This window comes from Bos mutus, chromosome 20 (genome assembly GCF_027580195.1).
Source record: "Bos mutus isolate GX-2022 chromosome 20, NWIPB_WYAK_1.1, whole genome shotgun sequence".
Taxonomy (NCBI): domain Eukaryota; kingdom Metazoa; phylum Chordata; class Mammalia; order Artiodactyla; family Bovidae; genus Bos; species Bos mutus.
In genome coordinates this window covers 6,280,855-6,527,621 of record NC_091636.1, presented here as the reverse complement: position 1 = coordinate 6,527,621, position 246,767 = coordinate 6,280,855, and the positions used below count along the sequence as shown (strand labels likewise).

General features: G+C 41.2%; 3 protein-coding genes across 9 annotated transcripts; 1 reads left to right on the top strand and 2 right to left on the bottom strand.

Annotated features, from left to right (window-relative positions):
* Positions 1-6,433: 6,433 nt before the first annotated feature.
* Positions 6,434-49,309, bottom strand: GFM2 (GTP dependent ribosome recycling factor mitochondrial 2). Of its 4 annotated transcripts, none has more exons than XM_070357434.1 (19): positions 49,160-49,309; positions 42,144-42,228; positions 39,847-39,931; positions 38,388-38,445; positions 37,846-37,943; positions 34,299-34,424; positions 33,511-33,599; positions 28,522-28,610; positions 26,749-26,809; positions 26,306-26,485; positions 22,535-22,615; positions 21,045-21,193; positions 19,468-19,608; positions 19,279-19,378; positions 18,372-18,561; positions 15,788-15,864; positions 12,481-12,619; positions 7,867-8,046; positions 6,434-6,642 (listed from the first exon to the last, which is right to left on the bottom strand). In XM_070357434.1, the coding sequence occupies exons 2-19, from the start codon at positions 42,204-42,206 to the stop codon at positions 6,449-6,451; spliced, it is 2,100 nt and encodes a 699-aa protein (XP_070213535.1). In that variant the 5' UTR covers positions 42,207-42,228; positions 49,160-49,309; the 3' UTR covers positions 6,434-6,448. The 4 variants fall into 4 exon arrangements, with proteins under 4 accessions (XP_070213535.1, XP_070213537.1, XP_070213536.1 ...); XM_070357436.1 differs by lacking the exon at positions 49,160-49,309 and adding an exon at positions 39,290-39,391 and having other exon boundaries at positions 42,144-42,162; XM_070357435.1 differs by lacking the exons at positions 42,144-42,228; positions 49,160-49,309 and adding an exon at positions 40,116-40,195.
* A 109-nt stretch (positions 49,310-49,418) lies between these two features.
* Positions 49,419-56,598, top strand: LOC102280503 (NSA2 ribosome biogenesis factor). The gene is made up of 6 exons (XM_070357441.1): positions 49,419-49,568; positions 51,536-51,723; positions 51,816-51,966; positions 53,251-53,430; positions 54,791-54,983; positions 56,341-56,598. Exons 1-6 carry the CDS (start codon positions 49,566-49,568, stop codon positions 56,406-56,408), a joined length of 783 nt encoding a protein of 260 aa, XP_070213542.1. The 5' UTR covers positions 49,419-49,565; the 3' UTR covers positions 56,409-56,598.
* Positions 56,599-56,736: 138 nt separating this feature from the next.
* Positions 56,737-122,621, bottom strand: FAM169A (family with sequence similarity 169 member A). Of its 4 annotated transcripts, none has more exons than XM_005899785.2 (13): positions 122,522-122,621; positions 103,049-103,183; positions 101,788-101,887; positions 101,405-101,490; positions 99,133-99,304; positions 82,085-82,264; positions 78,297-78,425; positions 75,595-75,707; positions 72,347-72,386; positions 71,701-71,851; positions 66,781-66,937; positions 63,722-63,925; positions 56,737-61,776 (listed from the first exon to the last, which is right to left on the bottom strand). In XM_005899785.2, exons 2-13 carry the CDS (start codon positions 103,178-103,180, stop codon positions 61,228-61,230), a joined length of 2,013 nt encoding a protein of 670 aa, XP_005899847.1. In that variant the 5' UTR covers positions 103,181-103,183; positions 122,522-122,621; the 3' UTR covers positions 56,737-61,227. The 4 variants fall into 4 exon arrangements, with proteins under 4 accessions (XP_005899847.1, XP_070213539.1, XP_070213540.1 ...); XM_070357438.1 differs by lacking the exon at positions 122,522-122,621 and adding an exon at positions 122,007-122,353; XM_070357439.1 differs by lacking the exon at positions 122,522-122,621 and adding an exon at positions 121,495-121,967.
* Positions 122,622-246,767: the final 124,146 nt, after the last annotated feature.

Here is a 246,767-nt window from a genome sequence, read left to right as displayed (position 1 = left end):
AACAGCAAACAACTAAATAGATCCTATGTGTTTTTGCAATTCTTACCCAAAGCTTCGTGCCACTCCACAGTGTAGCTTTATGAATAACATAATGGAATGGGGAAAGACTAAAAATTAAGAGGAATAATGCTGTAACTGAGGAAAGGACAGAGTTCTGTGTGACCGAAAAGGAGGTATTGTGCTCGTGGGTCTATCCTTAGTCCTCTTTTCACAGTCTTTTCTGTGGGAACAACTGCCTAGTTACAGAGCATCAAAACTTCATCTAAGCTGCACTCGAGTCACAGTCTTTGGGTGCTCCTTGTAATCCACTGGCCTGCTCTGGGATGATGTCCGAGTATCTTGCAGCAACCCGATATGGCCCAAACTGACCTCATTATTTTCTTTTCCAAACACTTGCCTGCTCTTTCCTCTTTCTGTTGATGGTGTCACTAGTCTTCATGTATCTTTGATTTCCTTTTTCCCCAACGTAAGCTGTAAGATTTCTATTCCTACTGCTGATACTCTAGCCCAGATCTAGTCTATTCCCTGTCTGGGGCTCTCCATACTCCAGTGCCTCCTATATTCTAATGATTATGCTGCTCTCTTCAAAATGTTTAAATCATTTACCACACTTCTCAAATCTCAAATTCCTCAGTGTAGTTTCTTACAGGTTTCCCTACAGTCGGACTCTATTTTACTTTTCCAACCCTAATTTCATCACCCCCTGCCTTCTTTAATCTTTCCACATCTAGAATGCTGCCACTGTACCCATAGCCTCCAAAACATCACAGGTCAACAATTAAGGAAACTGTAAAAGCCCCCGTGTGCTTGTCTTTTGAAGTAAAATGCCGACTCAAGAGTTAATGATTGGAAAATGTGAAGATGTAGAAACAAGGACAGTTGTTGGGCTAGGCAACTGGGAACAATTTAGACTATAATTCTGTCACAAAGCAGAATTACCAAACTCACAGTTCCCTTAAAGATATAAAGGCCCGACACACACTCCTAAATTGTTTTTACCAGAAGCAAACCCCCCTCCCAATGAAAACTGCCAACCTCAGGAACATAGACCGTAGACTGGTTGAAACAGCCTGCTCCTGAAACACTATAGTGGGTCACAGTCTTGAGGTCAGTGGCTCACCATGGCTCCCTTTGCCTGGCAAAGCAACTAAAGCTACTCTTTCCTGTTTCACCGAAAACTCTTGTCTCCACGTTTCTATTCAGCACCCGTGAACAGAGGCTGAATTTCAGCAACATTAACTTCTTTCCAATGTCGACCAAAAAGATGCAAGTTAAGTTTCATCTGAGGCAAAATGAAGACTACAGCCTGGGAGACAGCACCTCAGATAGCTCTGAGAGACTGCTCCAAAGAGGCAGTGGGGGAATATAAGATTTTGGTGAAGGGGGAATTCAATACAATTAAGCACTCATTTACAAAGTGTTTTCTGCTCTCCAGGAGTCTCTGAGGTCCTCAGAAAGGGATTTAGTGCTTTTCTAGGTAATACGAGATGCAAGGACTGGAATCATGAAATCAGTTGCTAAAAACATCCAACTATCTAAAGACCTGTCCCACCAGATTCCTGGAGCAAAGAGTGCCCCACTCCACCCTGAACTCCCTCAGCGGGTGTTGAAGGTCAATAGCTGCAGCAGCATGGGGTTCAGTCTCTGTAGAGGCCGATGGTGAATGCCCTTGTTCAGTGGTTGGCAATGCTCTTGGCAGGTGCCAATTAGCAGTTGACACCAAGAACCATTCTCCAATTCCCCACTTCTCAGCTTTTGTGAATCTTATACCATTCTATCTAATATTTTGACTGGCTATATTTAATTTCCTTCTAAATCATAAGCTCGTTTAGGTCAAGAAAACATATGCATCTTATTGTATTCCTTCAGTTCCCAGTGCACCATGACCACAACATAGATGGATCAGTAACTATATGAAGCGTCATTAACTTCTCATCAGCAGAGGCAAGGAGTGTCCACACCAGATGAAGTTTCACAAGGGTAAGAGTACTTCCATCAGCAGTATTTAAAGTAATGAATTAAAACTAAAGATTAAGTGGAGGCCTCATAAAGTTAATTCTTATTCTCTACTATGGTCTTAATGGAAGGTTAACCAAGGGGTATTAGATTCTGGCCAAAATACTGGGGCTTGAGGTTAACTTAGAAGCACTGTATCATCTTTCAGGTTACAGTTATTTCAATACTAAAACAAAAGTCAGGTGGAACTCTAAGAATTATTAGAAGGTAAATGTTTTCAACAATTTCATCATGACCACTTTATAGGCACTATTTCTAACTATATGCTCCAGAAAACAATATTTAAATAATTATTTTTGAAAATGTAGGTGGGTGTTTTTTAAAATGAAAACTCTTAAGAAGTATGAATTTAAACTCACATAAAAAAGTCGTTAAAAGTTCAGCCTTCCTAAGTCAGGGACCTAGGATATTTAAATTAACTTTGTAATTATGGATTCAAATAAGACTAGAAAACCAGGTCTCAAACACAGTCCAAAATATTAGAAAATGGTCATAGAAGCAAGTGTTTTAATGCACATCAGTCACCTACAAAACTAGAGTATTCCCACACTGAGAATAATGCACGGAAGGTCCTGGCGGGTGACCCCATGGACTGCAGAACACCACGCTTCCCTGTCCATCACCAACTCCTGGAGCTTGCTCAAACTCATGTCCACCTAGTCAGTGATGCCATCCAACCTTCACATCCTCTGTCGTCCCCTTCTCCTCCTGCCTTCAATCTTTCCCAGCATCAGGGTCTTTTCTAATGAGTCAGCCCTTAACATCCGGTGGCCAAAGTATTGGAGCTTCAGCACCAGTTCTTCCAATGAATATTCAGAACTAATTTGCTTTAGAATGGACTGGTTGGATCTCCTTGCAGTCCAAGAGACTCTCAAGAGTCTTCTCCAACACCACAGTTCAAAAACATCAATTCTTTGGCGCTCAGGTTTCTTTAGAGTCCAACTCTCACATCCATACATAACTACTGGAAAAACCATAGCTTTGACTAGATGGACCTTTGTCAGCAAAGTAATTTCTCTGCTTTTAAATATGCTGTCTAGGTTGGTCATAGCTTTTCTTCCAAGGAATAAATGTGTCTTTTAATTTCATGGCTGCAGTCACCATCTGCAATGATTTTGGAGCCCCCCCAAAATAAAGTCTCTTACTGTTTCCATTGTTTCCCCATCTATTTGCCATGAAGTGATGGACCAGATGCCATGATCTTAGTTTTTGAATACTGAGTTTTAAGACAGCTTTTTCACTCTCCACTTTCACTTTCATCAAGAGCCTCTTTAGTTCCTCTTCTCTTTCTGCCATAAGGGTGCTGTCAACTACATATCTGAGGTTATTCGTATTTGTCTCAGCAATCTTGATTCCAGCTTTCATCCAGCCCGGCATTTTGCATGATGTACTCTGCATAGAAGTTAGATAAGCAGAGTGACAACATACAGCCTTGATGTACTCCTTTCCCAATTTGGAACCAGTCTGTTGTTCCATGTCCAGTTCTAACTGTTGCTTCTTGACCCAGATATGGAATTCTTAGGAGGCAGGTAAGGTGGTCTGGTATTCCCAACTCTTTAAGAATTTTTCAGTTTGTTGTGATCCACACAGTCAAAGGCTTTGGTGTAGAGTCAATAAAGCAGGAGATGTTTTTCTGTAACTCTCTTGCTTTTTCGATGATCCAACGGATGTTGGCAATTTCATCTCTGGTTCCTCTGCCTTTTCTACATCCAGCTTGAACATCTGGAAGTTCTCAGTTCACGTACTGTTGAAGCCTGGCTTGGAGAATTTTGAGCATTATTTCTGTGTGGTAGTCTGAACATTCTTTAGCATTAAAATGAAAACTGACCTTTTCCAGTCCTGTGGCCACTGCTGAGTTTTCCAAATTTGCTGGCATATTGAGTGCAGCACTTTCACAGCATCATCTTTTAGGGTTTGAAATAGCTCAACTGGAATTCCATCACCTCCACTAGCTCAAGGGCATATCCCCAGGCAACCACAAGGAGAAGAGGAGACTGTTTAATGCTCTGAGAAAGAAATTCACTTATCTGATCTGTAATTCAACAAGACTTATCTGATTTTGGTGATCCTTGATTAATCTTAGTAGAATAAACATGAACTTCAATACTGGAACCAATATTAGACCTTCAGTGTCCTTTAGACTATAGTCCATTTTGGGCAGAGCTGACCCCAGAAGTGTCTTTTACTCAAAGCTACCAAGATTGCCTCTATGGCTGTGTATCTGGTATAGGAAAAGCAGCATGCATGCTCAGTCGCTTCAGTCATGTCCGACTCATTGCAACCCTATGGACTGTAGCCCACCAGGCTCCTTTGTCCATGGGATTTCCCAGGTAGGAACACTAGAATGAATTGCCATTTCCTTCTCCCCTCCAAGGTATCTTCCTACCCAGGGATCGAACCTGCATCTCTTACGTCTCCTTCATTGACAGGCAGGGTCTTTACACCAGTGCCACCTGGGAAGGCAGGGAAAGGAGAGATGCCACCAGAACAACTTGCCTCTTTGGCAGAATCAGAGGATGTTTAGTAACTATCTGTGTCAAATACCAATATCCTAGATCCTATTTTGAATAAAACTCCAGTGATTAAGAAATCAGATTCTCCACAATTAGAAACTCATGATTATAGGGTTCAGAATGCAAGGACATAGGTCAGGCAATGGGAGCACAGCTGTCTGCAGATTAGTGGTGCATGGCTGTCCGGAGAGTACCTTAAAGCAAAGAGGATTCAGTTCAGTTCGGTCCCTCAGTCGTGTCCAACTCTTTGTGACTCCATGGACTGCAGCATGCCAGGCGCCCCTGTCCATCACCAACTCCCGGAGTTTGCTCAAACTCATGTTCATTGAGTCAGTGATGCCATCCAACCATCTCATCCTCTGTCATCCCCTTCTCCTCCTGGCCTTCAATCTTTCCCAGCATCAGGGTCTTTTCCAATGAGTCAGTTCTTCACATCAGGTGGTCAAAGTATTGGAGTTTCAGCTTCAGCATCAGTCCTTCCAATGGATATTCAGGACTGACTTCCTTTAGGATGGACTGGTTGGATCTCCTTGCAGTCCAAGAGACTCTCAAGAGTCTTCTCCAACACCACAGTTCAAAAACATCAATTCTTCGGCCCTCAGGTTTCTTTAGAGTCCAACTCTCACATCTATACATGACTACTGGAAAAACCATAGCTTTGACTAGACGGACATTTGTTGGCAAAGCAAGGTCTCTGCTTTTTAATATGCTGTCTAGGTTGGACATAGCTTTTCTTCTAAAGATCAATCGTTTTTAAATTTTACAGCTACAGTCACCATCTGCAGGAATTTTAGGGCCCAAGAAAATAAAGTCTCTCACTGCTTCCATCGTTTCCCCATCTATTTGCTATGAAGTGATGGGACCGGATGCCATGATCTTAGTTTTTTGAATGTTGAGTTTTAAACCAACTTTTTCACTCTTTCACTTTCATCTAGAGGCTCTTTAGTTCCTCTTCACTTTCTGCCATAAGCTTGGTGTCATCTGCGTATCTGAGGTTGTTGATGTTTCTCCCAGCAATCTTGATTCCAGCTTGTGCATTATCCAGCCTGGCATTTTGTATGATGTACTCTGCATATAAGTTAAATAAGCAGGGTGACAATATACAGCCTTGACATACTCCTTTCCCATTTTGGAACCAGTCTGTTGTTCCATGTCCAGTTCTAACTGTTGATCTGAATATAGATTTCTCAGGAGGCAGGTAAGGTGGTCTGGTATTCCCAACTCTTTAAGAATTTTCCATAGTTTGCTGTGATCCACACAGTCAAAGGCTTTGGTGTAGTCAATAAAGCAGATGTTTTTCTGGACTCTCTTGCTTTTCTGATGATCCAGCAGATGTTGGCAATTTGACTTCTGGTTCCTCTGCCTTTTCTACATCCAGCATGAACATCTGGAAGTTCTCAGTTCACATACTATTGAAGCCTTGCTGGGAGAATTTTGAGCATAACTTTGCTAGCGTGTGAAATGAGTGCAATTGTGTGGTAGTTTGAACATTCTTTGGTATTGCCTTATGGCACCCCACTCCAGTACCCTTGCCTGGAAAATCCCATGGATGGAGGTGCCTGGTGGGCTGCAGTCCATGGGGTCGCTAAGAGTCGGACACGACTGAGCGACTTCACTTTCACTTCTATGCATTGGAGAAGGAAATGGCAACCCACTCCAGTGTTCTTGCCTGGAGAATCCCAGGAACGGGGGAGCCTGGTGGGCTGCCGTCTATGGGGTCACACAGAGTCGGACATGACTGAAGCGACTTAGCAGCAGCAGCAGCCTTTCTTTGGGACTGGAATGAAAACTGACCTTTTCCAGTCCTGTGGCCACTGCTGAGTTTTCCAGATTTGCTGGCATATTGAGTGCAGCACTTTAACAGGAAGCACTATTACAGCAGCTTCTCCAATCAGGAAGCTTCCAGAAGCCTCTTATTCTTATCCCTTAGAGGGCAGACTAATGAAATAAAAACCCCAATCACAATTATGGCAAAAAGGATTAGGACACTTCCATACCTTTTGTAGGCATCTTGAGACACAAGCAGAAATCATAGTTGTGGAGGTACCGGGATGAATTACCAAAGAATGTAAAGTAACTGCTACATCTTGAACTGGGGATCCAAGCAATGGTCCTAGGTAAGGGGGAAAACTATATTAGGACTGTATTGTACTCAGTGAGGGGTAAGTGAAATGTGCAAAGAGGCAGAGAACTTCCAGTGTTCAGCAAGTAAGGAGCTTTGAAGTCATCACACTGTTCTAAATAATAAATAAAATGCAACAACTCTTATTGGATTGAGTGGAAAGGGGAGGACAAAGGGCAAACCACCGTCCCTAAGACTGGAGAGAGAGGTCAGTGCAGGGAGTTGCACTGAACTGTAATTGCTAAACTGTTTGAGGCTCAATGTGGCCCAGTCACAGTTAAAAACTCCAGGAGGACCCAGTCTTGGGGGTGGGGAGGGGCACAATTTTGTGATCTCAAGCAGGTTCTCACAGTAAATATCAGAGATACATGAGGGTGGTAGTGGGGAGGAATTCTTTCTGAAATACTCCAAGGCATTCTATTCTTAACAAGGTCGGCCCTTAGAGGAAACTAGTATATCAGAGCCAAACCTGAAGGGGTATCAGAGCCTAGATGACTGGAGGGAAGCACCCAATTCCAGTCTACTCCAGCCATCCTGTCCCACCTATGGGGGATGAAAGGACTGAGAAACAGCTGTGCAGCTCAAAGGTCAAGGGCACCGGCTAAGGCCCAATCTCAGGGGTACAGACACTCCCCCTCCCCCTCACCTCACCACCACAGTACTAAAGGCCAGTTTAGAGCAGTCCCTTTTACCCAGTGCATCATATCTGGCTATCAAGAAAAATGCTGAAGGGCAAAGAGCACAATCTGAATACAGAGAGCAAGCATCCGAACCCGACATGGCAGGAATGCTGAATGATCAGACTGAAAATATAAACTGATTTATAGGGCTGTAACAGACAAAGTAAAGGGCACTAAGAACAGATGGTCATGATGGCAGAGAGACAGAAGTCCTAAGAACAAAAAGAAATGCCTCAGATCAAAAACACTGTAACAGAAAGGAAGACCACTGACGTGCTCAGATGGGACACGGCTGAGGAAAGGCTGAGTTAGAAGATATATCAGTAGAAACCTCCAAAACTGAAAAGCAAAGTGAACAAAAGACCGAAAAAACCAGAACAGAATATGCAATACTGTGGGACTACAAGGTATGACATATGCATGGTGGGCAGAAATAGGGAGAAAACACCCCCAAAGTTAGAAAAGAAGAATGAATAATTTCTGTTATTAGAAGGGGCTGAAAGTGACCCTCATCTTACTGATCTGACTGCCTCACCTTGGAGGCACGCACTGTGAACGCCATTTTCAAAGGCCTCTCGGGAGGCCTGCGAGAGGTCTCCGGCAACGCTTGCTGCATACTCGATAACGGGCAGAAGAGATGATGTTTCCACAGGTTTTGCTTCCAGTTCTACAGTCACAAGATGCCGTTTGTCTCCTAAAGTTCTATCTAAGGTATCTGTAAACAAATCGAATACAGTACCTCAGAGATTTGTTCTGGAAAGGTGTCAAGGTGCCATAACTGGCAAAATCAACAAGTCCAACAAGTTAATTACAGTCAACAAGTTCAAGATCTCATGGAAGATAAAGTGGAAGAGAATACCAATAAAGACACTAAGCACAGTATAAAAATGTCAGAGTAAATAGTTCTATCAAGAAAGTGTAGATTCTGTGTTTATCAACGTTAAACACCTGCTCTGAATCATCTATTAATATTGCTTCAGTGTTAGGGTGTGTTAAGGCAGATGAACACACAAGTTCTGACATGCAGATCATACATTTAAACATTTGTGACCCAAATTCTATTAAGCACAAAATTTTTACTTAAAACACTTACTGAGTACAAAGGACTATCTAATGAAAATTAAAAGGTTTTTAACCTTGACAACAAACAGCTGAATTTCATACTGTTCCTGCAATATATTCTTTATTTAATGTTTATGATTCCTTTCCTCCAAAACTACTGATCTATTTGTTAAAATGAAAATGGTATCCCTCATTTGTCAACAAGCAACAGCGGTCAGTGAAACTGAGTGGGGCCCTGTGTGGCTCTCTGGCATGGAGGCCCTTTTGTCCCCCATTTCTTGTAGGCAAGACTCCAGTCTCTATGACCTTCCCTGAGTTCCACACGGCAGATTTGGAACTGTTGCTAATCAAGGGAGAAGCAGTCAAGAAACCACCTGTTCAGTTCAGTTGCTCAGCCGTGTCCGACTCTGCGACCCCATAAACTGCAGCACGCCAAGCCTCCCTGTCCATCACCAATTCCCGGAGTTCACCCAAACTCATGTCCATTTAGTCAGTGATGCCATCCATCCATCTCATCCTCCGTCGTCCCCTTCTCCTCCCGCCCTCAATCTTTCCCAGCATCAGGGTCTTTGCAAATGAGTCAGCTCTTCGCATGAGGTGGCCAAAGGATTGGAGTTTCAGCTTCAACATCAGTCCTTCCAATGAACACCCAGGACTGATACCTACTGATACCTACTAGAGGAACTGCTGAGAACTAAGGTCTACACATAGCCAACTTCATAACAAAGTTGCCAAACTGTTTTCTTGCCAATCTTGTTGGTGTAAAAGGGCATCTTGTCTTTTAACTCGCATGACCCTAATCACTGAGAATCTTTTAATATGTTCATGGGCCTTCAGCCTCTTTTGTGAAATGTCTGTTCAACCTTTTTTGTTCACTTTTTTACTTGGCTGGTTGCCATGTTTTTAGTGATTTTTGGATTCTAATCTGCCAGTCTTATATGAGGCAAATATCTTTTCTCAGTGTATCTTTTTGCTTTCACTATATTCTAATACAGTCTTAATTTCAATAACATAAAATTTACTAATCTTTTAGTTCACAGTTTCAGCCTTACCTGCTTAAAGTTCTCCTATACTGTCTTCCAAAAATTTGAAAGTTTAAAAACTCTCATAAAGCGTTGGGGTTTTCTTTCTTTCCTCTTTTGCATACATTAACATTTATTCTCTTTATTCTCTGTCTTCAAAGGGAGACTTTCCAACTCTCTCCTCTTATTTAGGCTTTTAAATTCAACTAGAATTGAGGTTTAGATACAGTATGTGGGAGGAATCTAAATCTTTTCCCGTGTGAATAGTTTTTCCAGGCCCATTTATTGAAATTCAGTCCACCCTTTCCCACTGAGCTTCAATATCACTCAGTGAAAGGTACATTTTCATATAGATGTGTGTTTCTAAGCTCTCTGGTTTGTTCCCCTGGTATATTTGTCTGTTCCTAGCTTGATTAGTTGGTCAGTATCATAATGACTGCTTTTATAGTAAGTATTAAAGTCTGATACACTTCTTTGGGTAGAACTGGTACCCTCATGCTATTCAGTCCTCTTATCTATGAATAGTATGGATCTTATCTATACTTTTCTTTCATTCTCTTTTTCAAAACATGTACCTGGCTGCACCAGGTCTTAGTTGTGGCATGCACAATCGTTAGTTGTGGCACGTGAACTCTCACCTGTGCTACGTGGGATCTATTAATAGTTCCCCGCCCAGAGATCAGAGCCCTGGCCCCAGGCATCAGGAGCACAATCTCAGCCCCTGGACCACCAGGGAAGTCTCATGAATAGTATGGTTTCCCACTGAACTTCGGTCTTCTTTAATGCCTGTACATTTTGATAATTTTCTAGATGTACACAAATGTAACCTGTGCCTCAACAGCATGTGATCACTGGTGGTCTGAATGTTCAGTCAACAGCATCTGGTTATTAGCTTTTCACTTCGTAACTAATAAGCAATTTAGAGGGAGACACTTGAAGACTATGCAAATATGTTATTCAACAATGTACACAATATTAAGTATGTGCAAAATGACGATTTTCTATTCCAACCCTCCTCCTCAACATCTAACAGTCAGCACTTGGCATTTCAGTATAAGGAAAAACAGTCTCTTCTTGTTGATCTATTATCGGTATGGCCTCATGAATTCTAGCTTTTTGTCAATGGCTTAATTATTGTTTTTAGCTATTCTGGAGGTCAAATTAACCCAGATTTAGCCAGTGTAGCCTCTTGAGGTTGGTTCCTATGTCCTTATGACACAATCCCATCATTTTTTTTGAACATTTCCTTTCTTTCTCAGATAACAGTCCATTGCTTATTTATTTTTGAAAGTTTCGTATTTCTTACTAATACTTTTTAATCCCCTTTATTTCTTCAAAAATAATATTTTATATACTCTGTACATGGTAATTCTGGTATCAGAAGCCCTTGTTGGTCTGCCTGTGAGGTTTATTGTTTCTACTGCTTTTTTCTGCCCATTGTGCCTTTTCTCAAGGTTTTATGATTTTAAAACTTTAAAAAATATATTGTGAGTTCATTTTACTTTGTGGGATCTTTGAGGCCTGGATTGAGGGTACATTTACCTAATAAGCCCTATGTTTGCTTTCTCAAGGCTCCTTGGTCTATCACCAACCAAGAGGACTTCACACCAAGTTCTTCTTGGTTTGGAGTTTTATAGATTATACTGGTTCTATGAACGTAGGCTGAAAATGCCTATGGTTACAAATTCTCAGAAATTCTTCCCCTTTGCCAAAAGCCAGTCAGATAAGTTTCCTTGTCACCTTCTTTTATGGAGAAGACTTTCCATATTGCTTCCATGAGAATGTGGCTCTCAAGCAGTAGGTTAAATATGACCACAGATTTCTCCAGAATAGCTAGTGGCTTAGGTGCTGAGTTATTTTCCAAGATTCCTGTTCCACCTTCCTTTCTTTAACCTCTGGAAGTTTCCATCATATTCTAACCACTTCAGACATTAATTGGAAAGAGGTTATTTATATTTTCAAGCATCTTGTTTTTCCAGATATAAAGTCCAGAAAGAGAAATCATCATGTCATTTGTCATCATGCCCCTATATCCTGTTTAATTTTTCAAGTTTCAAAGAAAAGTAATCACGTGGCCTATTTACAAACCACTGAAGTGCTTAAAAGTTCTTAGTTACGCTAAACATCTCTTTTCTATATTTTTTTCACAAACCTGTCCAAGTTTTCTTATTGTGGGGATGGGAATAGCTGTCATGTTTTTTTACTTAAGGGAAGCAAACTGAAAAGATTGTATGTAGAAAAAGCATGAATTCTTACATTTTGGCACAGAAATATAAAAACTTCAGTTTCCCAATAATACCATCAGCACAAGATTACCATGTTTATTAGTGAAAATTATTTTCCACTCTACTTTTTTGCTTTTTAAAATTTTAAAATTATCTGTAATTTTGCTGAGATATAATTGACATACAGCACTGTAGGAGTTTAAGGTGTATAACACAAGGCTTTAACTTACATAGATCATGAAATAATTACCACAATTAGTTTGGTGAACATCTACCATCTCATATAGATACAACATTAAAGAAATAGAAAAAGATTTTTTCCTTTGTGATGAGAACTCTTAGGATACACTCTCTTAACTTTCACTTATAATGTACAGCAGTATTAATTATCTTTATCATGGTGTACAGCAAACCCTAGTACTTATTTATCTTATAACTGGAAGTTGGTACCATTTGACTGCCTTCTAAGTCTACCTTCCCCACTCCCCATTTCCACTATTTTATGGAGTAAAAAATAGCACACCAATTTCAAATTCTTATACTCATTCTGGTATTGAGGACCAGGATGAGCTGTCTACTTCAATGGTTAATCCCACTGTGTACCTGTTTGACGAGTGGCTCAGCCAGTATATGTAATAAATGAGTGGCAAGAAATAGGGCCGTGCCTAAAGCAAACAAATTCTAAAAAAACAAGAAAACACACATAAAACCTGTCCTCACTGATGGAAGACACTAGTAAATATAAACCCTGCTTTATGCAACTAAACTAAGAGATGCAGCAGACAGATCCTGGAGAGAAAGAAAGCAACAGGACCAGCAAATTCTAAATGTTGCATTTACCTGTGGCACGAATCGAATTTAGGATGGCCTCTCGGTATGCCACCTGGAGGGGCCCGAGATAGGTTTCTAGTCCATATTCCCTCTTGATTCGGTCATGAATGATTTCAATATGTAACTCCCCCATGCCACAAAGGACAGTCTGGGTAAAAGAGGAAGAAAACAAAACAAAGGTCAAGGAAAAATTGTTTATCACAAAACACTAAATAAAGGTATGATATCAATATATTTTATTTCCCATTACTTATAAACAAAATTTCTCCTGTATAAACGACATTTTTTTTTGACTCCTACATCAAAACACTGTTTTTAACTTCTCTGACTGTAAAAATAAATCAATTAAAAGTGAATCACAAGGAGTGGTCCAGTGACTACGATTCCACATTCCCAATGGAGGGGGCCTGGGTTTGATCACTGGTCGGGTGACTAGTCAGTGCTCGTGCCGCAATGAAGATCCCACGTGCCACAACTAGGAGCCAGTGCAGCCAGTCTCTGACTCTGTGATGGTTGGGTTATTAGCTGGCTAAGTGGCATTCTAATCAGAACCATGCTTCCCAACCACAAAGCTAAGTGCTAGCCAACGGAATGTAAGTATTAATGACGTTGTGAACTTCTAGGTTATACCTTTAAGGATAAATAAAACCATTCTCTTAATGAAGATGTGGATAACTATCTTGAAACGTGAATGAGGGCAACATCTTGTGAATGAGGGAAATAACCCCTCTCCCAAACACTCCCAATCACATGGCTGTTTGCCAACCATCCTGGACACCTTAACCTTACAGTTTTGTGGGCAGTCAAAACTACTAGAGTAATACAACCCAGCAATCCCACTGCTGGCATACACACTGAGGAAACCAGAAGGGAAAGAGACACGTGTACCCCAATGTTCATCACAGCACTGTTTATAATAGCCAGGACATGGAAGCAACCTAGATGTCCATCAGCAGATGAATGGATAAGAAAGCTGTGGTACATATACACAATGGAGTATTACTCAGCCATTAAAAAGAATACATTTGAATCAGTTCTAATGAGGTGGATGAAACTGGAGCCTATTATACAGAGTGAAGCCAGAAAGAAAAACACCAATACAGTATACTAACGCATATATATGGAATTTAGAAAGATGGTAACAATAACCCTGTATGTGAGACAGCAAAAGAGACACAGATGTATAGAACAGTCTTTTGGACTCTGTGGGAGAGGGTGAGGGTGAGATGGTTTGGAAGAAGGGCACTGAAACATGTATATTATATGTGAAACGGATTGCCAGTCCAGGTTCGATGCATGATACAGGGTGCTTAGGGCTAGTGCACTGGGATGACCCAGAGGGATGGGATGGGGAGGAAGGTTGGGGGCGGGGAGGTTTCAGGATGGGGAATACATGTACACCTGTGGCGGATTCATGTCAATGTATGACAAAACCAATACAATACTGTAAAGTAAGTAGCCTCTAAAAAATAGATAAATAAATTTTTTTAATTAAAATAAATAAAAAAAGCAGCCCATATTAAATTTAACAAAATTCAGATTATAACAACAACATGTGACTACTCATGGAATAAACAAAGAATGAAAAAAACAACAAACAAAACTACTAGAGTAGCTTGAACCTTTAAGTGACAGAGAAACTGACTTTTCTCTTTTTTGAACCAATGTCATTTTGGGTCCTTGTTAGAACAGCCAAATTTTCATTAAAACATTAAAAAAAAAACCCCAAAACAAAATAACACAAAAATAGTTATTCCTGAAGGTCTTTTTGTATGGGAGAGTATGTGCAAGTAATCCTATTTGCCCCATTTTATTCATATACCATCTGTATAGTGAAGCATTAACTTTAACCTGAAAAGAGATCTGGCCTTTGCCTTTAGCTACTGGAAAGTTCTCTGTAGGCCAAAATGCTCCCTGATAGAAGTGTCTTTGCTTGTCTGGCGCCTCTGTCCACCAGTCTAACAATGTGACTTATGAAACAGGTTTTGGAATAGCCATACCCATTCACAACCTAGAGAGTGAAGGTAGTAGCCCAAACCTACAGGAGGCACGAGAGATTAAATGTCAACCACATAGGCAGTATGTGATTATGTTCCAACAGAATCTCTGAACATTGAAGGCTTAGGTGAGCTTCCCAGCCTGGCAGTACTCCACAGAGTCAAGAGGATGAAGAATGCTTTGCATTTAGAACTCTCCCAGACTTTGCCCTATGTGTCTCTTCCTTGGCTATTTCTGATTTGTTTCCTTTCAGTGTAAAAAAAACTGTAAGAAACAATAAAAGACTATTTGGTGTATGACTGTGATACTTTAATATAAAGTTAAAAAAGTAAATTATTTGGAAAGAAGCAAGTTGTTGAATAATACAAATACAATGACTAGCTATATATCTGTACATATATATTTAGAAATATGTATATATATACTATGCTTTGTAACATAGCATGGCAGAAAAATGGATGTTCGGAAAAGTGTGAAAGGCTATTCACTGATTATCTGTGTAGAACAGGATGGAAAGATTGAAAGGGAGACTTTAATTCTTTACTTTGTCCACTTGCATGTTATTTGCCATTTAAAAAAAAATTTGTATTGGTGGTTTTTAAATAAAAAGTTTCTATTCCAATTGCTTTTACAGCCTTCAGAATCAATTAAACTAAGCTGCTACATCATTTAGTTGGCATTTAGGGAAAAAAAGTACTCCACATGTTTCAGATGAACTAAAATGAGTTTATCCTTTTTACAGACACATTTATAATCTTTTAAAGGAACTTTTTCTCGATATTTTATATAAACTCTACTCTGCCTCCCTAAAAAGAAGATGTAGAACGAACATGTGTTCTTCTACTATACCATAGTACACAGTGCAGTCCTGTACCTACTTTAGACTGTTTCTTCCCATGCTGTTGGCCGCAGTCTGTCACTGCTCACCCATCTCACGTGTGTTACCATCATTAAAACTACCTTTGCACCCTCCCTTTAGTAAACTGTTTCTGTACGTTTTGGCATAACAGGCTCAAAGTGTTGTCTTGCAGTTGAAAGATTTATTTCAAAATTTCACAAAAGGCTGTGTTCTGGAACATAAAAATTTTGGAGAGTAGTTTATATAAGTAAGGTATAATCATGCTGAGGAATTAAGGAGAATTTAGCTTGACAGTAAAAATAATAATCAGAAATTTATATTATGAGAGAGCCAAAGTAGAAGGCCTTTTCTTTCAGGTACATGGACAAATCAATGTTTTAGACAAATGCACTTAAACACTCTCTTGCACACAAATAAACATTATTATTGAAAGATTTGGGGAATTAATAATATGCATACTTGTCCAGAATCAGGATCTAGCTTCACTTTCAAACTGGGATCTTCACGCTGAAGGCATTTCAATGCATGATCCAAATCTAGAGGACAAACAGTAACTGTTACCTTTACATCTTATTTTTTAAGATAAGATACTATAGTAACAGTTATTTCACACGGCCAGAAATGTTTTGTAGAGAATTTAAAAAACTGACAAGACAGTGATGGGAGGTTACTTGAGATTGAGTGACCTGGAAAGACCTGTCCAGGATGATTTAGATAAAGACATAAACCAAAAAGAATGATGTTGTAAGTAAAAACCCAGAGAAAAAGAATTCCAGATAGAGGAAATGGCTGTGCAAGGAATGGTTTCTACTGAAGAAATAAGAAGGCCAATGTAGCTGGATAATGGTAGACAAAAGAGCAGCATCAGATGAGATGTGTGACAGAGATCAATCACATCATGAAAGGTTTGAAGGCCATGGTGAAGTCTGGATTTGCACTGGGAAGCCACTGAAAGGTTTTACATGGGACAGTAACATCATCTGATTATATTCTGCAAAGATTTAGAAGCTAACAAAAAAGCCTTCAGAAACAAATACAAAAGAAGCTAAATTATATCATGACTAGAGATACTAATGTGCCCACTCTACCATGAATGATCACACCAAAGAAGAATACAGCTGACCCTTGAATAACATGGATTCGATGCAGGTCTGAAATAGATGGGAATACCAGACCACCTGACCTGCCTCTTGAGAAACCTCTATGCAGGTCAGGAAGCAACAGTTAGAACTGGACATGGAACAACAGACTGGTTCCAAATAGGAAAAGGAGTACGTCAAGGCTGTATATTGTCACCCTGCTTATTTAACTTCTATGCAGAGTACATCATGAGAAACGCTGGACTGGAAGAAACACAAGCTGGAATCAAGACTGCGGGGAGAAATATCAATAACCTCAGATATGCAGATGACACCACCCTTATGGCAGAAAGTGAAGAGGAACTAAAAAGCCTCTTGATGAAAGTGAAAGTGGAGAGTGAAAAACTTGGCTTAAAGCTCAACATTCAGAAAACTAAGATCACGGCATCCGGTCCCATCACTTCATGGGAAATAGATGGGGAAACAGTAGAAACAGTGTCAGACTTTATTTTTGGGGGCTCCAAAATCACTGCAGTTGGTGACTGCAGCCATGAAATTAAAAGACACTTACTCCTTGGAAGGAAAGTTATGACCAACCTAGACAGTGTATTAAAAAGCAGAGACATTACTTTGCCAACAAAGGTCCGTCTAGTCAAGGCTATGCTTTTTCCAGTGGTCATGTATGGATGTGAGAGTTGGACTGTGAAGAAGGCTGAGCACCGAAGAATTGATGCTTTTGAACTGTGGTGTTGGAGAAGACTCTTGAGAGTCCCTTGGACTGCAAGGAGATCCAACCAGTCCATTCTGAAGGAGATCAGCCCTGGGATTTCTTTGGAGGGAATGATGCTGAAGCTGAAACTCCAATAATCTGGCCACGTCATGCGAAGAGTTGACTCATTGGAAAAGACTCTGATGCTGGGAGGTATTGGGGGCAGGAGGAGAAGGGGACAACAGAGGATGAGATGGCTGGATGGCATCACTGACTCGATGGACGTGGGTCTGGGTGAACTCCAGGAGTTGGTGATGGACAGGGAGGCCTGGTGTGCTGCGATTCATGGGTTCACGAAGAGTTGGACACGACTGAGAGACTGAACTGAACTGAACTGATGCAGGTCTTCTTATATACAGAGTCAGATATGGAGGAACCAAGTACAGGAAGGGCCAACTTTAATTTCAACATTCAGAAAACTAAGATCATGGCATCTGGTCCCATCACTTTATGGCAAATAGATGAGGAAACAATGGAAACAGTGAGAGACTTTATTTTCTTGGGCTCCAAAATCACTGCAGATGGTGACTGCAGCCATGAAATTAGAAGACACTTGCTCCTTGGAAGAAAATCTATGACCAACCTAGACAGCATATTAAAAAACAGAGACATTACTTTGCCAACAAAGGTCCGTCTTGCCAAAGCTATGGTTTTTCCAGTAGTCACGTATGGATGTGAGAGCTGTACTATAGAGAAAGCTGAGCACCAAAGAATTGATGCTTTTAAACTGTGGTGTTGGAGAGGACACTTGAGAGTCCCATGTGCGGAAAGGAGATAAACTAGTCAATCCTAAAGGAAATCAGTCCTGAATATCCATTGGAAGGACTGATGCTGAAGCTAAAACTCCAATACTTTGGCCACCTGATGTGAAGAACTGACTCACTGGAAAAGACCCTGATGCTGGGAAAGATGGAAAGCAGGAGGAGAAGGGGACAAGAAAGGATGAGATGGTTGGATGGTATCACAATTCAATGAACATGAGTTTGGGCAAACTCCGGGAGCTAGTGATGAACAGGGAAGGCTGATGCGCTACAGTCCATGGGGTCGCAAACAGCTGGACACGACTGAGCGACTGAACTGAAATGCTGAACTCAATGACATAAAATGACATGAAAAACTTTTTGAAGTAAAATGTTAACTATTTTATCTAAATTGTCAGAGCACTAGTTAATTGATGCACCAAGATTATTTGTACCTGGCTGCTTAGCCATTGATGGAGGTTCTACGGTACAGAAGAAAACAGGTTCTGGAATCTCCACGCCAGCCAATAAAAGCCTCTCTGCTTCATTGTTTTCTTTCTGCTTCTTTTCTCCCTCCCTTTTGGCTCGACGAGATGCAGCTAATGCGCTGGACCTGGATGAGACAATAGTGTCCCCGGTAGCAGTCTGCAAGCAAACAAGACGCATGAACACAACAGGCAAGCACTCAGCTTCCACCAAAACCATGAAAACCAAAGACAAATTCAGTGTAGCACTTTCTCTTCATCAAAACCTAAAGAGACAAATTCACTAAGCTTATTGTAACTGTACATTCGTAAAGCTAATTCAACGTATAGACTAATTCTATCCAAAACACTGCTATAGTAAATTCTAACAATAAAACACTGCTAGAGGAGGACAACAATAAAACACACATACAACAAAAATACATTTAAAATTCATCTGGCAAATCAAATTTATCTTTGAGCAAAAGAGACAAAAATTCTTGCCCTTACAAGACTTCATTGGAAAAATATCTTCACTTTTTACATAATCAGTTATAAAGTTACATTTTCTGAAGTTATCAAGATAGCAAAAAACCTAATGAGAATAACACTATCTAATACAAACTTAAAACATAAGTATGTATCCATAAATAATGTATTATTTTACTTGGATTTGAAATCTATATGAAGATAATCCATAGTGTTTATAGCATTCCATAATTCATTTTTCTCTGTATTAAATGTTTGAGATTTGCCTATGTTGATGAATGTACGACAATATTCCTTATTGCACTACTGACAGCTTTTGGACTGTTTATGGGTTTTGCTATGACAAAACACGTACTTTTAATTAAACATTTAAGCTGTTATTTCCTACAGAAACCATTTGGTCACTTACATGTTTAAGCCCAACAGTCAACGCGATGTTACCAGCAGTCAGTAAAGGGATTTCTATATGTTGGTCAGCAAATGGCAGAAGCAGACGACTTACCCTCTCCCTGTAAAACCATGATTCGTGTTAGTAAAAGTACAAAGACATGAGTTTAGAAATAAGAAGTTTTAGAAAATCACCTAGGCTTCTACTTACGTGCAGTTTCCATTAATATTGTGGATGGCCGTTTGGGGTTTTAGCATGCCTGAGTATATGCGCATAAAAACCAGTGGGCCTCGCTGCTTGTCATGGAGGACTTTAAATGCCAGGGCACACAAGTCACCCTTATACCACTGCCTAAAAATCAAGGAGAAATTCCAGAAAGCCTTTAAAATACACCTCCTATATATCTATATAGGTAAGATCAGAATCACTGCATAAACTTAATGTCCTCCAAAGATTACTCTTATCTTCTGATTTAGTAACCCAGGACAATTAAATAATGTATTCTGTACCTCTCTTCCTCCACTGGACTAGATTACTTATTGGAGATCTTACCATTAATGCTTCAAAACTGGAAAACAACAACAAAAAAAAAAATGGATTCTCTTCCAAATATTACTTCTATTAGCAAATAATTCTTGCCGAGACATCCCCCCTCAAAAAATACACCTAGGAATATCACACCACTTCTTAAAACCCCATAAAGGATAAACAAGAAGGTACTTTTCAATTACGGCTTTCACTCTCTCCTCCCACTTTTTCTTTAGCTGCATAGCCATATAAATCTACACTATAAACTTGGACTTGTTTACAACACCAACACTTACAGAATGATGTCCTTAAACTGGTATTCACTGAGAGGTTTCAGAAAGTCTGAATTTGTCTCAAATTGCCAAATTTTGTGCATAGGTACATTTTTCTGAGGAAAATGCTCCATATTTTCATTAGTTTCAAAGGAGTCCATGACTCAGGAGATTAGACACTTCTATTATTGAGCTTCTCTAATGTTTTTCCTGTTCTCTCCAAATTTTATTTAACAACTCCTTATATACAGAGTTGATCATATACTAGGAACTGTTCTATGTGCTTTATAAATATTAGCTCATTTATTCTATTGTCAATCCTATGAGATAAATTCCATTTTCTGCATTTTACAGATGAGAGGTTAAGCAACTTGGAAGACCTGAGATTTAAATTCAAGTAGTACACAGTCCATGCTCATCATCACATTGCTATAATGCCTTTCCAACAGAGAGAGATGAAAAGTGACTCAGATTCCAGTTAACAGGATTAAAGTCCACCTCTGTCTGCCATTATGCACAAAGCTCACTTAGATTTTAGAGGATTTATTACCAAGGACAAAGCTGTTAGGCACAAGAGCAGTAAAACAACAGACCTTTCCTTACAGTCACAAAATATTTTGAGCTTATGGAAAATCTTGAAATCCAGAGTAAATATAAATATATCTATAGCATATTTATCAAACACCCCCAGTGTACTACTTCTTTTTTTCAGACTAAGATGGAAGGGTCAACACTTATACTTTTACACAGCAAAGAAGTCACACATTCTTAGCGCCTTCTTCAAGACAGCAGGTTACAAGAGATGATGACAAACATCCCTTTCAAGTAAAAATTACAATGACTCTACATTATATTGTTTACAGTAATATTCTTCATCAATGTTATTCAAAAATTGTGATTCAACTACCATTTTTGAAAACTAAGACCTATCTGTCTACCTATCTTTTCAAGCCTGTAAGATTTTAATCTATGTACTTTTATACTTACAGAAATTCATAGTTGCGTTCTTCCGGTGAAGGCAAGTACATAGTAATAGCGTCTAATAAGGGCTGGACCCCTTTGTTTTTCAGGGCACTTCCACAAAGCACAGGCACTGCTGTCTGAGCCAGTGTTACTCTGTGTATTGCAGTTTGTAGCTATAAAGCAGAGATATAAATGTTTTATGTGTAGTGGGTCTCCACCAAAATATCTCAGAATCAGATGACTTCTCTAACTAACCATGTAAAACATCACTCCTCAGCACACTACCATCATTCTTTATGGGCTTATTCTTTATTTTTCACTGTAAATAACACTAATCACTATCTGGTATATTAGATATATATTTATTAGTTTACTGTCTGTCCCCCAATCCACTAGAATGTAAAATCTATATAAGCATTATAGCAAATCCCATAAAACATCACTAAATCACCAAAAACTGGAAAAGTGCCTAAAATAAAGTAGTTGAATAAAAATATTTCTTGAAAAAGTGAGTTAATTACTTGTGATTTAACCTTGATAGTCTACTAGAAGAACTTGTTAGAAATTAGAAATATGAATTCCAGTTTCTTCAAATGAATTAAATCCACATTAAATAAAATCCAAGGCAAAAATGAGGTGTACCAAAGTTAGAAACAACTTTTAAAAGATCACAAAAATCAAGAAAAGCTTAGATGTGTTTGCAAGCTATTGATAAGAGGAATGGTGGCTCAACTTCATTCTATATTGTAAACTCTTTGAAAACAGAAATCATATTATGTGACTATATGGTATAGTAAACATCAAATCTAACCATTCAAATACTAAACAAGAAAAAAATTCAAACTTATAGCACTTCATGCAAAAGAAAAAACATTTTTTACACCTCTAACTTCTAATGGCTCAAAATTAATCTACAGATCTTGTGTTTTTCGTTAACTCTTTCCATGAAAAATAACCAAGCGAATTTGCTGGGCTCATCTTGAAGTCAACTTAAAACACATTACCACTTAAACACTGTTCATGGGAGAAGGTTCCTGGCAGAAAAAAACAAAAATACCTTGAATAAATCCGTCATAATTCAAATACAATTCTCTGGTTTGATGTATTTCATAAGAAATCCAGAAAAAAAAAAAAAAAAAAAAAAAAACCTGGGAAGATCTAGAGTAAGTTTCCACTAACAATTAAAACAGACTCAGAAAAAATGTTCTGAGAAAAATGACCATTATAGTAGTCTGAAATATCAGTAAATTAAAAACAAAAAACAAATTTCTATCTGTGATTTCCCTACTACTAGTGAAATGATCACAGTGAAAGGAAAAGGATACAGAAAATGAACAATGTTCTCTAATTTTTAAGTTCTAATTTTTAGAACTGTTCTAATTTTTAGAACTGTTCTAATTTTTAAGTCGGCATTTTCTAATGATATCCAAAGTTGAATAAAAAATCTACAATAGTCATCAAACCACATCCAAATAGTAAAACTTGGTCAGAAGTAAATGATTAATAAAATTTACCTTTTCGGCTGGTAGCAAATCAAAATTCTCACTAAATTCTCCTAAAACTAAGTCAGCAAATTCATCATCCAAATCTGCAACCTGTAAGGAAAGGCTTTAGTTCTGTAACTTGCATTCATTATCACAACTATAGGTCTATACACCATAAACATCCATTACCCAAATATTTCAAGATAGTTACACAGTCCAACTTATCCAGGCGAAGGAACTCATCACATCTTTTAGAGATTTTCTTCCAAAGCAAAGAGACTGAAAACTGAAGATATGAGCTCATGAGTTTTCTAAACTCATGGGAAGCAGAGCCTTTTGATAAAGCACCTCAATACAGTACTACCTACTCAGAGTACTCAAGAGAAATAAGAGAAAATTGATGATTGATAGCCAAAGACAATATATACAATGGACTGCTGTTTAAAAAAGATCTGGAGGGGACGTCCCTGGCAGTTCAGTGGTAAGAACTCTGTTATTACAATTCAGGGGGCGTAGGTTTGATCCCTGGTCGGGGAAATAACATACCACAATCCTCTGATATTTTAAATGTTCATCGTATCTTCTAAATAAAAGAATACATCTTGTTTATAATTCTTCACTGAGGGAATAAATTTAAGTTGAGAGGGTCACAGTATCATTTCAATAATAAAAACATAAATAACCTCATTCATATTTGTTTCCTAATCATTTGCCTATGTGACAGGAGAATTCAGCTGATAATAAAATTAACAAAAGAGTTTCAATGAGAAGCCTCCGCACTGCAAGAGTGGCCCCCTGCTCACCCAACTAGAGAAAGCCTGCATGCAACAGTGAAGACTCAGTGCCGGCAAACACAAATTTAAAAAAAGAAAAGAAAAAAGTTATGTCACCTCTTTCTCTTGGTTACCCATGGAGATAATACTAGGACTTATCCCATGAGGCTACTGTGAAATTTAAATAACCAATTCAAACTATGCTTCCAGAACATATGTAAGTATATAATATTCTTTTCATTGCTGTTCACCTTTGGAACACATGAAGTTGATTCTAGTTGCACTAATCTTATTCTCTAATTTAAAACTTTTTATCTGTGGTAAAATATAACAAACATAAAATTACCATCTTAACCATCTCTAAGTGAATAGTGTTAAGTATATTCCCACACGGTCATAAAACTAATCTCCAGAACATTTTCATGTCACAAAACCAAAACTCTATATCCATGAAACAAACTCTTTCTCATTCTCCCTTCCCCCCAGCTCCTGGTTAATTATCATTCTACTTCCTGTCTCTATAATGCTGAAGACTCTAGATACTTCATGTAAGTGATATTCTACAGTATTTGTCTTTTTGTGATTGGCTTATTTCAATTAGCATAATGGCCTCAAAGTTCATCTATGTTGTAGCATATGTCAGAATTTCCTTATTAAGGCTGAATAATATTGCACTGTATATATAGTACATTTTATCCACTCATCTGCTGAAGAATACTTGGATTGCTCCCACTTTTTGGCTGTGTGAAAAATGCTGCCAAGAAGAAGGATGTACAAATAGCTCGAGAGCTTGCTTTCAATTTGTTTGGACATATATCCAGAAGTGGAATTGCTAACACATATGGTAATTCTATTTTCAATTTTCTGAGGAACCACAATACTGTTTTCCATAGTAGTTGTATCATTTTCATTCCCCAAACAGTGCACAAGGGTTACAATTTCTCCCCATTCTTGCCAACTTTTTTTTTGATCGTAGCTATCCTAGCTGGTGTGATATGCTGTTATTCTCTAATTCTATACATATCTATGTATTCCTTGTAATGAATACTTTATTACTATCTACTGATAGTCATCTCAAATTTTCCTTATTTTCATTATATACTACCATGTTCTGGAACACTGAGAGATATACATGCAAGTGTAATTCGGCTCCTCAACTATATTACAAAATCCTTCTTAGGTTTACTGATAGGTAGAGGGGTGTGTGTGTGCGTGTGTGTGTGTGTACTGATAGGTAGAGGGGTGAGTGTGTGTGTGTACTGATAAGTAGACGGGTGAGTGTGTGTGTGTGTACTGATAGGTAGAGGGGTGCGTGTATGTGTGTGTACTGATAGGTAGAGGTGTGTATGTGTGTGTGTGTACTGATAGGTTAGAGGGGTGTATGTGTGTGTGTACTGATAGGTAGAGGGGTGCGTGTGTGTACTGATAGGTAGAGGGGTGTGTGTGTGTGTATGTGTACTGATAGGTAGAGGGGTGTGTGTGTGTGTACTGATAGGTAGAGGGGTGTGTGTGTGTGTGTGTTTATGTGTGTGTACTGATAGGTAGAGGAGTGCGTGTGTGTGTGTGTGTGTAGTGATAGGTAGAGGTGTATGTGTGTACTGATAGGTAGAAGGGTGTGTGCATGTGTGTGTACTGATAGGTAGAGGGGTGAGTATATGTGTGTACTGAAAGGCAGAGGGGTGAGTGTGTGTGTGTGTACTGATAGGTAGAGGGGTGAGTGTGTGTGTGTACTGATAGGTAGAGGGGTGAGTGTGTGTGTGTGTGTACTGATAGGTAGAGGTATGTGTGTGCACGCATGCATGCGCTTAGTCGCTCAGCTGTGTCTGACTCTTTGCAACTCCATGAACTGTAGTCTGCCAGGCTTCTCCATGGGGATTCTCCAGGCAAGGTTCAAACCCAGGTCTCCCGCATTGCAGGCGGATTCTTTACCGTCTGAGCCACCAGGGAAACCCTGAGAGCTCTTTGGTACAAGTCAAAACACCTCAGAGGGGAACCAGTTATGTATCTAATTATTGATTCCACTTGTGTTCTTTTTATGCCCCCTCCACCTCAAATTAGAGAGTATAGCAAAACAGGTAAGAGCTCTAGCTCTAACTAGGACAGTCTGGGTTCAGATTCCCGTTCTGCTGCTCATTAGCTATATGACAACTTATTAAAGCACTCTAAGCTTTCCTCACCTATAAAATGGAAATACTATATAGGACATCTGCTAATGTAAAAAAGATGATACTCTTTGACCTAGCAATTCCACTCCTATATTTAGCAAATTCTTGCAATGTGTACAAAGAGATACATACCAAGATGTTCACAGAAACACTGCTCATAACAACAAAAAAAGAGGAAACAACCTCAAGTCCATTCACAGGAGAACAGACAATAAACTGTAGGATAATATTACACTGGAACACTATAGAAGACTGAAAAGGAATGAAGCGTAACCACACATCACTCATGAATGAATCTCCAACATGTTGCAAAATGTAATAAAATACAAACAGTATCATTTCATTTACGTAAAAGTCACTCAGTTGTGTCTGATTCTTTGCGACCCCATGGATTATACAGTCCATGGAATTCTCCAGGCTAGAATACTGGCATGGGTAGCCTTTACCTTCTCCAGGAGATCTTCCCAACCCAGGGATCAAACCCAGGTCTCCTGAATTGCAGGCGGATTCTATACCAGCTGAGCCATAAGGGAAGCCCCATTTCATTTAAGTAAAATTCAAAAACATGGAAAATGAGGTATATATCTATGGTAAACTATAAAGTAAAGCAAATGAAAGATAAATACTGCAATCAAGGTGGTGGGAGGGGGTAGATGATTAGCAGAAGGGAGAGAGAACAGGAAGTAGCACACAGAGACACAAGAATATTGCTAATATTCTACTTCTTAAGCTGGGTGGTGATTACACTGGTGTTCACAGTATTATACTTTATATATTCTATATGTAAATTTAGATGAAATGTCACAGTAAACATTTTTTAAAGTTTCTAAATATTTAAGCAATTTTAAACTCAAAGTATTTACTTGTTCAATTAAGGCATTCCTTGCTTCTGTTGCTTCTTTCAGCAATTTAGGATCACTCATTTCCAAGAGGGGTTTTCTCTCAAAGTCTTTCCCATCATCTGAATTGGGATTCCAAAGAAGTTTTTCTGTACGTACTACATCCACCACTCCTTTGAAAGCTTTGCCTTCACCAACTGGTAACTGTAAGTCAGAGACAGACAAACATTTTACTAAATGATCATTAGAACTCAATTAAAACTATACTGGTGATAAAACTTCCCCCACTCACTCCCAAATGTCTCTTATCATCATCATAATCGAAATCTATTTTTACTTATATCCTAACTTCTTCCAAAAGGATTTGAGATAGCTTCAAAAATGTATATAATAATACCACAATAAACTGATAAGGAAACTAAGAAGGATCTGTTCATATTAATTAAACCAAATATTAACCAACCAACCTGTAAAAGCAAAGGTTTTGCCTTCAACTTCTCTCTGATGCTTTCAACTGCATAGTTAAAACTGTAAAAAAATTAAAAATGTTAAGATTCTTAAAATAGGATTTAAGAATGTTCTCTAAAATTATAACCCTAAATTGCTCCTAATGTTCACCATTTAACATTTTTCCACAGGACATCTTGTCTAATCTTTTAATGTTAATTTCAGATTAATAGTCCCTGGAGAAGGGAATGGCAACCCACTCCAGTACTCTTGCCTGGAGAATTCCATGGACAGAGGAGCCTGGCAGGCTACAATCCATGGGATTACATAGTCGGACATGACCGAGTGACTAACACTTTCACTTTTCAGATAAAAGTGATTAAGAATCTATCATAATTCTGCCACACGTGTATTTAGGGCATTTTATTATTGTGAGCTTCATTTAACTAAGTTTGAGGTTAAGATTAAATGAATTCATCAAAGTCACACAGAATAAATTGGAGTTAAGATTCAAATGCAAGATTTATGATTACAAGTCAAAGATTCTTTCTTCTAACAAGTATCAATACATTTGTTATCACACATGACTACCCACTTTCTTCCAAGAGCCAGCTTGATTTTTCTATGCTTTTATCTCAGGCATTCTTCATATCATATGCTATACTGTTCATTTCTGTGCTAACACTAGGGCTGACTACCTATAAAACACATGCCATCTTTGGCATGAGGGCTGATTCATACACACATGCAGATCATTCTGGTCCCAATGTCTTTGGGCAGCAACCTAGTATCCAGGCATCCCCCTCCCATCATTACAGGTTCTGTCAGTCAGTACAGGCAGTACTTCTATCAATCTCAAGAACTCCAAACAGCAAATGGTCAGAACTTTAGTCTAGCACATTTTGAAGGTTGCTGTGCTTTTACTCATCAAGACGCAAGTCCTTTAAACCAGCAGCCTTAGAATTACTATACAGAGTGACAGAAACACAAAGCATACCTGTGTGGTATTAGAAGAGACACGGTTTATGGTTTCTGTCACTCTCGCACCACAGATCAGGACTGCTCCCTTTCACATTTCCCCAAAATCATCAGAATTCTTAATTCTTGCCCTTTCACATTTTCTCCAAATCCTTCATACATTCTTGACTGTCTGAGTTCTGTTCTCAGAATAATGTATCCATTTAGGATCACCACTCTAAGTCTGCAGAATTACCACTACATCTCAGCACTAACTGGTTTGCCCTATATGCGGGTCTCAAAACACCGATGTTCTCCTTCCTAGTTTCTTTTCATTGAGAGCATTTTACCCAGTAGCTAAAGAAAATCAGGGGACAAGGAAGAACATCACTCACTGAGGCAACTATAGGAAACAATTCTCTACCCTCTACCGTTAGCAATGACAGGAGCACCATTCAGCAATACAAGGACTCAGCCATACAACTGTAAATAGAGCCAGTGGAATCAGAAAACATCACTCTGCAGGAGCCTAAAAAATAGGATAAAGCCTCTCTTCCTTAGAATCAGAGCACTTCATCATCTATCAGCTCTCTATTAATCCCACATTGTTACTTTATCTATTAGCTGCTTTGAATTTTTTTTAAATGGGATTGAATTGGGATACCACGGAATAGGTATCATGGATTGAATTGGGATACCATGGAATAGATACCATAGATTGAATTGGGATACCATGAAATAGATTATACTTTATAGGGAATATCTGTTTCTAAATTAAAGTTGTAGTGCATTAAATATTCTCACTTTGATAAGCCAAAGAAACACATTTTAAATACCTTGCTCCAATTTTGTCCATCTTGTTTAAAAAACAGATTCGAGGTACCTTGTGCTTATCAGCTTGCCTCCATACTGTAAGAGTTTGTGCCTAAAGCAAAGATAAGGAAAAAAACACATATTTGACAAAACAACTGTTACTATACATGAAATAAGCAAACCTCAGCCTGCACTGTAACGGAACGGAGCCCTACTCTAGCACAGCTAGTACTACTGCACATATGCCTCTGGACCCACAGTAACGCTGTCAGGTTAAAACAGCTAAGAAAATGATCTAGGATGACTGAAGATTATGCTTCCATCGAGAACACTTTGGGTGAACCAGGGTGCAAGACACAGGAAATGAACAACCGAGAAGTACTGGGAGTCACAGAAAGAGGACTTAACCAAGAATCACAAGAGCTTCTTAGGCTTCACCTTACTTGGTAACAATCACACTTGGTAACATCATATAATACTGAACTCATCAGTTTTCTGATCTGTGCCATATGGACTTTTGCCTTAATTAATTCAGACAGTTGTAATGTGAAAAGAATAAACAGGAATGTACTATAAAATGCTACTATGACAAAAATCAAGTATTTTTACTGTGAATGTTTGAATACTCATGTAAACTGAAGAAAATTTAAGGAGGGGAAAGGAAGCCAACACCTGTATTTCTAAGTCACAATTCTCATATGCTTTTTTATTTGGCTTCTTTTAATTCTACTTTCTGTACGTGTTAAATATAAACAGTTTGCCTAGTGGAGAAGGCAATGGCACCCCACTCCAGTACTCTTGCCTGGAAAATCCCAGGGACAGAGGAGCCTGGTGGGCTGTAGTCCATGGGGTCGCTAAGAGTTGGACACGACTGAGCGACTTCACTTTCACTTTTTACTTTCCTGCATTGGAGAAGGAAATGGCAACCCACTCCAGTGTTCTTGCCTGGAGAATCCCAGGGACAGGGGAGCCTGGTGGGCTGCCGTCTATAGGGTCGCACAGAGTTGGACACGACTGAAGCAACTTAGCAGCAGCAGTGTAGAGTCTAGACTTTTAAAAACCTAATGTGCTGACATTGTTAAAATAGAAACCAGTTTGTCATTTGTTTTATTAGGTAAAACTTAATATACAATAAAATACAGCTATCCCCTGAACAATACAGGGATTAGGGTGCAAATCTCTGCAAAGTCAAAAGTCCACTTATAACTTTACAGTTGGCCTTCCTTATCTGCAGTTCTGCATCTGCAAATTCAACCAACAATGGCTTATGGAGTCTGAAGCACCTATTTAGTGGAAAAAATCCACTTGTAAGCAGACCCATGAAGTTCAAACCCATGCTGTTTGAGGGTCAACTGTATACAGATTTTAAGAGTACAGTTCAATGAATTTTGATAAATGTGTATACTTCTGTAACTACTACCCCAATGAAGAGATAGAACACATAGAACATTAGAGACTTTTATGTCCCAAGATTCATTCTGCCTGTTATTGAACCTCATATAAACAGCACAGCATCTTTCACCCAATATAATGTTTTTGACACTCATTCCCATTGTTGCATATACTGGTTAATTTTTACTGCTAAATTCCTCTGTATGAAGCCTGGCATGCTACAACAGTCCACAGGATCACAAAGAGTTGGACACGACTGGGTGACTGAACAACAATAAGGACAAGTGTATACTTAATTTTACAAGAAACTGCCAAATAGTCTTTCACTATGGGTACAGTATTCTACAGTCCCACCAACAACGTGTAAGAGTTCCAATTACTACATATCCTCAACCAAGATTTGCCATCATTCTTTTTAATTTTAGCTATTCTTGTGGGTATGAAATGGTCATTGTAATTTTAATCTGCATTTCCCTAATGACCAATGAAACTGAGCATCTTTTCATGTGCTCATTGGCCATTCACCTGCTTCTTTGGTGAAGCATCCTTGATTCAAGTCCTTTGTCTTTTTTTTTTTTTTAACTGGGTTGTTAGGTTTTATTGGGTTATTACTGACATGCAGTTCTTCTAGATACAAGTCCTTGGTCATACACATCTACTGTGAAAATTTCAGTACATACTTTCAAGACAATAATACTCTCTACATAATCAGATGTTATTGCACTCTGGAAGTTTAGCATTCTTATAGTATTTTATCTAGCATTATACATCTTTTTCACAGTCTAAGGCTTGCTTTTGTTTTTTTTTTTTTTTTTTTTTAAATTTTATTTTTAAACTTTACATAATTGTATTAGTTTTGCCAAATATCAAAATGAATCCGCCACAGTTTTTTTTAAGTTTCAAACATGTAATTTTGATGAGGTCCAATGAATCATTTTGTTTTCTGTTTCCTGTGTCTTCTCTAAGAATTGTTACCTGGTGGCCCCACTAATTTTTATGTGAGTTGGAGGGGGGAATATACATTATAAATTTCCCAAGAAACAAAACATATTAAGAAATAAAACTCTCATCACTCCACCTGCCAGCTAAAAGCTCATCTACTATTTTAGCAAATAGCCTCCTGCATCACAAATTCAGAAACTTCCTACTAAGCATATTTCAATCTTGTAAATAATGTAATCTATCTGAATGATTAAGTGTCAAATGCCTGTAAAGAATTATAATGATAGGAAGGATGCAACCACTAGGAAATGAAGTGACTCAAAGAAATACAAATAATAGTGTATAATCAACCTCAGACCTCAGTGCCAGGCTTTATATCAAGCAAATATCACTGTCTGTCAGGGGTCCTCAGGTGGACAGACAATAACTGTTTTATTTCCCCTCCAACTTTTCATTTGAAACACTTCAAATCTATAAAAAAGGGGAAAGAACAGTACAATAAATATCGATGTACTCTTCATTCACCTAGATTTACCAAATATTAACATTTTGTTACACTTGCCTTTTTTCTCTCTATATATAAACACATGTCTCTGTACACATTATGTGTGTGGTGGGTGTGAAAATGTGCCACATGAAACTACCATGTACAGCACAATTAACTGATGGTCCCAACTGTTAGCCTTCTAGATCAACACCATGTTCTTCCAAGGGCCCCCTTCTTGGGGCCTAGCGGTTCCCAGCTAATGACCGAGTTCAGCAGAGTAATAATGTAGGTCTATTCCCACAAGACATGGGTTCCTCTAATAGGTGACTTTGTCTTGAAGACTCCCCAGGGTATAGTCAAACTCTTTTGTAACTGTGCTATAGCCTGAGACTCTTCCTCCCGAATCCCCCTTCCTACCCCTCTCCTTCACAGGTGTAAGCCTGTCCTGTGGTCTGAACACCCTCTGCCACTTCTCTTTCTCCTTTTTTATTCCCCCCAATAAATCTCTTCTACATCTAATCCCATCTTGGCACCCAAACTAAAACCATGTGTGTATCTGTGAGTGGATGGGAGCTGAGCCATGAGATCACATTGCAGGTGCCATGACATTTCAATCCTAAATACTTCAGCATGCATTTCCTAAGGATAAGGACATTCTCCTACATAATCAGTTACAAAGACCACATTCAGAGAAATTTAAGTTGACATTTAAAAAAATTTTCTGGCTGCACCTGTGGCATGGGGGATCTTAGTTTTCACCAGGGATAGAACCCATGCTCCCTGCATTGGAATGGCAGAGTCTCAACCACTGGACCACCAGGGAAGTCCCCTGATACAATACTTTAATATATGTACTTCATACTCAAATTTCTGATTTTCCCAAAGACGTCCTTTGTAACCTTTTCGATTCAGGATTCCACTGACAAGGATATGTTACATTTAGTCTTCTTGTCTCTTTAGAATTCTATAATCTAGAACAGTTTCCCAGCTCCCCCCAACCCCAATCATTCATTTTCCTTATGTTTTTTCCTTATATTTTTCCTCTCAATTTCTGAAAAGCCTTGGCCCGCTGTTTTGAAGAACGTCTTTCAATTTAGATTTGTTAGTCTGTTTTCTCACACTATGAGCCAAACATTTTTACCAGAAAACAATACCCTTCTTAGTGCCTCACATCAGGAGGCCCATGGTGTCGATTTGTCCCATTTTCGGGTACGCTGATTTTGATCCCTTAATTAAGATACCACTTTTAATAATCTTAAGATAAGAAGAACTAACATGGTTCTATATTCAAGGTAAAGCCAATCTTGAGATTACAAAACAAACAAAATAACAGCTAAAGAAAACATAACAGACCCCAGGAGCAATAATTTAAGGATTATTACTATCATTTTCAGGATTTATTCAAAGAGATTTACATTAAGTTTTAGGAGAAAATCCTTCATGTGTTGCTCATATTTCTGCATGTTTTATCAGGGGAGGCACTGACTGCCTTTGTTCCAGACTATCTTTTTAGATTTTGTATAGTGAACAGTTTAGAGACAGCAGCTAGTGTCTCCTTCCAGAGAAAAGGTAGGTAGGCTTACAACCCTGGAAGATAATGTATCCGTTCAGAGCACAGAGCAGGCATGTCTAATGCCCATTATAAAATACCTGCATTAAGCACAGGGTCCCACTGCATGCAGCTGTCACTGGACCTCTCTTTTGTCACCCTAAGGGAATTAGGGCTTGACGAATCAGCACAAGGAAATGTTGATACTCTGGATATTGCTATTTTGGTGACTAATACGGCCTTTCATCCTTGACTCAGGAATCTTATGTCTTCTGCCAGAATCCATAAAGCTATGGCAGACTAATTTGTTAGCTTGAAAGTAAGAATCCAGCTCTTCTCAAAACCAACTTTCATTATTTCCTACAGAAAAGTAAATTTTACTTTCCTTTTACTCTGAAGTACATGAGATCACATCTCAATATTAAATTCCAAATTATTCCAAATTCTTTTCATCATAATTGGACTTATATGAGCTTACCAAAAAAGGGTTATAATACCACCAATTTGGGCTTATGAAATAAAGGGTTATAATAATATCAATCTCAGCTTACCAAATAAAGGGTTATAGTTAAATCAATCTGATGCATTCTACTTTTTTAAAAAAATAATACTTTCTACCTTTACTTTGGCAATATTTTTTACCTCTACACCAGCAGAGGCATCAAACACGGCCACTGCACCATCTAACACTCTCAGGCAGCGCTCAACCTCCAAGGTAAAATCCACATGACCTAAGAAAAAGATGAGAAATATAACACCCAAAATATAACACCACAACCACAACCACCACCACATGATCCAGCAATCCCACTTTTGGGTATACACACAAAAGAACTGAAAGGATAATTTCAAAGAGATATTTACACCTCCATGTTCAGAGGGGCACTATTCACAATAACCAAGAGGGGGAAGCAACCCAAATATTCATCAGTTTTTTGTATTCAAATATTCACCATATATTTCTGTATATACACAAAATTTTGTATGTATCCCATAATGTCTTCCTTATGGGCAATGGAATACCCTTCAAAAGGAAGGAAGTACTGTCACAGGCTACAATACAGATGAACCCTAAAAAGTTTTGCTAAGTGAAATAAGCCTGTCACAAAAGGACAAATAGTGTACAATTCTATTATAAGCAGTATCTAAGGTAGTCAGTCTTATAGACCTAGAAAGTAGAATGGTGGTTACCAGAGGTCAAAGGGACAAAGAGAAGCTGTTTAAAGGTACAGAGTTTCAGTTCAAAAAAATGAAAAAGTTCTGGAGATCTATTTCACAATAATGTGAACAATCTTACTCTACTGAATGGTACACTTAAAAATTATTAAGATGGTGGATTTTACATGTTTTTTACCATGAGTAAACACACACACAAATAAAAAAATCTCAAAATAATGTAGCACCTCTGCACTGCTGAAACAGCACTATACCTGGTGTATCAATAAGATTGATTCTATACCCCTTCCAATCAAATGTGACAGCAGCTGACTGAATAGTTATGCCTCGTTCTCGCTCTTGAGCCATGAAATCTGTCACTGTGTCTCCATCATCAACATCTAGCCAGGAAAAGAAATGACATAGTTAGGCTTAAAAGCAAGTATATTTTATAGGCCTTTGATTTCTACCTGACATAGTTTAATATGCTCTAAGGAAAACTGTTCATAAAATAAATTATTTAATATTTAATTCCCTTAATCCTTTTCTAAATTAAGCATCATTCTAGAAAAAGTTTTTTTAGCAGATGAGAAAATACAGCAGTGGCCACAGGATTGGAAAAGGTCAGTTTTCATTCCAATCCCAAAGAAAGGCAATGCCTAAGAATGCTCAAACTACCACACAATTGCACTCATCTCATACACTAGTAAAGTAATGATCAAAATTCTCCAAGCCAGGCTTCAGCAATACATGAACCATGAACTTCCAGATGTTCAAGCTGGTTTTAGAAAAGACAGAGGAACCAGAGATCAAATTGCCAACATCTGCTGGATCATCAAAAAAGCAGGAGAGGTCCAGAAAAACATCTATTTCTGCTTTATTGACTATGCCAAAGCCTTTGACTGTGTGGATCACAATAAACTGTGGAAAATTCTAAACGAGATGGGAATACCAGACCACCTGACCTGCCTCTTGAGAAACCTGTATGCAGGTCAGGAAGCAACAGTTAGAACTGGACATGGAACAACAGACTGGTTCCAAATAGGAAAAGGAGTTCGTCAAGGCTGTATATTGTCACCCTGCTTATTTAACTTATATGCAGAGTACATCATGAGAAACGCTGGGCTGGAAGAAACACAAACTGGAATCAATATTGCCGGGAGAAATATCAATAACCTCAGATATGCAGATGACACCACCCTTATGGCAGAAAGTGAAGAGGAACTAAAAAGCCTCTTGATGAAAGTGAAAGAGGAGAGTGAAAAAGTTGACTTAAAACCCAACATTCATAAAACTAAGATCATGGCATCTGGTCCCATCACTTCATGGCAAATAGATGGGGAAACAGTAGAAACAGTGTCAGACTTTATTTTTGGGGGCTCCAAAATCACTGCAGATGGTGATTGCAGCCATGAAATTAAAAGACGCTTACTGCTTGGAAGGAAAGTCATGACCAACCTAGATAGCATATTAAAAAGCAGAGACATTACTTTGCCAATAAAGGTCTGTATAGTCAAGGCTATGGTTTTCCCAGTGGTCATGTATGGATGTGAGAGTTGGACTGTGAAGGAAGCTGAGTGCCAAAGAATTGATGCTTTTGAACTGCAGTGTTGGAGAAGACTCTTGAGAGTCCCTTGGACTGCAAGGAGATCCAACCAGTCCATTCTAAAGGAGATCAGTCCTGGGTGTTCATTGGAAGGACTGATGCTAAAGGTGAAACTCCAATATGCCACCTCATGTGAAGAGTTGACTCATTGGAAAAGACCCTGATGCTAGGAGGGATTGGGGGCAGGAGAAGAAGGGGACGACAGAGGATGAGATGGCTGGATGGCATCACCAACTCTATGGACATGAGTTTGAGTGAACTCTGGGAGTTGGTGATGGACGGGGAGGCCTGGCGTGCTGCAATTCATGGGGTCACAAAGAGTCAGACATGACTGAGCGACTGAACTATTCCATAAAAATATTTTTTTCTGTAATAACGAAGATTAAACTCTTTACATATTTTAATTTTACTGAATCATATACTTCTTTCATTTTTTTCCTAGTTTAACTTTCATTATCCCATCTTTATCTGATGTTCCTCACACCTGATCCCTTGACAGGAGGCAGAGTAATGTCATAAAAGAACACAGACAAACCAAATTTTAATTCCAACCTTATTACTTCTCTACAATATTTTTTAAATTTTTACTGGAATATAGTTGCTTTCCAACGTTGTTAGTTTCTATTGTACAGCAAAGTGAATCAGCTAACTCTTTCGCAAGTTGGGCAAAAGACTCTTTTGCAATCCCATGGACTGTAGTCGGCCAGGCTCCTCTGACCATGGATTTTCCAGGCAAGAATACTGGAGTGGGTTGCCATTTCCTTCTCCAGGGGATCTTCCCAACCCAGGGATCAAGCCCGAGTCTCCTGCATTGGCAGGTGAATTTTTTACCACTGAGCCACCTGGAAGCCCCATTTTCCCATTTACACGGCAAAAAATTCCATGAGAAATTCATGTGTTTATCATTATGATAGGAACCTATCATCATGAAGATTCTCATCTTGAATGGTTTTATCCTTTATAAAAGTCTCAGCCAATTCCAAAGACCTAGAGAAATTGTTCTCAATGGAGCACATTTCAAAATCACTTTGGTGGACTCCTCTGGTGGTACAGTGCATAAGAATCTACCTTCCTATGCAGGAAACACAGGTTCAATCTCTGGTTCAGGAAGATTCCACAGGCAACGGGCAACTAAAGGCCATGCACCAAAACTACTTAGCTGATGCAGTGCCCACGCAGCCCGTGTGATGCACCTACTGAAGCCCATGAGTCTAGAGCTTGCGCTCCACAACAGAAGCCACCTCCATGAGCAGCTTATGCACCACAACAAAGAGTAGCCCCTGCTCACCGCAACCAGACAAAGCCTGCAAGCAGCAATGAAGACTCAGTGCAACCAAAAAAAAAAGTTAAAAGGACACGATGCCCTCCGTGTGAAAAAAGAAAAAGAAAAAAACTGTTTCACCAGAGATAAGGGGCAAGGTAGAAAAAAAAGAATGACAGTTTTTGACATAGTATAATAAAAAAAGTAAATTCAAACTTAGGTAAATAATACTATTACTGGGGGTTAAAGATTAACAAAATCCTTTCTTGTTCTGCATGAGAATTTGACCTCTGGTTAACTTTCCAGGTCTTTTCTCCTACAGCCCAGAAAACAAGTATGCCAAATGCACTGCTAGGCAACATACTTATGGAAAAAATAATTTCTGACTGGTAAACTACACCTGACTTGGGAAGGACTAACAATGAATTATAAATATCTGATGAAGAAACGCAGCTCTAGGCTTCCCTGAGTGGGGTATGGCATGTCCTTTGTGAGAAACCTGGACGGTGGCCCACAGAGCTGTAACAAGAGATACTCCTCCAAGGCATGAGCTTTCCAAGCTAGAGTGGCTCCTGTGAATCTTGTTGCCTTACACCTAAGCTATCACTTTTGGGTAGCCAAAGAAGACAGTTTCCACAGAGCTCTGCAGACTGCTGTAAGAACTTCTGCAGGGAGAAACACCCACTGCTGCTCTGCTCGTAAGCTATGTTCCTACCCCAGAGACTTCTGAGTAGACCAGTGCCAACTGCAGCCCAAGACACGAGTCCGAATGTTTACCTGAAGCTACAAAGACCCTTTGGTGAGTACTGTAACCACCTTAACTTTACGCTGTGGCTTAGACAGTACTGCCGCCATGCCACACTCAACATCTTTGGGCTGACTTCTTCATCAAAATATTACCCAATGATGTTTTTTCTAATGGGGGCGGGGAGAGAGAGGAGAAATCCAATCTAACCTCCCAGTGATCTTGTGTATCCAGAATAATATAAAATTCTTTCTGTGGTGGTAGTTTTTCCTGCATCAATATGAGCCATAATTCCAATATTACGAATTCTGTTTAAAAGGGAAGAAAAAAAAAAGACATGTATTATAAGGTGGACATTACTGAAACTGTAAAACCAAAATATCTATGCTGTGCAATTTTAAAAACTGGTTAGTATTTCAACATTTTATATAAAAGTGTAAAAATTAGAAAAATGGGTAATATATCACTCTCACAGTATTCTGACAAAACAGCTAAAGAGCTAACTACAATTCTGTGAATATCTTATATTTATTTCTATGAAAAGTGTACTGCTGCTACATTAAAAACTTCTAGCATTGAATTGAGACAACAGCTTTTTAAGAGACAAACCAACATCTATTTATAGTTAATTAGGTAGGGCAGGAAGTTATAAAAATTAGAGCACTCACTAAATGCTGAATTAAGCGTGTGAGAGACACCTGTAATATTTCATGGCAGCCTATGGAAAAGACAGTATCAATGATGAGACTTACTTAGCAATAGGAGGATTGATGATGGAATGAAGGGACTTGATATCATTTCCTATTAAACCTAATGGAAAGAGTGTTAAAATTGAACTGTTAAAGAAAAAGTCCTTAATTTATAAATTAAAGAAATTAAAAGAATTTTAAGCAAATAGTATAATACCAATTAAAGTAAAATTCAAACTAAATGTAACACTCATTTACCTAAAATTTATTTTCTTGCACTCTCTAAGAAAGCTTGATCTTGAACCAAAACAACAACAACAACAAAAAATGTACAAGGACTTTGCTGGTGGTCCAGTGGCTGGGACTCTGCACTCCTAGTGTAGGGGGCCCAGGTTCAACCCCTAGTCAGGGAACTGGATTTCACATGCCACAACCAAGAGATCGCATGCCATGACTAAGATCCAGCACAGCCAAATAAATAACTTAAAACCAAAAACAAAAACCACCACACACTCCTATAAACTGACACAGTCGAGGCTTGAAGAGCAAAAAGTGATACTCATATCATCTGACAACGGTTTTTGTACAACTTGGAACCTACCATGCCTCAGCAATTCCAAGGACATGATACCTTTAAAGACAGCCTAGGAGGTGTCACTGAATAGGAAAGCTATAATAATCTAATATTTATAGAAGGCCAAATAGTATTTCTGGAATAAAAAAGTCATGATGACTTACTCCACACTTACCATTTACTCTATTAATACTAAAGAAACAATGCAGTTACATTTATAAATTCAATCTACACCTTTCTGGTATTTAAACCAGTTCTCCCAAACTTCTATAATAAATTATGAAGACGTCTATTACATTTTGAAAACCTGATGGCAGTCTGAAGACTGGATGATAATCTGTACTGCTATGGATAAATTTGCATGGGCAAAACACAGAAACTCCTTACTCACCAATAAGGCAGGCCATTAAATTCACATGTCTTTACAAGTTACACAGCCAATTGGTATTTTTGCTCCAGTATTCTCACATGACAAAGATGGTAGTGCGAACTGCTACAGAATGAAGTTACAGGTGAACCTTGATCAACAGAGGTTTGAAGTGTGTAGGTCCACTTATCTGAGGATTTTTTTCAATAAATGCATGCCACAGTATTACAGCCTGCAGCTGGATGCATCCGCACACGTGGCACTGCAGATGCAGTGTGCTGAACCACCTGCTACACCTCTGAGCCAGCTACTCAAGCCACCCACCCTTCCCACTGCTCAGCTCATGAGGATGGACAGCACACGAGAAGTGTAAGTCGACTGATACTACCTCTGAGCATCTACCAGAATGCTTCAGTTCCTAATAATCTCAAAGAAATAGCCAAGAAGTAAGAGAGAGCCACTGTTTTAAAAATGGTTGGTGATTCCCAATAAGGGAGATGCTTGCAAATGAGAAAGAGAGAGACAGAGAAAAGGAGAAAGCAAGCAGTTTAAGAAAGATGAGAAGAATCTAACATCTGTACCTGGTAGGGAACTGTAATTTCTTCCAAGAAGCACATGTAGCTTTAATCTTTTTAGACTTGCTCTTATTTTAGAGGAACACATATTCTGGTGAGGAGAAAAAGAAACGTTAATTTTATTTTGGCATAACTTTTTACTATAGCTTTAACACCATGACTATGCTTTGAATCTTCATATAGTAGTCCCAGTTTATTAACTCCAACTCTTTTAAAAAGTGACAACACAAAATTATACAAGAAAAAAATAAGGCTAAAGTTAATACTGAACTGACCTTAGATGATGGCTCTTCTAGATCTGCAGCATTAACATCACAGGGATCTTACTTGAAAGATAAATTCTTGGGACCCATTCCACTCAAGAGAATCAAACTCTACAGGTAAGGTCAAATAATGCATCTTAACAAGCCCGCCATTCATCTGTAGACAGACATCTAGGTTGCTTCCATGTCCTAGCTATTATAAATAGTGCTTCAATGAACATTGGGGTACAGGTATCTCTTTCAATTCTGGTTTTCTCAGTACTGGTTTTGCCTAGTACTGAGATTGCTGGGTCATATGGCAGTTTTATTCCTAGTTTTTTAAGGAATCTCCATACTGTCTTCCACAGTGGCTGTATCTAATTACATTCCCACCAACATTGCAAGAGGGTTCCCTTTTCTCCACACTCTCTCCAGCAATTTTTGCTGGTAGACTTATTGATGATGGCCATTCTGGCCAGTGTGAGGTGATATCTCATTGTAGTTTTGATTTGCATTTCTTTAAAAATGAGTGACCTTGAGCATCTTTTCATGTGTTTATTAGCCATCTGTATGTCTTCTTTGGAGAAATGTCTGTTTAGGTTTTTTTTTTTTACCACTTTCTGACTGGGTTGTTTGTTTTTCTGGTATTACGTTGTATGAGCTGCTTGTATATTTTGGAAACTAATCCTTTGTCAGTTGTTTCATTTACTATTATTTTCTTCCATTCTGAGGCTTGTCAGCCCAATAACTAGGACATGGAAGCAACCTAGATATCCATCAACAGATGAATGGATAAAAAAGCTGTGGTACATATATACAATGGAATATCACTCAGTCATAAAAGGAACACATCTGAATCAGTTCTAATGATGTGGATGAACCTAGAGTCTATTATACAAAGTGAAGTCAGAAAAAGAAAAACAAATATTGTATATTAATGCATGTATACGGAATCTAGAAAGACAGTACTGATGAACCTATTCGCAGGGCAGCAATGGAGATGCAGACACAGAGAACAGACTCATGGACACGTGTGGGAGTAGGAAGGGGAGGGTGGGACAAATGGAGAAAATAACATGGAAACATAAACACTACCATACGTAAAACAGATAGCCAATGGGAATTTGCTGTATGACTCAGGGAATTCAAAGTGGGCTCTGTAACAACCTAGAGGGGTGGGATGGTGGGAGGGAGGTGCGAGAGAGAGGACATATGTATACCTATGGCTGATTCACACTCACATACGGCAGAAACCACACAATATTATAAAGCAATTAGCCTTCAATTAAAATTAAATAAAGCAAAAAAAAAAAAAAATACCAAGCTCTCCAGGTGACTCTGACAGCTAGAAAGCTTTTAAAATACATTCAGGAAACAGGGAAGGGAGGGGGAAAAAACTAACATTTTTAAAAGCTCCCAAGTATCTTCTTGTAATGTTCCCACATAGAGGTTGAATGTTCTCCATCAATTTATCCCTAGACCACTAGATTTAATGGCTGTCAATATATCTGGCATTGTTGCAGTTAGTATATGTAATGATTTTGGGCTGTCACAATCTGCCTTTCATGATGTCAAGGAATGCATACCTGTGATTTCTGTGTTATTTCTACTTAGTTACCAAGTTGCTGGCAACAAAACACTATCATTATAAGAAAATAGATTAAGAATAGAGAAGAGACTCAACTAATTAAATTTCTACTTCATAATGACCAGGGTAAGACGGTATCATCTATCAAAAGGTGTACATTCTGAAAGCATCAGAAATGGAAACACTGAAGAAAATCTGTGTAACTCCTTGGGCCACTAATGACCTCAAAATGGAATATAGTCTCAATATGCTGCACAGGTAATTTTAAAGTAGCAAAATTAATTTATAGACTAATGATAAGGCATGCTTCTTGTTGGCTACAGATTCTTCCATACTCCCCGTTAAGAAATTGCTGATATACTAGTATAAGAAATAAAAAATTTTTAAACTAGTATATGAAATACACTAGACCTTCAGGGAAGTCAAGTAACTGAGGTTGTCAAAGTACATTTAACTTTACAAAAAAACCTTACATTAAAGTAGTGCAAGCTGGATATTTTCTTCTGATTCACTGCAAATATCCTTAAATTGGACATCTTGGCCCTCTAAACTTATTCTCTGAAAAAGAAATAACAGAATTGCAAAACTAAGCTTATGTATTACATATAAGACATACATAATGTAAATGCAGTATATTAAGTAAAAATGTACTACTGTTAAAAAGTACAAACAATACTTTTAGCTATCAAAAAGTCAATGCATAATTCAGAAAATGAAAACTCAAACTAAACATGAGAAACATGGATCTCAAGTCCCTTATTTTTTCAGCATCCTTTAACTCTTCAAGAAAGATGTGAAGATACTGCAGAAAAAGACATATTGAAATTACAAAAATACACCAAGCAAAAAAGCATTTTTATGTTTTAAAAAAACAGAATTAAGTACAGAAAGGTAAGCATCTACATGTTAAGTTGGTAATTTCTCACTGACAGTATAATTTTTTGGTTTATCTGTATATTCTGATTTTTCAACCAGAAATATATAGAAGCAAGTCCTCTTCTATGATCATGGAAAGTTAGCATCTGTAGTTTAAAAAACATATACTAAATATTCACCATGCATCAGGTACACTCTCAAAGCAATGAGAAAAATGCACAGAAGCATATGAGATAAGGGGGGTGGGCACCAAGCAACCAAACAGATAAGGTTAAATTCCATCGGGTACCTGTTATGGAAGAAGTCACGTCAAAACTCGTTATCCTTTCTAATCTTCTCCCTTCTGTTTCTTAAGACAGAAACATTCACTACCCTTAGTTAGGAAGCTGCCAGTCCTTTTGATTTTATTTCCCAAATATATTCCCTCTTCATTTCCAATACTAAAGTTCAGAATATTTGCAAAACAACATATGTTAATCTATTCTGAAATAGAACAATTTCAGAATTCTACCATAACACAATACAGAAGCTCACCAATATGGCTTGATCCCACATTGCAACCTTTAAGAAACTATCACCTGTCAAAACCTGGTATATAAGTTGATCCACAATTTTCTGAAAAGACTTATTAAAATACTCCTCCTTTGCCCAACCACATATATGTATTCTGCTAGATTTTCTTCAGACACTTCAACCAAAAAAAATTTAAAAATACATACACATATATATATATATATAGAAGGAAAATGTGTATATATATCTATCTATCGGGATATATATATACACACATACATATATCTACATATACATATATATCGGGAAGATCCCCTGGAGGAGGGTATGGCAACCCACTCAGTATTCTTGCCTGGAGAATCTCTTGGACAGAGGAGCCTGGCGGGTGACAGTCCATATGGTTGCACAGAGTCAGCTTAGCACAATACACAGTAGTGGCAGCACAGTGTATAGTAACATAACTAACAGTAGTAGCACAATCATAGTAACATAACAAACAGAGAAGCAGATGTAAGCTGTTTCCTGTTAAGCCAGACATTTAAGACTTGTAAAATTATAAAACAATATAAAACACCCTTCAAACTAAATCATTTTTGTTTTTGAAAATAGGTATTTGCATTATAGTATATTAATGACATTAATATCTAACGGATTTATTATTTTAATGAATTATTAAAAGATTTTAAAGTTTTGCTTTCATTTCTAATATCTGAGTATCAATTATAACCCATGTAAACAAAACTGTTCTTGAGTTCTGATTCATTTTTAAGAGCAAAAGGTTCCTATAGACCAAAAGTTTTTAACTTATTCCACCACTGTGTTTCCCAAAGTAAATGCCCATGATTATTATTTTAGGTTACAGAGGAAAAAAAAATGTACTAAACAAATGTTAGAAACAATAGCAACAAAATCTATGATTTTGTGCGTGCACACGTGCTCCTTTGTGTCCAGCTCTTTGTTGCAACCTTATGGACTGAGCCCGCCAGGCTCCTCTGTCCATGGGATTCTCCAGGCAATGGGCTGCCATACCCTCCTCCAGGGGATCTTCCTGACTCAGGGATCAAACCTGAGTCTCCTGTGTTCTCCTGCACTGCAGGTGTTTTCTTTACCGCTGGGCCACCTGGGATTTTGTAGTATTGCTTTCATGAAATCATTTATGTAAAAATGTCAATTTAAGGAAAAATATTAAGTAATTAATAGCTCAGGTGACATTCAGTTGTCAGACTTAAAAAGGTAGTACTCAGATCACTTAAGTGGAAAATACTGCTTGAATCTATCATCTTGTCAATTTCCTACTTAAAAACCTGTAAAGTCTTTTAATATGACAAATTTGCCCCTAACTACCTTCACAGCCTTGTACTCTCCTACTCCTACTCTATTCCAGGAGCTCTAGCCAAAATTCCTCTGAAACACCCTGCTCTGACACCTTCACACCTTTGCGTGTAATGGTGCCGCTGTCTGAAAGCAGTCCTCAAATCCCCAAAGCCACACACCTGGCAAATTTCTATTCAACCTTTAAGCCTCAGCTTGGAAGCCTTTCCTAATCTCCTACGAAGTTTTCATACCACCTCCTCTCTGTTTTCATAATACTTGGAACTTATATTTACGCTTGACAAACACGGTATTTACGAGTCATCTCCACTACCGACCCCAAAGGAGGGATCTTCTATCAGCAGCCTAGCACCATGCCTCAAACATATTTTTGACCTACGAAGTCATTTAGGGCCTGCCCCTGAAATTCTTCTTCCTCTTGGCTCAATGATTTTCAATGAAAATGGTTTCCTACTAGTACTATCAGATGATTCTTTATACAAGGTCCAGACCTCCTCAGGTTCAGACAACACATAAGCACAACTGAGGCACCTTCCTTGGCGATCCAGTGTTTTTTAACACTCCGCACTTCCAATACAGGGGGTGCAGGCTCAATCCCTCACCAGAAACTAAGATCCCACAGGACAACCAGGGAGTGGCCAGAAAGTAAAAAAAAACAAACAAAAATGTAATTGAGCAAAGCCCTATGGGGCCTTCCAGAACAGAGGCCCCTCCCATGTCCTCCACTTGCCTGTTGTCGGTAGAAAAACTTTATCCTCTAGGTCTTCCCCAAGTTCCAAAAACTAATTTAATAAGAGAAGTGAGAAACTGCAGAAATAAAACAGCGAAATGATAAAATAATAAGTTCACCCATTCTGAACCATGTTCTTTGAATTGTTTTGCAGATACTGAAACCTCCACCAGGTGGAAGTTAACAATATGATGCGGACAAGCAGGTAGACTCCAAATGATTGGAATAACTATCCATGAGCCGATCACACACCCACAATCCCCCTCCCTCTCCGTATCTTTAAAACCTTTCCTTGAAAGCGTTTGGACAGTTGAGGACTTTTAAGCACTAGCTACCGAGGCTCCTTGCTCGTGTGTCTTAGTCCTCAGTCGTGTCCGACGTTTTGTGACCCCATGGACTGTAGCATGCTAGGCACCTCTGTCCATGAAACTCTCCAGGCAAGAATACTGGAGTGGGTAGCCATTCCCTTCTCCAGGGGGTCAAACTTGAGTCTCCTGCATTACAGACAAATTCTTTACCATCTGAGCCACCAGGGAAGCCTTGCTTGGTACCCTGCAGTAAACACCGCACTTTCCTTCACAACCTGCTGTCAGTAGATGGACTTTATTGTGCTCATGCAAGTAGACCCAAGCTTGTTTTGGTAACATAAGTACTCACTAAAAGGTGTGACACCTTATGTTATGAAAAGGGAAAGTAACGAGGGGAAAAAGCTAAATATCCGTTCTACATGATCAACAAGTTACACAATCTATAAACAAAAGAATTTATAGACTATTTAAACTAAAAAAAATCAGTGGACTATCATGTCTATAAGGCTTAATACACAAAAACAGGAATCATGGGACACTAAAATACAATCACAAAATACATTAGTATGCAAGCATAAATGAAGATGTTGTTCCTGAGGATGAAGTAATGTATTAATAGGAAAAGAGATTCTAAAGCATCAAGTTAAAATAGTCTGTTTACATATGGGATTTGTTACCATACTTAGTAATTTTTCCTGAATCAGAAACTTCAATTCAGATTTGTGTCATATTCAATATTCTCAGAAAAGTATCAACTATGAATCAGGTCAATATGTTCATCACTGATTAATGTCAATCCCTACTGTCATTTTTGCTTTTTTTCTTTTTATATTGAATAGAGCACCTCAAGCTATCTAAACACTCATTTTTACCACAGGATTTACGTCACAAGTTCTAAGACGAGCTATTTATCTAAACTTTTAAAATTCGTCTAGCATTTAACTTAACTGAAGAAAAAAGCTTGGGAAAAAAAAAAGCTTGCTAGAAAAAAATGCTCAGTAATTAAAGATACTCTTAAAGGTCAACTGGAAAAGTACCTTCCAATTCCTTGTTCTTCTAACATTTAGTGAAGCAACACAGGAACTGGTTATTGGAAACATGACAATGGGTAACACATGATCCCCAGCCTCAGGAAAATTGTGACCTTTAACAACCCTGTATATCAAAACAACAAACATTTCATTCATAACATCTTTTGCACGGCTTTTACTACCGTACCTGTTTCTCCTCTTGAACAAATCAATTTACAAAGCAGCTCTCACATCCTCCTGGCTTATTCTTCTAATCTTATCTATACCAATAAACACTATCAAAGTATCGTACAGATCAGGGGAATACATTGTCAAGCTTCTGACAGCCAAAATGCAAAGAGTGGCTATCTAGTATATACTTTTGGGATATGCACCAAAGTAGTGATGATACCCTTCTTGGCTACTGCCAGTTAGATAGAAAGAAATTTTTTAAAGAGAGCTTTTTGTTAACATTGATTAGTTTAGGTCATTTCTATCCCACAATCCCAGGTGAAAGTAAAAACAAATGATAAACAATGTAGCAACAACATTGCCTCTTTTTCACATAAATCAAAAGGTGACTACTGCTTAACCTCTAAAATATTTTCTATTTCTGATTCAGAAGGGAAAAGAGCATATGGCTTTGAGAAAAAAAAAAAAAAAAAGCCATGAGTTCGTAATTTAAACAAACCTATTAAAAACTTCCATGAACTGGCAGGAAGCAAAAGAAACCAACACACAAAAGTTCATACTGTATGATGACAATCATGTCAATTTAAAACAGACAAAACTAATCCGTTCTGTTCAAGTCAGGATTGTAGGTACTCTTAGAAGTGAAAAAGGCATGAGGGCGGCTTCTCATATGCAGGTCATTTCTTGATTTGGGTGCTGCTTATATGGGTATATTCAGGTTTTGAAGAATTCACTAAGAACGTTCATCTACAGTACACATTTGTCTTCATGTCACAGTTATTACACGCCAATAAAGTCTTTTAAAATAAACTTTTTAAAATACTTTTTAAAATAAACTTTTAATTATACTAGAAATGTCAAGTGGGCCTTTCACTTGTAGTGAGAAAAAGCCAACTGGACTTTAGTCAGAGGACTTGCCTGAGTTCCAAGTCTTCTATGATCTTTAATGACTAACTTCAAATCTCTGAGCCTGTCTTTTCATCTATCACATCACATGATCCACATGAGAATTCAATTCAATTAACAAGAATTTATTGTCTACCACTGTCTTCTAAGGAATGGGGTTAAAAGTAGTGAGCAAAAAAACAGCAATCCCCGCTTCATGCTGTCTCTATCCTAATCAGTGACTACAAATAAGAAAGAAAAGGAATAAAACACACAGCATCTCCTATGGTGACAGGTGCTTACAGCAAACAATTAAGCAGGAAAGGGGAACTGAGGCAGCACTAACTGTAAGTAAGGAGCTCCTACGCTGTGCTGTGCTTAGTCGCTCAGTGGTGTCTGACTCTTTGCAACTCCATGGACTGTAGTCCGCCAGGCTCCTCTGTCCATGGGGATTCTCCAGGTAAGAATACTGGAGCGGGTTGCCATACCCTCCTCTAGGGGATCTTCCCAACCCAGGGACCGAAGCCAGGTCTCCCGCATTGCAGGCGGATTTTTTACCGACTGAGCCACCAGGGAAGCCCAACAATAACGTAGTGTGTAGACTACTCTTTCTCTAGGGGATTTTCCCGACCCAGTAATACAACTGGGATCTCCTGCATTGCAGGCGGATTCTTTACCAGCTGAACTACCAGGGAAGGCCAAGGAGCTCACGGAAGGCCTCAATGTAACAGTGACCTGAATCAGGTGGGGAAGACAATACCAGGGGTAAATGTATCCCACGAAGTCTACGTAATTTACTGCACTTGAAAATATACAAATGCTAATCAGAATGAGTTCGGATTCTAAAGAAAATAAGTCACATTAGAAGATGAAGGCTTAAAAAAACTGCCTCAAATCCATGCTCTGAGACTTTGGAAGACGAATAACTGAATGACTTTCCAGACGTAATTAAAGAAACTTCAGAGACCATGCTTTACAACGTAAAACGGGCACTTTCTTTGGAACCACTAGAGAACGACGAAATGCAAATTCACACCGCCCTGTGCACCAAAAGGCCTCACGAATTTCAAAAATTAGACAGGACGCTGTCTTTCTTTTCTGACAGTCGTTGCTGTTGCTGCTGCTAAGTCGCTTCAGTCGTGTCCGACTCTGTGCGACCCCATAGACGGTAGCCCACTAGGCTCCCCCGTCCCTGGGATTCTCCAGGCAAGAACACTGGAGTGGGTTGCCATTTCCTTCTCCAGTGCATGAAAGTGAGAAGTGAAAGTGAAGTCGCTCAGTCGTGTCCGACTCTAGCGACCCCATGGACTGCAGCCCACCAGGCTCCTCCGTCCATGGGATTTTCCAGGCAAGAGTACTGGAGTGGGGTGCCATTGAGGCCCAGTAATTTTACTTTCCCTCTACAGTAAGTTTTCATGCCTCCGCATCCTTCTCAGTCGTGCACACATTACACACGGAGACAGGAACAAAGACCAGTCGCTCTCGCCAGAGGGAGAGAAAGGCCCACACCTGGGCGAACACCGAGGTGAGGGGGCGGGAGATTGCGGTCCTCGTGTCTGCCTGGCTATAGCATCCTGGAAGGCCTCCAGTGAACTGCGTGGTCCAAGGCACGAGGGAGCCGCACGGCGCGGCCCGGTACCTACCCGGCACTCGGTCGCATCTGGAGGCCGTCTTTTTCCCGCCCGGCTGGTGAGAGCCGAGGTGCCGGCCGCAACCAAGGATGCAAAGGTCTTACGGTCTGTCTCCGAGGGCGCCCTACCGGTGAGCTGAACCTAAGTTTGTTTCTCTTTGCCTCAGTCGGCGCCGCATTCGCCACTTCCGGCAGCGCCCCACTCAAAGGCTGCCGGCTAGCAACTTCCGCCCTCTTAGCTGAAAGTGGAGAAAGGAAGCTCGGAACGGTTGCGTCGCGGATTTTCTGGAGCACGTCGTTAGAATAGACCCTTTCCTGTCGCGGGTGGTGCGGAGTTCGCTCGTTGGTCTCTGAGAGCCGAAAATTGAGAGCTTCTTCGCGCCGCGGAGACTGCACCCGGCGGCTCGGCAGCCGTCACCATGGTGAGGAGGTCACCTCGGGAGCTCGGGACCTAGGGCGTCGGAGGTGGCGGGGCCTGGGGTCCCATGGGCGCCTGGGCTGGCGGTGAGGGAGGATAGGCGGAAGTAAGGTGCTGCTGAGGGAATGAGGGTGGACTCCGTGGGGTGCGCTCTTGCTCAGTCGTGTCCGACTCTTTGCGACCCCCTGGACTGCAGCACGCTAGGCTTTCCTGTCCTTCACCAACTCCCGGAGCTTGGTCAAACTCCTTTCCCTTGAGTCGGCGATGCCATCCAACCGTCTCGTCCTCTGTCGCTCTCTTCTCCTGCCTTCAGTTTGTCTCAGCATCAGGGTCTTTTCTAATGAGTCAGTTTTTCGCATCAGGTGGCCAAAGTATTGGAGTTTCAGCTTCAGCATCAGTCCTTCCAATGATTATTCAGGAGTGATCTCCTTTAGGATGGACTGGTTGGATCTCCTTGTTGTCCAAGAGACTCTCAAGAGTCTTCTCCAACACCACAGTTCAAAAGCATTAATTCTTCGGCGCTTAGCCTTCTTTATGGTCCAACTTTCACATCCATAGTCTGGAGTCAAAATAACCTCACTTTTGGTCGATGGAGTGGATTATTTGCCTGAGCACAGGCTTTTGGAGTCAGACAGGTTTCACTCTGCTGAATTCCTGACTTCACTTAAAGTTGTGTGGCCATCAGTTCCAGATCCTAGTGATAACTGTACACTAGTCTTTAATCCCACATCAGTCCTCATCTCAGCTGAGGAAACTGAAGGTATGCCCTGCTGAGGGCCAAGCAGCTGGACGTACAGCCCAGATCTGACTGCCAGATCTTTTGTCTTTCTACTACGAGCCTAATCTGTGTTTCTGTGCGAGGTGGCAAATCCACATACCCTTTTCACGGTTGCTGCCAAGTTTATGTGATAGCAATTGAAAACACCACACAATACAAAGTAACTTGTTGATTGTTACACTTAGAATTATTTTCCGTGTTGTTGGAGTTGGCCTCACACCATTGTTTTATTTTTGTAATCTTAAAATACAAATAGACTGGGTCCGTACGTTTATAAATAAAACTGGCATATAAAATAAAACAGGCGCTTAAGAAGCAAAAGAGGACCCCATACATTGCTAATGAAACGAAAAATAGTACAGCCGCCTTGAAAACAGTTTGGCATATGTCAGAACAAAGACGTCTGGGTACACGTTTATTCAATGAAAACTGGAAACAAGCTAAATATTCGTCAACTGGTAAATGAGTAAACAAACGGTGGTAAAAATAAAATGACTACTTGTCAAATTGAAGTATGGATTCATGCAGCAATGTAGGGGAATCTCAAAAGCCTTATGCTAAGTGAAAGAAGCTGGATGCAAAGGGTTGCATTCTGCAGATTCCATTTACTTTCATTCTGGGAAAGGCAAAACTAGAACAACAGATGCCAGGTTGGAGGTGGAAAAAGATGATTTACTTCAAAGCGACACACAGCTTTCTGGGGTGTTGGAAATATTCTTATTTTGACTGTGGTTACAGAGCTGTATAGCTTGTGAAAACTTACAACTCTAAACCTACATGTACATATCTTTATATGTGTGTAAATTATTCTTTAATAAAACTGGATAAATTTTAAATTTTTTAAATAAGTATGAATGATGATTATATTGAAAACCCAGATATGGATGTTCAGAAAGAGCGATTCTAGAATCAGATCGTCTCTTTTGTGGTCCAGTGGATTTTGGACAGTTCTCTTCAATGAACTTTCACTGAGTTTATTACAGAAGTAAATCCTGACACCTCATATCATCCAGGATTAAAATTTATTTAACTTACATCACATGATTAGGCTTAATAGTGCGAGAGTTATTTAATCAAGTGAGCAGTGGATGATATACAATGATCTATACTTCACATGCTGCTCACAAGAAAGTATTTTAGAATAATTCTGTCAGTTTTTTTTTTTTTTTTAAACACTTCTTGCATTGTTATAGCCACAAAATGAATATATTGAGTTACACCGTAAGCGCTATGGATATCGTTTGGATTACCATGAGAAAAAGAGAAAGAAGGAAGGTCGAGAGGCTCATGAACGTTCAAAGAAGGCAAAAAAGATGATTGGTCTGAAAGCTAAGCTCTACCATAAACAGCGCCATGCTGAGAAAATACAAATGAAAAAGACGTAAGTACCATTTGTTTGTTGTACCAAGTTAAATGTCTTTTGAGTATTAGTTGTTAAAACTGATAATCTTGAGTCTTTCTCATTCTTGGTAGTATTAAGATGCATGAAAAGAGAAACACCAAACAGAAGAATGATGAAAAGACTCCACAAGGAGCAGTACCTGCATATCTACTGGACCGAGAGGGACAGTCTCGAGCTAAAGTACTTTCCAATATGATTAAACAGAAACGAAAAGAGAAAGCGGTAAGCAGTAAAAAACTGGTCTTTATTTTTGTTGTTGTTGTTCAGGAGAATTACTTAAATTCATATTTGAGGTTCTTAGTTTCTTCAGTTAAATGGAAAAATAAAGTCCAACTGTTACCATTATTTAGATGTTGAAGTCTTTCATATAAAATGTTTTAGTAATAAAAAAGGTTTGTTTTCTTACCATGAGAACATTCAGCAGGATTTAATTTTTTTTTTAAGAATGTCATGCATCTTTAGTTTTTAAAAATTATTTAAGGTAATTCCCTGCCGATCCAGTGGTTAGGACTCTGCACTTCCCCTGCAAGGGGCACAAGTTCAGTCCCTGGTCAGGGAACTAAGATCCCGCACATCATGGGCAGAAAAAAGAAATTATTTAAAACAGCTTCTTATACTTGACAGCTCCTAATGTGGTGGTGTTATAGAGAGGGATACAACTGCTTCTTGTTTTTGTTGCTTTGCAGTGCCAAAACTGGTTAAAAAGTAGAGTAGTGGAAAGCATCCTAAGTGATTTAACTCAGATAAAAATTCAGAAATTAAAAAGAAAAAAAAAAAAAAAACTTCTGGCTTGTCTTTAGTGTCAGATTCGGCTAAATTTTGCTAAAAGCCGAGGGAAAGACATAGATACTATTTTTAAACACCTGTGGATAGAGTGACAAATGTAGGTAGCAGCAGAATATGCAGTATCTGTATTTAAAGAACGGACAGTCTCCAGATTTGATCTGTAAAATCTTACTGCTTTTTTTGGTATGTATCAAAATTGGAACCGTAGAACTTCACCAAATTTTAGAGACTATCTACTTAACCTCTCTTCATTTTACAGATGAGACTGGAGTCCAGGAGTTTTGTGAATCAGTTTTCACAGGCACTTATTTATGAAATGCTATAGGGTTTGTCCTTCATAAATAGGCCCAGAATTCTTTCTGCTGCCTTGCGCTGCTTCCATTCCCCCGCCCCCGACAGAATCTACATTCTAAGGAGGTACAAAATATGGAGTGATGATTTTGTCTTACTAATAATATTATCTAAAAATCCATTCAGGGTAGAAATAGGGAGATAAGAGATGGAGACAGTCTTCCAGTTTTACAGTATGAACTATTTAGCAGTAAACTTAACTAGTTCCAATTAACTTTAGGCTTCTTGAGGACACAGTGTAGGTCTCTAGAAAAATATCGTTGCTTAAGCAAAAAAAGTGAATCTACAACTTTGTACAGCTAAAAAATACTGGACGTTTTATTCTCATTCTCTTTTACTAATATAAATTTTAATTGTGATCTGTTTTAGGGAAAATGGGAGGTCCCTCTGCCTAAAGTTCGTGCCCAGGGAGAAACAGAAGTATTAAAAGTTATTCGAACAGGAAAGAGAAAGAAGAAAGCCTGGAAGAGGATGGTTACTAAAGTCTGTTTTGTTGGAGATGGCTTTACTCGAAAACCACCTAAATATGAAAGATTCATTAGGCCAATGGTAAGACCCTGTTAAGAGTGCAGTGGCTTAAAGATCGGTTCCTATGGTAAACCAGATAATTTCCTAAAATTCCTAAAACTGGTATAACAAAAAAAACATATTGAAAGATGTTTTTAAGCTGATGATAGGTATTGTTTAGCACTTTCCCACTACTGTCAAGAATCTTTGGCTTCGTAGGAGATTTGAAATGAAAAAGAATTCTCATTACAAAGGTTGTCAGTGAATCTGGACTTGTAAACATGACAGAGACTTCCCTGAAGTTCCAGTGGTTAAGACTTAGTGCTTGCAGTGCAGGGGACACAGGTTTGATTCCTGGTTGGGGAACTGAAATCCCACAAGCTACATGGTGTGGGGAAAAAAAAAAAAATTAGAATCTTCATTACCACACAGTCATTTTACTCATTCATCAAATGATCTACTATATGCCCGACACTTGTCTTTGAGAACAGTTAGAAAATTGGAGGATTGTTTTTTCAAGAGTCAATTCCAGTTTAGTAAGAGAAGTATCAGTGCCTTTGAAAGTATTTACTTAATATGTAGTCATTGACAAAAGAGAGTATTAAAATGGGCCTTCAGTTTCTGTTGACAGCAGTAATGGCCAAACTCAATCTCCTTCTCTCCTCCCCTAATATATTTTTGCAGAATGCCTTTAAACAGAACGAATTCATCTCCCAACTAGACACCAGCCTGCTTAGAAAAACAAAGAATCAGAGGGAAAAGTTGGCAGTATTACTCTAGCTCTCAACCTGAAATCATTTTCAATGAAATAAAATGTTGCCTAACAGCCAGCTTCTATAAAGTTCTATTGGAACATAGCCATGCCCATTTATTACATATTGTCTACGGCTCTAGGTGACTCTGGTCTCTGTAACAGAAACTTCTCTGGGCTGTCTGCTGACCAGTATTAACCATCAATGCAGAGAACTGACAGTCTTTTTCACCAAGGAAGGTGGCTGAGGTATCCTCACACTATTTAGCCTGGGAACAAGTTATTTAACCTGCTGGTCCTTGTTTTATCTTTTTTAAGTAGCTGGAGTTGTTAAGGCTGTCGTGCTGAAATGCACAGTCTGTGAGCTCTGGCACAGTGCCTGGCATGTCTCAGGCCCTCAGGAAGTATATACAGCTGGACAGCTGTTCCGTGGTGAAAACTTTTTAGGAGTATGTGTTTGAGTTTTTCCTCACATATTTTTCTGTAACTATCAGATAAGTTGTCTATAGAATTAATTATATTTTCTCTGATGCCTTAAGATGAGATAATATTCAATCCTTTTTGGAGTGGGGTGGGGAGACAATTGGAAAAGATAAGCAAAAAGAATCAATATTCATCATTAACATCTTTAACTTGTGTTTGGCTTACTAGGGATTACGTTTCAAGAAGGCTCATGTAACACATCCTGAACTGAAAGCCACCTTTTGCTTGCCAATACTTGGTGTAAAGAAGAATCCCTCATCCCCACTATATACAACTTTGGGCGTTATTACCAAAGGAACCGTCATTGAGGTGAACGTGAGCGAGTTGGGCCTTGTAACACAAGGAGGCAAAGTCATCTGGGGTAAGTCCAATTTGAATATGGGGTTCTTGGTGTTATAATCCTAAAATAGACATTTTTAAGTTGACATGAAATATGCAGCAGATTTTAGTGCAGTTAAACTTGATGTGAATAATACTTAGAAAATGTGAATGTTCTTAATTTACTGGTTTCGGTTACATAAACTACATTGCTAGATATTTTTGGTTGCTTTTTGTTTAAAAAGGTATTATTAGAAAAGATGGTAAGTTACAATTGAAAAATACTGGAAGAAAATAAACTAACCACAAACGGGAAGGGAGGCATACATCAAATATATAGCTACACTACTTAAGTGACAATTACAAATTAAAATATGTCATATGTAACAATTTTAAATTCTTTTTTTCTTCATTTTCTTAGTTTTCTGCTTTCAGTACCCAGGTATTTCTAAACTTTAATGTTCTTTGAAAGGGAAGAATACAGTGTATAGCTTATTGATTCAATCTTCATGAGTCATTGGCATATACTTCATGTTGACTAGAATTTAAAGTAAGTTAATAAAACTAAGCATTTTTTGGCTACTGGTTAGCCACAGTATTATGCTGAGAAGGTATTTTTATTTAGTTCTTTTTCAGTAGTTTTTACCCAAAATTAACATTGAAGTTTTAACAAATGCTTTTTTTGGCATCTGTGAAGGTGATCATACTTTTCCCTCTGAAATATTTATGGAATTAAACTGATGTATTAATAGTCTTCCTAGTAATAAACCATAATGTATTTCTAGAATGTACCTTCCTTGGTCATGATGCATTGTTCTTTTAATATTCAAATGATTGAGGTTTTTAAAGTTTAATTTAGGATTATCTTTTCTGTGATTTTAAGTAAGATACTTTTATTTTCTATGTTATCTTAGTTGGGTTTTTGTGTCTGTATAATGCTAGGTCAAAGGAAAGAACCAAGATAGTTTACTTTTTCTATGGTTTAGAGAAATTTTTTTGAACACTAAAAGGTTCACTTCTCCTGCAGGTTTTCTAATGGATTTGCAAAAGTGCATTATTTCCTACCTTGCTCCTGGTACAGACCAGGTGCCAGTAACCTGCAGCCTGCAGGGCTGCCGCTGGTATTGGAATACAAAACCAAAATAGGTTGTTAAGTTGATTTGAAACTTAGTTAATAATATTTGATACTTTTTCCAGTAAGAATTGTGTGGAAAAGCAGTGCTCAGGTCAACCCACAAAGGCATGTTAAGTGATTTCGTTTTATAAAATCTCATGTAATACCACAGTTGTTCACTTTTTTTCTTTCTTAAAAGTGATGATTGTAAATATTTTAAGCAAAGATCGTATGTATTCTTTTTTATTAGCTAACATCCCTCACTGTTCTGTTTTGTTTCTCTTAGGAAAATATGCCCAGGTTACCAATAATCCTGAAAATGATGGATGCATAAATGCAGTCTTACTGGTTTGACAGCAGTTACATGCAAATAACTCCTTATAATTACTGAAGACTACACACCAATTGGGAAACCGTTACTCTGATATTTCTGAATACTACCAACCAACCTTACATGTTGTCTTCAGTCGAAGAAAACTATTTATTCTACTGTTTTAAAAAAGAAAAAAGCCAACATTAAAATGATCTAGTTTTACAAACTGGTCTTTTGCATCTGTTTAGCGTTTAAATGTTCATAAAAATCAATTGATTAAAAAATATTATAGAAATATCTTACTTCAACAGTATTTGCATTAATGAGTGGTACTATGCAGTGCAGACCTGTCATTTAAAAAAAGGAAAAGCCAGTATAGCTGAAAATACCTTTTATCATAAAGGTTAGTGCACATTTAAATGTGAAGAATAGGCCAAGCAACTTTGTCATGTCTAAGACCTTACCTTAGGTCTTCTCCTCACTGTAGATTATTAATCCAAAGACATGCAGCATTAACACATTTTAATGAAAATACTTTAAAAGTGTACGAGAGATGGCACATTACACTATAAAGTTCAAAAGAATGATAGTAAGTCAGAGAATTAGTATCTTAAACATTTTTCCCTTCTCATTCATCATATATAATACCGTATACTTGGAACTAAATTTTCTACTCAAGACGCATAAAAAAAATAAACCAAAATGTTTATACTTTTAGCATTGTCTATATTCTAAACTTAGGGTCAGTTCAATTCAGTTCAGTCGCTCAGTCGTGTCTGAGTTGGTGTCCATCACCAACTCCTGGAGTTCACTCAAACTCAACGTCCATCGAGTCGGTGATGCCATCCAGCCATCTCATCCTCTGTCGTCCCCTTTTCTTCCTGCCCCCAATCGCTCCCAGCATCAGTCTTTTCCAATGAGTCAACTCTTCGCATGAGGTGGCCAAAGTACTAGAGTTTCTTAGGGTAGCATATTTATATTTTTAGAATGGTAAAAATTAAGTAATTCCAGATAAAATAGTTTTAAAAAGACTGCACTAATGCCCTTAAAAGGAAATAAATATATTTGCAGTTACTTAGATAATATTAAGAAGGTCATGTTTTAGTCAAAAGCACATCTGTGATCTGAGTATGTTTGTGACTGAGCTTTAGTGTGTTTATATATTGTATTAATTTATAATCACATTAATTTTTTTCAATTCTGTTTATTTTTTTTAAAGTCTGTCTTGAAAGTACAACCATTGTGATTAATTGTGGCTTTAACAAAATCAGTGTAAACAAATCCAGTATCTAAACACATCTTCACCAATGAAATTAGGGAAAAGGGAAGGTATTTCAAAACATAGACAATCACAAAATATAGGTTTAATTACTACTGTTAAAATTGGAAAAAAAAAAAAAAAACTACCAAGAAAACAAACATAAGTACTTGAGTAAGTCTTGCTATTCCAAAGAATGTAACATCTTTCCTAAGTTCTATAAGCAGTAGGTAGAAGTTCTGGAACACACAAACACTTAGGAAAAGAAAGGCTAGTTCCTTGGGAATGACTATCCAGTATGATACAATTACTTCAGGATAACATAAGAGGAACCTACCTTACAATCAGATTTTAACAAATGATTTTGCCACTAATAGAAATGGGGAACGAGTGAATGACAAGTTTTGCAGGGTGAAACAAAATAGACTAAAGGTAAGCACTGGATACAGAGCTGAGGTTTGCTTATTTTTCACAACCAAAAATAAGCAAGTTAACGATCTTGTACAAATAAAGCTTGATACTAAGTATGTAAAGAGAAGCATAAACATTACTAACTAGCCACACCCATGGAAGGCTGGGTTAACACCTTAAACACAGTACCGCCACTAGTGGGCAAACAAGGCAGAATGTCTAAAATACTGTTACACAGATGAGTCATGTTAGTATAAATTCTTTATTTACATTAAGATCTGTCTCAGTTTGCTGGTGTGACCAAACCTTAGAAGGTAATCCCTAAGGGTAAAGCAGAATGTAAGAGCAGATATTCAGGTACCAGATAAACGCTCAACTTGATGCAATCATAAACCTTCAAAATATTTTTCTAAAGTCACTGAAACCATTTTAGGTGGTGTTCTGGTGGTCAGTTAAAAGTGAACCATTAATCACTAGTAGTTTTTATCCTTGCCATAATTCTCTGCACTGAGTGGAAACACCATGAATATAGACACATTTTAAGTAGTAGAAGATTGACATTCTGTCATGCTATTTTTGATTTTATAAAAAAATCATAATAGACCCTCTCTCTCAAAAGTTGTAGAGGAACTTTATAATAAATTCTTAAATATATTTCTGTGATGTCTAGCAATAAACTTGAAAGTAGGACTAAAATGTTGCTAATAACTGTCTGCTTTATATTACACAAGGAAATATATATGTATTTACACAAACTGCAGTGAACTCCCTTCTCCACACATAAGACTTCTAAACAGAAAAAAGCAGTTCACAAAGAACTCTAAGAATGTGACTGGACACTCAACTACCTGGTTGAAATCAGATTTCAGTCCTCTGTAATTCTGTTTTTCTAATGCCTTTTGCAAAAACTACAAGTAATCTGATTAAGTTTTATTTAGAGTCCTAACTGAGGATAAATTTTGTTATAAATTCTACACTTACTCACTGAGCATAGAACTCATTGTTACTGAACATGAAAGTTAGGTTTTCTCCCTGTGAGTTAGATTTTTTCCATGTGACTTAACTTTTTTCCCTCTGCTATCTATAAACTCCAAAATACCATTTTCTGTCAGAGATAATATGTGACAGAATTTTTCTTGTGTGAACAAAAATTCTGAAACTTGATTAAAATGCGCTTATGGTTTAAGAATAAACCAAACAAGTTTAAGTATAAATTTATACAGCGAGTCCTTAGTGATCACATATGAATATCCATTTCTTTTCTGTAAACTCAGCAACTATATTCACACATCAAAAGATGTCAGTGAGCTCAGTCTTAAACTACATCTTGTTAAAACTATTTTAAAGAACAATGAAGAATCCAAGTTAAAAAAAGGTCAATGTTAGGTTTTTAAATCTGTTTTAAGAAATTAAAAATGGAAAGGTTTAAGAATTTACTGAATCTATTTCCCTAACTGTGGTATTAACAAAAATTTCTCACAAAATGTATAAAATAGCATAAACATTCAATACGTACACTAGCATTCGTCACTTATTCTTTCACTTGACTAGCATTTGTTAAGAAAACAAATGGCCAAAGTGCTTAATTTTCATTTAGAATGGAATAATCTGGGCTAACTCTGACCATAATATTAAAGAAAATGGAGGGGACACAGTACTCAAATTTTTACATGAATAAGGAGGGTTTGCTATTTTGCCTACTGAAGATTTTACCTCAACTTTAAATCTTCCTAAAATGCCAACAGCCCAAAATAAAATTTAGTATCACCTAACTGTAGACTGAATAAACCTTCAACATCAATACTTGACACCTCAAATAATGACACAAAACCATAACACTTTTCATGTAAGGACCAAGCAGTTTTAAAAACAATCTAAATGGTCTCAAAGCATTCTCAAACTTGAATGAAAATTTGAGCACACGTAATACTTTCAAAGAATAGGACTGTTTTAAGATTCTCTTTGGATTTGAACGACCATTTTGTTCACTTTTAAATAAATTACTATACAAAAATAAACAACTGAGGGTGTGTTTTTAAATTTTTTGTTTTTGGTTTTCCCAGGCAAAGGCCTTTGCTATGGCAACACAATGTACACACAGGCTAGCCTGTAACTTCTCTGCACAGAACAAATCAAGGGTGAGCAAGCTCACAGGGACTAGACTCTTGCAACTACGGCTCCCAGGGCCACTCACTCCTGCCATCTAGGCCTACGACTGGGGCGCAGTTCTAAACTTACCAAAAATGGAAGCCAAGGGCACAAGCTGGTAGGCAGGCAGAGAGATCTTTGGACAGGAGTCACTCCGTCAGTTAGGGAAGTGGACAAAAGCTGAGGGGAATATAAACAAGATTCTAGAATAAAGGCAGTGTCAGGATTAAGGAGAACCCTTTAGGAAGGGTTCTCATACTTCTGAAGTATACATGTTAATTGGGTGAGAACAAAAATACAACCCCCAGCTTCAAAAGAAATTTTAAATAATTATGCTAGTGCCTACACACTAGAGTTAAATCCGGAGCAGTACTGTTAATATCAGATGTTATCAAGAGTGAAGTGGAAACAGATTATGTTTGTATTTCTCCACAGACAAGTCAAAGGAAGAAACTGCACCTACAATCAAGAACTAAGAGGTCAAAAATACCACCTTCGAAAACCTCTGACCATAAATTGCTGAATTTGTGCTCTCATTTGAAGTTACTTTGACCCTAATTTACTGATCTTTTTGTTTAAGCATGCCTAGTTTTAAAAAATGGTGATTAGTTTTGAAATTTAAGATAAAACTTCTAGAACCTTCACCAAGATTACTATTAAAACCCTTAGTATAAAAGATGTCTGTGATCCTTACAATTGATGGAAGCCCTACTACTTTCATAGTTTTTAAATTTCTATTTTCTGAAATAATAATGGTCAGATATCTCCAACTGCTAAAGAAAATACAGTATGATCTGGTTTCCCCAAATTGAAACATGGTTAATAGAAATTAAAAAAAAATTGTATTTACACAAAAATAGCCTGAAAAAAAGAATAGTGAATCCTAGGATCTACTGGGGAGGGAAAAGCAGCATCATAAATAAGTTCAACTTGAAAATTTGGAATTTTTGTCCTGTGCCCCATGCTATTTATTAATCGCCGTATTTTAAAAACAACAATTTTATTACAAAGAAGAGGTTTTATCATCTGCATTTCTTCCTCATTCAGGTCAGCTTGGCTTTCTTCTTTGCGGGTCCTTTATGCCCTTTGGCCTTTCTTCTCAAATTCCGCCTGTCAACCACAGGCACTTCCACTTCTATCTCCTCGGAGCTGCTGTCCACAGTCTTTTCTGTTGATTGTGTCAACTGATCCAGTTGCTCAGAAGATGCTTCAGACTGCTCCTCTGACAGGTTCTTCTGTCCTGCATTCTGTGAAAACGGCACATCTTCAAGTTCAACCTCTATCAGAGAGCTCTGAGGCAGAGCTGCAGATGATTCCTGGGGCTCGGCAACCCCCTCCTCACCCTGGTCTTCCAATGAGGCAGTAGTGTTGGGTGACACATTTTCAGGGATCGATTCCTCAGAAAATTCAGCAATCACAGAGTTTGGAAAAGCGCTGTCAGACCGGTCTTCATTTGGGATAGTAGCCACATTGTCTGAACTCCCAAAATGTGCTTTCTTTCTTGAAACTAGAGGCAGCTTCTCTTCGGTGTGCCCCTTGTCATCAGACGGACCTTCATCTAGCAACGTTTCTGAGTCAGTTGCATGTGAAGTCTAAAAACAAAAAATCCAGTGAACAACTTTTGTAATAAAGTTCTTACAAAAATTATTCTCAGGCACTAATATGCAACGACCCTGAACCACATTTTAAAGAATTTAGGACTCACTACTTTTGTCAATCATGTGCACATATTCTCTGAATATAGCTCAATTTCTTAAAAACTGTATTACATGATAATTTGGATTCATTAAGTGCTTGCTTTAAAGATGCAATTAAAGTAATGATTTTACCTCAAAAAGTATTTAAGGCTCTTAAACTTTCCATCAAGATTCTTCAAAACCATGAATCAACTCAAAAGTGTTTAGTTTCTTGATGTTACTGAAGCCAGAACCAAGAATCCTGGGACTTGACACTGTGCTACCCCACTGGGTTTGACTATTAGCTGATGGATGGGGTTTCCCAGGCGGTGCTAGCCATAAAGAACCCACCAGCCTGTGCAGGAGATGTAAGAGATGCGGGTTCGATCCCTGCGTCAGGAAGATCTCCTGGAAGAGGGCTGGCAACGCACTCCAATATGCTTGCCTGGAGAATCCCACGATCAGAGGAGCCCAATGGGCTACGGTCCACAGGGTCTCAAAGAGTCGGACACAAATGAATGGACTTAGCAGGCAGGAAGGCAGTGAAAATTCTACTCAGGTAATTACATGAGACACCAATAAAATAATGCTATATAAGAGTTTTTTAGACTTGAATATTCAAAACTAGAAATTAAATGTCCTTTCAGATGTCACATACGCACGCAAGTATTACTCAGCCATAAAAAAGGAATGAAATCTTGTCATTTGCAACAACATGGATGGATCTACACAGTACTATGCCAAGTGAAATAAGTCAAAGAAAAAACCCATATGATCTCATTTATATGTGGAATCTAAAAAACGAAACAAAATGAAAACAGACTCAGATTAAGACAGCAAATGGGCGCTTGCCAGAGGGTAGGGAGTGAGGGGACTGAAACAGGTAAAGGGGATTAAGAGGTACAAACTTCCAGTTACAAACTAAACCACAGGGATGGAATATACAGCGTAAGGAATATGTCAATAATACTGTAATAATTTTGTGTGGGGACAGATAGTTAATAGACTTACACTTTACATTTAGGTGATCATGTTATAACATATGCAAAATCAAATCACTATGTAGTACACATGAAATCAATGCTGTACATCAACTGTATTTCAATAAAAATATTTCTTTAAAATATCATATCAACTTTTCCCCACTAATCAATCCAATTAAAACAAATGAAATGACTGTACCCGTTATAGACCAGCAATAGGTAATTCAAATATTTGCACGCATGCCTGCTAAGTCACTTCGGTTGTGTCTGACTCTTTGTGACCCTATGTACTGTAGATCCACCAGGCTCCTCTGTCCATGGGATTCTCCAGGCAAGAACCCAAAGTGGGGTGCCATTCCCGTCTCTAGGGCAACTTCCAGACCCAGGGACTGGGAAAGAGGCACCCAGGTCTCTCATGTCTCCTGCACTGGCAGGTGGTTCTTTACCACTAGCGCCACCTGGTGGATAGTATTTAGGTGTGTTAGTTACTCAGTCGTGTCTGACTCTATGACCCCATGGGCTGTAGCCCTCCAGGCTCCTCTGTTCATGGAATTCTCCAGGCAAGAATACTGGAGTGGGTTGCCATTTCCTTTTTCAAGTATTTAGGTAAATAACGCTTTATCCATTTTTCCAAGCATTTCCTAAATTTACAAAGTAAAACTCATTTTGTTACCATAAGTCAGATATGAATGAAGTTACAAAGATTTGAATTTATATTACTGATCACATCTGCTCAAAATATCCAATGTAGTATAATTTATTTTTCCTAAAGGACTGTACACGCTAAAATAGAGGAAAATATATATCCTACACTGCCCCAGCTGAGTCACCAAGGCTGGACACTGTAACCACAAAAAGTTAGGTTATTTTTCTATTACCTTATCCTGTGCAACACCCTCAAGGGGTTGTGAAGAGTCTACCACCAGTGGAGCAAGATTCGGAGAGTCTTCACTGGAATTAAAAGACTGCAATTTTAATTCTTCATCTAAAACTTCACTAGTAGAGTCCTCCTCTTCTGTTATGAGTGAAGTCTTAAGAGTATCATCTATTATCTCACCATTCATAGGCTCTAATGCAGATTCCTACACAATTGAGCAAAAAAGAAGGACAAAATTACAGATTAACTTACTTGTCATGCAACGTGGGTCCATTCTCAATACCTCCCTATCATTCACTAGGACTCAAGATACAGTCTACTACATTACTGGGCATAGGTTAAGGAACAGCAGAGTCAGGAAGAGAACAGAACCCCTAAGCAGCCCATTTCCCTCTGTGTTCATGGAGAATGATGCAGTGAAGAGACCCTACCTCCTTCTCCCTCTTCCTCCTTACAGGGCAGTCACAGGAAGAACCTTTTCGGTAAAAAGTTATCAGAGAAAATCTAAATTTGGTGCTGGCTCTTTACAGAACATCAGCTGTTCAGTAGTTGGAATCTTTGGGGTCTGAGGAAGTCACAGTTCAGCATGCCTGGGAAGGAAGCACTATCAGATCTGTGGCAGGCTGAGTTTGGGTAAAGCTTCTTGCTGGGAGAAGAGAGTCCCCAACCTCAGTGAGCTCACTGTACAGTTAATAAAGGGTTGTCTCTAAACAATCCTGCCCCTTAAATCACATTAAAATATGGAAAAGTGATTTGATAACACAAGGTCTCCAATTTCTGAAACTCTTCCTCTGATGTTTAATCAATTTACAAGACTTCCATTCATGTCTAATATTTCTAATTAATACTAGTGACATTATAATAATTAGAAATCATTTTACATTTAAAAATTAGAATACTGATACACTCGAATTTTTAAAAATAGACTTGGCTGGATTGTATAGAATCCCTGATATCATATAATGAATATTTTCCTAAGGGATATTTAAATCAGAGACTTAGAAAACTTAATCTGGGGAATTCCCTGGTGGTCCAGTGGCTGAGAATCAGTGCTCCCAATGCAGGAGCCCAGGTCTGATCAGGGGGTCAGGGAATCAGATCCCACATGCCTCAACTAAAGGTCCCACATGCCACAACTAAGACCTGGTACAGCCAAATTAATTAATTAATTTAAAAAACCACATAGATTTAAAAAAAAAAAGAAAAATTAATCTGGCCAGAGTATAAAGAATAAACTGCACACAGAAGGTAATTAAAATAAAACTCACAAAAGGACCAACTAGGGTAGAAGAAATGTTAAAAAGATGAAAACAAGAAAGATACAGTAAAAGATTTTGTAAAAAATTGAATTTTGGTGAGTAACTACAAGAGAGAAACAAAAGAAAAAAACTCATGTCCTTCAAGTTCTAGGTTTGGGAATAGAATGAAAAATAGGAAACAGGAAAAGCAGAGTGAGTACACTGTACAGTGAGCTCACTGAGGTTGGGGCCTCTCTTTTCCCAGCAAGAAGCTTTACCCAAACTCAGCCTGCCACAAATCTGATAGTGCTTCCTTCCCAGGCATGCTTCTCAGTAGAGAAGCGATAGGCAAGAACAGAGATTAAATTTAAGATGATAAAAGACATCTGTCTAAACAGAAATACTCAGAAGGCAGGTAATATTATGAGATCATAGTCTGGATCAATATTCAAAGTCTAGAGTTACTGGTCACCCCCACAGAGACAATCATTCTGTCTAAAGACTAGATGCATTTCCAAAAAAAAAAAATGAACAAAAGGGCAGAAGGTCAAGAACTGAGTCTTCTAGAATGCCCACAAAGACAGGGGAAAAAGGAAAAAAACCAACAGGCAACAGAACAGTCAAAAACCAAATGCATGAAACCAAACCAAACTCCAGAAAGAGGTTACCTAGAAAGCAGAACCCAGTAGTGCTATAAAGCCAGGGGATCAGAAAGCCTAGAGGGAGAGAGAGTGGACAGCCTCAGCAAGGGCAGCCACTGGAGAGCAGTGAGAGCGTCACTGGTAAGCCACTACAGGAGGCGCTCACAGGTACTGCTGGGCAGAGTCGGCTCACGTGCAGTATGTACAGTGTAACCTTAAGTTTTTAATAAAGGAAAAAACCACACAAAGATACATTCCCATAATCATCTAGAAGCAGATAAATTTTGTTTTTAAAACATGTATTTCCCCAATTTAAATCAGTAATGCAGTTTCACTTTCTTAGCTCCTGGTTGGACTTGACAAACAGGTAAAATGTTTTTAAAGAAACTTAAGCATGTCTGAAAGAAAAAATAAGGAATCTGTAAAACACTAAAGATATTAAAGAAAAAGAAGAGAAGGACGGGAACTAGAGAAGATGAAAAAAGAAAAATAATTGAGGAGCTGCAGAAATCAAGCCAGAGAAAGAGAGTTTTTACTCAGTCAAAAAGTTATTTTCTTACTTGTTTTCTAGTAATTAAACAAAAAAAGAATTTAGTTATTTTTTAGGAATTTGTAAATCAACTGTAAGTAAAAATACATTATTTTTTCTAAACAACTAATTCTATCCTTATATCCAAAATCAGGTGGATTTAGGGCTTGTTGGACCTAAAGGCATTCTAATTGGTTTTCTAAGGTAGGCTTTGAACAGTCACATCATTTGTGTCACTTCTTAAAGTTTATGTTTAATTCTACAAATTGATTTAAATTTTAAACACACTGAGAGGACATTACTATCTAAACATCTTCTACTTTACCTCTGTAATATGTCAAGCTTTATAAATTCAGTTAGAAATATAAAATACTTATAACTTTATCCTTCACTACCTGACTTTGCTTTAGACATATGTGCTTTTTAACATTACAATTTCTACTAAGAGTCTTTATGCTTTTCCAACAATATGCGACTAAGTTAAAAGTTACCTCCATTCATTTTATTAAATAAATAAATCTCAGGAATCCAAAAAGGAGGGGATATATGTATACATATAGCTGATTCACTTTACTGTACAGCAAAATAACACAACATTGTAAAGCAACTATATTCCAATAAAAATTAATTTAAAAAAAAGTGAATCACTCACCTTTTCACCTTCTTGCTTTTCCAGGCCTGGCTGGGTTTCTGGTGCTGGTTGAACATCTTTATCACTACTTTCATCCTCAAATTCAATCACACTCTGTTCGGGTTCTTCTTCCAAGAATTCTTCTGAGCTCTCTGAGGTGCGTGCAGTAGACTCCAATCTAGGAAACCAAGGAAAAACATTTTCACTTATTTTATTAAAGACAATCAGGTGCCACAGGTTACACTCATACAAAATGGCAAACTTTAATTAATTAATGATTTTATTGGAGTACAGCTGACTGACAATGTTGTGTTAGTTTCTGCTATACAGAAAAGTGCATCAGTTATGCATATACATATATGCAATCTTCAGATGGCAAACCTAACTGGTAAATGTTGCATGTGTTCTGACTACTGACTGGCCATTACCCATCTCTCTCCCTCTTTTTGGGTCTCCCTATTCCTTAAGACACAACAATATTGAAATTAGGCCAGTTAATAACCCTGAAATGGCTCTAAATGTTCAAATGAAAGAAAGAGTCACATATTTCTTACTTTAAATCAAAACCTTGCCAGAAGTGACTAAATTTATAAAGGCACATTGAAAGCTGAGACAGGCAGAAAGCTAAGTCTCTTGTGCCAAATAGCCAAGCTGTGAATGCAAACCAAAAGTTCTTGAGAAAAAAAAAAATCAACAGTGCTACTCCAAGTGAACACGCCAATGATAAGAAAGCAAAACAACCTTATTGCTGATCTAGAGAAAAAGGTATAGTGGTCTGGACAGAAGATCAAACCAATCTCAACATTCCCTTAGCCAACGCCTAATCCAGAACAAGGCCCTAAATCTATTCATTTCCACGAAGGCTGAGAGAGGTAAGGATGCTGCAGAAAATAAGCATGAAGCTAGTAGAGAGGCTGGTTCATGAGACTGAAGGAAAGACGTTATCTCCATGATAGTGCCAGGTAAAGCAACCAGCGCTGATACAGAAGCTCTATCAAGTGAGCTAGAAGATCTAGAGCTAAGATAACGAACGAAAGTGGCTACAGTAAACAACAGACTTTCCAACGCAGACAAAAAGAGCATGTCATCTAAGACTTTCAGAGCAAGAAGAGAATAGTCAATACCTGGCTTTAAGTTTCCAAGGACAGGCTGACTCCTGTTAGGCACTCATGCAGTTGACACCAATGCTCATTTACCATTCTGAAAACCCTAGGGCCCTTAAGAATTATCTACTCTGCCTGTCCTCTGTAAAGGGAACAGCACAGCTTGGGTGACAGCACAGCTGCTGACAACATCGTTTACTGAGTATCTTAAGGCTACTGTTAAGACCTACTACTCCGGGGGAAAAAAAGTTCCTTCTAAATATGACTGCTCATTGACAATGTAACTGGTCACCCAAGAGCTCTGATGGAGATGCATAATGAGGTTCATGTTATTTTCATGTCTGCTAACAGAACATCCATTCTGCAGTCCACAGATCAAGGAATCACTTCAATTCTAAAGCCTTATTACTTAAGAATTACAGTTCATAAGGCTACAGCTGTCAAAGATACAGATTCCTCTTATTAATCTGGGCAAAGTCAACTGAAAACCCTCTGGGAAGGATTCACCATTCTAGATGCCACTATGAACACTTATGATTCATGGGCAGAGGTCAAAATATCAACATTACAAGGAGTTTGGAAGAAGCTGATTCCAACTATCATGGATGACTGTGAGAGGTTCAAGACTTCAGTGGTGGAAGTCACTGCAGATGTGGTAGAAACAGCAAGAGAACTAAAAGGAGAAGGAGAGCCTAAAAATATGATTGAACTGCTGCAATCTCAGGTTAAAACTGTAATGGATGAGGAGCTGCTTAATGTAGATGAGCAAAGAAAGTGATTCCATCTCGAGATGGAATCCACTCGTGAAGACGCTATGAAGATTGGTGAAATAACAAAGGATTTAGACTATGACATAAACTTAGTTGAGGAAGCTGCATCAGGGTTTGAGAGGACGGACTCCAATTTTGCAAGAATTTCCACTGTGGGTAAAATGCTATCAAGCAGCCTTGCATGTTCCAGAGAAATCATTAGTGAAAGGAAGAAGTCAGCCAATCTACATGGCAAAGTTCATGGCTGTCTAACTAAAGAAAGGGCCAAGGTCACCCCAACCTTCAGCAACCACCTCCCTGGTCAGTCAGCAGCCATCAACACTGAGGCAAGACTCTACACCAGCAAAAAGATTATGACTCATTAAAGGCTCAGGCGATGGTTACCATTTTTTTTTTTTTTTTTTACCAATAAAGTATTTTTAAATTAATGAATATACTTTTTCCTTAAAGACATATACTATAGTACAGTGTAAACATAACTTTTATGTGCACTGGAAAACTCAAAAAATGTCGTGACCTGCCTTATTGTGATGGTTGCTTTATTGTGGTACCGTGGAACTGAATCTACATCTCTGGAGTACGCCTATATATAATACCCCTTTCATTCTCAAAAATACCATTTGGGGCAATAAATGATATGGCTTAGTTCTACTTCTGAAATGCCTTTCAAACAAATCCACAACTTTCTATTCCCATTCTCATCTTCCTTCTTCAAGCCCTATTCTCTCTGGACACTATAACTTCTTCCCAACTCATGTTGAGACTAGCAGTACATACATTCTTTAGTAAGGTTTAAAGAGCTATGTTTCTTTCTTTCTATCTATACCTGTGACAGTCCAGCTCTGAAAATTCTGATATACCCCTATGGATTGCAGAATAAAGCACACATCCTCTCAAAGTCTAACATGACCAGACCTTTATATTTTTCCTTTCACTAGATGCTGAGGCTGAAACTTGAATACTTTGGCCACCTGATGCAAAGGACTGACTCACTGGAAAAGATCTTGGTGCTGGGAAAGATTGAAGGCAGCAAGAGAAGGTGACGACAGAGGATGAGATGGTTGGATGGCATCACTGACTCAATGGACATGAGTTTGAGCACCGGGAGTTGGTGATGGACAGGGAAGCCCGGTGTGCTGCAGTCGATGGGGTCGCAAAGAGTCGGACACGACTGAGCAACTGAACTGACTGCGATGCTACCATTTACCTATGTATCAGTTTTCCTTACCAACACCCCTCCCAGTTTGGTGCCTTTGCTCACATTATTCCTGCAGTCTAGAACTGCATGGTACAATACGGTAGCCACAGGACACTTGCGATTATTTATAATACAGTAAATAAAACTAAGTGAAATAAAACACTCAGCTCCTCAGTTGCTCTAGCCACACTTCAGTGCTCAGTGACACGCACACTGAGTAGAGGCTGCCGTGCTGGGCAGGGAGACACAGAACACGCCCACCGTGCCAGAAGTTCTCTGAACAGCCCTGGTGTAGAGCGAGGTTCAGCAAACTTTTCTTTTAGGTTTCGTGGGACACATGGTCTCTGAACACTCACTCACTCCACCACTGTAAAGCAAAAGCAACCACAGCAAGCACGTAAACTCGTACAGGGATGTGGTGCAGGAACGTTTTACTCACGAGAGGTGGTGGGCCAGACTGGCCTGTAGACCACAGTGTGTGAAACTTCGAGCTAGAAAACTCTTCTTTCCCAAATATGCTTGTTGAGTTCCTACTCATCCCTGAAGCCCTGGCCCAAATGTCAAATTTCTCCACCCCCTCCATTAGAGTCAATCACGCTCTCCTTTGTATCCACAGCACTTTCACTTCTATTATTGTATTACAATCTACCTTGCAGCTCTCTCAACCTGTGTCACAGGTACAGACACGTGTATTAGAGACTACTGCTGCAGTCCATGGGGTCGCTAAGAGTCGGACACGACTGAGGGACTCCACTTTCACTTTTCACTTTCATGCATTGGAGAAGGAAATGGCAACCCACTCCAGTGTTCTTGCCTGGAGAATCCCAGGGACAGGAGAGCCTGGTGGGCTGCCGTCTATGGGGTCGCACAAAGTCAGACATGACTGAAGCGACTTAGCAGCAGCAGTAGCAGCAGACAAGGGTAAAGATGACATATTGTTCTTCATAGATTAAGCATTTAGTCTCATTGCTACTATTTTATGAAAAGCTAAAGAAAAATTCCACAACAGTTCTGTGATGTGTAATTTAAAATGTGCTATTACATTCCCTTCTAAAAAGGGTATTATATCAAAATGTTACTCAGTGGGAAAAAAACATAATTATCTAAACTCTTATTACTCTTTTCACAAATAAATTTTTCTTTAAAATGGCAGATTTTTCATTAAAATATAACATTTACATAATTATCCAAATTTAAAATTATATACAGAATTAAATTAGCATAGCTACAGAATACTTTACCTGAGAATAATTTTATAGCCAAGATGGCAAAGCTATGAATGGTTGACTCAAGAACAGTTAGTAAGACTATCAGAGCAAAAGCTTAATTTAACTATAATATTCAAAATCTTGCTTTTTTTAAATAGGAAAATAAGGTTTTGATCCAAGGGTTCTGTTGATTCAGCAGACTATTAAGTTTCTGGAGGAGCTGATGATTTCATTTATGGCAATTACTAATTTATGTTATTTTCTATAATCTAGTAAGATAAGTCCATTATAAAGTAAAATTGAGGGTTTCTTAAATTGACTAAACTTCAGGATTACTAAAAACCACAGCTACTGTCAATTTCAAAGCTGACAATAAACGGCTCATTTGAGATACTTTAATCACTAGAAGATTCTTCTGGATTTTCACACAAGAGACTAAAACATCAGTTTATTCTACTCTCTTACTAGCAACTTCTCCCTATAATACTGTCAATGTGACACTTTTTAAGTGTAATCAATAATCTTGTTGAAGAACTCAAATACAAACTTCTACACCAAGGTCATTTACTACACAAATAATATAAAAAATGCCACCTTAAAAACTAAATACTATGAAAATAAGAGGACACAAAATAATGACAGTAAGATAAACAATGCTTTACTTGTTCACTGAAGCTGTGGGAGAAGTCTGAGGAGTCTTTTCATCTTCCCCTTGAGAACTACTAAACTCGGAATCCTGAAACCGCTTTCCAATCTTTGGCCGCTTTAGATGGCTACTTCGAGTACGAGTGGAAACAGGTGTTTTATCATGACCTGAAAAAAAAACAGCAAGCCCATAGTTAATTGACTGTGTAGTCAAAGAATTACCCATTAATTATACACAGAAATGCAAGAGCTAAGCCAGTTTAACTATATCACCACAATTTCACACTTCCTATCACATCAGGCTAGGAAATCATATCAGTGACATATTTTAAATTATGAAATAATCTTAAAGTCAGTATTCATTCCTCACATATCTGTGTTACCTTGAGCTCTGCAAAGTATTTGTGCATTTTCACTTAGATTCTCTTCCAATAATCTTGAGAAATAAACAAGGCAGACGTTATGGTCCCTCTTTTACAGGTAAGGGAATGAAAAAAAAGAGGTACGATAGCTTATCTGTTCACACAGCAGAATCAGTGGTACCAGAACCCCGACCTAGATATTAGAGGTGTGTAAGTCTTTATACTAAGGGACACACACACACACACACTTAATTCTAACACTCTCAAACACTTCAACTAATAGACCAGCTGAATTTCTTACCTTCAGAAGTACTTGCAAAGGCATCTTTTAGAGAATCAATCTAAAACAGAGATACACATCAAAACCAAAAGTTTTAGACCCTTTTTCCTTCCTATGCATCTACTTCAGTTTCAGAGAAAACCTTTTAAAGACTTTTTCAAATAGCACCTTTTGTATTCATCATCCATCAGTTAAGAAGGCTCACTTAAGAAGCAAAAAGGCCATCTTACAGCTTCAGTTTATTATGAGCCTAAGCACTTGTGAAACCCCCTAATATGCAAGACTGATACACACTGGGGTTTCCAAGTGTTCTGTCCGCAGCTCCTTCTCAGTCCAAATCCTCCTGGGTAATCGTATCTACCACCTTTACTTTAACATCTCCTTGCTGATGAATCCAAATATGCAACTTAATTTCCCCAACTTCTTTCCTGATTTTCAAAGCTCTATTTCTAATGAAATCTCTCTCCAGTGAATTCTCCAACCCAATTTCCTATCCAATCTGTCCCAAACTAAACTCTCATATTTAATCACTATTATTCTCTATCTTGGTTATTGGCAATAACAATTTAGTACGCTATTCCAATCAAAGACCTGTGGGGCAGTAACGACTTCTTGTCCTTCGTTCAACCAACCACAAGCCTGTCCATTAGGACACTGAAAAATCTCTCAAAACTGCCCCCTCTTTGGTATTACCAATGCTGCAATTTGGGCATTTATCATCCTTAACATGAAGGTGTACACCTTAAATATGTATAATTTTTGTTGATTATACCTCAATAAAGCTAAAATATAATGTAGTTAAAATAAACAAAATCACTTCCCCATGTGGTTACTAATAAAGAGTTTAATATGAGAAATATTTTCCTTGATTAAAATATTACAGTAATATGAAGAATTTCTAAAATGAAAGAAAATCTAATTTATATCGCCAACCTTTACAGTACAGTGAAATTTTAATGTTCTCATTAAAATGACACAAATTATTTGGCTTAATATTAAAGTAAATCATTGCTCTCACTAAATGTATGAAACAAATAGATTTTTCTACTTTCCCTCATTTTATGATATCTGATCAATAATAAAGTAATTTGAATATAAATGAGGAATTTGGAATGCAACATAATACAACGGCTTATTCTGAAGCCTGAAATTCCAAAGGTAGGAAAAAAAAACTGAACTCCTTATATATATTGTATTATTTATATTATCCTTAAAAATGTTTTCAAAATTTTTTCTCAAATAGTCATCACTCATGCTAATTAAGACAGAAGAAGAGAGGCACAAATAATTCCCCAAAGCACTGGTCGTTGAAATGCATGTGCATTTACACAGACATATTCAACACTCACTAAAAATATATTCAGATACCCACATACAAAATAATTATGACTATATTAAAACCTTCCCTGGTGGCTCAGCTGGTAAAGAATCCACCTGCAATGCAGGAAGACCCAGGTTCGATCTTTGGGTCAGGAAGATCCCCTGGAGAAAGGAATAGCAACCCACTCCAGTATTCTTGCCTGGAGAATCCCATGGACAGAGGAGCCTGGCAGGCTACAGATATGGGGTTGCAAGAGTCGGACATGAGTGAGTGACTAACCAATGTAATAATAATGTAAAAGCTACCACAACAAAATGCTGTAAAAAATAAACCTCTAGGATCCCACCAACGAACCGGTATTTTAAGTAATATCAAGTAGGTTTCAGAGAAGTACCTGGTAAGTCCTCTGGAATTCAGTAAGGGGAACTGCCCTCTACTTTCAGGTTACCTAGTATTTGCAAAGTGCACTACATTCCACGGTGACTTAACACATATAGCCTCAAACTTCCCCCAAATAACTTCACAACATTTGACCTATTTCACTTCAAGAAATTTATCTGTGCAAGGAAATAATTACATTTGCACAAAGATGCATGTATAACTGTGTTCATGGTTGGGCCATTTATAAAAAACAAGTATAATATGTTAAGGAAATAAATGCTAGTATTTATATAGAATAGTGTGCTGCTGCTGCTAAGTCGCTTCAGTCGTGTCCGACTCTGTGCGACCCCACAATCGGCAGCCCACCAGGCTCCCCCGTCCCTGGGATTCTCCAGGCAAGAACACTGGAGTGGGTTGCCATTTCCTTCTCCAATGCATGAAAGTGAAGTCGCTCAGTCATGTCCGACCCTCAGCGACCCCATGGACTGCAACCTACCAGGCTCCTCCATCCATGGGATTTTCTAGGCAAGAGTACTGGAGTGGGGCGCCAATAGTGTGCTACCTAACAACAATGATTTAATACAGTAATGACAGGGTTCTCTGGTGACTCAGTGGTAAAGAATCTGCCTGCCAGCGGAGGAGAAATGGGTTTGATTCCTGTTCCAGGAAGATCCCACATGCCACAGAGCGACTAAGCCCATGCTTCACAACTACTGACCCTGTGCTCTAGAACGTGGAAGCCACAACTACCGAGCCCACATGCTGCAACCACTGAAGCCTGTGCTCCCTGGAGCCCCGGCTCTGCAACCAGAGAAGCCAGCGCAAAAAGAAGCCCTCGCGCTGCAGCAAAGAGCAGCTCCCACTTGCTGCAACTGCAGAACAGCCCACCCAGCAACGAAGACCAGCACAGCCATAAATAAATAAATAAAATTAAAAAAAAAAAAAAGTAATGACACAGAAAATGCTTACAATATTATGTCAATGGAGAAAAGCAGTTAGAAGCATGTATGAAAGTGAATGAAAGTCGCTCAGTCATGTCCGACTCTTTGTGACCCCATAGACTATACACACAATGGAATACTCCAGGCCAGAATACTGGAGTGGTAGCTGTTCCCTTCTCCAGGGGATCTTCCCAACCCAGGGATCAAACACAGCTCTCCCACATTGCAGGCGGATTCTTTACCAGCTTGTGGCTGATAAAGCCACCTTGTGGCTCACAAGGAAGCCCAGTTAGAAGCATAAAAGAATAAAAACAGAAATGAAACATACATACATACATGTTTCATAATATGTATTAAGTACATATACAAAAATGTTAGTTGCTAGATCTAGGGTAACAGAATTATAGATTTTTATTTTCTTCTGTACTACTTCATGTATTCCAAATTATTTTTCAAAGAAAATTAAATCTTAGAAACCAATTAACAAAAAAGGCCAAGTAACACAGTAGAAGTTACCTAAGTCTGCTGAATGAACAATAACATTTATAAAGTTAAGTAGTAGCTGAACTTCTTTTTTAGAAAAAGCACACTTGGTATTTCCTGTGGTAAACACACATTGTACCTACAGTTAGCTGCATCTCACTAGACTGACTGTCTTCAGCTCTAGCTTCATATTCTGGAACAGAGGCAAGACTGTATTCTCCAGATGTAGATCTTTTAGCTTCATTTTGAGAAATTGCTGTGTGAAAAAGAATTTTTAAAATTTTAACCCAGTTAGTATTTGGTTTTAATTGTCACATTCTTTGTACGGATTTTTACAAAAGCCCTAAACAAGGGTATTAATATTCAGATGTGGGATATCCCTTCACCAATATCTTACAATGAAACCTTAAAAGAGTTTTAAATAGTTTAGCTGTTATTTAGCAACTTTAAAGAGAGATGCATAAGACTGAGTACTACCTTTGATCCCCTGATGCCTATTCTGTGCTGAATAACCTGTGTTCATTTCTTACCCACCAATTTCTACTGGACTACTGAGCTATATTCTATTGGGTTACTCTAGGTCTTCTTACTAATAATGACATAAATGTTTAAATATAACACAAATTCCAACTTTAGAAAAGAAGGTCTATTACTAGAGAGATCACATGACAACACATTGGACTACTCTGGACTATAAGACCATCATTCAGTTCAGTTGCTCAGTCGTGTCCGACTCTTTGCGACCCCATGAATCCCAGCACACCAGGCCTCCCTGTCCATCACCAACTCCCGGAGTTCACTGAGACTCACGTCCATCAAGTCAGTGATGCCATCTCATCCAGGATGTCATCTCATCCTCTGTCATCCCCTTCTCCTCCTGCCCTCAATCCCTCCCAGCATCAAGGTCTTTTCCAACAAGTCAACTCTTCGCATGAGGTGGCCAAACTATTGGAGTTTCAGCCTCAGCATCAGTCCTTCCAATGAACACCCAAGTGGTCTCCTTTAGGATGGACTGGTTGGACCTCCTTGCAATCCAAGGGACTCTCAAGAGTCTTCTGCACTCAGCTTTCTTCACAGTCCAACTCTCACATCCATACGTGACCACTGGAAAAACCATAGCCTTGACTAGACGGACCTTTGTTGGCAAAGTAATGTCTCTGCTTTTCAATATGCTATCTAGGTTGGTCATAACTTTCCTTCCAAGGAGTAAGCATCTTTTAATTTCATGGCTGCAATCACCATCTGTAGTGATTCTGGAGCCCACAAAAATAAAGTCTGACACTGTTTCCCCATCTATTTCCTATGAAGTGATGGGACCAGATGCCATGATGTTAGTCTTCTGAATGTTGAGCTTTAAGCCAACTTTTTCACTCTCCTCTTTCACCTTCATCAAGAGGCTTTTTAGTTCCTCTTCACTTTCTGCCATAAGGGTGGTGTCATATGCATATCTGAGGTTATTGATATTTCTCCCAGCAATCTTGATTCCAGCTTGTGCTTCTCCCAGCCCAGCGTTTCTCATGTTGTACTCTGCATATAAGTTAAATAAGCAGGGTGACAATATACAGCCTTGACGTACTCCTTTTCCTATTTGGAACCAGTCTGTTGTTCCATGTCCAGTTCTAACTGTTGCTTCCTGATCTGCATACAGGTTTCTCAAGAGGCAGGTCAGGTGGTCTGGTATTCCCATCTCTTGAAGAATTTTCCAGTTTATTGTGATCCACACAGTCAAAGGCTTTGGTATAGTCAATAAAGCAGAAATAGATGTTTTTCTGGAACTCTCTTGATTTTTCTGAACCATAATCACAGAAAACTAGCCAGTCTGATCACACAGACCACAGCCTTGTCTAACTCAATGAAACTAAGCCACGCCGTGTGGGACCACCCAAGACGGACGGGTCATGGTGGAAAGGTCTGACAGAATGTGGTCCACTGGAGAAGGGAATGGCAAAACACTTCAGTATTCTTGCCTTGAGAACCCCATATGAACAGTATGAAAAGGCAAAATGATAGGATACTGAAAGAGAACTCCCCCAGGTCCGTAGGTGCCCAATATGCTATAGGAGATCAGTGGAGAAATAACTCAAGAATGAAGGGATGGAGCCAAAGCAAAAACAATACCCAGTTGTGGATGTGACTGGTGATAGAAGCAAGGTCTGATGCTGTAAAGAGCAATACTGCATAGGAACCTGGAATGTCAGGTCCATGAATCAAGGCAAATTGGAAGTGGTCAAACAGGAGATGGCAAGAGTGAATGTCAACATTCTAGGATTCAGCGAACTGAAATGGACTGGAATGGGTGAATTTAACTCAGATGATCATTATATCTACTACTGTGGGCAGGAATCCCTTAGAAGAAATGGAGTAGCCATCATGGTCAACAAAAGAGTCGGAAATGCAGTACTTGGATGCAATCTCAAAAATGACAGAATGATCTCTGTTCGTTTCCAAGGCAAACCATTCAATATCACAGTGATCCAAGTCTATGCCCCAACCAGTAACGTTGAAGAAGCTTAAGTTGAACGGTTCTATGAAGACGTATAAGACCTTTTAGAACTAACACCCAAAAAACATGTCCTTTTCATCATAGGGGACTGGAAGGCAAAAGTAGGAAGTCAAGAAACACCTGGAGTAACAGGCAAATTTGGCCTTGGGGTACGGAATGAAGCAGGGCAAAGGCTAATAAAGTTTTGCCAAGAAAACGCACTGGTCATAGCAAACACCCTCTTCCAACAACACAAGAGAAGACTCTACACATGGACATCACCAGATGGGCAACACTGAAATCAGCCCATCATTAGGCAATGCTTCTACACTAGACTTGTGTCCAAACTGAAAACAGTCTTACCTGTAATTTTAAGAGTTTCTCTTTGTAACGCTCTGGTGATTGGTATTCTCTGGTACCAGTGTCCAACACCTTCAACTTCCCAAAGCAGTTCATGGTCTCCTGGATATTTTTCAAAGTACTGGTTGCAAGCTGAAACACACATTGAAACTTTTCTAGAAATCCCAGCAACCAATTGGAATGAATGGTTAAAACGCTGTATAATGTATATTTTATCACCAAAAAACTGTTTAGGAGACACTGGTCTGGGAAATATGCCTGGTGTTCCCCTCACTTAATCCAAGTGGTAAGTTCTCCTACTCTTTGGCCTGGCTATGTCTTTTGGCTCAAAACTCATCAAGAGGTGAACCCAGTTTTCAGGCAAGACCTTTAATAGGGCAAATGAAGAGAACTTCTGTGCTTTTTAACTTATATCTGTATTTTGGGAAGTGTGAAAATCTAAAGTAATTCTGTAAATTTGAATACATAAAAAATAAGTCTGAAATTATTACTTTTTTAAAAACTTAAAAATCTTTAAAATAAGAAAGCACACAAAATAATGTTTTGTAGTGTTTCTAGATGTGAAACCATGGGCAGGAAGGATACACACCAACTTGAGGAACACAATTACCTCTGGGGAGAAAAAGGTGAGAGAGGGATGGGATTAGGGACGGGTTCAAAGAGAACATCAACTATATCTACATCTTGTTCAAGTCTCCATCTCGTTTAATTCTCTTAAATGAAAATATGGCAAAATCTTAACATCTGTTAATCTGGACCCTGAACATGTGGACAGCAGGATGCCATTTGGTCACTTTTCCCCCGCATATTTGACAATACTTCTCAGGTTCTTTAGTTACTCCCACACCTATCAGGAAGCAAAAAGCTGGAGAAAACCAGTAGGCCACACTGAGTCCTTTGTCTCAATTAAAATAACTAAAATAGTAGAGGATGCCTTACATAATACATAAGCACCTGTAGTTCATTTAGTATTCAATTTATTTATCATTAGAATCCTTAAAAAGGGTAAGTAATAAGAGACTCTGCCTACAGTAGATGTGTTTGCATGCCTCCCCAAATTTAGTAAAGCAATAATTAAGACTTTAAGAGGAAAATCCATTTTCAGATTATCCAGGGTAGACAGCATTCATTCCATTCTCACGTATGGGCCTAGAGAGAAACTGTGATTCAAGATGAGCATGCAATGCTTGGTTCTTGTTTTCTGGATTTTTGATATTAAAAGGGAGAAGAAACTTAGAACAAAAACATTTTTTCAGTGAATATCTGATGCTAGATTAAAATCAGTGGTAAATTATATACTATAAAAGTTTTCACACAAATCACTCCAGTATCAAATCTTACTTCATTAAGAAAAGAGCAGTACTACAGGCTTTATACAAATATAAATCCACTAACAGCATTTAAAACACAACAACAAAATATATACACACACTAGAAACAGCGTTGAAAAAGAATAAATTGAGGTACATGAATCCATAGCAATAAATCTTAGAAAGATGAGTAGAAAAAGCTAATTGCAGAATTCATACAGTACATATTATTCATATAAAGTTGTTTTTTTTTCAAGGATTACATTCAGACCCTTGGCACTGAAAGCACAGAGTCCTAACCACTGGACTACCAGGGAATTCCCTGAAGCCTTTAAACATGTAAAACAGTATGACACTGAGACTTCCCTGGTGGTCCAGTGGTTAGGAACACGCCTTCCAATGCAGGGGATTCGGGTTTGATCCACGGCTGGACAACCAAGAGCCTACATGCCTTGGGGCAACTAAGCCCACATGCCACAGCTAAAGAGCCCACCCGATGCAACTACAATCCAACGAAGCCACACACCAAAAGGACAATTAAAAAAAAACATGACATTGTCGGAGTGTGTGTGTGTGTGTGTGTGTGTGTGTGTATAAAGTCGAATAACTGCATGGGGAAAAGAAATGCCAAATTAAGGACACTGCTTGAAGGAAAGTTACAAGGCTCAAAACAGCCTGGAGTTAAACTCCCCTCCGGGTCCTCCCCACCATTCTATGCAAAACAAAGAACTCTCTCACCCGAAGAAAAAAAATGGACATTAAGGTTGATTTGCCCAGCTCCCAGCCGGTCCAGCCTCTGGCCGATCTCCAGAATTCCTTGCCCCAGCTGTGTAAGAGAGAACTACTCTGAACAACCTTAGAGAACAGGCCCCCTTAAGACAGTAGATTTCCACATACATGCCTATATATACTTGCTCTTTTCTTGGGTTAGTGCAGCAGCTCGCTAATCTGACTGGTGCCCCTTCTCGCCTCATTAAAGGTGACCTGTTCCTGTATAGTGCCGGTCTCATTCTTTTTGTGAACCCTGCTTTCTCTAACTCCGTACCTACAGTGCTTATTTCAAGGAAGGGAGAGAATAAGCTAATTGGATAGGACAGGAGTACAACTACATTGGCAATAATCCACTTCTATGGATGCTACATGCTGGATGATACATGAGTATTTTGTTACCTCCTACTTTTTTTTTTGTATATTTGAATTTTTTAATTTAAAAAGCTACCACAGGGACTCCCCTGGTGGTCCAGTGATTAAGACTCTACATTCCTAAAGCAAGGGGTGAGGGTCTGGTCCCTGGTCAGGGAAATGAGTTCCCACATGCCTTGCAGCAGAGCCAACAAAAAAACCTACCACAGACAAATAACAAATAACCCAAAGAAAGAATGGTTAAAGGGTCTAAATATACATTTTTCCAAAGATGATACATATATGACTAATAAGCACATGAAAAGATGTTCAACACCAAATGTGCATCCAGACAATGAGATGCCACTCCACATCCACTGAGAGGGCTACAGTAAAAAAGACAAATAATGGAATTTTCCAGCAGTCCAGTGGTGAGGACTCTGCGCTTTCACTGCCAGGAGCAAGGGTTCGATCCCATCAGGCAACTAAGATCCCATAAGCCTTGCAGTGTGGTCAAAACTTACAAGGACAAATAATAGTAAGTATTGGTGAGGATGTAGAGAAACAGCAACCCTCATACAATGTTTACAAGAATGTAAAATGGTGCAGTTGCTTTCAGAGCAGTTTGGCAAGGTTATAACCAAGCTACTTCATCCACACCTAGATATATACACCAGAGCAATGTTCACTCAAAAATTGCACAAATGTTCACAGGAGCATTATTCATAATATCTAAAAAGTAGAAACAATCCAAAAATCTATCAACTGGTGATGGCATATCCACACACTAGAATATTTCTCAGCTATTAAAAAAAAAATAATGAAGCACTGAGTCAGACTACAACATGGATGAACCTTGAAAACATTTATGCAAAATGAAAGAAGTTAGACACAAAGAGCTTACAATATATCATACAATTACATTTATATGAAATGTCCAGAATACGTAAATCCATAGACACAGAAAATAGATTAGTTGTTAGTTGCTAGGGGACGAAGGAATGGAGGAACGGCAGAGTGACTGCTAATTGGTACAGAGCTTCTTTTGGGGATGTTGAGAATGTTCTAAAATTAGATAGTGGTTATGGTTGCACAGCTGTGAAATAATAAAACCACTGAACTGTACACTTTATGAGGGTGGATTTAATGGTATGTGAATTCTATTTCAATTTCTTAAAAAAAAGCTACCATACCCTCAAAAGGCCATTTATGCGAGGTAAGGGCACATAGACTCTATTGACCCTAGAGAGTCAAGAATGTAATTTACTTAATACTGACATACACACATTTAAGATAAAGTGCAGAAACAAGTCAGAAGTGACACTGAGACAAGTTTAACTAAAAACTTAATCCAATTACCTATGTACATGAGAGAGGTCAGGGGATATCGCAAGCCAAGTGCATCTTCTGTAAAGGAATCAACAAAGTCCTCCAGCATATGAAGCCCAAAGTCTTTGCCTCGATATTTCTTTCTTACAAACATTGTATCCAGAACTGGCAGTTGGTAGCTTTGGGTAAGAAACGAGGCACATGTGCTTCCTGCAGTCATAAAACAGAAATCCAACAATTTTTCACATTTAAAAGACCATGTAGGTACATATATTTAGAGAACATGAGTTAAGTCTCAAATTGGTTATTTTTTCTTATATCACGAATGTTAAATAAATGCATAAATTTTACAATATAAAATGCTTTCCAGCTATTACATATCATAACGTATACCTGAGATGATGAGAAGAACTATGTATTTTACAGCTGGCAAGAGTAACTCATGCAAATTAACCATTACCATTTGATGAATTGTATGCTTGAATATATATCTCTGTCCATAGACCTGTACCACTTTAAAGCTCATCAACTATTAAAATTTCAAATTTAAAGAGTATTTGGTGATTGCATAAGTACACGAAGTATCCAATTCCAACCTTAGTATGTGAATATTCGTCTTTTCCCTTTACTTTTTCCCTAGTGAGTTTCATTTTTATCTACTTAATGACGGCAAAGAAGTGAATTCGTTCTCCAAATTTTTAAGGACTATGGATTAGGACTAAATGGAAACATTGGTTTTTAGAAACGGCTAAGTCAGCAATCTTTCCTCTGTGAATACACTTTTCAAAATATCCTGTACATTTAAGGTTTAATAGGAGAAGTGTTTGTAGTAGTAACTAAATATGCCTTCCCTTATTATATTACAGAGCTACACTGATTTGTCTTTTGAGAACCCTGATTTGGGTTTTGACCCTTCAAACAGATGTATAAGCTTTTACAATGTATCTTAAGACAGTCTGTAAGTAGAGGACATCATGCTGGAGTCACTTTCTAAGTTAGCTATCGGTCAGTATTCTACTCTTTTAGTACTTCAAGTAAAACAATTATTCTTAGTTATATTATTCACATGATTTTGGATAGTTATAATGATGTAGTTCAAGAAAGAAACAAAATTTCAGGCAACAAACCTTTCACAAATTAACTTTTACCAATCATATCATTTGATGAGATGGTCAATATAGCAAGACTTTTTAAGTTCAACCATATAATGAATTACTCATTATTAAACTGGAGAACTTCAATAACTTTTTGCAATAATCTCTGTAAGAGGGCATGACAACCCACTCCAGGATTCTTGCCTGGAGAATCGCCATGGACAGAGAAGCCTGGTGGGCTACAGTCCATGGGGTCACAAAGAGTCAGACACGACTGAGCGACTAAGCACACACACACTAAGACAACTAATTTAAATTAAAAACAGGTAGCACACATTGTTATATACTTAGTTCTTAACCACTGATGTTCAGTTAGGACACTAATAAGGGTCAAAATGTCTTACAGAGTGGCTGTAATTAACAACATTGCTTTATGAAGAATCCACCTGCCAATGCAGGAGCCACAGGGGACTCGGGTTTGATCCCTGGGTAGGGAAGATCTCCTAGAGGAGGAAAGAGCAACCCACTCCAGTAGTCTTGCCTAGAAAATTCCACAGACAGAGGAGCCTGGCAAACTACAGTACCTGGAGTAGAAAAGAGTTGGACAGAACCGAGTATGCACATCAAATTAAAAAAAAAAAAACGTAGATCTTAAGCATTAGCACCTCAAAAAAGGAAAGGAAGAGGGCTTCTTTGGTGGCTCAGTTGTAAATATGTATATGTAAAACCCAATGCAGGCGACAGGGGTTCGACCCCTGGTCCAGGAAGATCTCACATGCCATGGAGCAGCTAAGCCCATGTGCCACAACTATAGAGCTTGTGCTCCAAAGCCAGGGAGCCACAGCTACTTAACCCTGAGCACCCTAGAGCCCGTGCTCTGCAACAAGGGAAGCCATGCAATGAGAAGCCTGCACCCCACTGCAACCGGAGGAAGCCCTGCGTACAACAAAGGCGCAACACAGACAAAAGTAAATAAAATTACACACACACACACACACATACATTATATATATAAAAGAAAAGAAGGAAGAAAGAAAATGGCAACCATGTTAGGCAATTAATATACTGATTATGGTGAATATTTTGCAATGTGTATCAAAATCACAACTTCAACTTATCAATTATACTCAATAAATCCAAAATAAATACATAAAATTTTTACTAGTCTAACGGGTAGCCTCACCAACAAGCTACTATGACTAGCTTTTTTAATGCCTTAAAATTAGGGTTCTCTCATAGTAACTGCTACAAGTGATAAAGAAATCAAGAGACATTACTTTAAAAATAACATTAATTCAAAGGACAAAGCAAACATGAGAAGAGAATCCTATCTAGTTCGTAATACTGCCTGAAGATCTATTGCTTTTACTGTTGTGCATGCCTCAGAATACCAAATATATGAAGTAAATTTCCCACAAATTGATTTTTTTCTATTTTTACATAAACATTCCTTTAAACAGAGAAAAGGTAGAGTCTAGCATCTAACAGTGTTAACAAGGTCAATTTATGGAACTAACAGTTTTCACAAAGTCTAAAGTTCTACTTACTCACCATGTACATATTCATTTCAAAAAACCATGCTAATTCCCTTCTTGTGACTATATCTTAAATTCTTATTTTTATATTTCTATCAGGTTCTACCCAGATATAAGAGAAATCAAATAAAGGGTAGAAAAACCTCCTGTTACCAGAGATTCTTCAGACACATCAACAGCACAAGTACTTAGTAATTAGTCGGGGGGGGACTACAACCTTAGATGAACTTTTCATTAAAAATCTACTAGTTGAAATGAAATTTAATTTAGCACTGCACAAGAAGCAGCTTGGATATTTACACTCCTCAGAGCTTCACCTTTGGCCACAATCTTTTTCTATATGCTCTCTCTGGGTAATTTCACCTACTCTCAAGGTTTCTACCATTTATCCAAATGCTTATGATCACAATCTTTTATTTCTGTAATGCATGAAACTTACTCCAAGATGAACGGAAGAGCTCATATAAATGTAAATACAACAAAAAACACATGGTCATCTCCAAATACAGAGAAAAAGCATTAGACAAAATCCAGCATATTCATGATAAAAATACTCAAGGTGTTCAATTTGATAAAGGGATCTATGAAAAACCTCACAGCTAAGAAAAATCACACTTAATGGTGAAAGACCAGATATCTTCCCCTAAGATCAAGAACAAGATAAAAATGTTAATTCTCACCACTTTTATTCAATATCTTAAGTAGGTTCTAGCTGGGCAATTAGACAAGAAAAGGAAATGAAAAGCACCTAGAAAGAAAGGAAACCTTCTTGTATACAGACCTTAAGATTTTCATCTTAAGAAATTCACTAAAAAAGTATTAAAACTGATAGTTTTTAAATTCAGCAAGATTATAGGACATAAGATCAACATACAAAAATCAATTGAGGCCTTTCCTGGCAGTCCAGTGGTCAACACCACGGGCATCCACTACAGGGGGCGTGGGTCTGATCCCTAGCTGGGGAACTAGGATCTAGACCCTCAGGTGCCTTGCAGAGTGGCCAAAAAAAAAAAAAATTCAATTGTATTTCTAGACAGCAGCAATGAACAATCTTTAAATGAAATTAAGAAAACAATTCCACTAACAAGAGCATCACCAAATAATAAAATACTCAGGAATAAATTTGGCGAGAGTACAAAACTGAAAACTACAAACATTTACTAGGAATTAGGGACCTCCCTGGTGGTCCAGGGGTTAAGAATCTGCCTGGCAATGCAGAGGACACAGGTTCCATCCCTGGTTAGGGAACATCCCACATGCTGCAGAGCAACTAAGGCCATATGCCACAACTACTGAAGCCCACGCACTCTAGAATCCCTGCTCTGCATCGAGCGGTCACTGCAACGAGAAGCCCACACACCACGACTACAGAGTAGCCCTCGCTCACCCCAACTAGAGAAAGCCCGTGCACAGCAACAAAGAGCCCCTGGGATGCAGTGAAGACCCATCACAGCCAAAACTAAGTAATTAATTTTTCAAAAAGCCAAAGGAATTAAAGAACAGTTAAATAACTGGAAAGACATCCCATTGTTCATGATTCAGAAGACAACACTGTTAGAATGTCAACACACCCCAAACTGACCTATAGGTTCAAAATTCCAGCTGGATTTTTTGCAGAAATTGACAAAGTAATCCTAAAACTCATATGGAAATGCAAAAAAACACAAATGACCCAAATAATCTTAACAAAGAAGAACAAAGTTGGAAGACTTCCCATTTTAAAAGCTACAAAGCTACAGTAATCAAGCCAGTGTGGTACTGGCACAAGAATAAATAGCAATCAACAGAACAGAAGTTCCAGAAACAAAACCTCTTATTTTTGGTCAACTGATTTTTGACAGGAGTCCCAAGGCATTTCTATGGAAACAGAACAGTCTTTTTAAAATGAATGAGGCTAGGGCAACTGGATATCCACATATGCAAAAGAATGATATTGGGTCCCACTCCCCTTTTTTAGACCACATACAAAAATTAACTGCAAATGGAACATAAACATAACTTTAAGTGTTAAAACTATAAAAATCTTAGCATAACACACAGCAGCAAATCTTCATCACCTTAGGTCAGGAAAAGTCTTCTTAGCTACAACACCAAAAGCAAGAGTGACACATGAACAGATAACTGGACTTTATAAACACTAGTGCGTCAAAGGACATCAACCAGAAAGTAAAAAGACAATCCACAAAATGAGAGAAAATCCTTTCAAACTATGTACTCCATACGGGACTTCTATCTAGAATATATGAAAAATGCTTACAACTCACTAATAAAAAGACAAATAAAACCCAACTTAAAATGGCCAACAGGTATATAAAACATGTTCAATGTTTCAAATGATCAGGGTAACAGCAAACCAAACGAGGTTTCACCTCATACGCATCAGGATTGCTACCAGCAAAACAAAAGACAACAAATGCTAACAAGGGTATGGAAACCTGGAACCCTTGTATACTGTTATTGGGAATGAAAAATGGTGTAGCCACTATGAAAAAAAGCACAGAGGTTCCTCAAAGTATTAAAAATAGAACCATCACAGATCCAGCAATCCCACTCCTGGGTATATATCCAAAATAATGGAAATCAGTATCTCAAAGAGATTAGCAATTCAATGTTCACTGCAGCATTATTACCAATAGCCTAGATGTGGTAACAACCTAAAGGTCCACTGATGAATGAATGGATAAAGAAAATAAGGGGTGGGTGTGGGGGTGGGGGCGTGTGTGTGTAGGATATATACAAACAGCTTCAAAAAAATGTACATCTGCCTTATACAACAACATGGATGAACCTTGAGGACATTATGCTAAGCGAAGTCAGTCAGCCACAGGACAAACACTGCATGATTCCAATTACATGAGACATCTTAAAACAGTCAAATTCCTAGAAGCAGAGAGCAGAACAACGGGTGTCAAGAGCAGAGTGAGGGAAAACAGGCTTAAAGTTTCAGTAAAGCCAAGCTCTAGAGACATGCTATATACAACACGACACCTACAGTCAACAATACTGTAATCTATAGTTAAAAGTCTGTTAAGACAGTAGGTCTTCTGTTAAGTGTTCTTACCACAATAAAATAAGATTAAAAAACATATTTTAAGATAAATAATCTAGACAGAAAGGAGATTAGTGGCTTCCAGGAATTCCAAGATAAAGGAAATGAGGAGTGACAGCTAAAGGGTACAGCAATTCTTGAGGTGATGAAGATGTTTTTTAATTAGGCAGTACTCATGGTTGCACGACTCTGTGAACATACTGAAAATCACTTAAGGGTAAACTTGATGATATGTGAATTATAACAGGATGGACCTCAAAATAATCATACTGAAAGAACCCAGACAAAAAAAAAATGTACTATATGATTCCAATTTATAAAAATCTAGAAAGCAGGCTAATATATAATAATAAAGAGCAGATGAGTGTTTCCTTGGGGACAAACTGAGGAAGGAAGGATGGTTACAAATAGGCACAAAGAAACTTTTGGGAATAAGAGATCTGTTTACTACCTTGACTGTAGTGGTAGTATCACAGCTATATACATAAGTCAAAATGTAACAAAGTAAAATTTCGACATGGTTAATTTTCTTTAAGTCAGTTATACCACAATAAAGTGAGAAGGGTTAAAAAAAAAAAAAGAAGACAACTCAATTTAAAAATGGGTAAAGGATTTGAACAGATAGCCCAAAGAAGACACAATAATGGCCAAAACGCATGTGAAAAGACGCTCAACATCCTTAGCCATTTGGTAAATGCGACTCAAAATGACAATGCCATACCACTTGACATCCACCAGATTGGCTATAGTCAAGAAGACAGATAAAAAGAGATGGGAATACCAGACCAACTTACCGGCCTTCTGAGAAACCTGTAGGCAGGTCAAGAAGCAACAGTTAGAATCAGACATGGAACAACGGACTGGTTCCATATTGAGAAAGGAGTACGTCAAGGCTGTATATTGTCACCCTGCTTATTTAACTTCTATGCAGCGTACATCATGAGAAATGCTGGGCTGTATAAAGCACAAGCTGGAATCAAGATTGCTGGGAGAAATATCAGTAACCTCAGATATGCTGATGACACCAGCTTATGGGAGAAAGTGAAGTGGAACTAAAGAGCTTCTTGATGAGGGTGAAAGAGGAGAGTGAAAAAGCTGGCTTAAAACCCAACATTCAAAAAACTAAGATTATGGCATTGGGTCCCATCACTTCACTGCAAATAGATGGGGAAACAACAGAAACAGTGACAGATTTTATTTTCTTGGGCTCCAAAATCACTGCAGACAGTGACCACAGCCATGAAATTAAAAGACACCTGCTCCTTGAAGAAGAGCTATGACAAACCTAGACAGTATTAAAAAGCAGAGACGTTACTTTGCAGACAAAGGTCTGCATATTCAAAGCTATGGTTTTTCCAGCAGTCATGTATGGATGTGAGAGTTGGACCATAAAGAAGGCTGAGCATCGAAGAATTGATGCTTTCAAACTGTGGTGTTGGTGAAGACTCCTGAGAGTCTCCTGGACTGCAAGGAGATCAAACCAGTCAATCAACCCTGAATATTCACTGGAAGAACTGACGCTGAAGCTCCATATCTTGGCCACCTGATACAAAGAGCCAACCCACTAGAAAAGACCCTGATGCTGGGAAAGATTGAAGGCAGGAGAAGAAGGGGGTGACAGAGGACAAGATTGTCAGATGATATTACCGACTCAATGGATACGAGTTTGAGCAAGCTCCGGGAGATGGTGAAGGGCAGGGAAGCCTGGTGTGCTACAGGCCATGGGGTCACAAAGAGTCAGGCCCGACGGAGCAACCGAACAACGACAATGGGTAAATCGTATGGTATGTAAATGAACCTTAATAAAGCCTAAAAATGTAAATGGAACACCAAATTTGTACACGTGATTCTAATAAACTCTTTATAATCAGATTTTTCATATACTCCCCAAACCTGCTCCTTCTCCTGTTTTCTAATTTTTCAGTAAATCTTATCATCATTCTATCAGGGGCTCAGAGCAAAACCTGAGATCTCATCCTTGACTTTTCCTTCACAGCCTACGCATAATCCATTAGAAATACTGCAGCAATGACTTCATAATTTATCTTAATTATGAAGACTTCTACCCCTTTCTTCACCTCTCACCAGTTTTCTGCAACCGCCTCTTAACTAACTTCACTCTTCACTGCCATCTCTTTCTGGTTTTCCACACAACACAGCTACTTTTATAGAAGGCTAACCAGATTGTGTTACTTCGAAGCTCAAAATCCTCCACCAGATTCCTATCACCCAGAGTGAAATTCAGACCTCTAAAAACCTCCTCTTGAAACTTCAAGAGAAGTTCCTTCCTCATTGTTCCCACACTACCTTCAGAGATGCTTGCCCTGACTAGTCTATTGAAATAGTACCTCTATTTTAAATAGTACCCACCCCCAACACACACTATTCTTTTAATCTAGTTTTTCTTCATAGTACCTGAGAGCATATCATCTATTTGTCTATCCATTGCTATCTTCTCCTCTTAAATGTACGTTCCATGAGGACAGAGTTTGCAAACATTTTATTTCTATCTCTCAATTTCTGCTTTTTGCTTTCTCCTATTCGCCCTCCTCCCCTTCTTCTCCTTCCCTATCAATATAGCAAATACAAATAACTTCTGAGTAAATGAATAAATGTTCACAATATCATTCAGGATCTAGGCATCAAATTCAAGAACAGCTGTTCTGTCACAACTGAATGACTCTCCCTTTTCATGGCATCACCATTTCTACTTTGTCTAATCGGGAAAATTCCCGATTAGACATTCTCTTCTCACCTTCATAAAACCTGGCTAAATACCTTATGAAGCCATCAGTGTGTGATTGTTTCCACAGACACACAGCATAAAGTGAATCCTAAAGAAATAATGCTACTAGATATCTTTCCATGAGACCTCGTCATATACTACTAGAGAAGTATTCTCATCACAGTCTTCATGCTTTATAAATCAGTTAAGGTAACATGAGCTGTTACAATAAACCGAATCAGGAAAGCTCAACATTAAAAAGTTTCGTTTTTAAATAACAATGCCACATGGTTGTTTCTGGGTAGTGGATGGCTTTCTGATTCACAATCCTTCAGTTACCTACTGGTGCCTCACAAACCATCCCCAAATGTACTGGCTTAAAACAAAATCTGTAATTTCGCGATTTATCACAACTCTCATATGGTATTAAGTGGGCCAATGGCACAGCTAAAGGTCCAAATGCCTCTGTTTCCACAGCAGCAGGAATCGCAGCGGGGCTTGCCAGCCGGGCACCTTGCTTCAATGCAGTTAAAGACCTTGACGCTGGCTAAGATTGAGGGCAGGAGGAGAAGGGGACAACAGAGGATGAGATGGTTGGATGGCATCAAAGACTCAATGGACATGAATTTGAGCAAGCTCCGGGAGATGCTGAAGGACAGGGAAGCCTGCAGTCCATGGGGTTGCCAAGAGTCAGACACAACCGAGCAATTGCACAATGACAATATAGACTATCAAAAGTTATTATTTTATATCACATTTTTGTTATTCCTCAAAAAATCTTGAAACAGAAGGGCCAGAAATCTAAATTTTAGTGAGCAGAAAGTGGGTGACCTGTCCAAAAAAGGAGGTAAGATCATAGCTATAGCTCCGAGTAAAAAGAAGTTAGAAAGTTGTAACAAAAGCTAATAGCAAATGAAGAGAGGAAAAAACACTTCCACTAAATATTATTTCAAATGGAAATTTCAAAAACCAAAAATACATCTCCTGATATCGATCATAAATAAATCCCTTTGGAAGCAAGTTAACAAACTGATTTTAAAGGTGTTGATTAGATTGATAATCAACAATTAGATAGATTAGATGATAATCAACAATTAGATAATTAGGTAGATTAGATCTTATGTTTTTCCAAAACATGAGTCTTCAAAGTGGATCAAGGAGATTGACAGTTGAAGCCAAATAAGAAGTATTTCCAAAATAACACTTGTCTTCAAATTTTTTCCCCTGTCTACACTAAAATGTGACATCTGATTTATACACATTCACTATCTTTTATCTTTCTTGACATAGGACAGTTAACAAAACTTTCACTGAATTAACAAGTGGTTTTATTTTTCATGCCTATATGAGATTTTTCTTCCGAGCCGTTTTCTAGTTAGTATAGCCCTTTTAATAGGTGGACCTGATCGTCACAGGCCCTGTGAGATTTAGGAACTTCACCTAGTTTTGTGGTAGACACTGATCAGACTCTGGGAATAGTCCTTTTGACAGTGCTCACTTTCAACTCTCCATCAAAGTTCACACATACACTGTCAGGGCACAAGAGTCCTCTAAGACTTGTTGGGGAAAACACACACACACAAACACACTATCCATCCCCAAAAAACAAGCACTTACATCTTTTTCAGTATTTAAAGTTATTTTCAGTTATTATATACATGTATAATATATATTATAACATTGTATATATTTTATATATATATATAATATAGTATTTCCAGTTATTCTAAATAACTTACTACTTCTTGATTTTTCCATTTTAGGTATAGAAGATGAGAATTAACTTTTATATATTAACACATTCACACACCCTACTCCCAATACAGCAGTGACAGAATGAGATGGTTAGACAGCATCATCAACTCAATGGACATGAATCTGAGCAAACTCCAGGAGATAGTGAAGGACAAAGGAGCCTGACATGCTGCAGTCCCTGGGGTTGCCAAGAGTCAGACACGACTTAGGGACTGAACAAAAATTCCCACTATACCATAACCACACATCCTATACACGCCTTATCCTATTACCTCAATATAGTAATATATAATTTTGGCTAGACCAATCTTCAGCAATTACATTATGCACACACACACATACATTTTTGATAACTGAACCATGTGGTCTATCAGAATTGTTTTTCTATCCTGCACTGCTTTTTGATACACCTTAACAGTGGTTTATCACTCATTAATTAGTGTTTACTTCTAACTTATCCCTCAAGAAAGTCTCCCTTAACTTTATAAAACTCATCTTGATAAATGCAAACACATCAGGTATTCCATATTTTTGAATCGATGACTCAGAGTTTCCTGACCTACTACAACCTAGATCAGTCAATCTCTAGAAAAGTGCTGTCCAAAAGAACTTCCTGCAGTGATGGAAATGTCCTGCATCTCTTCTCTTCAATGTGGTAGCCACATGCAGTTACGGGACACTTACACTGTGGCTAGTATGACTGAGAAACAATTTTCAGTTTTATTTCATCTTAACTAATTTCCATTTAAATAGCTACATAAAGCTAATGGTTACCAATTGGGACAGAGAAGCCCCAGAATGATCAGAGCTGTGATTTGGGGTATTTCTCTCCTTCATTTCCTAATCTCTTTCTTGATCTCCTTCCTTATTTTAACAGAGCATAAATTCTAGCTTCCTGAAAGACGATGCATGAGAGATTAAAAAAAAAAAATTTTAATTAACTATGTAGAAATTTCCTTCTCTCTCATACTTCATTTATAATCTGGGTATAGAATTACAATGAAAATCACTTTCTCCCAATATCTTAAAGGCATTATTCCACTTAAGAGTATTCAGTGTTGCTAATGAAAAATCGACATCATTCTGATTCGTGATCCTATGTATAAATCCCCCTCTCTGTGGAGTCTCACAAAATCTTTTTTCTATCCAAGATATTCTGAAATTTCACAACAATCTACCTCCAGTATGGGCCTATTTTAATTCACTGTGATGGCTGTTCAAAGGGCCTCTTTAACTCAGACATGCATGTTCTATAATTCTGAGATGTTTTCTTTAACTACTTGATTGGTGATTCCCTCCCCTCCAGTGCCTCTGTTCTCTCCTTCTGAAACATCTGTTCTTCAGATTGTTCTGCTAATTTTATCTTTTCTTTCTTTTATATTTTCCTTCATTTAGGAGTTTTTGTGCCGTTTTTGTTGCTGTGACTGCTCACCTTTATAATCATCATCAACTTTATCTTCCTTATGTTGTGCTCTATGGACATTCTTATATTTTTTTAGTAAGTAAACTATTTATTTCTGGGTGCACTGGGGCTTTGTTGCTGTGCACAGGCAACAGCTGTGGGGAGTGGGGGCTACTCTGCTGCGGTGCACTGGCTTTTCACTGTGCCAGCTTCTCCTGTTGCAGAGCGCAGACTCCAGGCGCACGGGGCTTCAGCAGCTGCACCACACTGACTTAGTAGCTGGGGGTCTCGGGCTTAGTTACTCCGAGGCATGTGGGAGCTTCCTGGACCGTGATCTCTTCGTTAACACGGTATCTGCCAGGATGCTCTGCATAGGAAAATTTACTATGTTTCCTTTTTTTTGGCCATGAGGCATGTGGGATCTTAGTTCCCTGACCAGAGATTGAACCCATGTCCCCTGCACTGGCAGGTAGATTGTTATCTACGTACCAGCAGGAAAGTCTTGGGCATTTTTTAATACATATTGTTCTCATTCCATGAATGTAAAAACTACTCTTACATTCAAAAATTATTAAGAGTTGTTCCGTTTTTGCATCATGTGTCTCTTCCAAACTGGTTTTAGTCTGTTTTTGTTTTGATCTCCATCATATTAGTGACTTGTCCAAACTAAGCTATTTGTTCATAGTTAAGAATATGCAGAGTACATCATGAGAAACGCTGGGCTGGGAGAAGCACAAGCTGGAATCAAGATTGCCAGGAGAAATATCAAAAACCTCAGATAGGCAGATGACACCACCCTTGGGGCAGAAAGTGAAGAAGAACTAAAGACCCTGTGAAAGTGAAAGAGGAGAGTGAAAAAGTTGGCTTAAAGCTCAACATTCAGAAAACTAAGATCAAGGCATCTGGTCCCATCACTGCATGGGAAATAGATGGGGAAACAGTGGAAACAGTGTCATAATTTATTTTTGTGGGCTCCAAAATCACTGCAGATGGTGACTGCAGCCATGAAATTAAAAGACACTTACTCCTTGGAAGGAAAGTTATGACCAACCTAGACAACATATTCAAAAGCAGAGACATTACTTTGCCAACAAAGGTCCGTCTAGTCAAGGCTATGGTTTTTCCTGTGGTCATGTACGGATGTGAGAGTTGGACTCTGAAGGATGCTGAGCGCCGAAGAATTGATGCTTTTGAACTGTGGTGTTGGAGAAGACTCTTGAGAGTCCCTTGGACTGCAAGGAGATCCAACCAGTCCATTCTGAAGGAGATCAGCCCGGAGTGTTCATTGGAAGGCCTGATGCTAAACCTGAAACTCCAATACTCAGGCCACCTCATGCGAAGAGTTGACTCATTGGAAAAGACCCTGATGCTGGGAGAAACTGGGGGCAGGAGGAGAAGGGGACGACAAAGGATGAGATGGCTGGATGGCATTACTGACTCGATGGACATGAGTTTGAATAAACTCCAGAAGTTGTTGATGGACAGGGAGGCCTGGTGTGCTGCGATTCATGGGGTCACAAAGAGTCGGACACGACTGAGCGACTGAAATTAACTGAAGAAGGAGACATTAAGAAGTTAACTAATGTACATGATGGAGATTGCTGACAACGAGTTGGGACTTTTCCCAGGGGAACTATTTAAACTGGCATTTTTAGAATATTTTTTTCTCTTGGACAAGTCAAATTCCTCAAAGGAAACTTTTTTGTTCATGTAACCATAAATAATTTTGAAATACATAACATGTATTCACACATCTTTGGTAACATCTAAAATTTCCATAAGTTTCAATTATAAAGACTATAATTTTGAGCAAGACTTCCCTTGTGGCTCAGATGGTAAATCTGCCTACAATGTGGGAGACCCAGGTTTGATCCCTGGGTTGGGAAGATCCTCTGGAGAAGGAAATGGCAACCCACTCCAGTACTCTTGCCTGTAAAATCCCATGGACAGAAGAGCCTGGTAGACTACAGTCCATGGGGTCGCAAAGAGTCAGACACAACTGAGCAACTTCACTTTTAACAACTATTTATCTTAAATATAATTTCAGACTTAGCAAAAAGTTTCAAAAATATGCAGAGTTCCCACATACCCTTCATCCAAATGCTCCTAATGTTAACATCTTACATAGCCAGAATACTACTATGAAAACCAGGACGTCAACACTGATAAAAGACTATCAGTAAAACTGCAGACCTTATTCAACTTCCACCAGTTTGTCTACTAATACCCTGTTTCTGTTTCAGAATCCAATCCAAGATTCCATATGGTATTTAGTTTCACGTCTCCTAAACTCTGGTCTTTGACACTTTGTCCACCTTTCCTTGTCTTTCATCATCTTGATACTTTTGGAGGTTACTGATCAGTTACTTTGTAAAATAACCTCCAATTTGGCTTTATCTAATGTTTTCTCATAATAAAATTGAGATTATGCATTTGGGGCAAAAATAGTACAGAAAAGATGTGATGTCCTTCTCAATATACGACACGGGGGTCTCTAATAGTGATGTGTTTTATTCTTGGTAATGTTAACCATAATCTATTAATTAACATGGTGCCTGCCAGGATTCTCTATATAAATTTACTGTTTCCTTTTTTGGTTTTTGGCCTTAGGGCATGTGGGGGATCTTACTTCCCTGAGCAGGTAATGAACCCACTGTCCCCTGTAGTGAAAGTGCGGAGTCTTAACCACTGGACTGCCAGGGAAGTCGCCCCACCCCTTCTCAAATAAACAATATTGATTAAAGAAAAAAACTATATCACTACTCTTCTAAATGTGTCAAATGGACCCTAAAAACTATTATCAATTTTATTTGATAACTGTCATCATACACTGAGCAAACTGTTCCTTACTATGGAACTATTAACAGTAAAAAAAGTTTACATCGTTCCTCTCCACCCTCTATTATATTTATTCTACACACTGTTATCTTGATATGATATATTTTTATGTTTGGGTTATATATGGATTATCTAATAATTCTCCTCTGTAAATACATATCTGTATATAAATATAATTTTTTTAAATATAAATTTTTAAAATTCCTTGTGACCATAAGGTTCTAAGTACCAATTCAAAAGTAATTCTGTGTTTTCATTATAATTAATATTAGTATATGACAGATCAAAACACAAGTATATTATACATTTGGAAAATTATTCAGCAAAAAATAAAATTTTACTGAAAATATCCCTCTTAATGAAATATATAGAGCTTACCTTTTTCTTTTCAGTTTATGAGTCCATGAACAAATATTACATACTATCAAAACGCAACAAGCATTAATTCTGTTCCTTTTATTTTTATAGATAAAAATGCTTAATAACCATAGGACGGACCAGAAAATCTTATTACAGTGATGTTACTCAACTCTGCAAGCTCCCTTTAGGGTTATGTATCAGATATTATACAGTGATCTACTATTAAAACCTATTTTTAATGATCTGACATCTACCTAACCCAAAAGATAAACTATAAATCCCTCATGATTTCTTTATTTCAGGCCCCCCAAAATTATATATTTTCTTGAACTTCATTTCCTATAATTAGATTTGACCTCATAAACAAAGTCTCCTCTTACATATCAAGATAATTTTTATGTTCCTACTAATAACCCTACATACTGATTTGCATTTTATTTAAAAAATCATAAATAATAAGTGATAATCACAGACTTTTATTCAACGACAAATGTATTTAATAAAGACTTTATCTTTTTGCTACTGCTACAGTTTTTTTCTGATACGTATCAATACATTAAGGAGAGTTCTATCACAAAGTGTTTCAGTTTTTGTCCCGGGCAATTTTTAAAAATCATTTGGGTTTCCTTTGTAGAAAACTACTTTCAGACTGAATTAGATGGTTATAGGTTCAAAGGCTAGCGTGAGCACATCTACGTCCATTGTTCTCGGGCTGACAGAGCCAGAGCTTAAAGCGGAAAATAAACAGGCCGTAAGGCAGTTAGCAGGGAAGAATGGAAGGTGCTAAGAGGGGCAGACAAGTAGCACTTGGAAGCCGAAGCATATAAACCTGAGCTAAATGCCAGAAATAGAAAACAGAAGCCAGGTTCCAAAGGAGAGGAGGACACCCAAAGCAGAGGAGGAGCCCAGAACACACAACAGAGAAGGACCAACGCCTGGAATCCAGTCCCGACCAGAAACACTGAGCGGGGAGTGCTGTGCCCTGTACTAACTGTGTGTCTCTCACCTAGAGGTGCTCTAAATGAAAAAGCATACACTCTTACGTACTTCAAATGTCTATAAGCTAGTTTCAAGTACGAAACCCTGCTGTAGCCAGTATGAGCAGCAACAGGCCTCTAATTCCCATAGGAATTATCTTGCATAAAATAAAGCATATAGTAATTGAACCATACTCCAGCCCCAAATGTATGAAAACATTTTAAGCCAATAAAGTGATGTCTTTATGCAATGCAGCACTACGCTTCCACTAAAAAACATCATTTTTCTGCCTCTAAATGATGGTATCTTTCTGGAGTTACATAATTACTGGTTCTGCTTCAAATTTATACAAAAATAAAACAGCATACTAACGGAGACTTATTTACTACACCAAACCATTTAAAACTATAGATCAGTTTTATTTATTCTTGAGAAAAAGTGACCTCCCTTTCGTTGACTATGTATACTAATTCTCATCATAAATGTCCATTAATTGTATGATTAAGATATTATTAGTCATAACTATCCTTCAAGTCAGCAGGGAATTTGTTAAGATCTTTAGAGGGCATTTGATCACAAGAGCTAAATTTGGCAAGTCTGAAATATAAAAAAGACAGAAAAATAATGTGAGCGTTCTCTGTGAAAGGTCTTTGGCCTAGGTGCAGAGCAAGGCTGCCTTTGTTACATGGTGGTTGTCAGGTGTGGAGTTATGGACTAAGCAGGTTTGATTTCTCTGGCTCCAGAAGCTCTAGGGAACTAAATGAACAGAACACATAGAGCAAGATGAAGCTGCTCTAGTCTTTCAGGAATAGGGTGTAGTTGGGTCCTGGGATCAGAAATCCAAACTTGACTAATGATGTCAAAGCTGCTTGGATTCTCTAAATATATTAAAGAACTTTGTTTTTCATGGTAATTGCAAAGCTGCCTTTAATCTATCAGGCTGAATCAGCTAAAACTAGAAGAGAAAGGCTATGCATCTGGTCCACAGGTAGAAAGGGGCTTTGAAAAAAGTCGGTAATAGTGACAGCAATAGGAATCGAAGTAGAACAAGGACTTTAAATAAAGGGAAGGAAATGAGAGGGAAAGAAGACAAATTTGAGCCTCAATATGCAACTTTCTTCACATACGTGGTGAAATATTCCTGTCAAATGTTTAATCTTTTTTTCAAGACTTTCCTAACAACCTCACTTGCACAGAATCAAAGCACTCACAAGAAATACTGAGTAAAATCATCTCAATTTGTAATTTAGATACTAATTTAAAAGGGACATTGATATAGGTGGGGTCCAGAAAGTGAGTTTACATAATAAATATTTTATTTAAATAACTTTTAAAGACTCACCTGTAGGCTTAACTGAATAAAACCCAATGGCCTCTCCTTTCTTCCACAGAATCTTAGCATAATCAGTACTGCTATGACACAGGAATGGGATCTCATTTCTCTCCATTTCCTGCTTTCTATAAATAATTCGATTCAGAACATACAGAACCACTCTCTCCCCAAGAGTTCTCACCTACAAAGAGAGTCAGACACCAGGCACAACGGTTATAATGCACATCAACTGAGAGATGCAATTTACCTCACTCCCTGCTTCCGTATCTCGTACTGACATTCAAAGCATTTTGAATACATTCAAAATGACTTGTAAACCATTTTATTATCACAAAGATGAGACCAAGTCATTCACACCAATAATAATCCATTTCTATGGATACAAATTATGCATGAAGTAATGCTTCGCAGCAAAATTCTAAAATAGGCAAGCAGGTTTCCAATATACCAATGCCCAGCATCTCCACTTTAGCAGTCAGTGTTCTCTTCTGGCTTCCAACTGCTGAGATCCCAGGTCTCCCCAAACTAACTGCAGCCCCCAACATCTCTAGTGCGTCAACTCTTTCCACCCATTCCAGCCTACACAATAAAAAAAAAAAAAGTAAAGAAAATAAAAGGGACAAAAGCTTAGTGTTACCCTGAAGACTTTAAAAACAATCATCTCATTTGATGAGGAAAGCCATAATTATGCTCTTGGGAAAGGCATCTGTCTCATCCTTTCCAGGTAAAATGGTCATTAAACAGTCATGTGTTTGTTATGCAACTCTCAGGAATACCTGTCTCCCCTCACACACATACACACACACCCCTCCACCAGACCAGATGGGCAATGACGGTGGCACCAGGACAACCTGATGAAAACAAAACTTGGGTCAATCACGGAATGGTAACAGAACCTCACCTCCTACAGGCAGGGCGACAGTCACAGGGACCCCCTCATCAACTGCCTGACACTGAACAGTGGGGTTTTCCCCACAGATATCTGTCACTGCTAAAAACAAGAGTCTAGCCATGAAATCTACACGCCTGCCCCAACTTTCCTTAAAGAAAAACAAGAATGTCTAATTAGGGGGAGAGAGAGAAAAAAGCATTAGGCACACACACACTACTACCAAAAACCTCCCTGCAAAGAGATTTCCAATACCAAACAGCACATGTAATGACCATGTTCACCAGCTTACAAGGTAATCCATGCCTTCCTGAACAGCTCTGACCAGCATGAAATTCCTCCTCACACTGAGCTGAAATCTCTTTTCCAAAAACTATACTTTGCTTGATATTCTGGACCACAGAGTCTACAAATATTTGAAAACAGCCATTATATTCTCCTAAATTTCCTATCAAAGCTGAATGTAGAAAAAGACTAATCTAATATGATTTTGGGTACTCCTGCCATTCCAGTCTTATCCCTTGAAATAGCTTCAGATCCCTAATGTCATCGGATGTGACATCCCAAGTCAGCGGATACAGCTACTACAAATATAAACTGAAGATATTGATAAGATAATGGGGCTTTTCTGTATAAACTTAAGGTTTTTATTAGCTTTCTTTCTTTCCTTGATTTTACTTCTAATTAACTAAAGCCCAATCTTTTTCATATGTGCTGCTGTTTTAGTTTGATCTTCATGATATACAGTTAATTTTTTGAACCCATAGATGTTATTTTACCTTTTTCACTAGTTTATTTTCATCATGTTAGATCCTTCTCTTTGTTTCTTAATTCTGCTTTTACAGATGAGTTCTCTCTTCCAGCACTGTGGCATGCTAAGCATGCCAGCTATGTCATCTTCTAAGTAATAAAAAATGATGATGGGGACAGAAAAAAGGACTAAGTTTTACAGTGTGCTACTGAGGACCTCCTCTCCACTACACTGTTTGGAACACTGAATGGACCACCCAAAATGGCCCTACTCATAAGCAAGTTTCCTGGTCAGTCTCTCCTAGAGACAGAGAACCTAAGCAACCACACAGAGAGAATAAGCTGTTTCCCACCCAAAAGGAAAAATCGGAACCTAAAGTTGATGTGCTTAACTACAGATCAATTAAACCACAGGTTCTCATTCCTCCTCCCTCAACACTCAGACCCTCACATTAGAATCAAGGAAGCCCAATCTAAGTGCCAGTTTCACCATAACAGCGGAACAATGAAAGGGTATAATATCACCAGGTATGCTAAAATGGAGAACAGCCCAGTAACTTCAAAAACTATCCCGGTTTATGGGAAACACATTGTGAAATGGTCTCTTAAGAAACACTTTTAAAAATGACAGGGTCTTGTTACCTGCTTAAGCCCCTCTCTAGAAGGGACAGACGTTTTCACAATATCATCAATAGCCCACCACTGATCAGCAAGGTAAAGTGCCACAGCTAAAAGAGAACAAATGATGGTTAATATCGAAGTCTTAAAGTACACGATACTACTCTTTTGTAGGTTAAGGATGCTCTTAAATATACCCATACTCTATAATACAATGTGGCAGCCCCATTTATACTATCTTACTGTATTTCGCTCACTAACCAACTGAGAAATATTATTTTCCTAAATTTACAGTTTCAAATGTTTTTTTTTCCCCCAAATCCCTTCATGTAGCCATCTTTTAATAAATTTCTAACTGTTTGGGGGGAAGAATTCCTCAATTTATAAAGATTAAGCAAAATAGAGACCTGTGAGTGAATCCTCAGGTGCAAAAAGAGCAAGAACTTTCTGGGTCTGATCTCCACCATAGAGAGGTACAAAGCCTACATTTGACAGGCTAATAGGAATCTGAAATGACAATTGATTAAACATTAGTGAAGAGCTGGTAAAGAAAATATCAAAAACACTATGTTTCTACCAATAGTTTAAACATACATTAACACTAATTGCATAGTTTCTTTTCACAGAGGATATTTCTAGCCTCTAGAAAAAAAAAAAAAAGACCAAATGAGATAGACTTTGCTTTTGCAGGAATTTTATTAACTTGGGAGAAAAATGAAAGTATTTCAATAAATATCACTGTGCTCTAGCTATGCATCTGAATAAAAACAAAAGCATGATATGCTCTATAAAATGATTTAAAAATTTTATCATCTGTTATTTAGATCACTTGAGGGAGAAAAAATTTCATTTTCTAGTAAAAGACACTGGGGTATTTTTCCCCTGAGATACATACAATACTTTAAATCTTTTCTGCCTTCAATGAATGAAAGCTGCTCAGTCATATCTGACTCTTTATGACCCCATGGACTGTAGACTGCCAGGCTTCTGTGTCCATGGAATTCTCCAGGCAAGAATACTGGAGGGGGTATTCCCTTCTCCAGAGGATATTCCCAACCCAGGGATCGAACCCAGGTCTCCTGCATTGCAGTCAGATTCTTCACAATCTGGAACGCTAATTCCCTATTTACACATAATATTGCCATTCAAAGAACTGTAAAATACTTACGTTGGAAGAAGCTAAGAATTCATTAAATAAACATCATTTGCCAAAAGAAAAACCTGAGGCCTAAAGAGGTTAGACAATTTGCCTGTCATCAAATTCACACCAGAATTCTAATAATTTTATGTCTTAACGATCTATCAAAATATAGTCAAAAATTTTAATATTCTGGGAAAAGGAAGGTTTGTGACACAAAAAAGTGTAATGTATGTTTTGCTCATTTTTTTTTATTTAATTAAATTTTTTTTGCTGATTTTTATAAAAAATGTTTGTAAAACAATTTCCAAATCTAAAGTAGATTTAATTGGGTTAGCTCAAATATGGCTAACCAGTCATTTCATCATGCTGCTGTACTAACAAATCAATATTTATCCATTCTACTGAAAAGTCTTCTGATAAAAATTTCAAAGGTGATTATTTAACACTTTCAAAGATAATAAAAGGATACCAACTTCATTATAAACTCAGTGGAAAAGACTGATAAAAATCACAGCAGGATGCCTTACCGTAATATTGAGAAGAGAAAAACGTTCTGGATTTTCAGGGTCCCCACACCTCAGATCTGACATGTAATCTTCAGCAGAATTTTCGAGTTCCTCATGACTGCAATTATCCAACATATCCACAGGGAATGCCATCCTCTTTAACAAACAACATGGGACAAAATGTTTCAGAGTATGAAATACTGTTTTCCAAAAAAAAAAAAAACGCTATCTTCCTGTACTGAGAAAACTTTTTATTGTAATAGCACAGCATTTTATTGTAAGGAGACTTCTTTTTTACTATGCCAAAAAAGACTACAACTTGAGCCTGCTGATTTAAATGTATGTCAAAAAGAAAACTTAAACACTCATATTAAAGCCAACCAATGAAATAAGAATTAATGCCCATGCACCTTTGGTCAATTAATTTATGACAAAGGAGCTAAGAATATACAATGGACAAAAGACAATCTCTTCAATAAGCAGTGCTGGAAAAACTGGACAACTACATGCAAAAGAATGAAATTAGAACATTTTTCTTACACCATTTAAAACGTTTTTTCATACCATTTACAAAAATACACTCCAAATGGATTAAAGACCTGAACTTAAGACCAGAAACGCTAACAGTCCTAGAAGAAAACAGAGGTAGAATGCGCTTTGGCATAGAGCACATCGATACTTTTCCGGATCTGTCTACAAGTGCAAAGGAAACAAAAGCAGAAATAAACCAATGGCGCCTAATTAAACTGAAAAGCTTTTGCACAGCAAAGGAGATCATCAATAAAATAAACAATCTACTGAATAGGAGGAAGTATTTGTAAATGATATGACCAATAAGGAATTAATACCCAAAATATATGAACAGCTCATACAACTCAATGTCAAAAAACAAACCAGTTAAAACACAAGCAGATCTGAATAGGCATTTTTCCAAAGAAGTCATATATACAGATGACCAACAGGCACATGAAAACATGCTCAATATCGCTAATCATCAAAGAAATCCAAGTCAAAACCACAACAATTTATTATCTCACATCTGTAAGAATGGCCATCATCAGAAAGAACATGAATAACAAATGCGAGAGAAGGTGTGGAGAAAAGGGAACCCTCTACACTGCTGGTGGGAATGTAAAATGGTATAGCCCCTGTGGAAAACAGTATGGAGGATCCTTAAAAAGCTAAAAATAAGGAATTCCTGGTGGTCCAATGGTTAGGACACAGCACTTTCACTGTGCTGGGCCTGGGTTCAGTCTCTGGTTGGGGAACTAAGATCCTGCAAGCCAGTACCTGGGTACACATCTGAAGAAAACAAAAACAGTAACTCAAAAAGATACATGCCTCCCAATGCTCATAGCAGCACTTTATAATAGCTAAGGTACAGAAGTAACCTAAGTTTCCATCAACAGATGAATGGATTAAAAAGATCAGATTTTTTTTTAATGTGTATAATGTGGGGTGTGTGTGTGTGTGTGTGTCTGTGTGTGTATATATATAAAATGGAATACTACTCAGTCATTAAAAAAAGAATGAAATTTTTTCTTTTAAAGAATAACATGGATGGACCTAGAAGGTAATATGCTTACTAAATTAAGTCAGAGAAAGACAAATATTACACGTTATATGCAGAATCTAAAAAATAAAACAATAAATGAATATAACAAAACAAATTCACAGATACAGAGAACAAGCTGGTGGGAAGAAACAGAAAGGGACAAGACGGAGTTAGGGAATTAAGAAGTACAAACTCCCATGTATAAAATAAGCTACAAGGATATACTGTTCCATACAGGGAAATGTATGATTATTTTATAACTTTAAATGGGGTGTGTGTCTGTGTGCATGTGCATGCGTGCACACACTCAGTCATGTCCTACTTTTTGACCTCATGGACTGTAGCCCACCAGGCTTCTCTGTCTATGGGATTCTCCACACAAGAACACTAGAGTGGATTGCCATGCCCTCAGAGGATCTGCCCGACCCAGAGACTGAACCTGAGTCTCTCACATCTCCTGCACTGGCAGGCATATTCTTTACCACTGTACCATAAATGGAATATAACCTATAAAAACACTGAACCACTGTTTTACACATCTGAAACTAATACTGTAAATCCACTTCAATTGTAAAAAATGAATAATTCCTTAAATGATAAAACTAAATATTTACAAGGTATAGGATATAAACACACATGCATACAAATAAATCATCATACACCTCTCAACGTAAGAGTCACTGTAAAAGGACACAGGAACTTTTCAGAATCACAGAAACATTTACAAATATGTTTTGGTGATGGTTGAACCACCTTATAAATTTACTTTTTAAACAATCACTGAAGTACAGCTGTAACAGGTAAATGTTGTTCAGTCACTCAGTTGTTTCTTTGCGACCCCACAGACTGCAGAACACCAGGCTTCCCTGTCCTTCACTATCTGAGTTTGCTCAAACTCATGTCCATCAAGTTGATAATGTCATCCAACCATCTCATCCTCTGTCACTCCCTTCTCCTCCTGCTCTCAATCTTTCCCAGCATCGGGGTCTTTTCCAATGTGTCAGCTCTTCACATCAGGTGGCCAAAGTATTGAAGCTTCAGCATCAGTCCTTCCATTGAATATTCAGGGCTGACCTCCTTTAGGACTGACTGGTTTGATCTCCTTGCAGTCCAAGGGACTCTCAAGAGTCTTCTCCAAAACACTTCAAAAGCATCAACTCTTCCGCGCTCAGCCTTCTTTATGGTCCAACTCTCACATCTGCACATTACTACTGGGAAAACCATAGCTTTGACTTTACAGATCTTTGTCAAAGCAATGTCTCCACTTTTTAATACACTGTCTATGTTTGTCATGGCTTTTCTTCCAAGGAGCAAGTGTCTTTTAATTTCATGGCTGCAGTCACCATCCACAGTGATTTTGGAGCCCAAGAAAATAAAATCTGTCACTGTTTCCATTTTTTCTACATCTAATTGCCATGAAGTAATGGGACCAGATGACATGATCTTAGTTTTCTGAATGCTAAGTTTTAAGCCAGCTTTTTCATTCTCCTCTGTTATCTTCATCAAGAGGTTCTTTAGTTTCTCTTCACTTTCTGCCATAAGGGTGGTGTCATCTGCATATCTGAAATTATTGATGTTTCTCCCAGCAATCTTGATTACAGCTTGTGCTTTATCCAGCCTGGCATTTCACATGACATATTCTGCACAGAAGTTAAATAAGCAGGGTGACAACATACAGACTTGATGTACTCCGTTCCCAATGTGGAACCAGTCCGTTGTTCCATGTCTAGTTCTAACTGTTGCTTCTTGACCTGCATACAGGTTTCTCAGAAGGCAGGTAAGATGGTCTTGTGTTCTCATCTCTTTAAGAATTTACAGTTTCTAAACTATATCTCTCATGAATACAGCTGTTAAAAAAAGGAAGCCAACAACTTAAAGGGGATGGGGGACACTAAAGATTTTTCACTAAAGTCAAGAAAAATAAGGACTTAACTACTAAATAATATGATATGTACTTGCTAATGCAATTAGTTGAGAAAATTAAGACTTCCCTAGTGGTTAAGAATCCATCTGCCAATGCAGAAACAGAGGTTCAATCCCTGGTCCAGGATGGTTCCACAGGCCATGGGACAACTAAGCCCACATGCTGCAGTACTGAGCCTGAGCTCTAGAGCCCACGGGCCACAACTACCGAGATCCACACACCGAAGAGCCCGCGCTCCACAACCAGAGAAGCCCCTGCAGTGAGAGTCCCGAGCACAGCAACTAGAGGAGCCCCCCGCTCGCCACAGCTAGAGAAAGCTCACGCAAGCGACAAAGACCCAGCACAGCCAACAGTTAATTAGTTAACTAAGAAATTCAAGAAAAAAGCAATTAGAGGCGTAACAACTGGGGACAGGTGCCTGGGTTAGGGGAAAAGGAGACTATCTCTACCCCAGTTTGCAAATAATACAGTTAACTGAAAAACCAAAAAAAAAAAAAAAACCAATGGAAAAAGTATTCCAAACAATTAAGAAAATGAGGTAAAATGCTAAGATATAAAATTACATAGAGAAATCAAACCCTCATATATATAATAATAACCAGTAAGAAGAAACAATAAATGGGAAGTCCAGGACTTTTTAATAGGTAGGACTGTTTCACTGGTCTGTCTTACAATATATTGAAATGAGAAAGTAATTCTGCCCATTAAAAAAATATTTCTTTATGTGGCTGTGCTAGGTCTTAGCTGCAGCATGTGGGATCTACTTCCCTGGCCAGGGATTGAACCCTGGCCCCCTCATGGGAACTCAGAGTCTCAGCCACTGAAGTCCCAATTTTTTTTTTTTTAATTTAGGGGAAAAGTCACTGAAAAAATAAGTTACTTTTCTCTAAAGTGACCTTCAAATCTATTTTAATACAACAAAAGTATCATTAGATAAAGAACTTAATATCTAATAGAAATGAGATAAACACAAAAAAGACATATGTTATACATACAGTTAAATATATTTTTATGAATTCTGAAGATATATTAATGAGAAGAAGTTCTTTTTTTAACCATAATCTGAAATATTGGTCCTAAGAACTTTAAAACCTGATGTACATAAGACGGGGACCTTAATTTGTAAATATATATAATTTTTTTAAGTAAGCTGATGTTTAATTTTAAAAAATCAAAACCTAGAAATAGAACACTTAAATTCAACCCATCTGCTGCTGCTGCTGCTGCTGCTAAGTCACTTCAGTGGTGGCTGACTCTGTGTGACCCCATAGACAGCAGCCCACCAGGCTTCCACTTCCCTGGGATTCTCCAGGTAAGAACACTGGAGTGGGTTGCCATTTCCTTCTCCAATGCATGAAAGTGAAAAGTGAAAGTGAAGTTGCTCAGTCGTGTCCGACTCTAGCGACCCCATGGACTGCAGCCCACCAGGCTCCGTCCACGGGATTTTCCAGGCAAGAGTACTGGAGTGGGGTGCCATTGCCTTCTCCGACCCATGTGCTAGTGAATGTAAATGTCTAAATAAAAGGAGAAAGAAAAACTTGTGACACTATTTATGAAAGCAATACCACAGGACTTCCAGCCAACTTGTGAAAAGGAGGAAAATAAAAACCGAATTTCAAGAGATAACCAAAAAATAAAAAAACAGAGAACCATCAGGAGCTTATCTAAAGAAGATGTTATAGTTAGAAAGGGATCGTAAAATACAACAGTAGCTCTACATTGAAGGAAGCTTATTTGTTAGTTTGGCAAATCTTTGTATCTCTATCAAAGTCAATATGAAAAAGCAAACTAAGCAAATACACAGTATGTTCTGTAGTCAAACCATTAACCAACACGGGACTTCCCTAGTGATCCAATGGTTAAGACTCCACACTCTGAATGCAGGGGACCCAGGTTCAATTCCTGGTCAGGGAACTAGACCCCACATGCTGCAATTAAGACTCGATGTAACCAAATAAATTTTTTTCTTACAAAAACTAAAAACATGAAATGGTCAAGAGCAAGTGAAAGCAGCATAAGGAGGACACTAGTTAAAAGAATGTTAGTACAGTAACTGTTTTTGCTTTCCTGTAGACAAAATCCCAACTTTGTAACCAAGTAACACATTCAAAAGTACTTAAATTCAAGAAAGAATAAAAGTATTCCTGGGACTTCCCCTGGAGGTCCGGTGGCTAAGACTCCATGCTACAACCACAGGGGGTTGCAGATTAGTTCCCTGGTCAGGGGAACTAAGATCCCACATGCCAATGTCAATTAAAGAAAGTATTCCTCTTAAACCAACTCAAAAGACTCTCTAAAATATTAACTACCAAAACAAGGTGTGAATTAGATATTTAAATTTTTTACTTGCTAAGAGTAACCATGATGTAAAGGATAAAATATAAATTAATATTTGAAGATTACTTTTTTTTTTTCAAATTTTACAACCCCATGAACCATAGCCCACCAGGCTCCTCTGTCCCTGGGGATTCTCCAGGCAAGACTACTGGAGTGGGTTGCCATGCCATCCTCCAGGGGATCTTCTCAGCCCAGGAATAAAACCTGCATCTCCTGCATTGCAGGCAGATTCATTGCCGTCTGAGCCACCAAGGAATCCCTATATGCTTCTAACCATTCCCCAAATGCTGATGCTCATGGTCTACACTTTGAGGATAAGGGTTTAGACCAGCTACCAGGCCTTCTAAGGACCACACTGTTGACTTCTGAAGATTACTTTTAAAAAACATTTATTCATCCTAAACTATAAAGCCTATGAAATCCTCAACTTGATATATGAGATTATACATTTTCCTAATCAGCATTCAAATTTCTATAACTTAAATATTCACCTGAATATCAATTTAAAATATCTCCAAAATCTCCAGTAGTATGTCAGCACACTTTTGCTTACCATTAAGAAGACACTGCTACAGATCAAAGGCAAGTAGAACATGACTAGTTGTAAAAAGAGAAATTTATTATCCTTTATTCTTAAACCTTTTTAAACTGAGGTTTTATAATACAAAAAATAATCTCTTCTGGGTTTAACTGTAATTTTAAAGATTATATAAACACAAAATCAAACAATTCTGTTTTCCTGAAATTCAATCATGTAAATACTCTGAAATTTGCATAATGAGCATTACCAGAGGGAAAAAATTTGGTTAGATGTGATTTCCTTTCTTTTTTAATAACTAACTTTTATTAAGTGCCAGAATGTGTCAGAACTGTGCTAAAAGAATGTCATGCACTCTCATTCAAGCCTTGAGGCAAAGATATGTGGTGGACCCAATTAATATTCTTATTTTATAGAAAAGTAAACCACCTTGGAGATGTTAATCATTTCCCCAAAGTTACAGAGAGAGTGGGTGGCAAATCTCAGACCCAGGCATGGACCTGACACCCATCCTCCAGAGCGAGTGAAACACTGAGTGTGTCACATTTATGATTCATTATTTTATGAATGAATGGAGCACTAGAAATGTGGCGATTTCCAGATGCATCTGACTTGATTTTAATATTGTTCATTTCCCTGGTGGCTCAGATGGTAAAGACTGTAATGCAGGAGACCCAAGTTCGATCCCTGGGCTGGGAAGATCCCCTGGAGAAGGAAATGGCAACCCACTCCAGTATTCTTGGCTGGGAAATCCCATGGATGGATGTGCCTGGTAGGCTACAGTTCATGGGGTTGCACAGTCAGGCACAACTGAGTGACTAACATTGAAAGGATTTCTTTTTAAAACCTTTTTTGGAGATATTGAAGCATGACTGGTGGTTTAGTTGCTAAGTCGTGTCTGACTTTTGCAACCCCGTGGACTGTAGCCTCCACACTCCTCTGTCCATGGGCATTCTCCAGGCAAGAATACTGAAGTGGGTTGCCATTTCCTTCTCCAGGGGGAAGCATGACTAAATGTCCTTAAATCGATCATTTTTGTGGCAGCAAAGCTAGTTTGAAATGAATGCATTTCTTCTTCACTATAGAATAAATCATTTCACTATTTTCTCTCTCATTTCACCTCCAGGGCATCTCCCAACAAACTTAAAAGTTGTTATTTTTGAATATAGTTTAAAAACAACTATAGCATCATAGCTTTTAATATGAAAAAAATTAGAAAATATTTCCCCAATTCCCAAGGCCCAAACATAAACCCCTTCTAAAATATCTCTGTGTTTTCAAATCTGTCCTTAAATCCATTACTTTTATTACTGGTCACTCTCAGGGCTAAACTTTATTGGCTAAACAATCACTGATCAGTATTTTAAAAAGATGAAAGAACTGCTACTGCGGCTGCTAAGTCGTTTCAGTCGTGTCCGACTCTGTGCGACCCCATAGACGGCAGCCCACCAGGCTCCCCCGTCCCTGGGACTCTCCAGGCAAGAACACTAGAGTGGGTTGCCATTTCCTTCTCCAATGCATGAAAGTGAAAAGTCAAAGTGAAGTCGCTCAGTTGTGTCCGACTCCTAGCGACCCCATGGACTGCAGCCCACCAGGCTCCTCCGTCCATGGGATTTTCCAGGCAAAAGTGCTGGAGTGGGGTGCCATTGCCTTCTCCGATGAAAGAACTAGAAATTATTATAAATCAGTAATAGCAACAGGTAACATTTACTGAGAAATGACATACCAGACTTTAAAGAGAATGCTGCATGTAATATATAATGAGGTACTTCTATCAACCCCATTCTACAGATGAAGAAATGGAGCTTTAGAGATTAAGACATGATCAATGTCACACCACTGGTGGAGCTAGAAGAATATGAATCCAGACAAGCAAATAGACGTTCCAATGTAATTATTTTTTACTCAATATGCAAAATCAAATATCATACTCTGTCATAGGAAACTTACTTCTGTAAAATATCACAACTGCACCTTGTTATTAAACACTGTATTCACGTATTACACCAGAAAGAGTACTTGTACTGGAATCCTGTGAGGATGCTCAGGTCAGTTTTGCCACTAGCCAGCTTCGTGACCCTAAGCAAGTTACTTACCATCTTAAGCCTTCTGTATTCTCATTGGTAATGTGATGCAACTAGACAGGATAATCCTAAGGACCTTTTCACCTCTAAATGTTTGTAATTGTTTATTTTAAAAAATAGCAGTTAACTTAAGACTGTGTAAATTACTAGTCTTAAGCTGGTTCTCCTAGGTTTAAAGAGACAGAGAAGGTTAGTAAGGTTTTGGAGAGATAAAGCTTGCTATGAAAAACATCAGTGACTTCTCTCTCTTTTTTTGTTGTTTTTAAGCTTCTGTCCTATGTTATATAACTATAAAGCTGTCAGATCAAATTGTGTCAAGTACTTTATGCTCTGCCCATGAGATGAACCAAAAGGCCTAACTAGATTCTACATGAATGAGAAAGCTTAATGTCCCCTTAAGCAAACTAACTCATCAAAAACTTTACACAGAATGGACAATTAAGTGTAGAAAGTGTCCAAACTAATTTGTAAATTAAGTAAATGGCATGCTCATTAATCCTGAATGACCAGTATAAAAACATAATACACCTCTTACATAAGAACATAAGAGGCCCACCCGCTATTTTATACCCATCTTTTAATAATTTCATCCCCTTTTCCTGAAATATTATGTAACAGTTTGCAAGAATGAATGTTCTTTAAGAAAGAAACTATGAGAAAGAGCTAAAAATCAAATTGTTATTACTGTGATTTCCCCTCCTTTTTAAGGTTAATTACTGGATATCAAATATATTTTTTATTCTATAATATTTTATCACTCTGAGGCTATACATTATAATTTCCGAATTATTAAAACTATACCTGAAAATAAGAATTCTCTTTGAAAGTACGTGGAACTTTTTGTATGATTATTTAATGTTCTCTCTTATTTCTTTTCTTTTTTTCCTGCATATCAGCATCTTTTTTTTTTAACATATATCCCCTCTCTTTTTAGACTCCCTCCCATCAAATATATTCTTAAAGCAGGAAAAAATACATAATTTTAACCTGAGTTCTTAAGTTACTTCAAGAGTATGGCTATTATTGGGGGCTTTAGGAGGAGGAGAAGATCCAAAGAATTATGGAGATTTTAGAGCTGAAAGAGTTCTTAGAAAAAAATAATTATCTCCACCAGTCCAAGCCTTGATCCTACCTCTGCTGATTGTTTCCCCAAGACTGAAAATAGGTTAGGTATCCAAGTAACATAAAATCTGTGATGCTCTCAACCTTTTACACAAAAGGCCTGTTTCTGGACCTTATTATGATTCTCCCCTTGTCTCTTTTCTCCCCACCATCATATCCTTCTCTGACTAACCTAGGTCCTGTATTACATCAGCTCAACTTTTATTCTACTCACCTTTTATCCTTTTACCCTCCTATCCTACATAAGGCCCTAAATCCAAGATGAATCTTTCTCCACTCTTAGAACTGAGTTTTTCAGGATGGCAAAAATGAAACCACTAAACAGAGTGCTTACAGTTATCAACACTTAGGTGGGCTCAACAATGCTCAGAAATCCTTTTCTATCCTCTGAGAGAGGAAAAGGATTTGATTACATGTAGGTAAAGAGGCCTATAAATCTATGGGTAATGGGACAGGAGGTTAAATGTGGTTCGTAGTAGCATAGTGTCAGTCGCATCCGACTCTTTGTGACCCCACGGACTGTAGCCCGCCAGGCTCCTCCGTCCATGGGATTCTCCAGGGAAGAACACTGGAGTGAGTTGACATTACCTTCTCCAGGGGATCTTCCAGACCCAGGGATCAAACCCGGGTCTCCTGTGTTGCAGGCAGATTCTTTACTGTCTGAGCTACAGAGAAGTCCTACAAATGTGGTTCATATTTGTTACCTTTTTTATTTAGAGAACAAAAATCAACTTTTGAAGTCATAATCACTGAGCCAACATGGACTATGCACCTGATTCTATTTGAAACACTTCACATGTATCCCTGAGAGAGCGTTTATCCCCAACCCATGAAGCAGGAGATTTAATCATCTCATTTGTCAGATGAGGAAACTAAACACACAGCAGCCCCACCTTTTCAAGGCACCCTGTGTCTGTGTGTGTGGGCTCAGTCTGTGTCCGGCTCTTCGCAACTGCGAGCACTGTAGCCACCAGGCTCCTCCATCCATGGAATTCTCCAGGCAAGAACACTGCAGTGGGTTGCCATTTCCTTCTCCAAAGGATCTTCCCAACCCAGGGATCGAACCCGTGCCTTTTGCATTGCAGGGGGATTCTTTACCGTCTGAGCCACCAGACTAGCTGTGTGGCCATAAGCAAATTAGTTGAACAGAGAGAGGAAAAGGACCTCTGAAGAAGGAATAAAGTTCAAAATAAAAACTAATAACCTTGAATATACATTAAAAATCTTACATCAAAAAACTCTGGGGCAAACTTTATATAATGAATATGATCCATAAGAATTAGCTTCCTTAATACAAAAGTTTTTGAACTAAGCAAATAAATAAGCAAGTGGCATGAACAGACAATTCATAAAACAAGAAAAACAAACATAAAAATGCTCAACTCAAAATTTTTTTTAAAAGCCTATTGGATGTAAAATATTCATATATATTTATATGTTTGTACAGATAATAATCTGGAAGAGCTCACATTATTAACAGTAGATATTCCTGGTGAAGGAGGAAGAACCAAGGGAAGAAAGGAGATTCCACATGGAGCCTCCTTCCTCAATCGCTCACTCTGTAGTGTAGGCTCTCTTGGATGCCACTCTGACAAAATTTAGGTTATATGCCTGCATCCAACCTCCAAGGGAGAAGAATGATTTGGAAGGTTCTATCTTGGGAAGACAAGCAAGGCTCATAGGGCTGACATGGGACCCCTAAGCAAAATGAGTCAGACCACAAATACTAAACGACCACATCCAGGAATGGATGCTGAATCCTTATCTTCCTGTCTATACACTTGGAGGAAGACACAGTGAGCTACTTACATTTCTCAGGTACATATACAAAAGCCCAACAATAAATTAATAGGCTGTATGTGAAGCAGACATGTGCTTGTAACTGAAGCTTCCACTGATCGACCACATGTGGTTCTGCAGAAAAGAATATCTTTGCCTCTAGAACATGTCAGCTACCCCAGCCTGTCATGACCCAGATTATTAAACACTGTTTATAATCTCACAGGAGTAGTTTACAAACCTCAGGAGGGACAAAATAAGAACTATTTAAATGAATACACCATAAAGTTTTGTCCTTCATTTCAACATTAGACAATCTTTTTTTTTAAACCTGTCTTCTTTACCATGGAATAGATTCAATTTTACAGTGCTTAAAGTAAATACGAGTTTGACACAGTAAATCTCCAGGACATGGGCAATTTAAAAAAACAGGAGTCTAAACACTATGCATTTGTTGTACATATCGTTACCATATAACATCACAGAGATATGTCTCATTAGAACCATGAAGATGGATATTTTCGTTTTAAAGGAAATCCCAAAAGAAAAACAAAACTTGGTACTTAATTTCGGCTTACAACTAGTGAAATATTCTGAGTCGCAATCACCACTACCACCATCACCACCACCTCACCCCATTTCCTAACACTTTCACTAAACAACAAAGAAATGTAACCAAGGGTTGCTGCTACTTGCAGAGTATCACAGCAACTTGAAAAAAAGCAGCCTCCCAACTACAGGCTCAACATTCCCCTTTTCCTCCCAGGCTTCTCCACTCTGCACTGCGAGCCACAGCCTCATACACCTGCTCTTGCAATCTTCCTGCAAACTCCGGTGTGTATGCTTACCCAGATCAAGTGAAATTGTTTTCTTACATTTCACTGGCAGCAGGCCCAGGGGAAAAAGAGATAATAGTAGCCTTCCTCTCTGGCTTCAATATATTTGTTGTTTAATTGCTAAGTTGTGTCTGACTCTTCGCGACCCTAAGGACTGTAGCCTGCCAGGCTCCTCAGTCCTTAGGATTTCCCAGGCAAAAAATACTGGAGTTGGTTGCCATTTCCTTCTCCAAGGGTCTTCCCAACCTAGGAACTGAACCTGCATCTCCTGCTTTGCAGGCAGATTCTTTACCACCGAGCCACCCGTCTTCAATACATATTACTATAAAAATGAATGACGAATGGCCGAACAAGTTTGCATAAACAAACCACACACTGGTGCTAGAACAAAGAACTGCCACAGATGAAATCCATGTGAAGTTCTGCGGCTAGAGGAAGAGCAATAGACGGTCTCTCAACAGGCAGATAGAAGGGGAGACCCTCTAGGATGGGAATGCTAAACGGAAGCCAGAAAGCATGCTGAGAATAGCTAGTTGGATTCATCAAGAGAGTTAAGGTATGTAAAAAGCAGGGGCATGCACACTAGGAAAATAAATCGGGGATAGAAATGACAGGCCAAGAACACCAGATTAAAGAGTCTGGACTCTATTTTGCACACAGAAGGAGGTAATTTAAAGATCCTGAGCAGAAGAGAGACACCCAAGGCTATGGTTTAAGACAATTTACCCAGCAGCTGCGTATAGGATAGATTAATAGGTAAAAATGAAGGGAGACAACTTGAGAAACTTACATGAGTTTCTTGCAAGTTCCTCATGCATACTTCTTTTAACATACTTATCACAGGAGAGTGTGATTTACCTATTCTATCTTTTCTTCGTCTATTCTACCAGGCTCAGAACTCCAGAGAAGCATGATTTTTCCAAAAAAGTAGGGATGGGTCAAATGATCTCTGATGTCCTTTCTAACTAATACCTTAGGTCATGCATGACCACTTAGAGGAAAAAAACAGGGAAACAAGCACTTAATTTACAAAAGGTTGGTACCATCTAATGAATAATCATTTATTCTACCTCAAAACGTTTTCTGATGATGAAAGAACTATCATTCATTGCTTGTTTACCTTGCACGAGGCATTATGCTCAATATTCTACACATAATAAATAATCTATTCCTCAAAATGATTCTATGAGGGTAACTATTCTTACACACGTTCTTCCAATGAGGAGCCTCAGGTGTGAAAACGTTAAGTTGCCCAAGTTCACACAGCTGGTAAGTGGCAGAGTCAGTCTCTAAACTTAGGCAATCTCTCTCCAGAGGCATTTAATCAGGTTCCTCGATCAAGACAAAAGTCAATATAACCCATAATGTACCTGATCATACAAATATCATATATCAAGCATATTGTTCAGTCATTAAGTGTTAGGTTTTTTTGAATCTCGCAGTATCCTCTCTTCAGACTTTAGATACTTGTTCTAATCACTACAAAACCTCCTGCAGAATTTTAAAATGTTTACTACACAATGAATACAAAGCCAACCATTTTAAAATGAAAGGGAAACTTAAAAGCTGACAAAATAAGAGATTCAGCTGGTACTAGACTCAATATGAATTATGAGCAAGTTTTTTTTTTTTCCTAAGTTAAAGCAAAATGATCCCACAATAGGGCTTCATTCAAAATTAGGAAAGGTGTACCTCAAGGATATATACTGGGACCACGCTTATTTAACTTTTATGCAGAGTACACCGTGAGAAATGTTGGACTGGATGAAGCACAAGCTGGAATCAAGACTGCCAGGAGAAATATCAATAACCTCAAATATGCAGATGACACCACCCTTACAGCAGAAAGCAAAGAAAAACTAAAGAGCCTCTTCATAGAAGTGGAAGAGGAGCGTGAAAAATCTGGCTTAAAACTCAACATTCAAAAAACTAAAATCATGGCATCTGGTCCCATCACTTTGTGGCAAATAGATGGGGAAACAGTGACAGACTTTATGTTCTTGGGCTCCAAAATCACTGTGGGTGGTGACTGCAGCCATGAAATTAAAAGACACTTGCTCCTTGGAAGAAAAGTCATGACAAACCCAGCGTATTAAAAAGCAGAGACATCACTTTGCTGACAAAGGTCCATCTAGTCAAAGCTATGGTTTTTCCAGAAGTCGTGTACCAATGTGAGAGCTGGACCATAAAGAAGGCTGAGCGCTGAAGAATTGACTCTTTCAAACTGTGGTGCTGGAGAAGACTCTTGAGAGTCCCTGGGACAGCAAGGAGATCAAACCAGTCAATCCTAAAGGAAATCAACCCTTTCTTTTAGATAGGTCAGACAGCATCACTGACTGAGTGGACACGTGTTTGAGTAAACTCTGGGAGATGGTGAAGGACAGGGAAGCCTGGCATGCTGCAGTCCATGGGGTAAAAAAGAGTTGGACACGACTGAGCAACTGAACAACAATTAGATGCAGAAATGGAAAAGGACCTCTGACCTCTTCATGCGTCAGACAGCATTCAGTCTTTTATTCCATCCTGAGGATCACATTTTAAGAAAACTACACTGAAATGGCATCACCGACTCGATGGACAAGAGTTTGGGTAAACTCCGGGAGTTGGTGATTGACAGGGAGGCCTGGCGTGCTGCGGTTCATGGGGTCACAAAGAGTCGGACACAACTGAGCAACTGAACTGAACTGAACACTGAAATACAATCAGGATGGCAAAGGATCTGGAAACAACAGTATGGAAGATAAGGAAAAGGAACTGGGGAGAAATCAGTGAGGGCAAGTCCTATTGGAGAAGTCTTAGAAGGAAGGCAAGAAACTTCCCTTCAAATATCTGAGGTGTCAATATGCAGATGAAAACTTAGTCAACATACCTCTAAAGAGTAAGAGAAATGAGCATTTCCAACAGTAAATTCTATCCACAAATGTATCACACCTCATGAAAACACAGATCACGTAATTAACTCATCAGAGAGAACCGTCAGTGACTGCCGACACATTCCAGTTGTGACTGGAGTAACATCTCTCCACTCAAGGCACAAGGACATCCGTTTTCATCTAAGCCAGTTCTAGAAAGGAGAGCCAAGAGTCCACGGAATTCAGCTGAGTGATTATTTGTATATGCCAACTGTAAAATCACGGGAATCATTTTATAGAACTATGGTTTTTGTTGTTGTTGCCATTTTGAAAAGCTGCTCAGATGTAAAAAGTTAGTATTCACCGAAGTTTCACTTCACTCAGAATCACCTTGGTTTCTTTTTTAATGGTCTAGAAAATTTTATCAATAAATCTCCTCAGTCTTGAAATTTCAAATACTTTTAAATATGCATTAAATTACAAAGCTAAATATCAATACTTCGAACATGTGGTTGCTTTTTGCTAAATATAGCTAGATTTGCCACTCATATGCATATGTAATTAATAGAAAATAGGACCAGATATAAAAAACGTTTTTTTTTTTTTACTTTTATTTTTTGGCCCTACCACACAGCATGTGGGATAGTAGATCCCTGACTAAGGATCAAACCCATGCCCCCTGCAGTGAAGTGCAGAGTCTTAACCACTGGATCTCAAGGGAAGTATCCAGATCTAAAATGAGTAGATTCTTATTCTGGGATCCACAAGAGCTATATGGGGGACTATATAAATTACATTCAATTTTTCAAAACAACAGTCATTTCCCCACATTAATACACAAACTAATGAAAACCAAAAGATTTTCTTGTTTTTAATTTGAACTCTACCAACTCAACTCATTTTGGTTATACTTTATCTCATGAAGAGCAAAAGCTCTGACTGACAAGTAGTAGAGAAATCACAATTTTAAAAAAGAAAAAGTCATTGTTTTGAAATGTACCTCAAAAAAGTACTGTATACTGCATGACTGTGGGGAGAAGATAATAAAAAGGAGAAAAAGTTGAGGAACACTGAACTAGATACTTAAAAAACAAAAATTCTAATTTCACTGATGACGATACTCGTAGTAGCTCACCTTTAGGAATGTCATCACATTTAATTCTGCTAACATTTTGAGATAAGCTGTATTATAACTGCTCTTACAAGGCAAGGTTCAAACATATCTATTTGGCTTAAATTGTGGAATTATACTGCCTCTGAATAATAACTACTGTTAAGAATCAGAGTAAGTTCATCTGATATATGAAGGGCCGGTTGATGTAAACTTGAAAGCATTAGTAATATGTATAAAGACTTTATAGACTAAATTCCTTATCAATACAGTTTATTACTTTATCATTGTACAACAAAAAGTCAAGTTCATTGACTTTTTCTCTATAGCTATTTACTGAAATTGGCTTCTCCATTATCACTATACTGATATCACTCCTCCAATAATAACCTCTCAATTCCCAAATTCAAGGGATTATTTTCATTTTACCCCTCTTGTCCTTATGACAGATCAGACCCAATTGACTACTGTAAAGTTTCTCTTTCCTTGGACAATACTCTCAAGTTTATTAGTTTCCTTCCTTTCTCAGTTTCTTTCAGCAACTGAACCCTCTTTCTCCTCTCCTGAATCCATAAATGCAGGGGTCCCCCCACATGCAATCTGGGCTGTTTTAAAAAAGGCAATTTACTAAATTGATTTGTTCCCAAAACATATTAACAAAAATCTCTGGGCATTTAGATTAAGGAATTTGTAACATTTTAATCCACAATGCTAGACTATAAGCATCGTAAGAGTGGAGTTTGTTTTTGCACCCCACAGCATCGGATACTCAGTGTTTGTTGAATAAATGAAAGCTACCTCTGGTGTAACCTAAAACTAACATCTCATTGGAGAAGCTAGTAACTAAAATCATGCTCTTTTTTTCTCTTTTTACTCTGTGCTGAACTTCCTGGCAGGAACAACGTCAATCCTCAGGGACCTACAACAGGTCCAGTCAGAGCACAGGCAATCCTTAAGTTCTCTAAAACAAGACTCATCTCTCAAGGTCCAAGGTCCCTTTCACCTAATTCTCCAAAAAACATGTCAGCAGGGAGAGGCATTGCATTTCTGCTAGGGATGGTACATGATGCGGAATCATTTATTTTCAGACAGAATAAGTCAAAGAGTCTTCAACTAATCAGAAATAAGTTTAGAATGGATGGGTTTAAAAAGTTTAAATAGATGACTCTCAAAAACATCTAATTATAAAATATTTTTTCTCCAAATCAAAGTTAAATCTTTTGTTTGAGGTATATTACATAGCTATTAAAGGAATTCGTAATGATTTGAATACTACTTAAAAGACCAGACTAATCTGGAACTTGTTAGAATCTAAAATCCACAGATAAAGCATCTTAGATTGTAATCACTCAAGGAGCAGGCAATGTTGCTACTCATAGAAGTTAAGTTCCCTAAACCAATCCTCACCATAAATTCAGAGGAGTCCACTATGACAGCATACAAGCTTTCCGTGAAAGAGATATTTTATCATTGTTTGTGCTGCAAGTCTTATCACAAATGGACTCTCACCACCACATTCCCTGGGCTCGCACCCACATTGCCCCCCACCCCACAAATCAAAACAAAAGAGACAAGCGAAGATTTTTAAAAACCAAAAACTTAAAGTCTTGTCCATATACCAAAAACTTAACCTTGTGCATATTAGCTAATCAAAATCGTTCCTCTTGTAGGAGAAAACCAAAACACAGCTTGCAAAGATAACCTGTACATCTTTTGTACATGCAAGCAGACACACAAGGCAAGTCAAACCCAGATCCATTTTGGTGAATTCCCTCCAGGGCCCAACTGTGTGTATTATGCAACAGCCACCATTCCAGGCTTTAATCCCTGTCTGTGATGCAGTGATAAAATACCAATGGCCAGGGTACAACCTACTAGGAACTTGAGTATATTTGTGAGGAGACAAATTAAAAACAAGAACTACCAAATTCTCAAGACCCTTGAAAAAGACAGGATGTGTTAACAGTTCTGAATCACAATACAACTTTTCCTTTGGGTAGTCTTTTAGCAACCTGTCCCTATCCCACTCAAAAATCCTCACACGAGAATGTTTTATTTGAGGTTTTGAAAGGAAATCACAAAAAAGGAAGGGGTCGTGGTTAATTTAGAATCTACTCCACATAAGACACTCAGACCAACTTCCAGAAGCTGAAAAGCCAGTGAGATACTTCATCTGAAGTAAATGTAACCCAGATCCCTGAGCCATAAACAATCCAAAACTTCACCCAGATTTCCTAGGGCACAGGCCTCGAAAAATTGCACAACGGGCAGCCAAGAACTAGAACAAAATTGCAACGACCTGTATTTTAGAAGGGAATCTATACAATACCTAATCCAAAAGTGGTTACAGGTAAGGGAGCTGGTCAGAGCATCCTTGGAGGCCACCTGCGTGGCGGAACCGGAACGCTTCCGCCCCACCCGCCACCAGGTCCGCTTCCCCCACGCCGAGGCCACCGGCCCGGACTGAAAGGCTCCAGGTGGGAAAACCAGGAGGGGAGCGGGCTCGGCAGGCAGCAGCTGGGGATCGGGCCGAGGCGGGCGCAGGAAGAAGGAGGCATTCCCTCACACAAAATGGTGGCGCTGGCGCGGAGGCCGGCGCACCTGGGGGCGCCCCGCACGCCCCTCGGAGGAGCCGGCCAGTCGCCCGCAGCTGGACGAGCGCCCCGAGCCCGAGCGGCCGGCGTGGGCCTGCGCCGCGCCCGAGCCCTCGGGGAGGCCCGCAGCTCGTGCCCGCGTCACTGCCCGCGGCTGTGCGGGGCCAGGCCGGCGGGGCGCGAGGCCGGACCCGGCAGCTTCGGCCTGGGCCCGGGAACCCCCGCCCAGGACGGGCCGCGCACTCACCTCGGACGCGCCGCCGGAGCCGCCGGAGGAGCCCGGGAAAGGAGGCGGAGCCGCGGGAATGAATGGAGCCGGCGGCGGCTCGCCGGCGACCCCCGGCCGGGCCCGGGCCGCGCCGCTCGCGGCTGCCGGGGCGAGTGCGACCGCCTGCCCCCCGTCCGGGACACCCGGCTCCTGGTCGGCGGGCCGGCCGCAGCCCACCGTGCCCTCCGCCGGAGTGACGCACTCGCGCCGCAGCGCCTCCAGCCTCTGCGGCCGCACGGCGCCCGCGCCCACCGCGAATCCCCCCGCCCGCCCGCGCCGCACGGCCCCTCCTTGGCGCCGGGGACGCCGCCCTGCCTCCGGCCCCGCTCACGGGTCTCGCGGGCACCGGGCAGGTGTGAGCTCGGCCGGCCGGGGGGCGCCTCGCGGCCCCCGCCCCGCCCCGCCCCCCGCAGCCCCTCTCCCCGCCCCGGCTGCCGTCGCTAGGCAGGGAGCGACGCCGCAGCTCAGGCGCTGGCCCGGTATTAAAGAGTGACCTTGGCTTAGCTATAAAAATAGGTGCGGGTAAGCCGCGGGGACCTCGACGCTGAAAGTGCGTATTCCTTGACTGTCAACATTCGCAGACGCCCGTTTGCATTCCCCGGGGAGTTCTCCGGCGAGGGGCGGGACCTCCGGGAATTTACCCAGGGTGGGCGAGGCCAGCCGACCTCGGGCCGGGATGTAGAGAGTGCGGGCGAGGACCACTGGCACCCGCCCGCCACCTCCCTCCTAAATCCTCTGCCACGCTGGAGGATGGAAGCAGAAAGGAGGTAGAGAGCCCCATTCCCAATCTGGAAAAACCCAATCTGGACAAGACAAGACTTCCATTTTGGGATTACCAGGAACCACCAGATTCCCGCGTTGACCTTTTCTCTTTCTTAGTCTAGCACACGCAAACTATCCCCAGGCGAACGGCGGCTCCACCCTCCTCTCCTCCCCTTCCTCTCCCAGCATATTTCATCTGCCTTAGCGCCCCGGGCCCTTTTGCTAATTACACTCCCATTGAAGAAGACAAGCTCTCAAGTATTTAAAGAGAGATAGATTTCTTTAAAGTAATGCAGGCCATGGTTTAAATATGTTTAATAAATGAATTGAGGAATAGTATTGTGTTAATCCGTAATCTCTGGAAAATAAACTCACCATTCAAGAGCTGCGGCATTGTTTTCAGCTCATCCAATAGGTTTGAAATTGCTTGTTTAATTCCTCGGAAATATTAAGCAATCGCAGTTCCAGCCTTTCTTGAATTTACTAACAGTCAACGAAGTCAATAACACTTGTTGATAGAGATATATTTAACTCATGTTTTTCACCAAATAGACTTTTCTAGTTGCTCATAAAAATCAATTTCACATCTCTAATGTTTTATTTGTAGTATTTAATTAACAGAAATCTTAAATGTTATAAAGTATTTACCATTTTTCTGGCCCTTAACACTGAATAAGATTTAATTGAACAGGAATTTTGAATAGCAGGGTTTTACTCACAGCAAATCTGAAATGAATGAAGTTATTTCAGGCTATTTGTAAATCGGAGTCCCCGGCAATTCCAAAGGATTGCCACTTTGGCAAGATGTCCTTTTGGCTACCAGGCTACAGGTGTTGAAGACTTGGGCCTTAGAGTAAAGCTAGCCAATGCAACTTTTTATGTTTGAAATGCATGAGTGTGATTGGATTTTAGCTGTTATTGTAGTCGGTGGCCACTTATGCATGGGAAGCTATCTCTCAGGTGTCTGACCATGCTTTAGTAATCAAAGTCACACTCACCTAGCCCCTAAAAGAGAGACTCCAGTGGTTGCTCATTCAAGCAGCTCTCTTTCTGTGGCAAGGATCTTTCCTGGTGAGCCCTGGTGGAGAACTGCTGTCTCCTCATGAAGAGTGTCAAGTAAGGAAACTCTGGCTTTATTCTCTTCACTTGCAACAAGATAAAGCTCTGAGTGTTTTAACTGAAAAAAATAAAAAATCATCATTTACTTCCCTCTTTGGCTGAGATACACAATACCTTGCTTCTGTTTTTACCCATATTCTGAAGACCCATGGGCTCTAAGTGGATAAAGAACTGAAAAAAAATGAGTCTATCAGATTAATACATGCTATAAATTGCTACCAAAATATTTTAAAATATGCTTTGAAGCTTTTGTCTTAAAGGAGTAAGAGTTCTATAGCTTTGATTCTTGTTGTTGTATATGCTTGCTTCCCTGGTTGACTCTGAGGGTAAGGAATCTGCCCGAAATGCAGGAGTGAAAGTGAAAGTGAAATCTCTTAGTCTGACTCTTTGCGACCCCATGGACTGTAACCTATCAGGCTACTCGGACCATGAGTAAGAATGCTGGTTTGGGTTGCCATTTCCTTCTCCGGGGGATCTTCCTGACCCAGGGATCGAACCCAGGTCTCCTGCATTGCAGGCAGACGCTTTACCATCTGAGCCACCAGGGAAGCCTGCAAAGCAGAAGCCCGCAATGCAGGAGACCAGGGTTCAATCCCTGGGTTGGGAAGATCCTCTGGAGCAGGGAACGGCTTACCCACTCCAGTCTTCTTGCCAGGAAAATTCCTTGGACATGGACAGAGGAGCCTGGTGCGCTACAATCTATGGGGTCACAAAGAGTCGGACACGACTAAGCAACTAACACTTTATGCTTGCTTTAATTATTATTTTGTTAAGTTATAAGCAGAAAGAAATATGTTCAGAGTTCTCATTGCATTGTTAGCATATGTCAAAAGGGAAATAAAACCATGGTAAGAGAAACTTGCAACACCTCCAGACTTAGAGATTGCCGATATAAATGACCCAGAAAAGGGCCCTTAAATTGTATTAGAAAAGAGAAATTCCTAATGGCTAAAATAATGGCTAGTGGCTAATAATGACTAATGGCTAGTAATTGTTAGCAAGCTGCAAGGCATTCTACTAACTTCTTTGTAGAAATCAGCTCATTTAATTCTCATAAACACCCTTTGAGGGACATAGTAATGTTATGCCCAGTTCATCGACAGGAAAATTGAGGCACACAAAGAAGCTAAGTAATTTGCTCAGAGTCACATAGCTAATAATCCTGGCAGTTCGGCTCCAGAGCAAACTCCGTTAATCAGTGTTTCATACCACCTTTCATGGACACAAAATCTTATGCCATATGATTGAATTTTGCTTTTGAAGCCCTAAAACATACCAAATGCCAGTGTCTTCATCTTTAAAAGATTTCTTAGATGCAGTAGTATTTTCCTGGACATGAAGAGGAAATTAAATCCTTAGTTAAAAGAAAACTTGTAGGACTTCCTCACATATATATTAAGCAAAATTATATAATCTGTTAGTTTTTGAAAAGCAAACAAAACAAAACAACTTTCCACATCTTTTAAGGGTAATTGCTCTCCAAGTGTTTTTTTTTTTTTTCCCCAAATTCCAGAGAACAGTTATACATTTGATTTATATATTTATTTAGTGAATGGAAGAAAAGATTCACCACCATCTCTGACCCTCCATTAGGCTTAATGGGCAGAATTGTTACCAAGTCCAAGCTCGCTCTGCTTGCAGCTAGATAGGCCAATGAATCCGAGAGAGGAGGCATTGAGGAAAGGAAGAGACTTTAATCAGGGAGCCGGGAGACCAAGATGAAGGTAGGCTAGCGCCTGAAAATAACCATCTTATGGTATCTGGATACCAGGTTCTTTTATAGATCAGAGATGAGGGGAGGTGAGGAAGCAAAGGAAAAAGGCCATAAATCTTGCAAACATCTAGAATGGCAAGCCTCAGGCAGGGGATATGTTAATTTCTTCCCTCCTGCCATCCACAGGTGAACAGGGTTCTGAACACAGGTACTTTAACAGTCCGGCAGAGGGGCAGGATTCCCTGAACAAACCATTCTGTATGATTATAATAACAAAAACAACGGAAAGCAAGTTAAAGAAACAGTTCCACAATGGAGTCAGAATTGGCTTCCTCCCTGCAACAGAAGTAGGGTCCAGTGTATATCCATGTATATACACATATACATATGTATGTTTTAAATTCATAAAACTACAGTGAAAAAGCTCTCAGGACTAAGGTAGCCCAGGCTAGATCTAAAATACTAGCCACCTAGTTAACCAGTTAGCTAATAGTGACAGCCATGTTAAAAGGGAAGTGAAAAGGTAATCTAGTCATCTTTCCTACTCACCCTAGAAAAATGCTTTATTTCCTACCCAGGTATATAAAGTATGTCACAGGAATGCTTTCAGTATTAAAAACAGTATCTTGTCGGGGTTTTCTTTGTCAAATACTACTACTATCTGCAGATTTCAAATTCCTGAATGATACTATGCATTGAGGAAAAAAGAACTTGAAGAACAAGAGTAATAACAACTTTGAGAAGACCAGTTACATTTGTTCTTTTGGTTCAGTTTAACATGATATATAAGTTAAAGCACAGAGTATTTGGTAAGTTTAGGCTCAGTTTAAGAGAAAGAAAATGTGATATTTTTCCTATTGTTGTTGCTAAGTCACTGAGTCGTATCCTACTCTTACGACCCCATGGACAGCAACATGCTAGGCTTCCCTGTCCTTCACCATCTCCCAGAGCTTGCTCAAACTCATGTCCATTGAGTCAGTGATCCCATCCAACCACCTCATGCTCTGTCATCCCCTTCTTCTCCTGCCTTCAATCTTTCCCAGCATCAGGGTCTTTTCCAATGAGTTGGCTCTTCGCATCAGGTGGCCAAAGTATTGGAGCTTCAGCTCTAGTCCTTCCCGTGAAAATTCAAGGTTGATTTCCTTTAGGATCCTAAAGCAAGGTTTAACTCCTTGCTGTCCAAGGGATCTGAAGAGTCTTCTCCAATACCACAGTTCGAAAGCATCAATCCTTCACTGCTCAGCCTTCTTTATGATCCAACTCTCACATCTGTACATGACTACTGGAAAAACCATAACATTGACTAACTTTTTAAGCAAAATAATGTCTCTGATTTTTAACACACTGTCTAGGTTTGTCATAGCTTTTCTTCCAAGGAGCAAGTGTCTTTTAATTTCATGGCTGCACTCACTGTCCGCAGTGACGTTGAAGCCCAAGAAAATAAAGTCTGTCACTGTTTCCATTGTTTCCCCACCTGTTTGCCATGAAGTGATGGGACTGGATGCCATGATCTTAGTTTTTTGAATGTTGAGTTTTAACTCAGCACTTTCACTAAAGAAAAATTACACATTTATATTCATACAACACGTTGCCTCGTTAATATCTATTTTCCCTTTTTCTCTGTCAGATCTAATTTTGTTCAGGGTGGTCATGTGTCCAGCCAAAGCTATTTTCTTTCACTCCTCTTGCAGCTTATGATCATTTTGGCCAATGAAATGTAACAGAAGATTACTTGGTATGGCTTCCAAGAAAGGTTTTATTTTAGTGATAAAAGACACACCGAGTGATCCCTTTGCCTTTTGCCGTTTGTACTTTTTATTCTTCCTGCTTGGAAGGACTTACCCCTCGGATGAGAGCAGCCATCTTGTCACCAAGAGAATGAAACCCGTGTGTGAACCGTGCCAGAGCCAAGAAATAGGAACTGGGAGTAATGATGACACAGAGAGCTACCACAGCAACCCCAGACTGCTCTAGTCTTCTCCATTACTCGATAACGAATGCAGTCCTCACTGAAATTCAAAGTTAAACACTATCTCCTTGCTGTGGCTAGGAACAAAGAACACTCTTCTCTACTATGGATACTTACTAGATAGATGCTTTTCTGATTTTGCTGCTGTCCTAAGGAGCGGCATTCTGAAGAAATCAGCGCTCCCTGTGATTTACCTATCTGGTATTTGATGAAGAAAACACACTGCTCCCTGACCCTGAAATGAGTATCTTGGGACTTCTCTGGTGATCCAGTGGCAGAAACTCCCCGTTCCCACCACAGGTCCCAGGTTTGACCCCTGGTCAGGGAACAGGAGCCCACATGCCGCAGCTACAAGTTTCCGTGCTGAAGTGAAGGTCAAAAATAAATAAACATTAAAAAAAAATACCTTATAGTTGATCATTTAGTTCATTTGATTTTGCACGTTTCATACATGACCTCAGTAAGTCTCAAATGTTGCTGTGAGGAGGGATAACAAATGGCCCTTTTAGTCTGGAAACAAGTTACTGGCCAAAGTAATTGCCATGCCAAGTACGTAAAGAATATATGGAAAATTATAATTATGCTTTTCATTTTTTAATTAAAAGCAAGTAGAAGAATCAAGATGTCAAGAGGGATCCTAAAACCAGAATAAGTAGTCTGTATTTCATAAAAAGCTACTGGTTGATACGTATCAAAAGTGATGAAAGTATGAATGTTCCCCTTAATACATAAGGAACCTTTTAAAAATAAGAAAAAATTAACTACAATTTAATGTTTTTTTACCGTGTGTATTTCCCCAAATGGCTATTGAATAGTTATATGACAACAATATAAGTAAAATTTTCAAAACTGAAAAAAAGAGAAAAAAGTTATGTGTATGAAGATGTCACTAAAGCATTTTTTTAAAGCCAAAATGTGGAAATAATACCATGAATGTCTAAAGAGGTAGACTGCTATTAATCAAAGGAATATAAAAAATTTGCCTATCTTATTGAAGTCAATCAGTTCAGTTCAGTTCAGTCGCTCAGTCGTGTCCGACTCTTTGTGACCCGATGAATTGCAGCACACCAGGCCTCCCTGTCCATCACCAACTCCCAGAGTTCACTCAGACTCACGTCCATCGAGTCAGTGATGTCATCCAGCCATCTCATCCTCTTTCATCCCCTTCTCCTCCTGCCCCCAATCCCTCCCAGCATCAGAGTCTTTTCCAATGAGTCAACTCTTCACATGAGGTGGCCAAAGTACTGGAGTTTCAGCTTTAGCATCATTCCTTCCAAAGAAATCCCAGGGCTGATCTCCTTCAGAATGGACTGGTTGGATCTCCTTGCAGTCCAAGGGACTCTCAAGAGTCTTCTCCAACACCACAGTTCAAAAGCATCAATTCTTCGGCGCTCAGCTTTCTTCACAGTGCAACTCTCACATCCATACATGACCACTGGAAAAACCATAGCCTTGACTGGATGGACCTTTGTTGGCAAAGTAATGTCTCTGCTTTTGAATATGCTATCTAGGTTGGTCATAACTTTCCTTCCAAGGAGTAAGTGTCTTTTAATTTCATGGCTGCAATCACCATCTGCAGTGATTTTGGAGCCCAAAAATATAAAGTCTGACAGTTTCCCCATCTATTTCCCATGAAGTGATGGGACCAGATGCCATGATCTTCGTTTTCTGAATGTTGAGCTTTAAGCCAACTTTTTCACTCTCTTCTTTCACTTTCATCAAGAGGCTTTTTAGTTCCTCTTCACTTTCTGCCATAAAGGTGGTGTCATCTGCATACCTGAGGTTATTGATATTTCTCCCAGCAATCTTGATTCCAGCTTGTGCTTCTTCCAGCCCAGGGTTTCTCATGATGTACTCTGCATAAAAGTTAAATAAGCAGGATGACAACATACAGCCTTGACATACTCCTTTTCCTATTTGGAACCAGTCTGTTGTTCCATGTCCAGTTCTGTTGGCTTCCTGACCTGCATATAGGTTTCTCAAGAGGCATTATACTAAATGTTTTACTTAATTTTTCTTGATTAATCCTCACACTATCTATTTGAGGCAGATAGTACATCCTTATTTCAGAGATGAGGAAACTGACGTTTAAAGAGGTGAAGAAACTGACCCAAAGTGGTCAAGCAGAAATTTGACCATTGTCTTGAATTACACTAGACTTTAAACACTAGACTATAAACTTAATCGTACTATTTCTCAATTAGTATATATCCAAGCTTCTAGAACCACGTTGGCCTAATGGATAAGGCGTCTGACTTTGGATCAGAATATTGAGAGTTTGAAACCTTTCGTGTTTAGTTTGGGCTTCCCTGGTAGCTCAGCTGGTAAAGAATCCACCTGCAGTGCAGGAGACCCCGGTTCAATTCCTGGGTTGGGAAGATCAGCTGGAGAAGGGATTGCTACCCACTCCAGTATTCTTGGGCTTCTCTGATGGCTCAGCTGGTAAAGAATCTGCCCGCAATGTGGGAAAGGGAGATCTGGGTTCAATCCCTGGGTTGGGAAGATTCCTTGGAGAAGGGAACAGGTACCCACTCCAGTATTCTAGCCTAGAGAATTCCATGGACTATCCATGGGGTTGCAAAGAGTCAGACACGGCTGAGTGACTTTCACTGTCAGTACATACTATGTCACAGGAACGGGGACCCCTTCCAGGGCCTAAAGGGGGCTCTTGTCTAACACTCAGAAATGAATGGTCTAAGGAGACACGTGTGCTGATGAAGCAACAGACTTTATTGGGAAGGGGCACCCAGGCAGAGAACGGGAGGGTGAGGGAACCCAGGAGACCTGCTCTGCCATGTGGCTCACGGTCTTGGCTTTTATGGTGATGGGATTCGTTTCTGGGCTGTCTCTGGCTGATCATTCTGACTCAGGGTCCTTCATGGCGGTGCACACATTGCTCAGCCAAGACGGATGCCAGCAAGAAGGATTCCGGGAGGTGGTAGGACACGTGGCGTCTCCTTTTGACCTTTCCCGAACTCTTCTGGTTGGTGGTGGCTTGTTAGTTCTGTGTTCCTTACCAGGACCTCCTGTTCTAAAATAATTCACGTAAGTGGTGACTATGGTGCATGGCCAGTGTGGGTGGTTTCAGTCAGTGTGTTTCCCATAACATTCACATTAGCACCCTCTCAGTCATTATTATATTTTATTAACTCAACATGTATCTTTCAAAAAGATACACTTAAGCCAGGTACTGTGCTGTATAGTCCCTGTACTGTGACAGTGACACGGGTCAGGCAGAGCCAACAGGAAATGAGGACGTGCCTGTAGAACAGCGGTTTTCTGGCAGAACTGAGAAGACAACTCGTACTTTTAGAAGACTGCAGGGTGTCGTCAAGAAATGAGGCCAGAGAAACAGGCAAGACCAGTTATTCCTCTAAGAAGTCCTTGTTATCTATAGTCAGTATGGACTGCCTCCCAAAGGCAAGGGAGAGCCATTTAAAAAATTTAAGATTCAGGGCTTCCCTGTGGCTCAGATAAAGAATCTGCTTGCAATGCAGGAGACACAGTTTTGACCCCTGGGTGGGGAAGATCCCCTGGAGAAGAAAATGGCAACCCACTCCAGTATTCTTGCCTGGGAAATCCCATGGACAGAGGAGCCTGGCAGGCTATCGTCCATAGGGTCCCAAAAGAGTGGGATGTGGCTTAGCAACTAAATAACAACAAATACATATTAAAATTTACCATTAAAAAAAAGTTTAAGTTTCAGAGTGACACATGTTAGCAAATTTCTCAGGCTGCAATTGGGAAAAGGAAGAAAATAAGTCTGCAGGCTGGAAGCCAGCTATGGAACTGATCAATTTATCCAAGTGAGAGATGGCAGTCTGGTCTATAGGTCATAATGAGGATGAAGAGTTGTAAATGAATTTCTAAAGCTCAAAGGTGGGAAGTGGAAGCAACAGGACTTGGCAAACTGTACAAAGTAATAGAGAAGACAAGCAAGATCACCAGGCTTCTGGCTTGAACCAGGGTAGATGCTGATTCTGCTTACCAAAATAGGCATCACTTAGGGAATGAGAATTGAGGAGGTAAAATCATTAATTTCCTTTCAACTATATTAAGCTTTCCATGCTGTGAGACATACAAGTGGGGACACCTGAAATAATGAGATATTTTGGAACTGGAGCTCAGGGTTGTCAAGGATGGGGAGGGCAATTTCCCTCTTTTCAACTAATTTTATGTACCTTGCAAGACTGTCATAAGGTCTGGATAGTGAAAGCTGTGGTTTTTCCAGTAGTCATGTACAGATCTGAGAGTTGGACCATTAAGAAGGCTGAGCACTGAAGAACTGATGCTTTCAAACTGTGGTGCTAGAGAAGACTCTTGATAATCCTTTGGACATCAAGGAGATCAAACCAGTCAATCCTAAAGCAAATCAATCCTGAATATTCATTGGAAGTACTGATGCTGAAGCTGAAACTCCAATACTTTGGCCACCCAATGTGAAGAACATTGGAAAAGACCCTGATGCTGGGAAAGATTGAAGGCAGGAGGAGAAGGGGATAACAGAGGATGAGATGATTGGACGGCATCACTGACTCAATGGACATGAGTTTTAGCAAACTCCAGGAGTTAGTGATGGACAGGGAGGCCTGACTTGGTGCTGTCCATGGAGTCGCAAAGAGTCGGACATGACTGAGTGACTGAACAACAACAGCAACAACTCAAGCCCCAAATTTCTCTACTTCTGTTGATAAGGATGGCTTTCTACCTCCCAGCACAGAGAAGGCACCTTTCACAGGGAAGATTTATTTCCTGCTTTCAGGAAGACAGAGAGGAGAGGTCTGATTAACAACTAAATTCTGTTCTGCAGATAATGCTGGAACTAAAAATGCTTTCAAAGTAAAATTTTGCATGTGGAAGCAATAGATATTGTAATCAAGAAAACATAAAGCAAAGACTCCTTTACCCCAACTTCAAAACCAAAAATCAAGCAGTAAAACAAATAAAAACCTATGAAACTCTGAAGACTCCAGCTCAACTAGGATAACTAGGGGAAAATAAAAAAAGACGAGGCAAAACACTTGATTTCTTTTATACTGGAAAGGAACAAAAAGAGATGAACTTTCAGTCCAAACAAAGGCACATCCAGCAATGAAAGGCCTGTCCTGCCAAGGCTTAGAAGAGGGACAGTCTTCTGCTTCCCCCACGTCAAGGCGGAAACAATACACAATGCCCCTCAATTTTTCAGTTTGGCCTTGGTTTGAGAATGCTGCAGTGGAACAAATTCGTGCAGGCGTGGGGACTGGGCTGGAAGTAGGCCTTTAGTGTGCAGGCTCCTTGTGTGCTTCAGCTTCAAGGTTAGAAATGCACAACCCTGAGTCTTCTCTCTAAATATTCCAATCCAGGATATCTAGAATGGGGCCAAACAATCTGCATTTTAAATACGTGGTATGGGGAGGGAGATGGGAGGAGGGCTCAGGATGGGGAACACATGTATACCTGTGGCGGATTCATTTCGATATTTGGCAAAACTAATACAATATTTTAAAGTTTAAAAATAAAATAAAATTTAATAAATAAATAAATACGCACCATATTTAAAGGTATCACCTTTATTGAGGCTTCCCAGGTGGCGCTAGTGTTAAAGAATCCACCTGCCAGTCTGTGCAGGAGATGTAAGAGAAACCGGTTGGATCCTTGGGTTGGGAAGATCCCTGGAGGAGGGCACGGCAGTATTCTTGCCTGGAGAATTCCATGGGCAGAGGAGCCTGGCAGGCTACAGCCCATAGCATCGCAAAGAGTCTGACATGACTGAAGCGGCATAGCATGCACGCACGCATCACCTTTATTAAAACTCTATAGAGAGTGAGACAATTTACAGACAGAGCAACTCAGATGAGACAAAGTGAAGGGATTTAAACTTCTGATTTTGGACTTCCCCGGTGGTACAGTGATAAGAATCCGCCTGCCAATGCAGGGGACATTCGATCCTTGGTCCAGGAAGATTCCACATACTATGGCACAACAAAGCCCAAGCGCCAGAACTACTGAGCCAGTGCGCCACAGCTACTGAAGTTCATGCACCTGGAGCCCACGCTCCACAGCTGGGGAAGCCACCCCAGTGAGAAGCCCGTGCACCGCGAGGAGAGGCCCCGCTCACCGCTACTAGAGAAAGCCCACCACACCAGTGAAGACCTGGGACAACCAAATGGAGAAATAAGTTAAAAGAGGCAGTGCAATGACACAAGTAGACATTCAATAAAAGGAAAAAAAAAATTTTTTTAATATACTTCTGATACTTAATCTTGAACTAAGGCATCCCTTTTCTGGGCAAGTGAATAAGGGGTCTAAGATTAACTGCACAGTTTAATAAATTTTTAATATGTGGACACCTAGATAGCTACCACCCAAAGCAAGATAGGGAACATTTCCAGGGTGTCACCAAGCTCCCCCATTCCCTGTCCCAGACCATACCTCTCCCCAGAGGTAACCACCATTTTGACACCTGTCATCATAGGTGTTTTGAACTCCATTTAAATGGAATAACGCAGTATGAACTTTTTTTGTCTTGACATTTTTGCTCAGCATTATGTGGGTAGCCATGCCCTCCTCCAGGGGATCTTCCCAACCCAGGGATCTAACCCAGGTCTTCCACATTACAGGCAGATTCTTTTCAATCTGAGCCACTAGGGAAACCCAAGAATACTGGAGTGGGTAGCCTATCCCTTCTCCAGGGGATCTTCCCTAGGTATCAAGCAAATGCAGGCAGATTCTTTACCAGCCGAGCTATCAGGGAAGCCCCAGGCTGTCCCTAGGTGTGGCAAATGGAGCCTACTCTCTAGCTGCAGTGCTGGGGATTCTCACTGTAGTGGCTTCTCTTGTTGCAGACCTTGGGCTCTAGAGCACTCAGGCTTTAGTAGCTGTGGCTTAGCTGCTCTGTGGCATGTGGGATCTGACTTCCCTGACCAGAACTCATGTATCCTGGCTGCATTGGCTGACAGATTCTTAACCACTGGACCACCAGAGAAGTCCCTTGATACGATTTTAAATCCACTTATTTCTGACAAAAATGAAGTTGTTTTTTAAGAGTGAATTTTTTTATTTTTTGGGTTTTTTTTTTTGTGTGTGTGTGTGTGTGTCATGCCATGGGGCATGTGGGATCTTAGTTCCCCAGCCAAGGGTGGGACCTGTACCCCTGCACTGGAAGCTCTGGACTACCAGGGAAGCCTCAGTGAAGTTGTTGTTTCGATACTGAAGTGAAATCATATGTTAGGATGTCATCATCCATGTCTGGAGTTGCTGATAAGAACATATGAAAAAGCAACTGAGATGAGAGGACATTTAGACCATAAATACCTAGGGTGAGGACTAGCCAAGAGGGTTAGGTATAGGTGAGGCCACCCTTTACTGATCTAAACAGCCCCCTGAAGATCTTAGGGCATCAGCTCCTGCCATGGTAAAGCTAACTCTTTTATCCACAGTGGCAAAAAGCCACGCAGCGGCCCAAAGAAGATCATCTTGCCCCAAACACCTGTGCCACAGTTCCCTGGCAATAAAGTTCTGGCAACAGGGAACTTTTCACTTTTGTTCTGCGGGCAGCTGCATGTCAGCTTGCTGTTGATTAAGCTGCCTCTCCTGAGAACCAATTTGCATAAAGGTACACTGTGAACTACATTTGGATTTTCTTTTACCTTCCTTGCCTGGAGCAATAGTGTCATTAATCTATCATTTGTTTGGAGTATATTATTTCTTTATTGACTTATTAACAGACATTATCCTATACGCTGTTGGCTTGTGAAATTATTATAATTACTGCAATAAACCTATGTCAAATAAACAAATAAATATTGGGCAATGACAATCTCAGCCTCTGAGCAGAGTCTGCCAACCACCCCATGTGCAAAATACATATGAACTTTAGAATCAGTTTGTCCATTTCTATAAAAAAAAAAATTGAATTCTTGATACAGATTACATTTGAGGAATACTGTCATCTTAATATTATGTACTTTAGTATGTAAACACAAAATATCTTTTTGCTTCTTTAAATCCTTTTTTCAACCATTATTATAGTTTTCAGTGTGCAAATCCTGTACTTCCTTAAATTTATTTTTTCTTTCATATGCTGTTGTATATGAAATTGTTTTCTTAATTCAATTTTCAGTTTGTTTACTACTAGTACACAGAAATAAAGCTGATTTTGGTATACTGATCTTGTATTCTGCAACTTTTTCTGCTTTTTTCTTTTTTTCCTATGTAGCTTGCTGAATCTGAGTTCCCCAACCAGGATGGAACCTCCTCCCCCATGGAAGCTTGGAGTCCTAATCAGGACCATCAGAGAATTCCCTCTTACAACTTTGGTTAATTGTTTATCAACTCTAATCATTTTTTGTTCTGGGTTTTTGTTTTTTTTTAGGGTTTTCTATATACAAGATCATGTCATCTACAAATAGAAACAGTTTTATCTTCTCCCTTCCAACCTCGATTTCCCTTTTTACTTTTTCTCACCTAGTTGCCCTGGCTAGAACCTCCAGTACAACGTTGAAGAGAAATAATGACACCAGATATTTCTATCTTGTTCCTGATTTTATGGGGAATATTTTCAGTCTTTTACCATTAAATATGATATAAGCTGCAGGCTTTTCAGTGGTGCCCTTTATCAGGCTGAGGAAATTCCCTCCGATTTCGTTGAGTGTTTTTATCATGAAAGGGTGTTGGATTTTGTCAAATGTAGTTCTTGTTTTGTCTGTTGAGATGATCTTTTATTTTATTAATATCATGTATTACATTGATTGACTTTCATATGTTGAACCAGTTCTCACATTCATGGGATAAATCCCACTTGGTCATGGTGTATATTCCTTTTTATGTGCTGCTGGACTTGACTTTCCAACATTTGTAGAGGATTTTTGCACTTACGATCATAGGTGATATTGGTCTGTAGTTTTCTTTTCTTGTGATGTCTTTGTCTGGCTTTGTTATCAGAGTAATACTGAACTCACAGAATGAGTTTTAAGAATTCTCTCCTATTTTTTGACAGTGTGTGAGAAGGATTTTTGTTAATTCATTAAATGTTTTGTAGAATTCAGCAGTGAATTCTGGGCTTTTTCTGTGTGTGTGATAATTAATTTTTATTTTTTAATTGAAGGATAACTGCTTTATAATGTTGTTTTGATTTCTGCCATACAACAATGTGAATCAGTCATTATTATATATATACTATGCATTTTCCTAAGTATAATGAGATTGAGAATATTTTCATTGGCCATTTGGATTTATGCTTCTATTTATTGACTATTTACTTCTTATATATATTCTTCTGTATGTTTGGAAGATCCCAGAACAATCGGAAAAAAAAAAAGAATGTTCCTAACAATAGATATAAGGATACACACATGTATGTATGTACTTATATGTATGCAATACACATATATCTCTATTTTTGGTTTTTTTGGCCATGCAGCATATGGGATCTTAGTTCCCTGACCAGGGATTGAACTTGGGCCCTCAGCAATGAAAGCTTGGAGTCCTAACCACTAAAGTGTCAGGAAATTCCCCCAGTATGTTTTTATATAAATAGTATATTTTTGAAAAATAAAAGAGCGATAAAGTCGAAAGAAGTATTAAAAAGACATTTACAGTCAACTGGTAAAAGCAAAATGACAAATGCACTATAATTTGTCAAACTTATGTCCAAAGTTTTTTAAAATGTGAGAAAACTGAGATAAGAATAAAGCTCCTGACCTGTGTGTAAGGAAAGGGCAGAAAGGGATGGCAGTGATGGGGTTTAAATATTATTAGAATCTTGGTGGAAATGAGGAAGACCCAGAAAGTCGGCCAGATGGCCAAGAGAACTCAATCTCAAGTGAATCCATGTGAAGTCTTTGATCTCTCTCATGAAGGAGTTCAAAGGAAGTCTCTTGCAGGAAGGACTAGCTCTGCAAAACTTCAATCCTGGCTACATGCTAAGTTCACCAGAGGAGCTTTTAAAATAAGGGCCTACGCTCCAACTTGGAACAATTGAAACAAAATCTCTGCAAGTAGCTCTGAAAACTGGTTTTTTTGTTTGTTTGTTTTTTGGGTTCTTTTTTGTTTTTTTAAATTGATGCATAATTGACATATAACAATATGTTAGTTTCAGGTGTACAACACAAGAATTCAATATATTGAGAAATGATCACCACAATAAGTCTAGTTAACATCATTCACCATACATAGCTACACAGTTTCATTTTTTGTGATGAAAACTTTTAAGATCTAGTTTTAAGATCCAAGTAACCTTCCAATAGTTCATGGAAACTATATTTTTTTGAAATTTCCCCTGGTAATCTCCAAGGTTGAAATTTCATGAAGTAGACACTGACATGCAGAACACCAAATTATATTGTTTAGAGGCACATGAAAAGATGTTCAGTATTATTAATTTTTAGAGAAATACAAATCAAAACTACCATGAGGTACCACCTTACACTGATCAGAATGGCCATCATTAAAAGTCTACAAATAACACGCTGAAGAGAGTGTGGGGAAAAGGGAAACCTCCTGCACCATTGGCGGGAGTGTAAATTAGTGCAGCTACTATGGAAAACAGCATGGAGGTTCCTCAAAAACTAAAAATAAAGTTGTCATTTCTGGGCTGTGCTTAGTTGCTCAGTCATGTCTGACTCTTTGGGACTCCATGGACTGTAGCCCGCCAGGCTCCTCTGTCCATGGGGATTCTCCAGGCCAGAATACTGGAGTGAGTTGCCATACCCTCCTCCAGGGGATCATCCCAACCCAGGGATTGAACCTAGGTCTCCCACATTGTAGGTGTTTTCTTTACCATCTGAGTCACCAGGGAAGCCCAGAGTTGCCAATGTGATTCTGCAATTCCATGCCTGGACACGTATCCAGAGAAAACTATAATTTGAAAAGTTACATGCACTCCTGTATTCAGAGTAGCACTACTCACAGTGGCCAAGACATGGAAGAAACATAACTGTTCATTGATAGATGAATGGATAAAGAATATGTGGTACATACATACAATGGAATACTACTCAGCCGTAAAAAAGAATGAAATTATACCATTGACAGCAACACAGATGGACCTAGAGATTATCACAGTAAGTGAAATAAGTCAGAAAGAGAAAAGAAATACTATATGATATCCTTACATGCAGAATCTAAACTATGCTAATAATGAACTTACCTATGAACCAGAAACTTGTGGTTGCCAAGAGAGGGTGGGGAGGGATGGATTGGGAGTTTGGGATCAGCAGATGCAAGCTTTTATATATTGAATGGATAAACAACAAGGTCGGTCTTACTGTATAGCACTGTGCTGCGTGCTGAGTCACTCAGTCATGTCTGACTCTTTGTGATCCGATGGCCTATAGCCCCCCAGGCTCCTCTGTCCATGGGGATTCTCCAGGCAGGAATACTGGAGTGGGTAGCCATTCCTTTCTCCAGGGGATCGTTCCAACCCAAGGATCAAACCCAGGTCTCCTGCATTGCAGGCGGATTCTTTACCATCTGAGCCACCGGGGAAGCCCACCATAGCGCAGGGAACTATTAATAATTAATATAGTCAGTGTCCTGATAAACCATAATGGAAAAGAATATGAAAAAGCATATAAATATAACTGAATCAATTTACTGTACACTAGAAATTAACACAACATTGTAAATCAACTAGACTTCAATAAAAGAAATTTTTTAATTGAAAAAATTGTATTGTTTAGAAAAATAAGATTTTAGTTTTTGGTATGTGATTATCAAAATCCTTTTTTTTTAAACTGAAATGTAAAGAAATTAGGAAAAAGTAGGTTTATCATAAGGGATATCAACAGAAGAGAAAAAGGAAATGACAGTTTTAGAATGGTTTCTAAATTCCCCAGTGGTGCAGGGGTCAGGACTTGGTACTTTTGCTGCTGTGGCCTGGGGTTCCATCCCTGGTTGGGGAACTAAGAGCCCATTTGCTGAGCTGCTTGGCCAAAAAAATTTTTTAAATAAAATAAAATGCTTTCTGTCTCAAAATATTGTTCTTTTCAATGTTTTTCACTGAAAGAAAATTTATTGAGAATCCATGACATGCAAAGCCCTGTGCTAAAACCATGAGATGTTTTTTTTCAACGATTAGAGAAATGGCTCTTACCTTCAAAGGTCTTACTGTCTGGTTGAGAGACAGGAATAACTTGTGACAGAACAAGGCAGAAAGAAATGCCAAACTTGAAACAAAGTGCCATGGGAACACTCAAGAGGGGACTGTAGCAAGACTGGGATTGAGGACGTTTTATGAAGAAACCAGGGTTTGAACTCATCCTTGAAGGATGAGCGGAATCTCAGTAGGTGAAGAGGCTGGGGTGAGAACTGGATTCCTGATTTGGGGAGGAGCAGGGGCAAAGAGTGAGCAGTGAATGAGTGCGTATATTCCACACCTCCTTTTCTCCTGGATCTGCAGCAATCGCCTCCTGACGGGTCTCCAGCCTGCACCCACTCCACCCCCTACGCCTCCTCACACCACCACTACAGCTCTTATTTCCACAGAACACTGGGCATTCGTTATGAAGTGTTCACTATCAGCCTAGCATGCACGTGCATGCATGCTAAGTTGCTTCAGTCGTGTCCGACTTGTTGAGACCTATGGACTGTGGCCCGCCAGGCTCCTCTGTCCCTGGGATTCTCCATGTAAGAATACTGGAGTGGGTTGCCATGCCCTCCTCCGGGGGGATCTTCCCGACCCAGGCATTGAACCCAGGTCTCCTGCATCTCCTGCATTGCAGGCGGATTCTTACCCATGAGCCACTGAGGAAGTTCCCATATCTAAACAATATTCCCTAAATTTTTATGCTTTTGAGATTTCTGTACTACAAAAGCAATGTATGCTCTCGTTTCAAATACTTCAGTAAGGTAAAAACAGGAAGTGAAAGTCCTCTCTCCAATCTGCCTTCAGAGGTAGCCATTGTTAGCATCGTGAGTAAGTATCCATCCAGTTTCTCCATGTCTCTGCCTCTCTCTCTCCAGCTGTTTGTTTCTCCCTTAATACAAAATATAGATATACATATACACATATTATATACATACGCATACAATTTTATATTCTTTATATATATGTATATATACATTCCACTGTATACATGTATCAGTTCAGTTCAGTTGCTCAGTCGTGTCCATCTCTTTGCGACCCCACAGACCACAGCACGCCAGGCCTCCCTGTCCGTCGCTAACTCCCGGAATTTACTCAAACTCATGTCCATCACGTCAGTGATGCCATCCAACCATCTCTTCCTCCGTCGTCCCCTTCTCGTTCCACCTTCAATCTTTCCCAGCATCAGGGTCTTTTCTAATGAGTTCATTCTTCATATATCAGGTGTTGGAGTGGGAGTTTCAGCTTCAGCATCAGGCCTTCCAATGAACATTCAGGACTGATTTCCTTTAGGATTGACTGGTTGGATCTCCTTGCAGTCCAAGAGACTCTCAAGAGTCTTCTCCAACACCACAGTTCAAAAGCATCAATTCTTTGGCACTCAGCTTTCTCTATAGTCCAACTCTCACATCCATACATGGCTACTGGAAAAACCATACTGATGGACCTTTGTCAGCAAAGTAATGCCTCTGCTTTTTAATATGCTGTCTAGGTTGGTCATAGCTTTTCTCCCAAGCAAGCATCTTTTAATTTCATGGCTGCAGTCACCATCTGCAGTGATTTTGGAGCCCCCCAAAATAAAGTCTCTCACTGTTTCCATTGTTTCCCCATCTATTTACCATGAAGTGATAGGACAGGGTGCCATGATCTTAGTTTTCTGAATGTTAGTTTTAAGCCAACTTTTTCACTCTCCTCTTTCACTTTCATCAAGAGGCTCTTTAGTTCCTCGCTTTCTGCCCTAAGGGTGGTGTCATCTGCATATCTGAAGTTATTGATATTTCTCCTGGCAATCTTGATTCCAGCTTGTGCTTCATCCAGTCCAGCATTTCTCATAATGTACTCTGCATATAAGTTAAATAAGCAGGGTGACAATATAGTACCTTGACGTACTCCTTTCCCGATTTGGAACCAGTCTGTTGTTCCATATCCAGTTCTAACTGTTGCTTCTTGACCTGCATACAGATCTCTCAGGAGGCAGGTCAGGTGGTCTGGTATTCCCGTCTTTTGAATTTTCCAGTCTGTTGTGATCCACACAGTTAAAGGCTTGGCATAGTCAATAAAGCAGAAGTAGATGCTTTTCTGGAACTCTCACTTTTTCGATGATCCAGTAGATGTTGGCAATTTGATCTCTGTTTCCTTGGCCTTTTTAAAATCCAACTTGAACATCTGGAAGTTCACGGTTCATGTATTGTTGAAGCCTGGCTTGGAGAATTTTGAACATTACTTTGCTACCATGTGAGAGGAGTGCAGCTATGTGATAGTTTGAGCATTCTTTGGCATTGCCTTTCTTTGGGATTGGAATGAAAACTGACTTTTTCCAATCCTGTGGCCACTGCTGAGTTTTCCAAATTTGCTGGCAGGTTGAGTGCAGCACTTTCACAGCATCATCTTTTAGGATTTGAAATAGCTCAGCTGGAATCCCATTACCTACACTAGCTTTGTTCATAGTGATGCTTCCTAAGGCCGGATAACTTCGCATTCCAGGATGTCTAGCTCTAGGTGAGTAATCACACCATCATGATTATCTGTGTCATGAAGATCTTTTTTGTATACTTCTTCTGTGTATTCTTGCCACCCACATACTTACATATGTGTGTGTGTGTGTGTGTATATATATATATATATATATATGTATATGTATAACATACTATATGTGTGTGAATATAGTAAACGGAGCAATTGTGTATATATTTGCATACATGCTTAATACATTTGTAGAGAATCTATCTCACGCCTCTAAATAGTGTATCTATCTATTCATGCACATATATGTTTATGTGTGTATTGGAGTGTGTGTTTGCTCTCAGAAATGTAGGGTTTTGGGGGATTAATCCTTTCCTAAAACCTTTTACTGGGCACATCACAGACCAGGTCAAGTCCCAGCTTTTAGCATGTTGTCCCGAGCTCCATGTAGTCAGGCCACTGCCTCCATCCATCTGCAGCCACTTTTCAGAGGGAGATACAGTGGAGAGCAAAAGAAAGAGTGCTCCTTCTGAGCACTTTCTTCAAAACTGGGGTTGTTTCAGCAATTATTTTTCAAAATCAGGGTGCTGACATGATTTGTTATGGTTATAATGAAAAAAGCTTAGGGGAAGCAGTGCGAAAGCAGAGGGGTGAAAGTACAGAGAGGAAACGATATGCTTGGGTTTTTTTCTTAATTTTTATTTATCTTTTTGGGGGTGGGAGGGAGCCACACCACGTGGAAGATGGGATCTTAGTTCCTAGGCCACGGGACCGGAAGCACAGAGTCTCAACCACAGGACCACCAGGGAAGTCCCAACATGCCTGTTTAACGCGCTCCTAGCTCCTCCCCAAACACAAAGCCCTTCCCCTCCCATCTGTCACCCCTCTATTCGGGCGGGCTGGGCCTTGACCCTACTGCAGTCATGCTGAGAGCTCTGTAAATTGCCCAGAGGTTCTTCAACAACCCAGCTGCTTCCCGTCTCTGGACTTTCACACATTTTTATTCTTCCAGCTGGAACTCCCTTACCTGCCACACTCTGCCAGGCAAACTCTAATTAACTTTCAAAACTCAGCACATGTAAGAGTGTCATTTCTATCTGGAGGCCACAGTGAGATGTCCCTTACCTGGTGATTTCGAAATAAGGCTGCCACAGAATCAAACAAGCCAACATGTGGATGTGGTTAGCTGTCTGGAAGGAGAGCAAGAACTGTGAATAAATATGTGACTAAAGGATTTGAGACACTTTCCAATTTAAAAAAATGTTGGGTAACCTGAGAGAGAAAAATATGGAGAAACTCCATATTACTTCACTGTAACTCAATTAACAGAAAGTCCATTTTCTTGCCTTGTTCACAGTAAGACCGTGTGAAGAGAAGTGTCCAGTAAACCCAGGAAACAGCGCGGAGAGGCAGGGGTCGGGGAGAAGGTTCACAGAGACACAAGCTGGTAGGTGCTCGTCATTAATCTTCACGGCTGTGTGACAGTCTAACACGCAAATCAACTACACTTTGTCTCCTATCAGTAAAATTAAGACAGCTTCCAGTAACTAACCATTATAAACACTGCTCGATGGGCGTTATCGCTCGTGTCTCCGTATGCTCACGAGCTTGTACTTTTGAGAATGGTGTTTAGGAGAGGTATTACTGAATCATAAGGGACGAGTTTGTTCAACTTTATTGTTGATGCTCTTCAGTTGCTAAGTCGTGTCTGGCTCTTTTGCAGCCCCATGAACGGTAGCCCACCAGGCTCCTCTGTTCATGGGATTTCCTGGGCAAGAATACCAGAGTGGGTTGTCATTTCCTTCTCCAAGGGATCTTCCCGACCGAGGCGTGGAACCTGTGTCTCCTGCATTGGCAGGCAGATTCTTCGCCACTGAGCCACCTGGAAAGCCCTCAACTTTACTAAATCATGTCAAATTGTTCTTCAAAGTGGTTGTGCCAACTTCTGCTGCCACCAGTGTAATGCTGTTCCAGTTCTGCATTCTTACCATCAGACCAGATCAGCCGCTCAGTCGTGTCTGACTCTGCGACCCGTGAATCGCAGCACGCCAGTCTCACCATACTCAGTCTTATCTGCAGGTTGGATGCACTGGGAATGCTGTCTCATACACTGTTCTACTACGCATTTCTCTGATTCCTACTGAGATTGTACATCTTTTACATTTTATTGACCACTAGGGTTTCCTCTTCTGTTTATCCCCTTTGCCCATGTTTCCGTTCTGTTATTTTATTCTGTTTATTGTTTTGCAGGAATTGTGCGTGTGTGTCTTGGATATATACGCCTGGTCCATGGCTTGTTTTTTCACTTAAAAAATCTTTGGTGCCTCAATTTCCTCATCTGTTAAACAAAGGCAATATTATTAAACAAGTATGCATTATTATTATTCAGTAAATCTTAACTATTATTAAGCAAAAATGTAACATATTTAGAACAGTGCCTCACTCCTAGGAAGCACTATGTAAATATTTATTATTATTATCAGTGTCTTTCAATGAAAAGAAGTTTTAATTATTGCTATAGCATCTTTTGATGAATAGACATTTTTATTTTTAATGTCTAAATTTATTAATCTTTTCTTCTATAGTTTGTGCTTTCTGTGCCTACCAACTGCCTTTTTACACCTGTTCTCTGTTTTTCCCATTCTATGAGTATTTTTACAATTCAAGTTTTCCTAAAACACTCTGAAACCCATTATATTGGGAGAATAAGGAGAACATTTAAATTATCACCTTTGTGTTTTAAAAGATGGTGGCTTTTCCTTTTGGACACTATCATGAATACCAAAAATATGCTTTAGTTCACGTAGTTAACTCTATAAGAGAAGGCTTTTATCATGGAATCTTACTGAGGATATATTAGTGGTTGTTGAATGGTATTTAACTTTAAAAATTTTTACTTTTTGTGTTTTTTTTCCATTTTCTTTCCTATGATTGCTTTCCCCCACAAATGCTGATATTTTACATATATGCCAGAACTATTCTTTCACTCTTGTAAAACTTACTAGACGCCAACAAATACATGAATTCTTTACCAGTGATCATGTCTGTTCAGTGAACTGAGTTGTTTGGCTGTTCTCGGATAGAAAAACCTGCACATCACATTAGCTAAGTATTGTAGTCATCTTGCAGAGTCATTCTTCATGATTAAAATCACTTCCAGGCCCCTTTGTGGTTGATTATTCCCTTCTGCTCTACTGAAGACATTGTAATACTTGTTGGGAAAGTTTCATGGCTACAAAAGCAGTAGCAGTCACTATTCAGTGGAGATGCTGGCAAATACAGAGGAGCACTGTCCAAACTCGTGACCAAGATGGGCTAGAAGCCACAAAATGTAACTTTGCAAGACAACTTAGATAGTGAAAATAAATGCTGGGAACATTCCAAAACTGCTTTTCCTGGAGAAAAGCCTGCTTTGCCTAGATCCCCCTGGGCTTCTCTTCTGTTTGGAGTTCTCTGAGTCCCTCAGAGAATATATATTGAATTTTCTGCTCTTCACTTTGTATCAGAAATCTAGCCCAAAGAAATGATATTCAGGGAAGATCACCCATAGTTTTACAAGTTTTGTATGTGGGGGCAACAGCCATGAAATTCGTCCTCTAAGATCATATTATTTAGATGCTATTCTGCTTGATGGAGAAGGCAATGGCACCCCACTCCAGTACTCTTGCCTTGAAAATCCCATGGACAGAGGAGCCTGGTGGGCTGCAATCCATGGGGTCACTAACAGTCAGACACGACTTCACTTTCACTTTTCACTTTCATGCATTGGAGAAGGAAACGGCAACCCACTCCAGTGTTCTTGCTTGGAGAATCCCAGGGATGGGGGAGCCTGGTGGGCTGCTGTCTATGGGGTCGCACAGAGTCGGACACGACTGAAGTGACTTAGCAGCAGCAGCAGCATTCTGCTTGAAGAAGGAGGAGAACATTCAGAACTTTTATTTTCTTGAAGGAACTGATAGACATTTCTTTCTAATAGTGGGAGTCATATATTAGAACAAGTGTCCTTGGTTTCCCTGGCTAGGAAGCTTAATGCCCAATTTAAATTTCAGTCATATATTAAAATGGCCATACTACCCTAAGCAATCTGCAGATTGAATGTGATCCCTAACAAATTACCCACAACATTTTCACAGAACTAGAACAAATATTCCTAAAATTGATATCAAACCATGAAAGACCCAGAATTCCCACAGTAATCCTGAGGAAAAACAACAAAGCTGGAGGCATAATTCTCCTAGACTTTGGGCAATACGATGAAGTTACAGTCATCAAAACAGTGTGGTATTGGCACAAAAACAGCCAGATGGCTCAATAGAACGAATAGAAAATGCAGAAATAAACTCATACACCTATGGTCAATTAATCTTTGACAAAGTAGGCAAGAATATATAATGGAGAAAAGACAGTCCCTTCAGCAAGTGAATTAAGGAAGTTAGAACACACCCTCAAACCATACACAAAAAAGAAATTCAGTATGGCTTAAAGATTTAAATATAAGATATAGCACCATAAAATTCCTACGAGAACATAGTCAAAACATTCTCTGACATACACTGCAGCAGTGCTTTCTTAGGTGAGGCTCCCAAGGTAATAGAAACAAAAATAAAAACAGGGGACTTCCCGGGTGGTCTGTCCAGGGGGATTGAGAATCTGCCTTGCAATGCAGGGGACTCAGGTTCAATCCCTGGTCAAGGAACTAAGATTCCACGTGCTGTGGAGCAACTGAGCCTGTGAACTACAGCTACTGAGCTTGTGCACTCCAAAGTCCATGTGCTACAACCAGAGAGTTCGAGTGCTGCAACTACGGAAGTGCTGCAGAGTCCACGTGCTGCCTCAAAGGATCCTGCGTGATGCAACAAAGATCCCACATGCCACAGCTAAGGCATGAGACCTGGTGCAGCCAAATCAATAAATTAAATAAAAATGTTTAAAGAAGCAAAATAATCAACTTGATCATGTTTTGCACAGCAAAGGAAACCATCAGTTCAGTTCAGTTCAGTCGCTCAGTTGTGTCCGACTCTTGGTGACCCCATGAATCGCAGCACGCCAGGCCTCCCTGTCCATCACCAACTCCTGAAGTTCACTCAGACTCATGTCCATTGAGTTGGTGATGCCAGCCAGCCATCTCATCCTCTGTCATCCCCTTCTCCTCCTGTCCCCAATCCCTCCCAGCATCAGAGTCTTTTCCAAATGAGTCAGCTCTTCGCATGAAGTGGCCAAAGTATTGGAGTTTCAGCTTCAGCATCAGTCCTTCCAATGAACACCCAGGGCTGATCTCCTTTAGGATGGACTGGTTGGATCTCCTTGCAGTCCAAGGGACTCTCAAGACTCTTCTCCAACACCACAGTTCAAAAGCATCAATTCTTCAGCACTCAGCTTTCTTCACAGTGCAACTCTCACATCCATACATGACCACTGGAAAAACCATAGCCTTGACTAGACGGACCTTTGTTGGCAAAGTAATATCTCTGCTTTTCAATATGCTATCTAGGTTGGTCATAACTTTCCTTCCAAGCAGTAAGCGTCTTTTAATTTCATGGCTGCAGTCACCATCTGCAGTGATTTTGGAGGCCAAAAAAAATAGAGTCTGACACTGTTTCCCCATCTATTTCCCCATCTATTTCCCATGAAGTGATGGGACCACATGTCATGACTTTAGTTTTCTGAATGTTGAGCTTTAGGCCAACTTTTCACTCTCCTCTTTCACTTTCATCAAGAGGCTTTTTAGTTCCTCTTCACTTTCTGCCATAAGGGTGGTGTCATCTGCATATCTGAGGTTATTGATATTTCTTCCGGCAACCTTGATTCCAGCTTGTGCTTCTTCCAGCCCAGCGTTTCTCATAATGTACTCTGCATAAAAGTTAAATAAGCAGGGTGACAATATACAGCCTTGATGCACTCCTTGTCCTATTTGGAACCAGTCTGTTGTTCCATGTCCAGTTCCAACTGTTGCTTCCTGACCTGCATACAGATTTCTCAAGAGGCAGGTAAGGCGGTCTAGTATTCCCGTCTCTTTCAGAATTTTCCACAGTGTATTGTAATCCACACAGTCAAAGGCTTTGGCATAGTCAATAAAGCAGAAATAGATGTTTTTCTGGAACTCTCTTTCTTTTTCGATGATCCAGCGGATGTTGGCAATTTGATCTCTGGTTCCTCTGCCTTTTGTAAAACCAGCTTGAACATCTGGAAGTTCATGGTTCATGTATTGCTGAAGCCTGGCTTGGAGAATTTTGAGCATTTCTTTACTAGCGTGTGAGATGAGTGCAATTGTGTGCTGGTTTGAACATTCTTTGTCATTGCCTTTCTTTGGGATTGGAATGAAAACTGACCTTTTCCAGTCCCATGGCCACTGCTGAGTTTTCCAAATTTGCTGGCATATTGAGTGCAGCACTTTCACAGCATCATCTGTCAGGATTTGAAACAGCTCAACTGGAATTCCATTACCTCCACTAGCTTTGTTCCTAGTGATGCTTTCTAAGGCCCACTTGACTTCACATTCCAGGATGTCTGGCTCTAGGTCACACCATCGTGATTATCTGGGTCATGAAGATCTGTTTTGTGCAGTTCTTCTGTGCATTCTTGCCACCTCTTCTTAATATCTTCTGCTTCTGTTAGGTCCATACCATTTCTGTCCTTTATTGAGCCCATCTTTGCATGAAATGTTCCCTTAGTATCTCTAATTTTCTTGAAGAGATCTCTAGTCTTTCCCATTTTGTTGTTTTCCTCTGTTTTTTTTTTTTTTTTTGCATTGATCACTGAGGAAGGCTTTCTTATCTCTCCTTGCTATTCTTTGGAACTCTGCATTCAGATGCTTATATCTTTCCTTTTCTCCTTTGCTTTTCACTTCTCTTCTTTCACAGCTATTTGTATGGCCTCTTCAGACAGCCATTTTGCGTTTTTGCATTTCTTTTCCATGGGGATGGTCTTGATCCCTGTCTCCTGTACAATGTCATGAACCTCAGTCCATAGTTCATCAGGCATTCTATCAGATCTAGTCCCTTAAATCTATTTCTCACTTTCACTGTATAATCATAAGGGATTTGATTTAGGTCATACCTGAATGGTCTAGTGGTTTTCCCTACTTTCTTCAATTTAAGTCTGAATTTGGCAATAAGGAGTTCATGATTTGAGCCATAGTCAGCTCCCAGTCTTGTTTTTACTGACCGTATAGAGCTTCTCCATCTTTGGCTACAAAGAATATAATCAATCTGATTTTGGTGTTGACCATCTGGTGATGTCCATGTGTAGAGTCTTCTTTCGTGTTTTAGGAAGAGAGAGTTTGTTATGATCAGTGCGTTCTCTTGGCAAAACTCTATTAGCCTTTGCCCTGCTTCATTCCGTACTCCAAGGCCAAATTTGCCTGTTACTCCAGGTGTTTCTTGACTTCCTACTTTTGCCTTCCAGTCCCCTATAATGAAAAGGACAGTTTGGGATTAGCAAATACAAATTACTCTATATAAAATAAGGTCTTACTGTATAGCATAGGGAACTATACTCAATAGCATAAAATAAATCATAATGGAAAATATGAAAAATAATATATATATGAATAAGTGAATCATTTTGCTATATATCATCCTGCTGCTGCTGCTAAGTCCCTTCAGTCGTGTCCGACTCTGTGTGACCCCACAGATGGCAGCCTACCAGGCTCCCCCGTCCTGGGATTCTTCAGGCAAGAACATGGAGCGGGTTGCCATTTCCTTCTCCAATGCATGAAATTGAAAAGTGAAAGTGAAGTTGCTCAGTCGTGTACAACTCTTTGAGACCCCATGGAGTGTAGCCTACCAGGCTTCTCCGTCCATGGCATTTTCCAGGCAAGAGTACTGGAGTGGGGTTCCATTGCCTTCTCCAATCATCTTGCTAAAACAACACTAAAAATCAATTATACTTCAATACAAATTTTTAAATAAATTTCAATCATAGCATCTATGTTAATGTTTGTCATTAGCACCTATGCATTCTATTTTCCCCTTAATCCTGATTTTCTATCCTTATTTTCTTTTTTTCCCTATTTTCTTAAATTACTACTTGTATCTCAAATATGTCTCCAGCTCAGATCACTTTCCAGAGATTCAGAACCAGCTGTCTTCTCTACTTCTGTTTAGATTGCCACAAGAATTTCCAACTCAAAAATGTCTAAAACGGCACTTAATTCCCCACCTGAAACAACAAACAAATAAATCCAGCTCTTCCTCCTTGCTCTTCTCGACCCCAAAGAATGTTAACTCCGTCCATCCAGCAGCCATGGCAGAAATCTTAGTCATCCTTGATTCTTCTCTTTTTCCCATTCTCCACATCTGTCAAGATATGCTGGCTTGTATTGCTGTAATAGCAAGTAACTTCCTACTCTCAGTGGCTTCACACAATGGAAGTTCGTTTCTCCCCCTGACTTCTGAGACCAAGCTGGGGCTCTGCTCCACTCTGTCACACTGCCTGTAGGTCTCAGGCTGACAGAGAAGCCACTGTCTGGAACATTCTTGGTCACCACATTGGAAAAAAAAGAACTCTGAAGGGTTTCATCCTGGGGATTTATTTGATGCTCAGCCCAGAAGCAACAAATATCGTCTGCTAGAGCTGATGACTTGGCGCCACCACAGAAGGCCAGGAAGTACAGCCCTACCCCATGCCCAGAAGGCGGCGGGCAGAAAAAATAACAAACACAATTAATGACTACCACACTGTCTCAGGATGAACTCCCCAGAAGCAGACCCTGAGATGAGGATTCACGGGAAGTACTGCTAGGAAAAAAACAGTAAGTCAGGCAGGAAGAGAGTCATGGCAGAGAAGGAGGAGAAGCAAGTATCTGGTATCAAACAAAGTCCCTTAGAGGACAATATAGGCTCAACTCCATGGACGAGCCTGGAGACTGGCCTACCTGAGAGCAATTTCGACCGGGAGCAAGGAAGCTGGAGGAGGTATACTTCGGCACCAGGAGTCACTTCCTTGGGTTCTCCCTGGGGAGATGACATCCCAGCTACATCTGGCTCTCCTCACAGATGCTGGCTGTTTGAAGGGAAAAAAAGCACGAAAATGGTAGAGGGGTCCACGGGTGGAGCACTGACTTCATCTGCCACAACCCCCTCCCCCAAGCCCCATCACAGCATCCTGATAGTTCTCCTTCCCAAGTAGTTCCTAAATTGTCCCATCTTTTTCTACCTTTGGTTGTCCCCTCCCTTGAGTACACCTGGAGCCCATTATCCTTGATCTTCTACACTGTTAGAATCAGAGCATTACCTGCAGTCCTGACATCTCCAAACTAGATGTCACATTACAGCCACAAAGAATCACTTCCTGATTCCCTGGTGACACCTCAGATGTGTCATACATGCTTTCTAATAAAGATACAATCCCTATTTTGCATATGAGAAAATTGAGCCTCAGAGAAGTAGTTGGTAGAGCCAGAATGGGCTTCCCTGGTGGCTCAGCTGGTAAAAAATCCTCCTGCGATGCAGGAGACCTAGATTCGATCCCTGGGTTGGGAAGATCCTCTGGAGGAGGGCACGGCAACACATTCCAGTATTCTTCAGGCTTCTCTCCTGGCTCAGACGGTAAAGAATCTGCCTGCAATTCAGGCGATGCAGGTTCGATCACTGGGTCGGGAAGATCCCCTGGAGGAGGGCATGGCAACCCACTCTAGTATTCTTGCCTGGAGAATCCCCATGGACAGAGGGGCCTGGCAGGCTACAGTTCATGGGGTTGCAAAGACTTGGACACAACTGAGTGACTAAGCACGCACACAGAGCCAGAATATGAATCTAGTATATATTAATTCCAACACCTTCCCCATTATATTTCACTATCTGGGGACATGATTAACTGTCTACTTTACCCTGATTACTACCCAATTCTATAAGCTACAAATTCAATTTGTTTAAAGTCAAATTGATCATATTACTTATCTTTCTCACCATTGTCCAGCTTTTGTTTCCAATGTCAATAATGACCCTGCCAGCTTTTACTGTCAGCCTTTACTCTTCTTTTCTTCCTTGTCTGCAGTTACTGTACTTTTGACTTCTCAGTGCCCATTGCTGCAGGTAGGGCTGGCATTAGGTGCCTTGCAAGTACCCATGTGTGGGAGGTTCTGGAGCTGGGCCCAGTGAGGGCTCATTAGTAGTGGCTATCATTCCAATGATATTCGGTGCCAAGTTACAAGATCAGAGTCCAGGGAATGAAGCCAAAGTTGGCCGGTCAGTTTGCCAAGCTGGAAGTTCTTGGCCACAGTTATAAGCAAAAGGAAAGAAGCCAGTGGAGAGGGAGAGACTGACTGACGATGGGAAATTGAAAAAAACAGTGATGGATGGAGCAGGGTCCTGCGGGAGGCAATGAAAGAGATCGCCATATGGCTCTTTGAGAGTGGACTGACTAGCAATTGCGATCGTGAGGAGAAAGAGGTATATGCCTGGCATATAGTAGGCACTCAAAATAATATTGAAAAGTCTTAATGCAAATATGTGTCCCCTACTCCCTGGAGGCAACTATTTTGAACAAATTTAGCTTTCTGCTCCCACCTATAAACCTGGCATTTATCTTCATATTTCTAAGTTATATATTTATACTATAATTTCTTGATTTTATCAATTTGAAACTATTAATCTTCTATTAAGTAAATGATAATTTAGCCTTTTGTATTATCACCTCCAACTTCCTGTTTCCTCCAGCATAAAAAATTCTAGCTAAATCAGTAGTCAACATATTTTTTTTGGCTATTGAAATACAGTCTAGTGATGATCCAGTTAGTTATAAATTGTATCTTGTACAAATTTTTAATTTTCCTGGAATTAATAATTTTTAAAAGCCCGTTTTCTCTGCATCAATCTTAAATATTTTCCCAAGAGGTCCATCTGCTCTCTGTCAAATCCTCTCAGTAGGTTTTCCCTCCCCCTGGAGCTCGAGCATATTAATAACTTATTTCCATCTTTTCCTCAGAGGCCTCCCTCTCACAGCACTCCACTTTCTACGGCTGTCTGGACAGGTTGCTCTTAGCCCGCGGCACAGCTGTCATCCTGAGAACTCTCTTCCCCGTCAAGCTGTTTCTCTTGTGTTGGGTTTCCCTGTCCTGAATCCAGCGATTTTCCTTCTCTGGGTTTGTTTGTTCTGCGCATTTGCTGAAGCACAGCTTTCAGCAGTCTCCAAGTACGGAGAGTGTCTTATTCAATCCCCATGCTTGTTGCATGGTTTGGCTGGGTAATTTTAAAGGCATTACTCCAACTACTGTTCGGCAATGATGAGAAGTCTTAGGGCACTCTGATTGTCATTATTTTATATGTAACCTATTTCGTCTCTCTGAAAGCTCTTAAGGTTGCCTCTTTATGTCAAATGTTCTGAAATGTCAGAGATGTGCCCTCTCGTGGATATTTTGCTATTCATCAAGCTAGCAATGAGAGGGCCCTTTCAGTCTGGAGGCTCTGTGTCTTTTATGCATGGAAAATTTTCTTGTAGCTTTCCTTGGGAAATTCAATGCCTTCCATTTTTTTTTTTCTTTCTATGATTTCTGATCTCTTATACTGAGGCTCTATGTCTATATCACCAGTCGCTTTCCATTCTGTTTTTTGTCTTTTTGTTCTGCTTGCTGGATAATAACTTTGATTTGACTTTACAACTCTCCTATCATAATGCTTTATTTCATCTTGCATATTTTTCAAATTTCCAAATATTCATTGCTATTTAGTTTTTCACAATACACTATCCTTGTCTTATGGATGCAGAATCGTCTATTATTTTCCCAAGGATATTATGTATTGGTTGGTTTTCTTTTGTTCTTATTCACTTCCATCAGGTTCCTTTTTTTCTGTTTGTTTTGTTACATCTTTTCACGTTGGGTTTGTTTTAAATCAAATGTGTCTACTGATAGTATGTAATATGCAAGATCCAGACAAATGTCACTTAAATATCTATATGAATTGTGACCTGACAAACAGGAAAAAAAATCATCAAATTCAAAGAGGATTAATAGAAATAAGTTATATGTAGGAAGAATCATATGCAGTGTCATTAAAACAATCTTTAAGTCATGTAGAAAGACACTGTAATAGCTTTTAAAGGCCAAAGAAACACACATCTAAACAGGGAACAGGTAACGGACTGTGACTTACGGGGAGGGCAGGGGAGAGCGGCCGACTCAAGTCAGACGGAAGGATAGGCACTGTGGGATTTGAATCTAGGGGATGTGCTAGCCCAGGATGATTCCTTTTAAGGTATAGAACTCTATTAAGTGTCTCATAATGTCTCACTTGTTGTTTAGTCACTAAATTGTGTCCAATTCTTTGTGTGTGTGACCCTATGAACCCATTGGGCTCCTCTATCCGTAGAATTTGCCAGGAAAGAATCAGTTCAGTTCAGTTCACTTGCTCAGTCGTGTCCGACTCTTTGCAACCCCATGAATCGCAGCCCGCCAGGCCTCCCTGTCCATCACCAACTCCCAGAGTTCACTCAGACTCACGTCCATTGAGTCTGTGATGCCATCCAGCCATCTCATCCTCTGTCGTCCCCTTCTCCTCCTGCCCCCAATCCCTCCCAGCATCAGAGTCTTTTCCAATGAGTCAACTCTTCGCATAAGGTGGCCAAAGGACTGGAGTTTCAGCTTTAGCATCATTCCTTCCAAAGAAATCCCAGGGCTGATCTCCTTAAGAATGGACTGGCTGGATCTCCTTGCAGTCCAAGGGACTCTCAAGAGTCTTCTCCAACACCACAGTTCAAAAGCATCAATTCTTCGGCACTCAGCCTTCATCACAGTCCAACTCTCACATCCATACATGACCACAGGAAAAACCATAGCCTTGACTAGCAGATCTTTGTTGGCAAAGTAATGTCTCTGCTTTTGAATATGCTATCTAGGTTGGTCATAACTTTCCTTCCAAGGAGTAAGCATCTTTTAATTTCATGGCTGCAGTCACCATCTGCAGTGATTTTGGAGGCCAAAAAAAATAAAGTCTGACACTGTTTCCACTGTTTCCCCATCTATTTCCCATGAAGTGATGGGGCCACATGCCATGATCTTAGTTTTCTGAATGTTGAGCTTTAAGCCAACTTTTTCACTCTCCCCTTTCATCAAGAGGCTTTTGAGTTCCTCTTCACTTTCTGCCATAAGGGTGGTGTCATCTGTGTATCTGAGGTTATTGATATTTCTCCCGGCAATCTTGATTCCAGCTTGTGCTTCTTCCAGCCCAGCGTTTCTCATGATGTACTCTGCATATGAGTTAAATAAGCAGGGTGACAACATACAGACTTGATGTACTCCTTGTCCTATTTGGAACCAGTCTGTTGCAGGAAAGAATACTAGAGTGCTATTTCCTTCTCCAGAAATTTCTATAGCAAATCATAAAAAATCAAATCCCAAGTCCCAGTTAAAGAAAAATCTCTCTGTTTAATATACAACCACAATTAGCTAAATTAAAATAAGAACCACAATTTCCTTAGATGATACAATTGTTTTATAGATATCATTTGACTAAAGGAAGATTAGAATTAGTATTATGTAAAAAAGAAAGTCAATCACATCAATAATATTAGTACTTTTGTGTTAAGATTAAAAATATATTAGCAGTTTCTATTGTTGCGCCAGAAATTTCTGCAGACACAGTGGCTTTAAACAACACATCTTTATTATCTCACAGTTTCTGAGGGTCAGGGGTCCTGGCTAGTCTTCAGTGCGGGTTCTCACCAGGCTCCCATCAAGGTGCTGGCTGATGGCATTTTCATCTGGAGGCTCGATTGAGGAAAAATTCACTTCCAAGCGCATTAAGGCTGCTGAAGGCATTTCCTTGTTGCTATGTGACTGATGACCCTGACTTTTTGCTGGCTATTAACTGGAGGGCTCCATCAGATTCTAGAGGTGTCCATGTTCCCAAATGAGTTCACAGTGCTACATGGTTTTTTTCTGAGTCCATTTGGGCTGCTATAACAAGGCATTATAGACTGGGAGGCTGAGCAGTTCAATTCAGTTCAGTTGCTCAGATGTGTCTGACTCTTTGTGACCTCATGGACTGCAGCATGCCCGGCTTTTCTGTCCATCACCAACTCCCAGATTTTACTCAAACTCATGTCCATTGAGTCGGTGATGCCATCCAACTATCTAATCTTCTGTCGTTCCCTTCTCTTCCCACCTTCAATCTTTCCCACTCTCAGGGTCTTTTCTAATGAGTCCATTCTCCACATCAGACAGCCAAAGTATTGGAGTTTCAGCTTCAACATCAGTCCTTCCAATGAACACCCAGGGCTGATCTCCTTTAGGATGGACTGGTTGGATCACCTTGCAGTCCAAGGGACTCTCAAGAGTCTTCTCCAACACCACAGTTGAAAAGCATCAATTCTTCGGCACTCAGTCCCACTCTCACATCCATACATGACCACTGGAAAAACCATAGCCTTGACTAGATGGACCTTTGTTGTCAGAGTAATGTCTCTGCTTTTTAATATGCTGTCTAGGTTGGTCATAGCTTTTCTTCCAAGGAGTAAGCGTCTTTTAATTTCATGGCTGCAGTCACGATCTGCAGTGATTTTGGAGCCCCCCCCAAAATAAAGTCTCTCATTGTTTCCATTGTTTCCTCATGTATTTGCCATGAAGTGATGGGACCAGATGCCATGATTTTGGTTTTCTGAATGTTGAGCTTTAAGCCAACTTTTTCACTCTCCTCTTTCATTTTCATCAAGAGGCTCTTTAGTTCCTCTTCGCTTTCTGCCATAAGGGTGGTGTCATCTGTGTATCTGAGGTTATTGATATTTCTCCCAGCAATCTTGATTCCAGCTTGTGCTTCTTCCAGCCCAGCGTTTCTCATTATGTTCTCTGCATAGAAGTTAAATAAGCAGGGTGACAATATACAGCCTTGACATACTCCTTTTCCTATTTGGAACCAGTCTGTTGTTCCATGTCCAGTTCTAACTGTTGCTTCCTGACCTGCATACAGATTTCTCAGGAGGCAGGTAAGGTGGCTTGGTATTCCCATCTCTTGAAGAATTTTCCACACATTGTCATGATCCACACAGTCAAAGGCTTTGGCATAGTCAATAAAGCAGGAGATGTTTTCCTGGAACTCTCTTCCTTTTTCGATGATCCAACGGATGTTGGCAATTTGATCTCTGGCTCCTCTGCCTTTTCTAAATCCATCTTGAACATCTGGAAGTGCAATGTACTATTGAAGCCTGGCTTGGAGAATTTTGAGCATTACTTTGCTAGTGTATGAGATGAGTGCAATTGTACAGTAGTATGAGCATTCTTTAGCACTGCCTTTCCTTGGGATTGGAATGAAAACTGACCTTTTCCAGTCCTGCGGCCACTGCTGAGTTTTCCAAATTTGCTGGCAAATTGAGTGCAGCACTCTCACAGCATCATCTTTCAGGATATGAAATAGCTTAACTGGAATTCCATCACCTCCACTAGCTTTGTTCATAGTGATGCTTTCTAAGGCCCACTTGACTTCACATTCCAGGATGTCTGGCTCTAGGTGAGTGAGCACACCATCGTGGTTATCTGGGACAGGAAGATCTGTTTTGTATAGTTCTTCTGTGCATTCTTGCCACCTCTTCTTAATATCTTCTTCTTCTGTTAGGTCCATACCATTTCTGTCCTTTATTGTGCCTATCTTTGCATGAATGTTCGCTTGGTATCTCTAATTTTCTTGAAGAGATCTCTAGTCTTTCCCATTCTGTTGTTTTCCTCTATTTCTTTGCATTCATTAGTGAGGAAGGCTTTCTTATCACTCCTTGCTATTCTTTGGAACTCTGCATTCAAATGGGTATGTCTTTCCTTTTCTCCTTTGCTTTTTGCTTCTCTTCTCAGCTATTTGCAGGGCCTCCTCAGACACCATTTTGCATTTGTGCGTTTCTTTTTCTTGGGGATGGTCTTGCTCACTGCCTCCTGTACAATATCACAAACCTCTGTCCATAGTTCTTTTGGCACCCTGTCTATCAGATCTAATCCCTTGAATCTATTTGTCACTTCCACTGTATAAAGGATGTATAATCAAATCATAAGGGATTTGGTTTAGGTCATACCTGAATGGTCTAGTGGTTTTCCCTACTTTCTTCAATTCAAGTCTGAATTTGGCAATAAGGAATTCATGATCTGAGCCCCAGTCAGCTCCCAGTCTTGTTTTTGCTGACTGTATAGAGTTTCTCCATCTTTGGCTACAAGGAATATAATCAATCTGATTTTGGTATTGACCATCTGGTGTTGTACATATGTAGAGTCTTCTCTTGTGTTGTTGGAAGAGGGTGCTTGCTATGACCAGTGCGTTCTCTTGGCAAAACTGTTAGCCTTTGCCCTGCTTCATTCAGTACTCCAAGGCCAAATTTTCCTGTTACTCCAGGTATTTCTTGACTTCCTACTTTTGCATTCTAGTCCCCTATGATGAAAAGGGCATCGTTTTCTGGTGTTAGTTCTAAAAGGTGTTATAGGTCTTCATGGAACTGTTCGTCTTCAACTTCTTCAGCTTTACTGGTTGGGGCATAGACTTGGATTACTGTCATATTGAATGGTTTGCCTAGGAAATGAACAGAGATCATTTTGTCATTTTTGAGTTTGCATCCAAGTACTGCATTTCAGACTCTTGTTGACTATGAGGGCTATTCCATTCCTTCTAAGGGATTCTTGCTCACAGTAGTGGATATAATGGTCATCTGAGTTAAATTCACCCATTCCAGTCCATTTTAGTTCACTGATTCCTAAAATGTCGATGTTCACTCTTGCCATGTCCTGTTTGACCACTTCCAGTTTAGCTTGATTCATGGACCTAACATTCCAGGTTCCTATGCAATGTTGTTCTTTACAGCATTGGACTTTACCTCCATCACCAGTAATATCCACAACTGGGTGTTATTTTTCTTTGGCTCTGTCTCTTCATTCATTCTGGACTTATATCTTCTCTGATCTCCAGTAGCATATTGGGCACCTACCTACCTGGAGAGTTCATCTTTCAGTGTCCTATCTTTTTGCCTTTTCATACTGTTCATGGTGTGCTCAAGGCAAGAATACTGAAGTGGTTTGCCATTCATTTCTCCAGTGGACCACATTTTGTCAGAGCTCTGTGAAGAAAGCTGAGTGCCAAAGAATTGATGCTTTTGAACTGTGGTGTTGGAGAAGACTCTTGAGAGTCCCTTGGACTGCGAGGTGATCCAACCAATCCATTCTAAAGGAGATCAGTCCTGGGTGTTCATTGGAAGGACTGATGCTGAGGATGAAACTCCAGTACTTTGGCCACCTCATGTGAAGAGTCGACTCATTGGAAAAGACTCTGATGCTGGGAGGGATTGGGGGCAGGAGGAGAAGGGGACGGCAGAGGATGAGATGGCTGGATGGCATCACTGACTCGATGGACATGAGTTTGAGTAAACTCCGGGAGTTGGTGATGGACAGGGAGGCCTGGCGTGCTGCGATTCATGGGGTCACCAAGAGTCAGACACGACTGAGCAACTGAACTGAACTGACTGATGTTGGGGTCAGTGGTGGCCTCCTCCAAGAGGGCTTGTGCCACACCCAGGTTTGCTGCACCCAGAGCCCCTTCCTCTGCGGCAGGCCACTGCTGACCCATACCTCCACAGGAGATACTCAAAGGCAGGTCTGGCTCAGTTTTCGTGGGGTCTCCTGGTGTGTACAAGGTTTGTTTGAGCCCTCCGAGTGCCTCTGGTGGGAATGGGGTTTGATTCTAGGTGTGATTTTGCCCCTCCTACCATCTTGCTGGGGCTTCTCCTTTGCCCTTGGCCGTGGGGTATCTTTTTTTGATGGGATCCAATCTTCTGCTGTCAATGGTTATTCAGCAGTGAGTTGTAATTTGGAGTTCTCGCAGGGGAAGATGAGCACACATCCTTCTACTCCACCCTCTTGCAGGCGGATGTGGCTTATAAACAACAGCAACTTATTTCTCCCAGTTCTGGAGGCTGGAGGTCAGATAGCAGCATAGCCTGGTTCTGGTGAGAGCCCTCTGTTGGGTCGCAGACTGTCAGTTTGTATTCGTGTCCTCATATGGCAGAAAAAGGGCACCAGAGCTCTCTGGGGCCTTTTCTATAAGGGTATTAATACCATTCATGAAGGCATCATCACTATGACCTAATTACTTCCAAAGGCCACACCTCCTAATACCATCCCTTTGGGGTTAGGATTTCCACATATGAATTTTGAAAGTGAAAGTCGTTCAGTCATGTCTGACTCTTTGTGACCCCATGGTCTCAAGCCTGTCAGGCTCCTCTGTCCATGGAATTCTCCAGGCAAGAATACTGGAGTGGGTAGGCGTTCCCTTCTCCAGGTTGGGATCTTCCCAACCCAGGGATCGAACCCAGGTCTCCTGCATTGCAGGAGGATTCTTTAGCAGCTGAGCTGGAGGAATGCATATAATCAGGCTGCAGCAGTCTTCTCTAATGCTGCTGCTCACTTCAAAAACCCAAGAAGAATCTTTCACCCCAGTTTGCTGACACAGAGTCATTTACAATGCAACATAATCGTGTGTGTGACATCTCATCATCTTTTCCATATAACACAACGTAGCCAAGGAACTGACTTCACATCACCTTTGCCATATTCTATTGGTTAGAAGCAAGTCACAGGTCCTGCCCTCACTCAAGAAGAGGGAATCACACAAAAGTATGGATACTGGGAGATGGGAAATCATTGGGGCTCACCTTAGGGTCTGTCTGTCACATAGAACAATCTGTATATGCTTGGTATTTAAAGTATTTCTAATGATAAAAAATTTGTCAAATTCGAGCATCTAACAGGTTAGCTTTGCAATTTCACTTTAAAATGAATAAGTAGGGACTTCCATGATGATCCACACGGACCAGTGGAATAGCGTCTCCTCTTGCCGACCTGGGGGAGGCGGCGCCCCCCGGGTCCCTGGTGGCCCAGCAAGAGGCAAGAGTGCCTACTCCTGCATTTCAGGTTGGCAACTATGCCCCTCAGGTTCCTGGCTGAAATAGGGAAAAGTTTCTATTTCAGGACCGCAACTGGCGGGCTAAAAGGTGAACAAAAGTCCCTTTCACGTTATACTCTTCCTGAAAATTATACTCCTTTCAGGAGAATTTATTTACATGCTCTCATCTAAGGCAAGGTTGTCAGAAACTCAGAGAAAACGGCCATAAGAAATCACATCTAATTTCCATCTAAAATAAGACACAAATGGTCTTATCTGTGAAAGAGAAAGAAACTCACAAATCCAGAAACTAACGGATTCCTGTGGGGATTTGGTTGTGGGTGTTGCCAGATTGAAGTAGAAATTAAGAAATAAAAATCACTGTATAATTTAAGAAAAACAATAGGATATTGTATGCAGCAGACAGAAGCATAGACATGATTTTGCAATAGAATCACTCTGTTGTAACCCAAAGCATACAGAGTAATGTCTCTCAAATGAAAAAGAAAGAGTGGATGGATGGCTACAAACCCATGAAATAATCAAGAATGAAGGTTCACAAGATAAAAATGGGAAAAGCTTAGGAATAGCAACTCCCATCAAGAAATTAGTTTGGATGGGATTACTAAAAACTCCATTGGTTCATCCACTAGAAAGCAAAACAAGGAGGATCTTCAGAAAATGAAGCGTGGAGGTGCCCGGGGAAACAGTCAGGGAAAAGAAGCATTTTCGAAGACAAGGGTACCCATGCCATCCTTGCCGGACCAATTTCCATATGAAGGACACTGCCGAAACCCAAGTGGACAAGGACAAAGAGATGAATAAATAAAATGGGTTCTGTATACTCAATGGTACGTGAGCCAGCCGTCAGGAAGAATGGAACAGTGCCGTGTCCAAGAACAGGCCAGAAGGTAGAGATGATCACAGCAAGTGAAGTAAGACAGAGAGGGAACGACAAATAGAATATGAGGTCACTTGTAGGTGGAACCTAAAAATGGATACGTAGGAGCTCTTTGAGCCAAGATAAACAGTTCCCAGACTTAGAAAAAAATCATCTCTCTTACTGTTAGCAGAGAAGAAAGGTGTTGGGCACATAGAAATAAGCTACTTGTCTAACATGTGCACACTACTATTTAGAAAATAGGCCCCAAGGACCTACTGGGTAATGCTAGGAATGATACTCCTCTTTCTGTCATAATCTATGCAGGACCAGTCTCTGAAATGCAGCAATGCGTGAGTGAATCTGGTGACTATGAATTAAACAAACAAACAAAAAAACCCACCTGCTGACTTGTAATTCACCTATATACTCAAGTTCAAGTAACTGGATAAACACCATAAATATAGAAACATATGCTGACTCTATTCCCCTCATCCCATGGTTATCTTGGCTGGAATCATATCTCTGGAGACTGGGCAGGTTTGAGTCCCAGGCTGGACTGTTTGGGAGCTCAGGGTCCTGGGAGGATGTGGCAGGCAGGCAGTGTGCCCCCACAACGTTCCTGGAGTGACTCTTGCCCTCTGCAGGAGCCCTCAATCTTCCGTGAAGTAAAGGAGGAAATTTGAATAGACTCTCATATGTGTATGCAATAGATGATCCAAAACGACCTACCAGGTGGAAGTTTACCGAACACACTGTAATCACCTAGATGGGAACAAGAACTTGAAAGAGAATAGATAAATGTTCATCCATGAATGTATCACGTTTCTGTAGGACTGAAACACACGTAAAATCAGAAATCACTTCTATTCCAATATAAAAGCACACTGAAATGACAGGGTGGGGTGAGGGGAAGTATGTGTGTGTGTGTGTGTGTGTGTGTATGTGTGTAATGCTCTGGCCTTGTGGCCATTTTCTGGAACAACAGCTTGAAAAGCTGTGCAGAAGGGCATTGAGTATTCTCAGGACCAAAGGGTCTGAAGTCAAAAACAGCTGATCTCAACAAACGTCCTAGGGGTGGTCATCAGAAAAGAATTTAAAACAGGGCGAGTTACAGGAAGCTGCGTCGAGAGGTAACATGAACTCACCCTTGAAAAGAAACCACATGAGAAGAGGTCAGTTTTGCTAAATATGAGAAATGCAAATCAAAACCATAGGAAGGAATCACCTCCCAGCACTCAGAATGGCCATTGTCAGAAACGTGACCAGCACTAACTGATGGAGAAGGTGTGGAGAATAGGGAATATTCCTCCCCTGATGCTGGCAATAGACACTGGTAAGAGACACTATGAAGGATGGTAGGAGGCTTATTAAAACAAAGAAAATGAGAATGAGGTAAGAGTACTCTCTAACACCATACACGAAATGAACTTCAAATCATAAATATCTAAAGGTCAGGAGGGATCCTATGAAAGTCTTGAGGAAAACATAGGTAGAACATGTGAGAATATAAACTACAAGGTCTTTCTGGGTTTGGATGACTTCCTTGCAAGGTCTTTTGGAATCCATCTCCTAGAGCAAAGGGGAATAAACCAAAACCAGGGAAACACGACCTACTTCAGCTTCAAAGCAGGTGTCCAAAAAAGGAAACCTTCAGGAATGAAGGCAACCCAGAATGCAAAGAAATATTTGCAAACCAAAATACCCACAAGCAAGTCATCTCCAAAACCAACAAAAAGCTCACAATGTGGTGATATTTCAATAAAGTGGATTCGGTAAAAATATCGAATCCTTCTGTTGTTCAGTTCCATTCAGACGCTCAGTCGTGTCCGACTCTGCGACCTCATGGTCCACAGCATGCCCAGCTTCTCTGTCCACCATCAACTCCCAGAGCTTGCTCAAACTCATGTCCATCAAGTTGATGATGCCATCCAACCATCTCATCCTCTGTCATCCCCTTCTCCTCCTGCCTTCAACCTTTCCCGCATCAGAGACTATACCAAAGAGTTGGCTCTTCACATCAGGTGACCAAAAGACTGGCATTTCAGCTTCAGCATCAGTCCTTCCAATGAACATTCAGGACTGCTTTCCTTTAGGATGGACTGGTTGGATCTCCTTGCAGTCCAAGGGACTCTCAGGAGTCTACTCCACCACCACAGTTTGAAGGCATCAATTCTTGGGTGCTCTGCCTTCTTTATGATTCAGCTCTCACAACCGTACATGACCAGTGGGAAAACCATAGCCTTGACTATATGGACATTTGTTGACAGAGGAATGTCTCTGCTTTTCAACACACTGTCTGCTGCTAAGTCACTTCAGTCGTGTCTGACTCTGTGTGACCCCATAGATGGCAGCCCACCAGGCTCCCCCGCCCCTGGGATTCTCTAGGCAAGAACACTGGAGTGGGTTGCCATTTCCTTCTCCAATGCAGGAAAGTGAAAAGTGAAAGTGAAGTCGCTCAGTCATGTCCGACCCTCAGCGATCCCATGGACTGTAGCCTACCAGGCTCCTCTGTCCATGGGATTTTCCAGGCAAGAGTACTGGAGTGGGGTGCCATTGCCTATACACTGTCTAAGTTTGTCATAACTTTCCTGCCAATAAGTAAATGTCTTTTGATTTCATGGCTGCAGTCACCATTCACAGTGATTTTACAGACAAGAAGTGGAATCTGTCACTACTTCCACCTTATCACCCTCTATTTGCCACCAATTATGGCACCCCACTCCAGTACTCTTGCCTAGAAAATCCCATGGTTGGAAGAGCCTGGTGGGCTACAGTCCATGGGGTTGCTAAGAGTCAGACACAACTGAGTGACTTCACTTTCACTTTTCACTTTCATGCATTGGAGAAGGAAATGGCAACCCACTCCAGTATTCTTGCCTGGAGAATCCCAGGGACGGGGGAGCCTGGTGGGCTGCTATCTATGGCATCGCACAGAGTCGGACACAACTGAAGTGACTTAGCAGCAATGCAGCTGAGGCCAGGATCTTAGCTCACTTCAGTTTAGTTCAGTCACTCAGTCGTGTCCGACTTTTTGCAACCCCATGGACTGCAGCATACCAGGCCTCCCTGCCCATCACCAAGTCCCAGAGCCTGCTCAAACTCGTGTCCGTCGAGTCAGTGATGCTATCCAACCACTTCATCCTCTGTCATCCCCTTCTCGTCCTGCCTTCAATCTTTCCCAGCATCAGGGTCATTTCCAGTGAGTCAGTTCTTTGCATCAGGTGGCCAAAGTATTGGAGTTTGAGCTTCAGCACCAGTCCTTCCAATGAATATTCAGGACTGATTTCCTTTAGGAACATTCTTTGACATTGCCTTTCTTTGAGATTGGAATGAAAACTGACCTTTTCCAGTCCCATGGCCACTGCTGAGTTTTCCAAATTTGCTGGCAGATTGTATGCAGCATCTTAACAGCATCATCTGTAGGACTTCAAATAGCTTAACTGGAATTCCATCACCTCCACTAGCTTTGTTCGTAGTGATGCTTCCTAAGGTCCACTTGACTTCAGACTCCAGGATATCTGGCTCTAGGTGACATCCCACGGACGGATGGTGATCACACCATCATGGGTATCTGGGTCATTAAAATCTTTTTCGTATAGTTCTGTGTATCTTGCCACCTCTTCTTAATATCTTCTGCTTCTGCTTCTGTTAGGTTCATATGATTTTTGTCCTTTATTGTGCTCGTCTCTGCATGAAATGTTCCCTTGGTATCTCTAATTTTCTTGAAGAAATCTCTAGTCCTTCCCATTCTGTTGTTTTCCTTTATTTCTTTGCATTGATCACTGAGGAAGACTTTCTTATCTCTCCTTGTTATTCTTTGGAACTCTGCATTCAGATGGGTATATCTTTACTTTTCTCCTTTGCCTTTAGCTTCTCTTCTTTTCTCAACTATTTGTAAGACCTTCTCACACAACCCTTTTGCATTTTTGCATTTCTTTTTCTTGAGGATGGTCTTGATCAGTGCCTCCTGTACAATGTCACGAACCTCTATCATAGTTCTTCAGGCACTCTGTCTATCAGATCTAATCCCTTGAATCTGTTTGTCGCTTCTAGTGTATAACCATAAGGGATTTGATTTAGGTCATAAATGAATGGTCTAGTTGTTTTCCCTACTTTCTTCAATTTAAGTCTGAATTTGGCAATAAGGAATTCATGATCTGAGCTACAGTAAGCTCCCAGTCTTGTTTATGCTGACTGCACAGAGCTTCTCCATCTTTGGCTACAAGAATATAACCAATCTGATTTCGGTGTTGATCATCTGGTGATGTCCATGTGTAGAGTCTTCTCTTGTGTTTTTGGAAGAAGATGTTTGCTATGACCAGTGTGTTCTCTTGGCAAAAACTCTGTTAGCCTTTTCCCTGCTTCATTTTGTACAGCAAGGTGAAACTTGCTTGTTACTCCAGGTATTTCTTGACTTCCTACTTTTGCATTCTTATGCCCTGTGATGAAAAGGGCATTGTTTTTTGGTGTTAGTTCTAGAATGTCTTGTAGGTCATCATAGAACTGTTGAACTTCAGCTTCTTTGGCATTCGTGATTGGGGAATAGACTTGGATCACTGTGATATTGAATGGTTTGCCTTGAAAACGAACAGAAGTGATTCTGTCATTTTTGAGATTACATCCAAGTACTGCATTTAGGACTCTTTTGTTGACTATGAGGGCTATTCCATTCCTTCTAAGGGATTCTTGCTCACAGTAGTGGATATAATGGTCATCTGAGTTAAATTCACCATTCCAGTCCATTTTAGTTCGCTGATTGCTAGAATGTCGATGTTCACTCTTGCCATCTCCTGTTTGACCACTTCCAATTTACCTTGATTCATGGACCTAACATTCCGGGTTCCTATGCAATATTGCTCTTTATAGCATAGGACTTTACTTCCATCACCAGTCACATCCTCAACTGGCCATTGTTTTCACCATGATCTTAGTTTTTTTGATAATTAGTTTTAAGCCAGTTCTTTCTGTCTCCTTCACCCTCATCAAGAGGCTCTTTAGTTTCCTCTTCACTTTCTGCCATTAGAGTGGTGCATCCACATATCTGAGGTTGTTGATGTATCTCCTGCCTGTCTTGATTCCAGCTTGTAGCTCATCCAGCCCAGCATTTCTCACGATGTGCTCAGCATATAGATTAAACAAACAGCGTGACGGCAGACAGCCTTTCTCAATCTTGAACCGGTGAGTTGTTCCATACACGGGTCTAACTATTGCTTCTTGACCTGTATACACGTTTCTCAGCAGACAGGTAAGATGGTCTGCTATTCCCATCTCTTTAAGAACTTTCCACAGCTTATTATGGTCTACACAGTCAAAGGCTTTGGTGTAGTCAATGAACCAGAGGTAAATGATTTTCTCAGTTCCCTAGCTTGGTCTATAATCCAGTGAATGTTGACAATGTGATCTCTGGTTCCTCTTCCTTTTCTAAATCCAGTTTGGATTTCTGGAAGTTCTTGGTTCGCATAATGCTGAAGCCTGGCATGTAAGATTTTAAGCATGACCATACTAGCACGGGAGGTGAGTGCAATTATCTGATGGTTAGCACATTCTTTAGAACTACCCTTCTTGGGAATTGCGATGAGGATTTGACCTTTTCCAGTCCTATGGCCATTGCTGGGTGTTCCAGATTTGCTGACATATTGAGTATAACACCTTGATGGCACCCTTCTTTTGGGTTTTGCACAGTTCTAGTAGAATTCCAGTACATGCACTAGCTTTAATAGCAGCAGGGCTTCCTAAGGCCCGCTTGACTTCACTCTCCTGACTGTCTGGCTCTATGCGGTGGACCACACCATGTGGTTCATTTGGATCTTTTTTATACAGTTCCTCTGTGTATTCTTTCCATCTATTCTTGATCTCTTTTGCATCTACTAGGTCTCTACATTTATGTCCTTTATTGTGCCCATCTTTGGGCAAAATATTTCTTTTATATCTCCAATTTTCCGGAAGAGATATCTGGTCTTTCCACTTCTGTTTTCTTCTAGTTTTATACACTATGCATTGAAAAAGGCCTTCTCGTCTCTCTGTGCTGGTCTTTGGAAATCTGTGTTTAGTTGGCTATACCTTTTCCTTTCTCCCTTGCTTTTCACTTCTCTCCATCTTTAGCTATTTGTAAGGCCTCCTCAGAGGACTACTTTGCCTTCCTGCTTTTCTTTTTCTGTTGGATGGCCTTGTTCACAGCCTCCTGTACAATATTATGGACCTCCGTCCATAGTTCTTTGGGCACACTGTTAACGAGATCTAAGGTCTTGAATCTATTTTGTAGCCCTCCTGCATATTCGTAGGGGATTTGATTTAAGTCATACCTGACTGGCCTAGTGGTTTTCCCCACTTTCTTTAGTTTAAGCCTGAATTTTTCTGAGATGCTGATGATGAGTCACAGTCAGCTCCACGTCTTGTTTTTCCTGACTGTGTACAGTTTCTTTATCTTCGGCTACAAAGGATGTAATCAATTTGATTTGGGTACTGGCCATTTGGTGAGGCCCATGTGTCTGGTGGTGACATAAAGTCCGATGATATAAAGAACGATATTGCATAGGAACCTGGAATGTTAGGTTCATGAGTCTAGGTAAACTGCGGCAACTACAAATCGGCACTTACCAAGAGCACTGCCGATGACGGAACAACAGAGGCATTTCCATCTGCCTCTATGGAGACTGAACTCCATGCTGCTGTAACTGTTGACTTTCAGCAACTCCGGAGGGAGTTCAGGGTGGAGTGAGGCACTCTGTGCTCCAGAGAACCTGGCGGGACAGGCCTTTAGATAGCTGGATGTTTTTAGGAACAGATTTTATGCTCTCCATCCTTGCATCTCCTCATATCTAGAGAAGCACTAAATCCCTTCATGGTGACTTCAGAGCCTCATGACTAACAAGAAATCTTTTGTAAAATGAGGTCTCCATGGTATTGAACTCCCCCTCCACCAAAATCTTATGTGTTGACCTTCCCCCACTGCAACTTTGCCCCAGTCTCTCAGAGCTATCTGCGATGCTGCCTCCTGGGCGGCAGCCCTCATTTTGCCCCAAATAAAACTTAACTCGCAACTCTCAAGTTGCATATCTTTTTAGTCTACAACTGGAAGTGGTCAAACAGGAGATGGCAAGAGTGAACATTGATATTTTAGGAATCAATGAACTAAAAGGGTCCAGAATGGGTGAATTTAATTCACAAGATGATTATATCTACTACTGTGGGCAAGAATCCCTTAGAAGAAATTGAGTGGCTCTCATAGGCAACAAAAGAGTCTGAAATGTCACATTACCTGACTCCTGAGAACATATATGCAGGTCAAGAAGCAACAGTTATAACTGGACATGGAAAAATGGACTGGTTCCAAATTGGGAAAGGAGTATGTTAAGGTTGTATATTGTCACCCTGCTTATTTAACTTTTATGCAGAGTACATCATGCAAAATACCAGGCCAGATGACGCATTAGCTGGAATCAAGATTGCCAGGAGAAATATCAATAACCACAGATATGCAGATGACATCACCCTTATGGCAGAAAGCAAAGAGGAAGTGAAGAGCCTCTTCAAGAAAATGAAAGAGTAGAGTGAAAAAGTTGGCTTAAAACTCAACATTCAAAAAATGAAGATCACGGCTTCTGGTCCCATCACTTCATGGCAAATAGATGGGGAAACAATGGAAACAGTGAGAAACTTTATTTTGGGGGGCTCCAAAATCACTGCAGATGGTAACTGCAGCCATGAAATTAAAAGACGCTTACTTCTTGGAAGAAAAGGTATATGACCAACCTAGACAGTATATTATAAAGTAAAGACGTTACTTTGCCGACAAAGGCCCATCCCGTCTAAGCTATGGTTTTTGCAGTGGTCATGTATGAATGTGAGAGTTGGACCATAAAGAGAGCTGAGTGCTGAAGAATTGCTGCTTTTGAACTGTGTGTGGTGTTGAATAAGACTCTTGAGAGTCCTTTGGACTGCAAGGAGATCCAACCAGTCAATCCTAAAGGAAATCAGTCCTGAATACTCATTGGAAGGACTGATGCTGAAGCTGAAGCTCCAATACTTTGGCCACCTGATGCAAAGAACTGACTCATTTGAAAAGACCCTGATGGTGGGAAAGGTTGAAGGCAGAAGAAGGAGATGATAGAGGATGAGATGGTTGGATGGCATCACTGACTAGATATATGTGAATTTGAGGACCCTCCAGAAGTTGGTGATGGAAAGGGAAGCCTGGTGTACTGCAGTCCAGGGGGTTGCAAAAAGTCAGACACAACTGAGCAGCTGAACTGAACTGAACTCTGGGTGGGCTGGCTCCATGAGAACTCATTCCCAATGAACCAGTTCAGGGTAGAGCCCAACCACACCTCCTCTCTGCAAATGGGTGAAAACGTGAAGTGAAATTGCTCAGTTGTGTCCAACTCTGCGCCCCTGTGGACTGTAGCCTACCAGGCTCCTCCGTCCATGGGATTCTCCAGGCAAGAATACTGGAGTGGGTTGCCATTTCCTTCTCCAGGGGATCTTCCCAACCCAGGGATCAAACCCGGGTCTCCTATATTGGAGGCAGACGCTTTAACCTCTGAGCCACCAGGGAAGATGCAAATGGGTACCCCAACCAAATTGGCTTGTCCTGAAAAGGAAAAGCCCAGATTGAGAAGAAAAAAATGTTCCTGGTGTGCACACCAGAGCGACTTACCTTCCAGAATCAAGCCCACAGGCTCTTAACACAGAAGGACCCAAAACAAACGAACCGGCTGAACTGGCTATGGAATTGGGTAGACTTACCTTACAGAGTCTGACTCTAGAAGTTTGTACATTCCTTGTCTTAACTGCCAAGCTCTGGGGGCAGCTGGCGCTGCTTCAGGTAATCTCGAAGGAATGAGCCTCAGGACAACAAATGGTCCCAGCAGCTTCTAGGGTTTTGCCCCAGTATTCCGTGATTGGGGCTGGCTAGTCATAAGTAGCAAGGCTTCTGGCAGGCGACGCCAAATTTTTACCTAGTCCAGGCTCGCTCCAATCGCCGCACTACAGGCCAACGAATTCGTTGAGAGATGAGGTGTTGAGGCAAGGAAGAGACTTTAATGGGGGAGCCAGCTGACTGAGAAGAAGGCAGGCTAGCACCCCAAAATAACCATCCTGTCAGGGCCTGCTTGGCAGGTCCTTTTATGGATCAGAGATGGTGGGGAGGTGAGGTAGTAAAGAAAAAAGACTGTTCAGTCCTTGCAAATGTCCCCTAGAATGGCAAGCTCGGGCAGGGAAGGGTGTTAGTTTCACTTCCTGTCGTCCTCCACAGGTGGGAGGTGCAGGCCGGCGCAGGTTGCAGGCCATTTTGTATGTTTACAGTAACAAAAAGGGTTACAGTCACAGAAGCAGATCCAGTGTAAATTCAAAATTAACCCTTCTGTACTTCGAAGAGCAAAGACACACAACCAGAAAAATCTCCAACGAGAGGTTAAAGCTGAAACAAGGTGTGGTACGTGTACACAGTAGACTATTTCTCACCCGTTAAAAACAGCTAGTGGGACAAAAAACAGCTAGTGAAATCAGGGAATTAAGACACTGTTAGCCACAGGGACGGACCTTGAAGGACCACAGGCAAAGGGAAGTCAGGCAGGCAGAGGAAGACTGTGGTATAGGAGGTACCTTCCCAGCAGAATGAAAATAGACATACAAGGCAAAAAATTACAACCTGGAGAATTCAAAGACAAACAAAGGATTCCAGAAAAAAATATGTGAATGGCCTTGAATGAGTTAGGAAGTCCTCACCCTCACAGACAAGAACTGTGAATCTGTAACAGATAATCCGCAAGGAATATTGTTTTCTCTCCTCCACCTTTCCTTTCTTGCACAGATACACAGAAATCTGTAACTCTAAGAGAGAATCCACAATAATTATCTCCTAAGCTTTTTCTATGTATGCACAGAAAAGTATAACTGAGACAGATAATTCAGAAGGACCTGGTGTTCAGCACACTTCTCATCCTTCTATGGCAAAAAAAAAAAAAAAAAGAGAGAGAGAGATACCCCAGCCTATAAATACGTGTGCCTGAGTCAGGAGGCTGTACACTGCACCACAGCATCGACAGGGTGGTAAGAGAAGGAGAGAAGAGCGGTGCCTTCTCTCTTGTCTCCGCCCTCCCTGACTTGGGATGCTATCACGTCCCTGAAGCCTGGACAGGCTTGGGTCCCACTGCTGAACTGGGGGTGGTTGACACAGCCTGGCAGGGTGCTCTCGGTTGATCCTTTTAAAGGTTTGTTGCTGCTGCTGCTGCTAAGTCGCTTCAGTTGTGTGTGACTCTGTGCAACCCCATACACAGCAGCCCAACAGGCTCCCCCATCCCTGGGATTCTCCAGGCAAGAACACTGGAGTGAGTTGCCATTTTCTTCTCCAATGCATGAAAGTGAAAAGTGAAAGTGAAGTCACTCAGTCGTGTCTGACCCTCAGCGACCCCATGGACTGCAGCCTTCCAGGCTCCTCTGTCCATGGGATTTCCAGGCAAGAGTACTGGAGTGGGGTGCCATTGCCTTCTCCGTTTAAAGGTCTACTGTCTCCTATGTTCTGGCTGGGACCACAGTCGCGTGTGGCATCAAGGCCTCAAGGGATTTGAAGGCAGGGTTCAGTTAGCCTCGCCCTCTCCTGGTGCTGGGGGTCCCAGCTCAAGCCTCGTTCCTGGGAGTGCAGCCTCTTAGCACTAGCTCCTAAGCACCCTCAGCAGAGTACTGTGGTCCTGGAAAGAATAGCCAGGGCGGGCTGTTTGTGTGATGCATTAGGGGGAAAGATTACCGAGACTCAAGCCCTTTCGGGTTGGCTCAGGCGCACTCCTCCCTATTTCACTGCCCAAGAAGCTAACTTTCCCCAAGGTTTTGGTTACCCCAGGAACCAAAGGTACACCTGAATAGTGCTGCCGCCTTGTGGACATTTTCTATAACTACAACATTTTCTCTGGTGTTCTCTGGCAACTCAAATCCCAAGGGCTGGATTTCTGTTAATGACAGAAATTAACAACACGCGCCTCAGGAAATGTCCTGGGGCCGGTAATGGAGAAAAAAGTTCCAAACACAGCTGACTTTCAGTCACCCAATTGTCAAAGGCAAATTCTCCTGACAACCTTTAAGGGGGAAAAAAAAAAAAGCCAAAACAAAATCAAACCTCCACAACAGGACAAGATACTGCTGCTGCTGCTGCTAAGTCACTTCAGTCGTGTCTGACTCTGTGTGACCCCATAGATGGCAGCCACCAGGCTCCCCCGTCCCTGGGATTCTCCAGGCAAGAACACTGGAGTGGGTTGCCATTTCCTTCTCCAATGCAGGAAAGTGAAAAGTGAAAGTGAAGTCGCTCAGTCCTGTCTGACTCTTCTCGACCCCATGGACTGCAGCCTACCAGGCTTCTCCATCCATGGGATTTTCCAGGCAAGAGTACTGGAGTGGGGTGCCATTACCTTCTCTGGGACAAGATACTAAGGATCCCTAATTGCTGGAGGAGTGCCATTCAAAAGGACAATGGAAAGTCAAATCCCACCAGTCACAGTGGTCATCGTCACCAATCTACAACCAATAAATGTGGGAGAGAGCCTGGAGGAAACAGAATCCCCCTAAACTGTCTCTCGGAGAAGGCAATGGCACCCCACTCCAGTACTCTTGCCTGGAAAATCCCATGGATGGAGGAGCCTGGTGGGCTGCAGTCCATGGGGTCGCTAAAGAGTCAGATACGACTGAGCGACTTCACTTTCACGTTTCACTTTCCTGCATTGGAGAAGGAAATGGCAACCCACTCCAGTGTTCTTGCCTGGAGAATCCCAGGGATGGGGGAGCCTGGTGGGCTGCCGTCTATGGGGAAGTGACTTAGCAGCAGCAGCAACAAACTGTCTCTGGGAATATATGCTGGCAACAGTCAGCGTGATGGACATTTTCTGAATGCCTGGAAAAAAAAACTCTCAGAGAGATTAAAACTAGGATCTGACATTCCACACCTTGGCCCATATCCTGAGAAAACCATTGATCAAAAGGCACGGACACCCCAAAAAAGCTTCAGCAGTGCTTCTGATAGCCGAGACACAGTACCAGCAAAATCTCCAACGAGGGATTAAAGCTGAAATAAGGTGTGGTACATGCATACAGTAGACTATTTCTCACTCATTAAAAAACCATCACTGAAATTAGGTAATTCTGACAGTAGTAGCCACGGGATGGTCCTTGAAGGATCAAACACCAAGGGAAGTCCGTCAGGCAGAGGAAGACCGTGGTATACGAGGCACCTTCCAGGCAAAATAAAAGTAGCCACAGAAGGCAACAGACTTAGAACCAAAAAGAGTCTGAGAGTCAAACGAAGCGTTCCCGAGGGACGTAAGTGACGCCCAGGAATGGAGTGGGATGTCTGTGTCTACATACACAAGAAATTTGTATTGTAACAGATAATCTACAGAGATTATCCCCTTCCTTCCTTTCTACCTTCCATATATAGACAGCATTCTGTATCTCTAAAGACATAAATCTGTATCTCTAAGAGATAATCCACAAAAATGATCTCCTAACTTCCCTTTTTATGTACACAGAAAAGTGTATCTGGAGATATATAATTCACAAGGACCCGATGCTCGGCACTCTCCTCAACCTTCCACGGTAAAAAGTTCAAAAATGCAATAGAGATACACCGCTATTTAGCTATACATGTTATAGCTAAATCTGGCGGCTGTACACTGAGGACAAGCTCAACACCGCAAACCGACTGCACTCCAACATACTGGCGTGGGTTGCCATTGCCTTCTCCAACATAACATCGGCACGATGTTAAGGAAAAGGAAGAAAAGTGATGCCTGCTTTATTCCCTCTGACCGCCCTGACTTGGGGCGCGATCCATCCTGGAGCCTGTGCAGACTTGGGTCTCCAGGCCAGACTGCTGCCTGACAGGCTGTTCGTTGAGCCCCTTTTAAGCCTATACAGTCCGCTGTGCTCTGGTTGGGACCAAAGACCCGAGTGGGATCAAGTCCTCAAAGACCTTGGGGGCAATAGTCACCTAACCGCCACCAGCTCCTGGTGTTGCGGTTTCCAGCTCAAGCCTCCTTCCTGAGAGTGCAGACTCCTGGGCACTGAAGCCCAGACAACAAGGTGCTGCCGTTGCGGTTAGTCTGGAAGCCGTGTGTGTATGGGTGTGTGATACTTCAGGGGGAATAAGTAGTGAGACACAAGTCCTTAAATGTTCGCTCAGGTCCATTCCACTCTAATTCACAACCCTGGAAGCTGACTTTCCCTAATGCGCTGTTCGCCCCAGGAACCAGAGGTGGTCATCAAAACGTGCTGCCACCCTGTGGACATTTTCTGTAACTACAACTTGACCAAAGGAGTTTACTGGAGCCTCCAATTCACAAGGGGACGGGATGTGCTGTCAGTGACAGCTTGCCTCAAGAAAGGTCCTGGGTAAATATTAGAGAAATAAATTACAAGCACGCCCAACTTGCAAGATGCTAATCCAAACATAAGTTTTCCACACATGCCTAAAATAAAAAAAATACGCTACCCCCCACAAGATGCTCAGCATCCCTAATTATTGCAGAAGGAATGCTAATCAAAACGCCAAGAAATGAAATCCTACCCGTCAGAATGGCCATTCTCACAAGTCTACCAACGGTATATGTGGGAGAGAGCGGGGAGGAATGGGGAACCCCTCACACGGTCAGCGGAAGGAACGCTGCCAACAGACACTGGAACTGACAGTCTCTGCACGGCAGACCAAAAAAAAAAAAAAATCAACAGAGCTAACCCTAGGATCTGACATCCCCACATCTCGGTCTATATCCTGAGAAAACCACCATTCAAAAAGTCACACGCACCCCAACATTCACTTCAGCACTACTTCCAAGAGCCAAGACAGAGACCCAGCAAAATGTCCACTGAGAGATTAAAGCTTAGATTTGTTTATATATTTTTAATATTCATACAGGTGTAGATGCAAACAGGCTGTTGGGCACACATCTTCATGTCTTTTCTTTCAAGATCAGATTTGTTTCTATATTTAGATTAAAGCTTAGAAAAGACCTGGTACTTATAGACAATGGACTGTCATTCAGCAATGAAAAACTGACCCTGAAATTATGAAGTTGTATGGCTATCCACTTGTAGCCATAGAAATGGACGCTGGAGCATCACATACTAAGCGAAATCAGCCAGACAGAGGAAGACAAGAGCATATGATGTCCCTTCTGGGCAAAATTTAAAAAGAGATAGAAAGGAACTAAATTACAACACAAAAATTGACTCTGAGAATTCAAACACAAGAATATAAAAAAATAAAAATAAAAAAGGAGAGGCCAAGGAATTAATTAGGAGGTTGGGAATAACACATACAGAAACTTGTGTCTCTACTAGATACTCCACAAGGACCTGATGGTCAGCACAGGAACTATGCTGACCTTCTGAAAAAACCTCTACGGCAAAAGAAAGCAAATAGAGCAGACCTGCTGTGTGTATGTGTCATAAATGACTCAGGCAGCTGCACACTGACCCCAAACAGAAAGCCGCAAAATCCATATACTCAGACATAGCAGGCATGAAATGAAAGAAAATAAAGCGTTGCCTCGTTTATTCCCTCCAACTTTCCTGACTTGCGCTGCTGTCCCATCCCTGGAGCCTGAGCCGGCTCAGGTCCCATCTCTGGCTTGGGGTGGGGTCGAGACAGCCGAGCAACGAGCGCTTAATTGAGATCCCTCTTAAACCTCTTCTGTCCAGTTTCCTGACTGAGACCAGAGTCCTAGTGCTCCCAAAGGATGGGGACCCGACCCGCTATCTTCCAGGACCTTGGAAATGTTCCCTAGCCCCCAGGACCTCTGGTGCTGGGGTCCCCAACTCAAGCTTCCTTCTTGGGAGTGCAGCCTCTTAGGCCCCTCAGAAGGGTGCTGTGGCCCTGGCTGGAATGAGTCTGGAGGGGAGAGGTGAAGCTTAAGGGGGAAGAAGTCAGACACAACCCCCTAAGCTGTTGCTCAGGCACCTTCCACTCCAGTTCACAGCCCAGGAAGCCAAGTTGCCCTGAGGCTCTGGTGGCCCAAGGAACTAGAGGTGGTCAGGGGAAAGTGCTGCCAACTTGTGGACACTTTCTGTAACTACAACTGCACCTTCGATGCTTACTGGCACCTCTATTTCTCAAGCGTTGGGGTCTGATTATGACAGCTGTCCTCAGGACATGTCCTGGGGCAGGAATTGCAGAAATAAATTCCAAACGCAACCGGCTTTCAGGAAGCCAACTGCCACAGGTAAATTTTCCTCACACCGTTCTGGGAAAAGACAAAGACCCAAACCTCCACCACAGGACAAGAAGCTCAGCATCCCTAATTACTGCAGGAGTGTCAATCAAATTGAAAACAAGAAATCAAGTCCCATCAGTCCCATCAGAGCATCCTCAGGCGGCTACAAACACTAAAGGCAGGAGAGCCCGAGGACAGGGAACGCCCCTACACAGTAGGTGGGAAGGCAACAACACCCAGTGAGTGGACAGTTTCTGAATGCCTGAAAATACATCATCAAGAGAGCCTGAGTCTAGGATCTGACATTCCTAGGTCCCGAGAAATCCATCGTTCAAAAAGGCACATGCACCCCAGCTAGCACTGCAGCATTACTCACAAAGTCTTCACCAGCAGATTCAACTTAAACAAGATGGGCTACATACATAGGATGGACTATTAGCCATAAAAACCAAAACTGAAGTAAGGAAATTATGCCACTGGTAGCCACAGGGATAGATCTAGAAGGATCATACCCTAAAGGAATTCAGCCAGACAAAGGAAGGCAATATAACACAAGACGTCCCTTCTAGGTAGAATAAAAAAAAGTGAAACAAAAGAAAGAATTTACAACCTGAAGACAGACTGAGAAATCAAATTCAAACCAAGAGTTCAAGAAAAAATGAAGGGCCTGGGATGAGTTAGGAGGTTGGAACTAATATAGACACAGAAATCTGTATCAGTAACAATAATCCACTAGGATTATCAGCTTCCTTCCTTCCTCCCTTCCACATGCATACAGAATCTCTTTCTCACCTACACAAAGAAATGTGCATCTCTGAGATACTCCACATAGGCTATTTCCTTCCTTCCTTCCTCGTATACACAGAACACTGTATGTGAGATAGATAACCACAAGGACCAGATGCTCAGCACGTTGCTTGACCTTCTGCAATAAACTCTATGGCAAAAGAACCAAAAAAAAAAAAAAAAAACCTAGATATACTCCATGGAAAGGTCATACCTGAATCAGCCAGCTCTACACTGACAAGCACAGGGCGGCAGATCGACTACATTCCTACACAGCGTCCGCATGAAGTCAAAGGAAAGGGGAGAAAATCAATGCCAGTTTTACTCCTTCCAACCTCCCTCATTTGGGCCTCTATGGCATCCCAGGAGCCTGAGTAGGCAGGAGCCCCAAGGCTGGACTGGGGTGGGGTCCAGACAGCCTAGCATGGTGCCCTCCATTGAGCCCCTTTTTAGTTATTATTATTATTTCTGAGCCCCTTTGAAAATCACGACGGTCAGCTTGTCTCGGGTGGGACCAGAGTTCCGAGTGGGATCAAAGCCTGGAGGGTCGTGGAGGCAATAGTCACCTAGCCTGAGCGTCTTCTGGGGCTGTGGTTGCCAGCTCAAGCCTGCTTCCTGAGAGTGCAGCCTCCTAGCACCCTCGGACCCTCGGCTGGGTGCTGTGGCCCCTGTTGGGATTAGTGTGGGGGTCGGGTGTGTGAAGCTTTAAGGGGAAGAAGTGAGACACAAGGCTGCAGGCATTTTGCCGTGGCGCATTCCACTCCAGTCCGCAGCCCAGGAAGCCCACTTTCCCTGAGGCTCTCTGGTTGTCTGAGGAGAGGCAGGCAGGGGAAAGTGCTGCCTCCTTGTGGAGACGTCCTGTAATGACAGCCGCATCAACTGTGCTTACTGGCACTTGTACTTCAAAAGGCCTCATTCAGTCGCTCAATCGCAGCGGACTCTTTGCAACCCCACAGGCTGCAGCACGCCAGGCTTCCCTGTCCTTCACCATCTCCCGGAGCTTGCTCAAACTCATGTCCATTGAGTCAGTGTTGCCATCCAACCATCTCTCCTTTGTCATCCCCTTCTCCTCCTGCCTTCGATCTTTCCCAGCATCAGGGTCTTTTCTGATGAGTCAGCTCTTCACACCAGGTGGCCAAAGTATTGGAGTTTCAGCTTCAGCATCAGTCCTTCCAATGGATATTCAGGACTACTTTCCATTAGGATTAACTGGTTTTGTTGTAGTAAGGGGGGGCCCTCCTCCAGGGCTTTTGTCTGACACTCGGAAAAGAATTGTCTGAAGAGACACGTGCTGACAAAACAAGAGACTTTATTGGGAAAGGGCACCCAGGCGGAGAGCAGCAGGGTAAGGGAACCCAGGAAAACTGCTCTGCCACATGGCTCGCAGTCTCGGGTTTTATAGTGATGGGATTAGTTTCCAGGTGGTCTTGGGCCAATCATTCTGACTCAGAGTCCTTCCTGGGGGTGCACGCATCGCTCAGCCAAGATGGATGCCAGCAAGAGGGATTCTGGGATGTGTGCCAGGGTCCAGCCCCGGTGGATCCAGGGAATTCGAAGCGGGGACTGCGTCGGCGAGGATCAGGAAACAATTGCTTAATTAAACTTTAATTAAGGATATAAAGAGTAATAGAATAAGGATAGCTCAGTGAGGAAATTCAGTGGAGAAAAGAGGCTGAATAATTCAGCCGGAAGGTAAGAGAAAGAACGACATGGTGAGACCAAGTTTCAGTGAACAAGGCCCACACTTTATTTTCCAAAGTAGTTTTTATACCTTAAGTTATGCATAGAGGATAATGGGGGAAGGGGTGGAGTCATGCAGCAAGCCAGGCTTTCTTCCTGCAAACTTATCATATGCAAAAGCTTAGGTGACTTGCATCATCTTCTGGCCCGGAGGCCTGTTAACATTTTAAGAAACTTATGTTTCTCTAAAGGTGATTATTCTAAAGTCAGGCGCCAGCCTCCAAAAAGCATTAGATAAAGTTGCATTCCTACAGAGCAAAGGTGTGGTGGGCTATAACAAGAAAAAGAATTAACTCAAGGGTCCCAGGTTACAAACATTAAAGCTACTACTTACACTAATTATATTAATCAATACACTGCCAGGGACACAGCAGGTAAGGGATATGGAAACTTAGCAGCAAACATTGGCCCAACAAGTGAAAATCCCTTCACCAATACAATTTCTAATCAATCTTTTACCTACTCAAATGAATCTGTGTTTAGACAGTTTAGAACATCTCCTGCCTCTCACAGTTGGGAGGCTCTGAACAATCACATGTGGCCGGAAAAACCTATTCAGGCAGGCTAGAGGATTTCCAAAGGAGTTTGTAGGTTGAAACACTGTCACATCCAGGAATTATTAACTGGAGCTGTAAGCTAACTCTTTTTTCAGAGAGAGGTAGTGGGGGACAGCCCCCCGTAAAGTCAGAGGTGTAGGTGAAAGCACAAAGCAGAAAGTAGGCAGACTCTGGTTTTGGGGGTAAATGCTCGAGAATTTCCAGGGGGGACTCCTGAGGCTCGATCCCGCCTTTGCGTGTGCCGAGCCTCCTTCCTCATGACCTTTGTCATGAGTGGAGCTCCTCACGCTGGCTCCCGGCAGTGATAGAATTCCAGTTGAGCTATTCCAGATCCTGAAAGATGATGCTGTGGAAAGTGCTGCACTCAATATGCAATATGCACTATGCACTCAATATGCAATATGCCAGCTCCCGGCAGATGTGGATGGACACACGGTGTCTCCTTTTGATCTTTCCCGAACTCTTCCGGTTGGTGGTCGCTTATTAGTTCTGTATTCCCTACCAGGACCTCCTGTGGTAAAATAACTCATGAGAATGCATACTAGAGAGCCTGACCAGGGTGGGCGGTTTCAGTCAGCATTTCCCTTAACAGTTTGGTCTCCTTGCAGTCCAAGGGACTCTCAAGAGTCTTCAACACCACAGTTCAAAAACATCAAAATATGTTCCTGAAGAATGTTTTGAACATTCTGAACATTCTTGAGACTCAGCCTTCTTTATGGTCCAACTCTCATATCCATACATGACTACTGGAAAAACCATAGCTTTGACTAGACAGGCCTTTGTCAGTAAAGCAGTGTCTCTGCTTTTTAGTACGCTGGGCTTCCCTGGTGGCTCAGAGGGTAGTGTCTGCCTGCAATGTGGGAGATCTGGGTTCAATCCTGGGGAAGGAAGATCCCCTGGAGAAGGAAATGGCAACCCACTCCAGTATTCTTGCCTGGAAAATCCCATGGGCAGAGAAGCCTGGTAGGCTACAGTCCATGGGGTTGCAAAGAGTCAGACACGACTAAGCAACTTCACTTTAGGTTGATCATAGGTTTTCTTACAAGGAGCAAGTGTCTTTTAATTTCATGGCTGTAGTCACCATCTACAGTGATTTTGGAGCCCAAGAAAATAAAGTCTGTCACTGTTTCCATTATTTCCCTATCTGTTAACCAGGAAGTGGTGGGACCAGATTCCATGATCTTGTTTTTTGAATGCTGAGTTTTAAGCCAACATTCACATATCCTGGGGGGTTGTTAATGACAGCTACCCTCAGGGCATTTACTGGTGTGGGCCTTGCAGAAATTCCAAGCACAATGGGCTTTCAGGAAGCCAACAGCAAAGGGAAATATTTTCACACATCCTTTAAGGTATAAACAAAGCAATACAAAACCCAAATCTCCACCACAGTCCAAGATGCTCTGCATCCCTAATTACTGCAGGAATGCCAATCAAAAATGACAACCAGAAATCAAACCCCACCCTTCAGGTTGGGCATCCTCACGAATCTACAAATAATAAATGTGGGAGAGAGCCTTGAGTAAAAAGAACCCCCTACACAATCGGTGGGAAGATAGACGGGCAACACGAAGGGTAACTGACAGTCTCTGAATGCCTGAAAATAAACTATCGAGAGGGGCTAAGCCTAGGATATAACATTCCCCTATCTGGTCTTAGATCCCAAGAAATCCATCATTCAAAAGACACATGCACTGAACGAGCACTGCAGCACCACCTACAAGAGGCAAGACCCATAAACACAAAATCCTCAGCGACAGATCAAAGCTTCAGCAAGATGCGCTGCGTGTGTGTGATGGACTCTCACTCGGTCATGTCAAAACAACGCTAACGAGGAAATTGTGCCCCTGCGAGCTGATCGGACCTACATGGGGGCTCATGGTAGAAATGGCTCATGACGTTGACCCTGCAAACAAAGAATAAAATCACAGTGACCCTTAAGACTGACCAAATTGCCCAAATGAGATTCTGTTTTCCCATGGGTGCCTAACTTCTCAAGACTGTGTGACCACCGGATTCCAGACCTCCGGCTACATGACCATAGGACCCAACTACAGGCTAAAAATTAACCATCCCTTCAGAGAGTGTTTCATTGGCGGAGTATAAGAAAGACCCCGTCAGAAAGGGACACTGGTTCGCCTAAAGGACCAGTCTCCCTCTCATTTCCCTCTAATAAATCTCCTTTTCTTGCCTGGATGCCCGGTTCGCTCATTCCCTTTTCTCTGTGCTCGCCTTACATTCGGGTGCCGAGACCTGAAACCCAGGAGGGAAGATCCACCGCAACGGGGTGGGCCCCTCTCACTGTTGCAGAAACCAAGCACCACACTTGGAGAGCTGGAGAACTCAGGATTATTACGCCTGCGGGCCCAGAGGAGTTAACACTCCAAGCTCTGAGCCCCAAACAAAGGGATTGCGGAGTTTTTATACATGGACAGGCATGATTAAGCGGGTTTGCGGGTTTGCAGGGGATGGGCGATTGCAAAGAACAGGACAATGGTGAGTGAGATAAGCTCCAGTTCCTAGTATTGAGAGTCCCCACTTTCTGAGACCTACGTGATCCAGACTTTGCAAGGAGCAAGATGAGTTACGGAGGCAGAAGGAGGAGGCGGTAAAATTTTAACTTTTCCTCTTCATCACGAGACTCCCTCCAGTGGTCCCGTCCCCTGGACCTTGCCAGGAAGCTGAGACAGAGTTCTCCACTTGTCTTCCTGGACTGACATCCACACACTGGCCCACATTTCATCCATAGTTACAAGGGCGAGTGAAATCCCATCCTCTCGGATCCGCTCTCTCTCGCCTGGTTTCCAAGTCCCAGCATTGGCAGGAGGCTCCCCACGGCCCTCGGCCTTGTGCCCTGTCTGACTTTGAAATAGGGGATGCCCATTTCAAAGCAGACTATTATTACTCTCTGAGAAAGTCTTTCAGACCTCTGTCCTCGCTTTCCCTCGCCCTTGTCTACCATTCCTGTTCAGTGGCATGTCCAGGCTTTCTCTGCTCTCCGCTCTTTCAACCCTTCTTCTGTGAATCTGTTGCAGGAAGGGGGACCCCTTCCAGGGCCCGAAACTGGGCTCTTGTCTAACACTCAGAAATGAAGAGTCTGAGGAGAAACACGTGCTGACAAAGCAAGAGATTTTATTGGGAAAGGGCACCCGGGTGGAGAGCAGTAGGGTAAGGAAACCCAGGAGAACTGCTCTGCCAAGTGGCTTGCAGTCTTGGGTTTTATGGTGATGGGATTAGTTTCCGGGTCGTCCTTAGCCAATCATCCTGACTCAGAGTCCTTCCTGGGGGTACACGCCTTGTTCAGCCAAGATGGATGCCAGCGAGAAGGATTCTGGGAGGTGGTCGGTCCTGTGGTGTCTCCTTTTGACCTTTCCCGAACTCTTCCAGTTGGTGGTGCCTTGTTAGTTCTGTGTTCCTTACCAGGACCTCCTGTGGTAAAACAACTCATGCAGATGGTTACTATGGTGCCTGGCCAGGGTGGGCGGTTTCAATCAATGTGCTTCCTCTTGCAAGTCCTGCTCTACTTCTCAAATACTCATAGGCCACTCTGGGCCACATCCTCCTAATATGATGTCTCCTGATCCCTGTTCAGACTTTTCTTCTTCCTTCGACCCCTCTGACCACAGCCCACCCCCTATCACTCCCAATCCCCTTGCAGCCGCTCCGGATCCAGTTCCACAACCTCCACCTTATGCCCCCTCCTCCCTCCCTCCTTCTCAAGCAAAGGCCGCCCTCTGCTCCCAGCCCCCCGCCCCTGCCTTTTCTGGAGGCGCAGCCCTAGCCTCTACCCCGACCTCCCTAGATCCCCTCTTTAAAGCAGGGAACTTCCCAGCAGGTCCCCCCTCCTTCCCCTGCTCCACTCCTCCCTTTAAGGGAAGCAGCTGGAGCAGAAGGCATTGTTTGGGTTCATGTCTCATTCTCCTTCACCTATCTATCTCCAGTCGAAAAGCCTCTTGACTCCTTCTCTTCAGATCCCGATAATTATCTAAAAGAATTCAAATATCTTACCCAGTCTTACCACTTAACCTGGCATGATATTCCCATCATCCTTTGCTCCACTCTCCTCCCAGAAGAGAAGGAAGGAGTATGGCAAGCCTCTCAGGCACCTGCTGATGAGATACACAAGACTGACGATGCTAAGCCCGTAGGGGCCACGGCTTCCCCGGAGATGATCCCAACTGGGATTATCGGGCAGGGAGACCTGGATGAGCAGCCCATAATCACGTGGTTGCTTGCCTCATTGTGGGCCTTCAAAAAGCAGGATGTAAAGCCGTCAACTTTGATAAGCTCTGGCTAATAACTCAACGGCTAGATGAAAATCGGGCACAATTTCTAGCCAGGTTAACGGAAGCCCCACTTCAACAGAGGGCAGCATTGTCCTTAACAGCCATTATATCTCTCAATCATCCCTGGATAGCTGAGAGAAACTAAAAAAGGCAGAAGAAAGGCCCTTAAACCCCTCAACAAGAGCTTTTAAATTTAACCTTTAAGATTTTCAATAACCAGAAAGAGCAGGCAAAGCTAGAGAAGGCCCAAGGAGATCAGGTTAAATACCACCTTTTCGCCGCTGCCCTCCATGGCTCCACATTTCATCAACCAACAAAGACAGGAAGCCCCCTGCGCCCCGCTTCAAATGCAGCAAAGACGTCACTGGGCCCCCTCCAGGTCCGCGTCCCAGCTGTGGCCTAAAGGGACTCTGTAAGGTCAACTGCTCAAATCCCCCTCCAAGGATCCAGACATCCCCTCCTGGTCCCAAGCAGGAGTCCTCTGACCCAGCTCTGCCCAGCCTCTTCACACTTGCCGCTGAAGACTGGAGGTGCCCAAGGCCGCAGGGTGACTCTCATCACCTCTAGGGAGCCCAGGATAACTCTCACAGCGGCAAGTAAGCTGATCTCTTTTCTCATCGACACGGGACCACTTACTCTGCTGTGCCTGTCTACTCCAGAAAAACCAAGTTCTCTCAGGTCTCTGTTATGGGGGTTGATGGTTTAATATCTACACGAATAATTGAGCCTCTCCTTTGCACACTTCGAGATGCCCCATTTTCCTATTCTTTTCTCATGTTCCCAAAATGCCCCACTCCTATTCTTGGAGAGACATTCTGTCAAAATTCAAAGCCTCTATTTTTATCCCAAGCCCACCCTCTGATCTAGCCTGGCTACTGCTCCTCAACTCCACCTTCTCTTCCCCCACCCCATTGCTCTCCTCATCCATAAATCCATAGTTTGGGGTACAGACCACCTATCTGTCACCTCTCATCATGCTCCGATTCATATCTGCCTCAAAGTCAAGTCAAGTCACTCAGTCGTGTCCGACTCTTTGTGACCCCATGGACTGTAGCCTACCAGCCTCCTCCCTCCATGGGATTCTCCAGGCAAGAGTACTGGAGGACCCATCTAAATTCCCCAATCAATGACAATATCCCGTCTCCCAAAACATCAACAAGGGTTAAAGCCTGTCGTCACTAAACTCTTATGTCAGGGCCTCTTTTGCCCAAGTCACTCTCCTTATAACACCCCAGTCTTACCCTTCAAAAAGCCAAATGGCTCCTGTCACCTGGTCCAGGACCTGAGACTGATCAATGCAGCTGTTATCCCCATACACCCAGTAGTTCCAAATCCCTATATTCTTTTCTCTCATTCCCTCTTCCACTACCCATTCCACCGTTCTACACCTCAAGGATGCCTTCTTTACCATCCCTTTACACCCAAACTCTCAAGACCTCTTTGTCTTTATCCAGACCGATCCAGACAATCATCACTTCCACAGCTGACACGGACAGTCCTCGAACAAGGCTTTCGTGATAGCCCTCATTTCTTTGGCCAGGCTCTAGCATCAGACCTAACCTCTCCTGACCTTACTCCGAGTACTGTCCTCCAATATATGGATGATCTCCTCCTTTGTAGTCCTTCACTTACACACTTTCAACAATACACTACACAATTCCTCAATTTTCTAACCGATTGAGGCTATTGAGTATCTCCCACCAAGGTTCAGCTCTCTCTTCCTAGAGTCACTATCTTGGAGTCCTTTTATTACCAACCAAAAGATATATTACTACCGATAGAAAGTCCCTTATATCCATCCTACCACTCCCTATATCAAAAACAGAGATCCTGTCCTTCTTGGGGTTAGCTGGATATCTATGCCTCTGGATTCCTAATTTCATCCTCTTGGCACAAACCCTGTATCAAGCCACCTGAGGATATCTTTCAGAATCCCTAGAACTAAAATCAAATATCTGTTCAAGCCTTAAGACCCTTAAGAAAGCCATTCTCTCAGCCCCAGCTCTCACACTTCCTGACCCTTCTTGCCCCTTTATACTCTGCACTGTGGAGAGAAACAAAATTGCCCGAGGAGTTTGGGGACAAAATCAGGGCCCCTGCTTCACCCCTGTTACTTATCTAGCAAAGCAACTAGATCCCACAATTCGAGGTCGGCCAGCCTGCCGACACGCTCTGGCAGCAGCTGCACTCCTCACTCAGCAAAGTAAAAAACTGACTTTTGAAGCACCTACTGTCATTCGGACACCACGTGACTTTAAGGACTTACTTTCTTACAAATCCATGACCTTTCTATCTCCTTCATGCATCCAACCAATTCATGCCACCCTTCTCGAATGTCTTGAGTTCTCTTTTGAACGCTGTCCTACTCTCAACCCAGTCACCCTTATCTTCTGAGCTCCCATCCATACTTGCAAAGAGGCATTAGAAGACCTAATGTCTCATCTCTTCCACATTTCCTCAACCCCTTTAAATAACCCTGACTTTACTTGGTATAGTGATGGCAGCTCCTCTATGACATCAGAAGGAAAAAAGGTAACTGGATGTGCAGTTGTCTCTGACACTGAAATTATTCAATCCCAACCTCTCCCCCTGGGAAACTCTTCCCAAAAGGCAGAACTTATTGCACTAACTTACCTTACCCTTGCAGCTAACTAGAGAGCAAACATATACACTGATTCTAAATATGCTTTCCACATCATACATTTGGGTGCTGCCATCTGGAAGGAATAAGGAAGGCTCCTATCTACTAAAGGCTCTCCCATAAGTAATGCCTCGCTTATACTCCAGGTTTTTTTTTGTTTCTTTTTAAACTTTACAATATTGTATTAGTTTTGCCAAATATCCAAATGAATCTGCCACAGTTTTTAAAGGCAGCTAACATGCCAACTGAAGCAGGCATCATACATTGCCGAGGTCACCAGGCAGCCTCAGATCTCATTTCACAGGGCAACAACAGCATAGTCAGAGAAGCAAACCAAGCCTCACTCTGATCACCAGCTCAACAACCTATAGTAATCCCCAACATAAGACCCCTTCACCTCCCCAGAGAAAACCCGCGATTATTACAAGAGGGAGCACAACCACAAGGAGACTGGTTACAAAAACAGGCCTGCTATGTCCTTCCCCAATCTCAGGCCACACAGATTCTTACGGACGTTCATCAGGCCCTACATGTAGGCACTAAACCTCTTATCGTCTCTTGAGACCTCTTAAGACCTCTTATGGCATCACCGACACTATGGACATGAGTTTGAGCAAGCTCTGAGAGTTGGTGATGGACAGGGAAGCTGGGTGTGCTGCAGTCCATGGGGTCACAAAGAGTTGGACACGACTGAGTGACTGAACTGAACCGAAGACCTCTTATCACCTCTCCTAACCTCCTTTCACTCCTACAACAGATCACTCACGCTTGCATTATCTTCTTCTCAGCCTCACTGCAGGGAGCCCTAAAGCCTATTCCCTTATTCCCAACACATCAGGCTCGAGGGCATATTCCAGGAGAGGACTGGCCAATTGCCTTCACTCACATGCCTTCAACACGAAAATTAACACTCACACTCACTCTCAGAGACACTTTTTCAGGGTGGATTGAGGCTTTTCCTACGAGATCAGAAACTGCCTCAGAAACTGAGTAACACAGTTTCTCATATGAGAAATCATCCCTCGTTTTGGCCTCCCACTCTCTCTCCAATCTGATGATGGGCCAGCTTTTATCTCCCAAATCACTCAACAAGTAGCCCAATCCCTTGGCTTAACTTGGAAACTACATATTCCTTACAGTCCCTCCCTATCCCACTAATTCATAACCGACCCAAATGGGCAATTCAATTCATTCCTCTATTAATAAGTACAGGAAAAGCAGCTGGGATTGGAACAGGGACAGCAGGACTCACAGCCTCTTTAAATTACCACCAAAGCCTTTCTAAAAACCTCACTGAGAGCCTAGAAGAAACAGCTACCAGCCTTATCACTATCCAAAACCAGCTAGATGCCTTGGCAGTCGTGGTCCTCCAGAACAGAAGAGGATTAGACCTTCTCAGGTCAGAAAAAGGGGGCCTATGGCTATTTTTGGAGGAAGCTCGCTGTTTCTATGCCAACACATCAGGCATTGTAAAGAAAGAAACTGAAAGTTGCTCAGTTGTGTCCGACTCTTTGTGATCCCATGGACTATATAGCCCATGGAATTCTCCAGGCCAGAATCCTGGAGTGGCTTGCCTTTCCCTTCTCCAGGGGATCTTCCCAACTCAGGGATCAAACCCAGGTCTCCCGTGTTGCAGACGGATTCTTTACCGGCTAAGCCACCAGGTTGTAAAGGAAGCAGCAAGAAATCTGACAAACAGGGCCTTGAGAATACGTGAGCACCTCAGGAATTCACGGGAAAACTGGTTAAGCAATTGGAATTGGCTGCCCTGGGTCCTGACTTTTCTAGGCCTTCTTCTTCTCCTTGCCCTTATTCTAACTTTCGGCCCATGTTTAATGCACCTTTTTAAAAAATTTCTTCAGGACCATTTATGAGCTCCAACTGAACTACCCATGAGCTACTTCTAACTCACTCAAATTATCAAAAACTTCAACCCCACAATCCCCTTGACCCACATTTCAGGCTTTTCTCATCTCCCCCCAACGACGCCCCTGTCCCACAGGAAGCACTTACAGAAGACTGACCTTCGGCCCTTATCCCAAATCAAAAAGGCTGAATGACAGGGTCTACGTGGGGGCTCAAGGTAGAAGTGGCTCATTATGTTGGTCTCACAAACAAAGAGTAAAACCACAGTGCCCCTTGAGACTGACCAAATTGCCCAAACAATATTCTGTTTTCCCGCTGGCGCCTACCTTCAGACCTCCGCCGACATGACCACAGGACCCAACTACAGGCTAAAAATTAACCATCCCTCCAGAATTTTTCATTGACGGGGTATCCGAAAGACCCTGTCAAAAAGGGAGGACACTGGTTCTCCTTATGGGCCAGTCACCCTCTTGTTTCCCTCTAGTAAGTTTCCCTTTTCTTTGCCTGACTGCCCAGCTTGCTCTCTTTTCTTCGCACTCACCTTACAGTAGTCATAGCGATGGATCTAGAATACTCATACACTAAGGGGACTCAGCCAGACAGAGCAAGGCTCAAGGTGTTCTTTCTAGGCAAAATCAAAAGAAAGTGAAAAAAAGAATTTACAACCCAAAGAGATTTTATGGAGTCCCATCTCACTCTGCTCACCACAAAGTAAGTGGTGTCTCTGCTTTTTGATATGCTGTCTAGGTTTGTCAGAGCTTTTCTTCCCAGAAGCAAGTATCTTTTAATTTTATGGCTGCAGTCACCATCTGCAGTGATTTGGGAGCCCAAGAAAATAAAATCTGTCACTGCTTCCACTTTTCCCCCTTCTATTTGTCATGAAGTCCAGGGACCAGATGCCATGATCTTGGTTTTTTGAACGTTGAGTTTTAAGCCAGCTTTTCCACTCTCCTCTTTCACCTTCATCAAGAGGTTCTTTGGTTCCTGTTCACTTTCTGCAAGTAAAAGTGGCTTATCTTTAGGAATGCAACCAGTACTATTTATCACATGAAAGATCAGAGGGGGAAACTACTGTAATCTCTATTTTTTATTTTTATTTTATTTTATTTTTTAACTTTACAATATTGTATTGGTTTTGCCATATATCAAAATAAATCTGCCACAGGTATACACGTGTTCCCCATCCTGAACCCTCCTCCCTCCTCCTTCCCCATACCATCCCTCTGGGTCGTCCCAGTGCACCAGCACCAAGCATCCAGTATCGTACATCGAACCTGGACTGGTGACTCATTTCATATATGATATTATACATGTTTCAATGCCATTTTCCCAAATCATCCCACCCTCTCCCTGTCCCACAGAGTCCAAAAGACTGTTCTATATATCAGTGTCTCTTTTGCTGTCTCGTATACAGGGTTATTGTTACCATCTTTCTAAATTCCATATATATGCGTTAGTATACTGTATTGGTGTTTTTCTTTCTGGCTTACTTCACTCTGTATAATAGGCTCCAGTTTCATCCACCTCATTAGAACTGATTCAAATGTATTCTTTTTAATAGCTGAGTAATACTCCATTGTGTATATGTACCATAGCTTTCTTATCCATTCATCTGCTGATGGACATCTAGATTGCTTCCATGTCCTGGCTATTATAAACAGTGCTGCGATGAACATTGGGGTACACGTGTCTCTTTCAATTCTGGTTTCCTCAGTGTGTAATCTCTATTAAGAATTACAATTGAACCAGTGTAATTAGGCTACAAAGAAGAGATGAAAGTCATAGGAATTGGAATGCAAGAAATACAAAACCATCATGTATTGTATACAATATGATTGTGTCAAAAATCTAAACACTTTTTAAAATAAATTTGAATTTAAGATGATCACTGGACATAGGTCAGTGACCCATTGTATTCCTTTATTAAAAAAACAAAATTGAAAACAAAAGAGGTTTAAGTATGATTTACCAAAAATGCATAAAAGACCAAATACCTAGGAATAAATCTAGTACAAGTTAGACTGCAAACTACAAAATATTATTGAAGAAAATTAAAGGGGATACATTTAAAGACCTAAATAGAGGATTTGTGGATTAAAAATTTCAGTATTGTAAAGCTATCAATTCTCCCCAGATTGATTCATAGATTTAATCTTAATTAATATCCCGATAGAATACCTCAATAACTAAAAAAAAATCCCAGTAGAAGTTGTGGAAATTATCAAGATGGCTGTAAAATCATATGGCAAGTCAAAGGGTTTAGCATGTCCAAGCAAGAAGAACAAACCTGGAGAATTTACATCACCATTGATGGAGAATTTTTATTATAAATTAACACAGTAGGAAGTTGATCCATGGAGATAAAATCCCACTCAGAGAACAGAATTGAGAATTTAGAAGGAAATACACACAGAGAATTACCTAATTTATGATAATAGGGACAGTGTAATGGAAAGAGTGACTTTTTAATGGTGGTTCTGGGTTGATGGGCTCACTGTAGGGGAACAAAATGCCTTGAAACCCAGCATAAAAAAATATCAATGTCCAATGTATTCCAAGTATAAAAGTGAAACATGGACTCACATGCCTAACTGCCTGGGAGCATTAAATATGCCGTAACCATTGTTGCATTACATCGCTTCTCTGTTTCTGTTTATGGTGTGTGCATGGGTGCTCAGTCCTGTCTGACTCTTTGAGGTGCTTACTCACTACTTGCTAACTGAATGAAACAGTGATTTAACTCAAAATATGAATTGGAGTATCACATCCTTTCTTTGTAGAAAATATAACTCCAACTATAACATTATTACTCTTTGTGCTACAGACATCTTTACTGTGTGGTATTTAACGAAGTAAGCCATCCATTGATGTAACACTTGTGGAAGATAGGCATTCTACTTTAAATTATTGCATTAGAATGGCTTAAAACATCAATGCCTTTACAAATGTTGTCATCTTTATGCGTTTCTGTACACCTAAGAGGAATTCAGGAATGCTGCATTTTCTCCATCTAGAAAGGTCTGCATTCTCTTGTCCCTCTATGATATCCAAGAAATCTGTCATGGTTATCCTTTCCTGAGAGCATCAGGATATGATTTCACTTCCTTCCTGAACTTCTGTACTGTCTGTACACTGCGTTTCTTTGTCAGAAAATCAAAGTGTTAGTTGCTCAGTCATGTCCGACTCTTTGTGACCCCATGGACTGTAGCCCCCCAGGTTCCTCTCCCCATGGGATTCTCCAGGCAAGAATATTGGAGTGGGTTGCCATTCCCTTCTCCAGGGGATATTTCCAAACCAGGGATCAAAGCTGGATCTCCCACACTGCAGGCAGATTCTTTACCAACTGAGACACAAATTGTAGTATAAAGCTGTGTGGTTCCAGATGAATTTTAAACCCCTTTGCTGGAGGTAGAAATCACGTCTATTTACCAGTAATCTAACATTATATTTTGGACATAGCATAATTTAACTGACTAGTTACAAAGACTAATAAAGACTGAGCTAAGATCTAATATATGAAACAAATCTTCAAATATTAGGAATAATATCTCTTGATAGTCAAAGTTATAATTAACTTCCAAATAACGGAAGTCACAAGGAAGTCTGAGGTTGAAGAACAAAAATAAAACCTATTCAAGAAAGTCTGGGTTTAAAGAACAAAAATAAAACCTATTCAAAAACAAATAAATAAAACCACTTATAAACCTACAGAGATGGTAGAAGGCTAAAATATTGTGAAAAATCAAACCTATTCCATTTAGTTCCAGACATATTCCAAAAAGGCAGAGAGGAGAACCAATAGGTTTCATCAACCAGTCAGTTGCTAAGCAACTCATCGCTAAGATGGATGTAAAGTGCCTTGATAATGATGATGGGCATCAGGGGATGTCCTTGCATTAGTCCAGTGACACAATCATACAGAAATACAAAAATAGAGGATAAAAGCCAGGTGGTCCTCAGAGGCTAACCTCGAATGACTGACCTTTGAAAATGCCTTCTGTCTTAGCACAAACGTCAGTACTGAACACTTGAGCATTTCACAGCAGATAGTCTTCTTTACGGAAGTACTTCACGAGTCACAAGAGTACTTCGAAAACAATCTGAGTGACGATGTGCTTAAAACAAAAACCTTCATTTCCATATTTTCAATTTATGTTGTAAAGTAGTATGCTTAAAATTAAATCCCAAGTTCTCAAATTATTATCACTGTCATTCTCACTGCTGATGAGTAAAACCTTCATTTATGATTAAAAACAAAAAGTTCTAAAAAGTGTACTAGTTGCATGGGGAGGTTTTTGAAAATGCACCAGGTACCTTTGACTAATCAGTGGCAATTACATTTTTTATAATTATACAGTTATGCAGAGAAATAAGAGCATACTGAAATTAAAGAGAATAATAAAATAGCAGAGGTAAACTAAAGTCCTAATTGTTGAAATGTAAAGACAGATTCTGCACTACAAGGACATTTGTACTGGTTTCTCATAACAATGGACGTGCAAGGAGAACGAATCATGAACCCAAGTCTCTGGTCCCAGCACAAGACGGAGGATTTAAACCCACGGGGGAGCACCGAGAAGCCGTGAGCTGTATGCACCTTTCCCCTTGACCATAAATCCTCAGGAGACACAGTGATGGCCCTCTACAAATTGATGACAGCCTGAGATAATTTTGCAGCTTCCCTGGTGGCTGAGATGGTAAAGAATCTGCTGCAATGCAGGAGACCCGGGTTTGAACCCTGGGCTGGGAAGACCCCTGGAGGAGGGCATGGTAACCCACTCCAGTAATCTTGCCTGGAGAATCCCATGGACAGAGGAGCCTGCTGGGCTACAGCCCATAATCTGGCTGTGTGAGCGCATGGCCATTAACATGAGTTTCTGCTTTCAGGTTCATCCCAGAGCCTTCTACTTGTGAATGTCTTATATATAACTGAGTAGACCTCAAAGGAAAAGGAATGGTACTCTTCAATTCTCTTCTTCTCAAGGTAATTTTAAAATTGTTTTCACTCTGATTCATTTATGGCCTTGAAAGTAAGTTAGACCGTTTTACCACTGACAAGAGTTGCCAATAGCTACACAGAACATTGTTGAAAAAGGGTGGGACTAAAAGAAAGTGCAATATTTTTTATAATAAATACATAATCTTTCATGGAAACTTTTCTAAAACTTTCACTTGTATCTCAATCTCCAAAAATAAATTTTTATAATTTAACAAAAAGCTAAATGAAAAGTGGAATGTCTTCGATAAATTAACTATGTGAACACTTGAAATACATAAAAATGACAAGCTAGTGTTCATGGTATTGATTGAACTCATATGTCAGTTGTCAGGTACAGTGTGAGTGCCTCTGAGCTGAGAGCTGTCTGTTGTTGTTCAGTCGTGTCTGACTCTTTGTGACCCCACGGACTGTAGCCCACCAGGGTCCTCTGTCCCTGGGGTTCTCTAGGTAAGAGTAATGGAGAGTATTAACATTCCCTTTTCCAGGGGACCTTCCCAACCCAGGGATTAAACTCACATCTCCTACACTGGCAGGTGGATTCTTTACCACTGAGCTACCTGGGAAGCCCCCGAACGCCTTTGAGCCAAGGTTACTGGCCTGCTTTCTGTTTATTCTGTGGAAGCTGAGATGGGAACCACAGCCAGCTTCCTGGCCCTCCTCAGCTCGCAGGCCAAGTGGGCAGTTCACCCCTCACCACACATCCCCTCCCTCAATCACGCCTCACTGAGCATCCTCTGGCCAGCATTTTCCCACTGGAACCACTGAACAGGCCATTTTCGTACATTCTGTGTGGATTAAGTACAAAGAACACTGTGTATTTCTATTAAAATAGAACCCTAATTGTTTCAACATTAACAAACAAATCAAGTGTTATTATTAACAATTAAAAGACCACCACCTTTGGGAGTTGCCAAGGGTTTTCTGCCTTCAAAGAGTCAGTTCTTCTTTCTCCTTTTCCACTCCATTTAATCAATTAGAAAAGGAAAGTCTGCTTATTTTCAAAATCCACATTTCCCAATAGGAAATTGAAAGCCCAGAAAACAATTATGGAAAACGGGGCAGAGCAAAATGCGGCAGTCATTTATGCTGTTTGAAGTTTTCCTGAACATCCATTTTCTGTTGCTTCTTTCTCACTTAAATGGGTTATACCTATGTCCTCAAAAAGCTAGAGTCTGGAATATGAAGAATTGTCTTGGCTAATACAGAAAGTATTTCCTTACAGCACCAGAACTAAAGGTAAGAATCTTAGAGAGTAGGTTAAAAACATCTTTTCTCTTTAGGTCTAGTAATTTCTTCAGTCTGATGAAGAATGATCTGATTTCTTCAAGCTGATTTGATCCAAATCACAAATAGAGCTAATGTACATAGTGTTGAATTTGAAGTATTAATAAATAAGCTTTAGCTCATAGTTATTGTTTTATGTATCTCACAAGAACTTTCACCAACTGATCCATAAATAGGGTGACTTAATAGAGTTTTGTAATATATGTTTTTGAAAAAAAATTTCATCATCTTCAGGTAATTGTATTATGGCTTTATTTTGAGAAATACTAGTTTGGATTATTTTAAATCAGGACATAGTTGAGAAAGGCTGTAAAAATGCCTTTCAGAGGAGTAAGAAGAGCCCTGCGCTCCCTGCTGCTGTCTGCCCAGCACCGTGGAGACAGGGCTCAGTGCATTTAAGAGCTGTCTGCTGGAGAGCTAGGTCGGACCTGTGCTCAGCATTCGCAAGAGCCCCTGGGCAGCAACCAAGATGTTGTCAAAGTGCAGCTGGAAATCTGTTAGTGATTCTCACGACGCTGACGGCGTTTTACGTCATCACTTTGAAACTCGTAAGCCAGTTTTGGTAAGAGTGCATGTTTTCTGCAGATCTATGAAGAAAGGCTTTGTTCTACGGCTGTGTGTGTCTAAAACCTGCTGGAATAACTGCGTGACTTGGCATATGCATTCAACTGTACACTGAGGTAACGCCACATATCAAACTGGCTATCTCAGCTTTTAAAAGTGAAATTTTCAGGGACATCCCTGGTGGTCCAGTGGTTAAGAATCCACCTTGCAATGCAGGGGGACTCGGGTTCAATCGCTGATCGGAGAACTAAAATCTCACACACCAAGGGGCAACTGAGCTTCGGTGCTGAAGCTACTACGGAGCCACAGAGCCACAATAGAGTTTGCACAGTGACTCAGAAGATCCCACAGAAACGCTGCGAAGATCCCGAGTGCCCCAGCTAAGACCTGATGCAGCCAAATAAACACATATAAACAAATGCATTCTTTGAAAGGGTGAACGTTTTCAGCCGTTTGGAAGAATAATACATTTGAAATCTATGTGAGTTAATACATTTCTGAAAGAGCCGATGTCCTTGCACCACATGAGGGGGCTGTTTAAAGTCTTGAGACGGTGGGAGCTACGGGAGACACACGGGGTTAAGAGAAGGCCACTGTGGCCAGAGACACGGGGGTGGAGGTGGCCGGGTCAGACCGTGGAGAGGAGCGGCTGAGGATGGACGCTCAGCTGTGAGGATGCTACCCTCATCACCGTCTGCTTCATGACAGAGTTTAGAAGCTTAGGAAAGAGTTTTTTTTTTTCTCTCTCTCTTTTTCCACTCTCTTTCTTAATGAGACACTTGGGGCAGGTTATCTGGGAGCTCGGTGTCTGCGGGATGCAGGGGGAGGGTCATGGACGCTGCGGACATTGGAAGGCTTGGCCGGAGCTGGGGCGTCGGGCTCTGTGCGGTCCCACCGCTTAGGTGAGGGAGGGAGGGAGGGAGGCCCCACTTTCAGGTCACCTGTGCCTTTCCAGAGCTGTGTCCCCCCTCATGCGGCAGCCACTTCTCCCCATCAAGGGCCCCAAGGGGAGGAAAAGAGAAGTCAGGCTGTATATCGTCACCTCGCTTATCAACTGCTATGCAGAGTACATCACCTGAATGCTGGGCTGGATGTATATCGTCACCTCGCTTATCAACTGCTATGCAGAGTACATCACCTGAATGCTGGGCTGGATGTATATCGTCACCTAAACTTATCAACTGCTATGCAGAGAACATCACCTGAATGCTGGGCTGGATGTATATCGTCACCTAAACATCAACTGCTATGCAGAGTACATCACCTGAATGCTGGGCTGGATGTATATCATCACCTAACTTATCAACTGCTGTGCAGAGTACATCACCTGAATGCTGGGCTGGATGTATATCGTCACCTCGCTTATCAACTGCTGTGCAGAGTACATCACCTGAATGCTGGGCTGGATGTATATCGTCACCTCGCTTATCAACTGCTATGCAGAGAACATCACCTGAATGCTGGGCTGGATGTATATCGTCACCTCGCTTATCAACTGCTATGCAGAGTACATCACCTGAATGCTGGGCTGGATGTATATCGTCACCTCGCTTATCAACTGCTATGCAGAGTACATCACCTGAATGCTGGGCTGGATGTATATCGTCACCTCGCTATCAACTGCTATGCAGAGTACATCACCTGAATGCTGGGCTGGATGTATATCGTCACCGCTTATCAACTGCTGTGCAGAGAACATCACCTGAATGCTGGGCTGGATGTATATCGTCACTGATCAACTGCTGTGCAGAGAACATCACCTGAATGCTGGGCTGGATGTATATCGTCACCTAAACTTATCAACTGCTGTGCAGAGTGCATCACCTGAATGCTGGGCTGGATGTATATCACACCTGATCAACTGCTGTGGTGCATCACCTGAATGCTGGGCTGGATGTATATCGTCACCTCGCTTATCAACTGCTGTGCAGAGTACATCACCTGAATGCTGGGCTGGATGTATATCGTCACCTCGCTTATCAACTGCTATGCAGAGAACATCACCTGAATGCTGGGCTGGATGTATATCATCACCTCGCTTATCAACTGCTGTTCAGAGTACATCACCTGAATGCTGGGCTGGATGTATATCATCACCTCGCTTATCAACTGCTATGCAGAGTACATCACCTGAATGCTGGGCTGGATGTATATCGTCACCTCGCTTATCAACTGCTATGCAGAGTACATCACCTGAATGCTGGGCTGGATGTATATCGTCACCTCGCTTATCAACTGCTATGCAGAGTACATCACCTGAATGCTGGGCTGGACGAAGCACAAGCTGGAATCAAGATGGCTGGGAGAGATACAAATAACCTCAGATATGCAGATGACACTACCTTTATGGCAGAAAGACAGGAGGAACTAAAAAGCCTCTTGATGAAACTGAAAGAGGAGAGTAGAAAAGCTGGCTTAAAAATCAACGTTCAAAAAATGAAGATTATGACATCCAGTCCCATTACTTCATGGCAAATAGATGGGGAAATAATGGAAACAGTGAGAAACTTTATTTTCTTGGGCTCCAGAATCACTGCAGATGGTGACTGCAGCCATGAAATGAAAAGATGCTTGCTCCTTTGAAGAAGAGCAATGACCAACCTAGACAGTACATTGAAAAGCAGAGACATTACTTTGCCAACAGAGGTCTGTCTAGTCAAAGCTATGGTTTTTCCAGTAGTCATGTGTGGATGTGAGAGTTGGACCATGAAGAGAGCTGAGCACCGAAGAATTGATGCTTTTGAACTGTGGTGTTGGAGAAGACTCTTGACAGTCCCCTGGACTGCAAGGAGATCCAACAAGTCTATCCGAAAGGAAATCACTCCTGAAAATTCACTGGAAGGACTGATGGTGAAGCTGAAACTCCAATACTTCAGCCATCTGATTTGAAGAACTGACTTTTGGAAAAGACCCTGATCCTGGAAAAGATTGAAGGCAGGAGGAGAAGGGGATGACAAAGGATGAGATGGTTGGATGGCATCACTGACTCAATGGACATGAGTTTGAGCAAGTTCCTGGAGTTGGTGATGCACAGGGAAGCCTGGTGTGCTGCAGTCCATAGGGTCACAAAGAGTCAGACACGACTGAGGGACTGAACTGAACTGAACTGCCTCCCAGTAATGACAAAGGTGAGCAACGAGCAGAGAAGAGAGAAAGGTGGAAAGGCAGGACTGAAGGCAAAAGAGCCGGTAGTCAGTTATTGGACCAGACCTTCTGCTCTGTGGGTTGTTGTCAGCATCAGTCAACAGGGAGGAAGGGCAAGTGGATAGAATTCATTAAAGTAAGGAGCTCAGATTCTGCCTGCAATGTAGGAGACCCAGGTTCGGTTCCTAGGTCAGGAGGATCTTCTGGAGAAGGGATAGGCTACCCACTCCAGTATCTTGGGCTTCTCTGGTGGCTCAGCTGGTAAAGAATCCACCTGGGTTCGATCCCTGGGTTGGGAAGATCCCCTGGAGAAGGGAAAGGCTACCCACTCCAGAATTCTTCCCTGGAGAATTCCATGGACTGTATAGTCCATGAGGTCACAGAGAGTCGGACATGACTGAGCGACTTTCACTTTCAAGGAGCTCAGGAAGTCACAGAGATTGAGTCAGTGGGAGGTGAGAGCTTCCTGTCACAGCTCCTGAAACCTTCGGTCTCTGGTTGGTAAAAGATGACTCTGAGTGATGTGCATGTACACCAGTGACCCTTCCAGGCTTAAGATGTGTATTATGTGTCAACAGCAGTGAGCTCAAGCCTCGCAGTTTCTTGTGAGACAAACCGCTTACCAGACTGTCTTAGGACATCTGAGGTGTCTCGTTTTCTTCATTCTGTTTTATCAAACTGTCTGAGCCTAATGGGTGAAAGCATTGTGTGGTTTTGTTTCTCAGAGAAGAGTTCAAAATAAATGGGAAGAATGTTTCAAATACCCCTGCTATTTTCACACAGAAATGCAAGATCAACCAAAGTTTGGGCTATTTCAAAGTCATTCCTTTCAAAAAGAAAGACCTAACTACTTCCAAATAATTTGGAACATGTTATTTCATAATCAGATTTCTAACATTGATTACATTATTTTTGTTCTGCTAATGCAGATGAGGGGCTTCCCCAGTGGCTTAGATGGTAAATTAAAAAGTAACAGAAGTTATGTCTCTAGGATTTAATCAGGGTACAATGGTGAGAAAGCAGAAATAACATAATAGCCAAATAGAGAATATATTCAGTTCACCTGCCGTGGACAACACATTGTCTGTCAATGTAACTATAATATGGGATAAAGGTTAATTTAAAGAATACTCAGGAAAAACACAAAAGATTTTGAGTGTCCATCCAGGTACATTCCACATTAAATTACAGCCCTGAATTCAAACTCTCAAAAGCTTTCGTTTCCCAGGTAATCACAATTGGGTTTGAGATAAACCTGCCGCCTTGTGGCCATTCCCTGCAATAGCAACCGTAGAAGTTTTGCTTGTGAGTCCTTGTTCAGTGGCTCAGTGGTGTCCGACGTTATGACACAAATTATTCCCGGCACATACAGCTCACTGTGGGGCTTCAACGTAGTGGGTCGCCAGGCTGGGCCAGGCTCCAGGGCAGGGAAAGCAGGTTCAGGGTCCAGAAGAAAGCCTTTCAGGGGAGGTGCTCAAATGCACTCCCTGAATAGGATTCGATTTAGAGAAGTTAACGCTCAGGTTAGCTCTTAGAGGATACTGGGAGTTTTCCAGGCAGTCAGGAAAGAACAACGTGTGCAGAGGTGATGAACAAAAATAATCACAAATGACTGTGCATACTTAAGATGAAGTGTTTGGGTATAAAAGAAGGTGAGGGCGATTTACAAGGTTCAGATTAGGAGCACTTCTGTGTACCATTTCAGAGGCTTTGAATTTTGCACACAAGAACTCAGGAAACACTGAAACGTTGGAAGGGGAGGTTGGTGTTTGAAGGAGGACCCCCTGAAGACAGAAGGCTTCTCATGGGGCTGACCTAAATGGCTCCAGTAAGACCTATTTTTAAAAACTAACTTTTTTTTTTTATTGAAGGATAATTGCTTTACAGAATTTTGCTGTTTTCTGTCAAACCTCAACATGATTTTTTTTATTTTAAAATTTATTTTATTACTTTTCCAGCTTTATTAGGAAATAATTGACATTCACTGTATAGGTTTAAGGCATACAGCATGACAGTTTTGACTGATATGTATTGTGAAATGATGACCACAGTAGGCTCAGCTAACACCCATCTTCTCATTCATCATTCTCTTATCTCATAAATTATGCTTTGAGTAATTCATAAGGCTTGAGGAGATTCATGTATCTCTAGCTGAGCTGTGCTCATTCTAATACCTTTAAACAGAATTGTAACAGTCTCATTATTTTTCTTTACTTTTTTTAAATTGGAGTATAGTTAGTTACTGTACACAGTTGTGTTAATGTCTGCTATACAGGAAAGTGAATCAGCCACACGTATACACATAGCCCCTCTTGTTTGGATTTCCTTCCCATTTAACTTCCCACAGAGCACTGAGCAGTTTCCTGTGCTATAAAGTAGTTATCATTAGTTATCTATTTTATACATCACAGCCTTGTCCTGGCTAAGGGGCTTGCATAACTCAGTGAAGCCATGAGCCATGCCGTGCAGAGCCACCCAAGACAGACAGGTCCTAGGGAAGAGTTCTGACAAAACGTGGTCCACTGGAGAAGAAAAGGGCAACCCACTCCAGTTTCTTGCTTGGAAATGCCATGAACAGTATGAAAAGTCAGCAGCCCATGGGATCGCAAAGAGTGGGTCACAACTTAGCAACTGAACAACAGCAAAGTGAATATAAGACCACATTCAAAAAAATTATTTATTTTTAATTGGAGGCGAATTACTTTACAATAGTGTGGTGGTTTTGCCTTACACTGACATGAATCAGCCAGGGGTGTACATGTGTCCCCATCCTGAACCCCCCTCCCACCTCTCTCCCCATCCCTCTGGGTCATCCCATGCACCAGCCCTGAGCGCCCTGTCTCATGCATCTAACCTGGACTGGTCATCTGTTTCACATATGATAATATACGTGTTTCAATGCTATTGTCTCAAATCATTCCACCCTCACCTTCTCCCACAGAGTCCAAAACTAAAAAAGTATTTTCTGTTACTTTTGTAGAAGTACAATGGAAATATCTAAATTACTGGTAGTTACTGTTTCCTAAACGGTTTCGTTGAAGTACTGAAGTGTAATTCATATGCATGGGTATGTGCTTTGTCATGTCCTACTCTTTGTGATCCCATGGACTGTAGCCCGCCAGGCTCCTCTGTCCATGGGAGTTTCCAGCCGGGAATATTGGAGTGGTTTGCCATTTCCTCCTCCAGGGGATTTTCCAGATGCTGGGATCAAACCTGCATCTTCTGTGGCTCCTGCATTGCAGGCAGATTTTTTACCCAGTGAGCCACTGGGGGAGGCCTGTCATTGGCATATAAACGGTGATGTGCTGTGTTGTGCTTAGTTGCTCGGTTGTGTCCGACTCATGACTCCCATGACTGTAGCCCGCCAGCCTCCTCTGTCCATGAGGATTCTCCAGGCAAGAATACTGGAGTAGGTTACCATGCCCTCCTCCAGGGGATCTTCCCAATCCAGGGATCGAACTCAGGTCTTTCTCATTGCAGGCGGATTCTTTACCACCTGAGCCTCCTGGAAGCCCATAAAATGATGACAGATTGAAGAGTAAAGCTCTATCTGATCAGCTGTGCTTGGTGTGTCCCACAGAACAGAGTGACACAGAGACTGAGCTGTGAAGGATGTTTCTCAATTCATGTTTAGGAAAATTGATGGTACTATTAGCTCCACGTACACTTCATCACTCACTCTTATCTCCATGACCTAAAGCAGACGGAGTCTAAGATACCCTGTTGCAGTAGAGAAAAGTATATAAAAAATGGAACCATAGTGAATTTATTTCAAATAGTAAATACTCAAGAACAAGACCCAATGTATCATAAAAGGAAGGACAGTGGCAGTTAGATGAATGAAAAATACTGAGCCCAGGGCCTTCCCTGGTGGTCCAGTGGCTAAGACTCCACGATCCCAGCACAGGGGGTGTGGGTTCGATCCCCAGTGAGGGAACTAGACCTCACATGCCACCACCAAAGAGTGCAGCTGCAATGAAGATGAAACATTCCGCATGCTACAACTAAGACCTAAGGCAGCCAAATAAATTTAAAAATAAGTTTTAAGAAAAAAAATATTGAGTCCATTTTTACTAAGAATATTGAGTAATGTTATATGATTGGAAAGAAATGTTACAAGATGGTGAAATGTGCTGAAGGAAAATATTATTGTAACACAACATTTGAACACTTCCGATAAACAAGGAATATAACCATCATTTTATTGCAAGAAAACTATGGGTTCTATGGCTGACAAAAGTGGCCCTTATTTTCCTCATGTAATTGGCTCTCTTTCTGTCATGTTATTCTGCCAACTAAAGAAGCCCACTGAGATCCTTCCTGAAGGCCTGCAGCAGGCTGAGTCTGCACTCCCAGAGCCAGGTTATTTTTCCAAGTGGAAACAACTTGCTTGACTTATAAAAATTTATTACAACACATTCCTAAAGTGTAGAGTAGGGACCCGTGGCAATTCCCACAATTATAATACAATGTAACGGGATCTGAAATGGAAATATTGTGGTTCACGTTACATAAATGGCAAGAGAATAATAGAGGTTCAGCTCTGTACTTAACTATTATTATAAATTCATCAGCAGCAGAAATAATGGATGCATTTCATTATTTTCATTTTTAGTCTCATTGTTAGTGACCTTAAGCACAAAGTCAGTTAAGCGCATATTAGACAATTTACAATTTCTTATGACTTATAAAAAAGGATTACATTTGAATTCTTTACCCAGGCGTGTCAAGAAAAAAAAAAGGTTACACTTGTTTACTCATGACTAGTAATCTAAAACAAAACAAAGGAAAACTTATCCTCCTCAAGCATCGAGGACGGCAGAAACATTCCAGCATCTGCTGTGGTTCGCTGTGAAAAATAGTGTGTTTACATCAATAAAAGCTAGACCAATGTTTCGGATGACTGTTCCTCAGGAGTAAGTAGAATGATAATCATCACAGCTTTATTTCCAGGGAGACACACTTGGAGGAGATGAACCCGAGGTGCCTCCCCTGATGGAGGAGGAAGCCCACTGTTCGCTCTGATGCCTGTGGGGTGACCTCCATTCCCTGGCTTTGCTCTCTCCTGAGGAGCGGCTTGGACTTCCCAGGTGGCTCAGGGGTAAAGGATCTGCCTGCCCAGCAGGAGACGCATGTCCGAGCCTGGATCAGGAAATCCCCTGGAGAAGGGAACCGCAATCCACTCCAGCATTCTTGCCTGGGAAATGGCATGGACAGAGGAGCCTGGCAGGTTACAGTCCATGGGGCCCCAACGAGTCGGACACAACTGAGCGACTAGCGTTTTCACTTTGAATGAGCAACCACAAGGCAAAGGGAGGCATTGAATCACATCCACCAACCACCAGCATTTACAGCCTTAGCGAGACCTGGGCTGTGAGGTCACCCAGCCCTGGGACCAAAGGCATGAGGTGAAGAGGAGGAGCAAGGAGTCCTTGTGTCCTGCGTCATCTGCCCTCAGGCAAGTATGTCTGTCTCCTTTTTACAGAACGGCATTCGACACTTGGAGTTCCTGCTGCAGTCGGGTACCCAGCATAGGTTAGGTGAGCCTGGATTAGCCTGCCTCACCCCTGGCTCCTGCCTATGCACAGATGCTCTCTCTCATTCAGGGACCAAGTGGAACACCCGAGTTCTCCACCCATGGTGGGCATCTCCACTTCCCTAGGGGTGGAGACCACCCCTCTGCCAGGACAAGCCCTCCATCACACCTGCATGGAGTCAGGGGCGTGAAGCGTTTGTGAGCCTAAAACCAACACTCCAAGATCCAGGGGCACAGTGTCAAGTATCAAGACTAACAAGTGGCACTTCCCTGGGTAAGCATCCATCCATCAGTGCAGGGGACACGGGTTCAATCCCTGGTCTGAGAAGATCCCACATGCTGCGGGGCAGCTGAGTCTGGGTGCTACAACTGATGAAGCCCGTGAATGGAGAGCCCACAACATGCTTCACAACAACAAAGAAGAAGCCACTGCAATAAGTCCTCGCGTGCATGGGAACTAGAGAGGAGCCCCCTGACGCCGCAACTAGACAAAGCCTCAGTGCAGCAACGAAGACCCAGCACAGCCAAAAATAAAAATCAAAGCTCAAAAAATAAGACTAACAAGTGGTCTGTGCTGCAAGTCTTAAATAGCAAGACTGTAACTGTGCTGAAAAGTATCAATAACACTTCTATTGACTCCAGTGACATACTCTAAGAAAGGAGTTTAAAAATAAACCATTTTAATGGTCTTTGCTGAGTGTTTATCTGCTTTTTTAAAAAACAACTTTCTGTTAACCAAATATTTTCTAATGATCAATAAAGCATGCTAGTACTAACTTACATTCTTTACAACAGAAAGAATACATACGCATGAATTATTTGCAAGTGGGAAAGTGCCCTTTTAAGAGTACTATGGTTGTAGAAGGATTTGTATACCAGAGAAAGTGTGTATCATCTCCTAGGATGGTTTCACATTCATGAGACAGGCAACATCTCATTCTCCGGCTGCCTCTGGACCCCTGGGCATTTCTAATGCTTTTCTTCATTTGACAATATGCTCAGGCACTCAGTCGTGTCTGACTCTTTGCGACCCCATGGACTGTTGCCCGCCAGGCTCCTCTGTCCCTGGGGTTCTCTAAGCAAGAATACTGGAGCGGGTTGCCATGCCCTTCTCCAGGAAATCTTCCCCACCCAGGAATCCAGCCCGTGTTTCCTCCATCTCTTTCACTGGCAAGCGGATTCTTTACCATTGCACCACCTAAGGAGCCTTAATGTTATGCTGGAAACTTAAAAACAAATCGCTGGTATGATAGAATTGGAGGCTAAATGTGAATTTAATGGGTGTTCACATTAAGTCGACAAAGCCTCTCTTTACCACCCCCTCCAAAGCTGTCCTGTCACTGGGAGCAGGAGCCTCAGTCGTCAAATAAATAACCTGCAAGCCCTGAGTCTCCTCAGTCCTGCTCCCTCTCCCTAGCTCCAGACAGACAGGCTTCCTCGCTGCGCCCCTGCATCGGGGTCTTTGCAGGTCCTGTTCCCTCTCCTGAGAACACACTTCCACAAGTATCCCCTGGTGTCTGGCACACACGGAGCTCCTGCACTCTCAGGCTGTTGTTCAAATGTTACCTTCTTAGAGAGATACCCTTAGCCATCTTTACAAATTGTGTCATCACCAGAAATTCCCTAAATCGCTTCCTTGCTTGTTTTGTTCACAGCACTTAATGACACATATGTCTTCAGTTTCCTGTGTTTATGGATTTATTAATCCTGCATCTTCTCTTTCTCCCCACTAGACCTTGAGCTCCATGAGGACAGGTTTTTATTGCTTATCCAGTGCTTGCAAACCTAGAGCCTACACAAGTGCCTTATATGTAGTTTTTTTTTTTTTTAAATGGGATATAGATGCTTTACAATGTTGTGTTCATTTCTACCATACAGCAAAGTGAATCAGCTGTATGTATACATAAGTGCCCTCATTTCTGGATTTCCTTCCCATGTGGTCACCATGGAGCACTGAGTCGAGTTCCCTGTGCTGTACAGCAGGTTCTCATTAGTTATCTGTCTTATGCATAGTGATGAGGGCTGATTTCATTACCCTCATTACCTTACCCTTTGGTAATTTCATACCAAATGAAATATCTTTTTTTTTTTTTTAACCATTGGTACTATCTGCCTTTGAAGTCACATCTTAGGATGTGACTTATCACCAGCACATCAACTTAGAGCGACCATGCTCATCCTAACACTATTCTGCCTGAGGCCCTGAATGTCTCCCACATCCCCCTGTGGTTCACACTGAAATGGGGATGCACAAAGCCTTACAAGTAAAATCCACCACCCGATTCTGGTGACTCAGTCCTGACAGTACTCTGGAAGCATCAGTGCTGTGGATGGAACTGTTTCAAAGGCAGAATGCAGTAATGGAACCAATATTCTATCAATACACTATTTAAACAAAAGGTGGGTACTCTCATCTCCTCACAGACATGTTTTTATTGATTCTTCTCTTTTTTAAAATCTTTGTCCTTCTTATTTCTGTATTACAAAATGGACATTAAGCCATTTATTTGGAAGGCTGTTTTCTTTTTCATGTTGTTTTAAAATTGTCTTATGAAACAATATCATGGTTATTCATGCAAATCCAATGCCATAGTCAAACAGTTTAAACTGGAGTTTATTTTAAAGTATTTTCTGCTCTGTTCTCCAGATGATTGTACAGGAGGCAGGGATCAAGACCATCCCCAAGAAGAAGAAATGCAAAAAGGCAAAATGGTCATCTGAGGAGGCCTTACAAACAGCTGAGAAAAGAGAGGCTAAAGGCAAGGGAGAAAAGGAAAGATATACCCATTTGAATGCAGAGTTTCAAAGAATAGCAAGGAGAAATAAGAAAGCCTTCCTCATGATCAGTGCAAAGAAATAGAGGAAAACAAAAGAATGGGAAAAACTAGAGATCTCTTCAAGAAAATTAGAGATACCAAGGGAACATTTCATGCAAAGATGGGCTCGATAAAGGACAGAAATGGGATGGACCTAACAGAAGCAGAAGATATTAAGAAGAGGTGGCAAGAATACACAGAAAAACTATACAAAAAAGATGCTAATGAACCAGATAACCACGGTGGTGTGATCACTCACTTAGAGCCAGACATCCTGGAATGCGAAGTCATGTTGGTCTTAGGAAGCATCACCATGAACAAAGGTAGTGGAGGTGATGTAATTCCAGTTGAGCTATTTCAAATCCTAAAAGATGATGCCATGAGAGTGCTGCACTCAATATGCCAGCAAATTTGGAAAACTCAGCAGTGGCCACAGGACTGGAAAAGGTCAGTTTTCATTCCAATCCCAAAGAAAGGCAATGCCAAAGAATGCTCAAACTACCGCACAATTGCACTCATCTCACATGTTAGTAAAGTAATGCTCAAAATTCTCCAAGCCAGGCTTCAACAGTACATGAACCGCTAACTTCCAGATGTTCAAGCTGGATTAAGAAAAGGCAGAGGAACCAGAGATCAAATTGCCAACATCTGTTGGATCATTGAAAAAGCAAGAGAGTTCCAGGAAAACATCTATTTCTGCTTTATTGACTATGCCAAAACCTTTGACTGTGTAGATAACAACAAACCGTGGAAAATTCTTCAAGAGATGGGAATACCATGTTACCTTACCTGCCTCCTGAGAAATCTGTATGCAGGTCAAGAAGCAACAGTTAGAACTGGACCTGGAACAACTGACTGATTCTGAATAGGGAAAGGAGTACATCAAGGTTGTAGCTTGTCACCCTGCTTATTTAACTTATATGCAGAGTACATCATGTGAAATGCTGGGCTGGATGAAGCACAAGCTGGGATCAAGATTGCTGGGAGAAATATCAATAACCTCAGATACACAGATGATACCACCCTTATGGCAGAAAGTGAAGAGGAAGTAAAGAGCCTGTTGATGAGAGTGAAACAGCTGGCTTAAAACTCAACATTCAAAAAACTAAGATCATGGCATTTGGCCCCGTCACTTCATGGCAAATAGATGGGGAAACAATGGAAACAGTGACAGATTTTGTTTTCTCAGTCTCCAAAATCACTGAAGATGATGACTACAGCCATGAAATTAAAAGATGCTTGCTCCTTGGAAGAAAAACTATGACCAATCTAGACAGCATATTAAAAAACAAAGACATTACTTTGCCTGCAAAGGTCTGTCTAGTCAAAGCTGTGTTTTTTCCGGTAGTCATGTATGGATGTGAGGGTTGGACTATAAAGAAAACTGAGCACCAAAGAATTGATGCTTTTGAACTGTGGTGTTGGAGAGGAGTCTTGAGAGTCCCTTGGACTACAAGGAGATCAAACCAGTCAATCCTAAAACTCCTGAATATTCATTAAAGGACTGATGCTTAAACTCCAACACTTTGGCCACCTGATGCAAAGAATTGACTCATTAGAAAAGACCCTGATGCTGGGAAAGATTGAAGGCAGGAGGAGAAGGGGACGACAGAGGATGAGATGGTTGGATGACATCACCAACTAGATGGACATGAGTTAGAGCAAGCTCCGGGAAGTTGGTGATGAACAGGGAAACCTGGCATGCTGCAGTCCATGGGGTCTCAAAGAGTTGGACACGACTGAAAGACTGAACTGAACTGATGCAAACCAAATGCCATAGTCAAACAGTTTAAACAGGTGTTTATTTATTTATTTTTTAAATTATTTATTTTGATTGGAGGTTAATTTTATTTATTTTTTAAATTATTTATTTTAATTGGAGGTTAATTGCTTTACAATATTGTGGTGGTTTTTGCCATACATTGACATGATTTAGCCATGGGTGTACATGTGTCCTCCATCCTGAACCCCCCTCCCACCGCCCTCCCCATCCCATCCTTTTGGGTTGTCCCAGTGCACTGGCTTTGAGCACCCTGTCTCATGCATTGAACTTGGACTGGTCATCTATTTCACATATGATAATATACATGTTTCAATGCTATTCTTTCAAATCATCCCACCCTTGCCTTCTCTCAGAGTCCAAAAGTCTGTTCTTTATATCTGTGTCTCTTTTTCTGTCTCGTATATAGGGTTATCGTTACCGTCTTTCTAAATTCCATATATATATGTTAATATACTGTAGTGGTGTTTTTCTTTCTGACTTACTTCACTCTGTATAATAGGCTCCAGTTTTATCCACCTCATTAGAACAGATTGAAATATGTTCTTTTTAATAGCTGAGTAATATTCCATTGTGTATATGTACCACAGCTTTCTCATCCATTCATCTGCCAGTGGACATCTAGGTTGCTCCATGTCCTAGCTACTGTAAACAGTGCTGTGATGAACATTGGGGTACATGTGTCTCTTTCAATTCTGGTTTCCTTGGTGTGTATGCCCAGCAGTGGGATTGCTGGATCATATGACAGTTTTATTTCCAGTTTTTTAAGGAATCTCCACACTGTTCTCCATAGTGGCTGTACTAGTTTGCATTCCCACCAACAGTGTAAGAGGGTTCCCCCTCTCCACACCCCCCCCAGCATTCATTGCTTGTAGACTTTTGGATCGCATCCATTCTGACTGTAGTGAGATGGTACCTCATTGTGGTTTTGATTTGCATTTTTCTGATAATGAGTGATGTTGAGCATCTTTTCATGTGTTTGTTAGCCATCTGTATGTCTTCTTTGGAGAATGTCTGTTTAGTTCTTTGGCCCTTTTTTGATTGGGTCATTTATTTTTTTGGTATTGAGCTACATGAGTTGGCTTGTATATTTTTGAGATAAATTCTTTGTCAGTTGCTTTGTTTGCTATTATTTTCTCCCATTCTGAGGCTTGTAGTTTCCTTCGTTGTTCAAAACCTTTTAAGTTTAACTAGGTCCCATTTGTTTATTTTTGTTTTTATTTCCATTACTCTGGGAGGTGGGTCATAGAGGATCCTGCTGTGATTTATGTCAGAGAGTGTTTTGCCTATGTTCTCCTCTAGAAGTTTTATAGTTTCTGGTCTTACATTTAGATCTTTAATCCATTTTGAGTTTATTTTTGCATATGGTGTTAGAAAGTGTTCTAGTTTCATTCTTTTACAAGTGGTTGACCATAAACTGGTGTTTATTTTAAAATAGCTTCTGCTCTGTTCTCCAGCTGATTCACTTGACTTTGCTTCTTACCCATCAACACCATTGGCCTTTTGGACAAATTTAGTTGTGGCTCTGGACTTTCAGTGAAACTTTTTATGTAAATATACAAACCCAGAATTATTCAACCTATGGAGATTATATCATTATAGTGCACACATCATGTGAATTTTAGATATCTTCTACTTGGATTCAGCATCAAAGTGTCTGTCTAGATAAAAAGAAGGATCTTTAAACAAAGCAATCTGCATTTCATCCTGAGAATGAACTAATTTGTTTGAGCACAGACATTGAATTATCCACGACTTATGTTTGCTGTCCTGAGCTAAAAAGTGTCTTTTAACTTCATTGCTTGATTATTTTGTGACTCCAAATCTTACTTTTATTATATTACCATTTTTCTTGTTTTAAAACACTTGTTTATTTCTTTGTGGGGAACTATGTTCAGGTATTAACAGTTTCAGATTTGTTCTCAGTGATTTCTGTTCTTTTGTTCACACAAGGCCAAACATTTCTGAGAGTTTTCAAAGAAGAGATTGGAGTTCTTTGAAAAGCAGCATTTTCTGTGATAAAACTCAGCACATATTAAAGGTGTGAAGAAAAAGTCACTAAGGGAAAACTAAACTCATGGGTCATGGGAAAAATGAGAAATTGCTGCCAATTCACAAGTACACATGGAGAAAACAACATACTTATTTGCTGGGATTTCTTCTTTCTTAGGGTTTTCTGGTCTCAAAAAATATCAGATACGCATGTGGATCCAAAGGTGGATGACGATGAAGTGAAAGCTTGATGTTTGGATGTACTAAAGTCAAGGACGATGGTATTGGTTAAGATGAGTGCATCTAAGAAAGGGTTTATTTCCTATGATTCCATACTAATTGTTGATTGAAACTGTGCACACTTGAAAATCAATTCTGGGGCAGGGGTAAAGATGTGCATTTCTGAAAGGTACTGCAACTTCAGGAAGGGAAGATATCCCTAGATGCACAGTTACAACTTTTTCTCTCTTCTGGAACAGTTTGTGCAAACACTTTGTAGTTTTAATACAACTTTAATCAATGTCAGGTCACTGCTTGTGTCAGGGGCTGCTTGTGTTAAAAGTTAACTTAATTAGATGTTTCTTCTCTGATACACAGTTTCAAAGATGACTTTACCCTTCAGTTCAGTTCAGTTCAGTCACTCAGTCCTGTCTGACTCTTTGCGACCCCATGAATCGCAGCACACCAGGCCTCCCTGTCCATCACCAACTCCCGGAGTTCACTCAGACTCACGTCCATCGAGTCAGTGATGCCATCCAGCCATTTCATCCTCTGTCGCCCCCTTCTCCTCCTGCCCCCAATCCCTCCCAGCATCAGAGTCTTTTCCAATGAGTCAACTCTTCACATGAGGTGGCCAAAGGACTGGAGTTTCAGCTTTAGCATCATTCCTTCCAAAGAAATCCCAGGGCTGATCTCCTTCAGGATGGACTGGTTGGATCTCCTTGCAGTCCAAGGGACTCTCAAGAGTCTTCTCCAACATCTTCTTCACAGTCCAACTCTCACATCCATACATGACCACTGGAAAAACTATAGCCTTGACTAGATGGATTTTTGTTGGCAAAGTAATGTCTCTGCTTTTCAATATGCTATCTAGGTTGGTCATAACTTTCCTTCCAAGGAGTAAGCGTCTTTTAATTTCAGGGCTGCAGTCACCATCTGCAGTGATTTTGTAGCCCCCCAAAATAAATTCTGACACTGTTTCCACTGTTTCCCCATCTATTTCCCATGAAGTGATTGGACCAGATGCCATGATCTTCGTTTTCTGAGTGTTGAGCTTTAAGCCAACTTTTTCACTCTTCACTTTCACTTTCATCAAGAGGCTTTTTAGTTCCTCTTCGCTTTCTGCCATAAGGGTGGTGTCATCTGCATATCTGAGGTTATTGATATTTCTCCCAGCAATCTTGATTCCAGCTTGTGCTGCATTTCTCATGATGTACTCTGCATAGAAGTTAAATAAGCAGGGTGACAGTATACAGCCTTTATACAGGAAAAGACATACTCCTTTTCCTATTTGGAACCAGTCTGTTGTTCCATGTCCAGTTCTAACTGTTGCTTCCTGACCTGCATATAGGTTTCTCAAGAGGCAGGTCAGATGATCTGGTATTTCCATCTCTTTCAGAATTTTCCATAGTTTATTGTGATCCACACAGTCAAAGGCTTTGGCATAGTCAATAAAGCAGAAATAGATGTTTTTCTGGAACTCTCTTGACTTTACCCTTAGTTCATCACATTAACTATTGTTTTATTAATAGAAAAATATCAAAATTTGAGTCTGTGTTACCTTGTTCAGCTCAAAAATGCACAGTAATTGCAGTAATTTATTACTGAAAATGGACTTCCCTGGTGGCTCAGTGGTAAAGAATCTGTCTGCCAGTTTAGGAGATGCAGGTTCAATCTCTGGGTCAGGAAGATCCCCTAAAGAGGGCATGGCAACCCACACCAGTATTTTTGCCTGGAGACTCCCCATGGACAGAGGAGCCTGGTGGGCTACAATCCATAGAGTTATGAAGAGTCAGACACGACTGAGAGAACAAGCACACACAAGAGGAAGTCTGAGTAAGTTAAATTAACTAATTAAGGTTGGCACATTGTATGTCAGCCACTTTGGTCCTAAGATTAACTCATATCAGTAGAAATCCAGTGTAAAGCATGTTAAGGATTACCTCAAAATAAAGTTAAGTACTATGAAGCTGTAAGAATCCATAGATAAAAGAAAATAAGCTATGAAATAAAATTAACACTGTTTATGTTACACGTGAAAATTAAGAGGATCTTAAAAGTTCTCAACACAAAGAAAAAATATTTTTCCTAGTTATTTAATGTTGTATTTATATAAGATTGGATGTCCACTAAATTTTTTTATGGTAATCATTTTATCATGTATGTAAGTCAACTTATTATGGTGTATATTTTACAATTATACAGTCTCTATATGTCAATTACATATCAATAAAAGTGGAAGACAAGTTTTTAAGTTAAAAATAAAATAATAAAGACTATAAATAAGCTATGAAGCTGACTTTAACACTTCTGATGATAGCACAATGAAGATCCACACTGGGATAAGACACCCCTCTAGCTTAGCCCTACATTCACATAATTATAACAGCAAAATTATTCACCAGAATAGGATGAGCATCAGCCTAAAATTCAGAGAAGTTGGCGATGATTCACACTCCTCTAGAGGAGTCTGGTTGATAACTGACAGAGTTTGGTAAACCCCATCCTCAGGGAACCCTGGCGAGGAGCAGAAGAAAGCATAATTACCAGAATTATCCGATGTTCGGTCAAGGCATAGCCCGTGGGAGGGGAATATGGAGGCTACATTTTGTACCTCAGGAACATAACTTAAACAAAAGCTTCTATGGAATAAAAAAAACCAAAGGAGAACTTAGTGGTAAATAAAGAATAGAGAGCTTGATTGAATCGTGAAGCACACACAGTCATCCCCTCCAATATCAATAACTTCATAACCTATTAATAAGCTCTTAACATACACGTGGAGATAAGTCCTGACAAGATGAGCATCCTGGAAAGTGTGCTTGGATGGATCAAAGTGAAGCCTAGAGGAGATTTTAAACCTCAGAACACTTTGTGCTAAAACCAGACCAAACTTCCCACCAGATTCAACTCTCTTAAGTAAATAAAATAATCACTTAGCATCTCTCAGCTGATAAAGAATCCACCTGCAATGCAGGAGACCCTGGTTCAATTCCCGGGTTGGGAAGAATGCCATGGACTGTATAGTCCTTGGAGTCCCAAACAGTCAGACACAACTGATCGACTTTCACTAGCATTTGTGTGTAGAAGATAGAAATTTAAAGCTGGTGCTACGGATAAAGTACCATAAAGGATAATGAAAGAAGTTAAATATCCTGGAGCCAGAGGAGCTGCTTATGGGCAGTTTACAAGAACAAACTCATCCTATGGTTTATGAGTAGAGCTAATAAGCCTTATAAGCCTGGGGATAGCTGGTTGTCCAGAAAAGAACTTTAGTTCAACTTTAAACATTACTTAAAAACATAACTTTTGACATAACTTTCAGTGTTTTTTTTAAAAAGATATAAGTTATTAGTTACAGGGTACAAATGTCTCTGGGCTTCCCTGGTGGCTCAGTGGTAAAGAATCGCCTGCTAATGCAGGGGGCTTGAAGACCCCTAGGCTGGGAAGATCCCCTGGAGGAGGGCATGGCTACCCACTCCAGTGTTCTTGCCTGGAGAATCTCCATGGTCAGAGGAGCCTGGTGGGCCACAGTCCATGGGGTCGCAAAGAGCTGGACACAACTGGGCAACTAAACAACAACAAGAGCAACAACCGTCTCTAGAGAATAAGCATATACAATACCACAGTTAGCTTAAAAGCAGCCATCAATTAAGAAAGCATTCAAGATCAACCATACAATCACCTAAATACCAATAATAAATGCATCAACTACTAATTGATACCAGACTAATCTATTAGTTAATAGAAGCAATACCTTCCATATTAGTAACAAGAAATGTTTCTCCTTGCATAAAGCTTATATCAGAATGCATAAACCCACTGATAGTTAACAGTAAAATAAACCTAAACCAATACCTAATTATTTATTAAAACAATTGTTAATCTGCACATTACTGAAAGAGTATGTGGAGTCTGGACTGTAGCCAATTAGCAGGAGAGGTTGGTGGAAAGGAAAGTGTACTTTATTTTAGATGCCAGCAACTGGGGGTGGGGTGGGGTAGTGGATGTCTGTCCAAAGGCTGTTCCTACCACCGACAAGCAGGGGGTGAGAGCTTTTATAGACGGGAAGTTAGGGGGTGGGCAGGGGAGGGAGGGGCTACATGTAGAAACAGCACAGTCAGCTCTAACAGTCACCTTGAAATTGATCATTAGTCAATTCACCATTGCAATGAAAAGAATAAAATACTTAGGAATATATCTACCTAAAGAAACTAAAGACCTATATATAAGAAACTATAAAACACTGGTGAAAGAAATCAAAGAGGACACTAATAGATGGAGAAATATACCGTGTTCATGGATTGGAAGAATCAAATAGTGAAAATGAATATACTACCAAAGCAATCTATAGATTCAATGCAATCCCTATCAAGCTACCAACGGTATTTTTCAGAGCCAGAACAAATAATTTCACAATTTGTATGGAAATACAAAAAACCTTGAATAGCCAAAGCAATCTTGAGAAAGAAGAATGGAACTGGAGGAATCAACCTGCCTGACTTCAGGCTCTACTACAAAGCCACAGTCATCAAGACAGTATGGTACTGGCACAAAGACAGAAATATAGATCAGTGGAACAAAATAGAAAGCCCAGAGATAAATCCACGCACATATGGACACCTTATCTTTGACAAAGGAGGCAAGAATATACAATGGAGAAAAGACAATCTCTTTAACAAGTGGTGCTGGGAAAACTGGTCAACCAGTTGTAAAAGAATGAAACTAGAACACTTTCTATCACCATACACAAAAATAAACTCAAAATGGATTAAAGATATAAATGTAAGACCAGAAACTATAAAACTCGTAGAGGAGAACATAGGCAAAACACTCTCTGACATAAATCACAGCAGGATCCTCTATGACCCACCTCCCAGAATATTGGAAATAAAAGCAAAAATAAACAAATGGGACCTAATTAAAATTAAAAGCTTCTGCACAACAAAGGAAACTATAAGCAAAGTGAAAAGACAGCCTTCAGAATGGGAGAAAATAATAGCAAATGAAGCAACTGACAAAGAATTAATCTCAAAAATATACAAGCAACTCCTGCAGCTCAATTCCAGAAAGATAAATGACCCAATCAAAAGATGGGCCAAAGACCTAAACAGACATTTCTCCAAAGAAGACATACAGATGGCTAACAAACACATGAAAAGATGCTCAACATCACTCATTATCAGAGAAATGCAAATCAAAACCACAATGAGGTACCATTTCACGCCAGTCAAAATGGCTGAGATCCAAAAATCTACAAGCAATAAATGCTGGAGAGGGTGTGGAGAAAAGGGAATCCTCTTACACTGTCGGTGGGAATGCAAACTAGTACAACCACTATGGAGAACAGTGTGGAGATTCCTTAAAAAACTGGAAATAGAACTGCCTTATGACCCAACAATCCCACCACTGGGCATACACACTGAGGAAACCAGAATTGAGACACATGTACCCCAGTGATCATCACAGCACTGTTTATAATAACCAGGACATGGAAGCAACCTAGATGTCATCAGCAGATAAATGGATGAGAAAGCTGTGGTACATATACACAATGGAGTATTACTCAGCCATTAAAAAGAATACATTTGAATCAGTTCTAATGAGGTGGATGAAACTGGAGCCTTGTCAGGAAGCATTTAACAGGAGACTTCCTGTGTGCTCTTTTGGATCTGTCAGGAATTCTCTGTTCCTTATTAATTCCTGAATATTCAGGAATTAAGAGGATAGGCAAGCCTCTCCTGGGACTGAGGAATCCTGGCATTTCCTTCGTTAATTTTTCTATAAGGTGATAAGTACCCTCTTCCTTTTTATGAACCATATGGTAAAAGTGGTTATTTACAACTCTCTCTTTCATATGGATGACTTCATGTTTTCTTAATAACTTGTAAGTTTTGATTTTATCTCTGCTGAAAATAGCTATCTTGTAAGACAGTATAAATACCTACACAATGTTGAATAAAACACCTTTGCTCCATCAGAGCTCTGGTCCCCGTGTCTCTCTCTCTCTCTCTCTCTCTCTTTCTTTTCAGGCTGATCCCCTGGAGTGCAGAGGCTCTCTGAGTTCACTTTCCTGCCCTGGCTTCTAAGACCGTCTCGAGCAGGTGCTCTGTGCCTTCACCCCATCAAGAGGGTGCCTGAGGCCTTCGTGAACAGAGTAAGCCCCATGCAGGGGCTTTATTGGCTTTGTTTTTTTTTTTTTTTTATTGGCTGATAAACCAGGAATATCAGCCTCTTTCTCTCCTGTACTTTCTTATCGTCGACTCCAGACCACCAAGTTCCAGTGCATTAAAGGACCTCAACAGAACCTATTATAAGAGTGAAGTAAGCAGAAAGAAAAACACCAATACAGTATATTAACACATATATATGGAATTTAGAAAGATGGTAACAATAACCCTATATGTGAGACAGCAAAAGAGACACAGATGTATAGAACAGTCTTTTGGACTCTGTGGGAGAGGGAGAGGGTGGGATGATTTGGGAGAATGGTATTGAAACATGTATAATATCGTATGTGAAATGAATCGCCAGACCAGGCTCGATGCATGATACAGGATGCTTGGGGCTGGTGCACTGGGATGACCCAGAGGGATGGGATCAGGAGGGAGGTGGGAGGGGGGTTCAGGATGGGGAACACGTGTACACCTGTGGCAGATTCATGTTGATGTATGGCAAAACCAATACAATATTGTAAAGTAATTAGCCTCCTTCAATTAAAAAAAAAAAAAAAATTGGTCGTCAGTAGTCTGACCAGCATCACCCTGTGTTAAGTACAGTTAATCTTCAGCTCCAGGGTCAGTTTGTTCCCATTTCTCTGTGGCCCGTTCTCTGAATTGTGGCAGCTCATGGCCTGGGTACAATCTGGTCATCATGTAGTTAACTTCTCCACCTGGGGTTTCAGCATCTATAAGACAGCTCACAGGATATGGCTCAGAATCTTACCTATGGCCCTTGAGAAAGAATTAAAGGTCCTTGACGATGCTTAATGACAGTGCTACTATTGTTTAGTCTCCTCTGACTGTTTTCCTTTGTTCCAGCATTTCTCATTTCTCTGATTAAACTTACTTTTTGACGGAAACTTTCCACAGACAAAAGGCAGGCGAAGGACAGGGTTGGGGTGGGGGAAGGCAAGGACGACAGGGACCTGCTCTGTTTCAAGCACAGACGTACGTTCAAGGAAAGATGAAAACAAGCGAATGAACTCAGCAATTACAAATCCAGCCTGTTTTCCAAGAGCATGACCTCTCGTAGTTCCGGTATGGGAGGCACAGCCTGTCTAGTGACATCTCTCTAACTGTCATGGGATCCCATCTGTGGACACGTAGCATAGCCATGTGTTCTCTGAACAAGGACTTGCAAGAATGGCTACAGACGGGTTTTACCAAGAATTTTATTTTTAATTAAAAATTTTTGTTTTTTATACTTGCTATTTATCTATCCTAATATTTGGCAGGGGCTGGTCTGGCACAAGGGATCTTTTAGCTGCAGCATGTGGGATCTAGTTCTCTGCAGGGAGTGAACTTGGGTTCCCTGCATTGTCAGCACAGACTTTAGCCACTGGCCCACCAGGGAAGTCCCTACTGTGTCCTTTAATCACTGAAATTGACCTTCCTGGGAAGAGGTGGGACTAAAACAAGAGGAGAAGGTTCTACAAAGCATTGATTAATCCATTAATCCAAAAAATAATCAAATTTTAAGGGAAAATTTAGCATGTCTTCTGCCTGCCTCCTGTCTATAGAAAACCTTTGGACTCCCAGGTGTCTCTGAGTTCCAGAGTACATTTAACCAGAGAAGTGAGAACATGTAGAAAGAAAGGAAGAAGACAAAACAATAACCTAGCCATTAAACCGGAGAAGGCAATGGCACCCCACTCCAGTACTCTTGCCTGGAAAATCCCATAGACAGAGAAGCCTGGTGGTCTGCAGTCCATGGGGTCGCTAAGAGTTGGACACGACTGAGCGACTTCACTTTCACTTTTCACTTTCATGCATTGGAGAAGGAAATGGCAACCCACTCCAGTGTTCTTGCCTAGAGAATCCCAGGGATGGGGGAGCCTGTTGGGCTGCCGTCTATGGGGTTGCACAGAGTCGGACATGACTGAAGCGACTTAGCAGCAGCAGCAGCAGCCATTAAACAAAATCAAGGACCTATGTTCCTCCTCAAGGGCTGTAGATAATGTTCTGAGCCGTGAACTGTGAGCTGTCTTATACACGCTGAGACCCCCACCAGGTGGAGTAGTTGACTGCAGGCTGCCTACAAGCACACAGACTCCAGACCCGTTAGAAGCAGAAGGTGATGATGCTGACTCCTGATGACCTCACCGCCAGCCAATCAGGAGAAGGTCCCTGAGCAGATCACCCACGCCATAATCCCCTCCTTCACCTTGTCTTTAAACTTCCCATGAAAGCCTTCAGGGAGTGTGAGCCTTTTAAGCACAGTCTGCCCTGGACTCCTTGCTCAGCACTGGCAACACACGCTTCCTTTCCTTCACAACGTGGGGTCAGTGGGTGGGCTTCACCGTGCTGGGGTCAGAATCTCAAGTGGGAGTCCAAAACTGCACACCAAGGGTCATCAGCCACTCAGCAGAACATGGAGCACAGCTGCCCCAAGGCGCCTGACCTCATATGAATGCAACAAGAGCAGACAAAGGACCACAGGTAAATCAGGGCAACACCCTCAACTCAGATGTTGGGAATCTCAGAGGAACAAGGCACGCTCCAGGAAAAGGGGAGAGAGAGGATCTCTGGGTACACATGATCCTGACTCGTGCAGAAAGGTGAGACCCACACAACCCCAGACCCTGCACCTGAGGTCACAGTTGGACACTCTTGAAGGTGACCTCACCCCCAGACCCTGTAGCTGGGGTTGCATGTCCACAGTCTCCAGGGTGACCCCCCTCCCCAGACCCTGATACTGGGGTCACATGTCCACAGTCTCCAGGGTGACCCCCTCCCAGACCCTGAAACTGGGCACATGTCCATAGTCTCCAGGGTGACCCCCTCCCCAGACCCTGAAACTGGGCACATGTCCATAGTCTCCAGAGTGACCCCTCTCCCCAGACCCTGAAACTGGGGTCATATGTCCACAATCTTTAGGATGACCCCCTCTCCAGACCCTGTACCTGGGGTCACACGTTCACAGTCTCTAGGGTGATCCCCTTCCCAGACACTGAACCTGAGGTCACATGTCCACAGGTATCCACACGAATGGACCTTAAAAGATCATTTCTATGAGAAGTCAGTCAGGCATAGGAAGACAATAGTGTGTGATATACCTTCTAGGCAAAATATCAATAGACATACAAAATATCAAATTTATGAGCCCAAAGAGACCCTGAGATTTCAAATACAAACAAAGGGTTCCAAGAAAAAGAAAAAAAAGAAAAGAGTGTGAAGGGTCTGAACATGAATTAGAAGATCTGAACTAACATAGACATAGAAACATGTATGTGTAATCAATAATCTCCAAGGATTATCCTCTTGCTTTCTCCCTTCCTTCCTTCCTTTCCCATATACATGGGAATCTGTTCCTCTAACCTATACACAGGAATCTGTATCTCTAGGAGAGGATCCACAGACATTATCTCCTATCTCCCTTCTTTGTATACATAGGAAACTGTATCTGAGATACATAATCCACCAGGACCTGATGCTCACAACTCTGTTTGACTTTCTATGGCAAAAAATCAAAAAAAGAATAGACGTATCTCATAGATATGTTGTACCTGAATCAGGCGGTTATACGCTACGACAACCAGAACACTGCAAATCAACTATGCTGAACATAGCATCGGCATGACATTAAAGAGAAGGAAAGAGAAGCAGTGCCTCCTTTATTCCCCCTGACCTCCCTGATGGGCTGCTACCCCATCTCTGGAGCCTAAGCAGGCTTAGGTCCCACTGCTGGACTGGGGTGAGTTTGACACAGCCTGGCAGGGTGCCCTTCACTGAACTCTTTTTATTTTTTTTAAACATAAATTGATTTATTTTAATTGGAGGTTAATTACTTTACAATATTGTACTGGTTTTGCCATACATCAACATGCATCTGCCACGGGTGTACACGTGTTCCCCATCCTGAACCCCCCTCCCTCCTCCCTCCCCGTATCATCCCTCTGGGTCGTCCCAGTGCACCAGTCCCAAGCAACCAGTGTCATGCATCGAACTTGGACTGGCAATTCGTTTCATATATGATATTATACATGTTTCAATGCCATTCTCCCAAATCATCCCACCCTCTCCCTCTCCCACAGAGTCCAAAAGACTGTTCTATACATCTGTGTCTCTTTTGCTGTCTCACACACAGGGTTATCGTTACCATCTTTCTAAATTCCATATATATGTGTTAGTATACTGTATTGGTGTTTTTCTTTTTGGCTTACTTCACTCTGTATAATAGGTTCCAGTTTCATCCATCTCATTAGAACTGATTCAAATATATTCTTTTTAATTGCTGAGTAATACTCCATTGTGTATATGTACCACAGCTTTCTTATCCATTCATCTGCTGATGGACATCTAGGTTGCTTCCATGTCCTGGTTATTATAAACAGTGCTGTGATGAACACTGGGGTACACGTGTCTCCTTCAATTCTGGTTTCCTCGGTGTGTGTGCCCAGCAGTGGGATTGCTGGGTCAAAAGGCAGTTCTATTTGCAGTTTTTAAGGAATCTCCACACTGTTCTCCATAGTGGCTGTACTAGTTTGCATTCCCACCAACAGTGTAAGAGGGTTCCCTTTTCTCCACACCCTCTCCAGCATTTATTGCTTGTAGACTTTTGGATCTCAGCCATTTTGACTGGCGTAAAATGGTACCTCATTGTGGTTTTGATTTACATTTCTCTGATAATGAATGATGTTGAGCATCTGTTCATGTGTTTGTTAGCCATCTGTATGTCTTCTTTGGAGAAATGTCTGTTTAGGTCTTTGGCCTATTTTTTGATTGGGTCGTTTATTTTTCTGGAATTGAGCTGCAGGAGTTGCTTGTTTATTTTTGAGATTAATTGTTTGTCAGTTGCTTCATTTGCTATTATTTTCTCCCATTCTGAAGGGTGTAACATGTACTGCCTACTATGCTGTGTCTCAGAACAGACTCTCCAGCAGGATCCAGGCCTCCAGGGACTTGGGAGCAAGTATTACAAACCCTGCATGTGCCCTGGTGCCGGGCATTCCAGCTCAAGCCTCCTTTCTGGAGTGCAGCCTCCTAGGCACCCAAGCACACTCTGCAGGGTGCTGTCGACCTGGTAGTAATTAGTCGGGGTGTGTGTGTGTGTGTGTGTGTGTGATGCTTCACGGGGGAAAAGTTGTGAAAAAACAAGCCCTTAGGTGTTTGCTCAGGTACAATTCATTCTAATCCACAGCCCAGGACGCTGACTTTCCCAGGAATCAGAGATGGGTTTTAAAAAGCGCAGTCGCCTGTAAACACTTCCTGTAACTACAACTTGACCAAAAAGGCTGACCAGCACCTCTAATTCACAAGGCCTGGGGTTTCTGTTAATGACAGCTGCCCTCAGGAAATCTCCCAGGGTGGGGATTGCAGAAATAAATTCCAAACACAACAGAGTTTCAAGAAGCCAATTGCCACAGTAAATTTTCCTCACACCCTTTAATGTAAAGGAAACAAACAAACAAAAAAAAGCAAACCTCCACCACAGTAGTAGATGCACAGGCATCCCTAATTGCTGCAGGAATACCGATCAAAACAACAATGGGAAGTCAAATCCCACCAATCAGACTGGCCATCTTCACAAGTCTACAAACAATAAATGCAGGAAAGAGCCAGCAGGTGAGGTAACCCCACATGTTCAGTCCACTAGAGAGCACGGCCTCCACATGTCAAAAAAAAAAAAAAAAAAACCTCTCAAGAGAGCCAATCCTAGGATCAGATATCCCTGCACCCAGGTTGGTATCCCGAGAAAGTAATCATTCAATAAAAACACATGCACCCCAATATTCCCTGCAGTTCTACTTGCAACAGCCAAAACAGAGCCTGCAAAATGCCCACAGACAGATTAAAAGTTAAAGAAGATGTGTTACATATAGACAATGGACCATTACTCAGCAGTGAAAAAGCACCACTGAAATTATGAATTATGCCACTGGTCGCTAGGAGGATGGACCTTGAAGACTCATACACTAAGTGAAATCAGCCAGACTGAGGAAGAAAATAGCCTTTGATGTCCTTTGTAGGAAAAATTTAAAAAGAGATAAAAGGAACTAACTCACAACTCAAAAAGAGACTGAGAATTCAAACACAGAGGGTTCCAGGAAACGGCAGGGATGAATTCAGAGACAGGGACTTACATATACACAGGAATCAGTACGTGTCATAGATGCTCAAGAAGGACCTGGTGTTCAGCAAGTGGAACTTTGCTTGAGTTTCTGCAATAATCTCTATGGCAAAAGAATCCAAAAAGGAACAGATAAATGCTGTATATATATGTGTGTGTGTGTGTGTGTGTGTGATAACTGAATCAGGTGGTTGTACACTATTGGCAAGCGCAAAACTGCAAATTGACTGTACTTTGACGTAGCTTTAGCATGACATTAAGGAAAAAAAAAAAATCAATGCCTAATTTATTCCCTGCAACCTCCCTGATTTGGGCTGCCATCCCATCCCTTTTTAACACCTGCCTTTTTAACAGAGCAGGCCTCAAACTCAGCACCTTTTGTGGGTAACAGAATATAGATAATCTAGCTTTGTTTTTCAGAAAAGGCAATGGCACCCCACTCCAGTACTCTTGCCTGGAAAATCCCATGGATGGTGGAGCCTGGTGGGCTGCAGTCCATGGGGTTGCTAAGAGTCGGACACAACTGAGCGACTTCACTTTCACTTTTCACTTTCATGCATTGGAGAAGGAAATGGCAACCCACTCCAGTATTCTTGCCTGGAGAATCCCAGGGATGGGGGAGCCTGGTGGGCTGCCGTCTATGGGGTCGCACAGAGTCGGACACAACTGAAGTGACTTAGCAGCAGCAGTAGCAGCAGCTTTGTTTTTGCTCTTTTTTTATTCTCTTTAATTTATGGCAGGTGAGAGGATTTTCCATTTAGAGAAGCAAAGAACTGTTTCTAAATCCATTTTTAAGGGGGAAATATGAGCCAGTTTAAAGAAACATATAAAGTGGTAGATTGTCCAAGTGGTTCCCAAACACGGCAAAACTTGGGAAGTGGCACAGGGTCCCTGCTCACTTCCCTTAGTTTAGAGTTGTTGTTTAGAGAAAGCTGCCAGCCAGGGACTACCTCCTCACAGATAGGAGGAGCCAAGTGAGAGAATAAGGATGGAAGTGACATCCAGCACTTCCAACCCCGGCCAACACAGACTCCATGCGATACCTAGGCTCTCATCACCTGGGTCAGGTGGCTGCCTGGCCCACGCCCTGGGCAGCTCTGGAAGTGGAGACTTGAGAGATGTCAGAGCTTTTCTTTGCCTGCATCCCGGAATAGCAATCAAGCCTTATGTGATTGAAAAGTAAATTCACGTCATAATAAGACACTGAGATTTCAGAGTTCTTCTGCACAGCCCCTAGCATTATTGAAATGAGTTGGGGAAACAGAGCTTTAGACCAGGATTTAGGGACTTGAGAACAGCTAGATTTTTCAAGACCAGCTTTCTGTTGAGGATGATATTTACCAAACCAAGTCCTGCCTGTTTTCCTTCCTTCCTTTCTTTTTTCTCCCTCTCTTTCTTTCTTTCTCTTTCATTCATTCGTTCTTTCTTATTTTCTCTTGTCTCTCCCTGCCCCACTCTCTTCCTCTCTCTTCTTTCCTCCCTTCCTTTTTTCGTTTATTTCTTTCTTTACTGTTTCCAGTGAAACTCTGTGAGTTTCAAAGACTTAGAGCTCATCAAAGATCCATCTCAGTTCAGTTCAGTTGCTCAGTCATGTTTGACTCTTTGCGACCCCATGGACTGCAGCAGGCCAGGCCTCCCTGTCCATCACCAATTCCTGGAGCCTACTCAAACTCATGTCGATTGAGTCAGTGATGCCATTCAACCATCTCATCCTCTGTCATCCCCTTCTCCTCCTGCCTCCAAATCTTTCCCAGCATTAGGGTCTTTTCCAATGAGTTGGTTCTTCACATCAGGTGGCCAAAGTATTGAAGTTTCAGCTTCAGCATCAGTCCTTCCAATGAATATTCAGGACTGATTTCCTTTAGGATTGACTGGTTTAATCTCCTTGCAGTCCAAGGACTCTCAAGAGCCTTCTCTAACACCACAGTTCAAAAGTATCAATTCTTTGGCGCTCAGCTTTCTTTATAGTCCAACTCTCACATCCATACATGCCTACTGGAAAAACCATAGCTTTGACTAGATGGACCTTTGTTGGCAAAGTAATGTCTCTGCTTTTTAATATGCTGTCTAGGTTGGTCATAGCTTATCTTCAAAGGAGCAAGCATTTTTTAATTTCATGGCTGCAGTCACCATCTGCAGTGATTTTGGAGCCCAGGAAAATAAAGTCTCTCACTATTTCCATTGTTTCTCCATCTGTTTGCCATGGAGTGATGGGACCGGATGTCATGATCTTAGTTTTCTGAATGTTGAGCTTTAAGCCAAGTTTTTCACTCTCCTCTTTCACTTTCATCAAGAGGCTCTTTAGTTCTTCTTCACTTTTCTGTCATAAGGGTGGTGTGTCTGCATATGTGAGATTATTGATATTTCTCCCGGCAATCTTGATTTCAGCTTGTGCTTCTTCCAGCAGAGATTTTCTAGATTTCTTTCCTTCCTTCTTTCCTTTCTTCTTCTTCTTCCTTCTTTCTTTTGTTTATTTCTTTCTTATTTTGTTATTTTAGCAACAGAATAATGTTTTCAGATAAAGGCATTCAAAGGTCCCCAATATGCAGGGCATAGAGGGGAGAGCAGAAGTGCCATTTAACTCAAGCTGAAGCCTCAAATTTCACATTTGACATTATCACCCCTAGGGTTTACACACAGAGCCTTGGCAAATATGTGTGTGTGCTAAAAATAGCAATTTGTTGCAAAACAACAGCAACAATTTGTTACATGTAAACAATGAAAATATGCCAACATTTTTGTATAATTGTCCACATTTATAATGCCTGGGAACACGTCTGAGTATTTTATACACAGGACTGTAGCCTGCCAGACTTCTCTGGCCAAGGAATTCTCCAGGTCAGAATACTGGAGTGGGTACCCTGTTCCCTTCTCCAGGGGATCTTCCTAACCCAGGGATCGAACCCAGGTCTTCAGCATTGCAGGCAGATTCTTTTACATCTGAGCCACCAGGGAAGCCCAAGAATACTGGGGTGGGGAGCCTTTCTCTTCTCCAGGGTATCTTCCAGACCCAGGAATCAACCCGGGGTCTCCTGCATTGCAGGTGGATTCTTGACCAGCTGAGCTACCAGGGAAGCGCTTATACATAGCATAAGACAACTATGGAGATGCCAGCCTGTGAATTTGTTCTAACTCTTGTGCATTTCCACAGGCAGATCTAGGTGACATCTGTACTGAATCTGATCTTACAGATGGCCTCGTAGGTTAACTCTTGCAGGCTAATCCATGGGGTCTGTACTAAATCTCCTCAGTCATGTCAGACTCTCTGTGACCCGATGGACTGTAGCCCACCAGACTCCTCAGTCCCTGGGATTCTCCAGGCAAGAATACTGCAGTGAGTTGCCATTTCCTTCTCCAGGGGATCCTCCTGACCTAGGGATAGAATCCGCGTCTCTTCTAAGTCTCTTGCATTGGCAGGCAGGTTCCTTACCACTGCGTTCCCTGTTAACTGCCAAAGTACGAACTTGAGCGCTAGCGGCACCCTCTAGTGGCCAGCAAGCGCCCGAGTCTGAATTTCTCTACACAGACCAATATTTGGTCAGACTTCAAAACTGCCTCCCAATACAATATTGTAAAGTAATTAGCCTCCAATTAAAATAAATAAATTTAAATTAAAAAAACTGCCTCCCTCGTCACCTAAGGGAGTCTCATGAAGCGGTGATGCCATCTCACCACCTTGGTAATCGATTATCACTCAGCCAAATCTCCGTGGTCTTCCAAGGATGCCGTCAGCACTTCCTGCCAAACTACCATTCCTTGGATGCACCATGATGCTCCAGGTTCCTATGTGATGGTCACAGCAGCCCCTATGCTCCAACATTCTCCAGTGGCCTGAGGTCCCGTTAAGAAAGAAGATCAATGTTATTTGAGGGCCCACTATGTGCCAGGCAGGTGCCACATGGCTGGATCATCACCATAGCAGGGTGTTGTCATCGCCAAGTTGACAGAGGAGCAGTGAGATCACAAAACAAAGGGAAACAATGATAAAACAATTCAACCTCAGCTGCCTCCCTGGATCTTTCTTCCCAATCATTTCAAGATGATTTGTTAAGGGAAAGGGAAGGAAAACAATATATACAGAGCCCACTCGGGCACCAAGCACCAGTACCAAACACTTACACATACTTCTGACATTAATTCCTCATGACCACCCACCTGATCAGGTATCTACCCTCCTTCATTTATCTCTCCATCCACTCACTTATCACAGCTATCCATTTCACACCTACCGTGTCCCAAGGATTGTGTTATATACTAGGTCTTCTAAGAAATATGGGACTTTCCAGGTGGCTCAGTGAGTAAAGAATCCACTCACAATGCAGGAAACACAGGAGATGGGGGTTCGATCCCTGGGTTGGGAAGATCCCCTGGAGGAGGGTAAGGCAACCCACTCTAGTTTTCTTGGCTGGAGAATCCCATAGACAGAGGAGCCTGGTGGGCTACGGTCCACAGAGTCGGACACAATTGAAGTGACTGAGCATGTACACACGCACTTCTAAGACATGTAAGTCCAAGTGAAGACCTGGTTTCTGGGTTTGAGGTCTTGTCAGTGCAGGGCACACCATGCACTCAAATATTGATTGTGTGAAGCCCGATCACCACATGGAAGTGGACTTGCTAAGTCAGAAGCAGAGAGCCTGGCGCAGGGACCAAGGTAAGCAACACCCTGCAGCTATCAGGAAGGTGCAAATAGTACCCAGAGATATTCTTGAGACTCCTTGTCGTTTGCCAAGCAGGATGCTACCTGCACTGGGCTCTTTAATCGTCACAACCTACCCTAGGGAGGTTGCTGTTATGATTCCCCCATTTTACAGGAGCTTGAAGAATGGAGAGGTAAAATGATTTTCTCAGGGATATTTGGCTTGTCTATGGGGAAGCCAAAATTCTAATTCAAGTCTCATTGGCTGTAGAGCTATGCCTTTTAACTCGTGGACTTGCACCTCAGCCAGTGGAGGGAGGTGGTCCTGGAAGCCTTGAGGCCTATAGAATTTTAACCCTAATCTGAATACATTTGGAGAATTGTTAAGGATTGAGGATAAGGAAATGCTATCAGACAATTTGATGAAAATGGATTGGAGAGGCAGACTGAAGAGAGGAAGCCAATGGGAAGCAGGCTACCATGGTTCAGAGAATGGACAAGGAGACCACACTGTTGCTGTTGCTGTTGCTAAGTCGCTTCAGTCGTGTCTGACTCTGTGCAACCCCATAGACGGCAGCCCACCAGGCTCCTCCGTCCATGGGATTTTCCAGGCAAGAGTACTGGAGTGGGGTGCCATTGCCTTCTCCAAGACCACACTCAGTTCAGTTCAGTTGCTCAGTCATGTCCGACTCTTTGCGACCCCATGAATCGCAGTACGCCAGGCCTCCCTGTCCATCACCAACTCCCAGAGTTCACTCAGTTCATCATCGAGTCAGTGATGCCATCCAGCCATCTCATCCTCTGCCATCTCCTTCTCCTCCTGCCCCCAATCCCTCCCAGCATCAGAGTCTTTTCCAATGAGTCAACTCTTTGCATGAGGTGGCCAAAGTACTGGAGTTTCAGCTTTAGCATCATTCCTTCCAAAGAAATCCCAGGGCTGATCTCCTTCAGAATGGACTGGTTGGATCTCCTTGCAGTCCAAGGAACTCTCAAGAGTCTTCTCCAACACCACAGTTCAAAAGCATCAATTCTTCAGCGCTCAGCCTTCTTCACAGTCCAACTCTCACATCCATACATGACCAAAGGAAAAACCATAGCCTTGACTAGACAGACCTTTGTTGGCAAAGTAACGTCTCTGCTTTTGAATATGCTATCTAGGTTGGTAATAACTTTCCTCCCAAGGACCTGTCAAACTAGAGAAGCTGATGAGATGCAGGAGTGGGCAGACTGGGCAGGCTACTGGGTGTGTGAGTTCAGAATATAGAGAATAAGACGTGAAAGTCGTTCACTTATGTCCAACTCTTTGTGACTCCATAGACTGTAGCCTGCTGGGCTCCTCTGTCCATGGAATTCTCCAGGCCAGAATGCTGGAGTGGGTAGCCGTTCACTTCTCCAGGGGATCTTCCCAACCCAGGGATTAAACCCAGGTCTCACACATTGCAGGCGGATTCCTTACCATCTGAGCCACCAGGGAAGCCCAAGAATATTGGAGTGGGTAGCCTATCCTTTCTCCAGGGGATCTTCCTGACCCAGGAATCGAACCTGCATTGCAATGGAATTCTTCACCAGCTGAGCTACAAGCAAAGCTGGTGATAAAGATGGGGAGTTGTCAGAATGTAAATTCAAGCTAAGACGGTGGGGAGGAGGACTCTGGGAGAACCAAGATGAGGGCTGGGCAGCAGGGCAGGGAGGGGGCTCTGAAGAGGGCACCAAGGTGCAGCCTGCCTGCCAGAGGCATAGGGTCCTGCAGAGCCGAGGGACCCACGCTCCAGAAGGAGGGGGTGGGGAGCCAGCAGTCGAGACAGGCCAGGACACTTCAGGACAGAGTGTGTCCCTTCTCCTCTCTGACCCTGACTTGAAGTTCGAGAGGTCAGAATTTGGGGAAGTTGCATTCTGTTCCCAGCAACTCAACCACCATGAATTTCAAAATCTCTCTTCATCTGGAACTGCAGAAAATGATTTGCAGTCCTCAGACGGTTAGAAGGGTGCTGGGTTTTGCCAAGTCACATTATTTGACAGAAATGGGCCGTGAAATGCCTGCTAATTGCTACAAGATTTAACAGGGAATGAGGAGCCTGAGAATGGGAGGTGCTGTGTCGGACTTTCATGTGGGGAGCCGGGAACCAGGTGATAAGGAGGCATAATGGGCCCGCTTCTCCCAGCTCCAAATTACCAGGATCATTTTATCCTGCTGAAAGAGGGATGAGGCTTTCAAAAATGGGCAATTACGACATTTTTTCAATTGTTGCCGAGAAAGTTAAACCCCAATTATCCCAGCTATTTTGAAGGGGTTTTCGAAAGGCACTCAGGCCATTGTTGAGCTCATCGTCTCCTCGGGCTCCAGGGAGAGCTTATTTGCTGTCATAATCCTGGTTGATCCTTCTAGCTGTACCCGACAAGTCTTTGCAGAGTTCTTCCCACAAGTTCTGTTCCTGCCCTGCACTTGGACCGTGGGGCCCTTGAATCAATCAAAGGAAACTGTTTCCGAATAAGCTGCAGTGTGCCTCGGCTGAGTCTATAAAGATATTGGAAGGGTCTGTATTCCTCCCATGCATCCCCTCATTCTCTCGGCAAGTCCTCCCTTGGACTCATGTCATTCCCGGGAATTCCCCACTGTTAGGTGCAACTGGTCCAAGGCCTACACCCTCTGGAAATGGATCCCTGAACTCCTCGCCCAGTCTCATCTTCTCCCTCTCCCATCTCGTGCTCATTCATTCACTTGACACACGCTAACTGAGCAGGTTACAGGTGCCGGGCACTGCAACAGGAGCTGGAGGAGCCCTTTGTCAGGTAGGAAAGTTGGTCCGGGAGGCAGGGTGTCTGAAAATCACTGTGGAGGCTTTGTTGAGTGAAGATAGAGGCATTTGGGACATAAGGAGACTTCTCTCCGCTCCAGGGGCTCAGATGAGGAAGGCTGGAGGTCGGGGGCACACGGCGACACCTAGGCTGAGTTGGAGGAAGCAGACACATGCTGGAGACATATTTGGTGGGCAGAATCTACAGGACATGACGTTCCAGGTGGGTTTGGAGGGATAAGGAGGATGCTCAGGCTTCAAGCTTGGACTATGGGGAGGAAGGTGATGTCATTGCTAACAGAAGAACCACGGAGAAGAAATGGATTTGATGGGCAAGAAGACGAGCTCCTCTGGGGACTCACTGATCCCACAAAGACTAAACCATCAGGAAGAAGGTCCAGTGTGTGGGAGTCTGGAGCCCATTGAGGGATCCAGGCTGGAAAGAGGGAGACATGGGAGGGGTCAACTCAGAGATGGGCATCAGAGCCTGAAGGTGGGCAAGAGTATGTGGGAGAGAGATGGAGAGCTCTGGGAAGACCAGCAGTTAAGCGAGAAAATGTAGGCAGGCCAGACTGCAGAGGAAAAGCAAGCTCACTGCTAAGCGATGGGCACCCAAAGTTCACACCTATGCTTTCTCCACTGGGACAGGCAAATAGCAGTGCTGAGAAGGACTCAGTTAGCCTTGTCAAATGGTAAAATCATGGTGAGATTTTAGAGGAAAGTAACACTAACTCCCACAATGCTTCTTCTTCTTTCCTGTGTCATAATGTGGCTGTTTCCCATCGCCTATTTCTGGGAGGTCGTCTCTAATTCCTAGGAATTTCCCAGGTAATAGGCATGCCTTTCTTATCCCTCGTTGGTGGGGGGAGGGGTTCAGACCACACCTGAATTTGTGCTGATGAAGTGACTGGTGGTGAGCCCTAGACAGTTGAGGCTAATGAGATGCCTCCTCAGGATGGACCAGCCACCCCTGAAAGACCAGTATTGCCATTAGAGGGTTGGGGTTTAAGCCAGAGTTCAGCCTGGCCTTTGGGGAGGAGAGGGAAGCTGGAGGTTAAGCGGGCTTCCCTGGTTGGCCATACTCTGAGTATGTTGTGCATTGATGTGCTTGGGAGGGTAAAGCCTCCTGAATCCACTGGAAGAGGACCTGGAAGCTTCCTGTTAGCGCCCCCTCCAAAGCCCCCAACCTTGCTCTCTGTGTCTCTCCCTTTGGCTGATTCTGATTTATAACCTTTACAATAAACCTGTGGTAAGAAATACAGTGCTTTGTGAGTTCTGTGAGTCTTTGTAGTGAATGATCAAATGTGAAGGAGTAGCGGGGGGCCCCATGTGTAGCCAACAGGCCAGAAGTGGAGGTGAGCTGGGGACCCCAAAACTGCTGGCTGGTGTCTGAAGGGAGGACAACTTTGTAGAGGATTATATCTTAAAAAAAATTTTTTTTTGGAATTAATTTACAATGTTCTGTTAGTTTCAGAGGTATAACACAGTGACTCAGTTATACATATACATATATTCATTCTTTTTCAGATTCTTTTCCCATATATGTTATTACAGAATATTAAGTATGTTTCTCTGTGTTATGCAGTAGGACCTTCTTGATTATCTTTATATATAGTAGTGTGTATATATTAATCCCAAACCTCTAATATATGTCCCCCAAGCTTTCCCCTTTGGTAACCGTAATTTTGTTTTCAAAACAAACTGTGAATCTGTTTCTGTTTTATAAGTAAGTTCATTTACATATTTTTAAAATTAAATCCCACATGAGTGATATCATATGATATTTGTCTTCTCTGACTGACTTCATTTAGTATGATAATCTCTAGGTCCATCCATGTTGTTGCAAATTACATTCTTTCTTTCTTTTTATGGCTAAGTATGGCAAGCCACTCCAGCACTCTTGCCTAGAAAATCCCATGGATGGAGGAGCCTGGTGGGCTACAGTCCATGGGGTCACCACGAGTCGGTCTCGACTGGGCGACTTCACTTTCACGCAATGGAGAAGGAAATGGCAACCCACTCCAGTGTTCTTGCCTGGAGAATCCCAGGGACGGGGGAGCCTGGTGGGCTGCCGTCTATGGGGTCGCACAGAGTCGGACACGACTGAAGCGACTTAGCAGCAGCAGCAGCAGTATTCCATTATAAATATGTACTACATCTTCTTTATCCATTCCTCTATTGAAGGACATTTGGGTGGCTTCCATGTCCTGGCTGTTGTAAATAGTGCTCCAGTGAACACTGGGTTGCGTGTATCTTTTCAAACCATGTTTTCCTCTGGATATATGCCCAGGAGTGGGATTGCTGGATCATATGATAACTCTCTTCTTAGCTTTTTAAGGAACCTCTGTACTGTTCTCCATAGTCAGTTTGGTTCAGTTCAGTTCAGTCACTCAGTCGTGTCCAACTCTTTGTGACCCCATGGACTGTAGCATGCCAGGCCTCCCTGTCCATCACCAACTCCTGGAGTTTACTCAAACTCATGTCCATTGAGTCAGTGATGCCATCCAACCATCTTCTCCTGCCTCCGATCTTTCTCAGCATCAGGGCCTTTTCAAATGAGTCAGCTCTTTGCATCAGACTGCCAAAGTATTGGAGCTTCAGCTTCAGCATCAGTCCTTCCAATGAATATTCAGGACTGATTTCCTTTAGGATGGACTGGTTGGATCTCCTTGCAGTCCAAGGGACTCTCAAGAGTCTTCTCCAACACCACAGTTCAAAAGCATCAATTCTTCGGTGCTCAGCTTTCTTTATAGTCCAACACACATCCGTACATGACTGCTGGAAAAACCATAGCTTTGACTAGGTGAACCTTTGTTGGCAAAGTAATGTCTCTGCTTTTTAATATGCTGTCTAGGTTTGTCATAATTTTTTTTCCAAGGAACAAATGTCTTTTAATTTCATGGCTGCAGTCACCATCTGCAGTGATTTTGGTTCTCCATAGTGGGTGTACCAATTTACATTCCCACCAATAGTATAGGAGGGTTCCCTTTTCTCCACACCCTCTCCAGAATGTATTGCTTGTAGACTTTTTGATGATGGCCCTTCTGACCAGTGTGAGATGGTACCCTTCACATGCACTGTGACTTTTATCTATGGCATTTGGCCCAGCTTCAGGTAGTTGGTGCCAGAAGTCACTGCACCCTCATTCTCAAAAGTTATGGGGAAGAAAATGTTATAGGGCTCCAAGTATAGACACCAGCATCAGCAAGTCCTTCCTTTGTACTAAGCACCTCACATGAAGTGCTGAGTTCATCCTGGACACAAGGGAAGTGCTAAGTATTATTATCCACCTGTTACAGATGAGGAAATGGAGTCCCAGAGTTATCAATCCTCCTCAAGGTCATGTCCCTAGGAAGTGGGGGAGCCAGAATTAAACCCAAGCAAGCAAATCCAATGATTTTAACCACTCAAAGAACTTTTCCCCCAACAAGATGTTTGTATTCACATTTGATCTGGTAGGTCTACCAAGAATAGTGGAAATGAGTCCATTTATCAGCTAACTTATAAAACAATACTTCTTGAATATCCTGCATGGCAAACACTGTGAGATCATCAGTGAATAAAACAATAATCCATGACTTATATATGACATATGACATATATGACATATATGACACAATCTTACATATGAAATAATCTATGACATATAATGGAATATGTGTGTGTGTGTGTGTGCATGAACATGGAGAGGGTATTGGTTTATATTCTGAATGATATGGGGAGCATAGTTTGGAGCAGAGGAGAGTGAAGTGGTCTAATGTATGTAGTAAAAGGATCACTCTGGCTGCTGTGTGGAGAACAGTCTTGTGGAAACAAGGGTAGAATCAAGGAGACATGTTAGGAAACTAATCAAGTCACTGACATAAGAGACGATGATGGCTTGCACAAGGAGAACAATGGAAGTGGCCGGATTCTGGGGAAATGTCCAGGGTAGACCAGCAAGATTAGCCGGCAGATTGTGCTGGGATATGACTGGGAGGGACCAGAACGATTTAGCAGCAGCAGCAGCAGCAATCCTCAAGAATTAGACATTCAGTTGAACATCACCTCTTCAGAGAGGACATCCCTTGATCACTTTATCTTAATTCCACCCCCTGTTTTTCTTCCTCCTCCCATCAGCCTGCTCTCTGTTTTTTTCATATCACATCTCACAATTTACTGATACACACCCATTTCTTTACTGAAAAGTGTAGACTTTGGTCTGGAGCTACGTGGGCAAAAGTCCAACTCCTGACCCCACTAGATATGTCATCTTAGAGCGGTCAGTGTGCCTCTCTGCAAATTAGGGTAATAACTTTGCCTACATCATCTGGTTGTGATGAGGATCTAATAAGACAAGCCAAGGACACACTTAGGGCAGCCTCTAGAGCCATATGTAATTGTTCAACAAATGTTAGCCATTGTACTGTGCTTTGGAAAGTTCTACTAGTAGACTTTAAGCTCCATGAGGGCAGGCACTCAGTACTTGTTGAATGAATACATTCATGTACATTCATGTACAAAATTGCACTGACTCAAACTAGTTCCAAAAAATGGACTGTAGTTGATGTAAGTGGGCTGTCCTTTGCCTTTTCCCAACTGCATCTATTTAGAATTATGGTCTACTGTTTGAGCAGGCATCCTAATTCTCTTGGGAAAGTTGGGGCTTTTGCATTCGGTCATGAATCAACAATGCGCCATTTGACACTGGAGAGCATTTCCCTGAAGTCTTGAGCCTCTTACGTCTTGTCTTATTTTGAGTGTCATTATCTGTGACACACTTTCATGGTAAAACAACAACTATAAAAAGTTTTGCCAAGCTCATTGTGCAGAAATGGTCAGTGATTCACATCTGAGTTGTAGTCTTGATCAGATTAGCTTTTCCAGGAACAACAGTATGTATTTAGTCATTTGGACTCAAGACATCACAGTTGCAAAACATAAGGGATCAGTTGGCAAAACTGCCTTATTTGACAGATGAAATGACAGAGGGGAAGCAATTTGCCCATCATGAGTTAGGATAGAACCAGGACTCTCCCCAGGTTCAGAGACTCAGAGTGAAAAGGAACAAGATAATATGACCCAAAGGAATAAAGCTGCCTCTGCTTCTCATTGCCAAGAAGGGGAATTAGATTTACCCATGCTCATGTTTTTTCATTAATTTAAAATTCCACAAGTATTGCGTGAATACTGCTTTCCTCAAAATATTTAAACTTAGGGATAAATTTGCTGTCCCCTCTGATCACTACACTTAAACATTCTCCCCTCTAAGTTCCCCCAAAGGTATCTGCTGTCATCAGTCTGATGTGTCTCTTTCCAATAATTCCTCTGAATTATTACAAACAGGGGGATGAGTATCCATAAAAATAAATTAACATTGTTCAGTGAGACATTTTTGTGTAAATAGCACCATGCTCCCTGCATTATTCTGCAAGTTGGTTTTTCCACAGCCGAGTCTGACACTGACTCCTTTCTGTGTGACTGCATGTGAATCTATCTCATTCTTTCTGACTGACATATTGTAGTCAATATGGTGTGTGCTCCCGTGTAACCATCCATTGCCCTAGTGGAATGCCTATCAGAATCTCCTGGAGAATCTAAATGTCATTCTACATCCCTCCTATTACAAGTTCTGTCACCATAAAAATCCTCATACTGTCTCTTGGCACACACGTGGGAGGGCTCCTCTAAGAGGACCCTGCCGACAGCTGCTGGTCAGAGTGTGTGCGTGGTTTTAGCTGTCAAGGGGTTCTCAGGAGGAGCTGTCTGAATACGCCCTCCACCCGCAGTTTACAGAAGCACCCCTTTCGCCACAGTCTCACCAGCACTCCATAGTGTCAGACTCATACTGGATGGGAACAAGTGCTGTCTTGCTTTATACATTCCCAGCAGTCGTGGAGCCACACACTCCACTGTGATGCTCCTACATATCTCCTTATATGTCCATTGCTAGTTAATACCCTTTGTCCGTTTTTCTATCAGCCTGTTTGAATTTTCTCCCAACCCTATGTAAAAAGCAATGAGGACACTTAGGCCTTGCTGAAATTTGAATGAATCATAGCTCAGATCTTAGCCTGCGTGAGAGAATGATTTGAAATGTTGATTTTAAAGGGTGGGGTGGTGAGGCTTGTTAGGGAAACGTGGATGACAGGCAGACCCAAAATGAAAGAGGTCCCGAGGAAACTGTCCAGGGAGTGGAGGGAGTGGAGGTTTTGAGTCAAGCCTGCAAATCCCTTTGCTGGTAACCAAATGCTGGTGCTGAGGCCACACAGAACAGGAGCGCACCTGGCGGATGGAGGTCCTGGCCCACAAACTCAATGAAAAATACCTCCTTAATAATTTTATATTGATTACATATTGAAATGATAATGTGTGGGATATAGCAGGTAAAATAGAGTATATTACTAAAATTAACATTACCTCCTTCTTTTTACTTATTTAATGCACCTATGTGAAAATCTGAAATTTATATATGTGGTTCCCATTATACGTATGTCAGATGGCGCTGGTTTAGGATATGGGGACAATTAAGTTTCCAGTCCTAGTATTGCAATAAAAAATGCCACGTGTCCTCAATGCCATGTGCGGCATCCATGCCATGCATGCCACTTTCCACCCAGCCCCAACTGACTTTAGAGGGATGATACAGAGAGAAGTCAACCACATGCATTTCTTTAGCTGGAAACTCAAATATTTATCCGGGTGACACAGTCAAGCGCCTCACTCTGCCTCTCGTATGTCATAGACTATGCCCACAGAGGGCTGAAATGTTATCTCATCCAAAGGCCACCAAAAATCAGTTTCTATAGGAACTAGAGACAGGGTCTTTTTACCCAAGACATCCCTGGTTCTCAGGACATTCGTTTATCAGACTTTACATGAAAGGAGCTGAAGGCGCCCCCTCTTTCATTATCACAGCCTCTGTTATTCCTCATGCTGGGTCTCACTAAGTTTTCATCACTCACATTTTTGCATTTTTTTTTTTTTTATCAAACACAGCATTGTTTTGGACTCCACCATTTTATCAATTAAGATTCTTACAAGGAACAGAAAAAAATAGCTTGAAACACTTAAAGGAAAGAAAGAAGAGAAGGGATATTTATTGTTTCTGGGATTATTTTTCCAGAGCTGAAATGTATCTTCACACAGTTCCAGAGACCAGAAGTCCAAAACCATGGTGGCAAAAGGCAAATTACTTCCTTGTCTCTTCTAGCTCCTGGTGGCTCCAGGCACTCCTTGACTTGTGGGGGCATCCCTCCAATCTCTCCCTTCATATTAAATGGTCTTCTTCCTGGCCTGTGTCTCTGTATGTCCTTTTGTCTCTTATAAGAACTCTCAATGGATTTAGGATCCATCCGCATGCCATACGAGCTCATCTTCATCTTTACCTCAATTACATCTGCAAAAACCCTCTTTGTAAACCAGTTTCCGGTTGGACATGCATTTTGGGCAGAGGCACTTATTCCACCCACCATAGTTACAGAGCGAGCAGCAGGCAGGAAACCCCTTCTGTTCCCGTGTACTCAGCCGGTTCCCTTGCATTCCTGTGAGGGCATTCCTGTCCCTCACAGGCTCCACATGGTAGCTAGACGGGGACAGCAACCCCAGACTTACCTCTTTTCTGGTTCAAGTTCAACAGCAGAGAGAATTTTCTTGGAAGACAAAGAGAAAAATCACAGAGAGGGAGAGATCCATAAAAGCCCACAAGCGTGGGATTGGATGGGATGAAAGGTGCTTATTGACTGTACTCAGGCCTGAGCACAAGCTTGCCCTGGGAGCACCACTGTTCCCAGACAGGAGTGATGCCCAAAGTAAAGTGGGGGGTGGGAGGGACCAGAGAAGGGGTGCTTGCTGAGGTAGCAAACCTGTAACCTTCACCACCACCAGAGGGAATCACAAATCCTCTTGATCCCTTCTTTGTGGCTTTAATCCCACATTATATGAGCATCTGCTAAGCACCAGGCCCTCAGCAGGGACTCAGTTCAGTTCAGTTCAGTAGCTCAGTCGTGTCCGACTCTTTTTGAACCCATGGACTGCAGCACGCCAGGCTTCTCTGTCCATCACCAACTCCTGGAGTTTACTCAAACTCGTGTCCATTGAGTCGGTGATGCCGTCCAACCATCTCATCCTCTGTCATCCCCTTCTCCTTCCGCCTTCAATCTTTCCCAGCATCAGGGCCTTTTCCAATGAGTCAATTCTTCGCATCAGGTGACCAAAGTATTGGAGTTTCAGCTTCAACATCAGCCTTTCCAATGAATATTCAGAACTGATTTCCTTTAGGATGGATTGGTTGGATCTCCTTGCTGTCCAAGGGACTCTGCAGAGTCTTATCCAACACCACAGTTCAAAAGCATCAGTTCTTCGGTGCTCAGCTTTCTTTATAGTCCAACTCTCACATCCATACATGCCTACTGGAAAAACTACAGCTTTGACTAGACAGACGTTTGTGGGCAAAGCAATGTCTCTGCTTTTTAATATGCTGTCTAGGTTGGTCATAACTTTTCTTCCAAGGAGCAAGTGTCTTTTAATTTCATGGCTGCAGTCACCATCTGCATAGATTTTGGACCCCCCCCAAAATAAAGTCTGTCACTGTTTCCTCTGTTTCCCCATCTATTTCCCACGAAGTGATGGGACCAGATGGCATAATCTTAGTTTTCTGAATGTTGAGTTTTAAGCCAACTTTTTCACTCTCCTCTTTCACTTTCATCAAGAGGCTCTTTAGTTCTTTGCTTTCTGCCATAAGGATGGTGTCCTCTGGCTACCTGAGGTTATTGACATTTCTCCTGGCAATCTTGATTCCAGCTTGTGCTTCATCCAGCCCAGCGTTTCTCATGATGTACTCTGCACAGAAGTTAAATAAGCAGGGTGGCAATATACAGCCTTGACATACTCCTTTCCCAATTTGGAACCAGTCTGTTGTTCCATGTTCAGTTCTAACTGTTGCTTCTTGACCTGCACGCAGATTTCTCAGGAGGCAGGTACGGTGGTCTGGTATACACATCTCTTTAAGAATTTTCCACAGGTTGTTGTGATCCACACAGTCAAAGGCTTTGGCATAGTCAATAAAGCAGAAATAGATGTTTTTCTGGAACTCTCTTGCTTTTTCGATGATTCAACTACAGGTGTTCGGTTCACTTCAGTTGCTCAGTCGTGTCCGACTCTTTGTGACCCCATGAATTGCAGCACACCAGGCCTCCCTGTCCATCACCAACTCCCGGAGTTCACTCAGACTCACGTCCATCGAGTCAGTGATGCCATCCAGCTATTTCATCCTCTGTCATTCCCTTCTCCTCCTGCCCCCAATCCCTCCCAGCATCAGAGTCTTTTCCAATGAGTCAACTCTTCGCATGAGGTGGCCAAAGTACTAGAGTTTCAGCTTTAGCATCATTTCTTCCAAAGAAATCCCAGGGCTGATCTCCTTCAGAATGGACTGGTTGGATCTCCTTGCAGTCCAAGGGACTCTCAAGAGTCTTCTCCAACACCACAGTTCAAAAGCATCAATTCTTCGGTGCTCAGCCTTCTTCACAGTCCAACTCTCACATCCATACATGACCACAGGAAAAACCATAGCCTTGACTAGATGAACCTTTGTTGGCAAAGTAATGTCTCTGCTTTTGAATATGCTATCTAGGTTGGTCATAACTTTCCTTCCAAGGAGTAAGCGTTTTTTAATTTCATGGCTGCAATCACCATCTGCAGTGATTTTGGAGCCCCCCAAAATAAAGTCTGGCACTGTTTCCACTGTTTCCCCATCTATTTCCCATGAAGTGATGGGACTGGATGCCATGATCTTCGTTTTTCTGAATGTTGAGCTTTAAGCCAACTTTTTCACTCTCCACTTTCACTTTCGTCAAGAGGCTTTTTAGTTCCTCTTCATTTTCTATCATAAGGGTGCTGTCATCTGCATATCTGAGGTTATTGATATTTCTCCAGGCAATATTGATTCCAGCTTGTGTTTCTTCCAGCCCAGCGTTTCTCATGATGTACACTGCATAGAAGTTAAATAAGCAGGGTGACGATATACAGCCTTGACCAACTTCTTTTCCTATTTGGAACCAGTCTGTTGTTCCATGTCCAGTTCCAACTGTTGCTTCCTGACCTGCATACAGATTTCTCAAGAGGCAGGTCAGGTGGTCTGGTATTCCCATCTCTTTCAGAATTTTCCACAGTTTATTGTTATCCACACAGTCAGAGGCTTTGGCATAGTCAATAAAGCAGAAATAGATGTTTTTCTGGAACTCTCTTGCTTTTTCCATGATCCAGCGGATGTTGGCAATTTGATCTGTTTCCTCTGCCTTTTCTAAAACCAGCTTGAACATCAGGAAGTTCTACAGGTGTTAGAAACATGAAAACCAATGTGACAAGGGGTGCTGCCCCCGAGGAGTCCCTCAGTGCAGTCTTGTCACCAGTGTCTGTGTGATGTCATTAGTGAAACAGTAAAAGAAAGTAGGAGGCCATACGGGACCCAAGGGGAAGGAAAGAAAACTCTTTCTGGGGTGGAGGTCACGGAAGGCAGTGGAAGTCAGGAAGCGTCCTGATTGCAGCAGTGGGCCCAGCGAGCCGGGAGTCGTGGGGACAGGATTATAGGCAAGGCTGTGTCCTGATGGCTCTGGCGCTTTGCAGAGACCCCCTCTGGAGGAGTCTACAGGGAGGGACTCGGGCAGGGACACCAGTGAGGAGGTAGTTAGAGAGGAACACAGTGAGGCTTCACTTGAGGCAGTATGCTGCTGCTGCTGCTAAGTCAGCTTCAGTCGACTCTGTGTGACCCCATAGACGGCAGCGCACCAGGCTCCTCTGTCCCTGGGATTCTCCAGGCAAGAACACTGGAGTGGGGTGCCATTGCCTTCTCCAATGCATGCAGGCATGCTACGTCGCTTCAGTAGTGTCTGACTCTGTGCGACCCCATGGACAGCAGCCTACCAGACTCCTCTGTCCCTGGGGTTCTCCAGGCAAGAACACTGGAGTGGGGTGCCATTGCCTTCTCCTGAGACAGAATAGTAAATGCAAATAAGATAGAGAAGCGTTGCGGATCTTGTTGGAGAAGACATCTCAGGGCTTTGTGATTGATTAGATGTAGGAGTGGAGAGAGGGACAGGAAGGAATGAAGGGTGGGGACAGTCTTCAGATTGAGACACTTGGGTCTGAGCCAGGGAACGGGGCAGGGCTGAGTGGCTTTAGGCTGATGATGGAAAGCTGCTTTTGAATAGACAGAGTTCAAGGTGCCTGGGGAGCATCCTGGTAGGGATTGTCCAGCAGGTGGAATCACTAGAAAATTGGCTATGGATGCAAGAATTGAGGACATCTAGGTGTTAGCAGGGCTTCCCTGGTGGTCCAGAGATAAAGAATCTGCCTGCAATACAGAACACCTGGGTTTGATCCCTGGGTCGGGAATATCCCCTGGAGGAGGAAATGGCTACCCATTCCAGTATTCTTGCCTGGAGAATCCCATGGACAAGGAGCCTGGAGGGCTCCATAGGGTCGCACAGAGTCGGACACGCCTGAAGCGACTAAGCAGCAGCAGCAGGTGTCAGCTAGAGGCAGAGTGCGGAAGGAAGGGCAAAGGTGGGGATCAGACAAGGCAAGCCCTGTGGGATGCCAGGACCTCACAGCCAGATGGGGTGAGCAGAAATGGCTGAAACAGAGACCCCATGGAGGGTGCAGTCTATAGTGTGGCTGAGCCGCTTGGGAAGAGGCCTGGAAGAACCACCGTGGGTATTTCCCTTACTCATCCCACACAGTGGGCCTCACAGACAGACCCAGAACTCGAAGCTTTGCTTCCCCTCTTCCTCTGCCCACCTTACTCTCTGTTACTTGCGGCTACCTCCTTTCAATCAGATAAAGAAAGCAGGGAAGCCAACACACCTGCTCGGGTGATGGGAGACAAGGCACCCAGCGTGGGGCTGCCTGACAGTGAGCGGGTTAAAGGCCAAGGCTGAGAGAGAGAGCCTGGCATCTTGGCCTGGAGGGCTGCTTGGAAGCATGTAGATTCGGCTGCTCTGAGCCGTGATCTACGCAGGTGGTTGCAGGTGGGTCCCTGGCTCTGCGTGATTGATGTGGTCCCGTGTCCACTGGCCCCCAGTCGCAGAGACTCCCCTGTGTTTCTTTTTCTTTTTTTTTTTAAATTAAACGTATTTATTTTAATTAGAGGCTAATTACTTTACAATATTGTATTGGTTTTGTGCCGGGAGCCGGCATATTGCATATTGAGTGCATATTGCATATTGCATATTGAGTGCAACACTTTCCACAGCATCATCTTTCAGGATCTGGAATAGCTCAACTGGAATTCTATCACTGCCGGGAGCCAGCGTGAGGAACTCTGCCCGTGGCAAACGTCATGAGGAAGGAGGCTCGGCATACGCAAAGGCGGGATCGAGCCTCAGGAGTCCCCCATCTACCCCCAAAACCAGAGTCTGCTACTTTCTGCTTTGTGCTTTCACCTACACCTCTGACTTTACGGGGGGCTGTCCCCCACTACCTCTCTCTGAAAAGAGTTAGCTTACAGCTCCAGTTAATAATTCCTGGGTGTGACAGTGTTTAACCTACAAACTCCTTTGGAAATCCTCTAGCCTGCCTGAATAGGTTTTTCCGGCCACATGAGATTGTTCAGAGCCTCCCAACTGTGAGAGGCAGGAGATGTTCTAAACTGTCTAAACACAGATTCTTTTGAGTAGTTAAAAGATTGATTAGAAATTGTATTGGTGAAGGGATTTTCACTTGTTGGGCCAATGTTTGCTGCTAAGTTTCCATATCCCTTACCTGCTGTGTCCCTGGCAGTGTATTGATTAATATAATTGGTGTAAGTAGTAGCTTTAATGTTTGTAACCTGGGACCCTTGAGTTAATTCTTTTTCTTGTTATAGCCCACCACACCTTTGCCCTGTAGGAATGCAACTTTATCTAATGCTTTTGGAGGGTGGCTCCTGACCAATCACCTTTAGAGAAAAATAAGTTTTCTGAAGAAAAGGTCTTAAATGTTAACAGGCCTCCGGGCCAGAAGATGATGCAAATCACCTAAGCTTTTGCATATGATAAGTTTGCAGGAAGAAAGCCTGGCTTGCTGCCTGACTCTACCCCTTCCCCCATTATCCTCTATGCATAACTTAAGGTATAAAAACTACTTTGGAAAATAAAGTGCAGGCCTTGTTCACCGAAACTTGGTCTCACCATGTCGTTCTTTCTCTTACCTTCTGGCTGAATTATTCAGCCTCTTTTCTCCACTGAATTTCCTCACTGAGCTATCCTTATTTCAGCCTCTTTTCTCCACTGAATTTCCTCACTGAGCTATCCTCATTCTATTACTCTTTATATCCTTAATTAATGTTTAATTAAGCAGTTGTTTCCTGATCTTCGCCTACGCCGTCTCTCCTTCGAATACCCTGGATCAGCCGGGGCTGGTCCCCGGCAGTTTTGCCATACATCAACATGAATCCACCACGGGTGTACATGTGTCCCCAATCCTAGAAGACATACAGGTGGCTAACAAACACATGAAAAGATGCTCAACATCACTCACCATCAGAGAAATGCAAATCAAAACCACAATGAGGTACCATTTCACGCCAGTCAGAATGGCTGTGATCCAAAAGTCTACAAGCAATAAATGCTGGAGAGAATGTGGAGAAAAGGGAACCCTCTTACACTGTTGGTGGGAATGCAAACTAGTACAGCCACTATGGAGAACAGTGTGGAGATTCCTTAAAAAACTGGAAATAGAACTGCCATACGACCCAGCAATCCCACTGCTGGGCATATACTCCCCTGTGTTTCCTTAGCTGGCCAGCCAAGACCCTGCCAGGCTTCCACCGACGCTGCCAAGGGTCTGCGAGAGGGAGAGACAAACTGTTCCCCTCCATCCCCAGGCTCTTCTGCTGAGGGGCCCTGGCCAGCTGCCCATACTTCAGTGGGCCCCCTGCAGCTCTGCCCCCTCCTAACGTCCCCTCTGGGTGCCAAGGCCAAGCCAGACTCCAGCCCACAGAGGGCCACGCATCCCACTCACCTCAACTGGCATTTGGACCCAAATATACTTTGTTTCTGATTTTTTTGAAAAGTTTTCTTCAAATACAGAATATGGGAAAATATAAAGAGTAAGATGAGGAAATTTGATCATTCATTTAAAATCACCTCCCAGGTAGATGAATCTGGAGCCTATTATACAGAGTGAAGTAAGCTAGAAAGAAAAACACCAATAGAGTATACTAATGCATATATATGGAATTTAGAAAGATGGTAATGATAACCCTGTATGCAAGACAGCAAAAGAAACACAGATGTATAGAACAGTCTTTTGGACTCTGTGGGAGAGGGCAAGTGTGGGATGATTTGGGAGAATAGCATTGAAACATGTATATTATCATATGTGAAACAAATCACCAGTACAGGTTCAATGCATGAGACAGGATGCTCAGGGCTGGTGCACTGGGATGACTCAGAGGGATGGGATGGGGAGGGAGGTGGATGGGGAACACATGTACACCCATGCCTGATTCATGTCAATGTATGGCAAAACCAATACAATATTGTAAAGTAATTAGCCTCCAATTAAAATAAATAAAGTTATATTAAAAATAAAATACAGTAAGAAAAAGAAAGAAAACACAAAAGAAAAATTATGTAGTAAAATAAAATACAGTAGAATATTTTTACATAATCGTCAATTGGAAGAGCCTTCCTTAGCAAGACTCCAAACCCCAAATTCAAAAGATTTACAGGTCTGATTACAAAACAATTTTAAATTCCTGTGCAACAAGAGAAACATAAAGTTAAAAGACAAGTAACAGAGTAGGAAGGACGTTTTTCTATTATGTAAGGAGAGGATTAGTACTTAATATATATGAAGGGTCCCTACAAATCAGTGAGAAAAAAACAAATAACACATCAGAAAACAGTAAAGAATTGTCTGTTGTCAACAGACAACTCATAGAAAAAACTGCAAATATTAAACAGATGAAAAATATTTCATATTGCTAATATTGGAGAAACAACAAATTAGAAAAATAAATAAAGCCACCTCCCAGAAATAACTGATTACAAGGAAAAAAATTCATGCTACTTTTAAAATGGGGGAATTTTACTGAAAGGAAGGAGATTTTTCAGGAACTAAGAATATTCTAGGTTCTGATCCCTCTTTCTGAATCTGGTGTGTATGTTAGCTGTTCAGTCATGTCCAGCTCTTTGCAACTCCATAGACTGTAGCCTGCCAGGCTCCTCTGTCCATGGGATTCTCCAGGCAAGAATAACTGGAGTGGGTAGCCATTCCCTTCTCTAGAGAATCTTCCCCACCCAGCGATCAAACCCAGGTCTCCTTCACTGCAGGCAGATTCTTTACCACTGAATCTGGAGCCCATGATTTCTGAACTCTCCCACGCAAAGTGCACTTAGCTTTGCCCCTGGTGGCAGAACCTGTGTGCTTTGCCCTCTCAGACCTCAACCAGTTCTCCCATCATGCTTCCTTAAAGCATTCTCGCCTCCTATGTTTTTGGGCTCAGGCTGAGGGTGCCCAGCCCTCCCTGCTGCTAACTCTGGAAGCAGTGAATGATCCAGGCGTGTTTCTTCATTGCACCATGAAGTGAGTGATGGAGTTTCAAGAAGAATCAGGACCCAACTCAGCTCTCAAGGGGCTTGCAGTATGGGGTGCAGGAATCTAAGCACATAAATACACTCTTCTTCACACCCTCCCCCTACCTTTTTTGTATTTATTTTTCTGACCATTTATATGCAGAGTCGACACTATGCCAGGCACATAGAAGACTATTCATGTTTCTGCCTGAAAGAATGAGTGCAAAATTCTACAACCTAACCATCCATAATTCTTAATTCA

Coding starts and splice junctions, on each gene's coding strand:
- FAM169A (XM_005899785.2), bottom strand. CDS start 103,180: ATGGCATTCCCTGTGGATATGTTGGATAATTGCAGTCATGAGGAACTC. Junction 101,491..101,787: donor ACCTGAGGATTCACTCACAG/GTCTCTATTTTG, acceptor GTTCTCTTTTAG/CTGTGGCACTTTACCTTGCT. Junction 66,938..71,700: donor CCCACAGCTTCAGTGAACAA/GTAAAGCATTGT, acceptor TTGGTTTCCTAG/ATTGGAGTCTACTGCACGCA.
- GFM2 (XM_070357434.1), bottom strand. CDS start 42,206: ATGTCCAATTTAAGGATATTTGCAGTGAATCAGAAGAAAATATCCAGC. Junction 39,932..42,143: donor CCAGCTTGCACTACTTTAAT/GTAAGGTTTTTT, acceptor TCTCCTCACCAG/AATATGTGTTCCTCTAAAAT. Junction 15,865..18,371: donor ATCAATGGCTAAGCAGCCAG/GTACAAATAATC, acceptor TTTGTCCTCTAG/ATTTGGATCATGCATTGAAA.
- LOC102280503 (XM_070357441.1), top strand. Junction 51,724..51,815: donor AAAATACAAATGAAAAAGAC/GTAAGTACCATT, acceptor CATTCTTGGTAG/TATTAAGATGCATGAAAAGA. Junction 53,431..54,790: donor AAAGATTCATTAGGCCAATG/GTAAGACCCTGT, acceptor TTGGCTTACTAG/GGATTACGTTTCAAGAAGGC.